Source organism: Balearica regulorum, chromosome 25 (assembly GCF_011004875.1).
Source record: "Balearica regulorum gibbericeps isolate bBalReg1 chromosome 25, bBalReg1.pri, whole genome shotgun sequence".
Classification (NCBI taxonomy): domain Eukaryota; kingdom Metazoa; phylum Chordata; class Aves; order Gruiformes; family Gruidae; genus Balearica; species Balearica regulorum.
In genome coordinates this window covers 554,255-811,011 of record NC_046208.1, presented here as the reverse complement: position 1 = coordinate 811,011, position 256,757 = coordinate 554,255, and the positions used below count along the sequence as shown (strand labels likewise).

The 256,757-nt window shown below is 43.9% G+C and overlaps 11 protein-coding genes and 3 long non-coding RNA genes across 31 annotated transcripts; 8 read left to right on the top strand and 6 right to left on the bottom strand.

Moving 5' to 3' along the window:
* Positions 1 to 687: 687 nt before the first annotated feature.
* On the bottom strand, positions 688 to 4,780 carry SIKE1 (suppressor of IKBKE 1). Of its 6 annotated transcripts, none has more exons than XM_075775673.1 (5): positions 4,420 to 4,780; positions 4,239 to 4,344; positions 3,638 to 3,780; positions 1,384 to 1,497; positions 688 to 1,044 (listed from the first exon to the last, which is right to left on the bottom strand). In XM_075775673.1, exons 1-5 carry the CDS (start codon positions 4,576 to 4,578, stop codon positions 1,033 to 1,035), a joined length of 534 nt encoding a protein of 177 aa, XP_075631788.1. In that variant the 5' UTR covers positions 4,579 to 4,780; the 3' UTR covers positions 688 to 1,032. The 6 variants fall into 6 exon arrangements, with proteins under 6 accessions (XP_075631788.1, XP_075631785.1, XP_075631784.1 ...); XM_075775670.1 differs by having other exon boundaries at positions 688 to 1,024; XM_075775669.1 differs by having other exon boundaries at positions 688 to 1,024; positions 4,239 to 4,347; positions 4,420 to 4,771.
* A 9,210-nt stretch (positions 4,781 to 13,990) lies between these two features.
* LOC104630566 (bile acid receptor) lies at positions 13,991 to 26,367 on the top strand. 4 transcript variants are annotated; one of them, XR_012838898.1, is made up of 11 exons: positions 13,991 to 14,249; positions 18,824 to 18,952; positions 20,142 to 20,507; positions 21,141 to 21,281; positions 21,907 to 22,046; positions 22,135 to 22,239; positions 22,337 to 22,436; positions 23,579 to 23,707; positions 24,238 to 24,357; positions 24,827 to 24,897; positions 25,127 to 25,261. XR_012838898.1 is itself a non-coding variant. In XM_075775675.1 (11 exons), the coding sequence occupies exons 2-11, from the start codon at positions 18,862 to 18,864 to the stop codon at positions 25,363 to 25,365; spliced, it is 1,545 nt and encodes a 514-aa protein (XP_075631790.1). In that variant the 5' UTR covers positions 13,991 to 14,249; positions 18,824 to 18,861; the 3' UTR covers positions 25,366 to 26,367. The 4 variants fall into 4 exon arrangements, 3 of the variants coding, with proteins under 3 accessions (XP_075631790.1, XP_075631792.1, XP_075631791.1); XM_075775675.1 differs by having other exon boundaries at positions 24,784 to 24,897; positions 25,127 to 26,367; XM_075775676.1 differs by lacking the exon at positions 13,991 to 14,249 and adding an exon at positions 17,220 to 17,366 and having other exon boundaries at positions 24,784 to 24,897; positions 25,127 to 26,367.
* Positions 25,388 to 55,535, top strand: SYCP1 (synaptonemal complex protein 1). Its single transcript, XM_010311084.2, has 31 exons — positions 25,388 to 25,699; positions 26,714 to 26,798; positions 26,964 to 27,010; positions 28,374 to 28,538; positions 29,364 to 29,431; positions 29,786 to 29,859; positions 31,175 to 31,233; positions 32,111 to 32,180; positions 32,826 to 32,899; positions 33,599 to 33,707; positions 34,897 to 34,991; positions 35,127 to 35,311; positions 36,242 to 36,309; positions 37,469 to 37,530; positions 38,087 to 38,191; positions 39,181 to 39,284; positions 39,788 to 39,905; positions 40,150 to 40,220; positions 40,890 to 40,971; positions 41,441 to 41,503; positions 41,856 to 41,918; positions 42,589 to 42,651; positions 43,395 to 43,511; positions 44,142 to 44,252; positions 44,949 to 45,041; positions 45,965 to 46,039; positions 48,472 to 48,531; positions 48,664 to 48,843; positions 49,530 to 49,673; positions 50,035 to 50,121; positions 50,197 to 55,535. The coding sequence occupies exons 1-31, from the start codon at positions 25,388 to 25,390 to the stop codon at positions 50,338 to 50,340; spliced, it is 3,153 nt and encodes a 1,050-aa protein (XP_010309386.2). The 3' UTR covers positions 50,341 to 55,535.
* A 4,796-nt stretch (positions 55,536 to 60,331) lies between these two features.
* Positions 60,332 to 63,846, top strand: TSHB (thyroid stimulating hormone subunit beta). Of its 2 annotated transcripts, XM_010311083.2 has the most exons (3): positions 60,332 to 61,803; positions 62,667 to 62,829; positions 63,537 to 63,846. In XM_010311083.2, the coding sequence occupies exons 2-3, from the start codon at positions 62,668 to 62,670 to the stop codon at positions 63,777 to 63,779; spliced, it is 405 nt and encodes a 134-aa protein (XP_010309385.1). In that variant the 5' UTR covers positions 60,332 to 61,803; position 62,667; the 3' UTR covers positions 63,780 to 63,846. The 2 variants fall into 2 exon arrangements, with proteins under 2 accessions (XP_010309385.1, XP_075631793.1); XM_075775678.1 differs by lacking the exon at positions 60,332 to 61,803 and having other exon boundaries at positions 61,812 to 62,829.
* Positions 63,847 to 67,853: 4,007 nt separating this feature from the next.
* Positions 67,854 to 90,252, top strand: LOC142605204 (uncharacterized). Of its 2 annotated transcripts, none has more exons than XR_012838931.1 (2): positions 67,854 to 68,150; positions 88,588 to 90,252. It is a non-coding gene; the product is annotated as an uncharacterized LOC142605204 (long non-coding RNA). The 2 variants fall into 2 exon arrangements; XR_012838932.1 differs by having other exon boundaries at positions 68,068 to 68,150; positions 88,583 to 90,252.
* On the bottom strand, positions 68,326 to 95,127 carry TSPAN2 (tetraspanin 2). Its single transcript, XM_075776066.1, has 8 exons — positions 94,733 to 95,127; positions 91,748 to 91,850; positions 78,943 to 79,040; positions 78,421 to 78,495; positions 77,833 to 77,934; positions 75,619 to 75,693; positions 74,798 to 74,881; positions 68,326 to 72,816 (listed from the first exon to the last, which is right to left on the bottom strand). Exons 1-8 carry the CDS (start codon positions 94,799 to 94,801, stop codon positions 72,751 to 72,753), a joined length of 672 nt encoding a protein of 223 aa, XP_075632181.1. The 5' UTR covers positions 94,802 to 95,127; the 3' UTR covers positions 68,326 to 72,750.
* Positions 95,128 to 99,714: 4,587 nt separating this feature from the next.
* On the top strand, positions 99,715 to 198,479 carry LOC142605219 (uncharacterized). The gene is made up of 10 exons (XR_012838949.1): positions 99,715 to 100,167; positions 100,370 to 100,501; positions 102,750 to 102,841; positions 104,232 to 104,334; positions 148,860 to 149,345; positions 187,377 to 187,447; positions 189,024 to 189,104; positions 189,741 to 193,609; positions 194,409 to 194,470; positions 195,144 to 198,479. It is a non-coding gene; the product is annotated as an uncharacterized LOC142605219 (long non-coding RNA).
* On the bottom strand, positions 131,585 to 166,973 carry NGF (nerve growth factor). 5 transcript variants are annotated; one of them, XM_075776228.1, is made up of 5 exons: positions 166,506 to 166,970; positions 161,258 to 161,837; positions 135,735 to 135,871; positions 133,313 to 133,426; positions 131,585 to 132,463 (listed from the first exon to the last, which is right to left on the bottom strand). In XM_075776228.1, exons 4-5 carry the CDS (start codon positions 133,364 to 133,366, stop codon positions 131,732 to 131,734), a joined length of 786 nt encoding a protein of 261 aa, XP_075632343.1. In that variant the 5' UTR covers positions 133,367 to 133,426; positions 135,735 to 135,871; positions 161,258 to 161,837; positions 166,506 to 166,970; the 3' UTR covers positions 131,585 to 131,731. The 5 variants fall into 5 exon arrangements, with proteins under 5 accessions (XP_075632343.1, XP_075632347.1, XP_075632346.1 ...); XM_075776232.1 differs by lacking the exons at positions 133,313 to 133,426; positions 161,258 to 161,837 and adding an exon at positions 134,863 to 134,955 and having other exon boundaries at positions 131,585 to 132,396; positions 166,506 to 166,973; XM_075776231.1 differs by lacking the exons at positions 133,313 to 133,426; positions 135,735 to 135,871.
* Positions 198,480 to 199,247: 768 nt separating the features above from the next.
* On the bottom strand, positions 199,248 to 208,995 carry LOC142605218 (uncharacterized). 3 transcript variants are annotated; one of them, XR_012838947.1, is made up of 3 exons: positions 207,445 to 208,430; positions 206,691 to 207,341; positions 199,248 to 199,733 (listed from the first exon to the last, which is right to left on the bottom strand). It is a non-coding gene; the product is annotated as an uncharacterized LOC142605218 (long non-coding RNA). The 3 variants fall into 3 exon arrangements; XR_012838948.1 differs by lacking the exon at positions 199,248 to 199,733 and adding an exon at positions 205,616 to 206,083 and having other exon boundaries at positions 206,778 to 207,341; positions 207,445 to 208,995; XR_012838946.1 differs by lacking the exon at positions 199,248 to 199,733 and adding an exon at positions 205,616 to 206,083.
* A 4,952-nt stretch (positions 208,996 to 213,947) lies between these two features.
* GPR25 (G protein-coupled receptor 25) lies at positions 213,948 to 217,290 on the top strand. The gene is given in 4 exon segments (XM_075775974.1): positions 213,948 to 214,080; positions 214,224 to 214,363; positions 215,903 to 216,366; positions 216,369 to 217,290. Coding segments are annotated over 2 exon segments (1,086 nt in total). The 5' UTR covers positions 213,948 to 214,080; positions 214,224 to 214,363; positions 215,903 to 216,023; the 3' UTR covers positions 217,112 to 217,290.
* Positions 217,291 to 219,598: 2,308 nt separating this feature from the next.
* Positions 219,599 to 225,569, top strand: INAVA (innate immunity activator). 2 transcript variants are annotated; one of them, XM_075775771.1, is made up of 9 exons: positions 219,599 to 219,700; positions 220,355 to 220,414; positions 220,999 to 221,123; positions 221,207 to 221,326; positions 221,553 to 221,784; positions 222,996 to 223,049; positions 223,141 to 223,528; positions 223,767 to 224,343; positions 225,205 to 225,569. In XM_075775771.1, exons 2-9 carry the CDS (start codon positions 220,369 to 220,371, stop codon positions 225,295 to 225,297), a joined length of 1,635 nt encoding a protein of 544 aa, XP_075631886.1. In that variant the 5' UTR covers positions 219,599 to 219,700; positions 220,355 to 220,368; the 3' UTR covers positions 225,298 to 225,569. The 2 variants fall into 2 exon arrangements, with proteins under 2 accessions (XP_075631886.1, XP_075631885.1); XM_075775770.1 differs by lacking the exon at positions 219,599 to 219,700 and having other exon boundaries at positions 220,264 to 220,414.
* A 558-nt stretch (positions 225,570 to 226,127) lies between these two features.
* SHISA4 (shisa family member 4) lies at positions 226,128 to 229,217 on the top strand. The gene is made up of 5 exons (XM_075776214.1): positions 226,128 to 226,699; positions 227,621 to 227,792; positions 228,123 to 228,256; positions 228,524 to 228,706; positions 228,811 to 229,217. The coding sequence occupies exons 1-5, from the start codon at positions 226,627 to 226,629 to the stop codon at positions 228,855 to 228,857; spliced, it is 609 nt and encodes a 202-aa protein (XP_075632329.1). The 5' UTR covers positions 226,128 to 226,626; the 3' UTR covers positions 228,858 to 229,217.
* Positions 229,218 to 229,823: 606 nt separating this feature from the next.
* On the bottom strand, positions 229,824 to 232,672 carry LOC142605214 (uncharacterized). Its single transcript, XM_075776213.1, has 2 exons — positions 232,000 to 232,672; positions 229,824 to 230,534 (listed from the first exon to the last, which is right to left on the bottom strand). The coding sequence occupies exons 1-2, from the start codon at positions 232,466 to 232,468 to the stop codon at positions 229,984 to 229,986; spliced, it is 1,020 nt and encodes a 339-aa protein (XP_075632328.1). The 5' UTR covers positions 232,469 to 232,672; the 3' UTR covers positions 229,824 to 229,983.
* A 1,019-nt stretch (positions 232,673 to 233,691) lies between these two features.
* Positions 233,692 to 253,696, bottom strand: LMOD1 (leiomodin 1). Its single transcript, XM_010309306.2, has 3 exons — positions 253,231 to 253,696; positions 235,643 to 237,226; positions 233,692 to 234,737 (listed from the first exon to the last, which is right to left on the bottom strand). Exons 1-3 carry the CDS (start codon positions 253,489 to 253,491, stop codon positions 234,711 to 234,713), a joined length of 1,872 nt encoding a protein of 623 aa, XP_010307608.2. The 5' UTR covers positions 253,492 to 253,696; the 3' UTR covers positions 233,692 to 234,710.
* Positions 253,697 to 256,757: the final 3,061 nt, after the last annotated feature.

The following is a 256,757-nucleotide window of genomic DNA, read 5'->3' as shown; positions in this document are numbered from 1 at the left end:
ACTTACCTGCGATGTAACATTAAAAACCTGTCTACATGGTTGGTTTTGCTTTAGTTTTGAGGCAGACCTCAGATCACTCTTCCTGAAGTCCAAAGTGGTGGGAGGCCAAAGCGCTTTGATCTGAAAGTGCTGTGTGCTGCGCAGGGTTTGAGCGCACCGCCTTCAGATCAGAGCTAGCCCATATCCACATACCTTGGAGCACTGGTAAAGCCGGAAGACGTCTACCCATCAAAAAAAAATAATTAGTCAGATACACGACGTCCTTCAGAAACGCACAGCAGTCATCCACTCCGATTTTCACCGCTAAATCAAGGTAAAGTATATTCCTTATGAGAGTTACTACTTAAAGTGCTCTGTTGGCTATCTGCTGTTCTCTTGATCTGCTTGTAAGCAGTTGTCCGAGTAGCAGCGTTAACCCAGCCAAAGACCGAGTGTTAGCTCCTCAAAGCAAAACAAGAGCTCTGCATGCCCGCTTTGTGCGGGCAGAGCAAAACGTGTACCTACCATTTGCAATGCAGTTTTTGAACAATCTCTTATTCCTTCTATCAAATAAAATAATCACAACCTGTATTATGTTCTCTAGCTACTGACGAGGTGGATTTAAGTGCCATCTGCACAGTTGGAATTATTAACTAAAGCTCATAAAAAAATAAGAAAAGGGAGAGGAAATAAAATAGCACAAGGGAGTACACATCAAATACTTCATTGTTAAGCATCTGTATGCTGCAATTACTAAGACGGAGCAGCAACACAAGCCTTTGCCATTGACAGTATGTAATTTCAGAAAAATGCAGAAAAAACAGCCCACACATTTTGAAAGATAAAACAAACATACCAGGAAACACCTGAAAGAACAAATGAAAACCCATCCTTGTAGGGTAGTTTCATAGTAAGTCTCTGAAGTCAAGATTTGGAGATAAGGTTATTCTGTGACCTAAGCTTCACAGTCAGGCAGATCTTCTTTCCCCACCTCAAAAGATTCTTTGCTGATTGACAATAGTTCACGCAGCTCTTTGTTCTCAAGCTGCAAAATCAATATTTTTGCTGAAATAGAAATGAGCTAATTCACAATTAAAGGACGATAATCTTTAAACAGCCCCACACCTTCACAGCTAAATAAAACACTGATTTTGTGACATAAGCATTAATACAGTGCTAACAAGAGGAGAACCATATCATTTAAAGCTTATCTTTTGATTCTGGCTTCATATATACAATAGAAACATCAAGACCTTGAAAATAAACAGAGCGTGTTCTGCATTTCCTGACCCCACCCCCAAATTTTTGCTTGTTACAAATCTTTGACACATACATAGAAAGTCCAGAGTAAGTCTAGAGACTCCCAAAGCTTGATCTATCCTTAGCAATTGTATCTGTTCTTACCTCCAACTGAGCTAGTTTCTCCTGAACTTTAAAGAACTGATCATCATCGACTTGAATAGCTTTTCTCATCACCTCTCCCATCTCACATATTCTGTCTATTTGACTTTCAATTTCCTGAAAGACATAAAAGTAATATATTCAGTATGTTCAGGCAAAGGCAGCAGTAATAATTTATCCCTTCTAAATCAATTACTTTCATTTTCTTGACTTTGGATTATTTTCCTGTTTCAAATTGTAATCCTTTCCTCCCAAGCACTTGCAATCCTTTCTAACTTGTATGATATTTAAAGATGGAAACATTTACCTTATTGTCCATTATCATGAGTCATCGATGAAAACAGTGAATAGAATTACATTAGTCAGCAAGATAAGGCACCCTTACTTACAAAGATGAAAGTAATTTCAAGAGTGACAAGGACTGAGACAACAGATTCAGGTTCATGTGAATATGATTAGCATGCAGCAAGTTTTATATTGCTTTATTAGATAAGCTTGACCCTGAATTTATAAGAACGCCAGATATAAAAGCAAATGAGATTTCAAGACTAAGTAACAATGTGAAGTAAACAGCCTTGTCTCAGAAGGAAGCCAAGCAAGGAAACTAAAATAAGTAAGACCAGAGCCTCCTGAGGCAGTTTTTACAGATTCTGTCTAGATACAGCTCTAATCCTTTGGAAGATGCATTTTGTTGAAGCTCAGAAATGCACCTATAATGAAAACTGAAGAATTCCAACATGTAATGTAGCAACAGTTCCTGTTTGAAGAGCATTCCATTTCAAAATACAGCATCTAGAGAGGAATTCCAATGTGCAAACACAAAAATGTCAGTAATTGGCAAGAAGTAGCAAGATAAGAATTTGGAAGCTTCTGAAGTATTTTAAGGTAACATAAAAATACAAGGTTACCACAAAGCACTTTGGGGAATATCAGATAATGTTATAGGCTGGAGTTTCTCTTCTCCACAAGTGTCAGTATTTATTCCACTGCCCCGGAAGATAAAGGTTATCACCAGAGCAGAGAATTCAGTTTTGAATTCCATTATTCAGAAAATATGTAAACAAATTAGAGCATCTAGAAGAGAGCTGGAGGAATAAGAAAGAGAACTTAATCTGGGAAGAAAGAATGAAGCGTTTTTTCCTAAACAGAAAAATCGTTACAGTAAGAATACAGCTCTTTAAAAGATATTTAAAGGTTGTTACTATTCTCCAAGTGGTGGGTAGGAAAAAACTCATGGACTTGATCTGAAGCACAGAAAATTTCGTCTAGATATGGAGACAGTCTAGGTACATTCAACCAAAGGTTCCTCCACAGCCTTTTCAGCTTTGCATTTCCATGCCATCAAAATGGAGCAAAAGCAGTGCCAGAGAATAATGTTAGAAGTTTTGTTCAAACGTTAAGTCTTGACAAACAGAGCAACTCATGCACCTAAGCAAGCACTGGAAGCAAGACATTGGTACACTACTTAACTTCAGAGGACCTAAGCAACACAAAACAGAAAACTAGTAAGTTGCCACATATTTCGTACAAAGATACACATGCAAAGGGTTAGGCTGGCTCCAATTCCAATTAAAAAAACACAAGATATGAGACGTCACTAGGTTGAACCAGCTGGCTGGTTCTCTAATCATATAAAAATGCATTTTAACAAATGCCTAACTTAATTCATAAGCCTGAAATAGAGATTTAATTGTTTTTATATTGTTATTAAGACACCTAAACGTAAAACAGGCAGCATTATCAGTAGCCACACCTCAGAGTTCTGAAGTCACCGCACCCAACATGGACGAAGGGACACTTTTAGGCCACTGCACAGAGTATCTGGATTTAAAAACATTTGGGAGTGATGATTTCTTAAGAATTAACCATACTGCAGCTCACAGAGATTTAGGAGGTTCTTCTCCCTTTGTTACCATTACTGAACAGGAACAGTAACAACTCTTGATGCCTTTGAATTTTACTGTAGAGAATCATGTGCATTGATCTTAACCCAGGGAATTCACCATCTAATGCATAAAGAACAAGCCTTCACCTGGGCCGTGAAAGGGTCATGCTTTTCAGCATCCTCTGTGATAACTGTTAGAACCTGCGTGCTGTAAAAGGAATAGAGAAAAAAATACCAGCAAACAGAGACAAGAGTTTCAGAAAATGTATTTTGGAGCAGATGTTCCATGAATGGAAACAAAGGTTGGACAGAAGCAAGCAAGAGACAGCGAACAGCGGTCTTGAGCCCTCTTCTGTGCCCATCCTACCTTACCAAAGAATTAGCCTGATGAACTTTCAAGAGCGGTTCTGCATCTTCACCTTTTCTCCCCTGCAAAAGCTGTAACATCTGCTTTCTGTACTTGCTCATGATAAGCTCTAACGCATCTTGGTGCTCCTCCAGCGAGATCCATAGCTCTGTAAAATACAGCGTGTCATCGCCACACGCTCCAACCCATTTTTCCCAGCAACGACAGCAGATGCCCAGAAACGCTCAGCACCAGCCGCTCGCCTGATTTGTGCTCCCCCACCACCCCCCTCGACGGGGCAGCCCCGGGGCTCCGGCCCAGGGCAGCTGGCTGTCCGGACCCCCCGGCTACCCGAGACGCCATCCATGACGCCGGCAGTCCCTTCCACACCGAGACACCCAGCGAGGCTGACAGACGGCAAAGCAGATGCTCTCCCCGGGCCCCTCGACAGCCGCCTCCCGCCTGGGCCGCAGCCTCCCCCAGCACCCCGCCCCAGCACCCCGGGGCCCTCGGCACATCCCCGCCCCGCGGCCCCCCGGCTCCCCCCCGCCCCCCCGCCAACACCCACCCCGGCTCCCCCAGCACGCCGCCCGTTAAACACCCCCCCGGCGCGGCGGGCGGGCTCACCCCTGTTCTCCTGCTGCAGGTCGCGGATCTGCGTGTTCTCCTGAGAGAGCAGCACGTGCGGCCGCAGCCGGGACGGGTCGGGCCGCTCCGCCGCGGGGCCCGGGCCCTGCTGAGACACGGCTGTGGGTCCGGCCGCCCCACCGCCCCACCGCCCGTTCGCCCGCCCGCCGCCCGTTCTCACCTTCTCGGCCCACGCCGCGCCCGCCTCTCTCATGGCGGCCACACGCTGGTGCAGGACGGCGGACTGGTCGATGAGCGACTCGGCCGCGGTGTCGTGCTCCTTCAGCCGCTCCAGCAGCGTCTTCGCGTCCGTCAGGATCTTCTCGATGGTGCAGGTCATGGCGGGCGCCGAGCCGAGCAGCAGGCGCTGCTCACCTCCGCGGCGGCCCCATGCTCGGCGGTACAGCTCCGCACCGGCGAAGCGCGAGCCCTGCCCGCCGCCGGGCACGGGGCAGACGGGAGCCCGCGGGCCCGGGGACGCCGCCCGCGCACGACCCCGCCGCTTCCGGCCGCGGCGCTAGCGCCGCACGTGCGCAGGCGCGGGCCAGGCCGCGAGAGCCGCTCGACTGGCGCGCGGTGTCCGAGGGCTGCACGAGCCGCGGCCGCCAGAGCGCGCCACCGGCACGAGGCCGGGACAGCGGGACATGGAGACATGGGGACAGCGGGACATGGGGACCTGGAGACGTGGAGACCTGGGGACCTGGGGACAGCGGGACATGATGGAGACAGCGGGACATGGGGACATGGAGACATGGGGACCTGGGGACAGCGGGACATGGGGACATGGGGACAGCGGGACATGGGGACAGCGGGACATGGGGACCTGGAGACATGGAGACCTGGGGACATGGAGACCTGGGGACATGGGGACAGCGGGACATGGGGACATGGAGACATGGGGACCTGGGGACAGTGGGACATGATGGAGACAGCGGGACATGGGGACATGGAGACATGGGGACAGCGGGACCTGGGGACAGCGGGACATGATGGGGACCACAGGACATGGGGACATGGAGACATGGGGACAGTGGGACATGGGGACAGCGGGACATGATGGGGACCGCGGCACATGATGGGGACCGTGGGCAGGGCCCTGGCCAGCCCTGCGGGTTGAAGGGGCATTCAGAGCCCTTGTGGGTTTTCGATGGCGTTGGGAGGCCTTTGGGCAGAGGGGACACCCACCCCCCTGGGGAAAGAGCATCGCAAAGCCATCTGCATCAGGTTTACGCGTTCAGCCTTTCAACGCGCTGTTATTTACGGAAGCCTAACGCTGCACGTTTTCTCCGTGCCAGGACTCTTGCACGCGCAAAGATTCGTGTTCTCAGACGTGACGACTCAAGTGTTTCACGGCATGGCTCTGGTGGAAACCCTCTGCTCCGCAAGAACGCTGCTGGGGGGGGGCAGTCTGTTTGCAGAAGGGCATATACCCTTGACCCAAGGGGGTTCTGGTTATCTTTTTGAATACTCCCTTAAACAGCGTGTGATAAATTCTGGGCTGAGATCTGTTGAGCTGTCATCTTATCTAATATTCTTGTTTGTCCCTTTTAACAGTAAACATCCTCTACTCAAGTTAAAATAACAAGCTTTGTCATGCTGACTTGCTGCTTTGATATTTATTTGCTAACTAAAGCTACTGTTAGTGATCTGTGATGTCCTTGATGCTTTGCTTTACTTTGTGCCACAAAGCTTTTTTTTATTATTACCAACTTTATTAATAATGCTTTCAACAATAATGTTTTAACAAGAGTCCCTTTGACTTGAGTCATCTTTCAAGTTTAAGTCCCCATTCAGACAGACAGATAAGAAAAATCTAGGATGCTTTGTCAGATAAAAGTTTATGATCCCAGAGATAATCAAGCCTAGTGCAGAAATGCTGAATAAGATAATTTTACATAAGCAACAATTTCCAAACAGTCATACAATCAAGAGACTAGAATAAGCAGCTGCATTTGGACTATTTCATCAGAATCAGATTAATTAGCAAAGCATGAGATGTATTTTGCAAATTTGGGAAATGTAATGCTGCTTTATAGTAACTTGTGTGGAACTAAAAGTAAAGATCATGCTTTATAGCATGTTTTACCTAATGGTCCTTGCTTATTTTTCTTCTTATTAGAGAATGCTAAAAAGTTAAGACAACTTGTTACTAGAATTCCTTTTTCATAACGGGTGACTCATAAACATTTGGAAAACTGACAAGCATTACTGTGTCCACCGGTCTGGTTATGGAACAAGTTGGCAAAAGCCCCTGCCCAAAGGCAGCCATGACATCCCTAAGTTGTCACGAATGCTTGTTTCCTCTGGTCCACTGTCTGTCCCCACTCTTATATCCTCAAATGACCCCACCTGTGCAGTTCAACACCTGCTCTTGCTTCTCTCTGATTATACTCCCAGTTCTGTGGCAGCCTTTAAAGCCTCTGCCAGTACATCAATTTTTGTGGAGCCTTTGAGCACTCATGCAGGCCTGATAATAGCTACATGGAATGATATGTGCGTACCAGTTCAGCACCTTCCCACTTTTCACCTTATTCAACATAAGGAAGTTCTGTGAAATCAAACACTCCATCTCTAAGGTTTCACTTAATTTGGCTTTACGGCGGGGAGGCATTCAAGGAACCATTTAGAAATGCAGCATTGGAAATTCCAATTTGCAGTTACTATGAAGTCAGCTAAAGGAACCCATGAGTGCAGCGTGAAGGATCATTACACCTCAGCAGAAGCTGCACCTGGATTGTATGTCTGAATCTCTGGCCTGTTCTGTTCCTTGCGTTTATACTTATGATTTAATACTCACTTTTCCCTGGCTTCAGAGATGACATTCTGGCCTTTCATGCCAAGTAGAGACAAGCAAGGGAGACGAGGGCCAACACTGCTGTAGCAGACTTCCATTTCAGGATCGGTGCAGTCCCTCTGTGGGATTCTGGCTGCTTGAAATAAAATTGCAGAATGAGGAGAAGATGGGAGTCTACGATACCACCACCGCACAGCACTTAGTCTTGTGTTCTCACTCAAGGATGTGGCTCATTCCCTCTCCAGCAGATCTTTTGACACAGAATCATTTGTTCAACTTCTAAAGGACAGTAGAATAAGCTAGTGTGGCGCCAGGACACAGATTGGATCCCAGTAGGACAAAGCTCCTTGATTTAAATGCTGGGAATGCTTGTCACCAAAACTTCTAGTATGTAGCAACAGAGCTTAAACAAATCAACGGATGAGCATTTTCTGAGTAGTGGTGTCTTCTAATTCCTTTGGCTTATCACATCAATTCTGTGTAAACTGAAGAGAATGTATAAATTTGGCCTCTCAAACTTTTTAGTGTTTAACTTTAATTCGATTAAACACTTATGTATGTGTACAAAGTGAAAAATGAGGTTACAAGAGGTTAATGCTTTAATGCTTTTAATAACTCTTAACCACATGGCTGTATTTTGTCAAACAGAACATGGATTTGTTCTAGCAGGAAAAGCATACGCCAGATAGAAGCATATTGAGGCTCTCCAAAACAGCAAAGCTGCTACAGAACCATTTCTAGGCCATCTTTGAAAAATCATAAATAGTATTTCTGTGATGGAATAAATACGTAGCGTTTCTGAGTACAGCTGAGGAGGTTCTTGCTCACAGTAGGATAATCGAAAAGGAAAGAAATCTAGACACACCAAAAGCACAGAAAAAGTAATAAAAGAGATTGGTAACAGACACAGCACAGAGTCTTGAGCACAACATGGTATCTGTAAACCTGGGATCAGTCCAGGCATCAGTACTGAGGATGTTAAAACAATGCGTACCAGGTAATGCCCGTAACTTACCCAGAAACTGGCAGCGGAGTAAATAATGCATAGAGGAAGTGACCCATAGAAAATGGCAGCATTTGTGACAGATCGAGCGGCATCTAAATGCTGGAAGTAGACAAAAGAATAAAGGGAAATTTCTAGGATAATTCTTGGGTTTCAGGTAAAACCATGTTAATCATAAGTTTGAAAAATTTTGGTGAAGTCTCTGAAAGCAAAAGTGTCACATAGTAATGCAGTAGACACTAGCTTTTCAAAAGCTGAATGTGATATTTCTCATTTCTGAGAGATGAAAAACTTGGTGTCTAACAGCCAAATATTTCAGCAGCTACAGCTTGTTTAAAAAGCGGATCAGACCTCTCTCACACCATACCCCCCAACACTTTTTGACTGTTTGATTTTAAAATTAAGTGATGGTATTAACACAATCATCAGCTACTGTCACAATTTCACTGGTATTGCCCTCAACAAAATCTGTAGCACAGAGACTCTCAGACCAGGCGGCCAAGTGAATCCTCTTCTTGCGCTTCCTAGCCTATACTTCAAGGTGGATTGCTGTTGCATAAAACAGAGTTGTTCTGTGACAAAAGTTATTACCAAGAAACTCAGTCTTATTGTTCGTCTTAATTATCCTGCTTTGACAAATCTTGAAGAGTGCCCCGTTGCACCACAGCACTCACATTTATGAGTCTCATATTCTTTTTACTATTAAAACAAATGTCCTTAAGATGGAATCCAGGCTGGAAAAAAGGGAAAACATTATCATTGATAAATGGATATATCCAGCTATTTCAGTCTCTCAGCAGCAAGACTCCACTGCTGATAAAATGCTGACCAAGGGATTCCACAATAATTATTTTGTAATGCTTAATACAGAATGTCAAGATATTCTGCTTTATGGAAATCAGGTCCAGGACTTGGCGTCTCTTTGCTGTACCTACAAAGAAGTACAGTCATGTAAGAACCTCAATGCCTGAAGTTACATTTACAGGTATTCTCTATGATCTATCAATTCGGAGATCATTGCAGGAGATTGTAATCAAGCTTTAGCTGCTATCTTTACTTTCTTCTACATTGTGCCTTGCTGAATACCAATGCACTGGAGCATTTTATTGACTGACATTGGTCTTCCTGCCAAGGGGACTGCCCTGCATACCCAGCTTAAGAGAATGCACAGAAGAAACAGGAACATTTTGTAGGCTGACTTGAGATTTTCAAGCAAGTTTAAAGCAGTTTGGCTCTTGCATTAAAATTCAACATAAGTGTTTAGCTCTTCAAGATTTGTGAAAAGCCTGTAAGCAAATGCATAGCGAAACTAACCAACAACTTCATGATTAAGAAAAAAACCCTAGTCTTAAAAAGATCAAAATTGGTTTTCCTCTCCGATCTGATATGGTCTCCCATTATTTCATCCCATGAAAGCATTTAAGAACCTAATGGGAATTTTCATCTTCTGAGTTATTTCTCTTCTAATTTACTATGATGATTTGTCTGGTACATTTGATGCAAAACAGAAGACTATTTATATTATCTAACACTAAACCAAGTGAATGAACACATGCTCTACAATGCCAAATGGAAGCTGTTCACTGTATAGATCCCCCTGTAACCTCTTTTGGGGGAATAGCTGAATAATTTCATATTTGAACACTGTATAAATTCAGGTTGAAAGGTGCTGCCTGATGAAATTTCCCTGGCTAGTCTCATTCCTCTGCTAAAACATATAGTTTTGATCTGTAAAGACTATTTCTCTTCAATTTTTGCAAATAACTGTACTGCTTTAAAAAGCTACATGTAGGAAAGATAAAAGTTTTGCAAACCAGTGCTCAAAGGAAATGACACACAAACCTTGTTGCTTAAAGCCACAAAAATGAGTACATGTTTAAAACCTACAGAAGAGGGGAAGTACTGGGTGAACCTGTAGTACAAATAGTATCTTTTTTTAATGTTTTGTTTCATTATTAGAAGTATTACATTGGATCTTAAATACTTCAGTCTGGCTGGGGCCTCATCCAACAGAGGCCATACATGCATGCACTCACATTCTTAAGCTTCAAGTGAACCAACCAAGGTTCTCTCTGCTGCAGGCAAAATAGGTAATTAATGACAACAAAACACGCAGGTTTCTCAAAATTCTAGGTTAGTTACATTTTAGGCAAATAACAACATAAAACAAACCAAGTCATCTTTGACAGACAATTCCATACCTCTTCTGTTCTTTGCAACCCTCCTCATAACTAATGCCTATATACAGTTTAGCACCATTCCCACACAAGCTTCCTTTGCCCATCCTCAAGTTTTGCACCCAAACTGTCGGTGAATGTGCTGAATACAACGAAAGGGACAATTTCCTACTACTGTAGCTCCCAGACCTGATACTATCTTGGAATATGTGATCCAACAATCAAAACCACCACATACAACAGCTACACATCCCATTAATTAAATCACTCTCTCCGTTGAGTGTCAGGAGTACAAGATAACACCAACATGCAAAAATGTGAGTCACGAGGTTTTGTGCCATTTCTCACCCAGGGCGTAAGTTCATCCATGCCATACAGAAAATCCTAACAGTGTCAGGACCACCGCACCTTTTGAAGATTAATAATCCAGAAAAGAGGATGAACAGAAAACTTGCAGTTTTCCCCCTGCGTTCCTTAACAAATTGCAAATGCAAGTAGCTCTCAGAACACATAATATTTGGCATATATTTGTCTGCCAGTATATTTTATGCCTCTACAACACTTTATTTCTCTAAAACAAAAATAGGTAAAGATTAAGTTAGATCATTTTAATATATAAGCTTTATTGTTAATACTCAACTTTCTTTAATATTGTTCAGAACAATTTACTGACAGAATTAATTAATCCTATAATGAAATAATCTATATTTCAATATAACCTTTAACTCGCATATAACGACAATTACTGTAATTAGCAATTAGTTTTCCAAAGGCTCCCAATTGTTTAGTATTTTGACTCTTGCTTTCATCATTTAATGATTTACAGTAATGAGCTGGAACATCAGTATTTTGTACTGAAATGGCCAAAATAGTTGTCCAGGCATCATTGCCCTCATGTGACAGATCTCAGATGTTTTTGTGAAAAGTTAGCCAAAAGCAATAGACAATGCCATCACTTCTGTTTCATTTTTACTGAAAAACAACAACAAAGTGACCGTAATGACTTCTAGTCAGAGTCTCAGTAGCTTTTGAAGGACTGTTACTTTGCTGAGATTCTGCCCTTTGTTCAAGTTTTGTTTGACAAATGCTTTATAAATGAGCAGAAGAGGTGGTTTATGTTTCATTAATGAGGCTGATAGTGGTTAATTACTGAAGTTACGTAAACAATCCAATACCAGATCAAGTCGAATGGGTCAGTTATGTAGAGAAGATCCAGCTGGAGTAGATATGATTTCCTTTAACTATTCCAATACCAAACAAGTTACAGTGATCTAGAATCTCTAGTTCAGATGAACAAAGAATTCTGCTTAGCTTGAAAATGAATTCTCTCAACAGGTATCGATCTAGGGAAGCTCTTTCTTGATCTGCAGTTTCAGCACTCATCAAATTCTTAGACCTAACTGCATAAAGGCAGACATTCTATGTAGATTAGATTGCACAGAAGTTCAGAGATTACACTAATGACGGAAAGGAGGCTGCAGAAGCAGTGCAACACAAGGTGTGCAGATCAGACTGATGTCATCCGATCTGATTATTTTCTATGGAAAACATGCATGTCCCTTATTCTGCACTTCAGTGGCACTTCTAGATTTTGGCTAATGACATGAACTTTTTTGCTATTATTTTCAGGCTGCATCTGTGAGTAACACTTTGCTTACTCCCCTCTAAGTAAAGCCTGCTTGAAGTATATCATTATTTCCTTTGTCCATTAAAATGGCACTAGGCATGTTACTGATCAGAGACTTTATCAGTGTTTTACAAAACTGACACATGTAAGGATAAATAACAGAAAATAGAGCTGGAGGAGATCTCAAAAGTCCTCTCTCCTCCTTTACAGATCAAAGTAACTCAGAACAATTCCTAAATTCTATCAGGTAGCCCAAACTGACCTTCAAAACATCCAGTGATGAAGATTGTATAGGCAATTTATTCCAGTGCTATTTTTACCACCATAATTGCCTTCTCTAGTATCTAATTTAAATCTTCCTTACTCCTAAATAAGCTTTTCATTTCTTGATTCTTTACAGGCATGGAAAACAGTTTATTTTCCTCTTCTTTGCAGCAGTTCTTCACGCAACTCAAGTGGGCTCTCAGGTCTCCCATTTTTATTGTCATGCTTGAATAGGAGAAGTGATCTGTTAAAATAATGCAATTATATGTATTTAATATGGACCAGTCACCTGGTCTGAATCACTGCATGACTATGCAAAATAGTTTTATTACCACAGCTATGAAGATAGCATGTGGGTTGGAGTAAAGGACTATGGGCTAATAATGTGGCAGTGCGGTTAATTTGTACTACCAACTAAGTTTTAGGTTCTTATATATTTATCTTAGAAATTGAATTTACTCTGAATCCACTAGGTTTTACAACACTGAACAGAATGGGGATTAGATACCTTCTAAAAACCTGGGCTTCAGACTTTGTACATTTGGACAGCTTACCAGTAAGGTATTTTCTATGAGAAAAAGTACTAAGAAAAAAAAAAAAGTCAGTAGTATTTAAAAGCTAAAGGTAGTATTTCATAAACCTCCGCTCGTTTTTCCAACTTTCATGAGAAAGGCTGAAAAGCTGGATGAAAAAGCCAATGGTATACGTGAAAGAGATGCTGCTACGAAAAAAAATAATCTTAGTTCTAACAATTGTAAATTCTTCATTTTTAGCACTGAAGGTTTTTTTGACATCCTAGTAAGTTGCTGTATAAGGCTGCTTTTACTGGAAAGGCAAATGCTGATCATAATTAAACTTACAAGATCATTATCTTTGTCTCTACTGCACAACCTATGCATTCCAACCCTCTGTCACCACACATTATCAATGCAGAGCATTTGAAAGCTCAAAAACCCACCATAAGATGCTCTCAAACAACATCTGTGAGTCAATCTTTTTTGTTCTTGAAAGCCAGACTCAACCATTCCACCTCCAAAGACTAACAGATTCCTAAATGGTGCCAAACTACATGGAAATAAGAAGCATGCTGTTCTGTGGAGCCTATGGAATACAAATACGACTCTCCTTTGAAGGGTAATATCAGTTTGCTGTGTATTGTGCCACAGATCTGTGAAAACCTATTGTCCCTAAAGACTATTTTAAGTGACTTTGCAGTAAGATAACCAACAGGAAATGAGTTTTTCTTTTTGCCATCCATGTATACAACAGTATACAACAGAACCATTTTTTCCTGACGTTAAGTCGAGAATTGCCCTTACACAGAAGAAAAAGTGACCTCCTTTGCAACCTGCTGTGTATCACGTTAGGGAGCAAGTGTACTGACACGATACCAAACAAGAAAATGCCCTATCCAAAAGATCACATCTTGTATCTAGGAAATTACGAAAACCTCACATTGTAATAATTAACTTATTAGAAATTATTAATAATGGCAATACTTTAAGAATGAAAATTTGCAAAGTTAGTGGCAACAAGAGTTGCTAACAATCACTGTCTATTATGGGGGCATGCAGGAACCCTGTGTGTGCTGTATCAACACATATATGTCAGAATTAGAATAGGGAGAACAAGGTAAGTGTTTTGTGTTTGGAGATACTGGCCTAATCAAGTGTTTCCAAATTCAATTATTATGTCAGGTAGATATCTCCAAATAATACTATTGCAATGTTTTCTCTGCCCAGGAAATTAATATTATCCATTAACACTCAGACATGTCCATGTTAAGCAATCAAAATGGGAGAATTTTAAATTCTACCAAGAAAGCAGAATATTTAGTAATCGGACAGGGAGAACTCTGGGAAGCAGTGACGTGAGGGTCCCCATGGCCTCTGTCCCTGATGACCCAGTTATTATTTGATTTATGTGGACTTGCAGCTGCCCTTGCTTCGACCCCAGAAGAGGCTGTGTGGGAAGTTTGTGTCTCAGAGCTGTAGCATTGCTCTGCGGAGTGTCTGGAGCCTGGTGTGTGCACAGAAACTGATAAATAGGGAAAAGGCCCAGTTTGCTCCAGCTGGACTCAGAGTTAGGATCAGTGCTACAGCCCAGCGGACTCAACTCTGGAAGCAAGAAACTCTCTGGAACTACTGTGAGTATTGCATTTACTTCTCTGAATGCTCTGGGATTATAAATTGTTGCTCTAGCCATAAATCAATTTGCCATGTGAAAATATTTCAGGCATCGGACTTTTTTCTCCCTTCCCCCCCCCCTTTTTTTCCTTTCTTTTTAAATGGTGACTAAATACAAACAGAAAACATGCACTTTTTCATTTGGTATCCTATTGCCAAGAATTTTTTCCAACAGTACTTCATACAGAATGAAGTGGAATTCAATTGTTTTCCCTTCCCCAAAGTACCTGGAAAAGTTTAAGTTTCAAACAACCACTTATATTACAATGTATAAAAATGATACCTTTAAAATAATTATTCGTGGGGTAACAATTCCAAAGGAAGATTTCAAGTAATTGCACCACAGTCCATTAGTGAAACAAGCCAATTCCTATTATGGCTATTATATGACAAAGAAGGAACACATTTAATGAGAAGCGGGATTTCTTCAAACAGCAGCTTTGGGGAGCTTCTTGGCACAATAAAACTGGGAGAAACAGATAAAACCTTAATAATGCATATAAGCTGCATTTAGGAACAATTGAGTGATCCTACAACTTCCCCTGCAAAATCATTCTTTAATTACAGTAATCAGTGATTACTGAATTGCTTGAGTGAAACGGAATATATCACCTGGCATCGCACATAGTTACCACTGATTGTGCTCAGTTATTTTTTTTTCTTTCATTTTTTGGTTTAAATTTCACAAATTAAAAAAATTAACCTATGCGTTCCAGAAGCAAAAAAAGTACAGTGATTAACACCGAAATTGAAATGTGCTATCTAGTTCCACTACATGGTCATTAACATGCCACAAGGTGTGTTAAATAAATGTTGAAGACCTTCAGCTTGAGTTCCTAAAATTCCCTGTAAACAAGAAATTTCCCTATGACTCAACTGTCAAAATATTTACAGTTAAAGTACTGTCAATACATACCTCCTACAGAGCTCCCTGGAGCCTCTTCTACAAGAAGAATGTTTCACATCTTAATAAATTTAATAATATAAGTTGATTGTTACTTTATTATATGGTATTTTATAGCAATAAAAATGATATAAACCCAACATCTTTCACCATAAATAACAATAAATCAATGTACAGTATGTATTCTAGTCTGAACATGTACATTCTGTTAAGTGACTGCTTTGTGATTCTACTTTACTTTTATCAATTAATGGCTTTTTTTTTCTTTAATGACTTCCATTTTTGATAAATTGAGAAGTCTTTCAGTTAGGACTAATAACTGAGTGTTGCTGAATTTCTGTATTAGATGGATAACTGACCCCTTGAATCAACATACATTCCAGTTTATATTGAACATTATTAGTTCAATAGACTGATTACTGTCAAAACTAAGGCTGTAAAAGTACAACGTTTTCAAATGTCCTTAAACAACCTAGAGTCTAGGTCACATCTTCTTATGGAAAAAAAAATAAAATAAATTCTCCTGCTTGTAGAGGCTTTTTAAATTAAAAACAAACAAACATCCCCCCAACTGATCAGGATTTCACACATGAAAATACCCAGCAGAAATAGCACCTCAGAAGTAACTGAGAAGAAGGAAAAGCAGGACACAGCATGTGCCTTTATGCAGACAAAATTTTCTTTCAGGTCAGTATGTCTGACTAAGGACTAAAGACTTTCATCCTAACTGTGTTACTGCTTGTGATTCTATGAAACAAGTTATTTAAAAATTCATCTTCTTTTGTTTTCAGTTATTCCCACTTTTTAGGCTAAAGACCTTTATGCATCATCTCTGGGAATATATTTCTTTTTTTGCTTCGTTCTTAAAGCACACATACACAAAAGTATGGCTATATTTTGAGTACGCAGAAAAGAGAAAAAAGGGCACAGAATTATTTTGGTTTGGGAATGGCATGACTATAACCATCTCAAACCCAAACCTCTTACTCCAATCTTATTTCATCTTTGTCCAAGTTACTATGTTTTGAAAATTACAGTTGGACACGTATGCTGCATTCTGCCAAGGATTCCACAGTTTCAGTCTGTAGCTAAGCTTTGTGCGCATGCAGAATTTACTTGCCTGCATGGCAAAGGGTTAATGAATGTATGTGTGGGCTGAAGAAGTGTCCTTTAGATTATGGTTCACTCCCAGGAGGTGTGAGAGATTATGGATGGCTACTGAACTTTTGAGAGACCAGCATGTAATGCATCATGAAATTTCAGCAACTCCTAAAGTTTAGAGGAGGCTTCCCTACGGCTGACTGACTAAAAAAATAAAAAAAAAAATATAAAGGGTGAGGCAGAGGTTGTAACACATGCTGTGACAGTCAATCTTACAAATAATCAAAACTTTCCTGTCCTAGAGAATTAAGTTCCTTCCTTACACATTTTATTCTGTTCTTTGTATTTTTTGTTTTAAAAAGCCCAATGCTATTTTATATCAGAACAAGCTTGTTAAGGCTTAATTCTCAAGTGTCATAAAATGAAACAGTTAACAGTCGTGCCCAGGCATGACCATAAGTCTCATGTCAAGAGAGTATAGCATTCTTCACATAACCACTGGATTTACTATTGATACTGTAACATAACATTCTCTTGATTTAAGAGTTTCAATTTACAAAGTCTCATTCTAAACTGGGAATTCTGTCCTTGCAACTTACAACTTTCATTAGGCTTAAAAATCAGTACAAAGGGCTAAATCCTCAAATCCATTCTCATACAATACCAAAGTTGAGGAAACTTTGCCTAATGAAAGTCCGCTTCCAAGATTTAGAATGTTTAATCAACTGACCACCTCGTATTTGGTAGTATGTACTTCATACCACAACATAATATTTTTATCAGACTGGATCTGTGTAATTTTATTTTAGCTTCTATTCTTTCATTATTTTTATTTAAAGAAACTACTGGAATCCAGTAACACATTTCTTCAGCAAATACACATTTTTTTGGAAAAATGTAGACTTTGCCCAGCCAAATTGATCTAACTGATAAGGACCTCATGATTCAGTGAGTCATTTCTCTTTCAAACAAATATTTACTAGCAGAGATAACAAAAAAATCAGCATTCCAGCCTCACTGCATCTTTTCACCTTCTGCTGACAACATGAAGAGAGAGTGTTCAGTCCCAAAGGTATGTCCAGTTTTGGGGGAAGGGATGTGTGTCTTTCAAGACATGACTTCAATTCAGATTCTCTGAAATGATATATTTATTTTCTCAGCTGTAGCTAGGTATAGGTATTGCAAAAAAACCCCAACACGTGAGTCTTTCAAGGAAGATCTTTAAATCCTATTTGCTCTAAATTCTGCAAGAGGCATATACAGAGAATCCTGTTGCACATGTAGGAGTTTGGTTTGCTATACTTTCCAAATATTTACTAGCCTTTTTCATCTTTTCCGTCTTTCCTGTCTGCTCAGAGAGAGCCTATGAATAATTCACTGGCAAATTGTCTGGTCAAGTCCTTACTCAATGGGCATCACATACAACATACTTTTAACCAGCAACGCTCTCATACATTCCACACATACAGAGGGACAAGGGGGCAAGGAAAATATTTCCTACTTACTTCTCTAATGGCCACTCCATGACCACTTAATTGCTAAGTAATACCAGAGATTGTCTATACACATACGTAAACTCAAAACGAGCTTATGCTAGTGTCCATAAAGACATTCTTTTTTTTTTCTAAAACTCTTTTAAGAATTTTCAGAACACACTTTTTCAGAACTTCTCTTTAAAGTGAAATATTACTGAAAAATAAGGTGAGCTTTCATCTCAAAGCATAACAGCTGCTCTGCACCAACCGTGTCACTGTGAGCTCTCAGTACAGTTTGTTACAGTGAATGTCAAAGCATCCAACCAGGAGCCCATGCTCCTTCAACAATCAAGGGACAGAGAAAAGCTCTCTAGAGGGCTACAGATCCTATATGAGATTGATTTTTCTGGTCTTCACAGGATGCTTTATACTTTTAAAGAAATACAGGCTATTAAATTTGAAACCTAATGGAAATTAGGCAGTGCTTAAGTGAGGCAAAGCTGAGTTTTACTGCATAAAAGAGTATTTACATTGGGAAGAAGAGATATTCTATGCTGGCCTTTCCAGGCTATTTTCTTGTATTTACTTGCTTCAAATTTGCATAAAAAGTGAATGAAACAAATTCACTAAAAGCCCGTCTTTGTGCAGAAACAGAACATCCACCACATCTATATTAGTGCAAATGCCCTAACTCATTCCAAAAGCAAGTTTTTTTCTATCCAGTGAAGCTCCTTTTAATCTCTTCCTCAACTAGAGAATTTACCAATGGTTAGTCTGACTCCTCCACATGGTTTTGTGTAAAATTAGGAGCAAAACAGTTCTAACCATAACTTGGAAAGTTAGGAATGGACTCTGTCCCAAATCCATACTATTAGGACAATCAAGTGTTTTGCAGCCTCACTGAAAATATTATGTGACTTTGCACATACCTCTGATTTTCTTATGATCTGCAACCTGTTTCATATTCTGGAGTTTTCTGGGTTTGGCTCTGTAACTAAACCTACCCTGCAATTCTCTCTCACATGATGTTTCTCTTACTTTTCCATTTCTCTAGGTTGCCTTCTTAAAAGTCTATCACATATAGCAAAGTGAATGAAACACTGCAGTTGGGAGGAGAATATGGCAAATACATTTGTCACTGTACCGGATGGGTATTGTCTTCCTGAGCCCATACAGTATTATGGTGAGTAAGGCAAAATATTTATATTATGAAAAAGCAGTATAGTAAAATGAACACCCAGGGAAATTCCCGTTATTTTCTTCATTTTATTTTATCTTTACAAGCCCTTAGAAGCTACGCATTTGACTATCAAGCCCATACTGAAAAAGTTTTGAAATATATTAGCATGTGCTCATATAGATTTTTGTACACAGTGTGATTATGCTGGCTGATCATTTCATACAAACATTACTGGTGCTGTCTCCCTTTGACTTGCATGAAGAAGATACAGGTTTTATTACAGTATTCCAGATACATTAGAAATAGATAATAGTTATTCTATACAACTATAATTGCAATAACGAATTTGATTCTGGATGAGTAAAAGCAAGACCCAAAGTCTATTAAAAAGGAAAAGACCACCAAACTGCTTAAAAAGACCCTACAACTTTCCAATTTGTTTTTACAGAGATTTGAACAATCCTAAAGGAAGAATGAAACATGATGCATGTTGCATAAGCTTTCTTCATTACAGCTGTGTACATTTAAGGGGGCTGGATAAAATTAAAACTCTGCAGACAGGCAGGAAGAAGCTGTCTTCATAATTCTGTACATACATTTTGCTGAAATAAAATTTCATAACTATAAAGGATTATATGTGGAAAAATACCAAACAAGCCTCTGCTTTTTACTCTACTGAATTTCAACTTAATGACTCCTGTCACAGTACTTTTTACCACTCTATAATTTCTAGACCATCTTTGTCAGACTCTTGTGTGACATTTTCAAAATTATGCCTGAAATATATATGACTAAGAAACATTTCACTCATTAACAAATTGACTGACTTATGGGAAAATATTCTTCTGTAATGTGGACAACCAATAAAAACAACCTTTAAGTGTAAAATCAAAAGGCAGCTATATCATCAGTTGCAAGTGATACTCAATTACACACTAACAAGATTTCAGTGGTACCCACATGACGTTGCCCAAACTGTTACCAAGCCATTTTCACTAAATCTAAGATTTTACTTAAAAACACTACAGGTAGCACATTTAAAAAGAATGTGTCAGACTGGCTTTCTGAAAATGTGTTCCTCTAATATTTATGATTAAATATTTGATCTACAAAACATTGTAAAGCTTTCAAGTAGCTGATGTCAAGATATTGTTCAGGTTTTTATTTCCTTTTCAATTTCTTCTGTATCTAGATGTTTTACCGGAGCACATCAACTATCAGCTACAAGACACTGATTTTCAGACTGCCCCTTACTGCCAATACTCGGCTGTGCAAATTCCTCCTCCAGTATTACAGTCACAACCTTCTCAGTCCCAGTACAGCACATACAGCCTGGATGCTCAGTACAGCGATGGGCAGTATATCATCAGCAGCTGTGAATTAAGCAAACCCCCGTTCATGTCTCCCCACATTGATGACGGTGGATACCAAGGACTAAAACGGCCAAGATTAAACCACTCTTCTTTGAGGCTGAAGGGACAGGAGGAGCTGTGTGTGGTGTGTGGTGACAAGGCCTCAGGTTATCACTACAACGCACTTACCTGTGAAGGCTGTAAAGGTAGGAGAAGAGGCTGATCTCTGTCTTACCCAGGACGGTGGTCCCACAGAGCTCAACTCAATGATGTTCCACATCTGTGATTTAAGCAAACAGATTTCATTATTTTTTTAAGTGGACATTTCTACAGAGGATTGTAATTTGTCTAAGGAACCCTTTGTCTAACTCCAGATTCACATTTTATAATTTTTGAAGAAACGCTTTCACAGTGTGTATTCAATATGAGCATTTCATGCAACTGATTTTTGCATTGATTATTCACTAGAATAGTGTCTCTTTAAGCAGGTGTTGATTTTCTCATGACTGTTTATTATCGATTTACTTCAGTGTTATTAACTTTACTTATTATTAAAATTAAATGAAAACAAGTAATAATTACTTGCTACTTAGATTTTAACTTGCTAAATGGGACTTGTCTTCATCAGGTAAGAAAAACAGTGATTAGTATTAGTCAGAAAGAACAAGACATAACTATGTTGTTAAAAAGCAAATTTAAAATCAAGTTAATGTTTCCATTGTAAAAGAACCCAAACAACAAAAAAACCAAACAAACCCAAAAGAGACTTTACTTTGTTAAATTGTTACGAGATAAAGCTCCTTAGATTCCTTCAGTCATAACCTGATTCTTGTCTTCAGGCTTCTTTCGACGTAGCATAACGAAAAACGCAGTATATCGATGCAAGAATGGTGGCCATTGCGAAATGGACATGTACATGCGAAGGAAGTGTCAGGAATGTCGCTTGAAGAAGTGTAAAGCTGTGGGAATGCTAGCAGAATGTAAGTGCTCCTTCCAGGCTGGCTACTTGACTAATGAACTGTGATGAAACCTTTTCCAAAGTCAATGCCTTCTCCTCATTAAAGCTAAATGGTATTGGTCTAAACTTAATTTATCTGTAGGAAAATTTAACTTTGGAGTCTGTAGCACCTGTAGCATCCTCATCTGCAGAAACCATCGATGCTTAGGAAGTACCTCCTGAAATTAAGACGACTGCTGTTCAAAGACGTTACAAGAAAAAAAAAGAAAGTACTAACAAGAAACAGCTAAATATCCTGAACCTTGACAGGACAGCAGTAAGCATCTCAGATGTGCTTTTGTGTTTGGAAAAAATTAAAAAATAAAAAAGCCTGCACAATAGTTTTTCATAAAAAATTCTCACGCTTGTTTGTCACAGAGCCGCAAGCAAGATAACTTAAGAAGATTGCCAACACTCAGGCGTTTGGTGGATACTGAACACTTAACTCGCCTAATGAATAACTCATTGCCATATTCTCTAGGAAGCATAGTTCCTTGGGTGACAGCTCCTGTGATGCAAAACACGTTATCAATAATAATAAAAATGAAGACTGGAAATTGTAATAATTTGAAAATATACATATTGATACACATTTCCATGCCTCACAGGTTTGCTGACTGAAGTACAGTGCAAGTCAAAACGACTCAGGAAGAATTTCAAACAGAAGAGCAGTTTTGTTTGCAACGTAAAATTGGAAGATGAGGGACTGAATAGTAAGCACGTATCATCTACAACAAGATCTGGAAAAGTGGGATATTTTTCTATTTAAAATATCTCTTTTTATAATTTATTTTTGCCCCAAGTCATTGTCACTGGATTGATTGATTTTTTAACAGATCCCAGAGAAGATGGAACTTACTCCAGGGGAACATCAGCTTCTTGACCACATTGTAGCAGCACACCAAAAATACACAATTCCTCTTGAGGAAGCAAAGAAGTTTGTAAGTATACAGAACAATTAGCTTGCATTGCTAAGTTGTTCTTATCCTAAGCACTGTATCTTGGTTATATCAGATGTCTAAATGCTCTCTCATGCAGCTACAAGAAACTGCAAGTCCTGAGGAAAGTTTTCTCCGTCTCTCTGAGACAGCAGTTGTCCATGTACAAGTGTTAGTGGATTTCACAAAAAGACTTCCAGGTAAGTTCCTTCCTTTGGGAAATGTTGCAGAATAGCATGACCTTTTTTTTTTTTTTTTTTAAGAGGCAGAAACCATACTGATGGCATGAATCCAGGAAAAATACAGACTTTAAGAAGACTCTCATTCAACTGACTCTTTTATCTTCCAACTCTAATGATCAGGGTTACCACTTACTTGTAATCAGAACAAGTTAGAAACATTCACTTCAAAAGCTTGCTATGATTAGATTTCTTTTCCATTTCTGACACGGAGTAGAGACATTTGCTGAACGTACATGGACTTCAAAATAGCACCTTGAGTGAATTACTATTTCAACACATTCTCTGAAATCCAGTTCAGTTTGCAATTTATTATAGTCAAAGAAAAAAAATAAAATGTTCCTTCAAAGGAAATATTTTCCTTTAATAAAGTACAAGGGAACATGCAATTAAATTCACTGCATTTCAATGTAAAGTTGAACAAAATAACATTTGACAAGGAGGGTGATTTTTTTTTTAATTACACTTTAAGTTGTAAAACTTACTGACAAAAGTCAATTAATATGTTGAAAATAGATAGTTGATGTAATTTAGTACTACTGTGGAACAGATCTGAAAGAATGGATGAACTGTTTGTTTACTGATGTTGCATATCCTGCTTTGATGAGGATTAAGAAAAGTGTCAGTGAAGTTCCTTTGCTTTTGAATTGTAGGTGCAGATAATGAGTTTGTCAAAAGATTAACACAGTTTTTAAAAAGATGAGATACCAATGAATAAGGAGAATATCCACAGTCACTAAGCAATGTAGCAAATTTATAAGGTATTATGCCATGTGCTATATATCAAATAGTAGGAAGAAATTTTCCATAAAGTCTTGCTTAGTCCCAAAATTTTTACTTCTACCTTCCTGTGAATCTTCTAACACTGGACACTGACAACTGCACCTTTTTTTTGTTTGTTTGTTTGTTTTGTTTTTTGGTCTAATCTGCAAACTAGCAAGAAAGACCCCAACAGTCTTTGGTACATGCCTCTTTTAACTATGGCTCCTCCTTTCCAGTGAAGGCATTTATTAAAAAAAAAAAAATCATTTTATCAACTCACATTAGGGGCTTGAAGGCAGCCACAGCCTTCCTTGGTTCTTAACATTTATCTTTCTCTGCAGGATTTGAAAGTTTAGCTAGTGAAGATCAGATAGCCCTGCTAAAAGGGTCAACAGTCGAGGCAATGTTTTTGCGTTCAGCCCAAATATATAACCAAAGAATCAGTGAATGCCAACCATCAACAAGTGAAAGTAAGTTTGACTAACAAGCTTTCTATTAATACCCATAGGAGGTTCCACCATTTTGAAACAGCTTCTACTCATTTTAACTGACTTAATCTCAAATAAGTTCCTATTCAAGCATAGTGGTGCTTAGAATAGTACTGTTAATGCCTATATACATTCTATAGGCTTTTTTTTTCCAAAGAGCATACAAAAAAAATTAGAAATTAAAAAAAATAAAAACTGGACCTCTGTTTTCCTCCCATTGGTTCCAAACAAAGAGCAACATTTTCCGGTGTTTGCAAAAATTGTGGGGTGGATGGATTATATTAGCTATATTAATGACATATATATTGTGTCAAGTTTAACACAAGAGACTCTGACCAACAATAATGCAACAAACGACCTTGGTGCTGGATGCCAAAAAGAACAATTTTTTCTGCCTGCATGGGTCTGGGAAAAATTCACACATTTTCAGGTATATATCTACAAAGCAGATGCAGACAAATATTTAAAGTCCTATTAAGCTTGGCTGGGAACTGTCATTTCTCTCGTTCCAGATCATGTAAGACTTTCTGATCATGGGACATGTTGTCATGTTCAAAACCCTGATAAAACCCACATTTATTCCATGGAAATGTCTCACAATGAAGAGAGTCCAACTTCCACTACAACCACAGGTAACGGGAGGTCTCAGAATCAAAATACTTGGGTATTTTTTGCTTTCCTGGCCCTGCTCTTAAATCACACTGAGCAACAGTGGTGGTGCGACCACTGCTCATGCTCTTCTCTTCCTCTGCCCTCCCTCCAGCTGCTCTGTTACACACTCAGGCACTACATCCTCACGGAAGGAAGAGGTGGTGTTCATGTTTGCTTGTATCCCAGGATAAAGCCTCGACCTATATTCATCAAAAGCTCCACAATACAACTTCAATACAACTGTTGTTACTACTTTAGCTACTAACATAGTTAGCAAACTTTGTGAAAACAATTTCATGCAATGGAACAAGCAGGAGCCTTAAAAGATTAGGACAAAGATGATTGGTAATAGCAGCACCTGTTTCTGCATGGAAATAACATTCTGATTATTTTGTTTCGTTTTTAAGGTATAACCGAGGAGTTTATTACCGCACTGTTTTACTTCTACAGAAGTATGGGGGAACTGAAAGTGACTGAGACCGAATACGCCCTGCTTGTAGCAACAACTGTGTTTTTTTCAGGTAAACTGGGAGGCGACTAGCTGTTGCGCGTTCCAACGAGCTCTCGCTCGCCCCAGGCGCTGCCGGCCTCGGCCCATCGAGCCCTCAGGTGCGGCAGCGCTCCGCGCTCCCGCCCGGTCCCTCTCCGCGCTCCCGCCCGCCCAACGGCCCCGCATGCTCCCGCCGCGCTCCCGCCCGCTTCCGCAGCTCCCCCGCCCGCTAACCGCGCTCTCCCGCCGCGCTCCCCCAGACCGCCCGCTCCTGAGGAACAAGCGGCACGTAGAAGAGCTGCAGGAGCCGCTCCTGGGTATCCTCTACAAGTACTCGAAGATCCACCACCCCGAGGACCCTCAGCATTTCGCCCGCCTTATCGGGCGCCTCACGGAACTGCGCACCCTCAACCACACCCACGCGGAGGTGCTGGTGACATGGAGAACAAAGGACCCCAGGCTGACCTCCCTGCTCTGCGAGATCTGGGATCTGCACTAAGCGACGCCGACCGTTGGCGGCGATGCGGCGCCGCAGCAGAACCGCGATCGCCTCAAGTACCGCTACTGCGGCCAGCGCGCGCCGCGCCGGACGCCTCCCTTCCCGCCTCGATCGCGCGCTTCTGCTTCCCGCCTTTTTGTCCTCCCTCAGCAGCCGGCGAGTTCGGGGTGTTAGCGTGCCCCGTCATGAGGTGCTGGCTCTGAGACCCGCCCTTTTCTCCGAGGCCATGGAAAAAGAAAAGCCGTTTAAATTGTTCGTGCCGCCGCGCCTCAGCGGTGGTCAGGTGTCTGCAGTCAAACCTCAGACGAGCGCTCGGGCAACGGGGCTGTGTCAGGTAAATGGTCCTGCCGCCTGCCTTGTGTTATGTTGCTCTGGAGGCGACGGCTAACGAGAGGCCGGCGGGGCGAGAGGGGTGACAGGGCGCAGGGCCCCTTCCAAGGGGACACGGAGGGGGGGAATGGTTCTCCCGGGCAGTCCCCAAGCAAAGTCCTGAACCTCCGTCCCGGTAAGCACATGTGTAGATATGCGTGAAAGCGTGTGCGCTGAACTCATTTTTCTGCAAACTGTTAAAGATTGGTGCTGGAGGGGAACATCTTAAGTTTTAATTTCAAAGACTTTTACTGTTTTCTATCAAAACTGAAGAGAATCATCTTCTGCAGCATCTGCTATGTATTTGAACTGTACACTGCCAATGATAAATGCATGTTTGATGTGGGTAATTCAGAACAGTAAGTGGAAAGTACACCACTCAGATACCCTTACTGGGTTTGATTTATTGGTCCCACCAGATCAAGTGTGCAGTGAAAATGTTCTGTTGATACGCTCTAAATTATGTGGATTCAACAAGGTATTTTTTCATGTTGAGGCTCCTTATGAAATATGTTTAGATTACAAATTTCTATGACTTCTAAAACACTTTGTGAAGCAAAATCTTCGTGTTAAAACATAATAAAATGTGTTTTAGGAGTACTCTTGGGAATAAAGCAACAAATAAGTAACAAATACTGGACTTGAAAAAAATCATTTTGGCTAATGAGTCCTGTACCATGCAACTGTGTACAGTTATGCAGTAGCTAATAAGTTCTTGTCATCAAAAGCTTCCACTTTGACCGCAGTGTAGCCTATAAAACAAACTACAAAAGACTGGCAGTTTGAAAAGCACTGTGAAGTAAGAAGCAAGCAGGAGACTTCCAAAGCCATTACCAATACCTTGGGCTTTGAAAATTGTAGGTAGTTGATTTGTTAATGGAAAATTCTATTTTCACATTAACTGTACTTTTTTTCTGGGTTTTATAATTCTTCTTTACAAATCTACCCATAAGAGAACTAATTTTTAAAATTTGTGCAGGGTTTTAACAAATGCCCAGATGATGATTTTAATTTGCCATTTGTAATGATGAGTACATCAAACCGTGGTGAAATCACTGATTCAGGTAAGACTAAAACAAGCATTTACCTTGCACATTCTTTTAATTTTTTTTAATATTGTCAGCATTTTTCATGAGTAGTTTAACAATTTCATAGCTGTAACACTGTTAAACACAGTTCCACTGCTATTTTTTTAGAAATACATTAATCAAAATCTCTTCATATTTCAGATGCGATTTCACATCAAGTAAAACTTTGCTCTGAAGTAGATGAAGAGGTCAGCTAAGTATAAACTCTGCGTATCTAATTTCTTAGGGCCTCTTAATTTGTTCCCAAAACAGTGCCTAGAGCACTATTCAGCAGATACTTCAGGGCTCAAGAAGTAGTCAAAGGGGAATAATAATTTTGTCTCCTGTTGAAAGCTGAATTACTTAGAGGAGATATCTGTGATTCAGTGAACATGCCTAGAGATAAACCTTTAAATCTTAAGGTGATTTTCAAGTTGGTTTTTGTGGTTGGTTTTTGTTGTGTGGTTTTTTTTAAAGTGCCTGGGGAGTCTGAGAGTTTTAATCAGAATAAGATTTAGGCACTGAAATATCTTTGTGAAACTGGTTCTGAATAGTCTGTTGAAAAGCAGAGGATTGAAGTCAGAGTATGCTTTGGAAAATCAAAGCAGATCATACCAATTGCCTTGTTTTGCTTTATCTACAAAACAGTGAATTTAGTGGAGTGGTATCCTCAAGCATTTGATTCTTCTCATAGCGTCTTTACCAATGTTTTTCTGCTTTAGTATAGCTCAGTAAAGCTTTTTTTTTTTTTTTTTTTTTTTTGGTAGCTTCCTGTGCTTCCCAGATATGAAATGCTGTTTGCTGCAACAAAATGGAACATATTTCTTTCAGTCCTCCTAATGATTTTCACATCCCTGAGGACTAAACTTCTTTTAGCCCTAGCAGCTATTAAAGTACAGTCAGGACTGTAATAATATCATGATGCAATGAAAACAATTAGAGCGTTAGGTGACATCATACCTAAAACAAACTGCAGAACTGTCCTGTGGCCTGCTGTATTACTCTTACCTGCCTAAACCACTGATCCAGCACTGCTTGTACAGTGCCTTAAAGATGTTCTAAGAGCACAAGGTTGGTTGGGTTTTCTTCCTGCTTTGTGTATGAGTTAACTGCAAAAACATATTGCAGGTAGTCTTGGACAAGACCTCTGAAGCTGCTTTTACTTAATGCAGCAGTATCTGTCAGAATAAGAGAAGGGAAATGGTATGAAGAACCTAACAGAAGGAATCTTGGCTCCACTGATAATTCTAGCAAAACTTTTACTGACTTTTGGTGGAGTGCAGTTACCCACATCTTTAAGGCTATCTATTTAGCGATGTCACTATATCTGAAGGCAGTGGAGCATTTTTCATTTGTGGTTTGTGTCTGTTACTTGTTCTGTAATGTCTGTTGATACATACACAATGGATACATAAAGATTTAAACTTTGATTCTTGATCATATATAAGCTTGTGTCACCATCTGTGGGAAATAAAAATTTACCCTTGTGATATTTCTAAGAGATAAATATGTATCTGAAACATTATTAATTAAATAGCATTTGAGATTAAATTGTGGAACCTGTTTTAATAGAATATAGAAACAATGAATGAATTGTATTCAAAACTCTACAAAGAGGCTGAGAAGATCAAGCAGTGGAAACTAACTGTAGAATCAGAACTAAAGCAGAAAGAAAGAAAACTGCAAGAAAATAGAAAGATTATTGAAGCACAGCGTAAAGCCATTCAGGAATTGCAGGCTAGTATTGTACAATGTACATTGAATATGTAAAGTAAAGAGAAAGTTCTTCTGATTTAGTGTGGAAATATTATTCATACAATTAAATATTAAAGAATATTGCAGAGGTTGAAGAAATTTTGAACTGTTAATGTGATGACTTCAAAGAAGCCATTTGGCTAGATACCAATGACCAATGGCTCTACTGTTATTAATGGAAAAAGTAACATTTTATTTTTTAAAAATGATTTTCCTCTTTTTAACAATGTACATTCCATCTTTGTATTATTTACATGCACGTCATACTGTGGGTATGCAGAAACCTGTTCAAGACTGAGTAAGGTTTCATCCTCCTGGTATGTGTAAAGTATGTTCATGCATATTGCTGTACATACAGGAAGCAGTGCACTTTGCTTTATCCCAGTTTCTTATCTTGCTGGTAGTGATGGACAGTTTTGTGACTGAAATACACTTTTTAAACAATTTATTGGTCCTTTTTTGTTGTTTGTTTGCATTGGCTTTGGTAACCTGAGTCATCCTTGATTGTTTGACTTTTGCCTTGAGAAAACAGTTATTCTGAGAACGGGTGTGCACATGTAGTGCGTGAATGTATGTATGAATAACATACCTGTAAGTGTTTCAGTTGCTGGTAAATTGTTGTTTATTATTAGGTCTTTCATGCAAACTGTAACAAAAGATGGCTCAGCATGTAATATCAGATAAAACAGATTTCTGTCTTTTGATGCAGAAAATTACTTTTTCATGTGAGATTTGAGAAGTGAAAGTATATTTCTAGTATATTTTTCGATAACAATGTGGTTTTGTATTTGTGCCCTATGAATTTAGTTTGAAAATGAAAAACTAAGTTTAAAACTGGAAGATGAGATATGTGAAAATAAAGATCTTTTAAAAGAGTAAGTAATACAAATATATTTTTGTCAAAATAATTAGTTTTCGTGCTAAGAACTGTATTGGTTGGGGAAGTTACATGGAATCATAGAATGGTTTGGGTTGGAAGGGACCTCAAAGCCCATCTAGTTCCAACCCCCTGCCATGGGCAGGGACACCCTCCACTAGCCCAGGTTGCCCAAAGCCCCATCCAACCTGGCCTTGAACACTGCCAGGGAGCCAGGGGCAGCCACAGCTTCTCTGGGCAACCTACATATAGCTATTAAATGCCCTGATGACCTTTACCCTGTTGCTACTAGATATGCAAAGTGCCAGGAGTTCCTATGACAACATATTACAGTATTTTTTCCCTCTTTTAGAAACAGCGCTTCAAGGCATCTGTGTAATCTACTCAAGGAAACCTGTACTCACTTCACAGAGAAGTCCACCAAATGTAAATGCTATTTAAATTTTGATTTATGAAAAAAAATGTACTTCTAGCTTTCTCTGAATTCACAAAGGAAAAAAGCTATCATTCTGTTCCAAATACGTTCTCTGGTTGAGATAACCGGTATGTGGCTGTGCATCAGAGTGAAATTAGAAGCCATAGGTCTAATAATACACATATGTTTTTTGATGCTAAATCCAGAGGTTTTCTGAAGTCAGTATGATTGTTTGCGAAAAGGTTACAAGCCTGGGAGCTATTTAGGTGTCTAAACACTGGTACAGGTTTAAGGCAGTGTAAGCAACCCTGATTAGCCACTAGCAGCCACTCCAGAGGAGTGCAGGTCTCCTGAAGTTTTGTCAGTCCATTGACGTTTTTCAGTCCCATCCAGATACCTTTAATATATTAAGACATATGAGGTGGCACGTCATGCCTGTGTTTAGGCAGTAGAATCTACTCTGGTTACCTTTCCCATCTCTCTAACAAATTCCCAGAGTTGGCGTTACCCTGTTTGGAGCAGTTACAGATTTGTGGGGGGAAAAAGGTCCAAACCCCAAGACACTATGAGTAACTAGCATTCTTCTCACTAAATTGACCAAGCCAAGACAGCTGGATAACTTAACAAAGTTTAAATTCTTCAGGTTTTAAAATATGTTCTTGACTTGGGATTTTATTCTTTATGAAATTCAGAATTGTTATTATAGTCTTTAACATTTTACTAACTTGATCCTGGATACTTAACCAAGTGTCTGTTTCTTTTTAGCCTTGCTTCTACAAACACTTGTGTATAGATATACTGTACTTCTTTAATAGCTGTGTTTCTTACTGTTCTCTTCTGTAATTGTTTTCTTAGGGAAGAATAATATCAATGACAAATACGAAAGAAAAAGATGGAGTATTGTTACAATTCTACAGTGACAGTTTGGTGGTCATGGGTATCTCTGCTGATGAGAAGAAATTCAGTGCTAAACCTTATACTACAGTTTTTAAAACACTAACATTTTTGATACATTAATATTCAAAAACATTAATAGTGTCAAAATTAATATAGTTATATAAATTGATCCAGAATTACACTATTCATGGAAAAAGTGAAATTGGGAAGGAAATTTGAAAAGCTGAGCTTGCTTGATGTTTCAACGGAATACACATTTTCTCTTGATTATATAACTTTTGGCACCTTATTTCATAATTACTTTTTTTTAAATAAGAAAAGAGCCTGTAATTCCTTTTTAAATTCATTATGCTGTTTAAGCATAATGACTTTGACAGCTGGCATTCTTTTTCAAAAGGAAAACTTTATGGTATGTTCTTACTTTGATAGATGAACACGAAAGAGAAGAAACAAGACAACTATATGCGGAACTTAATAACAACGTTGAAGTAAGTGACGTACCTTGTGAAATGGCTCAAACGTGATCTGAGTTATATGGATATGCTGAGATATCTGAGTTATGTGCGTGTGTTGAGATACTCTTTGCACGAAGAGCGTTCTGTGATAAAGTAATTAGAACCATCATGTGTGATGCAGGAAGTGAGGTTTTCAGTCCCTTTTCAAGAATTATTTTTGTATTGTGTAGAGCACATTCATTGGATAAAATGCAACAGTGTTTGGGAACAAAGACACACAAAGGAAATTAGTAACAGTTTTGAGTGTTACACAGAACAACAAAATTCATTATGGAAACTGGTGATTTTATGTGGAATGAAGTGTAAGATGTGAAAAGTTCTCTTGAGTTAAAGAGAATTTTTACCTTTTTAATTTGTAAAAGAAGTGCAGTCTTACCAAATAAACTAATTCATCATATTTTTGTTGGTAATTGTTCCAGTGTGGAAGATAAGACCCTAGTATATTTATAATAGAGAAATGCGAAGCATCATTGGGAGTGATGAACTTGATATTAAGTGAAGTCAGAGAGTACATGGTGTAACAGTTAAATATTAATTATAGGTTGTTGTAGCAACTAAGAAAAGCACAACAGCTCCTCTGTTGTGTTAGGGATCTACAAACATGGACAAGTAAAAATATTTCATCCTTGAAATTGTTTAGATTTTGAGTATGGAAATTCTTAAACTTCCAACTTTGAGTGACTCCTCTGTTAACTCAAAATACGTTTATGCTCTGAATTTTGTTTTTAACAAAATTCCTCCTACAAATATGAACGAGCTTGTAATACTGTTTGTTTACAATCCATAAATATAATTCATTACTGAAAGAACTTAGTTTTATATGAACGTCTATATTGAATTTAATTTTTAGAAAATGATAATGGCATTTGAAGAGCTTCGTGTGCAAGCAAAGAACACCAGATTGGAAATGTGTTTAAAATGTGAGAATTCTGTTTATTGTGTTTATGCTGCAGGCTTAACAATTTTGTACTTCATATAGATTTTATTGTGTGCAGTTTCAGACCAGAAAGGTACAAAATGGTAAAATGGTGAACTGTTAACAGTGTGACAGTCTGGACCCTCTTTTTTTCATGCTGCCTCATATTAAATGTCTGGGCCCTTTTACTGTTTTTCTGCTGGGTCACATTTGGAACTTTATTTTTCAAATAGTTACTTGAAGTCTAAGTTTTATCTATAAAGTATAGCCTAGAGATCACTACTTATTTTATATAGTTGGTTTATTTAAATGATAATGCACTAGTGTATAGCTACAGAAATTTTAATTAAATATTTGCTTTGTTTATGCTACTATATGCCTGTTTCATTTTTACATGTGCATTTCTGTTAGTTTCTTATAATGAACTATTAAGTAATACATGGAATAATGGACTAATTCTGTGGAAAGCTGACGCAAAAATTAATTTGTCTGATTAGAAAATAATTTCAAAGGTGACCTCAACAATTACTCTTTAGGAAACAAATTATACAGCTGTACAATTATAGGCAATCTTAAACTGGCAATTGTATTTAACTTGGTGTATATTTTAGCTAGTATATTAACTATGGATTTTACTGTATCTCAAAAGTAAAAGAAGAAGCAGAAAAAGTGGACGAGTTTGAAAAAGAATGCAAACTGGAAGTCAGTATGAAGGAAAAACAGGTTTGCTCAGTTTTACAATCTTATGTATAGCTTTGTTTTTTAAACAAATCTTGCAGTTTCTTTAATACTCAAACTCTGTTTTGCTTTTGTGACTTACTGATATATCAAATGAAAATGATTACTTCAAAAGTGCTTGGTTGTTTGTAAAATATTTGTATTTTGGAAGGATAGAAATTATTATTGCAAATGACCTTTTGATGGTATGTTCCTTCTGTGTTATTTATTCGGAATAAAATGTGAATTAGTATCATAACAAGTGACATCTTAGTGACAGGATTTAAAAAGACCATGTAAACACTGAATACTCCTTCTGTTCTCTATACATACACTTGCCTTTATAAAAGTGGTTTGTGCAGAAGCATAAAATCAGCAAAGCAGTCATCACTCCTCATAGTTGAGAAAGGTATAGTTTATGTCTGATAGTCACAAATAACAACTGGAGCCTCATTGAAGTCAGATTCTGCTAACTGTAGTGGTGTTCCAGTATCTTTATTCTGTTGAGTTTCATGTTTTGATTTTGAACTGAAAAGCTTTTTCATCCAGAGTAATATGACTTGATCAATATTTGGCTAAGACCGACAACCTTATTTAACTTGAATGAGAGCAGTATGTATGCTAATCATACACAGTGCACAAATGAAAATGAGAATCTGTCCTTTTTCCCTAGACTTCATTATGATAATATTTTAATTTTGTTAGATTTCAGCTCTTACCATGCAGAGTGATGAAAAAGATGATATAATAAAAGACATCAAGACTCAGCTGCAGGAATCCAAAATTAAGATTGCTGACTTAGTAGAAGCAAAAAGTAAGAGCTCTCTCTGCTATGTTAAAATGTAATTGGTTATAGAAGTATAGGAAACAACATCATGATAATTGTACTTTGCTACTAGTCAACAGCGGAATTTTGGGGTCTTGCAGGCCATATTTTTGCTTGGAACAGAAGCTGCTGATGTGGGATCAGGACTGGTAGTGTAATCTGCGTATGTATAAAATCTAGGCCCTTACTTCATAACAAAGGTTTTCTCTTTAGGCTTAGGCTACACCCTGTTATTGTGTTGACATGACAGCTTCATTGCAAGGGATTTTTCTTTTACTCTTCAATAAACTCTAGTGTGAACATGTTATGCTACTGTAAAGGTGGCATATACCTTGTCATTCCTTTTCTGTAACAGAAGTAAATTTTACCAGGACACTGTATAACTCTGCCCCTGCTCTGGAGATTTTTCCCACTTCAGTTGGACTTGTATAGTAAACATGGCGCAATAATAGATAGAATTGTTTTTCCTGTTTCCTGGATTGTACTGTTTCAAGTCTGTTTCAAAATGTGTTTCAAAAGACATTATTTGTCCTGTAATCCATAAATAGTAGCCTTGTTCTGTGTTCAACAAGACATATTTTTACATCTTTGCCAAATAACCCCCCAAAATGTTAGAGCTTTTAAATGGAATCTTACTTGCAAATAGGCAAAGGATTGACTGGGATTGGAAGTATAACTAATTTTGAAGGGTTCTTTTTTAAGAGTGAGTGAGTTTTTGAAGATTGCAAGGGGAAAACACATGGCTTGAGTTTCACAAACTTAGTCAGGTGCCACTGAGGAAACTTACTTTTCAGAACTTGATTTTCAGTATTTTTAAGCTGTGTTACAAAGTATTTATAGTATGTGATGCAAGTACCTTTGTTCTTTAGAACTGAGGCAATTTTCAGCCTCCCCTTCCCTGGGGAGTGGGGAGGAAGGTATTAGTATCATTTTTATGCCAGATACACGTAAGTGGCTGCATTCTGTTAAATTTTATAAATATATGTCATTTTACATTTTGGTTACTGTTACTTAATAAGTTGAATAATCATCTTGGAGGCTTTTTCCTTAACAATGGCATGAATACATTATGTAACTTGATTAAGTTGTAGGAATGTATTTATCTGTAAAATAGGAATGCAGTCATTTTGTAAATATCCTGTTTTTCTTAAATGTAAGCATATATCTTTTTGCTTAGGACATGAAGGAGAAATGTTGAAGGAATCCCAGATCAATCAAGAACATTTGAGGGCAGAACTGGAAGAGGCCAAAATTTCATTGCAAAAAACAGAGGTACAGCTGGCTTATAATTTTCCAGTATAAATAGATTCAACGAGTATTTGCATAAGTAATTACTGATACTTTAGATAAGAAACAGTTGCATCTGTTTGTTGCAAAACTTGTTTAGAAATTTTATATCTTTTTTAGATTACTCAAAAGAGCTTAGAAACCGAATTGCAGACTGCAGTGAAAGCATTAATACAGGTCACTGGAGAAAAAGACGCACAAGTGGAAGAATGTGAAAAAACTAAGGCTTTGCATGCATCCCTGAGAGAGGAGTTTGAGACTTCTATTTCCAATTTGAAAAGCTTGCTGCAAGAAGAGCAGAATAGGTAAATTAAACAGTTTAAATTAAAAGAATTATCTTAAAGGTAAAATACTAGATTACTGAGTTGCTGCGAATAGAACCTAAACTTCATATGTGATCTGGTGTAATTACTTTTTTTTTTTTGTAATCACTAATACGTTGATTTTTTTGTAAAAAGTCCTTCATCTGTCTGGATATTTGAATTATTAGCACTTGAAGATGGTTATGTTGTTTGATTTTTGTGTGGATGCAGCTCTTAACTGAGAGAACAGTAACCTCGTTTAGTACTTGACAGTTCTTTATTAATGGAGCATTGAGTGAGGAAGATATTCTTCCATATGTGATAATAGTACTGTTTAATGCTGATGCCTCTTATTAATGTATCTCAGGTTTTATGTAGTTTTAAAATTTATGTATTTGTCAAAGAACCTGATAGCAACTAAAATCAACATTTCTAAAAATAAGAACAGAACAGTAAAGATGTATTTTAATACATTATCACAGCTGAGCTTTTCAAGAAACAGTGATTTTGGATGCGTGGCATTAAGGTGTCTTCTAAGTAGTTGCAATTTATGACAAATCCAAGAACAAAAGGATATGAAGCTGAAATTTGTTTTCTCGACACACTGTTCCAAATGCAGAGAATTTAATGTATTTTTTTTTCAGTTGTGCTGGTTGATATTGGTCTATAAGAAAGCAATTTCCCTCCCCCTTCATAATTCTGTTTTTAAGAAATACAGGTTTATGTATGTATATTTGGTTACTTTTATGTCTGCTGTTCCAGTGTTGTAAAAGTGAAATTTGATATGCATTGTAGGCAGATATATCACCTGCCTGTTGAAAGGTAAATGTTCTTAAAATGCTTGTGGTAAGACTTTGTCCTATTGTCCTTTAAGTTTCAAGTGCAGTGCTTTGTACTATACAACTTATTTTTTTATTATTACCATTTTCTTAGATCAGAGAAATATGAAGATGAGTCAAAGCTACTGACCTTGGAGCTCAGAAATAAGTCTGCTGAACTGGGTAAGATTTGTAGAAAGAAAATGAGCTAGGTAGTAATAAATATGTTTTATGCTGTTTTCTGAAATTAGACTCTCCCTATTGCTTGGAAAAATGGTTTTACAGTACTCTCTACCTGTCAGGAATGCTTAAATTTATTTTTACTCATCTGACTCCCTTTGGTAGTCATTGTAACTGGCAACAGTCAAACAGCAGTGCTGCACACACCTCCAATAGTAAGACCATAATGCGTGGATTCTCCTGGAAGTCATTTTAATTTCTCTGCACTCTTCCAGTCAAGACTGATAGCACTGCAGACCTATTTGAGAGGTAGTGTTAGACTGCTGAACAGCAGATTCCAGGAATGACTTTTGTAGCTTGTAGTAGAGACAAAACACTTGCATTAAGCTTTCCTGCAAACCACTTTCCCCATGTTGGATGGAGAATCACACTGACAGTGGTTGGCTTTAAATATTGCTTTGAAATCATAGGATTTCAAGGTAGGTGCTCCCAGAGAAAGAGATCTCTTTAGCGCTGTTTTCTGTGTGCAGCGTATGTCTCTAGTCCTGATATGATAGATGAGAAATATAGTTTGATGTCCTTGTATGTATTGAGGGCGTCTGAAGATAACTGTTCAAAAGTTAACTGCTAATGCTTGTCTAGAACAAGGTGAGATGTGACCTGTGAGAAAATCAGACCAAAAATTAGTTTGGTATCCAGTACTTGCAAAAAATACAAATAATGTGAATGTGCACACAGAAAACATTTTGAAGTGGTTTCCTTTTTCAGCATATCCATGTGACTATCTTCAGCAGTCCAGATTTTTTTTCTGGAAAAACACAGATGCATCAATACTTGGAGATTACTCCTTTGTAAACATTCTTACAGTCCACAGTTTCTTTGAAGCAATGATTGTGGAAAACATAATAGGCTTTGAATTTTATTTAAGATGAATGATTAGGTTTTCTTCATATATATATTTGCTAATGTCCTTCTGAATCATTTTTTCAACTCTACATTTAGATGAAGTCATAATTTAGGTTATAATTTAGCTTTACAATTTCTGAACTTAATCCAACAAATTTTGAAAATGGGGTACGGCAAAGGGATAAATGCTTTATACTGCCTGCTAAATATGTAAAATGATTTCTGTTCAATTAATTTTACATTACATGTGCTGTAGAAGAGATGACCAAACTAAAATGTGACAAAGAAATGCAACTTGAAGAGCTGTCAGAAACACTGGTAAACGTTCTTTTTTTTTTCGTCTCATGGCATTTACTTTTCATCTGAAGTAGTTTCATAGGCTTATTACTTCACAAAATCTGTTGTGATTATTTTTGCTGTTTGTGGGTGTTTCTTAGGGTGAGGTATCCTCCATACTGCAGCATTTAATATCTAGAAAGCATTGCATACTGTGTTGATGCATGTCCCTTTACAGAGAAAACATTTAAAAGCCTGCAGAAAGGTCTGTTGGGTTATAACACCCTGTTCCATGTGTTCCCGTGATACTGGGTGTTCTTTTCTTACAGGGAAGTTTCCTGAGGTAATTGGTCTGTCTGAACCCTACTGAACTGTGACACAGGCCCATTTTTCTGTTACAGAAGTCTAAGCTATATGAAGTACACTTTTAATATAGGATTATTTTAGTTATGATCTTGTATTTACAAGTATAACAAGAAACTCCATCAGCTAAAGTAAGATAGTGTGAAACCAGGTTTGCATTTTACCATGTAAATTTATTCCTTATATACTGTGCATTGCATTTTCTAAACTGAGTTTCACTGATGTTCTTAAACAGGAAAAATTTGAAGGACTTCTTGTGAAGAAGAAAGATCTTGAGGCTACTGTAGAAAGTTTGCAGGAGAGAGAAAAAGAAACAAAAAATGTTCTCCAAATCAGAGAGGTCTGAATAAAGGGTGATAGTAACATGTTTTTATAAATGGTTAAGTTACACCTTCTCACTTGTATATAAGAACATAAGACATAGCACATAGTCAGAGCAGTGCTCCACTCAGTGCACTGCTCTGCTCATGACAATGACAGCAGAAGATACTATGTAGGAGAGGAGCCTGACTATTACCAATGGTCCATTCCTCTTAGATCCCTACAGCACCTGTATTAAGGATGTTTGAGGACACATCCCTGTCAGTTGCCTTTGCTATCAGTTTATGCACTTGTTCATGTTCGCTTTTCTCATCTGTTTTTGAACCTCCTCATACCGTTTGCCTCCATAGCTTTCTGTGATAAGAAATTCCAGAAGTTCGTTATGTACTGTGCTTAAAAACTAATATCTCTCTCTCTAGCCCTCTCTCTCTCCCTCCTTCACCCTCCCCCCCCATCAGCTGCCTGCTAGTGCCTGTGGTATCAGTGTATCACCAATTATTTGGAGGAAACAGTATTCAAAGCACTTATATATTATAAACTACATGACATTACAAGGCTTGCCTTACCTTGTAATGGCAGCAAATTTCTGAGGGAAGAGTTTTGCTTTGTGGTTTGGGATGCATCCAAAATATGTGCTTGTTCTATCACATAGTACTGGAATTCTGTGATTTTTTTTTTAATTTGTTTTGTTTAGGTGAATGCAAAAACTTATGATGTCTGAAGCAAATGTCTTTAAAGTAATGTCCAAGGAAAGCTAATTTTGTCAGTAATTTTGCAGACTAGTTAGACTTATAATAGTAAGTCTAACACGTTTAGCATTCGTACTGGAGTTCAATATCTCACACTACTTCTGCATCATACCAGAGAGATGTAAATATACAGTCTGGCTAATTTATGGAATGTATATAGTTTTGTTTTATTGTAAAGCTTTGTGTTGTCAGTTCATTTAGCTTTCGTGACTTGTAGTTTACATACGTATACTCAAAACACTTTCTTTTTCTTCTGCAGAAAGAAATCCATGATTTGAAAGTACAGCTGACTAGTACAGCTGAAAAGGAACAAAATTATTTAAGACAGCTTATGACACTGAATACAGATCTTGAAAAAGAGGCGTATGATCATTTTTGAAAATACAGTATTAGGTTTATTTTTGTGTTACATAGAAGTTACTTTAATATACAATGAAATGATCTATGATTGTTTTCTAATGAAAATTTTGAACCTGTGCACACAGTATGACATCCATTATGTACTTATATTTATAAATTGCATTTTCTGTATTTATATGCATGTAATTGTTCCATATCTCTGTAACTTAGCTGGGTTAACATGAAGAGAGAGTTTCTGAATTCATTGTTAACCCTGCATTGAGCTGGATATTTAACTACATTGTCTTCAACAACCATTACGTTTTATATAAAAGTTGACTCTCATTTTCTTTCTTTCTTCTGTCACCTTTTTGCATCACTGTAACTTTGCTGCAAAGCTTGAATTTGTAGATACAGGCCTGGACTTTTTTCAGCATGAAGTAACATTTTGTAATGGATAAATTTAACTGAAAAGGAAATTTCACAATACATGTTCTTATTTCTCTTGACCATTTGTTTTAAATTAGGCTAAAGAATGAACAACTAACAGTGTATGCCAATAAGCTTTTATCAGAAAAAGAACAAATAGCACAAGAGAAAAGTGGTATGGCTACAGAGCTCAAGAAACTGCAAGAAAGTCATGAGGCAAGTTGTAAACTTCCAGCTGTTTTTAAAGGACAACATTCAATTTAAGATATAAATCCTATAGTAAACTGCAACGTGCCATGGTTCTGTAGAGTATTTGAACTATTTTTTGTGTTTAAAATACAAAGGAAGTGCAGTTACTCTTGTGAATAAGGCAGGTCAAGATACTGTTTAAGATTGTTTTGATTTTTTTAAGATGTCACTTTGAATTTTACTCATTTTACCTACATCGGTCTTTATTTAGGATAGTAGAAAAAAAGAAGAAAATACAAAGCACTTAGTTGAAAACCTGGAGGAAGCAAATAGCCAGCTAAGGCAAGTAAAAACAAATATTAATGTAGAATGTTGTTAAAGGAAGTAGACTCGATTTCTTCAGAGTTAGTTTAAATGTTGTGTTCCTGTGGTACTTTCTGTGATTTTTAGATTAATGCTTTTTTTTTTTTTAGGTTATGTAGTGAAACAGAAACTATTTAGTATTCATGTTGGCCATGTAGAAGTTTCTACAAATTAGTGATAGCTAATGCTACAGGAACAGTTTTTGCCATAGCTCCATATTACATACAGCTATCCTGTTCTGCATTAGTATCTTAGGTGTGGAGGAAATGAAAACAGAAGTTAAAGGTTATGGATTAAATGTGAAAAGGTGAAACTGGTTAAATGTTACTCCCTGAAGTAGTCTCTGTACCACCAACCCAAAAAACAGGCAGCCTTCTGTGTTTCATAGATGCATTATGATATTACAGATTAGAATCTATTTTACTTGGGTAAGGGGAACATCTTTCCATACTTACAAAAAGTATGTACAGGTCAGACATTAATTTACCAGTCACTTTGCATCATTTTAAGAGTGTTTTCATTGAACAGCTTATGAAATTCTTATCAATATTCGTAGCTCTTTTTAGAAAATAAATTATTTAGCAGTAGTGAAAAGAATTTAAATTTATGAATTAAGTATTTAGTAATACTTGTTAATTTGGTATTTAGAAATGAGCTGGAGTCTTTGAAGGAGAAGATGGCAAAGAAAGGTGAAGAGATTAAAAGTAAACTGGATGAAAGAGAAGAAAATGTATGCCATATCATGTGCTTTATCATGAAAATGTATAACATAATTTGTAGGACAAAATCTAAATGTAAAACTTTTTTTCCCCTGTAAAGCTCTACCTAGGGCTGTAATGTCTTACAGAAGCTTTCTTCTTTCAGTGCTGCTACCAATTGAGTCAACATATGTACATGTGCTGTGCCCTTTTATTTTAAGACAAGGGCCTTCACTGGGATGTTTACTCTTTACATGGAGGCTTAAAAGTCCAGATTTGTTAGATTTCAGGCAGAGAACCCCTGGTTTTTTGTTTCTGTATAACCACTTAGTGATGGATGGGGTATGGATTAGCTTTCAATATTTAATATGAGTTTTAGTTTAAATATGTTAAAATATTTTTACTTTCTTACTGTAGTTTCAAAGCACACCTGTTTTTTTAATATCATAATGGATTTCAAAATTTGATTGTAAAAGTCAAAGATTACAATTATAATTCCAGGCTAAGAATATTGAAAATGAAATTTCAAGAAAGGAAAAGCAGTTGAAGATTCTAGAAAATAAGGTATGAAAATTCACTTTTTTCATGGACTATAGAGGACTTCATACAAGATTATTTTTTAAATTGCAAAGTCTGGGTTTGGTTGTTTTGGGTTTTTTTTTCCTTCTTTCTAAACTCTACAGCCACTCAGGAACTGGTTCACTCCTATCAATGTTGATGATATTGGGCTAGCAAAATTATTGTAGTACTCTATGGTTAAAACTCCAGTCATTGTAACATGTTAACGTGTGTTTCAGTCGCATTGGAATTCATCAGACTGGTGCAAATGCATGTTTAAGAACATTGACAGTAATCTCTGACACAGTGAGTCATTTTTAGGAGTTTATTAATTAAATGTGTGCAATATCTCTTTTAGTTGAATAATTTAAAGAAACAGGTGGAAAATAAAACCAAATGCATTGAAGAGTTGCAACAGGAGGTATGTACAGTTTTTAAAGTCACAAATATATAAAGCATGGTGTTCGGTGGTAACTTACTTTTCAACAGTTTTTGTCTGGTGTGATATCTTTAGATATACCTGTGTAATTTATAACACTTCCTTTCTTATCCTAACTAAGCAAATTAAGGAGTCATCTTTGGAATTACTTGATTTGTAAAATTATCCTTACTTTTGAAAAATGCAATTACCGAAATAATGTCTTTAATAAACTTTTACTGTTTTCATTAGTACATGGTATTATTGATATACTTGAAATAATGACCTCAGTTACTAAGAGTAGAAAAGAATTGTGCATTAGGACAAATTGTTAATAACTGTACTGTAAAAATATATAACTTGTATTTTTTGTCATGACATCTGCACATTTTCTGTCAGCAGCATCTTAGTTTTTCTTCCCATTCTGCACCCTCTTTTGTTATGCTCTGTTGTTGCCTATGAGGAGTCTTTCATAAGGTCATGAAGTAACAGTATTATTAAAGTAAGTAGTTGAGCACTCTTTTGTTTGGAGAATTGATTTGGAATCTGAACTGCCCAACAGAGAGTTATTTGCTTGCTGAAAGCTGGAATTTTGAAGATTATTACCTACTTGTTGCAGTTAAATCATTACATAATTCTATTAAATTATTATAGTGTTTGTTTATTTTAACAGAATAAGATGTTGAAAAAGAAAATTACTGCAGAAAGTAAGAAAACAAGTATTTATGAAGGGAAGGTAGGTTTAATTATAATCAAAATGCACACTTGGGAGGAAAACATACCATAAACCAGCTAAAATCTTAAATAGATTTATAAGGGAGGGAATAAAATCTCCATCTGTTTGGGTTTTTTTTTTTTGCTTCCTGGAGAATTCACACCATTTAGGGTGGCTTCTTAGAAATAGACGACTCCTATTCGTTTCATCTCAAATTCTCATTCATATTAGCGAGTAAAATGAATGAATCCTTTTTAGAACTAAATAAAATTCTGACAATAAGCTATTTTTAGATAAACTGTTTCTTCACTTCTTAACTGAAAAAGAAAATAAAAAAATAATTGTAAACATAATACAGTCATACTCCTAAGGCTTAGGAGGCTATCTTAGGAGACTGTCAGTTATGCTTCATTTTCCTACCTTGCATTCCATGCCAGCAATACTAAATAATCTTTTGTACAAAGGGCAGAATAGTGTCAGATTGCCAATTGCTGGTTACCTTATCTTGGAATGATTCTTTGTGGTTGACTAGCCTCTAGCGTAGGACTGTTTTATTGACTGGGGTGCACAAAACTTGTATGGGCTGCCTCTCACATCAGGCCAAAGTTCAACTTTTTATGAAAAAAGCTGAACATTAAATAGGAAATAATTCAATCATATACCTGAAAAATAACAGAATGGTTCTGCTCAAAAATAGAGTAAAAAAAAAAATTGGCATATTTATTCCCAAACAAATAACAGCAATAATTCTCCATTCTCAAAAGGTGAATAAATTACAGTTAGAGATGGAAAATATGAACAAGCAGCATAAGGAAACGGTTGACATCTATCAAAAAGAGCTTGAAACAAAAACAGTAAATGAAAATAAACTTCTTCAAGAGGTGAGAGTTGTTAATTTTTACTGCAACTTTTAATTATTTTTTTGATGTATGATGGTTTTATGAACATAGATTGGCCAGACTCCTTGCTTTTATGTAAGAATCATATCAACATAAATTGAACTTCTTGTGTATGCATGTGAGCAAAACTTTAATACATTAGATTCTTAAGTGGAAGTATTTTTTAAATACTTATTCTTTAAAAATAATAACCCAGTTAAAATTCTTTTTGTCAAGATATTGTTCACAGAAATTCTATTCTTGGTATAAATACAGCATAAGCGAATTAGCTTACAACTTTTCCCATATTAATATTTTCCTGCCCACCTTTTTTGATGGTAATATCAAAAAATGGTAGGGCAGAGTGCTTGAAACGGCCTTGTGGTTCAAAATGACACTTTTCTGCCATGGAAGAATAGATGTACTTTTAATCTAAATTTATTTGCCCATTTTAACAATATGTATAAAAGATGTCAGATTTGAAATGCATCTTAAAAGCAAATAAAGACTACACTAAATGAGACTATATATACATTGCACCCACAGGGGTAAGAAGAAATGAAACTAAGATTTTTTTTCAAAAATATATTGTTGTTAATTGTTCATGAATTAAATGAAACTTGTTACTAACAGGTAGAAAAGATGAGGTTGCTTGCTGATGAAGCAACAGTGACACAGAGAGAAACTGATATCCGATGTCAGCACAAGATAACTGAAATGGTGGCACTTATGGAAAAACACAAGGTAAAGAGATTTTACTGATTTCTGTGATTTGTAATGTGTGATACTATGTTAAGTAAAAACATTTCAAACCCAGAATATTATGAATTAGAAAGTGAAACTTTATAATAAAGACCTGAGTCTAGGAAAATTAAGTTGAACACATGCTTGACTTGTCATCATCTAGAAATAAATTCATCTTCAGATTTTGAAAACGTGCCTATTATTAGATAAATTCCATTTATCTAAATTTCTAGGATTTTTTTTTCTATATATATTCAGGTTTCCTTTGATACCATCCTAATGCAGTGTTCTTCAGTATGGACCTCTTTTTATGAGGAGATTACTTAGTGACCTTCAGCAGTTTAACTTAACATATTTTAATTTACATTTCTTATTACTCTGTTTTGCAGTGTATTTACCAGATAGCATTAATAAATATAATATGGCTAGTTTTTACTTGTTGGGACACATACTGCTGCCTAGAGATAAAGTATTCTCTGTCAGCCCACAAAATAACACTGCTTGTGCATTTTCTGTTTTACTGTTTCTGCTGAAGCATCTATGTTTGTTCATACTGCTTTCTGAATCTTCAAAAGAACCTTATTTGAAAAAATGAGTACTGTTTTAAGACTAGATAGATCTATAATTGTAACATTTAGTAAAATGTTTTGAGTTTGTTGAGTTCTGGTTTTGATTGTGGGGTTTTTTTAAATGCAGCATGAATATGATAAAATGGTTGAAGAAAAAGATACAGAGTTAAAACTTTATAAAATAAAAGAGCAAGAGCAGTTATCATCAAAAAGATCATTGGTAAGGCATACTTTTCAGCACTAAATAAATAAATGGAGGGGCTGCTGTCCTTAAAGTGTAATATAATTATATCATATTAGACTTCTTCCTATTTAACACTTGGGAGGGGGCTTAAATGTCTGCTTTAGTGGGACTGAACAGTAAAAATCAAACCACTACTTTCTGTGTACTGTTATATTCTTACAGATTTTATTGCGTGCATTAAAAAAGCCCAGACATTTCTAAAAATACATTGGAGTAGCTGTGCTTTTCTGTCTGCTTTTCCTGATAGTGCATCATGTTCTAACCTCAGTGTCTGAATAAGAAACTTTCGTATTAAATAGTTGGATTCCACCTCTCTACCTGCCTGTTCTCACAAGTGTTTTAAGTTCTTACCTTGAATAGTTTTGGTCAAGTACTTGTTTCTTAGTAGTACTGCAGGTCTTTTTAAAACAAACTGAAACAAAAATTCAAGTCCAGAGTTGCATCACTTTTTTTTTCCCCCCTTTCTGGGAAGCTTAGCTTTGAGAAATGTTCTGAGGGCCAACATGTCCTCAAGACTTTCACAAAAGTGTAGTTCTACAGCATCTACTTAAAATGCAGTATTTTTCTGACATTTCCCTTCACAGAATATTTCTTCATAGAGCTTTTTTTCAGTTAGGTTTTTTAATAGAAAGACGTGTGACTCAAGTCTACAGTTTGGGTTTTTTTAATTTGATAACTGCTTCTTTGATCATCTGTTATTCTAGTGATTGAATCATTCTAAAAATGAATTGTAGATACCTCTTGGCATGCTAACTTTATGGACAAGTTAGCTCTATTGAACAAATGGAATTTTCTTTTGTTTATAATGAATACCCCTATTAATTACTGTCTCATTTGGACTGTTTTCTTTTTTCCAAGTTAAGCGTAGTTAATCCTATCCTTCATCTAATTGTTTTCAGGAAAATGAGCTGTCATGTTTGAAAAGTGAACTGTCATCCCTTAAGGAACAACTTAAAGCAGAAATTGAAGAGAAGGTGGCATTTTTTTGGGTTTTGTTTTTTGGTTTTTTATTAAATGTAGCAGTATGGGTTACATGCTTGGCCTTGTCTTATGCACTATAATAATAACAGCTGTGAAGTGCACTTTTTGATTCTAGGTCTTGCTCTCACTTGCTGTCTGATTTCCAGAGCTTGATGCTCTCTGAAGTCATTATGTCTCATTTCTGGTGGCAGTGAATGTTTTGCATTACTCCTTAATTGGTAAGTACGAAGGAAGCAGGGAGAAACTGAAACCCTATGAAGAAGTGTCTGAACTTGCAGGGTTGATGTCAGGAAAGCCAAAGCCAATCTAGAGGTAAAACTGAGAAGAGAAGTGAAGGGCACAAGAAAGGCTTCTACAGGACCTGCTGCTGAATGTGGCAGGAATTCTGATGACAAAGGACAAGGAGAAGGCTGTGGTACTCAATGGGACCTGGAAAGTCTGGAGAAAGGAAGACTTACCCATGGTGGAGGAGGATCAGGTTAGGGAATCTTGAAACAACCTGGACATACATACTCCATGGGATCTGATGGGATACACCCATAAGGGCTGAGGGAGGTGGCTACTATCATTGCAAGGTCACTCTCCATTATCTTCAAAAGGTCATGGTGACTTGGCAGAGGTTCCTGAGGACTTGAAGAAAGCAAATGTCACTCCTACCTTCAGGAAGGGCAAGAAGGAGGATCTGGTGAAATGTAGGCTAGTCAGCCTCACCTCCATCCCTGGAAAGGTGATGGAACAAATAATCCTGGAAACCATTTCCAAACATGAGGGACAAGAAGGTGATTGGGAGTAGTCAGCAGAGATTTATATGAAGGGGCAATTGTGCTTTACCTACCTGATTGCCTTCTATGATGAGATGACTGACTTGCAGATGAGGGGAGAACCCTGGATGTTGTTTATCTCAACCTTAGTCAGGCACATGGAAAATAAGGAGGTGACTGGTGACAGCCAACATGGCTTCACTAAGGGCAAATCATGCCTGACAAATTTGGTGGCCTTCTATGATGGGGTTACAGCGTTGGTGGATAAGGGAAGAGCAACTGACACCATCTACCTGGACTTGTGCAAGGTATTTGACACTGTCCTGCACGACATCCTTATCTCTAAATTGGAGAGACGTGGATTCAATGGATGGACCACTCAGTGGATAAGGAATTGGCTGGATGGTCACACTCAAAGAGTTGTGGTCAACGGCTCAATGTCCAAGTGGAGAACAGTGATGAGTGGTGTTCCTCAGGGGTCGGTACTGGGACCAGCACTGTTTAACATCTTTGTCAGCGACGTGGACAGTGGGATCGAGTGCACCCTCAGCAAGTTTGCCGACAACACCAAGCTGTGTGGTGTGGTCGACACGCTGGAGGGAAGTCCTGCACTGGGGAAGCAATCACTTTTAGAACCGGTACAGGTTAGGGGCTGACCAGCTTGAAAGCAGCTTTGCAGGAAAAGCCCTGGGGTTCTAGTAAACAGCAAGTTGAACACAAGCCAGAAATGTGCTCAGCATCTTAGGCTGCATTGGGAAGGGAGTTGCCAGCAGGTCGAGGAAGCTGAACCTTTTCCTGTACTGGTGAGACCACATTTAGAGTACTGTTTCCAGTTCTGGGCTTCCCAGTACAAGACAAACGGGCATACTGGAGCAAATGTAGCAAAAGGCCATGAAGATCATTAAGGGATTGGAGTATCTGACAGAAAAGAGGGACTGAGAGCGCTGGGAAAGTGTACCCTCAAGAAGAGAAAGCTCAGGGGCATATTATCAGTGTGTATAAATACCTTATGGGAGGCAGTGAAGAAGATGGAGCGAGACTTTCTCAGTGGTATCCAAGGAAAGGACAAGAGGCAATGGGAACAAAAGTAAAGTACAAGAAATACCATTTAAGCACAATAAAAACTCTATTACTCTACAGGCAATAAAACACAGGAACAGGTTGCCCGAAGAGGTTGTGGAGTCTCCATTTTTGGAGACATTCAAAACCCTGTTGGGGACAGTCCTGATCAACCTACTCCAGTTCACTCTGCTGTGAATAGGGGTGTTAGACTAGGTGATCTCCAGAGGTCCATTCCAACCTTAACCATTCTGTGATTTACTTCAATAAACAAGAATGCTTCCAGTTTCTTCCATGAAATAATAAATAGAAAATAGAGCTCTTTCTTTTTTAAATACAGCTGTGATAAAAGTTGTATCATATTTTCTCACTAAAAAAGGATGGTATGTAGGTTCCTTAGCAGAGATGGGAGAAATTGTCTAAGAAATGAAACTGTGAAAAGTAATGTCTTTTGAATGCTGCACTCTGACTAAATCTGGTTATATATTTGTGTGAACTTTGTAATAGAGTATGATTGTGGACTGTGTTCTGTAATTACACCAAGAAGATTTTCAACAACTGAATTCAAATAAAATGCTTACTTCCTATCACATAACTCTTTTTAGGAGAATCTTGCAAGAGAACCTCCCCAAAATACGGTTCCTGAAAATGAAAAGAAGTCCAAGGTAGCTTTAACTTTACCATTAATTAATTTTAGAATTTGGTAATATTTATACATATGCAATCTAATTGAAGTTCCATGTACACTTGACAAAAGACACTGAAATGCTTTTCATTTAAACCTTTTTTAATTTTAGAAAACACAAACTCATTTTTCCGAGACTCCTAAACCTCATTTAGATCTGGAGTGTGCATCTATTAATGTAAAAAATAAAAAGTCTCCAAATGATATTCCTGTAAAAGTCAACACGATGGAAAAGAAAAAATTGCTTCCTTCTGTATCTGCAAGAAGTCCCTTGGGTAGTCCATCATTAAAGGTTTGTAACTCGTAATAGTGAATTGTTCTTGTTTTATTTTTCTAACTGTATTTCTTACTTCTCTGTAGATGTTTGTTTATTTTTTGTTGTGATAAGGATTTAAAAGCTAGATAGTCGCCAAAAAAAAGAATTCCACAGCGATATTAGAAAGCAGTTTGTGTAAGGGCTCCCACCGCGTATCACTTTTTTTGCTCAGTTACTTAATTTGTCTTGTCATTGATCAGTAACAATTCCTGTCCTAGAGGGACAGAACTATTTAAGTAAAAACAGTCTTGTTCTTGACGTCGCTATCGGTGTCTTTCTGAAAGCTTTTTCCTGCGGTTCTGTTTGCATTTTCTTAAATGTTGGTTATAGTCTGCATGTAGTGACTACAGTTCAGAATAACCTGGATTTCTGCAGATAAGCATGAAGAAGTTAGTGTGCCATAAAACTCAGTTCTTCCACAGCCTCCTGTTCATTATGCTTGTTGGACAACAAACAAAAGGAGATTTTTTTTTCTTTTTTCTTTTTTTTTCCTCTTTGTTTGGGTCTTTGCTTCACATTTTGGATGAAAAGATAATTGTTCCACAGCATCTCTCTAGTTTCTTCCTGAATACTCAGTCTGTAAACCGGGTTATGAGTTTGGGTTTAGATTCTATAATTACCACTGTAAATGTAATTTTAAATGCCATCTTTTTCTTTCCCAGACATATATTATAAAGACTCCTCCAATACATAAACTGCAAAGTGAAAGCACAAATCTGCATTCAGAACAGTGCATGAGGAAAAAGCAAAAAGTGCTTCTCCAGCTGGATGCTCACTCAGATAGCTCCGAACGCAGTGACCTCCTGGTAAAAAACAGAAAACAAAAAGTGTACTTAGCAGTTCTTTATGTGCACTGCTATATCTAAGAATATGTATGAAGCATGTGGGGTTCTGTATCCAAGACAATATTTCTGTGTATATTTTTGCTTCGTTGGTTCTTTCTTGCAATTGTATTTATATGTACATAATTAGTAACCATATTACAAATAGGGTACCACTGTACAAAAAAAATACTAACTTTCCTAATGATTTTTTTATGTTGCTTTTATTGACCTGTTGAGGCTTCATAGTAACAGGTTTACTTTTTTTCATACTCTAATATTCCTAGGGGGAAAGAAAATGTATTTTTAAATATAGTGTGATTAACTTTTTTATTTTTAATTTAAGAGCATAGTCTCAGAGGAAGAAATGTTTAAAAAATTGTACAAAGATTATCCTCAAGCTTCACAATTATGCGCCATGACACCAAAAAAGGTACCTTAGCTTTTCTTCAGATCAAAACAGTTAGTCAATATAGAAGCTAATGGATGGCTTTGTTTTCCTTCTCAGAAACCAGCTACATCAAACCTGAAAACTCCAGGCTCTGTACTGAAACTGACGACCATGAAAAAAATGCGAGAGGCTGGATGGACTGCAGTCTCTAAAATGGACAGGAAAAGGAAAATTAAAGAAGCTGAAAAACTCTTTACTTAAAATGAAAAAAAAATTACTAGTGCCCTAGCATTATTTGATTGGTACAACCACAGTGTTGTTATTCCTTCAGAGTTAGTACATTGTTGCATTTTTCTGTCATACTCAGTATGTTTAGTACTACATTCATTTCCTTTATACACATAAACCTTATAGATACGTAATTACATCAACCTGCAGAGTGTTTTCTACATTTCATTCCCTGTGCTATAAAAAGTCAGGAGACAAATCAGCCCGTTTTAAAATTTAGAAATAACTACATAGAAAGCTGTTTCAAAAGGAAAAAAAAACTGGCATTAGAAATACTGGTTTTAAGTAAATTCAGTTTTGTTCTTTTAAATTTACTCTCTTTTTCTTCATACATAAATAAAAAAATTCAGTGAAATTAAAAAAAATGTTTAGTGAAAGAAGTACCAAAGCTGTTAAAATGCATGCATTTTTACCTGAAGTTGTCTTGCTTTTTTGTTAATTTAAAATGTTGTCAGAACTGTCTTTTTGGACTGTTTCGTTTTCAGTAGCTTTTATTTCAGTATGTTAACACAGTTTTGAAATTTTTAAAATTGACTTTTCAATAGAATTACTTCGGTTTAAAAAGATTTCAGCTTCATAAGGAATAAAATATGCACACATATTTTAAGATTGTAAAATGAATGTTAATACATCATTAAATTGTTTATCTGAAACATGATGCGTGGGACCAAATGTTGTTTCTTTATGTCTTAGAACAGAGATGTAAATCACCAGGCAGCCTTGCTAAGGTCTAACAGCTTCTGCCATGTACGCATAAGAATTGTTTAGAATAACATATTTTTCTGCGTTCAGCCTTGATTAATCTTGGTTTCACAGCAACAATGAAAACCTGCTTCAGAGCCTAGAGATAACAAGAAAATGACAGGTACATCTTAAAATATTATGAAAAATCAAAATCCTGGATTCATCTCAAGTGGGTAGCAAAACATATGTACTTCATTCTTTTTGTGTAGCAATTTCATGTATAGGCTAGTTTGGGTTCCTTATGCCTTATCTGTTAAGCAGTGATACTAATAATGATTTTTTTATTGTATGTAACTGACAAATATTCTCCAAAAATCTGAAAGAATATACTGGGGTTTTCTCCATATTTGGAAATGGAATCTGTTATGCAAGCAAATTTTCTGACAAGTTAGAATGGTTTTTCTTGCTAGAAAGTTCTTTCATATGTTTGCAGAATACTGAGTTTTTATAATATGTCTGCTTAAATAGTGTAAACTAGACCAAATGAAGAACAGAGAAGCTGCTTGTAACACACAAATTCCAGATGTCCTTTCCAAGAAAGATTATTTTACTGCAAGTAGTGTAAAATAATCCATTTAAACCTCTCCCAGATATATTAATTACTCATTTTTTTGACTGGATACAGAGAATGTCATGCAGAATCAGTTATTCTTCATTTTACTTCACGATGTTACTAATATCTCTTCAGCTACTTTGCAGGAAAAAGAAAATGCAGTCACCAGAAACGCAACAGATATGTGCAGCTTGTCGTTTATTTTAGTAGGGAGTGGTGTTTTACACAAGATCTAAATACTTGCCAAGGATTGTTAGTTCATTTCAAGATGGCATATTTCTAATTTTGACTGTTGCTGTTGTGGACGTCTTCCACAGATACGCAGACTCGAGTCCTAAGCTAGTTACTGAGCAATCGAAAATAAAGATTCCACTTGTTTCTGAGTGTGATGAGGCTTCCTCTATCTAGTCTTCTCAGCTATGGCTCACATACAGATTCATGAACTATAATTCTGCAACCTTAAAGTTAAGATTCAAAATCCACGTCAAGCCTAGCCTACCCACATTCATAGCTTTGCTAATTCCAGAATACGTGATATTTGAATGCCTTACTATAACAAATACGATTTAAATGATTATTCATTTAACTTTACATGAATTTACATGAAAAATAAATTTGTATCTACCAAACATGATTTCCAGTATAGTGGTATATGTATAGTATCTGCCATTGTAGGAGAAGAAATTACAAGAAACTTAAGCAGTAAGAGTTAGAAATGTTAGTTAACTGTTGTAAGAGTTTCTGCATGTCACAGTGAGTCTTGTGGTAAATAAAATGTCTTGAAGGTGGAGAAGAGCCCACTTGAACTGGTAAGAATTCAAGACTGTACTGCCAACATCTAGTCTCAAATGGTAAGTAATCAGTTAGGACCTCATTATTTTCCAGTACTGTCATGGCAGGGTAGTGAATCCATGGTGCATCGTATAATCCTGATATCATGAGTGTGTCACGGTGCATTGTAAAAATCATCTGCAAAATTACAGAAATACTGTTAGTACCGCTATAGAAAGTTTACAGGAAAGGTAATCAACTAGGAAGGATGTAAAAATCCTATTTACCTCATACTATCCCTGTTTCTGTGAATGGACTATGTATAGCAAATTAAAACTGAAAATATTAACAACTTTAGGTTAGGCATTAATCCAGTTTGCATAGGAAAAGCAAATGAAAATTAGTAAATGCATGTGCTTTCGCTTGTGACTCCTTCAGATAGCACACAATTCCAAAAAGTAAAAATTGAAAGCTACTAGTTAGCAGGCATTCATAGTAGTGAATATTGATGCTTTTATCTGTAGAAATTTTATTAAAGTTTTAAAGGCTATATTCTGACATTAGCCATGACATTTGTTACTGGCTAGTCTCATTTACTTACAAGTAAAGGTTTTATATATATTTGTATGTGCTTTATTTAAAAGTAATACCAAGATAAGCTTATTTCTAAATGACTTTTTCACAAGGTTTTAAAATGCATATTAACCTGTGCCAATAAATGTCATTATCAATTAAATTATCAGTTATCAATTAAACAATTTCCTTTTTTTTTCCAATGCTATTTCCAGTGAAATATATAGATACATGATATATTTGTCACTTTTTTTTTACTCTAGGTCTTTACTAATCAATTTTAAGGAGGATGTGGTCTTCAGTGCCTGAGACATAATGTGTCTTCCAAGCAAGAATATAATTGATAATGACTGCAGATACCAATTTATTTCTTCTTTCAATGGAGCAGCTGAGGACCTGCAGCTTCCAACGGGAAGTTTGTCAGTATCAGCTTGCCTCAACTTAAAGCAAGTGTTTGGAAATGTGTATATATTACTACTTTCTTCATAATACAGCTAACACAGTTCTCCAGTTCCTTTTCTGTCAGATATTTCTTCAAGGAGGGTGAGCAGTGCTATGGCCTACCACGTCAGCTTGCTTTCTTCCTGTCGTCCTTATTTACCACGTGTGCAATTTTATTTTTCTCTAGTACTTTAAATATTTTTCCTTTTTTTTCTAAGGCAGATGCTGTCACTCTCCTGCTCTCACCTCTTCAACAGCCTCCCTCCATTTACAGAATGGTACATCCTAGTCCTTCGAACTTTTACCTTGTCATAAAGTTCTTGATACAGCTCTTCGTCTGTCTTGTGGCTTCAACTAAACCAGACAGGTCTGGCCCCAGCAATTCAAGGAAATGCTGCCATCGTATGTAGTGACACCTCTCCTGAAGCCCGGGTTGTGTGATTTGGAGTAGGAGCTCCAAGGATGTTTACTGGTATGGTTGTGAAAAGCTGATTGCTTGGTTTCAGCTTGATTTAAATGATACAGAATGTTGGTGGCAGAGTGAAAACCAGCCTGAGCCTTGTGATATCTGAGGACTTCTTAGCGTGGTGAATGGTGCTACGTGCAACATGTGCCAGGTGCGATGTGGTTATTAAAGCAGAGGAATTGCTTCTATCCACTCTGATCCTTTCTGTATTCCAGCTGATAGCTGCATTTTGCAGTTTGGTTAGATTGACTTACAGCATCCAGTATTTCAGCTAAAACCCTGTTCCTATTGTTTTTCAAGATCCACTCTGTGTCTTTGTATGGTCTTTTTTATAACAAATACATAATCTTTGGCCTGAACAAAGTACTTTGCCATAAGGTAACAAGAAGTAAAAAGGAATGGAAAATGCCCAGTTTGAATTCCAATCATTATATTGTCTCACTTTTCTTGTTCACCAGCAGATTTATTTGTCTTTGTTTAATCTCCTTTTTCCTCTTTTCCTGAATTGCCTTGGGAACAAATAATAGTTTTCCTTGATTTTACTTACTGGGTAATTGAGTAGCCCTAGGTCTATAGATTGTAGAATGTATGTATTTAAAAAAAAAGAGCTGATTCAGTTTAAATACTTATCTTGGCCATATGTTTAGTGCCTGATCTCAAATTTCTAGTGCAGATACTTGCTTTTAATTGAGAATTATTTTTTTCTCTATGATAAGTAACAACTTCTTGGTACACCTGTTTGTAACAACAGCATAAAACAAAAGGAGAAGAGGGGAAAGCGTAAAAAGCTGAATTGAAAATTCAGTTCTAATTCTGAAAACATAAATAACAAGAATTTACCTATTCTAATGCTTGTCTTGGGTGTCTCATAAAATATTCAAATGTCAAGTCAGTATCATTTGTCCATCATGGCTTTATTGACCACAGAATATTTCAAAATTATTAGCTTGTTATTTCATTAGTACAGAGTGTTGGTGGCTTACTCGAAAGTTGAATTTTTTTAAGTGAATGTTCCAACCCCTGTTATTACCCAGTACCAATATTTAACTGGATAATACTGAGAGATTCAGCAAGACACTTGTACCTTGTGATAGCACTGTATGAAGAAAGGCCTCCCCTCTGCAAGTAGTCCAAAACCAGGTCTCTCTGGTCCGTTTTCTTTGTTGTTAAAAGCACAGCATAGTCTAGCAACAGTGTTTTTTATTACCTGCTGTGTCATGAAATGGGAATACTCTAGAATTGTGACAAAGCTTGATACAATTACAAGTATTTCAAATCAGACTACAAGGTTATTTTGACAGCTTGAGAAAACCCATCTTTTGTATCTTACCTAAAAAAAAGAATGTAACCACTACCAGAATGTAAAACTACAGTACGGGGTTAGCACATGAAAGCACTTCCAGGTACATTATAATTGTCACTCGACACTACTGATAAGTTAGTTATTTCCGAACGGTATTTAAAAATTTGTTTTGCTTAAAAGCTGCAAGAGCAGAGAGTGCAAAATAGAATGCAGAAAATAAGAACAGATCTTAAGAAAATCACCCTTTCAGGACTCACCCAAGCTGACAAATGCAGTATATGGACTCGCAGGCGGTACTGAGTAACAGATCTGATGTCTTAGCACGTGCCTGTTCCTTCAGGCTCTGCACGACTCTTCCCTGAAGGGCTGGGCGAAACAGGAATGTCTGTGGAAACCAGTGAAGCTGCACTGGGGTTAGAGATTAGTCAGTGTGCCTATACTGGTGCTGACCTCACCTGATTGAAATGGATTGGGTAATAGGAGAGGAAGGGGAATGTTACGTGTCAGCAGTTGCTGATCTTGCTTCACAGTGGCTTTAAAAAGTAGCTTCTGCAGAATTGGACACTACTGGAAGAATTGCTTTAAACAGTTTTCCCCAAGTATATGTAAGGAAGATATTAAAATGTTGACTAGAAAGATGTATTAAAAAAAATCCTCAGGTATACATGATAGTTTTTATAAAGGACAACTCTTTTTAAAACAGTAATGATATTCCTTTAAATGTCTAAATTAAAAGGATTTTTTAAAAATGCTACAGGAGTTAAATGTCACTAATAAGAAAAAAACCAGTACAAATAACAGTGATTTTCCTACAACCTTTTCTGTCCCTAGAAATCAAAGTATTTAATTTAGTTGGAATCTCAGAATGGCTTCCTCACTGGGTCGCATTCACTGTGGTGGGCTTCACAGTCTGTCATAGCTCTGGTAGACACTTCTTTTTCAGGTGGGCACGTGAGATTGCCTAAGAGAGGGATGCATGTTGAGTAAGAGCAGCATCTGGCAGGACTGCATGCCCAAAGCCAGAAACAAAAGGAGAACCAGAAACATACCCCAGTGTTCACACTGAGCATATATAATTAACTTAAATTCTGATCTGAAAAAAAGTCAATTGTACATGCACAGTGTCAAGTCTCCATACCAGATCTTCATCAGTGGAGATCTTGCCTGACTACCTGCTGACTGCTAATCAGATTGCCAGTTAAATCAGGAGATCAATACAACCCTTAGAAACTGAAAAGTGTCTGTGTGTTTTACCCCTTAGCATTGTTATGATATTGGGTGGGTATAGGCATTCATCCTGGATAACATTGCAGAAGGCTTCTGGCTTGTCTTTGTTGTTGTTGTTTGGGTTTGGTTTTGTGCTTGTTTTTTTTTAATTTTGTCTTCAGCATATCGATTGTATGTCTTAGAAAAACAGAAATATCCAGCACTTTCCAAAGAAATGAAACCAGATACAAAGTGGCTGTCCTGGTTTCAGCTGAGAGGATTGATCTTTCTTCATAGTAGCTAGTGTGGGGGTATGTTTTGGATTTGTGCTGGAGACAGCATTGAGATGTTTTTGTTCCATGGACCTATTGTTGAGCAGTGTTTACGCGGGCCCAAGGCCTTTTCTGGTTCTCGCACTGCCCTGCCAGCGGGATGGCTGGGGGTGCACAAGAAGTTGGGAGGAGACACAGACAGGACAGGTGACCCAAACTGACCAAAGGGGTATTCCATACTATATGACATCATGCTCAGTTTATAAGGAGCTTGGGGGAAGGAGGGGGGGGGGGGGCAGCAGCATTCGGAGCAATGGTGTTTGTCTTCCCAAGTAACGGTTACGCGTGACGGAGCCCTGCTTTCCTGGAGATGGCTGAACACCTGCCTGCCCATGGGAAGTGGGGAATGAATTCCTTGCTTTGCTTGTGCGCATGGCTTTTGCTTTACCTATTAAACTGGCTTTATCTCAACCCACGAGTTTTCTCACTTTAACTTTTCCAATTCTCTTCCCCATCCCAATGGCGGGGGAGTGAATGAGCGGCTGCATGGTGCTCAGCTGCCGGCTGGGGTAAAACCACGACAGTGGCCTAACATACGAGCCAAGCAGCGAATAGGATTATGAAGTATTTTCAGACCGTAAATGGAGATCGTTGGCATATGATATGCAACAAAGAGAACTGCTGTTTTAATCTGTGGTTGATAGGAAATGCTGCAACTAATCCTAGGAAAGAGAGAAGAGCGTAAGTCATCTCTGAATCTATAAATTTAAGACATGAGAGCTATGTTTCAAGCTATTACAGAGAGACTTGCAATGGACAGATGAGCTTTGAAAATTCAGCAGCCGCAATCTGTTTTCATGCAAAACCTGGCAAAAACACTTGTTTCTATGGCAGCATATTGGGATCTTATTTCCTTTTATCAGTGGAGGTCTGCAACAGGATGGGGTTGGAATTAATTCCTCTACCAGAATACTAATCTTTTAGAAATCTGATTGGCTTTGTCTGTTTCTCATCAGCATAGCTTCTAATTCTCTGTTGTTTGCAAGCATGGACTTGTTTTTATTTTAATATCCACAGTGCTATATGCAGTGGAAATGAGTTAATCTGCTCTGTAAGTTAACCTGCTTGTAAGATCACAAAGTTTTCATTGTCTGGTGCTACTAACAGTGGAGGAGTGAGTAGGAATAATGTGTGATAACTTCTCCTCATTGTTCCTACTTTCATCTTAGGCATTGGTCAGTGACAGAGAATCCTATTAAATTACTTTTACATTTAAGCTTCTGGTACATGCTGAATCTCTCTAGCCCATTACAGAGATTCCTGGGTAATGAACCCAAGAATTTTAGGATTACTAAATTCTGTTTACAGAGATCATTTAAAACATTTCTTGTAGAACATCAGCATACTTTCTTTCACTTAATGAAAGTGTAAAATAACTGATGTCAGTGAATGGATTGGTTTAGTTAACAGAAAGGTTAAAGATAAATAATTAACAGTGTAACTGGCTGTTCCAGAACAGGGCTACAAAGCTGATGGCTGTAAAAACACATTAAAAATTTCTATTACTGAATAGTCTGCAGGTCAGCAGAGGGGCAACCAAAGAAATGGATCGTACGGATCAGACTTTTAACTATGGATTTTAGGAAACTGTATGAACGAAGCCTCAGGCACTCATAGATTGCCACACTGGACTTTGTTGTCCTGCCACAGTCTTTTGTCTTGCTGCTCCCAGTAGGTAGTGGGGTCCTGCTCCCATCAAGCGTTCAGAGAAGTCAGTGGTGAAGGAAGTCTATGGTCATGTCCAGAAGGACATTCAAGGAAAAGTTTTTCTACCAGCTTAATAGTTTGTGTAAATTACTGAAGAGAAGTGAACGTGTTTGTCACTCTGGTGATGTTTAGTGCGTCTCTGACAGGTGGGCAGGCTAACACGATGCCAGCAAAGAAGAGGTAGTAGCCAAGAGGTTCTGTGTCTGTATCAGTGTGGAGGTAACCTGTGTATGAGCGGCAGTAGTCACATTAGTCTGGAGATCTGCTCAGACTGATTTATTATGCTTCCAGATAAATGAATTTTCATTCTTAATACTTGGTCCGATATTTACGTAATAATGCACTGCAGCGCATTCAGAGGCTGGGTAAAAAAGTTGCAGTGAATAAAGGCACTGCTGAAATTATGCTACGTGCTCCAGTGATTAATAATTCCTGACATTCAGCATACACCACATGGGACTCTGCATAATAGCTCTAAATCTTCATGACAGTAGGACTCTGGACAGATGGGACTAAGGACATTGCATCTATGTAGTTGCCCTAACAACCAAATTTGTAATCACCTCAAAGAATGAAATCAGGTTTGTGTGGCATGACCTATTTTATGTAACACCATCTTGAAGGGCATTAATTATGTTCTCATCCGTTAATTCTTTATTGCTCAAATCCTGTATCAACTTTCTGTTATTTTACCTGATTTATCAGGGATAGATGTCAGGCTAGCTGGTTGAGAGTTACCTGGGTCAACATTCTCTCTTTAAATACTGGCATAATATTAGCACTTTTATTAATGTTTTGAAACTTAGTATTCCAAGGCTTGTTGAACTTAGCATTAGCTAGCGAATGCTGTTGATTTTAAAATATTTATTCCTTATAAAATTTATTTAATAACTTTTGTTGCAAATATGTATGTTGGTTGTTCAGCCACTACATTTTCGAATGCATGTGTACTTAATGAAGACTTTGTACTTACTCTGCATCAACAGCTTGTCTTCATCTAGTAATGTCCCTTGACGTTACTGTTGGCCTCTGTCCTGACAGTTTACTTCCTAGTCTCCAGCTTCCCATGTGAGTTTTATACATTTTTCACTTCTAACAGTGATTGGTGTTTGTTTTCCTTTTTTATTGCTATAGTTTTTATTGTTGCATTCTCCTTTTCAGCTTCACTATGATAGACTTTCAAGCATTGTTATAATTTTTTTTCTTTGCTATTGATGTTTGCAGGCATTTCCCTAAATCCTCTCAAAGCAAATTCTTAATCCTCTTTTACCCTAATCTGAATCCCCCTCTGCCCCTAGTTTACACCCATTCTTTTCTCAAATCAGAGAAATTAGCACTTTGAAGCAGCAAAGGATACATGCCTTCATACTCTGATCTGTCCTCTGCCTGTATTCCTATAGGATACGTTGAGGACACCTTAAACCTGGATGTGGGAGTCTTCCTGTGAGAACCAGTGTACACAAATATAGCTCGATTGCCTAAAGCCATGCTTGTAAATCACTGTGAAATCTTCAGAGAAAAGAATCAGCTGCACCTACTTCAGCTGTGCAGGCAAGGGCCACCTGCAATATTTTTGCTTTAGCAGTGCCATTTTTTATTCTTCTTTTGGGCACTTTTTGTCCTCTCCAGGATTTAGTTTTATGAATTGTTTCCTTTTCATTTCAGGATCATTGTCTCCTTTGAAATACCCTTAAGATTTTCCAAGAACAAACATTCTTTTCTGTGATTAAAGTTTTAAACAACCCAAACATACATATGTATATGTAGTGTATATATGTATATATAACACGCGCGTGTGTGTGTATATATATATCTACATGTGGGTGTATGTATGTGTATATTCATATAGCTTGTATGTTTAACTGCATTTAAAATATGTCAGAAAAATACAATTAAATAATGTTTTGGAGGAGTAGCAAAATAACAGTGTTGTACTTCTGTTGCTAAGTGTAGATGGACAGATGTTACTGAGAGTACAATTAATGCTCTGCTCATGTCCTTAAGCCAGAAAGAGTTATATTTAATTCCTGAGAAGTTATATGGTAGAAATTAACCCATAATTAAAGACTCCATGAAAACAGAAAGCATTTGGCTAGTCTTAATAGAACAAGAACTCTATCATGTTATCAAAAAAAACCCCTTGGAAAATTAGTCCAAAACACAGAGCTGTGTGCAGCAGTCTGAAACCACAGGAAAAGGAGACAATATTATTCAGGAATTAGCTACACACTAATCAGGACTGACTGGGTCACTCCTCCAACTCCCCAAAGTGGCCATGTTTAACAGCTCAAACTCAACTTTATCATATTTCTTATGGCTGTGTAAATCGAGAATGTGGTTGACCTGCATAAGACATACATCAGATCGAAGCCCAAGTTAGGTGATTAACTGAAGGGGCAGGTGTTGACAGAGCCACAGTGAATAAGCATAGAAGGCTGGCTGGACGCTGATGAAGCAGTAGAGGACAGTGCTTTGTGCTGAATCAGTGCAAGATGTGCCTGCTGACTTGACCCTTTCTTTCTTTTTCTCCTCCCAGATACTCCACAAAGCCCTAAACGCGGGTTTTTTCCCTTCACCTGTCAACATCTCAGTTTCTCTGGTGTTGGTGCAATATTTTGCTTCTCGTTGTGCTACAAGGAGTGATTTCTTAAAAGTTTTTCCCCTATCAATTAGTATTTCAGAGTTAATTGCTTGTTATTTCAATATTTGCTCAGCAGGTTCAAGGCCAGATGATAATTTCTCAGTGCATTTTGTTTGAGTAGGTAAGTCAGGCTGTACCTACCCACACTGTAGAGCAATTGCTTGGATTTGAGATTTGTTACTTTATGTGTATAGCACTGCATCTCTCAGTTGTGCCTGCCTGGTAACGAGCAAACTGAGTGAACCAGACTTCATTAAACTTCCACAAAACAGGTGTATAATTAGTCCTATGTGATTCAGGATGACTCCATTTCCATGCTGGCCTTCCTGTCATGATGTTGCTGGCCTATGTAGCGATTAAATTCATCAATAATAACTTTTTTAAAGCAGTGGTTAGTTTAAAAGCCTGAGAAGAGAATGACTCTTAAAATAATTAGATTTCCAGCTCCAGTTTCCAGGTTAGGATATTATGGACACATTTGTTCCTATCACATTTGCTTTGTGGTTCAGTATGAATTTTCAATAGATGACTTTGCGATAAGAAAGCAGCAATTCAGATGCAATTATATAAACAGTAAGATCATCCTGGAATTAGCCTGGAGAGTATAAAGCACACACAGAGCTTGTGCTGGGTCACTGCCTCTCCCAGCTCAAGGCAGAATCAGGTTCCTGTAATAGGGAAGAATTCAGCTGACAAGAGGTTGGTACTTCCAGACTTGTGTTGTTGCAGCCACAGGGTAAACCAGACCGTGTAAATGAACGGCTTTTGCTATGGGAATCTGACAGCTGGAAGAGACTAGAGGGTGATGTCGAGATGTTTGTAGACACTGTCATTTAAAGTTTGTAGTTTAGAGGCTATAGAGTAGACCCTGGAATTGTCTCGGAGCTAATCAAAGCTTTTGTTCTGGGGATCCCCCAGCAGGTCTGAGAAATGAGGTCAGTACAACAGACAGATAAGGCAGGGATTCATTGATTTGGACTCTTTGCTGATGTTCTTTATTGTAATTTGCTTGAATCTATTATTTAATTCTTGTCAGCATTCCCATTTCATCGTGCCTCTGAGCCAACTAGAAAGTAAAAATACAGTGCTATGCCTGATATGCACAGCTGTTTATTTTTCTCTCTTGAACATTTTATAGGATGCTTTAATTTTTTTTTTTTTTGAACCAGTGAGATTATTTTAACAAATCTGGTTAATTCTAGGGCTCATGTTCTCTCACATGTCACATTTTCAAATCCTTTGGCTCCTGTTATTTTTCTGTGTCAGCATTTTATCACTCATTACTGAAAAGTTCCATGTAATATGCTTTAGTAGGGAAAAAGTGAATTTGTTACATGCTGTTAATGGCCTGATTACCCTTCTTTTCCGTTTAGTGGCTAGTACTATTTCAATTAAAGGTCTGAGATTGGAAAGAATTTGTCAGGCTGTAGCCAAAAAAGTTAAGATTACTTCTAGTCTGTGACTATCATAACTGTTCTTGTCAAATTCTGAGAAAAGGGCTGGAAGGTGCATCTAGTGATACTTAGGGTTTGCTTTGTTTTTTCTTTTTCCCCCCCATCTAGCATGAGTCCCTTCTTTGTGATGTCTCTCCTCTTTGGCCTGACTTTCAGTCAAACAGCATCACTTTGTGCTCCTTCTGAGTATATAATCTATGTGGAGAAAAGGGAATGTGCCTACTGCCTGGCCATCAACACCACCATCTGCGCTGGATTTTGCATGACTCGGGTACAAGGCGTTACTCTGTTTTAGGCAGCTGTTTCTATAGTGGCCATCACTGCAAAACAAGTGCCTGTTCTCACCGGGAAATTGTGTGTAAATGATCCAATTCTAATAGCGTTTGTCACAGACAGAAAAATCACACTGTCATCGTGTTTTCAAGTTAGCTTTTTGTGAAGGCATGGATGAGAAATGCCAACCCTCTGGAACCGCGGAATTTGTAACACCAGTGGCTGCTGCCACTGCAGAGCCTCTGTAGTCAGTTTGTGGGGTCAGGATGGAACAGGTGAGAAGCAGATTATATTTAGTCACTCTCATTTAATGTAAATGACTTGGGTAACTTCTACTCCCACTACTGTTATGACAGCTAGCTGTGGAGAGTATCTTGCATGTAGGCTTGAGCTTCACTGTTCAACACGGCATTTTAAGTTCTTTGGTCAGTAGGTAGCCAATACAGGTTACAAAGCACTGTTAGTGCTCTGAGCAAGCAGATTAGTTAAAACCATAAAAGCAAGGTGAACTTATCCACGGGGGCAGAGAGCCCCAATCACATGCAGATTCAAAATTACAGATCTGAACAGAAATACGCTGAAAATATCAGCGCCAGTCAAAGTGTAGAGAGGTTTGCTTGCTGCACATTTGAGAAAACATCAAAGGAAGTCTTCTGATACTCATATATGTTTCAGTGAAACAATGCATTTCTTTTTCCTTTGTAGGACAGCAATGGCAAGAAGCTGCTACTCAAAAGCGCTCTGTCACAGAACGTGTGCACGTATAAAGAGATGTTGTATCAGACAGCACTGATTCCGGGCTGTCCTCATCACACCATCCCTTATTATTCCTACCCTGTGGCTGTGAGCTGCAAGTGTGGTAAATGTAACACCGATTATAGTGACTGTGTTCATGAGAAGGTTAGGACAAACTATTGCACTAAGCCACAGAAGCTCTGTAACATGTAAGCTTCCAAGAGAACACGGTCAAAATGTACCTCTCTGCTCACAACTAAACATAAATAAAAGTATACTTCGTAACAGGTTTGCAAAATGGTGTGCACAAAGTTTTATTCTAAAGACGTATCGCTAGTTACTTCAATTAACGGGATATTTGGTGACATGCACAAAAGCAGAATCCTAGGACTGCAGGTTTATTTAGAACCCACCTGTAATTTACTTTGGGGAAGAAGGAGAAATGACTGTGTATGTATAAGCCTTTGCTCATAAATCCCAGGTATTTTGTGAAGAGATGCTCAGAGACAAATACCTGATATATTTCAGAGATTAAATAAAAGGCAACGCATACTTTTAGTGTTGAACATTTTAATTAGATTTAGATTTTGACGTATACTCACAGCCTTCATTTTAGCAACAGTATGTTTCCATATATGTGATACTAGGTTTTTTTGAGGACCCTACCATCAGTGTAGTCAACTGGGACTAAGCACATACAGTTTGCTTACCTATAGATCTATGTCATCACCACTGTTGTCCAGATCTGTGTTCATTAGGCATATTTTTTCATGTTTGCACTAGTGGAGTAAGCCTCTCTTTTCTGCTGAAGTATATTGTTTGAAAAACTTGTCTCTCTGTGAGCACTGAAGAATCAGTGAAGCTTCCAATCTTGTTATTCTGTTCTCCAGATAGGGAGTGTAATACCATCAAAATTAAAGTGAAACTCAGAAAAAACCTCTTTTTCCCCACACAGGTCAGCTGTGAGTGGGAAAGTGAGCTGAGCCCCACCCTGTGTGCTGAACACACACAGGTGAGAAGTGCAGACCCAGGAACAAGGAAATAAATGTAAACTAACAAATGTTTCCTTCCCACTGAGATTCCCCCCTCCCCACCTCCTGTCAGTGCTATTGTGTCATTAGACCCGATGACGCCCTGGCAAACTATGATTGTACTAAACCAATCCCTGAGAATGATGGCTAGTTTCCACCTGGTTTAAGTGATTCTAAAGCAAAGTAGAAGAGCTTATAGAATCCAGTGACAGAGTTGCAACTTAGCCCCTCGCTGCTACTACCTACAACAGGAGTGATGGAATCACACTTTGATTAAATTGTCCCTGCTCAGGTAAATGTCACCTCTGCTGAGCCAGGAGTACTGTAGACAGACAGCAAGATGACAGTGAAGGCATGAAGAGGGCTGACGAAAAAAAAAATTCTCCATGCTTCCTTGACTGAGGAACAGCACTACCATTCTGCATGTCTTTGCAAATACAGCCAGGGAAAAAAAATTTAAAAATCTATGCATATAAAAAAAAAAGGACTTTTAACAATATGAAACTATTAAAAAAAAAACCCTAGTTCAGAGCTAAGAATTTGCAGCTCTCTGCAAATGCACTCTATTCCAAATACCTTCATTTTATTTCAACTGCAGCAAAGCCTCTGTGAAAGACTAAGGGAATTTGCTAGGTGGCCCTCCTTGAGCAGGGGGTTGGACCAGATGACCTCCAGAGGTTCCTTCCAACCTCAACCGTTCTGTGGTAATAGCAAAAGCTTTGTCCAGGGCAACTGCAGCAATAAGCTGACAGCATTTGCACACTTGTCAGGGATTCTACACAAGGCCTGAACTGTAATTGTCATATGTATAATTTGGTGATAAAGAAATGCCTTCACACAGGCAAGGTTTGAAAATTTAAATTCTCAAGAAACACTGTTTAATAGAAAATCCAGAGGATTTTGCAGGAACAGTAGGAGACCTACCTCTGTGAGATATGTCCCTTGCACCTATGGTTTAAACAATCCAGTTATGGCTAGATATATACAAGATGACTACTACAACTGTTGGACCAAGAGAGGTTAGTTTCAATTAAGTTATAAAAGACTTTCTGGCAGTGAGAAAGTCTGGTGTTCCCCAGTCCCCAACACAACTGTAAAACCCACATAGTGACAGCAGGTGAAAGAACTGTGGACTCCCAAGTTCGCAGCAAATAGCTGCAACGTGAATTGCTACTCTAGTATGTGAAGAGCACAGAGGATGATAGGAAAAAATTTGGAAGTAGGTTAGCAGCAATTATGTTACCTAGTAACTGGCAAAGAAACAAAATCTTCAGCTTTTAAGATCAGACAGTGCCTTCTGGAGGTGTCTGAGCCTTTAAAAAGGGTATTTAGCTCAGGAAAATTTAAGTCAGCTTACTATTAAGCAGCACTTGCACTTAGTAAAATAAAAAAGGGAACTAGGCCTACTTACAGTAATAAGCAGCACTGCAGTTACTATAATACTCCCTTAAGGGTGGGACTGACAGATGTGTCTTCAGTATGAACACACGCATGCAAAAACCAACAGTCTACTTTTATGGTTAACACCTGTGCAAAGTTACCAACATGATGCTTAAGAAAAATCTAAATTAAGACGTTTGCATTGTGTTAATGCATCTATTTAAATATACATTTACACGCTCTTGGAGCACGTTGTCCCTTTGGCCTTTCAGCAGTATTTGTGTTCAACTTCAAGACAATCTAGATAGCAATCTATTGAGGTGATGATTCCTTAGGGCCAGGTGTTTGTTTACATTTAATTTATCCAGTCACATAACTAAGCAATGGATTTGCAGACAATCCTAACAGATTTACACAATCACAGAACAGTGGGGTTGACAAGGACATCTGCAGATCATCTGGTCCAACCCCCCAGCTAGAGCAGGATCACCCAGAGCAGGTCGCACAGGATCGTGTCCAGGCAGGTTTTGAATCTCTCCAGAGAAGGAGACTCCACAACCTCTCTGGGCAGCCTGTCCCAGTGCTCGGTCACCCTCAGAGGGAAGAAGTTTTTCCTCACGTTGAGATGGAACTTCCTGTGTTCCAGTTTGTGCCCATTGCACCTTGTCCTCTCACTGGGCACCACAGAGAAGAGTCTGGCCCCTTCCTCTAGACATCCAGCCTTTAGATATTGATAAGCATTAATAAGATCCCTTCTCGGTCTTCTCCAGGCTAAACAGCCCCAGCTCTCTCAGCCTTTCCTCATACGAGACATGCTCCAGGCCCCTCATCATTCTCGCAGCCCTCCACTGGACTCCCACCAGTAGTTCCCATCTATCTTTTACTGGGGAGCCCAGAACTGGACACAATATTCCTCTTATAACATCTTAATTCTGGTGAGGAAATAACAGAAAAGCATGGGAGCACAGAACACAAAGTAGGTAGGGGGCTTGGTCAGTCAGAATCCGTGCTGAGTTAAATTTGTCCTTTAAACGTCATCGGCCTCCTCTTTAATACTGGTACTGTCGTCACGTCAGTTAGGCCTGTCTTACCTGGGAGAGGCTTGAAACCTGGGTCATCCTCTCACTCCAGCTGCTTTGCTGCTAACCACCTCACAGCCCAGCGCCTGGGCTTCACGCCACCACCACCAGCCCTGACACGGAGTACAGGAGCCCGGGGGCTGGGGGGCACAGGAGCCGGACCAGCCGCTCCCCGTCGCCTCGCACCACAGCCGGTTCCTCGCAGCCCAGCGCAGAAGGCCTCAACGCCGGTGCCCAGCAGTACCCACGCTGCGGTTGGTTTTGAGAAGCACAACCCCCAAAAAATTAACGTGTCTGAAATTGCGGAACGAGAACGCAACCGCAAAGCCCTCAGCTTCCCTCACCTTCCTCTGGAGACGAAAAACTCGCTACCGCGGGAGGCGGCGGGGCCACGAGCCAGCGGGCCGGGCAGGGACAGGGGCCGGGCAGGGACAGGGACAGGGCAGGAACAGGGGCCGGGCAGAGACAGGGCGGCGCCGCCCAGGCGCCAGGGGGCGCCGTTGTGCGGTCCGCCCGCAGGGCCCCGCCGGCCCGCGCCGCTCCCTGCGGTGTGACGAAGGGCGGGGAGGGCGAAGCCTGGGCCCACCGCGCGCACGGAGCCACCTCTTGCGCGGCCCCGCTACATCCGTGGGCCCGTCGGCCGCCTCGAGCGGCGGGCACAGAGACGCACCAGCGCCCCCCGCCCCGCCCGCCGCTCTCCCGCCTTTCCGCGCTCGCCGCGAGGACAGAGCACCGGCCGCAGTGCGAGCAGCCCATGCGAGGCGAGTCCCGCCCACTGCCCCTCCTGGTGGGCGGGCCCTCCTCGCCGCGCGGGTCCCTGAGGCGAGTTGTGGCGGTGCCGCGGCGGCTGCTGCCTCGGGTCTTGTCCCGGTTCTCGCTGCGTGGCCGCGCTCGCCTCGCCGGCCCAGGGAGACGGGCGAGCTCCGGGCAGACCCGCGCCGCAGCCTGCGGTCGCGCCCCGGCCTGAAGACCCTCTCGCCGGCCGGCCGGCAGCACGCACCGCACACCCCCCGCCTCCTCCGAGTGACCGCCTGCCGCGTCCGCCGGTGCCCGGCCCCGGCGCACCGGCTGTCCTGAGCGCCGGGATGCAGGAGGTGAGGGGAAGGCAGCCCTGCCTGGTGGGGGGGTCCCTGCTGGAGGCCGCTGTCAGAGCTCCGCGCCGGGGTGGGGGGCGGCGCGGAACCTCCCACGCGTGAAGTCGGGGAGCGTGTGGGGGGCTGGCTGTGACAGCGGGGGCTGGAGGGCGCAGAGACGAGTTCTGTCCGGTAGTCGTTTATTTCAGGTTATTTTTATTAGAAAGTTGTTTGAAATTCAAGACAGAAAAGCTGATAAAACGCCACTTCGGAACACATTTGACTAAAGGGAGGTGAAAGAACAGAACAAGGTGGGGTTTTTCTCTCAAAGAAAGCTGCCATAGAGGTAATTCTGCTACAGGCTTTGCAGCATAAACCGATACGCCAGTTCTGTCCAAAATTAGAATTTGTGCGATAGAAACAAAGCTGTTCTATTGGAAGTGGTTTGTGTTTTGGAGAACCTAGTGGCTGGAGCACCAATATAGAGGAAGAAGTAAGATTGAAAAGCTTTATTTATGTATGCTTTCTATGAACGGCCTCTGATGCTGTTAATCAGTAGCCTCCAAAGGCTGTAAAACATAGCATTTGAAGGCTTAAGATAACTTGATTTCTTTTTCAATACATATGAAATACATTTTGCTATAAAACTGTCAGTATGAAGAAAAGTGAAATACAAATCTTCACTGTAGGGATATTACAGGGCTGTGCTTCATCAGCTCCTGTGAATCTCTGCAAGATATCAAAACTGGCTGAGGTTTTTCTTTAACAAATGAAGCTCACACTGAAGTTGGTTACTTAGAAAAATTAGACAAGGGAACTGTGAATAATGATGTTTAGCGATATAATAAGGGCATCAACAATTTACATCTTTATGCTTTAGAACAAACAGTTTCACAGGAGAAGAACAAAAAGTGTGTGATGTACTTTCAGAATTATCACCAGGAGGGATTTGATCTTTTGCCACTTTTCCTCTGAAACAGGTACAAGGGACAGGACTGAAGGGGTACTTCTGCTGACTTTCTGTATCTGGTGCATACAAGCATTGGGAGTTTGTTAATTAGAACTGTACTTGAGGAAGTTTAGATACTGATTTGGATTTAGTTACCTTCGAAAAGCTTTCTTATTGAAGACATATGGTGTAATTGCTTGGAAATGATTTTGTACTGCCAGCAAAGATCAAAGATTTTGCACTTTCAAGAGCTGAAATGAAAACAGCAGCACAATCAACTGTGGGCACTATATATCCAGTTTTGATAGCCATAACCCCACCTGTGACATCTGAGCATTTAAAAAGGGCTGCTCAAGCCAGTCAATGGAAATCGGAGTTGTTAACTATGATCTAAAAGCAACAGGAAAAAATTCTTACAGCTTTGACAGGGAAAGAACAGCTGCATTTTCTGTCCCTTAATGAGTTAAAAAATACTTTCAGTTACTAAGATGCAGAGAAAACTGCAAATATATTATGCACCTCACAACAGCAGGAAACAACAAAAGAGGCTGTATCACTGGATTCCATTAAAGGCACTAGTAGTTGCATAACACGTTGATTTCCAGCTTAAATTAAATCAATAGCTTAGAGAACTAAACCAGTAACTGGTATTATTTTGTTCTGGATATGCAGTGCAAGTATCCTGTACACCTAAATAGCAGTAAACCCTAGAGTATAAGCAGTAATTATGCTCAGAAAAACAAATCCACTGTTCAGAGGAAGAAAAAAAAAACCACCACCACAAACCCAAAACACTTCAGCAGAAAGTTAGGTTGTTCAAGTCTGAATTTATAGAAGGTTTCTTTGTACAACTCTTCCCTGTTTTCATAAGGCATTTAGATGTTTTTGTACTTCTGGGGGAGTGGGGGGCTGGGGAAGCAACAAAAGTTTCTGCAAGCTGCCTTTTTATTCAGTGCATCTCAAAAGCAGGAGTGGGCATCTTCCAACTTTCTCAAGAAACAGTAAACAAATAAAGAAGCTAAACTCTGGTCCTATCATTGCATTCTGGTGCTACAAATTTGGGGAATTTAAACCAATTACATGTAGATGTGTTTAAAATAAATAAAACACTTTGTCATTACAAGGGGAAGTGTAGCAGAAGGAGATAGATTTGCAATAAATTTCTATCCCTGTAGGGCAATAATTTTGGAACCTGAACCACTGGGTTCCCTACTGTGCTATTTTTACTGGTTTTCCTGGAAAGCTGTCTTGCTCTGAGTGGCAAAAATTACACTACACATAGGTTTCTTCTTTCTGACAGTATTACCTTGGGAGAAAACACCCCAGTTGTATGCTATTATCTATTTGTAGGGCCAATCTCAAGTGTACCTGGGGTCCAGGAAATTGCTTTGGCTATGTCAGTTGTCTGCTGTGAGACACTCTCCTAGCCTCAGCTTGAGACCCTCATGGACTTGATGCCAGTGTCATTGTCCTGGTTGAGCCTTTCTTGGGAGCAGACAGCAGATCGGGGCCCTATTTTCCTGGTCTGATGCTTGCAGAATAAGGGCCCAGGCCCTACTTTTACATGGCATCCATAGCTAATCAGCTGTGAATGGAGTGATGCAAGCCTAACTCTTCTTTGGCATATGATATAATGTCTCCCTGCCAGCTGGGTACCCGAAGCTAGGCCCAGAAACTGCTCAGCTGGCAGTGCCTGCTGCATAGGCAGCATTTAGTGCACAGCTGTCTCAGTGTCACAGTTTGTGGTTGAACAATTTGAAAAGAGAGATCTATGTAAAAGACAGCAAGATGCATCAGTTAAATTGGATACATGGAACAGCAATGCTATTTTCAATCCTGAAGTAACAGAAGAGTGATGGGAGTTGGAGTTTCTTTGGGAAATGAGAGAGAATATCATGAGGGATGTATATTCCACACAAACATGTGCACTAGAATGCATGCATTTTCTGAAATTCCATTTCTTTCTATTGTGCTTAATGGAATAAAGACCCCATGACTTGTAAACGCCAAGTCCTGTTAGACATCATGGACCATTTCAATGAGATGGGTAGTTTAGCTGAACTTTTCCCTGTCACGTGTGGAACACCTGCATCAGAAATCTGAACTAGCGATCATCAGTGAGACAGAGCTGCTATGTGGATATTGTTAGCAAAAAGCTGTTCTCTGAAATGGTGAATTATCTTGAGTAAGCCAAAAATTAAGAGATTCTGAGCCTTTGATGTAATTTATTTTCCCCTTCTGGGGACAACCTTTCTCCCTTCTAGGCTGTCTTAAAAGGAACATTCTCTTATGAATAAATATGACAAATAGAAAAATAAAAATATAGAAACAAACTATGTAAACGCAAGCCCTGAGGTATTTCAAGCACACAGTGTAACTTTTATACCTGACATGCAATCTAAAGGTGCCAGTAAGAAAATTTATTTTATGGCTCTGTAAAAATGTCCCATCTTTCTTTCCTGCCTTACACCCGCAAGAAAGGGTGAGAGGTTGAGGTAAGAGCCCCGTGGAAGCTGTGATAGTCACAGAAGCAGAAACAGAGGATATTAAAGTGCTGCGTGTTTTTCCCTGACCATTTCTGCTCGTCGGTTGGCTTCTGCAGGCCAGTTAGATTCTACAGAATATCTGACAAAGCTGCTGCTTTTCTGGATATAAGCTCCACTCCTGCACCAGCACATAGACCATATAGAGTCTTGCAGGATAAAGGGACTTCTGAATAAGGAGTTTAGTGTCCCCTTTAACTCCTAGATTTATTTTTTTGTCTGTATCTCAGGCTAGCTTGGGAAGCTTAAGCACACTTTGCACTGCAATTGCTCCCAAATGACTGCGTTATCTTGCCAGCTTCTCACCTCTTTCCCCCTCTTCCTTTAGCCTGGATCTCCTTGGACATGTTTCCTCCCCCAGAGCTTTCTGCATTTGCATGAAGGGTCCGGTCCTTAAAAAAAAAAAAAAAATCCAGTCTCTGCATGACAGTGAAGTCAAGGGGTCTACTCACTTGAATTAAAGTTTGGTGGAGCAGGCCATTAAGCTTTAATTTTTTTTTTTTTTTTTTTTAATAAAGTCCAATTTTATTAATTCTACTCTCTTTGGGCTTTGGAAAGAACAGTTACAAAATGGATCATAGGTCTTACTTTTTAAAATGGCATTTGTTCCTCTGCTAACTCTTGGCAAACAGGGGCTCGGTATGAGAGGGTTTCAAGCATTGTATACCTATAGGTGTGTGTACACTCTTGCATAGTGAGACTCTGGAAGAATATACATGCAAACATGCACACACAGCACATTCCATTTGCACATACTTACCTAAACAAGGTACTGCATATACAGGTACCTGCTCATGTGCATATATATTTATAAGGAGAGATATGCGTGTACTTACACAATGTCTGTAGACGTGTAAACTCTTAAATGGACATATACAAACATTAAAAATCAAATTATTCTTAGATGCACCTTTGCTTTTTTCATTAAAAAGGACATTTAAAAACCCTTTTTTGTTCACTTTGGTTTTACTGTAACTAATACAATTCACCTGCTCACCTAATGGGATATTTTCCTCTCAGTATGTTAAAACACTAATTAAAATGCATTACAATTATTAAACTGGGTAGAAGAGCACTTCTTGTAAAGCTTAGTCTGGAACTCCTGGGACTCAGTTGTGCAGTGAAAGTTTTAGATCATTTCTCCCGTGTTACGGATCGCACAGCACAGAACCATGCTGAATATCATGCCAAAGATCTAGAAGAGAAGGGATGCAATTTAGGGATCCACTTACAAAATAGTTATAAAATAGCCTGCATATCAGAACAATCTGAAGGTTCTTATAGCGGAGTAACAGGTGACTGCATCCATCTACAAACCCCAAGATATCAGACAATTAACATAACAGATTTCACTGATACTCAAAGCCAAGATTTTATCTGCTCATGCTAGTTTCACTGTTCTTTGTTCTGAATGTTAAGGCCAGCATAACAGCCCCAAACGTTAATATTATTAACATAAATTTCACTGACATCAATAACTGTGACTGTATGACTAGTATTGCACCAAAAGATTCTGAGTTTCAGAATGCTTCTACATGGAATATTGTATACACATTTGAGTAATAGCAGAGAGTGATTCCAGAGGAGCCAGGTCTCTGAAACTGGTGCTGAGCATTGCCGTTTTACAGAGAAGGCTTAGCTCTTAACAGGTACTACTCAAGGCCAAGACTATACATTAAATATAAAACTCCGTTCATGTTAGGGAACTAATTAACTAGAGGGAATGTTAAAAGCAGAGAACAGTGGGTGTTGCCAGAGTCTCCAGAAATTTCTTTTTTGCCACAGGTTGATTCTCCAAAGCGGTTAGCAGCTACCTCCTGAGGCTTCGTTGCCAGTGATGGGAGATGAGCAGTACCATCAGGCAGTTAAACCACTGAGGTCATATCGCCTCCCCACACACCTCCCAAAGGAAGGAGGCGGCAGCTTACCGGTCACACTCCATGAAGTGTTAGAAACAAGCACAGAAAAACGTATAGACATGTTTCTGCTGCTAAAGAGGTTATCATTTCATAGCTTCTGCTGTATCTGAGGTGGGAAGCCGTAGAAGAGTTGTTTGTATTTCTAGTGTATCCTTGTTGAACAATGAGGTTATTGGAACTCTGTGCCACCCACGTTGCTTTTCTGTATTTTTGAGTACACCTTCACGTTTTATACAAATCACAGGATTGTTTAATCCCCTCTACCCACACCACGGTTTCCGTTACATACATAAACCCTTCATCTGCTTTTAAGTGTCTACGTAAGTCCATGAGCCTCCTGCTCTTCAGAGCAGCTAAAGGTGTATTTCTTTACTAATATTCTGGCTCCTCATGCTGCTTCAGACTGCTGCTGGTTTCTCAGTCTGAAGGAAGTCATGGCACACGCATGCTGGAAACTGCTTTCTGTTAAAGCCTGTGTTTGATGCAGACTGCTCACTCCTGCCACATCCTTGCAGTGGGGTGACATCTAATGGTCACAGCTCCATCATGAAGGAGCAGACCTTGGGGATACAACAATACAGGCTTGGGGGAGAAGGTGAACTGTAAGGAAAATTATGAAGTTTTTGATGACACGATTCGATGAAACAGCTACCTGTAACTAAATGCTATACATTTAGGAAAGAAATGCTGTTCTGAAAACTATGCAGTTTAAATGCTATTCCCTTAACAAAATACATACTGATCACTGGATCTGTGACCTAGAAAATCTGTTTATAAACTATGTTTCACATTGAACCAATGCTACAGCCAGCCCGGCGTTCTCCTGGAAAGCCATTTCTATACAAAGGGTAGGTACTCTCTATTCCTTGTGAAATCTAAGGAATGGATCCTCAAAGGGCCTAAAGCATCAGTCTGCAGTTGTTTTGGAATAGATGAAATGCTGCTAGGGCCTTTTGCTTTTCAGTTTGGTTCATGTGCACTCCACCTTCCTACTATTACAACAAAATAAGATTACTGTTCGATACTTTGGACCCTGTGTAAGGACACAAAATGAACTGGTAAAACGAAGTCACACAAGTCTGCTAGCACTGATGTGGGCAATTCCCAGAGAGAGGACACGCTGGAAGTGGTAAGAATAGCTGCACCTTTGAGGAATCTCACCAGTTGCTGAAAACACCTTCCACAAAGCTTTGAGTAAAGGACAGAGTACTGGGCTCAAATGTAGATTTGAGAGAGCAAGAACATGGATTTACTCACTGTGATGCCAGCAATTGCAATTCCAACAATTCCAACGAAATGCAGATTAGCATCGATTACTTTCTGGATTTCAACTAGGCAGTTCTATTAAAAACAAAATTGAAAGATTTTTTACTCCTAGAAAAATATACTCCAACCAACTCTGTCAGCTGTTCTCACTATACAACAGATAAACATGATAAATATTATTGCAGTCACTGTCCTAATTCTTGCATCTATGCCTTGTGTTTTGTTGGACAATTTTCATAGCATATTCCATTTTTGCGTAAGACATCTCTACCTCTTGCCTGTACAGGCTGAGACATCCAAGTCATTTTCTTACACTCAGTTTTCCCCAAATTTAAAACCCCTTTTGACAGGCCATGCTAAATCAGGAAGTTTGGCCCTTCAGATTGATGTTGTACTCACAAGCAGATTCCACAAAAGACAGAAATAACAATATCCTTAACACCAACAAAGTTTCTAGTCAGGAGTCTCCATGCATGACTAAGGCAGGCACTTGCTGAAATTCAGCCTTCATGGGGCTTTTCATTTAGGACTCCTGTTCTGCTACGTCCTTCCCACTTTTCAGATGATGTAATACTATCATCATCTCAGCTACCATGGGATGCTACAAGCAGGCTTCAGAAATGAGGGCCAGGCATGTTCAATATGCCCTCCAACTTATTTCTGCCTCCACTCTGCTCCATTTTATATGGAAATTCATGCTGGAATTTGCAAGGTAAAAAGGAAGTTCTTCTTTTACTTGTAGAATGTCTCAAATTTTACTAAACCATTGACACAAAGAAGTGATTATAACAACCAGAACAGAGGACACTTGCCTTTGGCATCTGGATATTCTCTGGACAGGGTAATCCCATTTGTTGTTCCATATTACCTTTACCACAGCATTGGAGCTAAGTGAGAGAGAGAAAGAGATGAAGAGTCAAAGAAGGGGAAACCTGTATTGGGTTTGCATGGTGAGGTTTTGGTAGCGAGGGGCTACAGGGGTGGCTTCTGTGAGAAGCTGCTAGAAGCTTCCCTCATGTCCGATAGAGCCAATGCCAGCTGGCTCCAAGACGGACCCAACGCTGGCCGAGCCCATCAGTGATGGTGGTAGTGCCTCTGGGATAACAGAGTTAAGAAGGGCAAAAAACACAACAGTGTGTGGCAGCCAGGGGAGAGGAGTGAGAAGATGTGAGAGGAACAACTCTGCAGACACCAAGGTCAGTGCAGAAGGAGGGGCAGGGTGTGCTCCAGGCACTGGAGCAGAGATTCCCCTGCAGCCTGTGATGAAGACCATGGTGAGGCAGGCCTGCAGTCCATGGAGGCTGATGGTGGAGCAGCTATCCCCCTGCAGCCCATGGAGGACCCCACGCCACAGCAGGTGGAGACACCTGAAGGAGGCTGTGGCCCGTGGGAAGCCCATGCTGGAGCAAGCTCCTGGCAGGACCTGTGGACCCATGGAGAGAGGAGCCCACACCGGAGCAGGTTTGCTGGCAGGACTTGTGACCCCGTGGGGGACCCACGCTGGAGCAGTTCATGGAGGACTGTGTCCCGTGGGAGGGACCCCACACTGGAGCAGGGGAGGAGTGTGAGGAGTCCTCCCCCTGAGGAGGAAGGAGCGGCAGAGACAATGTGTAATGAACTGACCACAACCCGCATTCCCCATCCCCCTGTGCTGCTGCAGGGAAGAGGTAGAGAAAATTGGGAGTAAAGTTGAGCCTGGGAAGAAGGGAGGGGTGGGGGAAGGTGTTTTTAAGATTTGGTTTTATTTCTCATTATCCTACTCTGATTTGATTGGTAATAAATTAAACTAATCTCCCCAAGTTCAGTCTGTTTTGCCCGTGACAGTAATTACTGAATGATCTCTCCCTGTCCTTATCTTGACCCACCAGCCTTTCATTGTATTTTCTCTCCCCTGTCCAGCTGAGGAAGGGCAGTGACAGAGTGGCTTTGGTGGGCACCTGGCATCCAGCCAGGGTCAACCCACCACAAAACCATAGATGTGTTTCATACTGAAAGTGAGACAATAACTAAAAAAACCCAAAAAACCAAAACCACAGATCAAGTAATAAATTTATTCCCTATATTAACTGCTACCTCCATTAAGAGTTCCAACTGTATGGGCCAAAATTCTCCAAAATCAGTTTCAATTGTCTGAAGCCTCAGCAAACAGACAAATTTGTGTTAACAACTTCCAGAAGGGATTTTTATCACAGTATCTCATAACAAAGCAAACAAGTGGATTTTGGAAAAGCAGATCCGATCCCTGGCTTACAAGGAAAGAGGAGTTTTTAAAGGGAGAAAGCAGAAAGTTCAAATAGTGCATACAGAATTATGGGCAACACACAAAAGCTACAACAGAGAATGCTAGAATCTTTATTTCTGACAAAACATAGTGCTGGGTTTGGAGACAGTAATAAATCAAGAGTGTTTCAGAGGGTTTGTTTTTCCTGTTTGCCTATCTCCCACAAAATGCTTGGAATTCCTCTTTGGGTCAGAAATAACAGCTATGGGAGAAGGCTAAAAGGGTCTGAGGTTGTGAAATGTTTGTTCTAAAGAACGTGGGAATGCTGTAAGGAGCAACAAAGCTTGGACTTGATCTCTGTGGGAGGCAGCGTAGATACAGGATGGACACAGGATCTGCCACATTGTAGGTCCTGGGACACAGGTCAGTTTTTTCTCTCTGACAAATGCAGAGAGATTCAGACCTTTCTACGTGTCTCTGCATTTGTGGGTATTTGTTCTTGGATTTTAATATCCAAAAGGGCCATGATAGTCCTATCTTCTGCACAACAAAGACCAGAAGCAGCTGAAATTTAAAAGCCTGGCCATTTTCACTTTTTCACTTTCAAAGGTAGGGATCACTCAGGATCTGAAAACCAGAATCCTGACAGAGCCATCAGGAAAGCAGGTTGAGAGCTTCTGGCTCCATTTTAAATAACACTCGGTTCTATTCTTCCATACCTCAGTGGGAGGCATTCTGAATGTTAAAGGGTAATGTGACAGCAGAGTAGCAGCACAAGGTATTAAAGTTCAGGAGGACTACTCACAGCCAAGTGGTAGTGATAGATAGTCCTGTTGACCTTCCCCCCTGGGTTTTTCATATAGTCATCATAAGCGTCTTCATAGATTTTCTGGGCTTCCTGTATTGCCTGCAGAAATCAAACTTTCCAAGTGAGTGGCAAATCATGCTTACCCCCAATCCAGTGCAGGCTTCCAGCTTGTGTCATCAGCCTCCAGGGAAGAAAATTATGCCTGGTGAACTGAGGTACCATGCTTGCAAAGATAGGAGGTTTTGTGGCCTGATGCCATTCAGAGGGTCTCTGCATGGGTCAGAATATACATAGGCTGTATGCTGTGTTTTGGTTAAACACTGTTAGTTGGCAAAGTTAAGTGCTTGAATTTGTTTGCCCTTTTCCCAAGCAGTATCCTCTCTTTTCTTTAATGGAGAGGGGCAAAAACTGCATCCCATTCTGGACTTGTGATAACACGAGCTCTCATTGACTCCAGATAACAATGTCAGAGAGTCTTCCTGGGAAAAGTCTCCTGGAAAGTTTTTCTATGCAAGACCCAGACTGTGGGTCAGTGGGCACTGGAATCCATAACTGCCTCATTGTTACAAGTTGTTTGCTACTTACCACTTTCTTGCCTATAAAGGCAAATACTCCAGCAGTGACCTCAGCTGCAAATATCACCAACAAGCAAGCAAAGAACTGCAGAGGAAGAAGAGAATCTTGTGTTAATATACCTTGCACAGTTCTGCTTTATATGGACTGTGAGTCAGCCCCTCATCCTTGCTCAGGCCTCAACAGCCCACACAGTAACTGAAAAAAAGCTGGTAAGCAGGGTCTGTAACAAGGGTGTCAAGTCAGATTTCTTGTCATATGGAAATAAAGGTGGAAATGGCAAAGATGTGGCTCAGATGGTAGCTTCAGAAATGACAGAAGGTAATTCCAGGAAATATATCATGAGACAAGCAATGGAACTTCATGTATGGAAGCTCTGCAATAGCACAGTGGCTAGAGATGCTAGATTAGCCAGTAAAAGGACATAAGACATTTCAGGTCTTGGACAGTAAAGATCTTGTCACTATTGACAGAAGGCATATGCTTTTGAATGATTTTTCTGCACAGCCCAGGCCCTTGAAACCTTTTACTTACTGCTCCAAGTAAGCACTGAGACTCCCGCGCTGCTCCACAGCACCCAAAAAATCCAACTGTGGTCATGAGAGCCCCTGCTCCCACCAATACATAGAGTCCTATGAAAAATCAGAATCAGACAAGAATTTAAGGTTTCTCTTCCCAAAGTCTGCTACCTATTTTGTCAAAACCACACACTTTTAAGTAACAACGGTCTCTGGCTCTCACAAAGAACACCTGTTACACAGAAAAGTTTCTCTCGCCACAAAAGGAGACCAATGATTTCTTCAGAATTCTTGGAGAATCTCATGAAGACAAATGAGAAGAATTCCACCTCCCAAGTTTCCTGTCCCAAGGGCAGCTCAGTCCAGGAAGAACATACACCATACCATCCAGAAACACCTTACAACTCTTCAGTGAGGAACATAAGGCACAAAAAAATCCAACATTGCCAGAGGGCTTATTTCTGTGAAACCTGGGGCTGGAAACGTGCTGTACTCCTATGTAGGGGTGGAACTTAAAAAGCTACCTGGCAGCTATGGTCTATCAGTTGCTTGGCAGTACATAAAAAAGGACATTTGAAGATCTTCAGCAAAGGGAGAGGTGCTACAATGTGATGTTTTTCTGAAATCAATGCTTTGACTGGGGAAAAAGCTGATTGCTATTGGAAAGAAGAGGATGATTGGAGGAACCCCTTGAAAGCTGATGGAGGAAATGAATGAAACAATGAATTTGCACCCTCTGGCAAAATAATGAGTGGGAAGAACAGCCTGGGGGAGGTCATAAGCCCAGCACTAGTCCTAGGCTTGGTCACTGCAGAGAATGGAAGCTTGTCCACAGTTCAGAGATTTGGAGTGTGGCATCTTCCATTTATGATAAGTAGCTGCTTTACTGCCTGCTAGGCAGGCATAAACCAGCATCATTACTTTACCTTTTTTCTTCCCCTCCAACATACTGATGCAAGTGTCAGAATGTGAGATATCAACAGTTTTTAAAGGCTAATGTTATCACTGCATTATGATCAGAAGACTTGGAGAAGAGTTGCTTGAAAATGGATAGAATCACAGAACCAGACACATCACATCATATATTAAAAAAGGTGATTCTATATGAAAGGAGTAGAGTATCTAAGACTTAGAGTCCAAGAACCTTGCATGCATGGCCTTTAAACAGCACCTCGTGATGCATGCTGCCCTCATCTGAACTGCAGGATACCTTCCCACCACCTTATTTCAATAGGCAGAATCGGTGGCCCTGCAGCAGCCAGTGGCAACGCTGCATCGCCTTTATGTTCTGGACATTCACGGTTAAATGCTATGCAGTTCCCGAATCATTTAAGCGACTGTTCGGACACCTTAGCCACCCTCTCCCTGGGACTGCACTGCTGAATGGACTCGAGGCTACTAGCACAAGGAGTTACCTGTGTGTAGGCAAATTTAATGACGTAAAGAAATCTGCCGTGCCAATCCACTGCTACTTCATTTCCCTCCTGCTGTTGAGGGGACAGTGGAGGTACGGACTGCGCACACCAGAGGGCACAGTGAGCCTTCTCCCAGCTTGGACTACGCACTTTTAATGAGAATGCTTTGTATTCTCGATTACCAAATTAAACATTATTTTAAAATCGGACCCAAATCTTTAGGGTTAACAGAGCTGCTGGCATTTACTGTTAGCAAGCCTTGTGTAACCTAGACTAGAAAGCCCTACAAATGACAGTTTGCAGTGATTGCTAGGAAAATGAAAAAACAATCGATGCTCTAGTGCAGAGCATCCAGCTACTTTGCCACGCAGACGCAGCCTGCTCGGAGAAGGCAAACTCCTGCCTGCTGCCCATTCATTGGCACATCCATGTCCAGGCACTGTATATTGGCCAGATATCTATCCCAGTTACTGTAAGCCTTCTCCTTCCCTCCATCCTTCTTGTACCGGAACCTTTCTTGTGCCAAGGATTGCTGCTGAGGAACACATTCTGCTAAATAGCAATAAACCAATTATAATTAATATGGCTTTGCCAGGCCTGTGATGCCAGTTATGTGGAATTTGCTGCTGACTGTCCTGGCAGTTCAGATTCTGTATTTTTCTAGATTTTTAATATTCAGCTCTTGTGACATACTAGGACTGAGAATTCTTCAAGCTAATATTGGTACACATATTGACAACACAGTGGTTTTTACAGAGGGATGGATATACAAAGATATATATGGCTCAAGAGAGAAAGGTCAGCCCCTTGTGGAAGATGAATTGCAAAAGACAAAAACCCTCTCTCAGGTGCAGAACCTGCTGTTCAACTGCCAAAAACCAAACCTGCCATTTTCTGAGATCTCCATGGTTAACAAACTGAGTGTAATTACAAAGATGTTTCCTGGACCCTTTTCTGCCTGTCACTCCCTACTCGAGTCCCTGTAATTACTTATCAGGCAACTTAGCAGAGAGTCTTCCCATTTCTCTTTTGTTGTTTCCAGCTAGCAATGACAAAGCTCTCTGAGGCTCAGGGGTGAGACCACTTTCAGGAATTTGAATTTGCTTTTGTCTGAAAAACAGACTTAACATTTCACTTGCATGACTCACAACTAAACCGCTACCTCAATCAGAACTTCCCTTTTAAGGCGTGTTACAGGAAGAACTCACACCGCTCACTAAACAAAGCTGAGCCTGCCGTGTGCCTGGCCCTACAGCTGAGCCAGCCAAGAGTTTAAAACCTCCTCCTTCCATCTTCTGTTCAGGAGAGTTCATTCCAGATTTTGTCCTTTCTCAGCCTGGGACTAGTAGTTGCTGATACTCAGAGAGCTATTTCTAGATGAAAAATAATGATGACACTTCAAAAAAAAATTCCACAAAACTAAAGATGTTTTTACTTGTCTACTATATATACACACACATGTAATCTTTCACACAGGAATGAGACACTTCACGAGTAGTTTGAAAAAAATTCAAAGGGACCAGGTTACTTCTCAGCTTGCACTGGGAGGTTTCCTAGCACCCAGATCCAGGTATGCTCAACTGGAAGATGATTTCCAGGAAGGGTATCAAAGCAATAGATTCAGAAACATCCCAGATGGTGTAAGTATATAAGACAGGGAGCTAGTATTTCCTTTCCTAGTGGGCTATATGCAGCAATGTAGGCATGATCACCTCAAATTCTTAATAAGACTAGACCTAAACTGAAAAGTGAGACTTTCTAGAAAGGGAAGAAAAAGAAAAGGGTGACAATGTATGGCATCCCTTAGAATCACAGCCTTACCTAGAGACATCATGCACTGATAGCCCCCAAGTTAGCCCAGCTAGGATCAGCAAAGCAGACAAATCCAGAAATTTGATGGTGTTAATGTCACACGTTGCTGTGCAATAGTATCGTGTCAGAAGTAACTAAGCTTCACGAAAGCCAGTTCCTTTCAAAAAAGCAGGATGGAAAGCAAAGCCTTTATCAGCTTCTATTCATTAGCACTTCCATAGTAAAATACAAAGCCTTGGCATGGCCTCCCAATTCGACATCTACAGCACAGCACAGAAACAAAACAGGCACTTAGTTTACAGTCACAAAATGGAACACATTTGATAGCTAGAAACTCTGACACAAAATAGTTCACGCAAAGCTCAGTATGGCAAAAAGAAATGTGCAAGTCAGGTCAAGGTAGAGAGCTTGTTTTGATGAATGGAAATTTTTGAGAAGGCTGTCTAGCTGCAGCTTTTTGTGCAGCAGAAGTTAAAAAAGTGCAAGGTAGAAAGGAAGCAAATGTTTGGCCTGCGTGAAATTTTTTCTCTTACCTCTTCTTGCCTCTGTTCATTTCCTGATTCCTAATTTTGTCACTTTGATCTGTGTCTGCTAATGAACAGGAGAGAGAGCTCAACAACTAACTGGTCTCCGAGTTCATGGGCAGCACACAGCCCACACAGGAGCAGACAACAGATGAAGAGAGAACACTGACAGCAGGCACGCTGCTATGGCGTCAAGGAGGACAAACACTGGACCTAATGGCAGAAACCTGCCATCTATGTGACTGCCCACAACTCCGGAATATTTATTGCACCTGCAGGCAGGACCCACAAAGCGAGTCACTCTCAGCCCCTGAATGAAGAGGCACATAGCAAGGAATTAAAGCCATGTGCAAAATGCAACAGAAAATCGACTGATCTGAGCAGACACAGCCTGGACACCAATGACTGAGGGGTACTTGAGGAAAATACGGGCTTCTTTGTAACCACAGGAGGATGAAAAATGAAGTGTCATAGGACTGTGTTGTTTGGGGTTTTTTTGACAGAGCCTATTCTCTTGGCCATTTTTTGTGGGGAAATATTCAGGTTTTGGGGTGGTGGGGTGTTTTATTTTTAACTGTGCTAAAACACCCACACCCACACAAAGACACAGGTTTCTATAAGCTGTGAAGAGAAACTAATGCTTCTACTTATAGCAGTAAGTCAAGCGAGAAAACACCTAATAAATTTCTTTCTCTTCTGGCTAAAAAATAGAGAGTGTAAGAGGTGGGGAAGCTATACTTCAGCCATTGTTTCATCTTGCAAAGAACAAATTTGGAAAGCAGAAAAGCAGCAGCTTTTCTATATACTTGATTTTTTTAATTCATCCCATGGGGAAAATCATTCTTTCCTGAAAGAAAAATGTCAAATGGGGGTATTCCCTGTGAAAATTCCAACAAGAGGGATTCCCATTTTCTAGGAGACTCTGCAATTACAAGGGGAATTAAAAAGTTACCTGGCAATCTCAGAGCAACCTATGGTTCCCAATAGTGAAGAATGGCAAATCCCCAGCTCAGTAGAGATCTCTGGATTGGCATCTATGTTCATGGCACAGAGTTCTTCCATTAAATACTGTTTCCTCTGGGTATGAGCACATACACACATACGAAGAACCACCTCTAGAAGGAATTTAATCATTTTACAGTAGGTAAAAAAGGATGCAATTTTATAGCTGCTGACTGCAATATGTCTTTAGAAAAATGGTGAGTGAAATGTGCAAGACATCTGTTCTTTGTTCCTTAGAGCAATTAAAAAAGACTCTCAAGGTAGCACACAAATCTATCCATAACTCATCTGAAAGGAAATGTCACCGGTTCTTTAGTCTGTCATATGGCACCGGGACAGAGTAAGAACTGTGTTCTTAGAACCAGAGTCCCTCCATGCTCCCATTGCAAAGAATCACGTAATAGGCAGAAGCGTGTACCACCGATGTTTTATGAACAGCAAGGAAACCTTACAACCCAAAGCATGCAGGCAGGGACCTACTAATGTGAACATTAAACCCATTCTTATTTCAGACAACGCATGAACCATCACCACCAGATACACTCTGCCGGCCACCTAGGCTGGTAGAGATCTAATTTCAGAGTCTGGAATAGAACCCACTCCCAGAGCTGTTTTTTGGGGTATTTTTTTCCCCAAAAGTCTTACTGATGGCTTTGAGATAAAAATCTGTTTCTAGACCTTACTGCAAAGAGCAGAAGCAGACAAACGTACACTGTCTCTCTGTCTGAATTTATTTCACATGGGTTTCTTGTTTACCTGGCTGCTATGGTCACTTTCCATTTTAAATAATTCTACTTTTTCTTTTTTTGGGCTGACTAACACTGAACAAACTGCCAACTGTTCATACTCCACTGAGAAAACAAGCAGCTCTGTTCTTGGTATAAGGGATCCAGAGGCAGTGATGACAGGAGTCCTAGAACCCAGACATGAAGAGATTTTCCTGAGGTTTATGGGCATTCTGACAGCCTGGGAGGCAGATGTGCTCCTCCACAGGACGGAGGCTGACACAGTAGAGCACCAAGGAACCTGTAGTGTGAATGCACTGTCGGAAAAGATGAGAAACACGTGTAGGAGTTGGAAAAAACAGGCCAGACAGGGACAGTTGTATACCGTTGCACATGGCAGCAAAGTCAAGTTCCGAAACAGGCTTGTTACTAGCAATTACCATTTTTGTGTTAATAGATTTTTAGTGTATTTATCTATAAAATACATTTACAAAACACGGAGAAGAGAGGCAGAGTCCTCTGAAGGAAGATGAATTTCTGGAGAACTGGAACATACCCTTAATTTGAGCATAATGCGCAGACATCATTACATGTCTTGGGTGAATTTAACAGGTATTTCACAGTTAATCTTCCTGGAACCACAAAAGCATTACAGATACCAGTAAGAAGCCGGTTTGTAGGCTTCTCAACTTCACTGTAATGTAACATCCTGGTTCACTGCCTCCCCCTTCCCACAGAATACCAGCACTTGTTACACATCTTTCTCACATGCATCTCACAACCCTAAATAATTATGTCCTAAATTCACATAAGCCAAAGTACGTCAGCTATTACCTTCTCAGCAGTCTCCAATGGCTCCGCCAATATCTACTTCACCCTGTACCAAAATTCACCCGAGTCAGATGTAATCACCATAGCTGTATTAGGTGGATCTGTACTATCGCGGTTGAACTTCACAGAATCCTGTGGCAATGGATTCTACAATTTAATGATGTCAATAGTGTGAAAAATTTCCTAATATGGAAGTTGTTCATAGCGCATAGTATGATAATAATCTTGTCAAACTTCTTAGTACTTTTTCTACTTTTATTACATCCTTTTTGACTAGAACCACATACAGCATTCAAGACACTGAGTGCACTGGAAATGTAGACAATGACATTAAAATTTTTCATTTGGATTCTCATTTCTTTTCTTAATAATTCCTGACATTTATATGCCTTTTTGACTGCATCTGAGCAGGCACTTTTGTCAAGAGCAACTGACAGTGAGTCCAAGATCACATTCCCGTGTGGTTATAGCTAATTTAAAGTCTGTCAGTCTTTATTCTGCTTAGATTATCTGTTACCACTTGCATCACTTTGCTTTATTGATAATGTATTTCATCTACCTTTTTAATACTCAGTCATTTGGTATTCTGAAATCCTCTCACAATTCTCTGCAATCCTCTCTAGATTAGGACACCCTGAATAATCCTGTGTGTACGCATACATTTCCACACAGATATTAACAACACTTATACACTTCTAATGCTTAAATGCACAGGCTCCAAGCCACCCAAACCAAAAAAAAAAAACCAAACCAGAGTATGGCCATAATGCATTCACAGAAATCTGCAGCCCGCACAGTAGCAAAAGTTAGGACTCTGCAGATAGCTGTCTTACCCACCCAAGTGCAGATAAAATCAGTGCTGGAGCAAAACAAGCCAACTCAATCAAAAACCTCTCTGTAGGTGCTTTTGAAGCTCCAAAAAGGAGCTAAGGGCTTTTTTGTTGTGTTTTATTTTTTCCAACAGACAAAATGCTTTCCTCTTAATGGCTTGACAGGGGATAGTCCCGTTATATTTCCTGCTCCATCAGAATGAAACACAACACAGGACATTGCCCTTGAGATACAACGCGTCATATTGCTTTGGTTCTTCTAGAAGCCACTTTTGAGACTGGCATCTAGAGCAGAGTTAGGCCTTTTAAAGAGAGCATGTATGAAGAACAAAGCATGTAACTGAAAAAGCCTGAGCATTCCTGGAGTTTAGCGTGCTCCTAACCAAGAGGAAACATCTCGATGTCTTTTTACTTCATTCAGGACCAGTGCTAGGTTTATCCCTAGTCACCTACACCACTTGCTACAGGTGGCTGTTGCTGGAAAAGTAGAAGTGTTGAGCGTGTGGTGCTGGGCTCTGGCCTGTACAATGGGCGGTCTGACCAGAATCAGATACAACTGCTCGATCGCTCACTGAGGTAGGCTGAGGGACACCCCACGCGCTCGGTGAGCGGTGCTGTCCGAGTGCAGCGTGCACAACGCGTGCAGGCGCCGGGGTGACTTGCAGCTGCCTGGAGGAAGGAGGAGAGGCTGCGTCAAAGAAGGAAATGGTGTAACTGCCAGTTACCATTGTAACAGCAACTGCCGCTGCTGTGTGGAACTGGCTAGTTTTTACATAGCTATGCACAAAGAGAGTAGGGTGGGAGAAAGGTTTACCCAGGAGGACAGTTTAACAGGCAAAAAGCATAAAGTGCGTTATCATGCTTAAGTGATTAATTAAAAAAAAAAAAAAGCCTCCTGACTCTCAGCATATTGCAAATATAAAACAATCAACCTGAGGTAGATGGACAGATTATTCCATTAGGCTTAATTAGCTTGTTTTGTCAGAATTCTAAGTTTGTGGTGGCCTTGCCTTTACTCTGCCAGGCGGGACACTGGCTTTTAGGAACTGATTGCCAGGTTTTATGATCCAGTACAGAGACTGAGGATTTTTTAACAACTTTCATTTTGAGTAAGGTTTTTTTTTTGGGGGGGGTGGTGGGGGGTGGTAGTGGTGGTGTCGTATTTTTAAAGCAGATTTCCAGTGCAGCAGCTCTCGTTTTCCATTCAGGGCCACCATCAGCCTTTTCTAAACCACTCTTCCTCAACTGCAGAAGAAGAGACCTGCACACAAGATGATAGGAAGAAAGACAGGTTCATTGCTTAAGTACAGACTAAAAGCCTCTCCAATACACATGATGACAGGACAATTTGAGGCTCCTCTTGTGGTACTGCAGCTGGGTACTTTGCCAACAGCTCTCATTTTAAAGGCTGATAGAGTTTGGGAGGCTATGGATTTTGGAGAGAAAATACTGTTGACTAAGGGCATAGTGCTTGACTCCAAAATACCTGAATAGAAATATAATAAAATGGGGCACAGGAGCAGAGAATTGCATTTTACATGGATTTAACTGCTGGCCAACTCCTGTTTGTACGGGCACCCACTACTATGGAGAAAAACTACTAATATCCTTCAACTCCAGACATGACTTCATATCCTAAGGCATGCACCATCTAACTGTACCTTTCAAAGCCAGGATGATCACTCATGCTCTCACAGACCCCAAGAAAAAGCCACAGCCACCCTGAAACTTCTGTCCACAACTGGTTTGGCCCTGATGAATGCCTGAACCACAGATTGGATCATGGAACTGAAGCAAAGAGAATGTAACACAGCAGAAAGTTTGTGCGCTCTGGCTGTGCAGGAGGAGCAATGCTTCAGTGCTGCCAGTTATGAAAAAGAGTCATCCAGACTGATTCATTCACATTCATCAGGTTTTGCTACCATTCCTGAGGGGGCTTGTTGAGTACATACACTTCATTTTTATTGCTACTGGCAGTGATGTGACCCTCTGCACTTCATTTATTAGCGATACAGAGAGTTTGTGCTCCATGTTGCCCAGGGAACCAGAACAGACTTTCCTCTTCATCCACCAAAAACAATGAGCGGAGAATGGGTATCTTGAACTGACCCTTAAAAAGCACCCATGTTAGTTTTTACTTCACAGATGATCAACTTGCACTCAGCAGGCACTTTGTCTTCACATCTGTGCTTTAGGTATCTTTAAATTTAAGAACAAAGAATTAATTAAAGACTAATTAATTGTGAGACAGCAAGGCTGACATGCTGGGTTCACACAAGCATCTCTCTTTTCCTTCTGATTGTTGCAGAGTTTCCTGCCCAGTAAAAAATTTGCTAGTCTTGGTACAGGAGTCTCAAGAAGGACAAGCAATCTGAGGGAATTCCCTTTATTCTACAGATCTTTTCTCCATTTTGTCACTAAAATGTCACAGACAACTCAGATAAAAGAGGTAACTGCCCACCTATTGACCTTTGCTAAAATTATCTTTTCTCTTCTTTCTTTTTCTTTTCTCTCAAGTACAGCTAAGAGAAGAATATATGAAATCTGCCGGAGCTGAACTGCAATAGAACAGGAAAGCTACAGTTTTGCCTCACCACTTGAAGCACAGGCACAAAAAAACGTACTATGAGATGGAGTAACATAAAAATATTGTCATGCCTGCCACTGCAGCGGGAACTCCAAAAGTTGGGGAGCTGCAGAGAGAGGATGTCCAATTTTAGGAGGCTGCTCCAGTGTAAGATACATCTGGTAAAGCGGACAGAGACTGCATGGGTCAAAGAGTTCCAATTCCAACGTTTTATGTTGTAGGCTAAAAAACTGCAAGCTGCAGTGGGGAGTATGGATCACTGAACACAAACCCACAAGCAACAGAAAACTAAGAACACATATGTGCTTGACCTCAGCACTGCTGCCTGTAAGTTGTTCTCAAACCAACAAAAACATTTCAGTGGCTGGAAAAGATGAACAGCCCTGGTTGCCAAGTCATGGCCCGAACTATTCCAGGGGGCAGAAAAGACAGCTGGACTGCTGGTAAAGAACAAGGCTATTTAAGGAGACTCATTCTGGCCTAATGGAAAAAGCAAGGATATAATTATCAATTATTTTAAACTAAAACAACATTTCAGATCCAGGAAAAAAACCATCACAAGGAAGCACAAGAGAGAAGCTGGTTAGCTTCAGCTGGCAGCTCGATCCAGGTACAAAAAGAGCAGAACGTGCTGCTCTTTAGAAGCAAGAAAATGAGATGTTTTCCACAAGATGGTGATGCTTCAACCTACAAAGCAAACTCTGAATGCAGCTGCACTGTTGTTCCAAGCACTGGCACAAAGCTGGTCTGATCACAGGCAGCCACAAAAGTGGTCAGTGGAACAGAGCTAAAGAAATTATTTTTAAATATATGGCCATATGTTTATATCTCCAGGTCATGCTAGTGATCTGCTTTCTCGTTCAGCCCTCTGGGCAGCTGCTTCTTGGGTGCTGCAGTGTTCCATATTAAGAATTCCTATGCAAAATTCTGGCTGTCACCCAGAATGCATGTTACAGAGCAAACACACAAAGCCAAACAAACAACACTCCTAGAGTCTCTGGGAGAAGGGCCCGATACACAACTGGCAAGGGGGACTCAGAGCCAAAATCTCCTAGAGAGGGAAAGCTCTTGAGCGTGACCATCAAATGCAGCCTTGTTGGCTGCAAAAACCCCACCATTACTGAACTTATCACCATTCTTTTACCACTGCCTTAGTCACGGATTGTTAACAGCCTCAGACTTCTGAACGGCTGCCCCAGCAGATGCTTAGAAGTCACAACAGCATTTAACATGATTTACAATGAGGGAGGGCAGCAGAAAATGTTTTGGTTTTCTTTAACAGGAATGCTCCGTTCAGAGCACAATGCCTATTACAAAAAAGGAACAAAACGTTGCTTTAGAATTCAGTCAAAAGTGCAAGTTTAAAAGAATTTTCATCATATTTATGACCTGTTCCTTAGCACTTCCTCTGCTAGCAGTTGCACGTTACAGCATACAGCTCTATAAATACATGTGGTAGCCCAATAGTTGAATGTCATGGTATAATGATGAAACTTTTACAAGAACATTCCCCAGGACTTCCCAAAATTAACAACTCTGAACAGCTTTTGTAATTCCTATTCAGGACTAAAGCAGATTAAATATTTTAGAGATTTAAATGCACATGCACCAAAGAATATCTTATTTACACAGTGTTACAGCCTGCACTGCAAAGCTGTGAAATGACTGTGGTGCTTATTTACATCACAGGATGTATTACCTTCTGGCTTCTAACAAACCAACAGTACTTGATTTTGAAGGACAGAACATCCTTCCATCTTGTTGAATCTCCTGGATCAAACATAAGTGGATGAGGCAGGGAACAGTTCCAAGATACAACATAGGAAATTCAGCAGGTATAACCTGGATCTGGAAATGAAGTTGGTGATCTAGTATGCTGCTGACATAGCAGCTCAGATGTAAGAGAAAAAGTAAACCATACTTCCTGGCTGTGTCAGTGGAGGTGCTACAGGGTATTTTACAGTAACCCTCAGGCCCAAATCAAATTTTCATCTGAACGTTTTTATTCAGCCTCTTGAACTCCCACAGAAACTTTGCTGGATATAACATTCCACCCCTCTATTCCTACAGTACTATACAGTCAGATCCAGTGTGGTTGCATATATTAAAGCAGCTTGGGGTTAGGTTTAAAGTAACTGCACAGCCCAGGCAATATTCCTGTGATGGGTAACTAACTGCTACAGGACATCTTGTGTCACCTCCCATTCCTGGCCACCCTGTCAGAGTGGCTTGATGGACAAGGCAGGACTGGGTATTGATTCACACTTGGCATTTGTAGATGGCAAAAGTGTTTGTACCAATTGGATTTTATTGAGTGAGTCCATCTCCAGGGGTGATATATTAAAACAGAAAAAAAATCTGACTCTTCTGCTGTAAAGGCATGTTACAATTGCCAATGGAGAGAGAAAAGCAGTTGCTGGCAGTCCTAGACAGCTGCCGTTTAAGGATGTCTATAGATATGTAACACAAGTGGCACTTCCAGAAAACCCAACTGGAAATCCTAGGGAGAAAAAAAAATATCTTAAATGCCTAAAATTAGATATGAACAATACCAGTCCTGTTGGCTTGGGGAACTAGTTGATTCCTGCCGAGGTTGGACAAACAGTTCTTGAGATGACTGAACACTGTGTAGTTTTACTTTTCAGCTGAGGAAGGATTTGTTCTGAGGGCCTCTGCGTGCAGACACAGGGAGAACTGGTGAGCAAAAGTTATACTGCTGCTCTGGTATTAGAAACATTCAGAAGTGACACTGTTTTGTTGGCTAGCAGCTGCACAGAAAACTCTGGGAGGATATATTGGTGAGCCCCATGTTCCAGGAGTCTCTGACCCATCTCAACTTCTATTCCGACAGTATTAGCACAACTCATTTAGGATACGTGAGGATTGGATCCAGTCTGAGAGCAGAGTTCAGTTAGGCCTAAGGAAGTTGATGCCAAGCAGAGAAAGGACGCAAGCCATCATGCACATGACACACAACACCAGAATGTCCAGTTTTGTGTAGCTGGAATTGTTGGCCTTCGTATAATTCAATGCACGTGCAGGATGAAACCTTTAGCCTTCTAAAGGCTACCGTCATCACAGGCACTTTAACTTACCCATGAAGAAATACTCTGGAGACTTTTTGTCTGAAGCAAAGTCTGCCATAACCCCACCAAACCGCAGCCATAGACCAAAGGCAATGACAGCCAATCCTGCCAGCTGGAAGATAAACAGACCGGTCAATACTTTAGTAACAATTGGCTGGAGAGCGTCAAAGAGGTGTCACTGGCACCACAGGCTTTCTTGAAATCCCACAGCTCAGGATGGCACTGTCAGAAAATTCAGGAAGCACTTGCTAGTGTTTGATAACAATGAATTCCCATTATAGTGCAATGTACTTTCTTTCTTTCTTTCTTTCTTTTTCTTTCTTTCTTCCTTTCCTTTCTTTCTTTCTTTCTTTCTGCTCTTCAATGTAGCGGTGCTCTGAACTTACTAGTGGCTTTCAAACCTTGTAAGCTGGCTCTTTTAGTCATCAAAACTTGGCTTGAATTGCAATGGAGAATGTAGTGGGGCGGGGGTGTGTGTGTGTGTGTGGAAGGGAAGTGAGTGCCCATGAGAAGAACAGAGGCTGCAAAACCAACGAAGAACATTCTGCCCTCCTTCCTAACCCTCAGAACCGCACTGAAGCTGGGTGGTATGCAGGAGGCCACTCAGGGCCTGAGTCTGAAGTCACGCTGGTGTTACTGTAGGAAAAGCACCTTATGGAGAAGTGCCGTGTGATCAGGAGTTAAGCCCTGCTGGCTTGACACACACCAAAACTTTAGGACACAAGTAACTTAACTGACTTTTTTTTTCAACTTTCGTAGCTGTTTTGGGACTAAGTAACAGCCTTCTGGGCTGAGAGGTGCCCCCTTCCCCTGTACGTGTCACAGGATATATGATACTGTAGAGAGACCAGCTGGACCTCTAAATCATCATACCAAACTACGGGAGACCATCTGCCATTTCAGAATTGCTGCTGCTGCTCAGTTGTAGGAAGGGTTCTGTTCGGAGGCTTGCCAGAAAGAGAGGGTTGTGTTGTTCTTAGGGATGTGCTGAAGTTAAGTGTGTTGGGACCAATTATGACAGGGCATTTTTCTGTAAATCACCATGGAACCCTCTATCAGAACTAGGAGGTAAAAGGATTATTGCGGTGTACAATACCTTGGATTACAGAAATGGCTTACAAACAAGCGATGGATGCTGTGAAATGCAAGGAAAAAAATCCCTTTAATGCAAATTAGATTAGATCAAAAAGGAATGTCAGGGCATGTTGTTTGAGGGGAAAGATCTATAGACAGTGGCCTCAGACTCACTGCATGCCAGACACGTTTATAAGCCTACCAGGCAGTGGTGTACATCCTGGCAGACTGCTTCAGCATCCTGCAGGACCAGGCACGATGCTCTGCTACTGTTCTGATGGAGGCCCAGAGCCTCGCTCCGTAGCAACTGCGCAACCTGAACGAGGTTCACAAAACACCCGCTGCTTACCATATCCTTGGCAGCCTGGCGCGGTGCTTTTTTAATCTGTCCCGCATTGCCCAGCACTTGATTCATCTGGCAGAGCCACAGCAAGCAAAGCAAGCAGGGAAGCACATGGCTGAAGAGCTTGGGATCACAGCTTTCCTCCCCGAAGCGGCACAGCACAGAGCGTGGGGCTCCCCTGCCGCCCTGGTCACAGCGTTTGAACCTCCCTGCTTGCAGGCGTGGGCTCAGCCTTTGGACTGCTGGAGCACAGCAGGAGCCCGCTCGAGTCAGTCCAGGCATCTAAGCATCCCTGGTAGTTTGGATGTGTTTGAGATGAATGCCCCCAGTCCAGCTGAGGAGATGGTTCCTTCCATCTCCGTGAAAAGGCAGATAACAAAACACAGTAATTGTCACTTTTGTGAAACAACATAACGCAAAGCTTTGTCCTTCTACTGACTTGCAGCTGCAGCTGGGCAACATCACTCTGCTCCTACAGCTCGAGCACAGCAGCACTGTGTACCCGGAGCTTGCAGTGCTGTCACCAAGAGGGAAAAGCATTTGGCTTAACTGTGTTGCAAGTATAAAGGAGACAAAAGCCCAAAACTGCTCGCTCCAGAGAGGCTGAACAGGATTATTTTGTGACTTCCTTTTAAAAAAAAAAACAAACCCACAGTGAATCGGAAAGAAAGAAAAAGACATTTGAAAAGATAACATTGCTAATTGTTTTCCAGTGTGAAAAACTGGAAAGCTACTGGAAGGGAGAACACAGCATGAAGGAAAGTGAAAGAAAAAAGAAAGCTTGAATTCAGTTGTGCTATGGAACAGTGAGAGTATTAGAAAGATGCAAAGAGGAGAGAACAGGCATAGCATTCCCTAAATCTTTTGAGGGTTCTGCAGTAGATACTATTCATTGCCACATTAGGGTAGCTTTCAGCAAAGTGCGTGCAATATGATGCAAGGACTTTCTCTTAGGATGAACTTGTAAAAGTAGCAGCTGTTGGCTCACTATTTGAAATTACATTATTAAAAAGCATCAGGATGCTGTGAAGAAGTGTTCCACTGCAATACGCTGCATGGGATGCTGGGAGAACCTCTCAGCCTCCTGCTGTTTGAAATGTTATGCTTGTTGGGGAAATGGTCACTACTTTAAATTATCACTTAAGAAAGATGTCGGCTTTTCCCAGCAATGCCATCTTATATGAAGTCCGCGTTTTCCCATGAAAAGCCATATCGAGCAGAAGTCGTGAGCACTGGTAGGGCACTCTTGCAGCGCCCGCTCAGGTGGCCTGTCCTGCAGCGCTCCTCCGAGGGACCCGCGCACCTCCTCCTCCTCCTTCCCCTCCTCCTCCTCCCGGCTCGCCCCTGCCGCGGGACACCCCGGCCCCCCCGGCCGCAGCCTGCCGCCCGCGCTCTGCCCCGGGCCCCGGGGTCCCCTCCCGCGCACGCCGGGGTCGGGCCCGACCGGCCGCCTCCACGCGGGACTGACCGCGGCCGGGACCCGGGAGCGCCCGCGGCAGGTGCGGCACGGTTCCACACGGCTCCGCACGGCTCCTCACGGCTCCGCCCGGCCCCGCCCCGCTCCGCCCGGCGCTCACCCAGAAGGTCAGGTTGAAGATGAACAGCAGGATTTTGATGCAGCGCATTCCTCCGCGCACCGTGCCCATGGCGGCCGCCGGCTCCGGCAGCAGCTCCCGAAGCGGCTCGGCCCGACTCGCCGGCGGCTCCGCGCGGGGCGGGCAGCGGGGCGGTGCCGGGAGGCAGGTGCAGGGCTGGGCGCGGCGAGGGGCGGGCCGGGGCCGGGGCCGGGGCCGGGCCGGCGCTGCCCGGGTGGCGCCGCCGACCTGGACCAGCCTCGGGAGGCGGCAGGAACGGCGCCCCAGGGAGCGGGCGGGCCGGGCTTGGTGCCCAGAGCGGCTCCCGGGGGCGGCCCTGCCCTGAGGGGCCGGGCCCGCTGCCTGCCGCCCGGGCCCGCTGCCTGCATGGCGGTGTTTCCCGGCGGTGTTTCCCGGCGGCGCGGTGCGAGGCGGTCGGGCGCAAGGCAGCCGCCCTCCGGGGGGGGTCTGGCCGTCCTACCCGGGCGGGGCGCGGGCGGCCCGTGGCTCTGCCGTGTGAACGAAGGCGGCTCGGCTCGGCCCGGCTCGGCTCGGCGGCCGCCGGGTGCCCGCGGCAGGCCCTGTCATCCTTTCTTCCTCTCGGCCTTCTGGGCGGGGCATGTGCCTCAGGCCAAGACTTTAAATTAGAGGCGGATGTCAGAATGCATGCCCACAAAATTGTGAGTGAGATCGAGAATTTGATGTGTGAAGTCCGAGGGCAGCAGGGAAAGGGCGATTCTCCGTAAAACTGTTTTCACTCACACTCGTAAACGAAGGGCCCCTAAAGTTCATTTTCCAATCACTGATACTTCCACTTTTGTTCTCAATATTTCACCAAAAATGTCAACTCTGTTGTCAAAATTTCAGATCTTTCTCCTTTTACAATCTTTTTCAGCTGCTGTTTTCTTTCACAGTCTTCAGCAAGTCTGCAGCTGCCCGCAGGGCTTTGAGAAGGGAGCACAAGGTAAGGGAGAGTCTCCTGAAAAGTGGGGTTTCTGTATTAAATGTTTCCTCTCAATCTTGAACAAATAAAGCAGTTACTTCCTGGTTTGTGCCGTATTAAAATATTTGTACGGTTTTACCTATCCAGATTGTTTTCACGTTTAGAATCAATTTTTCCCAAGGTGTGTATGGAAACCGTGCAAAAAGGCATAGGAAAAGGTGCCTGGGTCTTGTTACTTTGCCTGCAAATTACACTCATCTAATGATCCAGTAATACTTTTTTTACACTCACTTTGCTGTTTATTTTCAGCTACTTTAAAGCCTGGCAGCATTTTGGGAAAATCATCCCAAATAGTTTATTTGAATTGCAACAACAGTTTTATTAAGAATCTCTTGTTTCATTTGCAAGGAAATACACTTTATTAGGTTGGGTTTTTTTAAAGAAACATTCAACCTACCTTATGACACAAAGCAAAACCCTGCAAATTCCCTTTTTTGCTTCAGAGTGATGCTGTGCTAAATGGTATTGACCTACCAGGTCCAATGTATTCCTTCTAAAATAACGAAAACACGATTACAGTTGAATAGACAAAATAATGACAATAAGATGTATCAAACAGTAGGAGAAAACTCATTTTCCCCTGACACATTTCAAGCAATAAAAAAATCTAAAAGAGAGAGCAGTTTTGCATTGGCTTATGATGGCAAAATAGAGAAGCCTGATAAAAGACTTTTTACAAAACTTCCTCTATAGTGATTTTCATTCTAATTTCCTCTGAAAGTTTAGAAATGGAGCATTCAGCCTTCATAAGCAGTAGGTCTCCGTGCTACATAATTCTTGCAGTGAACGAAATCCAGTTGAACTGATGTTAAATGTATCAGGAAGGTTTGTTCTTTCCAGCTAGCAGTTTCGACTGGTATTGCGAATAGTGGCATCAGTTTGATATTCTACTCTATGTGGCTGGGCTTTTCTGGTCATTTCTTGTTGCAGATACATTTACGTTAATATTCCATTGCTTCCAGAAGAAAGTCACGGTGACAAGAGCATAATCTCTTGTCTAGCTCTTGACTGTATTCAGGAAGCGTGAGATCAGTCGATGTGGACTTGATTCAATCTTTTTGTGATTATTTTTTCTCAAAAGCATTTCAGAAGTGGTGATTTAGCTGCTTTTGCATCATTCTTTCTCTAAAATGTGTTTTATACAAGGACTATGGCAAGGGGGCCAGCAAACAGTCCATGCACGAAGTGTTAGCTGAGAACTTCAGGCTTGGTCCTATTCCTCTCACTAAGCCTCTTAAGCCCAAGTCCTTGTAGAGGTTCTGTAACACAGAATTGTCTCTTCTTCCTCAAAGCAGATCAAAAGATCATCTTTCAAAACTGTCCTTCAGAGCTCCTTAATTTCTCACAGAGCTCTGGGCAGGAATTTTAGACTCCTCACTATCCATACCTAGCAAAGTCTGTTCCTAGGAGTAACAGGGAGCCATGAAGAGAATGATCTTTTTTTTTAATTTTTCTTTTTTCTCCAATTTAAAAACAAAAATCTGGATTTGAATGAACACTATTTGCAAATTTCTATTGTTGCAAATTGCAATCCAGGTTCTGAGGGCAACAAATTAAATTTACATTTGGGGTTTAATTTAGCTGTTGATAAAACCTTATAATCTAGGAGACAGATGAGCAAGCAACAGTGGAAAGCAGAAGGCATCTCTGCCTAAATTACTATCCACAACTTTACTGGCTGGACAATGACCTGGGTGGTGGGAGGGTCACACTATCTGTCCTGAACTCTGCCATATATCTACGTGCATGATCCAGGGCCATTGACTTAACCTGTGAGCCCTGGTTTGTCTCATCTACTCAGTGTGTGTGTGCTCTTCATGGCAGGGATAGTTACTGTATGTGCACGCAGTCAAGAGGAGGAAGATTTTGGTTCTTCTTGGTGCCTTTATTTTGGCTAGAGCTAACCAGGATTAAAATTAAATGCGTTCTTTCAGAAAAGTACTGGGTTTGGGGTTTTTTTTTTGAACTGGTGCTCCTTGTGAGCTGATGATAGTAAAACAGATTCAGGAGGTCCAAGGGAGAATCTGAGCGAATATATGGGGAGGAGCTGTGGGGACAGGACCCCTGTACTTTGGAGGGGAGAGCTGTATCCTGCCTAGATTTGATGGGTGCTACCTTAATCACCACTGAAAACCAATTTAGGCAGGAGAGCAGATTTAATCGAATGATTGCACAATCACTCTAGAGAAGGTACAAGTGAAGACGACGCAAACTATTCAGAGTTAGTGGCAGGGAACGTGTGGGGTCTCTATCTCGCCCTGTTTCCCCAGCCTTCCGTGGTGACCCTGTCAGCTGGGTACGAGTTCAATACCCACCTGAATTTCAACATGCTGCTTTTCACCACGTAGCTCTTAGTTTCTCTAGGAAGCACTTCACAGCTTCCTCCTGCGGTGCCCGCACAAATAGTCATGCATGGTGAGGTCAAATAACCGCGAGCTGTGCTGACAGCTAGCGATGTTACGGGATGTCAAAAGATACCTGAAAGAACTATGAAAGTCCGGGTCGCAGGACTAGATTTCTTCTGCTCTCTGTGCTGCTGCCAGCTCAGGCTCGCGCCCCGCATTCCTCCCAGGATCTGAGCCTCGGATGCGACCCCGAGTGGGGTCCCCAGTCCCTGCGTGGCCGGGACGCGGCGTAGGACAGAAACCAACGGTCTCTGCAGCTCTCCCTTCGGAACCGATGCCAGCTGCAAAGCAGACATCGCAGTTCGGGAGTGGGCAGCCCCACCTGCCCCTCTGTTCCACCCACGCACGGAGGTGCCCGGGTGGGGTCCGGCCTCTCCACGCATTTTGCGTGCGGCAGCGCCCTCTGCTGGCTCCCACGCCGCGTGTCTCAGGGTCCGCCGTGCTCTGCAGAGCCGGGAACGAGAACCGGGGGAGTGGGGGCAGAAGAAATAGAAGGCCGGCAAAAGAGAGGAAAAGGCTATCTGGTTTGAAACACTTTGCCCTCCTGGTGTTCTTGTGGTAAGCGTTACACGGTAACGATGGAGTCGGGCAGCTGCCTCGCTCCAGATGTGTAGATCTGCACCTCAAATGCTCTACAAGTACCAACCTCTCCTGTTCCGCTCCACGTTCTCTGCTTTTCTCTGCTCATCAGTGACTGTGCAACCCTGACATTTATTATAACAATGTGATTTCTGGGGTTTCTATCCATTAAGAGATTTTTGAGAAAAACTACAAAGGTGATTAATATTTTCATTTCCTAGGCTATCATGGAACAAATCAATCTAATTAAGGCACGAAAGGACTCATAATATTTTTGTCAATAGGATTATCGAATTGTGAAGTAAGCATTCAGTTGGTAGACAACGCACACCATTATTTCACGACCTGTGCTAGTTAGTCATATTTGCTGTCAAATATGACCTTTTATTTCCATCTTGAAGATGTCCAGGTTCAAAATCTATGGATTGTATTGCTCAATATATTAAAAAGCCTTCTATCAGAGCCCCATAGGTTCTGACATAGTATATCGTGGATGAAACAAGCATATGGATATTTGTAACAGATTTCTAACCTAGAAATTTCTTTGCAGTTAGATTTACAATTATGCAGATCGTGGGGCAAAGACCATTTGGTTTAGGTTATTTTCTCATTACAGAGCATGCTGGGAAACTTTTGAAAGAAGTGTTATCCAACTGTAGCACTAGATATTTAGATACCGCTAAACATACGTTATCATTTTTATTTGTAATGACGGATAAAAAACTATCCTTGCTTGAGCAAGTGCTGTTTAATTTCAATTACTAGAGGAAAGCCTGAGTTTTTAGTCCCATAAAGATCATCCCTAAACTGACTTCAGAATTAAAACATTTAAAATATATCCCTACGGGCCTGAATTTTACTATTTTCCTTCCAGGTCTGACCTACTCCTCCTCTGTTTTTCCTTGTCTTCCAAATTGTTCTCTGCTAACCCATTGACCTTTGAGAGATTAGGAGGGCATAATTTCGTTATTTCTCTCTGTTGTTCAACTGTTTCCTAAGCATGCGCCTACAATTACTCTAGTTTTATGCTTTATGAACAGCAAAACATTCATATGCATGCTTCTTAGCTCTGCAGAGGATTGTTCAGGTTTCCTGTTTCTCAGCTATTTCTATGCACGCTAAGCTCAAATTCCCCGTTCAAGGTCCAAAATAGCCCTTCAGAGAAGCATAGGCCAAGGACTGAGGAGGAGCGCCCTTAAAAAAAATAATCTTATTTCCTGGCTTAAATGTGTAATTTACATAGAACTACAACTGACTTTATATTCCAAGCAAACAGCCCAGAAACCATAATGGACTCTCATTCTGACAGGGACAATGAAACTTGCATCATACCGTTGGCATCTGTGTTGCTGTTTCCATTTCCACTGAGTAATTGCCGGAATGCTGGGCCTGGCAACGCTGCCTCTGTCTCAGAACGCAGCTCAGGAATTGCTCCCGGGACTACAAAGGAGGTCAGAAGAGACTGTGCTTCTCCAACTGTCTGAGCAAACAGTCTGCCTCTTTGTTTCCTTCCACGCTTTTTAATTTTTTTAAAATATATTTACTTGCTTTGCATCAGGAACTTGCATGACAGATCAGTCTGCAAAGCTTATACGGTTGAGAACTACGGTTGGATCCCCTGACAACTACACTGGCAGGGTTTTCTTTTTTTAGGAGTGTCCAGAAGTTGCCGTGCTTCAAATCCTGGCCCGTCTCTTGAAAGCTGCTTTTCAGAAAAAGCATTGCAAGTCTATAAAATCACAGAATCCTGTAAACTGCTTAATTTCTACAGCCCGCATGATCCAGGTATTATTTCTAGCATCTCCCCTTAATGGTCAAAATGGGAATGAGGATAGAAGAATACCTTGTTTTCTTTTCTGTTCTCTCCTAGTAAGCAGCTCTCAGTCCCAGTTTGGCTTTTTGAGTCCCTCCCCAGCTCTCCGCTAAACAAATGAGAGACATTCAGCCTATTACCAGTTAATACACTCTCTTTGCATATTCCTTCTGCTCTTTGGGCCTGATTTCTCTCTACTCAGATTTCCAATTATGTGAGTTGCACACTTCCACTTTGATTCAGCAGCTCTTCCTACCAAGGCAGGTTCCTCTGCAAGGTGCAGACGAATCGTCCTTAATTATTATACAAATGACCATCCCATGTGTGAGTTCAATGAACAGGGCATGTCTGCACAAAGACTGATGATGACATAGTTTGCAGGCTCACGTAAACAATCACAGCACGCGCAGCCTCCTAGGTGTGATTGCGTGCGTTCCGAAGGAACGTTCCCACTAAATTCTCCCTAGCCAAAGGAAGAACAGAAATAAGGTTCCATATCACAGCTGAACTACCTGCTGCCACCTTTAACTTAAAAGAATGCGCTCCCCTCCAAAAAATCAAAGCAGACAAACATATATACTAGAAGCTGGAGCGGGCTTGCGTGTTTGTGAGGGCCTCTTTCACGCATTTTTGCCATAGCAACATTCAGTTCTCAGAAGTGGAGTGTTTCCTTGACCTGAGATGAAACAAACCACTGCCCAGAAAGGAAACTTTGGCCCTGGTTAATGTTGTCCCTGGACAAGAAGTGACTGTTACAAAAAGCAAATTTAGTTGTTTCTGCCACCCATCAAGCAGTAAGCGCATTCTGGACAGTTGACGTTGATAGGTCCATGAACTGCCTAGGATAAAATGTAATGAACGCCCATAAAATGTTTTAATTTGGCTTCATTTCCCTGGAAGGATTGGAAGAGTAAGGAGATGCTTTGTTTCCCAGGAAACCTGGGCTAGAGAGTAATAACATGATCTGTCAAACTGTGAAAAATACTAAGGAAAAACAGGTTATCAAAACTGTTGCTCAAGGTTTAATTAGAAGGAATTCCTCTGCTATGTATGATGGCTAAGATCGTTTTGAGCTAATCTAGCTGGTTGGATCAGCATAGAAAATGAGGTACGGAACTAGTTCTGTGATGAATCATAGGGGGTCTGGAACAGCTGTGCAGTGATAAATTTATTTGGCCTAGGCCTAAGAGTCTCCGCTGTGGATTACAGTGTGACCAACTACTGAATATGAGTCTTTAGACCACAGAAGTGAATGGCATTTGCCTGTGCACAGCCTGATTTCATGTTATTGAATATACATTTGTTTTCTACCATGCTTTAAAACACAAACCCCTTAGCTTAAAAATATGCCGGCAATAATAAAGTGTGAGATACTGAAGTAGATTTCTTCACGATAATTATTTCAAGAGGAGCCATCTTCTTCTTCACCATGCTGCTTTGCAATGGAGTGCACGCTGGTCTGAAGTAGTCAACACTTTTCCTTGACCTAAAATGAGAGAATGCAAATGCACATTTTCTTTTGTTTTGTGGTATGTTCACTTATACGTGGCATGTTACAAAATAATTGTACCTTAGCATTCCTTCCACCACTAATAAGAATGCCCTGTTCAACCTGAACCCTATCCCTCCAAAATCACACAGTGAGCTGCTTTTCACTTTGAAACTAAAAATACCACAAGGTAGAAACCAGTAACCTTGCTGTATGCACTGCTGGAATAAGCATAAAGATAGATCCTTACCTGTACATCTCATTATAAAGTAAGATCTTAATCCTCCAAAACTATAATATCCTAAAATGTATTCTCATAGTGTCAAAGGCAGGTAATATTCAGGCAATGCAAAGAATTTTAAGGCATCAAGCCTTAAAAATTCATTTTATTCTTCAGCTATGTTATACTGGCCACAGTGGAGAATGTGATGTAAGTAACAAATAAAAGTATAGTAGGGAAGGATAGCACGGGATTCAACGCTCTGCAAATTCTTCTTGGACTGTGTATACTATGAAGTAGATGCATACTTGCACGTGTATTTTTCTTCTATATTTACAGACTTCTCAGTGCGAAGGACTGACATTATAACTCTCATTCTTACAGACTGAATGCCTTGAGGCACTGCCAGTGCTCCCTGGTCTTAATGCCCAGTAACACATGAAAAGGCTGTTTTTCCAGACCTTCTGGCTTTTGCGTGCTCATTTATTCTGGGCTCTGGATGCTTTCACAGGTCTCTGAGGCACGTATCACAACCAGCGTGAGGCTCAGCACGAAAGTGGAGATTTTCTGCAGAGACTTGGCCACTGGAGTGATCTCAGGACTGTAAGTTCTTGAGTAGTTGCCCTAGCTAAGCCTTGTGGTTTACTCCCATGTAAATCTGTTCTTCTCTTTAGGGAATTAACATCTAATACATAAAAAAGGGTTTAAGAGTGACTTATTTCATAGTGGTCTGGGACTGTTTATTAGAGAAAGCCTATAAAAAGCTCTTCTAATCTCTGTGCTGTATGCCATAATCTAGGGGAGGGTGTGCAATTCTGCTCTTTGCCTGGAAAGTAACAGGGCTCCTGTGCTGTCTCAACAGCAGAAATTCAGGGTACTGTACGGTACCGCAAGCATTGCCAACCATTCCAGCAATGGCCTGAGGGCACATGTAATTTCATCCAGTCAGCACGGAGGTCCCAAAGGCCCCGACTCACAATCCGCATCACAGGATGGAACGTGCTGTTGCTGCTGTCTTGACTTGAAAATTGTTTGAGCCAAGTAGGAAAAGGAAACTGTTCCAAAGGGCAACGGAAAAAAGAAAGTTACTTAAATTCAAAGCGTATGCCTCAGGATCAAGGAAGTTTACTAGACAGGTTTTAAACTACACATTTCTGTGGTCCTTCAAAAATGCGTCAAGACTGGAATGTGAAATAAGAGAACTGAGTGGTGAAACGTGCCACATATTTTCTGCATTTCACTTTACTGACACAAAGGACAGTGGTGATTTGTAACACGATGAGAAATAACAGTTCCACCACTGAGTTCTGTAAGTTGGGTCAGCTCCTGGGGAATGAATGAGCGATGCATTGCCTGGCATGCTCCCACCAGCAGATTCTGGCTTCAGTTCATATCTACCTCTAGCTGGCATAATCACTCCAGCAACAGAAGATGAAGACCATAACCAGCGGGGACAGAGCAGCACTTGCAGGGCTTGTGTCTCATGATGGTGGATGGGATAGCCCAGCAGACATTAGAAGTTCTTAAAGAGAAGTGTCTGCTTCCACAGAACCACTTTAAGCTAGGAACTGATGGAGGTTTAGACATGTTTTCGAGTTCATTACATAATGACAGCAGCAGCAGATGATGTGTGAACTGTAGCAGGTGCTCAGTATCACAGAGAAATGCTCACTAAAACCCAGATGGGTATCCAAGGATGTATTATTTATTGTCTTAAAGAATTTGTTCTTTTTGTTGGTTAAATAGAAGAAAACAAGGAAACTGCAAAAGTCTATTAAGCAAAAGTCTATTAATCTCTTATTTTCCTCCTTATTTCACTGAGTGCTTGATGGCTTTCAATCAAGAAAGACAGCTTTTAAAACAAACAGACAAGCAATATTTTGGAGATAAAAAGCCACACCATTAGTAGCATTTGGATAGTGTTGTATCTGGGGGGACCACCAAGCTGCCTGCTATACCCTTACTATGAAATGTGATTTTTCTCTTGGCACAGATAAACTCTGCCTGTATTGTATCAGAAGAATATTTGGATGCAGAGTTCAGTTATCTAAGAGATGTTTTGGGTTCTGTTGCAAGGAATCTTCAACAGGTTTACGGTAAATGATTTTATTAATTTGTTTGGAAGATTTCTCTGCTATTTAATCCATTCTATAAGCTACATAGTGACAATATGAACTCAAAGAGACTACAGGGTGGGCAAAAATGCATGCATAAAGAGATACACAATGATGCAAGGGGAAAGTATTACTGCAAAGGCCATATTGGCTCACAGACACATATACATGAAAACGGAACGTATGCAGGAGTTCAAGGGAAAGAAAGTATGTAAGGCAAAGGATAAAAAGACACGAAACAGAAAATTTGAAGGAAACATATTGATCAATCATACTTTTATACTGTATGTGTACAGCAAGAGAAAATTTCTGCCAGGGAGAGCTGCTGATCCTAGCCACTGCTGCTACTGCTGATTGGAAAGTTGCCAGCATTTTAAATAGACTTCTACATTTTCCCAGGTCTTAGAAGTAATAGAAAAGGCCATTAAGAATGGAATTGGATGAAGTGGTTAGGAAAACTGTGGAAAAAGGTATTGCAGTTTCATTACCATCTGTGAACTGTAGAGGACAGTTTGAGAGACCCAGTTCTAGTGTTTAAATTTGTTTGTGTAAATATGAGCCAAATGACAGGACTCTTCCTTTGAAATCATTCCATAGCTGGATAGTTCAGGCTGTCCTTTATTTCCACTATTCTCACTCTAAATTTTCTTTTCCTGTTCTTCTTAAAACAAACATTACTGAATTCCAGAAGGCTAGTACTAGGAAAGTACTCCCCTATTCTTACACTTACATTTTCAAGCTGTTTCCTTAAGCATTTACTGGCAGCTACCGATAAAACTAGATGGACCATTGGTATGACCAGAGCATATATTTGTATATGTGGCGTTTCTTTCAAGAGAATTTCACTCCTCTGCAGGATGTCTGAAACAATGATTCACAGATTTACAGACTGGTCAGGGTTGGAAAGGACCTCTGGGGGTCATCTAGTCCAACCCTTCTTCTAGAGCAGGATCACCCAGAGCAGGTCGCACAGGATCGCATCCAGGCGGGTTTTGAATCTCTCCAGAGAAGGAGGCTCCACAACCTCTCTGGGCAGCCTGTCCCAGTGCTCGGTCACCCTCAGAGGGAAGAAGTTTTTCCTCATGTTGAGATGGAACTTCCTGTGTTCCAGTTTGTGCCCATTGCACCTTGTCCTCTCACTGGGCACCATAGAGAAGAGTCTGGCCCCTTCCTCTAGACATCCACCCTTTAGATATTTATAAGCATTAATAAGATCCCTTCTCGGTCTTCTCCAGGCTAAACAGCCCCAGCTCTCTCAGCCTTTCCTCATACAAGACATGCTCTGGGCCCCTCATCATCCTCACAGCCCTCCACTGGACAGTAGTTCCCTGTCTGTCTTGTACTGGGGAGCCCAGAACTGGACACAATATTCCAGATGTGGCCTCACCAGGGCAGAGTGGAGAGGGAGGAGAACCTCCCTCGACCTGCTGGCCACGCTCTTCTCAATGCACCCCAGGACACCATTGGCCTTCTTGGCCACGAGGGCACGCTGCTGGTCATGGAGAGCTTGTTGTCCACCAGGACTCCCAGGTCCTTCTCCGCAGCGCTGCTTCCGAGCAGGTCACCCCCTGACCTGTACTGGTGTTGGGTTATTCCTCCCTGGGTGCAGGACCCTATGCTTGCCCTTGTTGAATTTCATATGGTTCCCCTTTGCCCAATTCTTCAGTCTGTCCAGATCTCACTGAACAGCAGCGGAGCCTTTCAGTGTGTCAGCCACTCCTCCCAGTTCTGTATCATCAGCAAACTTGCTGAGGGTGCACTCTGTCCCCTCATCCAGGTGACTGATGAATATGTTGAATAAGACCGGACCCAGCACTGACCCCTGGGGCACACCACTAGCTACAGGCCTCCAGTATTAGTCCACAGCCTATACTCTTCCTGTTTCTACCTTCAGTTTGGAAGAAACAAACCTGTTTGGTGCCCAAGTCTATGAGCTTTCATGGTGTGCACGGTGCTGAAGCTAAATAAGTGTATTAGCTTAAACAGGAAGCTTATTTCAGACTGTGCACCACAGCCAGGAAAGCTTCCAGAAACATATGCTCTGACATGATCTAAGCATGTTCAATATTCAGATTGTGAATAGCTTTAAGAAGGCCAAATTTCTTAGGGTCAAATCAGTTAGGATTCAAGTAGAAAAGTAAGAATCACTTGTGCATTTCAGAAAAATTTTATTGTGGCCAAAAAAGCTACTAAAAACGTAGTGGAAAGAAAAATAAAATTTACTTTGATAAATATATATTAAAAGTTTGGAACTACAGGAAACTAAAAAAGTAAGTAGAAGGACTATATATTTTTTTTTTTTCTGAAACCCATCTATATCAAGAAAAAGAACCCAACAACAGCATCACTTTGTGAGCAGATATAATGGTCATGAAAAATTCAGACATGTTTAGTAAATGTTGCTATTTTGCATTTTGGGGATAAAGCGGGTAATATGTATGTGAAACTAGCTGTAACCATCATTCAGCAATTTTACAAAAAAAATCACAATCACCATCAACTTTTGAAAGTATTTTTCACAGTGGCTTATGTCATAAAATTCTATGGACCTTTAAAAATGTTTCAAACCAAATACAAACCTTCTCATTTAGTCCCAAAAAAGTGGGAAAAGCATGGACTAGATATACTGAAAGCACACTAGAGGGCACTTGAGCTGTTTCTTCCAGAATAGGTAAAGGTCAGAATAGTAGGATGCTTACTCAGGAGCAGCAGTGGACAGAATTGACAATGGGAATTAGTAGAATTTATTGGTATCAGATTGGTAGAACAATTAGTGATTTTTCCCAAACAGCATACTGTGGGGGAGTAGGTGTGAATTTCCAGGTGTAAATTTTGCTTACGGGTAATGTAAGCAATTAGGAGGAAATAATCTAAAGATTGCTGATTGATTGCAATAGTGTTTTGTCTTTGTACATGGATCAACCACAGAAATGTGGGATAGTCTCAAATAGAGCTAATGTCTAAAGAGTTGAGCTGCTCTTTGGAGTCTGCTCCCACTGCATTGCTCTACTTCTGTCCTCTCCCCAAGTATAGTGTGATGCCCTAAAAAAGATTGCTTTTGTGGAAATGGAACAAACAGCATTTCACAGCCTTTCTGTAAAGTATCTGTAAAAAACCCCATAGACTAGAAAGGTACAAGCCCGCCAGTAGACCCCAATACTTAGTAATGCACTTCAGAATTTCAGAGGTTTGGTTAAAACAATTAAAAAATACTGATCTGGTTCCCAGTGTGGAAAACACGCATAGAAGTTTGAGTAAGGATTCGCACTTTTGTTTTTATCGTGGCCCAAGTATTCATTGTTCTTCAGAAACACACAACAACAACAAGGTCTTTGAGCTTATTTACTGTCCATCTAATTAAGAGACAACAACGCCAGACCTAAGTGTTCTGAATAATGAGTCAGATCATTATTTGTATGCATGGCCCCCTTAAAAATGTTCTTTTGAATATTTAATGTTTATGCAGATCAAATTTTCTAGGTTTTCTCTGTAAGCTGATGTTTCCCTTGTTCACCAAAACAGATGCCATCACAGAATTCCATGACTTGGGCTTCAATAAAAAGCATACATACAGTGTGATCCCCTACGTATGGGTACACTGTACCACTGAATGGGACTGCGGGCAATGGCTTCTAACTTGCCAGGAGCACGTACAGGTGCTTTAGACAGCATCAGCACATATCAGTTCCCTCTATTTCACACCTACCTCCAGTTAACCTGTTCACTGTCTGCAGTGTTATCTATTAGCAGCTATAGAAAGTGATTTTCCATTTCTTGGAGATCAAGGCCTCCCTAGCATTAGCATCTGGGCCCCACCATTTTGAGGCTGTAGTCCTGGAGCTCAGCTCCAGAGCAGGGCGGCTCCCTGGGCATTTTCTCTCTGTGTTCGCAGAATCCATTGTTAGGCGGCTGACTCCAGATGTTTCTGCACAGCACAACTGAAAATTCATTTCCAGCAGATGATCGTAATGTATGTGTAAAACAAACTTTGCTTGAAAATTGGCAGCTGTCTCCAAAGCGGGCCGTATTTGGCTGGCTGAATTTCAAACAATTCTCCTTATGCCCTGACAGCAGACACAACTAAACTCCAATTCACAGCATCTTCACTCACAGTTGTCAGTGAAATGAAGCTGGGCAATTTACAGGCCTTCTGGAGAGTCAGATTTCCTATGAAGGACATGGACTCCTTTTATCTACTGTGGAACATCTACTTTTTGCTAATTGCACTCAGCCAGTCATAGGGGAATGGGAATACCGGCCAATCTAGTGATTTTTCCATCTTTGTCTGCTGTCTCTCAAACAATCTCTCATCTTCATCCTTTCCGCCCCATCACGCTGTCCTCTTTCACATCTTAATACCCAGCTTGTTCTGCTTCTGCCACCACCACTTTGGCATCCTCTGTAGCAGTCTTTGTGTCTCTTCAAGTCCTGTATCCCCTTTTTCGTTATACTTCTCCCTCGGTAATTTCATTTGTTCTTCAGAACTACTTCATCCTCCTCCTCAGCCAGACGACAGTCCCCTGCTCTCACAAGTACTGCACGCTGCTCAGCTCCTTTCAGATTTTGCAGGGGCTCCAACCAGACAGTTCTTTACCTCCCAGTCTGGTGGAGGAGCCCTGGAACAGAAGCGCTGCAGCAGTTCTACACCATTGTCACAAGTCGAGCCTGGCCCTCGGACACTTCACAGGGTTGTTTCTTTAGGTGGCGCTTCCATTCAGCTCCTTGTCCTGCTTGCTGCGGTGCCAAAGGCAGCTGCAGCCGTTGCCTGTTTTCAGGCCAGTTGCTGCCCACCCGGTTCGGTCTCGGGCAGGTCCCCGGCGTGAGCCCAGTGGGGCTGGTGGCGGAGGAGGTGCAGGGCCTGCTCCATGCGCCCTGAGTAGGCCCCGCCTTGTACCAGTTTCCCGCCATGCTGCAGAGGCACGAGGGCACAGCTGCGCCCACAGCCCCTCGTGAGAGGCGACCGTGCGCTCACGTGGCTGGAGTCAGCCTGTAACAAGGGGTGGGGGTGCATGCTCCCGGTCCGGTCCGGCCCGGCCCGGTCTGCCTTGGCTCAGCTCGGTGCCGGGCAGCGCCTGCGGCTGCCCACTGAGGAGGCAGGGACATGGCGGTGTGCCTGGGAGGGTGGGAGCCGCGGTCACTGGGGCAGCAGGTAAGTGGAGGTGGGGCTTGGCACTGGGGGGCAGCCAGGGATGGCCTGTGGGCTAAGGGCGGCCTGCGGGCCAGGGGCCTTCCTGAAGGCCCTGCTGTGGTGGGGGCAGCGGGGGTGCCTGCTGGGCTCGCATGGCTGGCCTGTCCTAGAAAGTTCTGGGCTCACCACCAGCTTGGGGTGACCTCGCTGCTGCTGTCTCTCATCGCTAGGCCTGTGGCCCTTTCTGTTGGGTTGGTTCCTGGTTCTAGCTCTCTTTAATCTGCTCCTTCCCATTGCGCCCTTACAAATCTTTCTTTTGTGGAGTATTTTAATTCCTGATTCTTCTTGCCCTTAGTTACTCTTTTTTCTGTCTCATTTAAACCTCTGCTTCTGCTCCTGATTCGTGTCTCCAGCTGCATTTGCCCTGGTTGCTTTCTTGCATCCAGTTCCTTAAACTCTTCACTATCCACTCACACGTGCTCAGCTTAGTTCAGTTGGCTAAAGGATGCCCTTCTTAGGGAGAGGAACTTAGAGCCAACCAAACTGTAATTTAATTTTTTTCAGTTCCCAGCTGCATGGGCTGCCACATAAGCCCAGCATCATACAGACATACGAAAATGCAGCTTTCTGATCAGAGAGGGGTGCAAGAGCCATACTGGGAGCCAGATAAATTGTCTTGACTGGCTATGTTTAGTAAGTTGGCTGTCATTTTACTCTTATTAAGTTAAATAATTTGAGGTTGGGAAAAGCTGCTTTAAAAAAAATAAATTGTACTGCTGACCTATCACTTTTGGCTTTCTGTACTTGTTTCCTCATGAATATCAAGTCACATATTGGGATTTTTCCTGTTCACAGCAGCTTGAGGTAGGACGTGTTATTTGACAGTCTGACATGTATGCATGACGTTTCTTGTAGCAAGGAAAAACCGTGTGTAGAGGATAAAGCTTTGCTAATAGCTGGCTGAAGGGTGTTGGACAAGCCCTCACAGGATCTATGAACCAGCTCAGATCTCTTTGCATTCCATTCAAATGCAAGGTGTGCTCTTTTGATCTGAGTCCAGTAGCAAGCTAGGCACAGTGAAATAAGAGTACCTCCATCCGTTTTCCCATGGATGAGGAAACAGGGAGAATGTCTTGCAGCAGATGCTGCTTTTGCTCTTTGGACTGCTGTTGGGTTATGCATAGGAACTATTAATGAGATTAGTGCAAAAACCTGACTACTTTTTACTAGAGGAATGTTGATCTAATCTGTTGCTTTCCGTGTATATCCTGTATACATATGTCATAAGAGCATATGAATGCTCCAATTTTTATTAGCTTTTGTAAAGCTCCTCTTTGAAGTATCTTGCAGGGGTTTTTTGCAGTTTTGTTATAATCAGAATTTAGAGCGCATGAGTAATAAAAGATGTCAAATGGTAGTAACCTTAAGAGTGATTGTGGTGCTGCATACAGGAGAACCTCCCTGTCTCCATGCTTAACCTTTTGGGTGCTAGGAGTTACTGCAAGGCCATGGGTGGACCTCCACTGCTGTAGTTTGGTTGGTCTCTGGCATAAGAATCCCCGTATTTTATTAAAAGCAGTGCTAAAAAAGCAAGCTAATGTGAATGGGACTTGTAAATAGGCACGATCCCAAGGCTTAATAACCTTTCAGACAGAGAATTGGGTAAGCAAAGAGAAAAGACTTAGTCTTGTTGCCATCTTGTCTCTTTTTAAAACCAACAACTTATTTTTACCAACCTGAGACATTTAATATAATCCCCCAGATGCCATCAGACAGAGCAATAATTACTGTAACTTCACAAGACGCTTCATTATATATTTTTCCTTACCTCTTTTGCTCTGTAATTGTATAAAACCGTAGCTAAAAAATTTCCTGTTCCAGAAGGGTATGATCAACTCTCAGCACACTTGTATCACACTTAATTGATTAATTTCTAAATTTTAGAGCTGAGTATGATTATGAGGGTCAGCTAGGAACCCTCAGAGCTATGTAGGCTGTATCTTTGGGGAACTTGATTACAGAATATGCAGCCACAGGCATCAAGTATAGAATCACAGAACGGTTTGGGTTGGAAGAGACCTTAAAGATCATCTAGTTCCAACTGCCCTGCCATGGGCAGGGATAAAAGTATGTTCCCTAACTTATCACAATGTGTAAAGTACTGGTTAAGGCTTACTATGTTCTTGCATTATTGTATTCTTTTATTGCATTATTGTATTACTCACAACTTACTCCATCTGCTTAGAAAAGGGAGCTTATCTTTTAAGATTGAATAGAGTTTACCTCTCTAGGAGGAGCTTTCTATGTCTGGAAGAAGAAAGCATTCCTTTCCTTCTGCTGAGTGGAGTTTTTGCAGATTTATTTTATTTTATTTTATTTTATTTTATTTTATTTTATTTTATTTTATTTTATTCAAATAACACAACTTGGAGTTTGTGGTGATCTTCCTCCTTCCTTAGTATTTTTGGGTGGAATAGAGAACAGAAATGAAAGCGTGGTGAAATTCTGAGGCGCTGAGTTGCGCTAATGATTTTGTTCTTTAGCTTAAATTAGATTGTTTCCAAGACAATCCTTTAGTTAATTGTACTTAAGCCACTTAGTTAATACCACAGTTTCTTGTGGACTTCCTGTGCTGCTGCGTGTGTGGCCTGCTGCTGTCTGCAGTCAGGAACATGAGCTTTCTTAGAAAAACAGCTGAAATTGGCATCAGAGAAGGCATAGAATATGGAAAGAAAAAGAGAAGCGAGGAACACTAACGGAACAATGGATAATAAGTGTTAGCCTGAACAAAACGGCTTGGTTGCACATGCAGCTGGGAGATGATTTAGACAGAAAGGAAGGCACTAGAGCGAAAACTTTGGAAGATAAGAAACATAAACAGTACTTTCCTGAGCTCTTAATTAAAACATAGGAGTCCCTCCAATTGCTGAGGTTAAACATGGAGGAGATTGACTATGTAGAGCAGGAGCTTTAGGATGTCTGGAACATTCAACTTTCCAGTTAGATTACAGAATAGTGCTCTGTTGTTTGAACATGGAAAACCATGCAGAAAGCAAGCCTACTGACAACATCAGGTGACAGCATATGACTTGATTTGGACAGGAGGTAATTAAAAAAATGCTGCATGGGCAGAGTTGGTAGTAGATCTGGTTTGAAAATTTTGACCTGTTACTGAAATAATAGCATTTCAGATTTTATGTATGGTATTGTTGCTCTAAGCTACATAGCTGAAGAAAATAAGCCAAATGTGAGCAAAGATCTGTGACAGGTTACTGCAAAGTCAGTCTTTTTCCTTTGATGTTTTCAGTAAAACAACCTGCATCAGTTACTTGTGCTTCTTAGTGTATACAATGATGTATCAAGTGGAGTTATTTGGGCAAATGGCAATGAATCTTGTGTTGGCTAATATTTGCTTTTAAAAAAAGTTCTTTTAAACCTGGATAATGTAATGGAAATGCTGTAAACAATTTATTAATGATGGCAAGCTGTAAAAAGCTGCCAGAATGGAAGAGGACAGAACTAGAATTATAAATGACTAACAGATTAGAAAAAAAACCTTTAAAAGAGTAGCTATAACTTAATAATAACAGATCATGCATTTGTGTAGGAATAAGCATCATCACACATGCAGCGTTGGAAGTAAATAGCCAGGTAGGGTCCGTAGCAAAGAATTTGGGAAATGCTGCAAACTGCAAGCTGAGCAGAAAATGCTGTAGGGAAGGAGGCAAACATACTGCTTATTATGAACAGATCACAATTTGTGAGATGAAGCACTCCTACAGCCTGTTCTGCCTGGGTTCTGCTCCCCAAGAATGGTGGGGACCACTAGGGGACAATTCAGACCAACTTTTAACTCTGTTACCCCTCTGAGTTGTAAACATGAGATAATTCCAGGGCATCTCCTGCATGTGTCCTACATATGTCTCACATCTTTACGCTGTGAACTCTGCAAATAAATACTACAAAGAGTAATAGTAAAGTGCAGCCCAGATGAGGTAGTGCCAGGCTCAGAATGTACATTAAAAAATATACAAGTGATAAAATTGGGATGAATACGGAAGCTTGCTTCTTCATAGCATTGTGATCAGAATACTGCTTTCTATCTTTATTTAGCTGTCTTGTTTCAACTGCTCAGAAATGTAGGAAGTCTAAATCCATTTCCTTGATTCTTACAGTTAGCAGCTGAGTGCCCTTTTTACAGGTCTCCTGCATTTCTAGGTTTGGTACGTAACTTTGGAAGCTTGTGGAAGGTGGTGATTCAGAATGCCTTTGAAAATTGTTGTCTGTGGTGCTGTTCAAAAGATGTTTGAAATGGCAAGATTTCTCATACTTCTGATGTTGGCTTATATCTGGGTTCTTTCATGACTTTCACAGGTCCTTGAGAATTAAGCGCTTTTGGCTGTTCTGCTGGAATCAAGATGTTATGGCAGAGTCACTGGTCCCACATTACCAATTTGTCTTTACACTCACATTTATGTTGGGTTTTTATGTGCCTGCCTGTTGTATACTTCACAGGCATGCCCTGTTGTAAACAGCTGAGTAGATATAGATTGGTCTTTGTTCTGACTTGGTGTGCTGTTTTAATGCTTTTTCAGTAAAGGTGATTTTTTTTTTTGTGGTGAAAGTGGGACCATCCACCAGCCTTTCCTGACTAAACAACTTGATGACTGCCAGCTTCTCTTGATCCTCCTGCACAGGGGAGGACATGGATATCCCATCAAAACAATGCTTATTACTGAACATTTCGAATTCTTCTGAGCCGTAACTTGGATGTTGGTTTTTGGTGACTCTGTAGTGAATTCTGGACTGAGTTCAGATATTTGAGGTACTCTTGGTCCTATGTTAGTGTTGAAACTGTTGACTAACATTTAAATGTGTATCGTATCCTGTCTGATAAACCTGACAATTTGCAGCTTCCCTATAATGACACTTTGTAGAGCAAACGTTTTTAAAGCAGTGTCATCTGTTTTGTGGGTTTTGTTTCTTTCAGGATAACAACCCCCTCCTATGTTTGCAGAGGTTAGGGCTTTTTGCTCTTTGCAAGAGTTGCAAACTATTTACTAAGAATATAGCCTCCAGTGTGGGCAGAGGTACAGTAAAAAGAACCATACGACTGAATTAAGATCTTCCAAGGAGGAAAATGGCTGGAAGCAGCTCAGGTCTCTGCATTGGGCTGTTGAAGTTGAACTTCCAAGTTTCTAATCAAAAGCTGAAACCAGATGGAAGTAAAATGTGAGGAGTAATACGAAAAATATGTTGCAGAGAAGATCAAATGGAAGGAAGAAAATGAAAATGTTCTCAATTGACTGCAGAGTTCCTTCAGAAGCAGCTTTATAGGAGAGTAACCCTCTTCATATTTCACCTTTATTTTGTCTCTAGGTGCACACAGGTAAAACAAAGTAGAGCCTTGCGGAGCTGGGGGTATGCATTTCAACATTGCTCATGCCAGCGTTGAATAGCTCAGGTTTTCTGTGTCGCTAAATGAGATTTAGGAAACTAACAGGCTTTCTGCGATCTCTGAAGGCTCTCTTTACAGCATCCAGCTGAAAAGACAAAAATTGAAAGCAAGTGTCTCCTCTGCTGGTAAAATTTTGTTCTTATTTCTTTTACTTTGAGGCAGTAGGATGACTTCTGTGCCCTCATGTGAAAGAACAAGAGTTAGAAGGATTTGAAGCCTCATGATCCAAAGATCCAACAATTCAAGAAGGAGAAGGGAAAATAAATTATTAAATCACTAACAAGCAAGATGTGTCCTTATTCAGAGAACAGGAATACCATTCTTTCCTTCTTTGGGGAATACATGAGCAGCAAAATGAACTGGGAGACAATAACATAAGAGTGTTGTCAAAGTATTCCAAAAAATAACTGAGAGTTGTGTGGATGCCAAGTCTAACTTTGGCTGATTCTCTTTTAGGAATTTTGTAGAGCAATTTTCTGAATTCTATTAATATAACAAGCAAATATACTTTAGATGCTCTGGGTCTATATTGTGGGAAGTAAAGGTGATTTTGGGGGTGATTTTTCAGAGGCCAAGAGCATGTATGCTTTTGAAATACAAACTTAAATGTTATATATAAATGAAAAGATGGTGAAATGTTCAGGGAACAGAAAGGGGAATGAAAAGAATAGACAGCAAAAGTGGAACCAAATTTCAAATGTAAGAGTAATATAATGATAATATTTGGGGGTTTTTTTTGGACTACAATGCCACAGTAGTTGGCAGTAGTGAGTTTCTTTGCTGCCTCCATACCTGGCATTCTGAGTTTTTTATAAGCTAGTGTTCTGCCACTGTTTGTATCCTAACAGCACACAACAATGTGATTTGTGCTGCCAGCAATGTGAGTAGGGCCCACTGGTGTTTAAAAGAGGAAGAGGTTGCCCTATCAGTTGAACAAATACCATAATTTGTTGGTAACATAATGTACGTTAGCCTTGTTAACCTATCAAGTGATACAGCTCAAGGTGGTTGATAGCAGAGGTATCAAAGGTATGACAAAGTGTTAGGCCTATGATATATGCTGATAACGATATAGGATGTAGGCAGTCCATGATAATGCATGGTTATAATGATACATTCCATATATGCCAACCATGACAAGAAAGATGGCGAGGAGCAGTATGTACCTGTCCCTTAGTTGATTGCTTTCTGTAGCATTTTGCCTCCTGCTACAGTACGTTTGTGTTATGAGACTGAAAGTACATTGCTGTATCCTTCTGCGTAGTTCAGAAGGGACTGAGCTCTTTCCACTGTTGAAGTGCTTTTGTCTTTCCAAGATATGTGTTTCCCAGACTCCTGGTATTATTAGCATATCCTCAAGCCCTAGTTCAATTACAAAACCATAGCATTTTTGGTCATAGTATAATGAATAATACTGTATAGAGATTGCTTTCGCTCTAAGCCTGTTCAAGAAGACAAAGATTTGCCTGAACATTGATGATCTGTGAGTTCAGGAGGGTAATAAAATCTGTTACTCTGGATTTTAGCCTACAACTTAATGAATACAAATTTGCAGTTGTCCCTCAGTGAAGCTGTCTTCATGAGGATAGCTTAATAATGCAGCTGCTAGCTAGAGTCTTTTTCTCCTGCTGTATTCCTCCTCTTTTTCATAGATTCTGAGATTTGATGATAACATTCTCTGCTATTTTCCTTCATCCTGTAAAAGCATAGAAGTATTTATTTATTGAGTGGCAAGATATGCACTATTGATTAGGTTCTTCAGATCTCACAGATCTCAGAGCCATAGGGGTTTTAGTATCTTCTTTTGTTGGGGGCTTCAATTGTATCCAGATCTTTACCAGCTATTAAGCAAGCACGCATACTGGCCTTTCTTCTCCTGTAAGCATCCAGTTTTGGCTGTTGTTGGAAACAGGGTGCTGAAATAGCAAACCTTTGGTCTGACTTGAATACGTCAGATTTTTTTTTTTAATGGTCTAAACATATTTGAAAATGTACATAGGAGCTACAGGCAGCATGGAATTTTCAGAGAGGACTTTTCTTTTAGTTAAATCAGATTTTCCTGTATTGGTTTTCTTTCTGCTGTGCATCTTATTTAATGTCAAGCAATTGTATTTATTTCAGAAAAATATCTTGTAATTGATTTGAAGAGGTGGTGCATTTGTGTCTCATGGTGCTCTGTTTATATAAAATGGGGCCTCAGTTACGCAGCCCTGGAATATGTTTGTGTGGATGAGTATGATCAACTCTTGGTAGTATCTTAAGTAGGTGTTAGTTTCCAAAGGTGTAAGAAACAGTCTTTTAGACTGATGAGTACATTAAAACATACCTTTCTCTGAAAAAGGAAAAGAATTCTTTGATGCTCTGAAATAAACTTCTATTCATGTTCCTTTCATCTAACTCTGAAATGTGATGCATTGGATGAGCCACAGTAGAACCAACTGCCCCACTAAATTCTCTTTAGTATCCACTGAGCTTTAAGTGTTTTTACATGTTACTTTTTATCTACGGGTATTGAAGTAGCCCGAAGCAATATTGCCAAGTCATACCAACCAGCCTCAAGACCTCTTTGCAAGAATCCTCTCACTTTCACTTCTTATGTCTTTGCAGATAAGAACATCGTCCGCTTCATAGAGACGCTGTCTGTGTTTTCAGAGCTGGCATGTATGCTAAGTTGTTCCCACTCCCTGCCCTGGTTATAGCTCATTGCAGGGCTGGCAGTTTGGATGGCATGGTCCAACACGGGAGGCTGAAACGTGTATTTGATTCCTTGTTCATTCCCAGCTCCCCCAGTGTCTTACATTTATGCAAAAGCAAGAGGCTAAATGGAGGCATAGATACTTTTACAGCAATATCAAAATCCTGTTTAGGTCCTAAAAGACGTAGAAACCGTTTTTTGACAAGCTTAAGAAGGTTTTTGGTTTCGCTGCTGTTGGCTCAGAGGTCCTCTATTTCTTGTCTCTGTTTTTTTCTAATTTCTTTTCCCACCCTGATAAAATGAACCATTCTGCTCATGGACCTTGAAGTTTAGCCCCTTCTTCCTGGATCAGACTGTCGACCAAGGCACCACAATTATCGGCTTCCCAGGTTGAGAAGAGTGGTCTCAGCTTTATGCTTACTGCGTCAAAATATACCTCAGATAAAGTCTAAGCCATTGTTTGTAATGTAAGTTAACACGATTTGTCATAGAGTAACACCATGACATTCTGCTTATTCCATCACACTGAGAAAATAAATACAAGAAATTTTGCTTTGACCTCTGGCTTAGAAATGAAGTGAATTTAAACACCGAGAATAAACATAAAATGAAGGGCATACAGTTTAAGAACTAGTAAGTCATTCCTACATTGTCTGGCTGTTTATCTTTTGCTGTTGATTAGTTTCTGGTTTACAGAGGATCTTTTGTGCATTCACAGCAAAGATGTGAATGAAAGTAACTAGCACTACGTCTAACAGTAATTTATTCATAATAGTGAATTAATTAGTTTTTGTAATGTTACCTGTGATCAGTGGGAGACAAGAAGCTGTCTCCAGAAGATTTAAATTTCTCACATCTTCTAGGTTTAAACACCTTTAGGTAACATTCCAGCAAACAAAGAGTATACGAAAAGCTGAATAATGGTGTCGCCTGAGTCAGAAAATATATTCATAAGCATACTATCACAAGATGACTGTAAGAATGTAGTTTTAATAAACTTCTAACAACGTGTGTGTCAAACTTAGACATAATTCATTATTTCTGTGTTGTGCAAATGTGCGCGTATAGTAATGCTATTCAGAGCAATCTGCTGTAGCAATATGAGGAACAAAAATTGATAAAACTCTCTTGAAGGGATGCAAAAATGCAAGGCTATGCAGCTTGTGTAGTAGTCTTCAGGCAAATTGAAGGCAAAGGCAAAAATGCCTTTGAGAGTAGAAATGTTTTGAGTGAGAGGTGTTAAGAGAAGTAACTTCATTGCCTCGAGTGGAATCTATGCAAGTGGAACAAGTCCAAACAACTCTAGCACAAGGGGAAACGAATAGGAAGGAGAAAATACCCTAAGCAACTCTTTGGAAATGTTGTTCCAAACTAGTTGGTGAGAAGAAATGAGTAGAGGCATAAGCTAGGTTTAAGTGTTGGGAATTGAGAAGGCAAAGGCTGTTAAGGAGCTGAACTGTAGTTAGGGAAGTGGAGCTTCTGCATATGCTGTCTTATTGGTTCTTGTTGCCAGAAATATTTTGGTAGAAGTGTTTTATCATTTTGCTTTCTGTCTCTTCACAGTGGAACAACTTGTGGCCTAAGCTGGTATCAGAGCTAAGTCTCTAAAATATTTGAAAGCCATTAGTATTACTTTACAGAATTATAAGTTGTGATGGACACAAACTCTCTGCCCCTAACCATTATATGCCGTGTCGCTCCTGATTGCACAAACGGAGCTGTGGTTGAACTTCCGCTGTTCCAGCATAACTCTGCAGTGAATGGGAAGCAAATCTGTTGCAAAATCTGTAAGTAAAATGTGAGCGCAGGTAGAAATGTTTGAGGAGGCGAAACTACTTAGGTGGCAGGCTGGCTGTGCCTGGCATCCAAAGCCAGCCACTCGCTGAGTTCCATTTTTACCTAGTAATAGTAACCGTGTACTCTTGGTATGTTCCTGTGGTGGTTTTGATTGCAATGGTCTCTCTTGTCATCCTTTTTGCTTTGCTGTGGAAGCTATTGTATATGGGGGAATAGTTGCTTCTCTCAACTTGCTGGTTATGCTCTGGCTAGTGCAGTATGGTAGAGGTGTGAAGACCTTTTTCCAGCTTCCAATGTCCTGCTCCATTTGGGCTTTCTAACTCCCAGTCCCCACATGGTTATCTCTCATGTTTGGTCACTGAGTGAGGAGTACAGTCTTTTTAGCTAAATATTTCCTAAGGATTCTTGAAACCTAAAATCTATCTGGTCAGGAGGGACAGCGTTTGGAAGAGAGGATTAAGTGATAGCTTCCTTTTCTAGTCTCCCCATGTACCTCCTTTCTTTTTCTGGTTTCCATTTCTGGACTGTCATGATATTTGAGTTATGTAGACCTGAACCAAATGGTTGGTGTTAGAGATCATGAGCATGACTGCACATTTGCTGGATGCTGAATTTTTTTGGCCTGAAATCTCTTTGGAGTATTACTCCCTGTGAATAGGTCATTCACTCCAAAACATGCAATCATAGCATGACATTTTTTAATGTCTTTCTGTAACCTTACTTTCTGTTATAGGCAAACCACAGGCACATCTCTCAGGAGTGTTTTTTGGTGCAGTACTTTGTCTAAACATTTTCCCACTGGATCTAATCCAGTCTGGGATCGCAACTGTCGTGAGAATGCAACAAATCATTCTGGGAAGTATCTAAATTTGCCCCTATTGGTCAAAGCAATGTTTATGCACAGCCAGAACCACGTGATAGAAGAGAGGGTACTCTTGAACCCTGTTAGTAATATGTGCTAAAAAAATACCAGAGCTTCCAATTTTTTGTATGAGTAAACCGCAAAACTACTGTTTGCTAGTTTGAACAACCCCTGATTTGAATATCATTGGAAAAAAGCCAGGAAAGCAACTGGAGTCAGCCCAGAAACATTTTTTTGTCCTCATAGCCACTTTATTTATTCAAACGAACAAAAAACCTCAAAAAAAAAAAAAAAAACCCCTCAAAAAAGCCTTTTCAAAAATGTACATTTTCTTTGAAAGAGTATTTTAGGGCTTTACAATGATTGATTGAGATGTGGTACTTACATGAAGACTGCCAGTAGGAAACTGTCAAACATAAAATAAATGTCATAAGCATACACATTTTTGCTCACTTTCAGTCCCGCCTCAGATCAGCATAAATCATTGTTCGTTTCCTATATAGTAACTTCCTTACACCTACAAGGTATCTGAAAATGATCAGCCTTGCAAAGAGGTATATTTAGTAGTTTCCCAGTGGAGTGAATTGCAGAGTGCTCCTACAAACAGGGTGAATGACCAAGAAAGTCTACTATTTCCATGGGTTGCTCTGAACACTCTAGAGTGGTGGTTTTGTCTCCAGCTGTAACTGATGTTCAAGTTGCAAAATACAGCATTTAATACATATCTGAGGGAAAGATCTAAGGGACTTGGATGACAGAGGATCTGTCAGGCAAAGAGTGAAGCGTGTTGGCAGGAGCACTGGCGTTGTTGCGGCCTGTTCTGCATGAGTTTTGGAGGGGAAAATGCGCATTCATTCCTCCATCTACTATATCATAAGCAGCTAAAACTGTGGCCCGGTTGCTCCTGCCTCCAACTGCTGTTTCAATTTAGAGTATTGACAGGGAAGATCCTTTAGGTAAGGAACGATACCTGTTTTGAAGGCCTGGGTTGATTACCTGGGCCCCGCTGTGCATGGTCACCTGCCTGGTGAGTGGATTATGGCGTCTTAATGACGGTGACAGTTTGAGAAACAAACAGGCAGCAAAATAGAAAACGAAGATTTTTGGGATTAGGTGCAAAGTAGAAAAGCATTGTGAAAAATGGGCAAAAATAGAATGAGAGGTGCTGCTGTTGAGGAGCATTTCAAAAATAGTATTAATAAGCTAGATCCTGAGCATAAAAAAAATTAGTACATGAAAATAAAAGAATGGGATGGAGAAAATTTGCTAAAACAAAATGGAAACATGCAAACTGCAAGACGGCCTGTTGGATTTGAAGTTATTAGCTTCAGCTGGGTCCTTACTAGTACAGCCATTTCCTAAATATGTCAGCATTATTTAAGAAGGCAGGAGTTTGTAAGTAAATACAGGGCAATGATGAGAAAGTGACTATTAAATGTTTGTCGAATCACCTTTTATGCTCACATGTAAGATCCTGTTAGAACTAGTTAACAGAAAACCAGAATTTGTTGACTTGTATTGCAGTGTAAGATTAATGGCAAGACTGCTGCAAGAGTATACTTTATCTGAAGAACGACTGGTTGTTACAAACGTAAGGAATAAACTCTTACCGTAAACATCATTTTTCAGCCTAGTGCTGAAGAAGCTAGGAGCGGTTCCAGTTTGAAAAATCTCATCTAGTAATTTGATTACGCCTATTTGCCTCGCATACCTTTGATGTTCAGAAGTCAGTGTATAAGCCTTGCTGCAGGTGACAGCTGTATGGGAAGTTATTAATCACTGAATGAGTCATCTCTTCACCTGCATTAAACAATGTCTAAGCAGTATGATAAAGTTGAAGATGACCTGAGTTTAGGGAAGATGGGATAAATATTTGTTCCAATTTGTCCCAAATCCATTGTAGATAAGATAGTCTGTATGTTACAGTCTCCAGAGAAATGTTTGGTTATTTTGAAACAAATCAGAAAAGACCTGTGATGTCTTTAAAACATCGGTGAAATAGAGAGCAATTCAGTATTTCAAGTGCGAATTTGAAGGAAATTTCTAGGTTGGTTATAACTGAAGTTGCTGAGGACACCATCTTCTTCCAGTTTCAGAAAGATAAATCTGTTGATATAACTTAATTGGATGGAAGGTGGTATATTTGTCAGTAGTGCTGAGCTTATACAGAAGTCTGCTACTCCTGGAATATATGGCCTTAATTTTCATAGTTCCACTCTCCTCCTCGTGCTGGCTGTGGAAATTGTAATCCGAGTAACTGATTAAACTCAGGACACAGCAGAAAGCCTTTAACTTTTTTCAGAAACTTTATAGCCATAGTTCTCCTGGCTCTGGGGACTCTCTTACAGCAGCGACAAGGAGGAAGCATGAAAACTTCAACAGAAGGTTGTCGAGTGAAAGTAAACCAAACATTTTTTTTTTATTTTTTTTCTCTTTCATATGTCAGCAATTAGCCATTAATTGTAACAGTACCTTCAATACTTAGTAAGCTGCATTATGTGTAGGGCATTATACTTACATGGCAAGGAGTGAAGCAAGAAGATGGTATTGTCTGTTATAGATGGGTTTTCTGCATCAGCTAGTAGCTAGCAGTCTTGTGGCGAAAAGTAGCTGCATGTTGGCTATTTTTTGCCTGGTTTTTACAGTTCAGTGATACAATTGTGTGTAGTAATTCTAATACTGTAGTTGGCAAATAACTCTGCAAGAGATACACGTTAGATGGCTGTTGAAAATAGTGCCTAACTGTTCTGAATTTAGCTTGTCTAATAACTTGCTTCAGTCAGACATCTGAAAAGTTGTTTGCTTCAGACTAACAATAGCCCTTGCAAAGTTTGTTGTGTTTGGCTTCAATGATCTGCTTTGGGAGTGCACTTTGAAAGAGAACTTCAAGAACTCTTGTCTTCCTAGAGTGAGAGGACTGGACTTCCATCATTAGTCAGTAAACAGTCCCAGTTTAGAACAGCACTTTCCCATTAGGTACTGGCTTTCCTATGTTACTAATCACCTAAGTTTATTTCTATGATATTAAAATCTTCTTTTTGCTCTGCTTGTCTATTCGGATTTTATAGTCTTCAGAAACTAAGCATTTAATACACTTTTTGCATTCTGGTCACCTTCAGTTCTTCATCTTAGCTAGTTACATACAGCTATTCTGATTCAGAATATTTTTAACCTAAGCCTCTAGTTTTACTGTTTGCTAAACAATATTTATGGCTAAAATTTCTTATAATCGCTGTCAGTTGACGTAAAAGCTATTGAAAAATTTGGACAAAATCTGTCTGTTCAGTTTTTTACTACCTTAATAGGAAATTGTTTTTCCCAACTTTCTGAAAAAGTATTCTTAACTTTGTGTGGGAAAACAGAATAAAAACTTGGATCTTACAATTATAGGTTTGACATAGTGGACATTGTCTAGCCAATTGTACACACTATTTCGTTATTTACCTATTCAGCGGCTCTTTCCTATGTTCAGCACACTCCACCCCACTTAAAATGTCATCCCGTGGTGTCTGAAGACTCACAGTGCGTGTGCTTTTAGAAATTTGAGTTCCAGTCTGTGTGAAGAACCTAGAACCAAAGCAATCATTTGCAGCTGGTGACATGAACACTTTTTTCCCCCTTCTTTTTTTACTGCACATCAAGTCAATACAAAATGAAAATTAATAGAGCTTGAGTGTTACTGCAACATATCAACCTGAGTTTTTGAATTAGTACACAGTTTAACTCCTAAATCAGACAAGTTCTGTTTTAATTAGAACCTGTAATAAAGGTCTTGTTATTTATTGTTCGGAATGTGCATGTTCCTTCCTTCCTGCCACAGCTTAACTTGTTCTCAGAGTTGGATTCTGTGCAGTAGAATTGGAATCTAACCAAATCAAATGATTCAAGAGGAAGAAGGAAAACAGAACAAAATCCCCAGAGGATGCATATGATCAGTAGCAACAGCAGATGTGCTTTTCATAGAGATGCCGAGAGCATCTGCGCTGCGTTCATCAGAGGCTAAAGGTATTACCTAGGTTTAATGTTATTGCATAGCTTTACAACTGTATGATTCATTTCTCAAATGATCACACTTTGGATTACAAACTTAAGGGCAAGATCTTGCTAAATGCTTGAAGAGGGGCCACTATGTATGCTGGATTATGTAAATAGAGGTGATGATACAAAAGAGACAATCCGTGAGTCAGTGCATTCAGTACAGGCTTGCCTTTTCCAGGCAGAAGGAGCCATCACACAGTAACTGAATTTGAATATTAAATGAAGCACCAGTTTATAGAGTAAGTGTGGTGGATTTTGTGCTTTAATGCTGGCTGGCAATATCCTATTTAAAAGCCATGTGTCCCAAAAGCAATGCTTCAAAAGAAAAAGCCATATGCATTGAAAGCAGTAATCCACTTAAGTGATTTAGACATGGGCATTTTTTGAGGGTTTTTTTTGTTTTCTTTTGGTGTAAAGCAAGAAAAATTTGTCCTCCAGAAGAGTCTGGCAGAAGCACAACAGAAGAATCTCCTACCCCACCCCGATGACTATAATTATAGTCAGATTGTAGGGTCCCCATCGCTTGGGCAACAGGTAGCAAAATGATGGCTTTCCTGAACAGCGATGCACAGTAAAACTTTGCAGCTTCAGCATTCCTCTTAATTTCTTGGAGAGTTGAGGGAAACCCTCCTAAAGCTATGAATTCCCAATTCTATCAGGAAGTATTTGGTGCTGGTTGAAGTCTGGAAGGACTCTAAGGGAAACTCAAAGAACACTGAGGAAGCACTTAATAGATTGATAAAGTAAACATAATTATTGCAGGAACAGTTATCACTGGGAGGATAAAGACAGAATATTTTATCTGATAATTTGAGGCCAGTGCCTGGGATCTGCTGTAGAATTGCATGCCTAGGAAAGAGGTGATCCTCTGGTCAGAGAACTCTGTGCTGGAAAAATTAAGAATTCTTAAGCAAGGCCCCTACCTGCAAAGCCCCTTCTTGTCTGCTGTTGTCATGCTAGGGATGTTGTCTTCTGTTCTGTGCTACATTGTTCCTTAGTTTCTGCTAGTTTCTTTTTAGTTCATAGAGCAGCTTGGTTGAAGGGTGCTACTTAAGTGTCAATGTACAATCTTCAATGGCTGTACAGACCAGGTGCTGGAATTCAAGACTGCCTATCATCAGGTCCAATGACTTATATAATGCTAGGGATACCAGAGTAGCTTATTTGTAGGCATTTAGAAACTGACTTTTCTAGAGCAAAGAATTCCTCTAGAAGACAGCCAGAGAAAAGTGAAAATACAATACATGGTGATTTCAAGCCCTACAAGTAAGTTCACTGACAGTGGTTGTAATTGCTCTAATGAAAGACGTGGCTTACGAAAGGAAAGCTGGCAAGGGTGTGGCTTCTCCAGCGTTCCTCTTTAATCGCATGTTTAAATAAGGGATTAGATAATGAAGCAGTAGTGTCATGTAAGGGATGAAAGGAAGCATATTGAGAAAGCATGACTGTTATGTAACCTGGCTCTTTCTCTGTCAATGGCAAAATTTCCTGTCTGTGTTGCAGTTGAAGTGAAAATAATCAAGGCAAGACCCAAAGAAGTATAACCTGATTGCGGGTCTAGGCATTAGAATGGGCTTTCTGGCATTCCAGGCTTTTGGCATCAACTCAGCAGTAGGAATGATTGCGTAACCAGTAGGATTTCAGACGTGTGTCGTCCATCCGTTCCCCCCTCCCTGGCCAACAAAAACCAGCACCAAACCAAAACTGTAATAACAGCAGTGACGAGAGGATGAGTCCCATGTTAGATGATGGAAACTGATTATGTTCCACACCTTCTTTATCTTTCTAGAGTATGATCTGTTTTCTTCCAGGCAAAATTTAACCTGCACTCCTTAGTCAGAACAGATGAGCAGTAGTGAAATTGTTGGTGTCATGCATGTGGCATTTGGCTAAAGATGAAACCAAGTCTGGTCTGATTTGCTTTTTAAATATAGGGATCTTGTTTTTTCTTCCCTCAGAATCTAAAGAGATGAAATTCATATTCTTGTAATAGTGACTATGCAATTCTTTCAATAACTCTGGCTGTTTCATACCAGTCTCTCTAGTGAACTTATTTTATATGAAGTAGCTTTCCTTTTTCTTAGCCATACTTGTTTTCAATCCTTATATTTATAAGTAAGGCTTTAAGAAGAAATGAAGGCACTTCACCTTTAGGGAAGCAGTTGGTTGTCAAGCTCATCTAAATAATTAAAACTTGATAGACTTCCTAAACAGTCAGAAGAGAATCCAGCAAACAGTGTGTAGCACTTCTTTCAAAAGAAGTGGAGAAGCTGTAAGTACCAGAGATGCTCTTGAGAAATGAAGTGTGCTGCATGCTAGCAGTTATGTTGAGCAAAGTTGATTTGTAGAGACCCTTCCTCACGGGTTTTTCAGTTACGGTCACTTTATACAAATAAATGAGCGGGGTTATCATGTCCATTCCATTGCAGAAGACTCCATGCTGAACTGCAATCTTGAATCAGCATGTATGTTTGAACTGCAGCTATTACAGCTGATAGTGACTTACTGATGCTCTTGTCATTCCTTGGATACAGTGGAAACAACAGCAAAATAAGCCGTTTTGGGTCTCATTACCAGGGTTTCAGCAGTATAAGTTGAGCTGTGATGTCCTCTGACTCTTCAGTCCCTCATCCCTTCTCTTGCAGGTGTGGTATCGGTTTGATCACAAGATCTCGTTCAGAACTTCCTGCTGAGCAGTAATCCTGTAATTATTTTCCTCTTTGCTTAAAATCATGTAAGAAAACAGATTTCCACCTGTATAACCTCTTAGTATGAGTTGCTGTAATTGCCACCAATCTGATTTCTCCAACAAATGAGTCTGTAACACACTGCCACCTCATCAGTAATTCCCAGTCACTGAAAGGGGGCACTGTGGAAAGCATGGTTTCTCAATCAGTAAACATAACACTGACATCATACTCGAATGTGTATTAAAAAAAAAAAGTAAAAAAAAAAAAGAAAAAAAGAGAAAGGCATTTAGGCAAGGCATTCAAGCCTCTTTTGTACCTGACTTTGCAGCAATTTGGCATTCTGTACATTGATCATAATATGAGTTGCACGCAATAAAATGGCAGACTACCACATGCTTGAATGGAGGAAATTAAAAAAAAAAAAAAAAGCAAAAAGCTAGCCATGATAAAGGACAGTTCCTGAAAATATTTACAAGCTGCAGACCTAACACAACTATGATGACAGTTGATAATGGCTGTCACAGCTTCCCAGACAACAGCACTGAATCAATTCACATTAAGTATTTGGAAAATTACTTACTTCAACACTGGAAATAGGTATTTCAAGTTAGAATACATAAATTTGCATTGCTGTTTGTATTTAATCTGCATAATCTATCGGTAAAAGTTCTGTCACACTTATATGTTGGTCTGACATTCCTCACAGGTGTACTTTCCAGAAGAGCAAACTGCAGACAGGTGGGTTTGTTCTCTTTTCTGTACTCTGGCCAGAAAGCATTGTGTACAAAAATCTACTGTAACCTAATGATGTAAAAGATTGAGTCACTGCAACTGAGATGGTATCTCAGGCATCTCTAGCTGGATTTTATCTCTAGAGGGGGGAAAATAATAACAACGGCTTGGCTCCAAGTTATTTTTCTAATTATATCTTTATGTAGCCCTTTGCTTTTAAGATACCAGTTGTTGCCCAAGGAAGCAGAGAGCAGTCAGGATAATGAGTCACAAATGCACACACTGATTCGCCTCCTGGAGGCATTGCATTCTGAGACCGAGTTGCCGGTATGATGTGGGAAACGCTGGCTTTTAAGATACCCTCACAATGTGTTTGCATAGAGGAATTTTCCGTGACAGTTCACCTGTCTCTGATGTTGGATGGCAAGAGATATTTTTTATTGAGATAATCAGAAAGTCTTTATGAAAGATGTCTTGTCATTGGCTTCACTAGGGTTTGGAAGGCTAAGCCTCCAGAGTATGAACTATGGTATCAAAAATGCTCGCCCAGGTTTTGTTCTGTTTCTGATTTTATTAACTCAGCCTGTTGTACTGTAGACCAGTAGCATTTGTGAGTTTCTACACAGCATGAATTTTATGCTCCTTCATCCATGTATTGAAATTCCAAAACCCCCTTGTTTAACAGGGTCCATGTACGTAACTGAAAATGTTCAAAAGTTTCTTTCTCAACCTTTTTGTAGATGAGTGACAACTGAGCATGACTTCAGCAAAAAGAGTTAAATTATAACTCTTTTCTGGAAGCATGCACATTGTGGCAAATGTCACTGAAAGTCATGTAGTCCTTGCATCTCACTGAAGGCAGAAGCATTTCTGGCAGCTATTTGTCTCCTCTGTTCTCTGGCATGTCCAGAGATGACAATTGCTTATACCTCCAGGCACTCAGTCCTGTACTTCATTTCTAGCTCTTTGGGGTATACTTATTGTGTGACACTAACCTCTTTAGATTGCGTGGAACCCTGTGCCTGGGCTTTATCAAGAATATTTCTCTGTTGCTGGAGGTAACAGGGCAGTGTGATGCCAGTTACTGCAAGAGTGGCTAGGACTACTGTTTTAAATGCTAATCTTTAAATTTGGCACAAACATCTGCAAGTGGAGTGAAGTTTGAGTGCTGCAGGGGGAATCTCACAGCTTGGGTTTGTGTAGCTATGGTCAGAGATGGAGCCTTATCTTGCCATCTAAGCGCACAGTAAATAAAAAAATTGAAATATGGCAATGATTCTCTTGCTAAAAATGCACTTTTCCAGATCGTTCTTTCGTTCTTATTTAATAATCATCAAACGCCACATTCTCATTAAATTAATTTCTTAAAATACTTCACCACTTCTCAGTAGATCATTAGTCACATGGACGTGTCACACAGGCATAACAATAACATATATGCAAGGAGAGAAATGATGTGTATACCCTTAAAATTTAAGTTACAGGCATGCGTTTGTAGCTCTAAGCCTGGAATTCCAGATTCTGCAGTTAACAGTGGGATCAAGATCAAGTGTGAATGCATCAAACTGTCCTTTTCACTCTTCCACTCTCCCTTTTGAGACCCTTTTTTATGAACAGGCAAGAAATGTCAGTTATACAATAGATCACTGTCATGAAGGATGAACCAGTAGTCTAGTTTCAGTCTTGGGAGCACAAAATATAAATCAGCTGAAGGGATAAATGCGGAATAGATCGCATCAATATCTGCAAGACTAAATAAACCTTCCCCCCATAATGAATACCTAAATGTTTATTAACAGAAATTTTAATCAAGGTCCAGATCTATAACAGTAGTTCATAGAGCTTTTAACAGCAGCTCTTTGTCCCTCGGATTGGGTGTTATAGGTAGTAGTAACTTGTTCTTGGCAAGAACGTGCTTTAAGGTGAAGTCAGAGGAACTCTTAAGTAGGCTGAATGTGGAAGGAATGTCGGCTCCCAAGATCACTTTAAGAAGAAAGTCGTCAGTCTCAGGGCTCTTTGAAGCAATGCCAAGTCTTACACATGTTTGGAATTACCAAATGCATTCATGAGACACTTTCAATTGCAGTTTTGTCATGTCAGTAGTAAAATCATGGCAGTCTCCATAAACCTGGAAGTCCTGGATGAGTAGCAGCTTCATTTTTCCCTAGTTGCATTGTGTCATGTACGGTAAAGAGCACTTCCAAAGCAGATTTATTACTTTTGTCCATTGCTTTAAGGCCACCAACGAGCACAGGTGGAACTCTGCTCCAATTCTGCATTTTTCTTTGCTTTGGAATACTGTGTGTTTCACTGACCTCTCCTGTGCTGACTGGCAGGTGGCAGCCGCTGCTATTGCGTTCTGCTACTGGGTCAGAGCATCTGATGCCTACATGATTGCACTGTAAGTATTCCTTAGTCTTCATTGCCTCCCCCAGCTCCAGAACAAGTCGTCATTATTTGGAGGACACAGGACAGTCAGGAGCCTGCCCTATCCTTGACCTTTCGGATAACTGACTATTCATGCAAATATTGCAAATATGTTGTTCTGGAGAGAGCGAAACATTCTCACTGGCATATTGCTGTCCCACACCATAACCACCTACCAGAGGGGGCTGAAATGTGGCATACCAGTGATTATCAGGAATGGTCTCTGTCTCAGGGCCTTCCACTTCACGCAGACTGGCACTATCATACCAGAGAGCATATCTTGCCTAGGTTTGGTTGTTTCCACTGGCATTATTTTACCACAGTGCATTTTCTTTGCTGCCCTTCTTTGCTGTTTACGTGGAGGAAGCAAATGTCAGGTCTGCTTTTTTCATTAAAGAAATAACTGTACATGAGGGAGGGCAAGAGTGAAAGTGTGCCCTCTACGATTTGGAAGAAACCAAGCTGAAAAACCTTGATGGTATTTGTTTCTGCAATGAATAACAGTTGCTCTTCCAAAGGAGACAATGAGAGAAACCGCAGCTTTATTCAGTGCAGTGACTGAAACACCCACCACGAGCCTCAGGCTCCACCATGTGCTTCTAGCGACCAATGTTCTCCAAAGCAGAGAAATTATGACCATAGGGTTATTCTGGGGCTCCTTGCTAAATCACAGCCTCAGTGATTTTTTTTTTTGTCTTTCTTCTATTATGTATGAAAAGAACTTGCTCCTATGGCAGGTCCCCATTGCTAAAATACTAGTTTGAGAGAATTTACAAATTTTAATTATAAGCCACGTTAACTTTTTTAATTTATATATGTATGTTGACATTTGCAACCCCATCACTCTAATATAGCTCATAAGTAATGAGCTGTAAAATGCCATTTTAATGCAAAAACACATACATCTAGATTCTACTGTTGTGCAGACAAATGTTCCAAAATAATTCAGAAAGGATTATTTTTGCAGTGAAAATAATTTGGCAATTTTAAAAAAATGCACTAAAGGTCTTGCTTAGAAATTTAGCAACATGAAGAACTAGTATTTCCACCAGGAGTTGACTAAGATGTTTGATTATATAAGATTAATATCTTGATGGCTAATTAGTAAAACAAAGCAAGTTTTGAAAGGTCTTTTTCAGTCTTTTGGTAGTTGGACAAACCATTTCAATTTCAAATAAACCTACAGGATTTTCACAGTAAGCTAGCAGGTTTTGTGAGGAAAATTATTTTGTTGTGGAAGAGAGGAATATATGTGAAAACTGTGTGGAAAATGTTTTCTTTTTGTAGAATGGTGAGCAAAGATTGTTTAGTAGTCCTGTAAACATTTCAGAGTTGTAGGGCTGAATGAGACTACGGTGAACATCTTTTGAAGGGTTGTGCCAGTAAATAAATTGCAAAACACAAAAGATTTCCAAAAGAGTTTAATAAATAATGAGGTTCTTTCTGTACTGTATAAACTATAAATATACCATGCAGTCCTTTATAACTTAAAATAATTTACAGACTTGAGGTAGGGGGGTAGGAGGATGTTGTCATGGGGTTTCGATCCATCTCAGGGTCTCCCTGACTTCCTGCTGAGCACACACACACAGGCTGTGTCAATTCGAATAAATCGCCAGGCTGCTTGCTTGCCCTCCATCGTCAGCGCTTTGACAAAGGTGTGTGTTGTGGTGCAGTACGAGTTCCAGTGCTTTGCATCGATCCCTCGGCACCCACTGGAGACTGGCTTAGGGTCCCTGCACTTGGTCTCAAAAAAGTACTGCTTAAAAATGTTGTTGTTGATGTTGACCTCTCCCAACACTGTCACCTCTTTGCCTTTAATGTCAGTAGCTGTGGTTTTGTCCCCAACCCACATGCTGACGCTGTCACACACTGAGAACTCTCCCCGGTGTAATACGGGATGTGTGGTCCTCTTGGTCCTGGCAGTCCTGTTGAGAGAACCTGCGCTGCTGAGAAATCCCATATTCTGTCCTTGCCCTGACACAGGGGGGGGCTGTGTGCTGAACAGCACCCGAGGAGACCGGAACCGCCTCTTCTTAAACAATTTGGGGTCCATGGTAATATTTATAGCTTCTCTTCTACCTATCGTCCAAGTGGAGTGGCCATGGGCTGTCTGTGGAGCTGCCTTGGGAATGTGGTGTCTGTTACTCCGGTGGGTATTGAGCAGGGAATGTTCTGCAGGATACTCCAGTGGAGCATTGTCCTCTGACTTTGGAGCTGCCTGTGTGCCGATCAAAAAAGCTACAATCAGAGTGTAGTACAGCATGGACATTACGCTATGCACCTAGAACAAAAGAAAAACGTAGTGTTACTGTAAGCCATGCTGGCACAAACGGATGTCGTCGCTGACAATAAATTTGTAGGATACCCAGGGTCATACAGATTTCATCAGGTATTCATGTGGGTGCCAGATGTTGTTCTTCCGGAAGAGCTCATTCCGACAGCATAAATGTTCTTAATAAAGTGAGAACATTAGAAAATAATAGCTAGATTATTATTAATTCCTCTGGTATTTGTTATTAGAACACTGTTTATGAAGCACTTGCTTGGTGTTATTAATGTGGAGACCATATGGCGACAGCATGTTCCCAGGAGTAAAATCTCTAGTGATTTTTGCAGCAACCTTTTTGGCCAGGGCTGGTCTCTTGGCTGCAAATACCCGGCAGTGTAGTGAGAGCAGAAGCAGTCCCTCAGCTAAAATAGATGTCCATTCAGTTAATTTGTCTGCAGAGGTGTCCTCGGGGCTAGGGCAGGGACCGCCAAGCTGGTATTTGTGGAAGGGGGGGAGCCCTGGTGTGTCATGCCATCATCACACACTCAACAACCACACTCACCTGCCGTGTGGACAGGCCCCACCACTCTGGCTGGCTCAGCAGCCTCCATCTATCCTCTCTGCCCTTTTGGGATGCACCACATTGCTGATTTTGGGCAGATAAAGCCCAAGCTCCTTCCCAGAAGAGCTCAGGCATCACATGTCACAAGGGCAGGTGGGGTTTTTCCATGTTCAAGCTGCCTATTAGGACAAATATGGGTATTACATAGGAGCACCGTGGGTGACAGGCTACTTCTGGGTTGACATCTTAGGTATAGCCCAGCTAAAACCATTGTGGCTGTAGTACTGGGAATTACGTACAGGGAAACACCTTCCTTTTTTCAGAGTGCCATGAGCAAGAAGCTCCACAAACATCACTGCGTAGCAGATCCAGTGCCAGTGCTAGTCCTCTTTTGATCTGGAGAATATGCGCATCTGTTTGGGTATGGAAAAGTGTGAGACAAACGTCTAAAACTTTGCTAGGAACAATTTTATGCTGGAAAACCAGCAGCAGTAATACCTTGTTAGGTAACTACCATGTGTTGACTAATTCAGCCACATGTCGGGCTAACAAATCAGCAGCAGACATCCTGGGAATAAGAGCCATCCAAAAACTATTTGAAATCGCAGTTAAGGGCAGACATTGTATTTCCTCTGTGAAGACTTAATAAGCAGAAACGGGGTATAAACAGAAAAAAAAACCCTACCAAACGAGGCTCCTCCCCTGTCTCTCTGCCTTGTTTTGCCTGACATGTCTCAGCTGGCCCCGAATTACGCTGTGTCCGGCCAGCAGGCAGGCAGCCGCACACAGACTGGACAAACAGGGTTTTGTAAAAGAGGAATCAGGCTCTGCAGTTCCACTGTGATTTCCCAGCATGTCTTAATGTTTTTTCTGGGTGTGGGTCAATTACTGTTGAAGTTCCCCCTCTCTTTTTCTCTTCAGCGTTCTCACACTAGAATCCCAGGCAGCACTAAAGCACTCAACCAGGGCTTTAGCCTTGCTAGAGCACGATCTTGCAGAAAAAGCAGAACCCTAAGATGTCCCATGGGATCTCATGTGGATAGTCTTATCTCAGACAAGACCTGAAATGAAATAAAAAGCTGTATTTGCGTAGGGCTGGGCAAGCATTTAAGAAATGAGCAGGAGATGCCAAGTGAAGGTAGTGACTGAAGAGGGTGAAGGTGCTACAGTCGCTGGGTCAAGGGGAGAAAAGAAGGGAAAGGCCAAAAGCCCCGTTAGCAGTTTGTCTGTGCAACGATTGGGCTGGAAGAATTGGGGACAAAATGATGATGAGCAGAGTCAAATCTCTCTCTCAGAGAAAATCCTTACTGTTCCAAAGCTACTTTACTTTGCTTAAAACAAGGCTGAGGGTTGCTGCTTTCCCACATGCTGCTCGTGCTTGAGCAGTCATCATCGTCTGTATAAGGAAATAGAGCTGGATGTAGCTCAATAGCTTCGCTATGCACGATTGAGAGAGTAACCCCTTGTTCTACAACCAAATTAAAATCAGATGGTTCATTACATCTCTAAAGAGTTAGCTTTCCCGACAGAAATGTTAATGGAAAAGGTTTGCAGAACAAAATCCAGGCACAATTTAGACATGCCAATAGCAGCCTCAACCTATTGTGTTTATACATAAACCCTTTTTTTATTATTTCCTTCTATAGGAAAGAGACATTGCAATGTCAGCAAAGAGCTGTTTCTGGTTTTGTGCTATACAAGATTCACTGGTCTAAAATGCAGCTACATTTATCTCCCTTCTCTGAGTTTCTTCTGTTGAGCTTATTGCTTTAAGGCCATTAACACAAAATCAGAAAGATCTCACCTGCTTGTTTTTCTTTTTCTTTTTCTTTTTTTTTTAAAAAAAAACTTGCCTTGTATTTCCTCTCTGTGTGGTAAAGCATTCTGTGGGGAGTGTGGCCCAAACACAGACAAAATGTATTTGGGATACCTGGTAGTTTTCCTGAAGATTCAAAATTGAATATTTTAATCAATTATTAAATTAGTGGAGAATAGAAACTGACAGATTAAAAAGTGGACTAGACTTGATGACAACACAAGCAAAAAAGTTCACATTTAAAGAATAAGTATGCCTTAGACTGTGAGGATTGTGGACTTTTTTGCTGACGTGTACAGATATTTTACGGGCTGCTTCAGGGGGTTATTTCTAAACTTTGTCACACAGTTACTAGACCCGTTCACGGTGCTTTCTGGAAGTGTTCCCAGTGCACGCCAAGCGCAGCCACCTGAACTTCCAGGGAGATACACAGCTGCCCACTCTAGTGCTGGTAGTACACGGTTATCTGTTTGTAACATCGGCCACAAAGGTTATCACAGGCATTGCGATGCCAAAAATACAAAAGCTGTACTAAACCAGAGGATGTTTGATGAGAACTGTGGCTTCTAAATGGACCATCTCTTATTAAACATCCCTCACAAAAGGTACGATGTCTGGAGACAGAATAAAAGATCCCATTTTAGCCAGACAATAGCTAGCTAGCGGGTATCAGAGAACCAGCTTGTTTAACAAGGCAAAGAACTAAGCTTTTCCAAACCTGCCCTTGTTTTTATTCTTTAGAAGACAGACCAATGATTTTTTAAGTTCAACATGACAACTTTCTTCCCCACTTGTATGTTGGTCAAGTGTCATTTAAACACTTCTGCTATAGCTGCCAGGTTGCTGTGTGATACTGGTAAGAGACGATTTCGGTCTGCTCTGAGAAGAGTGTGTCTTGTGCTTACCTCTGAGTAAACTGCACAAAAAACTGCTTCCCCAGCAATGTCTTTATTTCATCCAGACGCTGAGCTGGGGTTGGCTGCAGCATGCCATCGGGCCAGTTTGCGTAGCTGAGTCTGGGAGTTGCTTATTCTGTGTTCCACTAGAAGTAGAAGTATTTGTTTCAATAATTAGCCAGCAAATAAGTGTTTTCAGTACCATTCCCCACTTGATAGCAGGAGTACAGGGACAAATCCACTTGCTTGGCTCTCTGAACTGTGCCTTTTTCACTGTTACAGTGTAAAGCTTGTCTAAAGTGCGGTTCTCGACTTTGAAGAGCAGCACATTTGTAAGACAGAGCTACCTTTATTCTGCACCTTTACCAGACCGTTGTTAGCACCCCATTGCTCCCAATCCCTCTTGGGCGTCTTCCAGGCTTACCAAAACCCGGAGTGATGCAGCATACTGAAGCAATACCTGCTGATGTCACTATCTGAGCTCAGTTTGCACAGTAGCGATAGACAAATGAGGGCTTAGACCCCCCCATCATCATCTGGGAAGCAAGTCTGGTTACAAGTAAAGGCACCGCAAGTTCATCAGGGAGTGTAGTGATAGGGCAAGGGGTAATGGGTTTACACTGAAAGAGGGTAAATTTAGATTAGATGTTAGGAAGAAATTCTTCTCTGTGAGGGTGGTGAGGCCCTGGCACAGGGTGCCCAGAGAAGCTGTGGCTGCCCCTGGCTCCCTGGCAGTGTTCAAGGCCAGGTTGGATGGGGCTTTGGGCAACCTGGGCTAGTGGAGGGTGTCCCTGCCCATGGCAGGGGGTGGGACTGGATGGGCTGTGAGGTCCCTTCCAACCCAAACCATTCTATGATTCTGTGAGTTGTGTGCCAGCAAACACAGATGCTGTAAAACTCAGCGGCTACTTTGCTTGGCTGTCCAGGTTGGTCTAAACAGTGCTATCACCAGCCCCCTGTCCTTTTTCTGTCACAGTACTTGAAAATGGTGCACTCTTATTGTCACTACTCAAACACTCAAAACCAGCAACGTTTGTAGTACCTGCAGGACATGAACCTGTCTATGCCCTATCCACAAATCTGCTACGCACACATCTTAGTTACACAGTTCATGCCCTGTGTTTTCTCTTCTTATGATGCCCCAAACGCTGAAAGTCCTTTAGAGACCCTGAAGGGGGGTTGCCAGCACCCATAGTACCCTACATTCTGAACAGCCAGTGGAAAGTAACTTTTATTTCTCCTTTGAGTTTTTGTCAATACATACAGTAACAGTCATTGATTGTAATGTTCCATCTGAAATACCAGCTAGGCACAAGATAGTTCTAGCCTCTCCCATCCCCCCATCATTGTTTGAGCTAAGTATGAAGAAATGCAGTTGCAAAGTTGGCTGGGATGGTTTGTAGTAGCATCACATTTAGTGAAAGTGAGTGCAGCTCAGCAGACTGGAGGGATGAAACACCTCACCGGTTGTCCAGCAATAGTGACTGGACTCTGTGGATTGTTTGGAACATGCATTCCGCTTGAGCAATTTCATAAGAGACTGCTGGGGGGTCTGTTTCAGCAAAGAGATGATGCCCGGGTTCTTTCATTCATGCATGGAAAAAAAAATTAAAAAAAAATTCTAAGGCTTTTATACTGCCAGAGCAAAAAGATGCCGTGTGCTAGAAGCTAGCAAATTGGTCAGCCTCAGCACTGGATACCTGCAATTTTAGGGAAAAAACCCAGAAAATAATTATACTGTAAGAAATGAAACTCAGAGACAAGCTTGGGATGACCTTTTAGGGGGGTGAACCAAGTGTGTCCTTACCTGATGGAATCTCTTAAGACCTTTGGCAAACTAGCACTGGTGAGGTGAAAAGACGATGAGTTACCCTCTCTCTGCTCTAGGCAGGCTTCCTTTTTTCACCAGTATCCAGGCAGGAACCAGGTGAGGGCCAGGGACATACTTGAGTCTTCCTGGCTTACGAGAGAATCTGAAGACCTTTCACAGGACAAATCTTTGGGGTTTTTTGGGGGTATGTGATTCAAAGTGGGTCCAAATGAGCTATTTGGCTGGGATACTCTTTTCATTGAGGCAACATAAACTGTAGACCTGCTCCCGGATTTAGGAGAAATTGGCCCAAAGATAAGGGTAGCTGCTGAAGCCTAGTGAAGAAGAGGAAAGCAATGGGCTGAAAGCAACAGCTACAACAGCAGAGAAATCTCTTAGTTCAGCAGGTAATCAGAAGGAGAATCATAGATTGCCATTTTTTGGCAGAGAATTATCTGATCGTGGCTGATTTTTGAGAAGAAATGAAGACACAAAACTTCCAGACACATAAAGGCACATACTTAAATGCTTGTCCTCTGGCTACTGCAAAGGCAGAAATAACTCCAGGCTCAATTACTACACTGCGAATGGTCATATAGACCCCAGTTCAAAGGAAAACCATTATTTTCTTCATGAATTAAATCCAGCATTCTGACACCTCAGCAGAGTACACTTCCGATTGTAAATTCATGAGTGCCATTGAAAGTGATAGAAATAGTATTTTATTAATCTTAAACAGATAGCTTATCCGTTCCATTTAATAAGGTAAATAAGATTTGTATAAGATACTTCTGTACTGCAAAAGATCCTGCTGGATTCAGTGTGGAAATTCAAGTGCGTTTGCTAAGGAGAACATGCTGCTAACGCCAAAGCGTGAACTGGATTCATTTTACACCTGCACAATTTCTGTCCACAGGAGAGCTGGCTGCCAGTAACTGTAGCCACTGGGTTTGGCTCTTACCAAGATCCAAATACAAGCTACTCAATTTTTAAAAATCTAACTGAAATCTTCCAAGTCCTTTTTAAAGCAGTGCAGAGCACAGAAGTCAAATCTGTTACGTGCTCATTGTATCGCGTTGTGCAACACTTCTGCAATGGTTTGGGCCACTCTTTGATGTGCTGCTGTCGGTAGATCATGGCTCATGTTCTACTGTACCTGCGTGATTGAAGTATTTAAGAATTAAAGGTCAAACAAAGTTCTAAAATCCAAAGCTTCAGGCTACCAGACTGAATATACTATATTTTTGCAAGAACGCGCTAGTAAAGTAATAACCCTTTCAGTGAACTCTTGACAGTTTAGTAACAGTAATGATAGAGCTATAAAATGCTGGCTACTGCCAAAAATAATCCCAACAACTTTTCCGACTGTTCTGCCACCCTAAGAAAACACTACTTGAGTTCCAACTGGCTGGTTTTTAACCACAAAAGAGTTTATTTTCAGCAGGGCTTTTTTTTTTTAAGTTCTTTTACTTTTTCCCGGATTCCCGGTTGTGGTGGAATCCAGTAAATGATGCAGTACTATTCAAATGATGCTGAAGACACCATCAATATACTATTCCTCTCTACCTACCATTCCCAGAGATTAATAAAATATCCTACTGAAGTAAGTATTTCTTCAGAATTTACATGCATTCAGGATTACAGACCGGGGCGGTGGGGTGTGGGGAAATACCACATCATTGTTATTTCTTAGTCTTAGCACAAATAGTAGGAGTGGCACATTATAAATATATAAAATGCTATTTGCACGTGAATGTTTCATAGGGGTTTACAGTAAAACAAATGTAGTATTTCCCAATTGATGTAAGGGCTGTCTGAATAAGGTAATAATTGAAATATATATGATCAGTCTCCCTATTTCTTTGCTTATTTGGCAATCACGCAGTAGAAATGCCACTAGGAAAAGCTGAACAGTCTAAAAGCAATATTACAAGGGGCTTAATATAAGAGTGGAGAAATGGATCACATAAAAAAGCAGGTGGTTCTCTGTCCTGAAAAACTCTCTTGCAGGCACCTGTAGGCAAAACAAGTGCCAAAGAAAACAAGTATGTATAGGGAATTCCCCCTTTTTTAAACAGTTACCCCACAGAATCTGAGGAAGAATGGACGAAAAGGGTATGTTGCCTGGAAACTTATTTAGAATTGAAAATTCAGTAAATCTACTAAATTAATTGCTTCCAATAAGAATAGCAGTGCTTAAAATTGTTGCCAAATCTCTGTATAGATCTCTGTTCCATGTAAAGCCCCCAAACTTGTAACTCTTGATTCCAGTGCAGAATAATTTCAATGCAGACTGCAGTACTTGGCCAGTTAGCAGCTGGGTTATAAGGCGTATAAAGATATATGTGAGAGTTTTGGAGTTACAAGAGCAATTTATAGATTTGACACTTCTCTGTGAAAACTGCCATTGAATTTTGACAGCTCTGTTTTTGCTAAAATACAGAAACATAGCTCTTTTAAACCTGGAAGGTTAATGAAGTATCATTACGGTGGGGAGAAAAAATGGTGTACTATGTTGAAGTAGTTCTGTTTCATGAGTACCAGTTGTATAACTGGAAATATAGCATGGAAGATTGGACTCCAGGACATCACCCACTCTTCCTCCCCAGGACACTGAACAGTGCAGCTTCTCATTTCAAGAATGTTAATGTTTTGTTTTAAATTTTCTGAAGGAGAGAAAATGGAAGCTTGATTTAGCACAACTCCAGCAGACCAGTAGTGGTGATGTTTAAACAACATAAACTCCTCCCTCAGGTATTCAGCTCTGTCAGAACAAATCAGAAATTCTTCTTTTGCGCGTCTGTCACAATCCTAATGTTTTAAATAGCTTTTCTGAGGGGTGTATTTTAAACAGAAGTGACTGGACTTAACCAACACAGGAGGGTCCCTTCCAATTACGTGTTCTTCTAAAATCAGCTGTTTTCACAGAATAAAATTATATATACTTGATGGTAACTGGCAAAACATCAACATCGTGTTTTGTTACATTTCAGGTGTATTTTTACATTTGCGTTTAAAGTGGATTGATTTTGCGCTTTCATTGACTCAGTAGGAAAGGCTGGGGGAGACAGATGAAAACCTGCCACCTGAAATTTACTTGAAAAACATACAATTACATTTCAGAAAGTTCATGGTCATCTAGTGTTTCTTATTTCTGGTTACATTTCACCGTGATATCATGAACAATGGACAGCTTTCCAGTAGGGAAATTTGCTCTGGGTCTTATAAGAACTTCCCACTATCCATCAGTCCCAGGGCATTTAGGGCACTCTGAGAAGAATCATCCTTGAGATGAAGAACAGTTTTCTTTTTTCTCAGAGCTGTAGAACAAAGGGAGACAATTGTGGTGGTCTTTGTTGCCAGCGTAGTGCGTTTCTAGTAATTTAATTGCCAGCAGCAATTGCAGTCTCACTGTGCCGCCTTGTTTCAACTAGAAACAGTACTCAGAAACCAATCATCCGGGTTTGGTTTTGCAGGTTCAGCAATAATGCTGTTCTTTAATACAGCGTGGCACCTCTAGAACGATCATTGTGAGATGAAGCAAAACATTTTTTGTCATGGCCAGGAACAATAGAAGTTTTAGCCACAAGGGTATATAAAGCTTCCCTGCTAGGCCATCTGACAGTCTGCCAGCACTTTAATAGTGATAACCTTTAAGGTTTAGTTTACAATATTGCACTAATACAATGAAGAACTCCTACTATCAAATCACAGTCTTCTCCTTCAGGGCAAATCCCTACCTTACAGTGTCTCTTACAGTTCTACAGAGATGATTTATCCCTTCCTAGTGTTGGTATATCGGCTGAGTCCTCCAAATGCTGTAAGTTAAAAAAAGAGATTCAGTCATTAACAGTCAGACTGAAATGAATGTAAGATACATTCTCTTGAGACAAATGGAGGGATCATTTTCAGTCAGACCTCTAAGTTGCACATGATTTAGATCCAGCCACCAAAGTACAGGTTAAAAAAAATGCTTTTTTTTTACAGAATGGTGACTTACTGTCCACTCAGAAACACATAAGAGTTTTCTACAGTGAACTCTAAGGGCTGAGGATGTGCATTTAGCAATGAAAGCATTTCAGTTTTCAGCCCAATTAATTTTCGGCTTAACTTTTGCTGACAGTGTGATCTGTGTGTTTATTCCCACGTGCTTCTGCTAAATCATAGAATCATAGAATGGTTTGGGTTGGAAGGGACCTCAAAGATCACCTAGTTCCAACCCCCCTGCTGTGGACAGGGACACCCTCCACTAGACCACGTTGCCCAAAGCCTCATCCAACCTGGTCTTAAACACTTCAGGGATCCAGGGGCATCCACAACCTCTCTGGGCAACCTGTGCCAGGGCCTCACCACTCTAACAGTAAAGAATTTCTTCCTAATACCTAATCTCAATCTCCCCTCCTTCAGTTTAAACCCATTCCCCCTTGTCCTGTCACTACACTCCCTGATAAACAGTCCCTCCAGCTTTCCTGTAGGCCCCTTCAGGTACTGGTAAGCGGCAATTAGGTCTCCCCGCAGCCTTCTCTTCTCCAGGCTGAACAATCCCAACTCTCTCAGCCTGTCTCCATAGCAGAGGCGCTCCAGCCCTCCGATCAGCTTCATGGCCCTCCTCTGGACTCGCTCCAACAGCTCCATGTCTCTCCTGTACTGGGGACCCCAGAGCTGGACGCAGTACTGCAGGTGGGGTCTCACAAGAGCAGAGTAGAGGGGCAGGATCACCTCCCTCGACCTGCTGGTCATGCCTGTTTTGATGCAGCCCAGGACACAGTTGGCTTTCTGGGCTGCAAGCGCACACTGCCGGCTCATGTTGAGCTTCTCATCAATCAATACCCTCAAGTCTCTCCTCAGGGCTGCTTTCAGATGGGGTGGGCAGGAAAAAGTTCCTCATTATTAGTTTGTTAGAGATTAATACACACTCTGTGTATTAAAAGTGTGTGATTCCATCATGTCTGGTTGGAATGTATTCTTGCTTTCCTTGAAGAGTGCGTGTGCTTTTTTCCTTTGCGGTTTTTGTCTTAACATTATACAGTTCTGTAATGACGGTGATTGTATTGCTTTGTGAAATCTCATCATGTGAGACTTGAAAGACCAGGAAAATAAATAAAAACCTGGTGGAGCAATCAGTAATTAAAGCCATACTGCTGTCTTACAGTTCTACCAGCATGAAGTGGAAACTAAGACCAAGACTTGATTTTATACCAGGACACGTCTAACACCTCACGTAGTTACTGTCATGGCACTAAACAGGTCAGAGCATCCTCAGCTTGCATGAAGCGTGCTGCTGCTTGAATTGAAGGAAGAAATTTTTCCAAAATGCTTTGGCAAGCTTTTTTGTTGTTTGTCATCCGTAATGCACCAGTAAAGCTTTAATTATGTCTCGGTTTTTATCCTAGATACTTACTATTTGCTGCACACAGAGTACTGATTAGGCTGTTAGAGCACAGAACCCCATGATAATATGTAAGACCTGGCTGTCTTGTAGGTCTTGAGGTTCTTGGGTATCTTGCTGCTTCCAGTAATGCCTGACTAGGTAAAATGAAGCACTAGAATTGAATTTGGGCTATCAGTGTATTATTACTATCCATAAATGTTAGTAAAAATGAAGCATGTTTGTCCATAATACAGAATATTTTAATAGAGAAGACAGTGCAGCCTTCTAATTGCACATTCACCAGATTCCATTAAAGTAGCTCCTACGCTAGTAAGATAAAAGATAAATTAATGCTCAATTTAGCTCAATCAAATACAGCAAGTAAATGATTTTCGAAATAAAAATAAACATAGGCAATAAACATAGGCATAGAATGTTGTAATTGAAAGCATGACACAATTTGGAATGTTGTTTTCTGTCATTCTTGAAGTTGTTGGCATATTTTAGGGATGTGCAAAAAATAAACAGAAAGGATATTTGAATATTTTTGTCTTTGTGATTACAGGAATGCTGATATACCTTGAATTTATGAAATGACACGTGTTTCAGAAGTGAGCTCCTTAGTGCAAATAGCCTAGTTACTCTCAAGTCTCATGCTTGCAGTTCATGCAGAAGGCTTGTGAGAACACACATCTGATTTACCAATTTTGTAATTCAGGTTGCAGGAAATAGAAGAAAACCAACATTGCAATACAAGGGAATGGTAGTTTTCAGAGTATTGAATGAGCCAGTAGTCCCCAATGAATTTGATTAGACTTTTCCCTTTCAGAGATGAGAAGGGGTTGCTTTATTCAATAAGGACAAAAGAAGAAATTCATACTGTATAGGGTTTGACCCAGCGGTGAAGCGTGTGCACTTCTTCCCAGTGTCACAATATGGAGCGTGTGTGCTGCACTAAGGCTACTGCTAGCAGATGGTTTGCAGCCAGTAAACTGCTGCTTGTTTTCTGGCGTTATTTGCAATGATGGATGATACGCTTGGCTGTCTGTGCAGCAAATGGGATCATGGAGGTCACCAAAACAAGCAACAAGTAGCATATTAGTTTTATCTCGCTGCTTCTGGTAGTAAGAGAGAAATGAGGGAGGTAGTTGCTGCTGAAGTTGTTGAGAAGGTATTTACTGGCACATCTTCCTCACTGAAACATTTGAACAGGTATGTAAATTAAAATTGAGCAGTAGCAATTCAGGGAAAAAAAATCTGAGACCTGAGAGGCCTTGAAGGGAATCCTTAAATCATTATGACTAAGAGCTGTGTCAGAGGCACAGCATTTCAGCTTTCCCTTGTTCTTAGCTGATGAGCAAGAAAATGGGAATTTCTAATGGACTCAAATTTAATTCCTCTATTACATCTACAGTGACTCATCCTGTAAATAAGAGTTTTATGTATGCTGCGGAGCCAGTTGGAAGCTACCTGTGTCTCATACACTTCCTTTTGTTCCAAATGCCTCTAGTGCTGAAACGTTCCTTTGAGTGTTTCTAGGGAGAGCAGTAGACTTGAGAAAAATGCTGCCCTGCAGCAATGAGCATGCATCATGTCACCATGATGATCATCATCACAGGATGTGCAACAAATATCTACCTCTAGATTTCTGACTCAGGTTTAGTCTAGGCAAGGGTAAGAACAAGAATGCTTGATAGCCCACGATGAATCTGACCGTTTGGGGTACTTAAGGGAAAATAGCACTGTGAGTCTTGACCTGCAGGGGGGGAAATCAGAAACCAATAAGGCTTTGGAAAACACTTCTTCTTAGCATTCATTTTATGCTTATTGGGGCCTAAGTAATGGGAAAGACTTATTTGCAGGAGCCTAATTTTAGGTTTCTTGCAGTAGTCGCCAGAGACTCGTGACACAGGACAGACAGAGCTCAACTTTAAAAGGCTGACTTTGTAACTACTGAGTTGTAAAACATAATCAAGACTTCTTTTTCTAAGAATGTAATGTTTGGCATCATGATACTCTCACATGTAGAATACGCTCATGGGAATTTAGAGTCATCAACAGTCATCTCAAACGTGGCTTCCTTTGGAAAACAATACATGATCTTCAGGCCATGATGGCCATTCCAGTAAAAACTTGCGGCTCTTTTTGTGACAGATTGGCTGTTAGTACAGTGTTAAACACACACGGAGCCACCCTGACAGAAGAGAAAATTTTATCCTATTTAAGATAACAAAGAAAAACTAATGGTCATTAAATAAAAGATACAGAAATTGCCTGTCAGGATAAAAATCTCTTTAAATGCAGTGATGGAAAAATGAATTAATGGCCACTTATCAAAATGAGCGAGAAATCTCTCTGAAAGTAAATGACAGAAAACAGCCTTAGAAGGAGCATGTGAATCTGATTCTCCTGAAGTCGATGGCCTCAATGGCATGAAGCTCGTAAAATTAAGTGAGCTAGAAATAAAAATGCTGGCTAGAAAGAAGTTATCTGAGCATATTGCAGTTGTATATCATCCCTATATTATCATCTATAAAGCAAATCCTAAAATTAATGATTGACATGTGATGATTACTTTGGAACTTTCAATACAGACTTTAAACTGTATATGTATATTTAATTGAACTCTAGGGTTTCATAAATCCTAGTTCATTGGCATGAAGGAGTGACTAAAGATCTCGGGCACTAACTGACAGGAAAACACTGCAGCATAAATGGGATAAATCCATCCCACCTGTATAAAGTTGGATGCTTTTGAGGTCTGTGGAAACAGATGCCTCCATCTACTACCAGCCAGCATGAAAGATTGCTGCTCACCTACAGTTCCTGTCCGAAAATGAGAGGAGGAGTTGTTCCCTAGCTGTTGCTTAAAACAGTGAGTCCGAAGGAACTGCCTGAGGGTGGGTGCAGGACCGGTCCTTCTCTCCCTCTGCACCTTTCCCAAAAGGATCCTGAGCTGGTTCTGCCAAGCGTCTAACGTGCTGTATTGGGTCCTGAGGTTTCAAAGATGAAATGACCAGATATGAAAGAACTGGAATTTCAGACTTTATGAAACTACCAAAATCAAACTGGAATTCATCTGGGAAAAGAAAGTATGAGGACAATCAGACTAAAATGTTACTATAGCATCTTACAGCCAAAAGTAGTTAAGGCAGAAAAATACAATGTCTTTAAGGGCCAGTAAACTTTTCCAGCTTATTCAGAAGGGATTATAAATCCTGATTTTTGTCCAAACCCTGATTAATAAGAACCATGTGAGTCCTAACAGCAATGCTAGCATTTAATTTTTATTCAAGCTCATAATTTTCAGTTTTGTTATCCTTTTTCACTCTTCTACCACTGTACAAAGAAATGTGAAACAAATGAGATTTTTAGCAATTGGACAGGTAGTGTAATACATAAAATGTGGTGACTCAAAAAATGAGGTGGGAAATAAAAATGAGCTGATATGTCATGATCAGATTCCCAAAGATAGATTCCATCATCTATAATGTTTCTCTAGATCTTGAATTTGGAAATGAGCATTACGTAAGTACAAAGAGCATCAAGAAATTATGGCTGAGATCCTCATGACTTTTAATACTTGGTGTTTGTGTGCTTCAGGCTTTCCTGTTCCATTCATTCTTAAAATCAAAAAGGAATTTTATCTTCTACAAATCTTCCAGTGCTTTTATAACTGTTTTAAAAGCCTCAACAGTATTTTAATGGGGCAGGAATTCTGAAAATACAAAAGGGAAGTTGAAGTGTGTCTATACTTGGCAAGTCAAAACACAGGAAGGATGCAGCAAAGGAGGCTAGAGTTGAGATAACTTGAAAATGTATGTTCTACTGAGGATCTGGCTGCACTTGATAAAAAATTTTGTAGCTGGAGCAGTTCAAAATGACGTATTGGATTTTTTCTCCATTAAAAAACCCCCTTAAGGTTATAGACAAAAGATTGCAAAATAAAACTCCCACCTTACGAAATGGAGATGCTCTTGTGTTAATTCAGAGGTTTCTGGGATAGTGGAGAAATAGTCAATACTGAAACAGAATATTACTGTGCATGCGTAGGACTTTCCATCCAAAAACGTCAAGTCATTTTACAAGCACTTAATCAAATAGGCCTTGCCACTAGCTTATGGTCTATCAGTAGAAGTTAATTCTGTAGCAAGTGAAGAAGAACACAGGATTCTTGCCAAGCAGTAGCTATGGTCCTTTTCTCCATTGCCCTCCCCCCTCTTTTTTTTTAAAAAACCCCAACTTCTAGGATATTCTTTCCTATTTCTAAATCTCTTTTACCTTCATGAGACCTACGGAATTCAATCACCTTCTTAGTGACTGAATTCCCTCTCTAATGATTTACTTTACATGACAACATGGAAATCATGACAAGAAAACTCAAATGAGAGCTTTAGAGATTGACTTTCTTATTTTCATTGCAGTTGAAAATGGGTATTGACCCCACGGCAGTCACATTCCTTCTGTGCCTACCTTATTGTAACTACATTTAACTCGTTTTGTTAAAAGTCCACATAAGGTATGGGACTAATACTTTTAATTAAACATAAAATGTTAATATTTTTCTTTAAATCAACACCCCCCAAGCTGAATTGAATGTATACAAAACTAAGTAATTGGGCTGTTGCTCGTTAGCGTTTTGACTTCTGTAAATTTGAGAAGTATATCGTTTCTAGACAACTACTGGACATAAGCAGTGGAGAGCACTGAGCTGTGTCCTGCTATACATGAGGTGACGTGCAAAGATTTGGGCAGATATTTGTGTACTTTCTCATTGCAAAGCCTGAGCTTGTTCTGAAGATTGTAAAGATGTAGTGACGCACAAACTCTGGTACTCCACCTGCCTTTCCCATTTAATTTGTGGTCAAAACAATTTCCTTAGAATTCCAAAGTACTCCAATACAGAGATGCAAAATATGGTGGGTTTTGCCCTCTAAACTAAGCAAATAGTTTAGTTGGGTGCAAGAAAAACTTTCAACTTTGAAGGCTTTTCAGTAGTTTCTGGTGACTTAAAAATTGAAAGTTACTAAGGAGGTGGAAAAAAGGGGTTTCCTTCTCTGCACAGCAAGACCCTTTTAAATCTGGTGCAATTTTGAAATGAGAGGGTAAAATCTCCTAAGAACAGGGTCTGTAGTAGAGCTGTCCACAAAAAATCTGGAAACATCACCAAATAAAACAAAGTAAAACACAGAAACACTGAAAGAGTTATCAGATTGCAGTATCATCTGTGTGACTGCTGTAATGTTCTCCAGAAGCACAAGTAGTTCTTACAGGAGAAATAAGAGTCTCCTGACATCTAGGGTGGCTTACCAAGAAAAACATAAAATTCTTACTATTGCTTAGACTTTTAAGCCATTTGTTCTAATACTTTGGCTCATCTCTACACGATCAGAAAAAAGCAACAAGCAAATAGGATTTAATCTCTGAGTTCCAGCACTTCAGGAGCACCGATGCTACATCATTTAATATGAAGAGACAGAGCTGTTTTGTAAACTGGGGTGCTGCTGGAGTTTTTACTCATGTGCTTTCATACTCCATATGTTTGTACTCGGTACTTACTTAGGATCAAAGTATGGTTTCTGAGTAAATGTGTTGACATCATGCAAAATTCTCCATATTTACATTTTTTTCCCCGGTATGTTTTCTGAACTGTTTTCAGCCTAGAAGATTGTCTTAATTAATTGACTGCAGGGTGAAACATTGCAAAGCTGATCTGCATAAGTGTTCAGGATGTTTGGGAAACAGATCCTGTTTCTTCACACTCTTTTATTTGCCTTATTGTCCTTATTTGTTCATTGTATTTTTCTGTGTGTTTTTGTGTGTGTGCCTCAAGTGGTAGAAAAACAAGTGTGTTTTTCTCAGTGCTTGTAAGCCATATGAATACCGGTTCCTTCTCTCTTATTATAATCCCTCTTTTTTGCACATTTCTTTATGGAATGAATGGATTAAAAAGCAGCAGGGGAATGAGATTACCATCGCCAAGTTCAGCCTGGGACTGCCGCTATGACTAAGCAGCAAACGCACGCGATATGCACTTGCACTAAATCATTCCATGAAGGCCAGCCCGACCTGTGCGTTCCCCGGCTAAACAGAACAGCCGGCTTGTGCAACGCCTGTGCTGATTTGATAAGGATTTGCTGGGCAGCACACTCAAGGACCAGCAATATATTCCTGCTGGTAAAATCTCATATTCTCTGGAACTCAGTCCTGCTGCTGGTCATAGCTATGTATTGACATATTCATTTTTGTTTCCTTTCCAGCTCCAAGTGCTGCCTGCTCCACATGCTTTCTGACTCTGTCCTCTCCTTTATGTGCAAGTCTCCGTGCCTTCTCCTTTTCACTCATTGAGACCAGCTGCCTCAGAGTTGCTGCCCTACCCAAACTTCACTGCAGCGCATCTTGTTGTCTTAAGCATCTTGGCTTTCGCCTTCTGTGGAAGGTATTTACTCTTTACTGTATTAACCCATTGCACAGTTACTCACAGAGTTGCAATGCTAGACAACTGCTGGCAACCATAAAGAGAGGTAGTAACAAAATATAGTGGATTCTGTACATTAGCAACAGGATACATATTCCGAAAAACAAATTCAAACTGCACTTCCTTGTACTGAATAAGTACAGTGACTTGATTTAGGAGGTTACTTCATTCCTATGCTCTGAGAATCCCAGCTCTGCTTTAGTTGAGACCCTGACACTAAACCTATGAGGCCAGAAAAATACAATCCAAACGTCTGCACCGTGCAAAGCTCCCAGCATCCTGAGTGTGTCAGGCAGCTGCTGCGCAAAAAATCTGACTAATGCTCCCAGAGAGCACAGATAGTTTGAACTGGGTCCATATTTTAGCTGTATGATGTGGGCTTCTGGGCACAGACCCAGTGAGCAATGGGCGAGTAGGAGTTTTCTATCTTTGTATTAAGTCAGAGTTTGAGGGGAGGCAGCTGCTATGAATGTTTTAAGATAGGAGGTTTTTCTTCTCCACCCAGACATTTAAGGTGAAATGATATTTAAGGTGAAATTTAAATGTGGGAAGGAGTTTGGATCTTGAACCAGCAGCCTCTGGAGCCTGACTGCTCTGCAACATCTTTACCTCACACAAAGCTTGAACGACGATCAGTGTAATATGCAGAGAAGTGAATGATGATGCAGAGTGCAAGATGTCCTCCCTTGCTGGGAGTCTGCAGCTGTCTCTGAAATAAATGCCTGTGTCTTTGAACAGTTCTGGTCAGACAGTTATTCTGTGCAAAAGGACAGTTAAACAGAAAAGCGTTTGTAAAGAAAAGTTCTGATCTTTTTCTCATACTGTTTACTCCTTTATACATGGGAATCCTTTAAGCAAAGAAGTTTAAATGAAGTTCAGGCTTCAGCAACTTCTGCTTAAGAACAGGAATCAGGGAGTTGGACTAACCTATCGGCCTCAACAGTTCTTATAAATCTGCAATTGGCAACACACTTGCATTAGGAACATTTGTAGGGTTCTTACATGTTCATTTTCTATTTTCAGGCATTATCTGGTTTCTGTTACAGTCAAAAAATATAATGGGGAAGATGCATCTCTTTCCTTTTAATTGTGCACTTGCACGTTTCTACCACTTTTTCTAGAACTCTCTTTGGCCTTGTTCTAAGTCTGAATAAATCTGAATGCCTAAATTGCAGGGTGATGCTAATTGCTGATGTCGTTGCACGTCTTTACGCTGTTCACACTTCAACTTTCTGTGGGGTTCACTGACTTCCCTGCTATACAGAGTTTGAAATGTGGGAATTCTAATGAAAGTAAGCCAGGATTAGAAGATTACTGTTACTGTATTTACCACTGTATTATTTTCCTTGCTGTCTTTTATTACATTAGATATGAACTTTTTTTCCATTTCTATAGTGAGAACAATCAATAGATTGAATGCGGAACTCTTGGAACTGGGATGATTAAACTGCTGTAACAAGTTTTCTCACCCTACATTCATCAAAACAATCTTGCAGAAGCTGATTAAACAAAAACTTCTTTTAGCACTGTACCTTATAGAAGATACGGGGGGAGGAGTCAGAGTGCCAGAACGTACTTATGAAAGTTGTGGAATGGTAACTTGCTATAGGAATGAGAAGCTACAGAAATAATAACTTGTAAATAATACTTGAAGGCTACAGCTGGTAAGTGCACTACAGCTTGAAGTTCAGATCATGCTTCTTCCGGTTTAATAAGGGAAAAATCCTGCAGACAAATGCACGTATGTTCCTAGCATAACAAGACGCGAAGAGCCTTTGGTTGCTTGAACTACTGAGAAGGATGGCAGTTCCTAGCCCTCATTGGCTTGAGGCAGCACTGCAGCTAGCTGTGGTATGCAAATGCTGTTGATACCACTACTACAGAACGGAGCGTGTTATTCAAACCAGTGTGCATCAAGAGTTATGGCCTGCATGGAAGAGTGCTGTCTTTGTGCAAACTCTGATGTTAAAAAATGGTAACTTGAACTCACAGATATACTGATTACCCTGCTAAAAAAAGACTTGGAATCTCTTCCCAGAATTACAGCATTTTAATTAAAAGAATGTGAGCAAAGTCTTAATCTTGTTAACAGGGATAGACACAGATAAGGCAGAAACAAAATCCACAGCAACATAACCTAAACACGAAAATCAATGGCTTGGAGGCTAGTAACGGCAATACTAGCTACAGCAACAAAACCGCTCCCTGTCCCTGCTTTTCATACAAAACTAAACTTGACAGTGAATAAGTTGGAAGAAATATTCTTCTGCTTTGTAACATTGAGTTACATCACACACAGTTACTTGAAGATATATAGTTGAAATGTAGGGAAAGATACTTTAAATTTACAAACAATATCCGCAGATAGGTGATTATTTTCTTTAAATTTCCTTTTGGCCCTTCTAAATTCTTGTGACATTCAAGGATCAATAATAATCTCATCTGTAGCTGATTCTGACAGATGTTAATCTTTCCCTTGGCTTTGCAGTCTGCTTAAAATAGTACTTGTTTCTTCATGTCAGGCCTCTGGCAAATGCTTACTGGAGTTAGGATTACAGTCTCCTATGAATCCCATTTTTACTATCATTAACTTTCTAAACTGTTCCCCATAGCTGGCAACCTTTCCATGCTTGGAGACCTACTTAATGGGAGAGTGATGTTTTTTGTCTGTCTAGAATTATTGTGCCTTCAATTGAGATTTGTTTAAATTTGTCATTAAGTCCATTTACGTGGTAGGCATTTCATGACAGTGATCACATCCTTTGCTTGTACACTGGCTGCGTATCTGTTGCGATTTACCTATTAATGAAAGAAAAAAAAAGCTCCATGTGTACCTAAGATTTTTACAAGTAGCTCTTTTTTTTTTTTCCCCCCTCCTCTTCTCCTTCATTAACATGGTTAATAAATTCAGCAAATTTTGGGGTTGGAAATTAGAGACATGCCTCATCTGCATATTCTGTTGCTATATTCTAGCTAAGGAAGTGGCTAGATTTATTTAGCAAAATACAGGTGCTCTGGTTTAAGTAGCTACTTGTCTAGATAGCAATTGGTGCTGCTGTCAGAACCCATAAACCCTGAGTTTATGGTTGATTCCAAATTAGGGACAAATCTTGATCAGAAAAGGAACAGGAGTGCAAACATTTCTCCCCCAAATGACAAGGACTTTTTATGGTCAGGGGTGACCAAAACTATGTGAATTACAACATGAGCTTGACAATGATCACTTTAGCAGCTGGGGAAGCCAAATACATGCTTCTTAATAAGAAAAAAAAAAGAAAACTGATTAATCAGCTGAGTCATCCTACTCTACTTCACTGTTGGTATGAATGGCATTCCCTATGGATTGGTCTACACAGAGGGAAATGCCAAACCATCATCAAGACTGAGTGACTGAGTCCAATGAAAATGTTTCAAAATATCACCCATGAGTTTTACATAAAATAAAAATTAGGGATGTTCTCAGTCAAGCAGTTAATTGCTTCCTGAAAACTTGTACTAGGACTTCCTCCAAGTAGAAAGACTTTATTTCCATTTTATACGTTTACATTACGTAACACTGTAATGTACAGATTAACAGAGCGGAACATGGCACCTGCCCTCTCTCACATTCTTCTTTCTGAACGATGCTGCAATGCTGCCTTGTTTCTGGGACAGATAATTTGCAGAGCCTTTAGGAATTAAAAAAAGTTTTTTGAAGCTTTTAGAAAGATAAATAATACCAACCTACCCAACCTCTTGCAGATATTATTACTAGCAGCAAAAATCACACCTGGAAGGGAAATGGGGTATTGTAGAGTTAAGTTCGTTTTTTCAGTTACTATTTTTAGAGAATTAATCCCCAAAGGATATTTCTATGGGTTTTGTTTCTTACATCTAGCAAAAAATATTTCAAATAGGAGCTGAAGACAGGTTATGTCAAATTTTTTGCAAGAGTTTGTCCAGTTGAAAATAACGGTGGTTGTTTAAATACTTGTCTGCTTCCTGATGTGCCCCAGCTTGTTTGCAATGATGAAAGATTTATCATCAGCACATCTGTAAATGAATCATCTTTTCTCCTGCACCCACATGGTTGCGCAATTTTACTGACTGCTTGCTTTGAATATTTGATATTTGTCATGTGAAGCTATTCCATCACATTTGTAATATTGGAAATTCTAAGCACACATAACACCTTAATACGATGTCACAGTTAATGTATTCATAATAATTTTGTGACCCGATACAATATGACACAGCAGTCTTCTTTAATTACCAATCATATAAAGATAGAAGTTACAATACAGACATCTGGCTGCAAATCACGTACCTGGATTAAACATTTTCTCATCTGGCTGTACTATACTATGTAGCACGGACTGTGCAAAGCAGGTAGTAGAACCTTAGGTATGAGCCATGATTACAAAGTAAGCAATTACTTTTCCTTCTCTTTTTTTTTATTTTTTTTTTCAGTCAATAAAGATGATAACTGTATCTCATGCTTATAAAGCTTCACTCCACACAAATGCTGGAAATGGAAGATTCTTCCTTTTCCTTTTTATGTTATGATTTATTGAATGATGGCATTGCTGGGAGAAAAGTGAAATAAAGCTGAAGGAAATCACAGAAGGAGGTTAGAGGGTTTTTGTCAGAGGTCGTCTCTGGAGTTCAGTTCTGTTTCCTCTGCTCTGTGCCTTACTATGAGTCCGTGCTGCATTGCTTCTAGAACAGGTAATTTGGAGCTCCCCCATATGAGTGGGGAAGGTGGAAAGGGATATAAGTTCTCATCCCCAATTCACACTGGACCTTTTACTAACAAGTAAAACTTGTCACTAAGTCAGAGCTTATAATACTAACTTTCAGATCTGGTTTTCTGTGCTGGGTAACGTAAAGCAAAAATTGGTTCTTTTTCTACCTTTATATTCAACCCTGCCAACGACAGTGTTTGGATTTCATAAAGCATCTAGGCACACGTACTCCACAGCTTCCGTACTGCACCTACAGCTTGTGGTCAGCTGGGAACCTGCTGGTGATACACATGAGCTATCTGATACGGTTTTGGTCTTTGTTGTCTAGTTATTAGTCACAGTAGAGGAAGCATAATAAAATGCATAATCCTTTCCCCACATCATTTTGACTCTAGTTTATGTTTCAGTTTAGTCCGGATTACTCAGCAGCACGCAGGACAGAATGAGAACAACTGCCTGAACAGAATACCTAAAAATATTTTCCCGTAGTTAAAACCAGAAATTGCATCCTTTATGAAATGTATGCATTCGCACAGTAGGTGAAGTGCCAAGTGAACGTGTTCACAAAGTCTTTGGCACTCTTCTGCAGGCAGGACAGCATACCACGTCTGAACTCTACTCTAGCTCCACAAAAAGCATTAAGAAAAGTCTGATTTCAGATCTGTATTTCCATGTTTTGTGTGCTGATACTAATTAGTTCAAATAACCTGACATATTTGAAATTTAGTGTCATTATATCACGTAACATTGTATTCAACCACATATTTCCTTTGGATATTTGATGTGCACCTTGTATTTATTATAATATTATTTCTTAATGCTTTTATCTGTTGAATAAATTGTCAGAAACAATCATAATAGTTACAAGAAAGCAATTTGATTCTGAATTGGAAGGAAGGTAGTACGCATGAGCATATAGCGGAGAGAGACAAAAGGTGACATTTGTAGTCAGATGAGATCTATAGTATGAAAATCCTAAATGCTGTTGAAGAGTGAGACTCCAGAGATTGTTGTCATAATCATGGCATTAGCAACAGATTTTTTCTTTGGTATTTGCCTATTTTTAGTACACTTAGGTATTTATTTTCATCATATGATGAATACATGATAATTTTAGATTGTCTAACACAAGGAAAATAAGCTTGCTTTATTTTTATTTTTTTTTAGTATTTAGCATATTTTGTTTATATTTAGCATATTTCCACTTTTCTGTGGAATTTTTTTTTGATGGATACTAGGTTCAAAGCAGATAATCAAGTTGTACACCTTACAAGATCATTTTCTGCCTGCTTAAAATCAAAACCAGAGGGAAGTTTTGATGAGTAGGTATGTATGTACCTAGTTTCTGCACGCAATGTCAGAGTTTAAATATATGTCACTTGGAAACAAGCTTTTGCAAATTTGTTTTATTTCAAAGGTAGAGAAATGAACTTTAAATCTAGCCAACAATATTACATCAGTTTTTCTGTGGCATTGGAAATGTGTTATTTTCTTGAAAAGTATTTCCTTTCACTTTCAAGTGATGGCACGATCGTGGGTCAGGTGCTGAAGACTGAATTCAAATGACTTGAATTCTTTTAAAAATTTGAAATATTGAACAAAAATTATGCAGTTCACTAAATAGTTTTCTAATTCCTTTGCTTTCACATAGAAAAAGAGGAGCGGAAGAAATGAGAAGGGAAGGGCCTCTTAAAACACATAGTGAAAAAAAAGTGGTTTTTAGAAGAGTCCTTCACAACACTATTGTGTTTCACAAAGGCGGTTTATGGTGCAGGAATGCGCATCTAGGGAGAGCTCGTGGATCAAAGTCCCTCTAATGCATGTGATTCTGCATGCTTTGGCAAAGCCAGAAACTCACACTTTTGGCATATATAAAGTGTCCTGGAATGTGAGGCTGAGCAGTGAACCTTTGCACTCTTCTGTTTACAACATGCGCCTGAGAAAATGATGAGAGGAGGGTTTGGCAAGAATGACTGGGGAGGGAGGATTTGGATCGAGGCAGAACAAAAACAGAGACGTTGAACATTTATAGCATTGATAAGAAACACCAATAACAAGGAGAGGAATGGAAAGGATTCTTGACATGGAAAAATAAAAGCATGCCTAGTTTCTGTGGCTTGATATTTCTGTAAATAAAACATGAGCTACTACACAAGTGCAATGCATTACTGAGCGCAGAGGTTTTGGTTGCTGTGTAGACTTCAAACTGGGTTCGACAAAAAGCATCGCCTGGCTTTAGTGTGTTTTAATACGGAAATGATGCTTGTGAAATGACATGGTCTTGTGAACCCTTAAACCAATGACCCTTGAAGTTGTTGACCATCAATCACATCTGACAGAAGGCTAGAGGTTTTAAAGCTAATAGGTTTCTACATAAAGATAATATGTTTCTACAAGTTTGATGAAAATGTGGGATAGGTAGAGGTCCTGACCAAAATAAAAGCTATGGTGTTAGAGGTCCATTTGATTAGAGACTTTATGCCAGAGCAGACATGTATATATATATATATATATCTCCTAAAAGTTATTCAGACCTCACAGTTGCTTGCAAATTTAGTAGACACCAGAAACTCTGGCCACAAAAGAGAACAAGGTTTCATTATTTCTGCTGCTTATTGTACTCCTTGTTTTAATACAGTGAAAGGACTGAAGTAAAAACATGAACCCAGAGGAACAGAGAAGGGTAGGCCCCGAGCTATTTAACATGTGTGACCTGCAGCAACAAATAATATTTTCAATTAATATAAAAAGTATAACAAACAAAGAGGAGGAAAAAAAAAATTCATAGAGCATTGTGGAATGCTTGGTAAACTGAGCATAAGCAAACAACATGTGTTATGAAACAGCCAGTATGTGGTAGGAGTGTAGAGGAAAGTCATCCATAGATGAACAAAGAATACCAGCCTTATTTACAGGACTGGAGTCTTTATTATGGGAAGAAGTTAGTATAAAACAACCTTGAATGAATGTTACGTAATTGATTGAAAAATAAGTGGCTCCATGCTGTACCCACAGTAAAAAGAGTTAAAACAGGATAAAGAGGCAATTTTCTCTCTGTACTTAGTTATTTCTCTTGACACAGTTTGGGTACTTTTTCCTTCCAGGTAAGAAGTGCAGTTAGTACAATCAGTTTTCCTGAAGGAAATGAACAAAATTGCTAACACTGTGATCAGAAGACAGGATAATCAACTTGTTCCTCATTAAAGAGAACCCATTTAATGTACTATCAATACGTAAGAATGACCGTGCTGGCCCAGATGAAAAAGGTTCATCTTGTTGATCCTGACTCTGATAGAGGCAAATGGAAGATCCTTAAAGAAGTGTCTAAGAGGAACGTAAACATATAGTGGTACTTTTCCAACCGCTGTCCTATCCTTCTGCAGTGTTTGGATTGAGCATTTTTCTGTGCCAGAGGGGTTTTCTGTGTGTTTAAAATATTCAGTATATTTCCCTTCCATGTACCTGTCTAGCTATTCCTTGAATCCGTTTACATTTTTAGCAGCAAAATACCTTGTGATTAGGAGTTCTGCAGCTTAACTACATGGTCGGCAAAGAACCTGTCATCAGGTGGTTCTCTTTGATGCACTTTGCTTTTGTAGTGGAAGAGGCACCAAGCATCTGAGCCTTCTGAACCTGCCTATGATTTTAAGCCCCTTTGGACTTTGTTTTGCTTAAGTCCAAAAATATGGTGGGCGGAGAGCTGAAGAGTTGGGCCTAGTCCCCAGTACAGCAGCCATATAGTGAGGGAAGAATCTAGCCTGTGAAAAGATATCTTTTTTTATTGGTGATGGAAGCACTTAACCCAAACTCTTGGTCAAAGGCAATATATGATAAAAAGGGAAAATACCAAAGTTGGTGACTGAGAACTGCAGACAGCTGCAAAGGAGAAGCAAAAAAGAAACCCCTAAAACAAAACGAAAACCCCAGACTGACTAATGAGAGAAAGAGTGGATGGCTTCTCATATGAAAAAACTTGTGGGTGTCAAAACAGTAATAGCTACAGGCCATTATCACAAGGACATCATCCTCCATCAGTGGAGCCAATTTGAGTGTTACCGAAGAGACTGAATGTTACCCGTAATGCTGTTCCTTGGTTCTGAGCTCCTTAAAGAGCTGCTGCGTGGCTGTATTCTGCCCATCCCCAGAGTTCTGCATTGACATCTATCCAAGAAAATAATATTGTAGAAAGTTTGCTGCTTGTTAGTGACTACTCAATCCTAGTCTTCTAGTAAATGGTACATAGATCCATCTTTGAGCAGGAAGCTGGACAGATGACCTCCTGAGGTCCCTTCTAATTTGATTTATTCTTTGATTCTACACTTCTCAATATTTGAAGGCCATCTTCCTCTCAAGGAACCCTGTATAACTGACTTGCTTAATTTGTTCTGTATACTGTTTTTTTTCAACAAAATTTATTTATGTTTGTCACTCTGAAGTATTTTCCATGTTGAAAGTCTTACACAAAGCTTAGTCTTTTCCTAGATGTATGAAGATGGTAGCAATACTTAAAAGAAAAAAAGAAAGATGTAACTATGCATTTATTTTTCCTGCTACTTAAGAATTCGTAGGAGATCAGGAACAAACAGAAAAGTATACAAATATGACATTTCCTGGTGATCAGCAATCTGAAAAAACTTGACAAACATGATGCTGTAGGTGGTGTCCATAACTCTACTTGAGTTCATAAAGTGCTACCACACCAAAAAAAGACAGAAAGCCATGGAAAACTTCATATACCCTCTACATTATTAATTTTGGATGCAGAATTTCCTGTTCTTTTACAACTACATAAGGAGCATATATCTGTTGACCACAAAAGACTCTTAATTCAGATGGAAAGCTGTAACGTTTGCAATGCAAAGCGTTTACCACTGTCAGTGGGCAAGGTAGACAATAGGGAGTACGCCCTTTATTCATGTGGAGTGTGTGTGCAACATCATTCTCCAGCAAGGCGTCTGGTAGAGAATGGAAGTGAAATAAGCCTATACTTGGGTTATTGAAGTTATAACCAAGCAAACCTATGGAAGCTTGATATATTAGTACAAAACAGAATAAAGTCAATGGTTTCTTTTCTCCATTGCCTTTCTAGAGAATCCAAAAAAATCACTCAAATTTAATGAAATGTAGCTATAAAGCAACAATCCCTATATCCACATGCATATTTAGTTCAAAATAATTAATATGTTAATGTAATTTAGAACATTTAAATCCCCCTAAGATTATGTTCATGTGCATTTGTCTCAGATTTTGAGCGCTTCACAGTCATAGTATACTTGATTCCTTGGGATCTATAGAGAGAAACAGCAGTAAAATTTGAATGGAGTATGAAACTCTACTAACTGTGAATTATTAGAAAGTATTTACTTTGTTTTTTTTCCTAACTTACTAAAACTTTAGGAACAAATGGACACAAATTTAAATGCAGAAGTAGCAGGTACAGTTTGTTTCCTAGGCACTTCCAGAAGTGCAAGCAGAAGCTGATACGGAATGCAATGTAAGTTAGCAAACTTCTCTTAGTGAGGGCCCTACAGAACACATTTTTTGTGGGTATCTCCATTTTTAAATGCCTGATTTTTAGTTCCTGGGATTGAATTTCCAAAGCTGTTGCACTCCTAAACTCCATATTGATTTTCAGATGCTTCAGAACCTGCTAAGTGGGTTCTAAATATGACACACAAATACACTGCAACTGGAAATTAGTAGTTACTTTTGAAAAAAAAAAACCCAAACCCTTTCTTTTGTAGATCATCCTGCCCTGAAGCAAACTGTCCTATGAAGTCACAAATCTCTGAGCAGCGGCTGCCTGCAGACGCTGCAATGTAGCAGTACATCAATTGCAGTTAGAAAGTTTGCTTCTTACATCTAAATAAGATGAGAAATTTGTACATTTTCAGAGATGGCTGTTTGATGCCCCCTTGGCCATTATTAATGAGGAAAAATGCCATTGGTGAAGTGTTAATTTTCAGTCTTACATATGAAAGCACCAGAAAATTAAGGATATGGACAGCCGCAGTGATAAAAGACATCCATACTTGCACAGCTTGACAAGTTATTTCTTGCCTACTGACCCACTGCGGCTGACATGCCCTGCTGACCCTCCCTGAAGGCCACAGTGGAATTATTTTCACGATTAGTGAAAGCACAGTTCCTAAATAGGGCTGAATTGCTAGTTACGTTCATCAGAATTGCGAGTTGTTCTTGACATGTGTTAATGCAATGAGGGATTGGTATGGCCATGGTAACGCACGCGCCTTGAACACCTTGCTGGTGTGGGGCTGGTACACAGAGCGTCTCAAAAGGATCGGGAAGTAATGGGCAGGAAATGATGCATTTCGGAAAACGCAGGCTGTGTCATTCACCACAGGGCAAATCTCTTTGTGAACGAGCACAGGTCTTTTTTCATACCTGAGTCATCCAGCACATAAAGGCTTCAAAACAAAACAAAACAAAAAATCTGTTTCCAAATAGAAAAACACATATTCTGTGAGCCAGAGCTGTTAAACATATCATAATCAAAGTAATATATAGCAATGAGGTGCTTGGCAAATCTCCATCACAAAAACTTCTGAAGATCTCTTTCTTTTTTTTTTTTTTTAAGAGCCTGGATCGCATATGGTTGTGTAAAGAACAAAATAAAGGCAATCAAAGTAAATCAGTGAACTGGACCACAAAAAAAATCTGTGCACCTTTATACCTATACAATATAGAGGGAAAAATATGGAATGATTAACAATAGGAAAAAGCAAAATAGTAACTTTTAGACTAGCAAAGCCATACTTATCAAATAGAAGGTTGTCAAAGAAATAATCTGCTTCCCAGCGGTGCTTATACTGGGCTGATTTACTCATCGTAGGTCAGAACTGTCAGAAACGGTCCAATCTTTTATTAGTTTTCTGAGCAGTTAACTGAGCTAACTCAATTTTTGTCGCATGCTCTTTAACGCAGCAACAGTTCTCACAAATAATGGCAGTTCAAATTAAATGACCAACCCTGAGTGTAAGAAGCAGATTTCTTTTATCAATTATTCATTCATTTCATTCATTTTCTTCCTGGAAGGAGCTTCATATTTGCATAACATAAATGGTCATTATGATTTCATCAATAATATGTAAACCAAGGCCCAAAACAAGGTCAAAGAAATTGTCTTACCTTCTGTTTGATTTTTTTCTGTCTTTGCGCTTGAATCTTTTTCCACTGAAATCAATGGAAGTTTTGGTACGTAACAAGTCAATGGGAGTGGAGTCTGATCTTTTATTAGCACATTGTTATGGACCATATGGGAAAAGGAAATTTGATTTTGGAGCCAGGAACATAAATTAGGGAAAGATTTTTTTTGAATCAGTTTAATGGTCTGTGTTCAATGTTAAGTTTTAGAAAATCCCTGAACAAAAGAAGTCTTGAACTACATCGGTTGGTCTGGTTACTGCAGGTATGATTTCTGACTGAGTTCAGAAAATATGTGTAGGGACTGTCAGACTGAGGGTAGACTGCGTTAGGGTTTGGGTTGTAAAGTCCAGGCCAGGCAATTCGTCAGGATTTTTGCTATGCGTTGTCACCGTCTCAGTATTTCTTCCAGGGAATACCGCTATGAAATGTGGAAGCCATGTTCATGTTATAAAACTGATCCCAGCAACAGAGAACGTGAGTCTCCTAGATCTTGATTTGGGTCATCTGATAGTGTCAACTACTATGCCAGAAAATCTCAAAGCATTGTTGTAAATGCAAGAGCCTAGGAAAAAAAGAAGAAAGGCTCTTTACTGGGAAATAAACATTGCCTCCAAGATAAGGAAAAGTCAGAGGTGTTTCATTAATTGAACAATGGCACAGGAAATTCGAATGGTGCTACAGAAGCCTGGCAGTAAAGCCATCAAGCATGTTATTTCAAACTACCTCATGCAGTCATTTTAATTTTGGATTTTGATAATATGCCAGAGATGTCGCGTTCATGTCTGTATGTATGTAGGGCCTGATTTCTACATGCATACAGAAATTTTCATCTTAATAGCTGGATGCAGGTTCAAAATACTGAGCACTGCTTTGTATATTTTCTCCGGCTGTACAGTAATGGTGTAATCTAAATGTCTTTCGCGTGCGTATCCATGAAATTTGATTTCATCCCTTCTCCTGTGTCCCCATAATTGTTTACAAGTGCCACATGTTAACTGCCAGTACATTGTAACTCATTTGCAAGTACTTAATAATCTCGGAGAAGCAAAATTCGTGGGCACAAAGTCCCACTTTTACACGCAGGAAGTTCTGTATAATTGTAGTGTTTCTTTACGCATGCTACAGGCTGAAAAACACATTTAACGCATCAACAGCAAGTCAGCTACACCTGGGGGTAGGTTAGCAAAGTCAGGTTGACATCTCACTTCACCTTTGAACCTCGGAATATGCTGACAGTTCTTGGCATTCAGGTTTCACTGTTTGCATTCTCTGGACTGTTGCATTTTGGAGGGTGATGCAGTTCTCAGAGTGAAAGGTATATTGTCATTGTAATTAGTGATGTCATATTTCCATGCTACTTTTTACTTAGAGGTAAGAATAATATTTTTAGCGAAAGCAGTTAGAAAAGATTTGAGTTCAATAATGAGTTTTAAAGAAGGTGTCAGCTCCACAAATAAACAGGCCATAAAGATAGGAGATAAAATTGTATTTTCCCGTTTGCAGTATATTGCAGGGAATTTCACAGGATCAACTAGTTACGTACTTTTTATAGGCCTTTCTCCAGTATCTCAGACATAATCTATTTAGACAATGATTTGCCTGAATAGCTGTAAATCTCAGTAGTCACGTTGTTCTGTAGCGGAAACTTAGATGAACACATGCCTACACCTCATTCTTTAACAAAAATAAAACCGAAGAATGCTATCTTTACCTTTTCCTTTAGCCAGAATCACCATTCTTTCGTCAGCGAGCTGGCAACCCATAGTATTCCACAGTCACCTTTATAATTGCTAGGGTAGGTCAAGTATTTGACAGGCTGAAACACCAAGGAGAGGGTTGGGGTATCTGTACTTGAACAGAAGTTCAGCCAGGTCAGTGTTCCGTCTCCTGCAGTAGCTAATAATCTTTCGGGAGTGGTGTACCAATAGGGCAACCACATGATGATCATCTCCTCGGTGTACTCTCCCACTCAGCAGTCACTTTTAAATCACAGATTTCCTGAACCACGGGTAGTGTCTTTGCTTTTAGTATGTCTGATTATTTTCTAGACCCCTGTGAACTACAATATCCTGTGGAAAAGAATTCCTGAGCTCAATTATGCATGGGGAGAGGAACCACCTTCTCTTGTTTGCCTTGAACTTGCCACCTGCTAGTTTTATTTCGCACTCCTCGATTTTTGAACTGGGAGGCAAGACAACAGCCATTTCCTTTAAATATTGTAAAGACAATTATGACGATAAATACTTTCATTATACCCCTCCTAGCCATCTCTTTTCCAGCCTTAGAAATCGTAATCTGTGTAGTTTCTCTAAATATGGAAAATGTTCCAGGCCTTTCAGCATCCTGCACTTTTTCTTGTTTTACTTTATTTTTTTCTGAGATGTAAATGATGACCAGAACTACAAGCAATATTCAGGATGTGGGGACAATACAGGTTTATACTGGGGGTCTGAGATTTTCTTTCCACCAACTACGTTACATAGCTTCAGTATTAGTGGAACCGGGCAGATGAGAGTGCACATAACTCACATTAATAGATACTACGATCTCTTGGCAACAGTAAAAATGATCTTGCTTTCCTTGGCCACATAATTTTTGGTCTAAATACACACACAAGCAAATATTTAATGAATTCAGCAGAGCCGTACAAAGGGCATTGTGTCAGGAGAACAAGCCATACGCATCCCATAGGACATCTATCCCAGAGCGGGAGACGCTTCTGTCATAGAAATCCTCTTAAATACATCGGCCTTTGTGACCGGGCTTAAGTCAAATTCAGCTTAGGGAGAATTTCCTTCTCACTGGGAAAGAAATGCAGTTGTAGTAGCATCCTTACACGTGCCTTTCACTTTCTTTACCATGAGGCAAGTTTTATGGGAAGAGGTGTTTTCTTAACATTTCTCTAAGTGTATAAGCTGATCTAGAAATGTTGTAGTTCACGGTCGCTTTCTGAATAATCCCTTAAAACTTCTTTTCATGAGTGGGCAGTTGCCAGCAGAGGTCATCGTTGCTGTAGCCGGTTTGAAAGGAGTTGACTTTCACTAGCTTTTATTGGACTGAGATTTGAACGATAGACAAATATTGCAAACCCCACCAATCCAGCATTGACTTTTGGTGTTAGAATATTGAATCTTTTGGAATGAAAGCATAAATTTTATTAACCCTTTATTTTTTACCAGCAGAGTTTGTTCTTAAAACACAGACTAAAAACATGGCAGAATTGTGTTAGCTTCTTAAAATTACCAGTATTTTTTCCACATGTCTTTAATATAATTCAATTAATGCTAATTAATATAAATTAAATATTCTGTTAGTCCTAAAAGCATTTAGTAAAGAAACAGAAAACCAATTAATAGAATTTGCATTTAAAGGAACGTTTTTATATGGCCAAAGCCATGGAGCAATAGGGGAATTATGGGATTTACTCTATTGATTGAAATAGTCTAATTTCAAAATGTGTTCTCTCTGATCCTTGTTCTAGGTATCCTGTTAAAGACAGACATTTTAGACTTGAAAATGCTGATCTGAATACATATTTTAGGTGTTTTTCAAACCTGTTTTTTTAAATTAACATCTTTCAGTGATTACATAGTCCGCCTAGTTATTCTATGTAACAATTGTTTACTTAGCATATGGGTTAGAACGATCCTTTGTGCTCATTGTAATTCTCCACTGAACTTAAATGAAGACATTTGAAAAGATAATTTAATTTGAGTGAGAAAATGGACACTGCTTAGTTAAGAGGATGAGAAAACGAAAGCCACAGTTACTTTCTTTACTACCTTATGGTGAGACTGACAGATCCTTTTAGGGTGAGTGGCTGGGATTGATCAAGATGTGAAATCACTATTACTCTACTGCACAGATTCGTCAGGATGGCTCCTCTCCAGACCTTGCTGAGATCTGTTAGAAAATGATTCGTCTATATAATTGTTAATATATTTAAAAGCCAAATATTCCTTATCATACTCATATGAACACTCCGGTTTATTTGGATCTTCATTCACTCTAACCTCTTTGTGAAAGAGTAGAAAATATTATAACCTTCTGACTTTCAGACAAATGTCTGAAATAGTAGTTGTCAGGACTATTTTAAAAAGCCTGTTTTCCATAAAATATCTGAAACAGCTCAGAAGTGCAAAGAGTATGAACATAGAGGCAAGTTAGCTTCCTCTGTATCTTGCTGCAGATAATTGTCACGTTTTATTTTGGCTTAGCAAAAAAAAGTGCCCAAAAAGACTTTATTGTGATACTCTAATGCATGAAAACACCCATAAATTATCTGTCTAACAGTTACAATGCAACTTGGAAGTTGTGACAACTTGGAAAAACCAGCCTGACAAGCACGCTCACTTTCGCTGTTTTTCTAAAACTTCTTGAGCATATAAGGAGAATTTAAAGTGAAGAAAGCAACTGAAGCACAAACACTTTTTGTTCTTGGCACAGAAATTCCTTCTGTCTCCCTGACCAGAGTCCCCATTTTTGTCTCTGACTAATGTATCAGATAAAACAGAGTTATCAACCAGTATAAATCAATAATCGTTGTCACTAGCAGGCAGGCAGCAGGGAGTTTGTAAGCTTTTCCAAGTGGACATCCTAGAGGATACACAGTCTCTGGTGAACTACTGCTATGTCTATAGCTAAAAGGTTTCTGCCTTGAGGCAGTCATGCTTTGATTTAACAGAAATTCCTATTTGTTTATATTAATAAAGAAAGAAAGGAGTTCTTTTCTAGAGTAGAGTTATCATAGGGGAAAAAAAAAGTGTTAAGTAAGCCTTAATATTCAGAACAAAGACAGTAAAGAATTTTCATATAGGTGTAACTGCCGTACGTTGCAAATTAAACTAAGTTCCCTTATACCTGGATAGAAATAATGAGAAGAATACTTACGTTTTTGTCTAAGATTAAGCTGTTCTTACTAAAGATGTTTTTCAAGCTTTAAGCTGAAACACAAATGCTTTATGAACACCTTCCAGATGTGCGTGCAGTTTAACCTGCATTAGTAGATGCAATTTTCAGTTTCACTAGACCATGCTTTTCTTGCAAACGCTATTTTTAAGCAGCCAGCACTCTGTATTTCAAAGACATCTGATCTGTTCCTCCTCAAGAGAGCAAAAAGCACTCTACAGCAAAAACACATTGGCTAATTTTGAAGATACCAAACTTCCACAACTGGTGCAACAGCCGCATTACTTGCTTTGTGAAAACTGACTGGTGCGGGGTCACTCACCTCAGAGCAGTATCACTGGACACCGGCGGTACAGGGAATCCGGAGGGTTGTCCAAGCTGTTTTGTAGTCTGTAGCACCCCTGTCCGTGGACACTTTCCCAAGCCAGAAGAGCCATTCACATTCCCTCTGCCTTTCCAGCCTCATTCACTGCTCTCAGGGCTCAGCTAGCTGCACTGACTCACAGAAATCCAGCTCCCTCTGGGTCCTAGTGCTGTAAACGTGTGGGAGCTGCACGGACTCGTAGGAATTCAGCCTTTGGCTTGGTGCCTAGTCCATGCAGTGATGCACAGATGTGCAGTGAAAGTTTCAAAGCATGCACTGGTTGTATGACTACGCGTACATAATACGGAGAAAAAAACCTCCCAACTTCCTGGTTCCACTGTCAAGAACCAAAAGCTCTTTAAGGGACGTTTTTGTCTTCAGCCTTTCTACTTTGCATCTTAATCCTTGCACTCAATTTAAAGATGAGAGCTCAGAAAGAAACTCTGAGCTCCCTGATGAATGGGTCCTTTCGAAACTCATCTCTAGAGCCCTTTACTGATGTCATGTGTCTATAAGCAAACCTATAGGAACACTAATAGTTAACTGGTGAAGCGGTGGACTGGGTTCCCTGCAAAAATTGTGCAGTCCCCATTATCAGCTGTCTTTAACAGGGGTCAGCCAAACACTGATCTAGAGTAGCAAAGAAATATTTGACCCTGACTTGAGGCAGAGGAAAAGATTACATAAGAGCCCTTCCACAGCCATAATATTCTGTGTTTAACATGCTTACCTTAAGCAACAAAGAGATATGGAAATGTTTGCCATTATGTTTGTGGAGGAGGATTAAGTACTTTACAAGGAAGCAGCAGTGTGTTTTAAGCACTGATAAATATAGGAAAGAAGTGCGAAAGCGAAACGTTTTATAAGATAAAAAGAAGCAAGTTGGCTAAAAACTCTACACTAAAAAAAGTTGGCTAACTATGTAGAGAATTATGAAGCAGCCCCTTAGAATTCCATAGTTCTCATTCTGACGTAACGTAACCTTTGTGATTACACAGACACAAGATAAAAATTTAAATCCTCCTCCACTGAGAAGCAGACCACTGCATTTTATCTATGTGGAAATAATCAAACATTTTTTGATTCCATCCAGGAGAGGGCAGCCAACTGGAGAGACTTGTCCTTAAAATCCTTTGGCAAAGGGAAAGATGTGTGGAAGGTACTACATAAAGGCATAGAGCAAGAAGGCGAAGTAGCTTTGAGATAATAATGTTTCTTATTTGCCACATGGATTTGGTGCTTTCTGAACCTGAAGCAAGCATATCTTCATATTTTATTTAAGCTAGTAGACAAACCTTAAATTGTTTTCCCACAGTGCCAAAGATAACAGTGGCTTCAGCACTAGACTGTTTCTTGGAGGTGATGTGCATTTAAAATTGCCTGAAATATCCTTAAGGAAATTGCAGCACAAAATGCTTGATGCAAGTGCTAAAATTACCTTCCTAATTTGCCAGGATTATGCAGATTGCTTTGTTTTTCTAAAAGAAAAATGCTTTCCAGACACGATATCAGTCACGGGCTGAAGGGTGATGTCTTCATTTACACAGCCAGCCATCAGAGTTTCTGAAAGTTTTGCCTGTAAAACTTGACCTTGGGATTTGGCCTTAGCTTCATATTTCATTGCAGAAATGCAAGGCTATTCTTGTGTTGAGCATTTGTCTTGCTTCATTAGAATATCCTCAGATTAGGACTTCGTGCTAGAAAATTTGAAAGAGCATTAGAGCCCATTGTGACTGTAGCAAACGGCATCAAAACAGAGATATAAAAAGATAGGCTTTTTTTTTTTTCTTTACTTAGAAGTTAGTGCATGCTTGTGTTTAGCATCTCTACAATTGATTTCTTGGCAAGAGCTGCCTGTTTTTTCTTAAAACTGTGGTCACAAAAGCTCATTTAGACACAGTAACTAATAATATACTGTGTTTGTGGTTAATCTGTATCACAGCACTTCTTTCTGTCCTGAAGAAATCCTCCTTTTGTACCTTATTTTTTCTACCTTTACACCAGCAGGCTGACACGAACAAGAAAGAAAGCAAGCTGCGACACTCCCCAGGAAAAAGCACTAGCTTTTATTATCTTTTCTTATTTTTCCACCGTTTCTAGCTTTTGGGGTAGGTATGGCCCTACAGGCACACTAGCAATGCACAGAATACCTAATCCCAGGTGGACTACTCTACTCCAAGGTGAGCGGCTGAAAGCGTTGAGCAGAGGTCATGCGTCTTTCTCTTTTAGCAGTGGTCTGAACCATAGATTTAAAAAAAAGAAAAGTCTTGCTATGTACACGGTTGCTTGACTTTTACCCTCCATAAGCTGAGGAGTTTCTTGCTTTGGCAGGTAACACTGCGTACAAGGCGAGGGACTGGTTGTGTTAGGCTGAGTGAGGAAAAGATGTGCTCTGGAACAAGAGAAGCGGTTGTATAAAGAGAAGTTCTTTGAGCACAGAACTAATGACTCCTGGCTCTCTACAGATTTGTATCCAGTTATTTCTCTGCCTCTACTACAAAAATTTCAAGCCTCCCATGATCTTCCTTATGAGTTATTTCTCTGCCTCTACTACAAAAATTTCAAGCCTCCCATGATCTTCCTTATGAGTTAGTTCTCTGCCTCTACTATAATAATTTCAAGCCTCCTTATTCCTTCTGTATGAGCTTCCTTAAACAGCATCTCCAGTTCCCCCTAGGAGTAAATCAATCCAGCATGTGCCTGAGTACTGTCGTGTAGTGCCCTAAAGCGTTTCATTTCAGGAAAACAAAAGTGCTTAGACCGAAATGAAGAGCAGCACTGTTGAGAGTGATGAGTACAGGTAAAATGTTTTGCGCTCTCCTGGCTGTAGGGTTGTCTGTTCTGACCAAGTTCAGTGTTGCCCTGAGCCCCACAACAGCAACTAGGGATCGTCACAGCCTCTTCCTTCCACATCAGCACTTCTGTCCAAGAAAGCTGGAGGATGGAGGAGGCAATGGAAAAAGTGCCTTATGCTTATGTGGGATGTTTAGGGTTGTAAGGGGCTTTGAGGACTGTAGGTGGATTCTTCCCGGAGTCAGTGTCTTTTGTGCTGCTGAAAATCTCGGGGAAGAGTTTTGAGAAGAAGTGGCTGGGCTTTTCTGCTTAGAAGCAACGCTCTTTGAGGAAAAAAGCTGCCCAAAATGATGAAGGTCCTCATTTGTTTCAGAAATCTTTGTGGGTTTGGTAGTAACACAGGTGAGTACAACTGTTGTTCCTAAAATCTTGGCACTTCAGAGAGGTGTTGGGTCACTGAGAAAGGGTCCCACAGAGTATCAAACAGTTTTCAGATATCCTATGATAGTGCAGGGGGATGGGATGAGGTTAGCAAGTTTTATTTACTTCAGAGGCACTTACTTATGTGTGTGTGCGCGAACAGTTACATTCAATACTTGTAATACTACCTCTACATGAAAAAAAGATGTATCAAAAATAACTCACTTTTCCTCGCTGTCCTGGAGGTGCTTTGATGTGAGTGCAGGAAAAGTTTTAAGCATCTCAAATAAAGCATTCAGAGTGTAAGACAGTGTCTGTTTTACCTAAAAGAATATTTATAATTTCCAGTTTTAAAAATTTCCAGAAAATAGATCATAGCTATCTTGCATAAACTTGTCTGAGAGCTCTTTCCTAAGGCTAAATTGAATGTAAAGAGATACTAAACTTTTCCCTTAATTCTCAGCTGGAGAAAGCTTACCCATGTTTGGCTAAGTAGAAGTTAATGAAGAGGTTGGAAGGAATGATCACAATGCAAATTCTCTTCTTGTGTTAGTTACAAAAACCGAAAAAGTTGATACAGGAATTAAGTGGTCTATTTTGTCTTTGTTAGTTTGTGTAGCATTACTTTATAGTATTATGTGTATGGCAGAAGTTACTAGAAAAAAGCAGAAGCTCACTTATGGGTCATGAATAAATAGGTCAGACAAACAAGTTCATTACTGATTTACTGTAGGACTCAGTCTCCTGTAAATATTTTCTTAACTGTTTCTGCCACATGGCTTCACAGCTGAGTCGATACCACATACAGAATGTAGCTTGGGTGCGTCGGAAAATTGGTCTGACCGTGATGCGTTTCCAATACACTGCAATTCAAACCAAGCGGTGATTAGAAATGTTCAGTTATGGTGAGTTATAGAAGTGATTTGCACTCATCTGTTCTTTCGCTTTTGATTAGTTACGTAGCACACAGTAGAAAGAAACCATTTTACTCTAAATTAAAACATCTCAAAAGCCTGAGCTTACTAAAAGCAAAATGTCTGTTGATTGTTCGAGTGCTGTTACAGACAGAGAATGTAATTCTAATGGCAGTGACACATGGACAGAGCAGAGCTGTCTCTTACGTTACTCTTCAGACTCAGCAGAGATTTTGCCTAATAGTTGCCTGGAAAGATATAGTAACTACAAATATTTCTGGAATACACAAGTCCTGCACTTCTGTTGGAATACCTTTTTTATTGACATTCAGTTATTGCTTGGCAAACAAGAGCAATTACGCTATTTAAAATATTAAAGGCACTACTCAGATATTTATTCCATGCTCTTCTGAGAGGATGAAAAGTTTTAAGATATTCTGCTTAGTAGCTGCAGAGGGTTTTTTTTCCCAGGACATAGCTTTTTGCACTTGAACCAGACCTGGGTTAAAGTCTGAATTCCCCTTGGAAACCATAAAGCGTTTGTCAGTCAGAGTTCACTAGTTGTGGACCTTTCTGAGGTCTCTCTTTTTTGGACAGAAGCTCCTTTGATGCAGTTTTATAAGGAGCACACATGGTCTGGTGTACCTTTCATATTCACCTCTATGACAGGAGCATTTCAAAAGCTAGTAAAATGCATGCTTCCCCTGTTTTGGGTTGGGGTGGGTTTTTTGGACTGGTTATATGCTACTAACACTGTGCTAGCTTTAATTCACAGATTCACAGACTGGTCAGGGTTGGAAGGGACCTCTGGAGATCATCTAGTCCAACCCCCCTGCTAGAGCAGGATCACCTTGAGCAGGTCACACAGGATCGTGTCCAGGTGGGTTTTGAATCTCTCCAGAGAAGGAGACTCCACAACCTCTCTGGGCAGCCTGTCCCAGTGCTCGGTCACCCTCAGAGGGAAGAAGTTTTCCCTCATATTCAGATGGAACTTCCTGTGTTCCAGTTTTAATTCTTCCAAGAGCCACGGAGTCTCACAGCGGTATCCTTTTTGGGGGGCTGTTAGCACCGTCGGTGAAGCTTGTAGCTGTTTAAAGACTCACCCAACGTCAGCATGAAGTGAGAGCATTTGTGAGGAGGTCTGGACATGTCACTTGTTGCTGGATACTGAGCCTATCATTTGCAGATTCCCTGAGAAACCACGGCTTCCAGCATTGCTCCTCTGCTCGCTGCGAAAGATTTGGGACCAGAGACGAGTATAGACTCTGGCATAGAATGACTGCTCTCTGCTCTGATCTACGAAACAGGCTTCGTGTTTTCTCTTCTTGCTCTCTGCTGCTCTTCTACCATGCTCTAATAGAAACTGTGTCTCCTTGTCAAAGTCTGGCTTCATCACGTGTGCATAAAGTGCGCCGAGATAATGAGTATAATTTGCCAGTACGGCCGTACTTTGCTCATGACCTTTGGGAGTTGGCAGCCGCTTAAGAGATTTTATATCCACAGGGGATGAGTACTATAACCTGATCCTTTTTGCCATGTTAGTGGGCAAATTACATATGATCATATCAGAATTTTTCCTTCTTTCAGGCTTGCGGTACTGAATCTTTATACAGCAGCGGGTCTCACTAGAGGCACAGACGCATTGAGAACGATGTGCATCAGAGTCTGACCTAGAGGCAACCCCTACGAGGCAGCATGTTGTACTTCTTCTTACGGGAGGCTTCAGTGGCCGTGAATAGCAAGCGGCTTCGGAACATCATGGGAACTATGAGCACCGTGCCAAAGATTCTCCCACAGAAGTATCTTCTTTTTTCAGGGTGCCCTAAAACATTTCAGAGTGCCCCTTGACCTTCTGTCATAAAGTAGACCACAAGAGGAGAACTCAATGCTGCCAGGGAAGGTTGCCTCATTGCTTAAATCTTCTGGAGGAGGTGGGACAAACACTTTGGCATTTAAGTTGCTGGTATATAATTTTTTTTTTTAAGTGTAAAATTAGGCTTTTCATTAAATACCTTTTCCTGCTTTTTGGTATGAACACAGTCGTAAGAGGTCCAGGTTGCTTGGCCCACCTCCTTTTCTATAAACATACTGCCTAAAATTTCTTTCTCAGGGCCACCAGTTTTGCTGGAAGTTTTTAAGACAATCTTTGTGCTGCAACAGAGCACTGAAGTACTAACTAGCAAAATTTCACCAAGCTATAGAGTTGAGGTAAAAAAAAGTAATTTGGTAAAGTTAGCAGTTACTCTGTGATACCTGGTATCACACGGCTGCTTTAAAGTTCATCTAGGATTTGTCCAAGCTCAGGGACCAGGACCGGCTTTACAATATCAACTAATTCCTTCAAACACTTACACCCTGTAGAAGTTTTCAAGCTACCTGTACTTTACCATAAATCAGTTACCATGCCATACTTTGGGGAGAACCACAGATCACCTCCCAGTCATTCAAAATTTAATTTCTTTAAGTTGAATTCAGTCTTTGAAAAACAATCCTGTCTGTAGGATTCTCTGTGGCCAGTGCTTCTCTGTGTTTGTAAGGAGGAGCACACTTAGGAGTTGCTGTAAAACATGATTCTCTGTTCCTAGAACTGTTGCCTGGCAGTAATTAAAAACAGCACTGTTACTCTTTATATATCAACGCCTGAAAGCATTAGCTTTGTTAGTCTGTATTCTGTGGTAAATATGCTGTTGTTTTTTCTTTTTTCTTTTGTCTTTTTTTTTTTTTTTTGATTTTTTTTTCATTCAAGCTTTAGGAACAGAAAAGAGTGTTTAATGACTACAGCAGAATTAGGTTAATAGAAACTACACTTTGTCCCCAGAAGCAGCAGCAGGAGATAAGATTAAAATTTACTCACAGTTGTTGAAGTAGGGACGTCGAAAGCACACCCCTACCCTAATTCCATTTATATCTGGGTGAACCTGTTGTCCGTGAACTTGTCTGGTTCTTTTTTCAGCCTACAGGCACTATTTCCTTCCACAACCTTTTGCAGCAACAATATCCAGAAGTTCTCTACTGTCTCTTTAAAGTACTTTCTTGTACGGGTTGTGAACAGATCTCACGTAGGTTTCAATGAGTGTCCACAAGTTTCAGTAATGTCAGGTTTCTTGAAAAGCAGTTCCATATTCACCTTATCCACCTTCATAATTTCGTATACTTTCATCATGTCCTGCCCCACTTTCTTCCTCCCCAATCCAAGGAGCCATCATAAGGTAGTTGTTTCATCATCTTAATCTCTTCACGTGCCCTTCTGTGAACCTTTTCTAACTCCACTGTGCCCTTCCTGAGACTAGACCCGCACACAGACTCAGCGTGTGGATGCAGAGATGTGCCCCAAGGTTTGTGTAGGTGATTTCTGAGGCATACGTGTTTTCTGAGATCTCTGACATTTCCAAGCAGTGGGGACATCTGTTAAAACCATTTCTGTGTCCACAGTAGTCAAGCCATCTGTTACACTAAATGTTCATAAAAAAAACAAGGAACCCCTTTGCCCATGTGGAGAAATAATTTTGATATTCTGCAAGAGTGTATTTCAGCCCATTGGTGTTGTGTTATGCAAGTCCTTATGAACTAATCACCACAGCTGCTGTTCTGTCATTTATTCTTGTCACGGGGCAATTTTATTTTCAAAATCTTATTTTAATTAAAAAGGAAAATATGCTTGAAGAGACTGCCACTTTCTGGGGACACATAGGCTTGCATAACCGGATCGAGAGAAACCATCCAAAACTAGAGACCAGATTCACAACAATGAAGTGTAAAATGTCTCTTTCCTGCAGTGGCTTTTATTCTCTGAAAAGATGAGTGCTATCCGTTTTTCAGGCTGATTCCTAGTATTTCTGTTGGTTCAAATTCCGCAGGTATTGACAAGGTCTTTCTGCTTTCACAGCAGTAAGATCAGACCTTGGCTGCAGTTTTCCTTGGGGCACGTGAATTATACGTCTCAGACTGGACACCAATCCACTCCACGTTGCTGAGAGAAGCTACTTCTGTCTCTTTTGGAGGGAGCCCATTTTTTTAAGGCAGTCGTCACTGCCTTTCTCTTACTAGATATCAGAATATGAATATTATCTTAAAGCATGAGGGTTATCCCCCACATTTACATGTTTTCTCTCAGTGTCTAGCTATGGCTGACCATAGCTTCTGCACTCAGCTGTAGTCCCTTCAGTACTACCTGAAGGAGCTACAAAGGATGTAGTAGGAAGTCCTACTATGAAATTAGGAACATAGGCTTAACAGCAAACTCGGAGTGGGATGCATTTGACTATTGAGGGTGGGACATTTTAAAATAGCTTAAAGAATGTGCTCTGTTGGAGGGATCCTGCCCCGACGCCCGAGGAGTCAAAGAATGGACTTGCTCTTCACCATCTCTATGTCCAGAATTTTCTTGTCTTCAGTGAGACTCTTCACTTAAAGAGACTTTGGGAGAAGGCTGAAAAGAAGTGCAAATGATTGCATTTAAAGCAATGCTCTAAAAGTATTTAATATCATACTCGTCTTCCAGGACCTGAGCTCTGTATTGTGTAACAACAATAGAACTGGTGAAAGTGTAAAAAACTGGGACTCCCTGCCAATGTTACAACTTGTCTTTACTACTAAAAAAGGCAGTAAACTGGGAGGGTATATCAAAGAGTGAATTGCTCTGTACTTGCCCTGTGTCTTGCACTTGTTTTCTCCACAACCTTGGGACACTGTTGGAGACAGAACTCCAGGCCAGAACCGCCATTGGATTGAGCCGGTGTGGCTGTGCTTATGTGTGTTGAGTTGTTCTGCAGTAAAAGGTGTAGTTCCGTGTGTGAGGAGTATCCTAAGGTGAAAACTGAATGAAGGCACAGCTTTTCAGTTTTGCTATGAGGAAAACTAAGCATGGGGTCAACCCCTCACAGGACTGTAACGCTCATGCACCGGGTTTTTCTCTCAGTAATACAGACATTGTCTCATCTTCACCATGATTTTCACCTCTGAATTGCTGAGTAAGTCTTCTCAGAGTCTGCAAAATGAAAATCCCTCAGCGTTTATCAGCAGTGAAGTGAAGCTCTCAACTGACCCACTTTCATGTGTCCTGGACTTTCTTGCCTCGTGCGCTAATATGGGACCACAAGTACTGTGGGGGAAAGTGGAGAATACAAAGCTTTAAGAAGAAATAGTGAAACAGCTGTAGTAGAGATGCGGGATGCTGCAGAAGATGAAGTGAAGTAGTGGTGAGAGGCCAGGTGCGATGAGGAGAGAGGCACCCAGGAGAAGCAGAAGGCCGCGGGTAACCATGAGTCTGTGCTGGCACAGGGAGAAATTAAAAATGTGCATGTGCTGAATTATATTTTTGTATGCTGCACAGATCTACATAAATAATAGTATTTTCAGTAGGCTAGCAGGAAGAGGGAGAATCTTGGGGGGGGAACTTTTTTTTTTTTTTGGCCAAATCAGGCAAAAAAATCGAGCCTTGAAAATGGGACCAGCTATGCTTTTCAGGGACACTTTCACACACCCCCTCTCCCAGGGGTACGGTGAAGAGGCTCTGCGGCATTGTTAGCAGACTTGCAGTACTATAAAGTGAAAGTACATCTGTGAAAGTCAGCTCTACAAATCAAAATGCAGGTTTAAGACATGCAGCTGTAGCATTGGTTGAAAATGCTCTCTGCATGCACAGGAGGAATCCAAACCAATTTGGGTTTGAAGAAAGCAGGGTTTACTCCAGGACACAATGTGCAGCGTTGCAGATCATTGGACAGCTCAGTCTAGTACAGATCATGCCTTTTTATGGGGACATTCCAGCTCCAAAGAAAGCAAATTCTTCTGAAACACATTGTCTTAGTTAAACTTTTAATATGTTTTGATATTGCTAGCAGCAGCTTTATATAATGCGGTCATGTAGTGCCCAGCAAACAAAAACTTACTCTGCATGCTATTGAAGAGTTGGAGACTATGGATGAAGTGGATATATCACCACTACGAGATTTGCACAGCATTTTATGTCTGGAATCAACGGGTTAATTGCCTTGCCAGCACTGCCTCAGGTCTGGAGAAGTACAGAGTGTTTCAATGAGAATGTTGTTTTGGAAGCAGTGGGAGAAGGCATTTGTTTTGGCTAGCTCATCTTGAGCCCGGGTTGTGAGACTCATGTTGGATGGCAGGAAGAAGCCCACTTAGACCAGATGATCCCCAAATGAGAGACTGGTTCTAACCTGGATCTTGATCTTATTCCTCCTTTCCTTAATGCAATGCACATGTCATATCCTCTTTCCAAACATGAAGAAGATAAAACTAGAGCAGTCATTGCTGTAAAAAGGAGTTTTGATTGTCCATCCTATGATTGCTATTGGGCAAAATGTGCAGATAATCAGTATTGCTGAAGGCTCTTGCCTCTTTTTGTCTTTGTTCTTGTAATCTGAAAGACCATACAGTGTAGTTGGTGACTAGACATGAACCTGTAGCTGCCTTGTGGGTAACATCATGCCTGGCTTCTGCATGAATGTCCAGATCTCTAGTGTTAAAGGCTTGGCGCTACATGAGTTCCTGCCATTCTGCTATGTGTCTTGGCACCATTCTCCTTGCTACGCTGTGATTCTTTTGAAATGCTGAACCGTATTATTTCTTAAAACTATTCTTCATTATGCAAGAAGGGAGAGTTGGTATTTTGGGTTTTCCTCTTCTTGCTATTCTCCTCAGGACATGCAAATGCAATTTTACATTGCATTTGTCATTCCATAAGCCTTTCCAAAATTTGTAGCACTCCAAATGCAAGCCGTCAGATGGGTAAAGTAATTCTGCTTGGAAATTAAACTAGGAATTACAAGTATTGCTATATTAAGAGCAGAACTCAAACTTCAAAGTCTCACAAAATACATATGCTTAATGTTTTCCTATAAAGAACAGCTACTAAAGAGTTCTGGTGGCCCAGGATAACTTACAGGATATTCAAAGAGTGCCTCTCTTATTCTTCAGCTCTGACCTTGATTTTATGTATGCAGCTCTTTAGTGGGCCCTAAGTCATTGTACAACTTTGTGGTAGTGTGAAAAGTTGTGTGCGCATCTTTTTTTTTGTTTGTTTGTTTCATCGTGCATTTTCTGTTTACATATGGCCCATCAGTTCCTTAGCTACTTGAACTTTTGAAAGGGTAGGCAGCACTCTTCACACGCTGTCCTCGTGGAGTGAAACCATGCTTTTGTGACAGCTCTGCTAAAGAGGAATGGGCATTAGTTACCTGCAGTTTGCGTGGGATGCTGGGGAAGAGGGAGATATTGAATTGGAGCTTATCATCCTTAGTCTTGGTTGTTAGTAAATCATCAAACAAATCATCGTCCATGTTTGTAAAGCTTAACTCCTAGATTCTTAAAGGCAAAGAATCTTAACTCCTAGATTCTCCAGGTAAAGCAGAAAGAGTGATGCAGGACCATGTTCTCAAGGTGGTGGAAAACACTATTACTTGACTGAAACTTAGCTTAAGCGTGGGGAAGGCAGGGCATGTAAAGACTCTGCCCGGTGCCGGAGCGGAAATGAATGGTTCATATCTATTTTTAAATGTCTGCTTTTCTTTTAGAATTATATTTAACGCTGTAATGCCTTTAGATGTCCAGCACTTAAATTATTAGCATTTACATAGTGCATTGATGAGAGACTGCCAACCAAGTTCTAACACAACTGGCAAAGAAAGTATTTACGTAAGAGGTGACTGACAGCAACTTGTCCCACTCTGCTCAGTTTCTTCTATGACTTCTGTGTCAAAAGTGAGTTCTTCAAAACTTCCAGGTCCCTTAATTTTTTAACCTGCTTGGCTGGGAACAAGAAAATTTCTCTTTCCCAGCATTCTCCTTTTCACATTGCCCTTATTGCAAGGAAGAGCCAAGTGAAAATGAGAAAAACCCAAACCAGAACAAAAAAACCCCAACACAACCTTCATTCCAGACTCAAATTTGCAATGAGAATCTTGGAGTCTATTTTTGTCCAATTCCATTTGGACAAAATTCAAGAATTTGATTTTTCCCATTGCTTTACTTTGTACTCTAGTTGACTCGGAAAACACAGGCTGAAACCAATGCTGAACCACAAAATTCAATTAAAACACAGGGAATAAGCAGGGAGAAGAAATCAATGGGTGGATTATTCTATCAGCTGCTGTTCTCATGATCTTCTTATCTTACCCTGCACTACTAGAAGAGCTGTTGGGAAGTGGAGTGATTGTAAAATCAGATCAAACTACTGGGTCCTCTCAGCACATAGCAGAAAATTGGATCAATAGCATGAGCCTATTCTTCTTTGCTTTCCTTCTAAGCAGCTGGACTGCCAAATCCATCCATAGTGTGGGGGCTAATCTGTTTTTTAATCCTCTACTCTCCCACTATGAAGTTAAACAACAGTGCCTGAAAGAAGCATAAATCAGTACAGATGGCAAGCTTCTTAGGTGTATGTCTTACTGCTGTTACATGTGTCTAGCAACTAAGTCAGACATTTGGAACAGAAATGTTTATATCAGTCATGAAATTACCTGTGTGTCTATTGAAAAAGAAAAATCTAAGGCAGGAGGGACATGTTCTAAAATTACAATAGTTAATTTTTAATTTGTTCCTGCTTCTATCATATAGTGCCACTTTTCCAGGTAGACTATAATGGCAGCACTACTGAAGTTTCATATCAAGGCACCTACAGATCAGTGGAAGTTAACAGAAAGAAGAGAACATGTTCTTGAGCTAGTATGAGCTGTTTTAAAACCTGCCTGTTGGTATAGGAACTTCTATTTAAATAGATCGACAATCTTCATTTTGAAAAGGCAAAGGGCAAAATATGTTGGGTTTTTGGTTGGTTTTCTTTTTTTTTCCTTCTCTTGTATTCACTAATTATACAAAATGGGTTTACTGATGGAAAACAAATGGTGGTGAGCCTATATGGATAGTCCTGAATCATGGAATGGCCAGAACACTGGAGGAAAAAGGGATTGCTGATGACTCCGTTCAAAAAACTCGCCATTATGTATCTGCAGTGTGCTGCAGATTGTCAGACTTCATGTGGTTTTGGTGATAAACTGAAACATTTCACTCTAGTAAATGCAATTCAGCCAATTCATGTACCCGGAAAAAAATTGTTACACCATAACAGCTATTTTGGAGTTTGAGACTGCTAGTTCTGATCCTTCATTCCCTACTTGAGACTTGGTCTCTTTGAAAGTTTGGTATTTTTAACTGAGTTCAAGTGGTAGGTGCCAATCTTTTGCTGTTGAAGTGGGAGCTGTAAGGCATTCGGGATGTGAGGTGCCCTGCAACATTGTGTAGTGATGTACTCCATTCATAGACTCTGGTGTGCTCAGGAAGTATGTCACGGAGAGTAATAGCAGCGTCTGCTTACAGAAATGGATGGCTAGACATAATCAACGTTGCTCTAGGTAGTTTGAATGGCTTCCTGACTGTTCATCGTAACAGTACATTGTCTCTCTTAAACACCTACAAGCAACCACAAACATGTCTTCCTTTCTGCACTTCTTTCAATATATTTATTTTTGTAGCAGAGAGGGGGAGATGGAAAATCCTCTGTGCAGTAGCCACAGAAGCTGATCTACCACCGAGCAGGCACATGGCCAACTGGATGCATGGGCATACATGCAGACAGCCGAAAGGACAGATGTATCAAATCAGATTTATGAGGTCAGTTTTCCCAGCCAATAAAGTCCAGATTGCTGTCTGCCCTGTTATAACCTTCCTGTGTTTAAATGGATGTGAAACAGATAATCCAGCCTTTGGCGGGAACGCCACTGATAAAACACAAACATTATTTCTGTAGCCACATAAGATTATTTTTCCAATTCAGCAGAAAGTAATGGCTTGAAGATTGTTAAAGAGGTCACAGTATTTTTATACTGGTTGTGTGTGAATAAAAATTTTCTCAGTCCAGGGGAAGGGACAGAGTATACTTATTTAGCAGGCTATAGCAGAAAGGGAAGTTACATCTTCCTGTAATGCAGCAATGGCGTATATGTCCTGAGCAAGCATATGTAAATGATATCTACTCTTTAAACACTGGATCAGCCCATGCTGTTGTGAGCTTTGTGAGCAATATGGACAAAATGCCAATTACAGTTTCGTAAGCGAAATATATTTGAAGTGTAAATGAAAGAACTATTTGTAGTCTCTGCCACTGCTGTACTCTCAGGTGGATCCGACTCCATTTTGCTAGGCATTTTGAAGTTTGTACGTATGAAAATCTAGACAGCATTGTGAGAGCACCTAACTCAAATGCCCTTGGCCCAAGGAATGGTCCTGAGCCCTAGAACGGCCCGGTGTTTCCCCAGATGTGAGCCCGCGGGTTCCCACCGCATCACCCTGTGACTGTGACGGCAGAAGACGGGACTATGGGATGCGCGATTCCTCGCAAGCGTGCTGCTTGAGGGAAAGTTGGGTGGTGTGGGTTTAACCGCGGCATTAATGCTGGGCCAGGAAATGCCAGTTTCCTGGAAAAATGGCATGTGCACACAGATCCAGCCAGACTGCCTCTCGAGGGCCAGTTGTAGCTGTTTAAGAGATTGTTCTAAAACAATATTTTGAGAACTTTTCATCCTACCATTTATAATGATAACTGAGCATGTTATTTTTCCCATACCTATAAAATTAAATGCAAATGTCCCACTATGATGGTGCTGTATTGGTTATCTCCAGTATAGCCATCTGAAACATAAAGTTGCATTTTTTCCTTTATTTTTGGTAAAACAAAGCAGTTTTCCATTCTATAAAATTCTTTCTCTCAGCAAACAAGCCTAAATTCTTTCAATATTGTTGTTTGAAACTTTATTTACTTATCCTATGGGAAAAAATGCAAATTAAAATATGAACATTATATGCAAGACACTTCAAGAAGATACTGAAATTGAACAGTAAAAATAGCTTTCTGATGGGAATATATCAAATAACATTGAACATAAAGGCTCATTGGCAGTGTCAATTGCCAGCTGCAAAAACATACAGTATTAGGATGGGAAACATAGTAGGAAGAAGCAGGCACTTGGGAAGAATACATTAGTAAAAATGCTATTTTTATTTAAAGGTCTATACAGTCAAAGTTCATCTTCCAGTGTTTTCTAAAGATTAGGATTTCAGTGACATTGAAACTTTTGGAGCAAACACATTCCTGGAATTGTACTGTCCTCACTAGAATCGAATGAGAAGAAACTAATGCATTATATTAAAACTTACTCTTCTTGTTTGCTCTTTTTTCTCAGAGTTTTGTTTTGTAAAACAGCAGAAGGAAGTGATAATCAGTGCCCCTAGAAAGCGGCAGGTATGTTGATTGTTAAAGTCAGTAGGCCATGCTGGAAACTATTATACAAAAGAAACAGCAAAGACAGATAATTCAGATTTTAAGTTTTACAAAGCTGACACTAAAGTGAAGTGTTCACTATGGCACCATCCTGGTCAAAATGCATTGCTCTGCAAAACAGGACCTTGCCCATTTCTGTTGTACCTCACGCAGCGTGAAGAAGGGATTTGGCTGACATTACAAACGCTTCCGTAGACAACTTGGCTCACGCCTGCTATTGTCATGCTGGAGCTTCTGCCAGATCTGTGACGGATTCCTTACCTCAACTAGTGTTTTCCTTCAGCTGCTGCAAAGAGGGCTTCCAACACCTACCTTTGGGACAGTTGGCAGGTGTGACTTTCTCCAGTTTCTCTGAGAAGAGGCTCCTGTCATACCTTCTGAGAGCTTTCCAGCAGAGAGAGTTCTTTTGTACTAACATAGAGATGTGCTAAATTGAAGCATTTGTCTAATTTTCCAAACAGCTTTAGATTAAATTGTGTTTATATTAGAAATGAGAGCTCTGCATGTGTTTCTCAGGCTGTGCACTACAGCAGGCACCTTCAGAAGACCATATGCTTTCAAGCTGTCGTCTCTGAGTAAATATCAGTAGAATAGGAAGCTTTTTTAAAGCGAGATGTGGTTCTCTGTAGTTTTCCCTCACAATAGGTAACACCTTGTAAGTGGTTGCATCTTGTTACCTAACCGTCATAGTTTCAGAAAAGCTTCCATGAACCTAGATGTCAGGAGGGAGGCACTATTTACTCCTGCTCATTTCCCCACTTCTGAGGTTTTCAAGGACACTCCTCAACTGAGCATTGAGTGTATTCCAGCAAGGATGCGTGAAAACTAAATTAGTACCTTCACATTAGCTCCCAGCTAACAAAAAAGCAAGCAATCTGTCGCTTCTTACTTAAATTTTATCTTGAGCCTAGGCCTGAGTTTGTCCATCCTACACAACTGTAGGTGTTGACTTAAAGATGCTACATGAATAAGATTGCATTGAGTATCCTATCGTGTGTTTGATGCCTTTTTTTTTGGTCTACTACTGACAACCTTTTGCCATTATGTAGGAGGTTTTGCTCTGATTTCTCCATTATTTTGTAATTTCCATCAAAGTCCTAGAGGTCTGTCAGTCTGCATCGTGTATGTTGAGAGCACTGGATTTTGCCACTGCTTTGTTGGAGGATGTCTTTGAAGCGGCATTGCTTCTTCATTGGAGTTCAACTTCCTTTGCAGGTCTGGCCTTTTTCCTTTTCAGTCCTTTCATACAGTAAGATGACTGTGTTTTTGGATGCAGGTGATCATGTACTATATTTTCAGGCTGCCCCTTGGAATTACTTCGCAACATGCTGACATAACTTGATACATATGAAAAATCCCACATTAAATTGATGTAATTAAAATAGCCACAAGTTATCCTCGCTCCGCTAAAGGCATACAATGCTCTGCTGCAGTTTTTGGTTTGTGGATGACAAAAGGATCCAGATATTTTATCTGCTCACAGTAAAAAGTCACATTTACACAACGGTAAGAAGGCTCTGAATGCAGCATGGATTGGTTGGCACATTCGGAACTGAGCGCCCGTTAAAGGCCTCCCGTTGCAAAGTGGATTTTGGAAGCTGAGGATATTTGGCATGTAGTCAGAACCACACAAAATATTGTGGTTTTGAGACTTCAGGGTCCAGTTTTACCTTAGTGAAATAGATAGCGTGACTGTCTTTGGGCTTAATGCCAGGTGGGTGAGCTTCCAGTTTGCTAGAAGGCAAATGCCATTAACCTGTACCTGTAAATATTTTGTAACTCCCAGTGACAACGGTGGTTTGAACTGGCATAATGAGAAAGGAAACACTAATAACAGTGAATCTATTCGGGCCCAGTAGTTTTAAGAAGATTGTGTTCTCCGAGTACCTCAGAGTCAGAATAGCTTTGCATTTAATTATATGTGCACTAATACTGTGTCCCAGCACAGGCTGGATGAAAATTTGGCAGCGTTTTGTTTCCCAGTGATTTATCAGACCTGCTACGGTAAAGCTGTATGCATCTCCAGCACCCCAAATCTACTCCAGCACACTGCCCGTTCTCTGCCTGAACATTGATCATGGTGGAAAGAGTAAGTGCTTAGAATGTGATGCAACAGTTTCATCAAGAGAAGTCGAAAGTCGTTGTCTTAGCAAATTCTAGCTAGAGGCTGGGTTGCTGGCATCTTGGAAGAGAACGTGAAATGAATCTCTTGCAGTTGGGAAAAGAATCAGTGCCAGGTTCTGTGTGAGAAGGTGCTTGCACCACAAAGGAAAAAGAGCTGCTGTCTTTTATCTTGTGTGCCTGCGGTTACAGTTATTCCATTAATTTTTGTGATGTGAATGTTAAGCGCGTGGTGAAGATTACTTCAGAAGTCTGACCTTTTCCATTTTCTTATTTCTCTTCCTTTAGTTGAAAGGGGGAGGTAGTTACGGAATTGCCAACAAACCCTGTGAGGACCAGATAACAATAAGGTGATAGTACACAAATAACAGGCTTCATCCAACTAATCCCAGGACAGTCGCCCGGATGCGTTTATAGCAGATAATCTAAACACAAACATAACGTTCTAATCTCTGTCATGGTGACTCAGTAACAGATGCTGAATGCATCATCTGTTTTAACCTTAAGGCAAACCATCAGCATCTGTTACAGAGATGTTTAAGACAGTGTTTTGGAGATATTGCTTTTATTTTTATTACAATTGCAATCACATTTCACAGTATTCAACTGTCCCTTGAAATTCTCAAAAGTAAGAACGGTGAGCGGTGTAAAACATGGAATAATTTCAGACGCAGTCAGAGCAATTAAGGAAGTTAAGGATAGTAAACCTGATTCTCTGGTTTTCTTTGGATGCTGTTTCTGGTCAAGAAGTCTGTTGTCTAGAGTATACCTGTGGCTCTTCAAAAATTATTAGACTGGAATATAAATATCTGGTTATGTATCAGAGGTTGCTGGAGCCTGTTTCTTTTTCATCTTTTTATTGTGGGTGAAGTGGTTCTGTGGTCTGCAGCCCTCCAGACACAGCACTTGTGGATTGCTGTTCGTTTTTCTGGATACTCTGAAGTTATGCTTCTTATTTGCGTATGCTGTTTAATGAAGGGAATTCTGCAGTGTTGTCTACTTAGAAAAACAAAGGATGATTGCCTCTGTTTAAAGTCTGCACTCGTCCTTACAGGCAAGAAAAAACAAAGTACAGAGTGCCATTTCTGAGGAGTTAATACCCCGAGGAACACTGACTTTCCTTCTACAAAACGAAACTGCAGTGTAGCAGATCACCGGGTTCAACTTTTGATAGACTGGTATATTTTAGCCACCTAGCATTAGCAAATAATTCACTATAGTCATTCCCTTGAAAAGAAAAATAAGATTCACTGACTTCCACTAGGAGATGAGAACAAATTCCATATAGCTCCTGAAATGTTGCCAGCTGATCCGTCAATGTAAGATTTATTCTCAGATAGCGTCATGTTTCACCTTTATTGCTCATTTGATTGTTTTTAAATTTTAGGCTTTAAATATGCCAGGATGGTTAATCTGTAGGCTCAGGGGATTAATGTCAAATACTAAGTTCTCCAAAGAGGGGTAAAGAAACCCGAATTTTAGTCTGTGGGGGAAGCGTGACTCCATGACACAAAAAAGAAACTGAATGTTAATTCAAATACCGAACAAAACCACGGCAGAAATTTCTCAGCCCAAGACTCCCAGAGGACATGGACAAATAACTACAAAATAAACACTAAGGAATCTTGGACATAAAGAAGTTCTATAAAAATGTAATGCTGCCAAAAATATCACCTCCCACCCAGTCCAGATAACAGGTGACATTTGTACGGGGTCTTTCATATTCAAAAGACTTCACATAAAAAGCCAGATTCAAAGTTCAGAAAAATCAGAGGGCTAAGTTTGGTCACCTAATTTTAAAATAGCAATGCGGAGAAACCTCTGCATATCTACTGCACTACCATCAGCTGTCATCTTACTCTTTTATTTTAAAGTTAATTAAGTCCCTAGAGACACAGCAATCTTGGCAAGGCTTACCTGTTGAGTACACAGAGCCATGAGCCTCTGAAATGAAGCGGTTGGCTTCCCTGAGCTTCTCAGTAGGTAAACCGTGTCAGCTTCTAGGAATGTGGTGATGACCTCTGGCGATCCCAAAGGGATTGGATCCAACAAATGTTCTCAGAGTATGGTTAACGCTGGCTTGGAGGTTAGAGGTCCTCAGAAGCAATGGGGTGGGCTTTGCTTTGCTCTGCTCTGCACTAGTGCCCATTCCTAACGGGACAGGTTGGCAGTCAGAACACTCTCTCAGAAGATGGGAGATGTGAGTTATTATGTTTTTACGGAAAGAAGAAATTCCCCTTGTGCCTCCTGCTTCCTGGACAGGCGCAATAAAAACTGAGGCAGCATAGGGAACGAGTGCCGTAGTGCAAGGAGTTGCGTTCCCTGCCCCATTTTCAATGAACGGGGGCTATAGAGAATTCTGAAAACAAAGTTGTGGGTGCCTACTGTGGAGAGACTGGTTCCAGGCTGTGAATCCTGCATGGTTCCTTACAGACTTGAGTAAAATACCCAATTCCCAGTGAGCTATAAGATTTCAGATATGTTCTGCCCTCACTGCCACTTTTTGGGTAGTCCTTGGTGGTTAGACTGACCTGGTTGAACTTCCCTCCACATGGCACAACCGTTGCTCTGGAGTGCCTTGTTCCCCACGTGTTGCGGTACATTTAATCTTAGCACATCGTTCTGAATTCCACAATTGAGATCAACCATGCAAAAACATAGGTGTTTCAATCATTGACTTCTTAAAATTGTCTGGAAAGATTTAAAGTGAAGACACATGGAATTCAGTAGAACTATGATTATTTAAATCAGCTGAGAGAGGAGCTTCCCTGAAAATTATTGGCAACACTGGTAAATTTTGATACCATTATTTTTTATCAATTGAGTTGCTTAATGATTTAAATTCCTCACAAAAATACATGTAAAATTATGGCATACAATCGAAGTTCATGATCTTTGTGCAATGTGTTTTCCTCACAAAATGTAAGAGCAGAGAAAGCGGAGGAGCTCCACAATTCCTCTTCATTTTCCTCCCCTGTTGTTCTCCTCTCCTCCCCTTGCCCTTTCCCTTCCCCATTATTTCTGCCCCAGAATATGAACTACAGCTGTAGGCTGTGGAGGAATACAAGTGGCTTTGAGGAGACACCATTCATTTCCACTTACTGACAAAGCATAATTCAGAGACTTTGTGCGATCTGCAGACTTACAAATTAGATGTAAACCCAGTTATCTTCAGTAAAAATTATTCCTCAGTCTCTCTGATTGTTAACAGGAAAATTACTGTTTGTTCTAGTTAGTGACAAAAGTAATCTACTGCTAAAGCTTGTTTTTTTCTTCTTGTTTTAGGAGACTTTCAAGTAAAATTTCACTTGACCTTACTGTGATGTCTCCATGAACTGAACTTACTCTGGTGACAGGTAAACTGTAACTGAATAGCTATAAATATTTAATATTGCTATATAAACTGTAAGTACATACAGCAGGACATGTATCACTTGCTAAAGTGTTTAATTACATAAGTTCTATAAGTATAACGAGAAGACTCCGTTTTCATGGTAGCCTGTAGTCTTCCATCTCCCCTAGGAATTACAGGAGGATGTTGTTACATTATGGGTCAAATGAAATTAAAAATAAGGTCAATGTAGGTAATGTGAAGTGATGCACCAGGATAAAAAAAACCCAAAACAACCCCCTCAAAAACCTAATTTTACATTTATATTAATTGGCTCTGAGCTGACTATTAAAAATCTGGAAAAATACCTATAATAGTCATTGGAGGTTTTTGCTTTTAATTAGTCTGTAACGGTGAAAAAAAGCAAGGTGACTTGGAGAATAAATTCTGTCCCTGTAAAAATTCCCCGTGCACACATGTGCAGTTCTCATTCCACTGCTTCAGAAGGAATACAGTAGAACTGGAAAAGGTTTAAAGAAGGGTGAGGACAATGAAGAGCATGCCATTATTTTTCATGCAGAAGCAGCCTAATAAATTGAACACTTTAGTCTGGAAAGGAGTAAAATAATGGGGAAAAAAGGAGAGAACTGGTAGAATTCTAAGTCATGGGAGGCATTGCAAAGGTAATGCCAGTGTGCTTTCTACAACATGAGAAGTAGGGGGCAACAAAAGCCACTCTCAGAGAGAAGATGACTGGTTGTCCTGTTGCTGTAGAACGTTGCGACCATGGGACGTTTGTATGGGTTCAAGGGAAAAATTAACACATTCCTGGAAAGGAAATCCAGGGAGGACCAATGCTGTCTTCTGATTTAAGAAACCCCTAAAATGCAAGTTTCTGGAGGGTGAGAGAATATTCTGGAGCCCTTTAGTACGTGTATGTTCTAATCTTATACACTGCCATGGTTACCCTTTAATCGTTATTGTAGGAAGCAAGATATTTAGCTAAACAGATGTGTAGCCTGATTCACTGCTTATGTGAAGGCACTTTGTGTTGGAGGGAAGTTAAATATTTGTCACATCTACTTGCCACAGTGTAATATGGAATTTATTGAAAAAGAAAGTCCGGTTATGAATTAATATTGAACAAGACAGTTGAAAGCGGACAGTTTCTTTCCATTCAAGTTTTTTGCTTTTTGCTTTCATAGAGGGTTGAGTGGAGGAAGAAAAACCTGCTTTCATGTTGCTTATTTACAGGCGGCTTTATACTATTCAGTTCTGGACAAACAGTGCACTGGCACTTCAGTCTGTGAGCAGAAAGCAGTTGGCTACCTGAGATACTGATGACTGTCAGTGTAAGCACAAAAAAGAGTTAAAGGGTACAGAAAAATTGTGGATACTTACTGTAGCACAAGGATTCCTAAGCGTGAGAGAGTAATTTTTAGATCCTGTTGCGTTTCTGGCAATTACATATATGTAATATATAATATATAGCATATAATATAAATATAATATTTTACACCTGACATTATATTATATATAATGAACATACACCATTATATATATTTCTGGGTGACGCTGTTAGTCATACGATTTCGTTTTAGGTAGTCCTGCGTGGAGCAGGTCTAGCAGCACCAGCAGGAACTAATTTTAAAGCAAACAGAGGCGATGCTCGGGACGCGGAGGTAAGAACATTAGCATACCTGGGCAGCAGTTTCCAAACCTTCTGTGAATTTTGTGCTGAGAGTGCATTTTACCCATCCAAAACACACCTGGAGCTCAGTGCTAGCAGCTGCTTCCCCTCTGCTGATGCGGCCATCGGTGACTCACTAGGTGGTGCAAAAATCTCTCTAAACCTCACGTCCTCCCTGTGCAGAACATGTGAGAGGAATTAGAAGTGGTCGCAAAAATTGGATAGACATAGTTTCATAGGTTTCACTTAAAAAAAGGCTAATCAGAACCTGACAACTAGTGAATTCAACTAAAAAAAAAAAAAAGTGTACTGCAGTTGGTTATTTTTAATATCCAATTTTTAGTTTATTGGAAAATCCTCCACATTTATCAATTTTACCTTGATCTCTGGTGACATGATAAAAAGGAGACTGTAGTAACCAGGAGCTGTTTCCAGTAAATGATATGGTTATCATCAGCCTTCAAAAAGCCTTGCATAACGGTCGTAAGTCCAAAAATTTTTGGAGAAAATACACCATTAATGAAATGCCACGCACATTTGTATGAGTGGTGGGGGTGAGAGGATCTGACCATTTGTTATGTGCTGATGTTACTCGCTTTAAATGTAATTCCTTATGCGTGCTTCACAGGTGCATGGATCACCAGGAAAATGCTTCGCACTGGTTCTACACCATCACAGCTTGCTCCGAACACCGGAGGCCTGAGCGCAATGGCTGGGGCTGTGCTGATGAGGCAGCGTTAGACTCTCTGTGCATGTCTGGGCATTTACGCTCTGCTGTGGGAAACCCTTCGTGAGTGACACATATTTTTTTTTTAACTCACTTTTCTCTTTCTGGTTTCCGTGCCTCATTGGACTGATGAGTGGCTTGGTGGAAGAAAGAGAGAGTGTCCCTGGAGAAGGTTTCTAATTTTGCTCCCTGGGTGAGCAGAAACTTTTACAGAGCAGGCTGCAGGCTGATACTGGTGGAGGAGGGCTGGGAAAGGTCAAGGACCCCTGAATCTTGGCTTTTTTCAGCAACTTTGTTGGTAAAGCCCCGTAGACATTCTCCTAGGCTCTCTGCTTAAGACGAGAGACAGATCATTTCCCCCTCTAGATTTATAAGACTGTTTAAGGTTATGGCATCCTTAGGACCCATGAGGCAGCTGGGATCTATGGAAATAGCTGGGAAAACTGCAAACGGAGAAAGGGACCGAACGCTGCCGGTTTTGTAAAAGCAATGGTAGTTTCAACTTCTCTCGCCAAGCCGCTTAGACAGAAGACACGCCTGTTTGCCGCAGGCATAAGCTGGAATGATCTATACTTGGAAGGCAAGATCCTGGAAATTTTGTTTCTCTAACTCCAAAACATTCTGGTTTTACTATTTGGTTTTTAAAAATAATATTGTCCTTTTTGAGGCACACATAAATACAGCGATGCTCCTTCTGTATCTTACACATAATACTAGCAAACAAAGTGTCAGATTGCTTAAATGAATGTTGTGCGTAGCAGTAGATTTATTAAATTGTTCCATCTTGGTTTTAAATAAATTTAAAAATGTTGGGTTTTTTTGAAATCAAAGCATTCACAGTGGTATAGGGTTTTTTTCCTTAAATTGGTGAGATGAAGCATGTAATTTGGAAAATTACCTCTTCTGACAATTGTAGGAGAGTTTATACAAATAGAGCATTTAATTTTAAAGTAGAAAAATCTAAATCGTGTAAGTATTGTCATTTATTTTCATGCTCTGTTTAGACAGTCTTGCAGGCTACCAAAGTACATATTCTGGAATGTTGAACGTAGTCAGTTTTCTTTGATACCAGAGACGGATGACAGCACGTATCAGATATCTGCCGGGAAATCTTTGTGTGTTTTTGTGCCCCTCTCCCCCGACACACACTCAGGCAGGGTGCTTGTGATGGTGGAAGATCCAGGAACCCCAGGAAGGCCTTATTTGCTATGCAAGGTTAAAACACACCAAGTTTAATTTAATATTCTGGTGTTTTTTACGCAAAGTGGAAACAGATGGAATAGGCAAAGGAATAGTCATCATGTGTCTAACGCTAACCAGGGCGGGGGGGAAAACAAAAAAAGCAGCTATTCCCACATTGGTGTTTGCCTTTTCTTCTTGAAGATGTTCATGCAGTGCAACATTTGTTTCAAAAAACTTAATGAGCGCATTCGTATCTCTTGGCTGCTGGCCTGTACGAATTACATACGGGTGGCCTTGCAGAAGGGTGCTTGTCTTGCATGGCATCGGTAATGGCACTAAAAGATGCTTTCTTCGTCTGAAACCGAGTCTTGGTTAAAGCAGGGAAATGAAACACAAGTAACTGACTGTGATAAGAGTGAGCAAAAGTCTGGTTAATCAGAAAATAGTATTATTTTTGTCTAAGACTTTTTCGTGTTAGAGAGGAAATTTGGTAGTGCCTTTCTTGGTACCTACGAGGAAGCGGTGAGAGGAAGCACAATTCTGCGCACGTCTCTGCTGACACTGAAATATGTTAAAAAAGCTCATGTAGATGGCAAGAACAGTAATACCAAAAAGCGTCTGTAATCAAGAATCAGTGAATGAATTCTAGTAACACACAAACAGTCTATCTGAATGACAAAAAATCCTAGTTTTTCTTATTAAAGGAAGTATTTTTTTGGCACATGCAAGGTAACCTAAATAAATGTTTTTGGAAAAATGCAACTGCTGTATGATACCAAATTATTTTCTTAACCCGTCATATTGAATTGCATTATTCCTGTGTCCGTTAATGTTGGAGCTCAGGTTTTGTTGCAGAAGATTTCGTTTTCTTTCACCACCTGCTTATACAGTTCATCCTTGTGAGTAAGACTTTTTCCATGTCTAGAATATTTCCTGAGCGTAGTTCACTTCCTTTGCACCATGTGAGTACTGGCACACCAATCAGACAGCTGGATTTTATCTGTTCTCAACTGCAAGGAAATTAGTTTTAAGAATTCTTCGTCTAAACCAGCATGCAATGCAATTCTTTTATAGTTGTATTGATTCATGAATTACTAAGATCAGACTTATAAATTAACCATAGCTAAGACTTCCACCCCTCTTTTGCTATTTTAATTTTTTTCTTAACTGTGTCATATTATACATCCTATTGCTGCTCAGCATTTATATGTATTTGGACTTCATCTGACCAGAAGTTGTTTGATTTGACAGATTTTTTTTTAATGTTATTTGCAACATCCAAATATGTTGCTATGGAAAAAGTTACGAGTTCTAATTAAAAATGCAGAGGTCACAAGTTTCCCAGAACCAGTAGGGCATAGATCCTAGGAGAAAAGAATCACAACATAAAAAATCCAGAGATATGTCAATCTGCAACTTTCCAGATCTGAAAGGAGAACAGCAAGCATTCAAAAAACAAACAAAAAAAACCCAAAAACCAACCCACGAGACTGAAATTTTGATCGAGCTCCCTTGCGTTCATTCAGATGCTGTATGTCTCCCTTCCCGCTGGCACAAGCTGCTTCTGGAATTCATGCAGAGCACTGATATTTGAAATGTCATCCTAATACAACTTAAAAAGAGGAGAGAGAAAAATTAGATGGAAATTAGTAGAGAGAAATTAGACCTGCCTGGTCATCCTTTCAAATCAAATACCGGTACTGAAATAATCTCCATGTAATGCCGTTGAGCGTTTTGTCAACCACACGCGTCCATCACTTCCTTTGAAAGTTTGTCCGCATTCCGTTGTCTCATTGACTTCTCTTCCATACCTCTTTAGGTGGTTTAATTGTTCACAGTTTCCCCTTTTGTAAATTTTTATTTGTAAACAATTATTGTGTCTTTCCACTCCTTTTGCTCCAGTTTAGCCGAACGAATTCCTGCTCAGTACCACTGATGTGAACACACCCGGTCTGTGCTGCGTTGGAGATTTCTGCAGAAGCGTGTTACGTGACATAGGCAAGACGTAACCATTTTTGCTCAGAATGTATTAAGCTTCTAATCTTTTTACAGTGTTGGAGCTCTCAGTGCTTCCACTGCAGTCATTCTTTCTTTTTTTTTTTTTGTGAAATGACAAATACGGTGGAATTGTCATCGAAGTTTGCGGTCTCTGCCCTCCAGTAGTAGGGCAAAGCAGTCTGTCTCTTTGAACTCGGTTCTGCAATTCAAAAGCGGCAATGTGTTGCTACTACAGCGTGGTGCCAAGTGATCTCCAGTTTCCTCTCGGGATAGCTGCTAAGTATCTGTCTGTCTTACAGAGATGGAAAGCTTGCAGTCCGATGGGTCCTGTTCACCCAATTACTCTTCTAGATTTTAAAAAAAATAAAAAAATAAAAAAACTAAATGTCATTTCACTGATGACTGAGCTTGCCAAAGTACAAAATGTCTGTGAGCGCAGCACTTTGTTCTCCAGCGAGAAGCTGCCGTTTGCCAGCAGGTCTTGTTATGCACATGTGCAGCTTCATGTAATCAGCCAAGATTCACCCTGAGGTTCACGTGGCCCTTAGAGAATCATTCTCGTGAATGAAGGACAATCAGAAATGTTCCTGGTAGGTAAGCAGACAATTGTTTTTATGTATGTTTTGATAAACCATATGTGAACTTTTGCTTAAGGTTTCAGTTATCTGCTAAAGATCTTACAAAAGGTACAGCATGAGACTCATGAGGTAGCCTTACCGTTCCAATTTAATGCATGTATGCATATGGGATTTTTTTTTTCTCCCCAGTTCCTACGAGAATTCTATACTTGTTTTGTTGCCAGTGTTATATATAGCTCAGTATCACAACTGTGGCCTCCGGCCACATCCCTTAAACTGAGGAGATAGACAGTCAAGTGGAATACCAGAACATGAAGCCGACTTTGTTGTTAGCATAGCCCTTTTTTCATAACTACAGAAACTGGCATTGGGATTCCGTATTTCAAAGCTTATCTGCATCATTTTAGTCTAATAGAAAATGCCATAATTGATAAAGCAACAATAGATATCTGCCCCCACCCCACTCTTTAGGTTTTAAACTACCATATCTAATTAGGATGAGGGTTAGATGCCTTCTGAGGGCTTACAAATGCTGATCTATAGTTTTATGAATGTAGAAAATGTCATTCTTCTGTAGTTAATGAGTCTTGTATATATTTATGAGGTCTATGAACTAATGACCATGAAAAATTCTAGGCAGCTGCCTTGAAACTGTTTTACCAGCCATTTCCTTTTACCATTCTTTGTTTTTTAACAAGGCGAGACGTTTCCAGATAGTTACAGAATATATTCAGGATCCGGATCCACAATCAATGTCTTTCTATTGAACTGAAGCAGCATCAGATCTTAACTTCCTTGCTTTAATTCTAAGCCACGCTAGATGAGAGACTGAATTCAGATGACAGTTCAGAGGACAGCCGTACTTCTGAGAAGGTACAAACTTTACACTTTACCCATTTCTACATTAATCATTTACTTTACGCTTTGTAATAAGTGTACAAGTTAAGCTCATAATTTAAAAATCCTCCCTATATAATATTAGAGACTGAAAATAAGAATTTTCTCATTTTTGCGTGCAGATAGCACAGATCTGTTTTCTATCACAAAGCAAAAAAACCCAACATACTACAGTCATTTTACATAAGCATGGTATTTCGATTTTCCCATGTTAATTGTGGAGGTATTGTTATTGCTATCTGCCTTTCCTCTGAATTTTATTTTAAAAAAAAACAAGCAAGATACTCTGAAAGAGCAGTATCCCAAAGGGAAGCAGTGGAGATTTTTCCTTGAGTGGAGTCTCCTGAAAAAGTTGTCAGCCTGGAAGATTTCTAAAAGGCAAGACGCTGGAGTAAAACTGTTGCAGAGAGCTTGGAGTAACAGCACAGGCTCCGTAAACTGATTTTGTACTCAAAATTCTCATTCAGAGTGTTGCTAAGTGCAAACAGAAATATTTTTCTGTTAGTTGCCAAACAAGTGAAAGACTTTCAGAATTTCTTTTCACCATTTGGAACTCTAAAAAGGGGGGAGAAGGGGGGGAATTCTTTCTAGCCTATCAGGGTCTGGTTCCTTTAGCAGGCTTGTTTTAACCCCGTTTGTGTTTCTCCAGAAAGGGCATAAAACCAACATCAAACCAGCAGTCTCGTAATTGGAACCCATTTTATTCAAGTACAAGGCGATGGAACAACGTGAGCTGATAAGCAAGGCGTTCTGCCTTCTAAAACAGAATCGGATGTATACTGGAAATGAAAACAAAATGTAAAGTGACTTAATCGTAATTCCACGTGAAGACTTTCACAGCGAAGTTGGGCCAAAGATATTTCTCGTGTGCACTGATGATTTCAGTTAATGAAGACAATTATGTGGAAATGTTTTTATGTGATTATAGGATGAAAAAAAATCGGTGAAGTCATTAAAAGAACCATCCATTTCAGAACAAACCATATAAGGTGCACAGAATTCTGCCACGCTGACATAGACTAGGCAGTAGACCAACACTTAAAGAAAAAAGGCCCCTTTGGAACCGAGAAGTAGCTGTCCTTCCCTTTGCGCTTCCCTTTCAGCAGTCATCCTATCACTCTTTCTTTCCTGAGTATTTTTACAGCTCTGTTCTGTACGTTCTAAGGTCTGTTATGTCTATTAATTGGTTTTTGAAGGCCCTAAGGCTGTAGGAACACGCACTGGTATTTTCACTTAACCTGCCTGTATGAATGAGATGATATTTAAGCCATATGCTCAAAAAACTGCCAGTCAGTACTGAACGGCTCTAGTTGGCCCTTGTGGCTGCACCGAGAAGGAGGATGACTGGCTCTGCTCTTGAAAAGGGAGCTGGAAAACTCGATTGAGGCACGTTCAGAATAGAAGGTAGCTCTGGGCAGCAGATTTGCATCTAGAAAGGCATTAATTAGTTCCAGGTAGAGACCTCGCAAAGGTATGGATGACAGGGGTGAGGTTTTTTAGTATCAAAGCTTCTTGGATTTTATTTTTGACCCTATTAACAGCTAGAATACTTGGATATAAACTGTGGCTGGTAGATCTCATGCTCCTCTGGAGAGGAGGGACTACTCTGGAACTTGGGTTTAGTTGGAAGCGCGCTCTTAAAACAGTGCTGCCGTTACCCCAGAGCCGTGCTGGTTTTGGGCTAGAAAACTAGCTTTGCGGGAGACAGTTGGCCTTCCTGCTGGAATGTACGTCTGGAAGATTAAATTGTAGAAGACAGCTGTAAGACCTCTATCAATACTTAGAGGAGGTGGTGGGTCAATTATGATGAAGATGACTTCTGGGCTTGGGAGAAAAGACTGTGGTAAGAAGACTTCTGGGCTTGGGAGCAACTGGTTGAGCACTAGCTCTAAGTCGAGGCAATAAGGAGCACGGCACGATCAGACTCTGGTGACTCTGTGGTCAAATGAGAGGGCTACTTAATGAAAGAGGAGTTATCTGCAATATGCGTGAGGTCTGTCTGGATTAAAGGGGTACACCATAGGTGTGTATCAATAGGCAGATTGCTCCTCTTGCTCTGTAATTTTCTCCTCACCTCCGACAGCAATCCAGCGCTCTTGTTCCAGACTCTCAAGTGCATTTGCGTTACTTTGTCCCTTCATGGTCAATGTTGGCATTGCAGCGCGAACCGTCAAATGGAATTCACAAACAGGAGCATGAGTTTGTATTGATCTCTGTGCTGTGACAGATTATGCCATGGGCTAGTTTCAGTGTAAGGGCTAGAAATAAAATCTGGGAATTTCCCTTATCATAATGCAAGTCTGGATCCTAGAAAGATCTGGCCAGTGTCTGAGTTAAACATGTTGATATTAAATGAGTCTTTGCCAGCCTTTAAAAATGCAAGCATGCTTATGCAGAACTGTAATCAAACCCCATTTTTTTGGTTGTAAACTATGAGTCAATTTACTAATGTCAGACTATAGATTAGATATGACTTGCCAAAAATAACTATCAAAGCAGGTCACCACTGTGCAAACGAGACAAGTTTTTCCAGAGGCTGTGCTCGTACTATCGTGGCATTCGGTGTTGGTTGTGTGAATTAAACCGTAAGCTCAGTGCAATTTAGGACAGAGTAAGTGTGTTTTTACTATACCTTTAAATACTGTCCTACCTGAGCTGACTGCTTGCGGCTGTTATTTTAAAAACACACGCTTTTTAACAAACTGTGCACTTGCTAGATTGGTGGCCTATGTTCAGATCAGTTGATTGGAAAAAGCAATTTAGCCTTGTATTTGCTGTCTGCTGAAGCTGATCTGATATGATGCAGTCAAGCTGACCTCCTGAGAAACCTCCCAGTTTGTTTAAATTTAATCAATAATTTGGGATTAACCAGCATGCTGATCTTCACATTCTGAGCTCTGTATGAGTTAAATGTGTGTCTTTGATCGACTTCCGACAAAATTTGCAATGAAAAGAGCAGTGTTTTCGTCGTGCTGCTCAAGCTTTATTCTGCTGCTGATGTTGCTCCCTTGTCATCATCCCCTGTAAGAAATTTTGAGTAAATACATGCTTATAGGTGCAGGTAAAAAAAGACACAGAATAGTTTACCAGTACATTCTCCCAGTAGCACACACCAAACTCTCCAAGTCCCACTGCTTTCTGTAACCCTAACACCGACTGGACAAAAACCCCTCCATGAAGTGGCTCTTGGTTGCAGTGCTTCATAAAAAAAAAAAATCGGAGCCAACTCTCATGCACCAAACGGATTGAGTACCAGTGGTCCAGTGTTTCATCAGTGCCGGTTTAGCATCATGTTATAATCTACAGCAAGAGACAAGTGGTTTTGTTTTGTTGGTTTTGGTTGGTTGGTTGGTTTTCACGCGACGGCTAGAAAAACAGCATGGAGTTACTACTGAGAAGATGGGGGAATTTCAATAGCTCCCATAAACATACTGGATTTGAAAATTGAAACCAAAGGGAAGTTAACTTATTATACTTACTTTGTAAGGGAAGTTTCTTCATACATCTCTTACAAATTTAGTAATGTTTATTGCAAGGCTTAGCAATGAGGTTACATCTACTCGTTACGCCTGCGCATGTGTGTATTTGAAAACAGGTTGGGAATAAGAATTGACGTTTCTTGCACCATGACCCAGTATCCCATTGGACAGGTGAGTTCCTGCTTTTGCAAGCTTTAGTAGTGCTTTAATTTACATATTTACGGGGGAGGGAAGTACACAAAGAAGCACCTTTCTCCCAGAAAGAGGCAAGTACCCCCAGCAACAAGGGAGTTTCCTGGGGCTGATGATTGTACATAAGTTCTTCTTTACCGCTACTTGCAAAAGCAGCATCCAAGGGAAGGAATGCACAATTCTGTCTGCTTGGTTAAGGCCGCTTTAACATATCTCTGTGGATATCGGACTTCTTGTTGAAAATATAAATGCATTATTTAAACATACATAGTGCCACTCGCTCCTATAGAGCAAAATAAAGATGAAAATGTCCTTTGCGCTGTTTTAAGTTAACTTAAATGGATGCTATAATGTGTCTGAGTGCCTTGGGCAGCAGAGTGTTACCCAATATTCTCAAGACTTTCACAGAAAGCTGCCTTTTGTCTTTGCTTTGAGTCATCCATTGATTTCCAGCAGGGAATCGGCCTGCTGAAACCATACAATAGAGTAACTTTTGTATTCTAGAATATACAGCTCAACCTGTGCAGATGGAAAGCAAATAACTTCGATTAAGTGACGGGACTAATATATGGTAAGCTGGTATTTATATTCTTCAGAAGTGATATATAAACATGCATTTAGCATCAATCTCTGTACTCTTATAAGAAGATTCTTTGTTTTCCTACTTCTTAGGCTTATGGTCTTATTTCATTTCCAGTAAGAAAACTGGCATTTTTCTAGCTGACTAATTCAAATTCTCGGTCTTGAGGGGGTGGGCACAAGGAATGCTTTTGGACTAGAACTGGAGGTAGTACAAGATGTAGTAGGAACCTTCCTGTTTGATTTCAGGGGTTTGGGTTGTTTGCTTGCTTGTTTTTGTCTGTCAGAGGAACTATAATACTGTGTAATGACTCATTAACATAGAGCTCCGATACTTCAGGAAGTCACTATAATTAACTAATATCTCATCTCTCACTTCCATATAAAGGGACTAGATTATCAGGCACGGACAGGGAGAGAAAAAAAGGTTCTTTCAGCTCCATCATTAGAACCGAGGTTGGCTATGATCAAATCAGTACAAGACGACGTAACATTTTCCCCACTCTTAAGAATTTATGTTGCAACTTTTTTAAACACGGTCTTAACAGGTTCTCCTTAAAAAAAAACCCTGTGACATTACAAAAATAATGATACAAAAGCTAAAAAAGATCACTTTTCAAATTTGTCAGCATTAGATTAATGAATGTCACAAATAACAGCAAGCTGCATTTCATTTTTTTTCCCCAGACGTTAACTCTGTTCTCCCATTATTACTTCCTTTACAAGGGATTTGATAAATGAATACAGGTAACAAATGACTGCTGCAAATGTACTTCTAAGGTTAGTTCTCTACAGTCTTTTAAGCAGCGGTGGTGATGGAATCAAGGGGGAAGGGATACTTTCCCCCTTGGTTTTCATTTAGAGGTTGCTTTCTTGAATTCCTTTTCACAAGCTCCGAGTAACTTGGTCTGACCTTATTCCTGACCCTGCTTCGAGCAGGAGCCTGGAGACCTCCTTAGGTCCTTTCCAAGCCGAATTTTCCTATGATCCTAAGAACAAACACAAGTAAGGTTCCATTACATTTCCATGAATGCAAGTAGTTCAAATTTATGGCAGCTATGGTGTAGTGATTTTTCTACACAATACAAGGTCTTATTCATCTTTCTAACTTGCAATCATTTAACTGGCCTGAAGGGATCAATTGATTGAATTTGAAGTTGAAATTCCAATGACCTTTTATTCACTGGCCACATAGAGCGAACCAATGTTTAAAAATGAAACTTGCCTACAGTCGCTGCCTGTGCTCCAAACCATGTTTTCTACTGACGGCCAGCCATGCTAGGGACATGTGATGGTTGGCCCGCTTTTCTCCAGGCATTCAAATTGTCCATTTCCTCCCCACGCTGACGCACCTAATTTAGTAATTTTAGGTACAAACTGGATGATGAAACACCTGCAAGTTCTCACAGTTTACTTCTTACATTTTTCTTCAGTTATTCAAAGATAATCAACTGTATCTTCCACAAGCCCCTTGGCGTAGACGAGATGTCCCACGGAGGACAACACGGGAGGATGTACGCATACATTTTTACACAAAGAAACATCTTTCTCAATGCACTTGACAATGATGTGTCAAGAAACCTGAAATTTAGGTGTAGTGCTACAGAAAGCAGCAGGCCCTTGAAAGACTTAAAAATGCAACAGAAGCGTAAGCAAAGACCTCCAGATACCCTTCTGCGTGCAGGGTGGGGAACTGAAGACACTGCCTAAGACACGTTATTCTTATCCCGATCGCTTTGCCTCAGGCTCACTGAATCCTAAATGAATTTACGAAGTATATTTAGTTTTGCCATGCCAGAACCACCTTTCGTAATTATTTCTATATGTAACTCTGTAATTATTCAGAACTTAAGAGTGACCTATTGATAAACAGCTTGCATTTTCTGTTGAAAGCTGCGATAGCCTAAGGAATCGGTCTTACGGAACATACAGTCTAGTGAATTTTTTGAGGCGAGTTCTGTCATTTGAGGGCCATCTCACAGCTGGTTCTGAGCAGAGGTTGCTGACTCTGAACTATCACTTCTACAGCTGGGAGAGCTGGTTCTGTGCCGCTCTCTCGGACGACACTAGAGCTTCGCATGGAAAAACTCCTTAGCACGGAACAGTAGAATGAAGCTGTCATTACTGACCTTTAAGAACTAAAAAATTTCTGTGCCTGAGAGTGCCTCACTGAACTCAAGAGTGTTTTGTATGATAGACACTTGAATGCAGTCAGTGATATCTGGATGCGTCACAAGTGTGTATTTACTCTTAAACTACTGAGAGAATAGCTACTTGAGATTGACAGAGCAAAGACATCTGTGAATCGACTGTGTGCAGGCAATTTACTATGGATAGTATTTCAGCAAAGTGCTCTTGCGCTGCTATTCAGTGAGATTTGCATGCCTGTGAAATGTCATATTATCTTCCTGATTCCTTTTCTCCTTCTCTCATGAATGAGGCACTCTCCACATTTGCCTCAATGAAGGCTTTGTTTTTGTCTTCAACATTCGGCACAAACTTTCTGGTGATCAGAATGAAAAATGCTATCATAACAAGAGATTTTTTTCTTCTCAGACCGCCAGTTTAGGAATATTGCTTGCTGGCAGATGGAGCTGAGCACTTGCTGAAAGCATTTGGATAAATCCACTAGCTTTTTTCCTCTACAGGGCCTGACGCGCGTGTCCCACCAATAATGCTTTTGGAAAGATTATTCTGGCACTATGTGTAACACTTGAGGACTTTTCACTTTGCTTTGGGATGCTTGGGTCCGTCGTGTTGCATACTTTTTCCTTCGCGCAGGACAAAGAGGGAGGCTTGCCCCAGCCCACAAAGCAGGAGTAGCACCGCTCAGTAGTATTGCTGTGTTTTACTGACAGTCCGGAAAGAAGGGAGGGCGATCGGCTTAACATTGCGACGCTTGGTATTACAGACTGTCGCGATGACATCCAATTTGGGATGACACGTTCCGCGGTCAGGAGGACCTAATAGGGAAGTATATTTAACTGCTAAACCCTCTGTCCTTGTTAATTCAGAGAAACTCCGTGGAGAAACATGCACTTACTCAAGGGAGTTATCATATGGGGATTTCCTGTAAATGTGTCTCAAAAGCATTTTCTAATAATAAGATAAATAACATGGGTGACCGTTCCCAGAAGCTATACTGATGTGCCGAGATGTTTCTGTGAATACGGGCCACATAGATAATAAAGACGGACAATGATAAAGAGACTCTTTTTTTAACTCTCTGCCGCACTACGGATTCAGTGACCAAAAAAAAAGCAAGCTTGTTGATGGTAAATAATTGAAAGGAAAATACTGCCTGAAGTTCGCTAAAGTCACTAAAGCAGGGTCACTTTCCCCAAAAGAAAAGTTGTGTTTTCATCCATCATCCCAGGCACTTACGGATAACTTAATAGGGAAGGTTAGGCATCAAGTCTAGCGGAGATCCAGGAAATATTTTCTAAATTGTATCCCAGTAGAACGAAAACCTTCCTTGAGCTGTAGGGTCTAAGAGAAAGGAGGTTATATATGGCATTATTTTTCTGTTCTCTAATGGAAACTATTGTCTGACTTTGCCAGAGCCGTGGTTTTCTAATTGTTGGAAGTAATTTGCCCAGATTAATGCTCTCTGTTCATTTAATGTAACTTAATTTCATAACACTACAGGCTTTATCAGTAGTCAAAATAACCCCTGGAAAACCCCAGGAGGCAAAAATGCTTGTCGAGTTTAGCTGTTGAGGCTAGATGATGCTGCTTTGTGAAAAATGAAGTAATTGTTGTGAGGGAAAGAACCATCAGAAAATTACTGGGTCTATCTGAATTCTTTGTCTTTCATCAGATGTGTTATTCGGTCCTAACTTGGCTTTTATTTTTATGTTTATCACAATGCCTTTTTTTGTGTCTCTGGTAATACAGGAGTACTGTGAGCCTTCCCTAAGCCTATACTACAAGGTATCACAACAGTTACTTACCCATAAAAAAACCCCTCACCTAATTGTTTTATTGGATTGAATTTGGGATATTACCTATTGCAAAGATGCGCGTAAAGGCACAGATATTTTCTGTTCCAACTTCATGTTGAAAGTGTCAGCTTACATAAAATCATACAAGCTATTATGTTCTTGGGGTTTTTTTCCCCTAAAGAGAATTGCCTTCTAGTATGTAAAGTATCCTTAAGTGTTCTTCTCTGTGTATACCACGTATCGTTGTTTGCAATAGCTATAGCTACGGAATTGCCTGTAGGTCGGAATGTTCTAATGTCTTTTCTCCCTTAGATGTGGTAAAATACTCCCAATTCTGCCCAGAACACATTTACACCAGCAATAGCTATCAGTCAGTCAGTTGTCTTGCCTTTGACCAATCAGTCTGCCGATTCTGAATGCTAAAAGTAACCTTTGAGTTAATATGAGCTCTCATGTAATTCGGCATTGTTTCGACTCCTTTTTTACTAAGCCTGGTCATCCGAAGCACTGTCCGGTGCCTTTATTCAGCATAGGAGAAGGTCTTTGGAACTGTAAACATGTTAAACACGTCAATAGCGTATGAGACTTCTCAGAAACACCATTTTGCAGCCAGAAGCTACTAGTCTGCACAACCGTCCTTCAAAGAAAAGAAAAAAAAAAAAAAAAGTCGTAAACCAGCTGTAACAGCATGTGGTGGTTATTGCTCAGGGCTGATGGTTTCGCCTTCAGTGTTTGCCATATATTGCCGGGAGTTTACAACTTACAGGATATCGCTACGATCAAGAACTTATGGGTTATCGATCGCTGTAGTCTCAGGCATCATCCCTTATCATTTAGGATTCAGACTCTTCTGTTTAGCATCAGTGGTTTGCTAAAGTAAATTATAAACTCCTGAAAGACACAACTCTTGAGCTCTAACCCTTAAGTAAGATTTGTAATCTTCTTCCCTCACTCTGCAGGGTTCATTTCGCTGCGGTCTGATTCAAGACCTGGGTTTGATAGTTTCATTACATGCACTCAAGACTTCTCAGGAAATTGCTAAGTTGTTGGAGAGAGCTGTGAGGAAGTTTATACTGTACAGCCGTGCAAGATTGTGGAAGCACAGACGCGTGAGCCTGAAATGGGACTGGCTAGTAGCACGCAAGGATTTGAGAAAGAGGGTTCATGGGGGTTACCCACCCACAGGGACCCACAGAAAGCATTAAAATAGTAAAAACATTGATAATTTTGAAAGAAAACTTGAGGGATTGGCAGCTAGTGTCTCAGAAACACCAGGAGCAGAAGCCAATCCTTCTCTAACCGACAGCTGCCTGGGCAGCGGCAATTCTCTGCATTTCATCGGGAAAACGGGCGGTGAGCATATTACTGGTTATCCTGCTAGCCCATTAAATCACAGTTCTTGTTTGTATCTGATAACGATTCTGCTTTATACTCTTCACTTCTGTAGATGCTCCTTGAGTGCTGTTTGCACACAGTTAAAGTTGTCCTGCACAAGCTGTCCTGCAGACGAGGTTACGCAGCATCTCTGAGGTCACCAAGGATGGTAGGAGGGAGCGCTCCCAGGATCTGTTGGATCTGTTGGGTTCCTGCGGACCCTTTGCTATCTTTGGTTGGGGGCAGCGGGGTGGATGGAATCGAGGTAACACAGAGATCAACACCCCCACTCTAACCAGTGTTTTGCGCCGCTGTGTCAGGGACCGTGCGTTAATTGATACTGGGACTCCTCTTAATTTAGCTAATGAAGCCCACAGAATAGATCAGACACTGGAGTGAGGGGAGGGGAGGGTGGGAAGGGGTCAGATGGGACATCCCTGTGTAAACCCAGCCTAGGTATTTCTCTTTTAAGAGGTGTTCCTGGGGAGAGACAGGAGAGCAAGAGACACTCCCGTCTCCCGAGATTCCCCTTCCTCCTTCAGCAGCCATATTTGCATCACTACATGCTATAGTTTATTTCATCACCTTTACGCCTGGGAACACAAAGCACTCAAAGTCAAACCTTGCTGGAGCCTGCAGCAAATTTTTCCATGCCTATGGTGGACAAGGGCCATGGCAAGGACGTTCCTCTTTGTCACCAAGATTTCTCTTGTCCGCCCATTGAGGATGACCCTGCCAGAAGGTGCTGGGCAAAGGGGAGGATGACATCACCCAGCAATGGCTGCAGGCAGCCTGGAGTTAGCCTGGATGGCCTATTGGATCCTCCCCGGCTTTTCTTCTCCCATTCTGGTCTGCGGTTCCTTCCCAATATGGACCAGCGCACGCCCACCCCCAAACAATGCTCCAGTACTCACAGCACCTTCAATCCACCCACCATCCTGCCCTCAACCCCCAGGACTCCAGATGTCTCTTTACCTCCCTTCACCGTTTGCAGTTGGCCTCTCGGTGCCCACGTGGTCCCGTCCCGTGCTGCAGGAGAACGGGATGGGTGGCCGGACACGGCTGGGACTGACGCACAGACCACCCAAAGACCCAGCAGAGGACGGGTCGCTCCCTGCATTTCCTTTTCCCATTGCAGTAAGACACGCACAAGCTAGCCCTTGACTTCACACCGATGTTAGATTACCTCAGGGCAAAGAGCGAGGCTCAGCCGGGTGGCTTCCAGCCTTTCGGACTCCAACACGGGTCCAGCAGGAGGCTGATGCGCTTCCCAGGATGCTCAGACCATGTTGGGGTGCTCCTTGCTGCCTGCATCACGACTGCATCAGCTCCGCGTCCCCCAGCACCGCTGCACAGCCACGTTTTATTGGATGAGCGTGGGGCTGCCAGAGGCAGGGGGGAGCAGAGAGTCGTCGCTTGCTTCTCTGCAAGGCATGATTTCTCTCAACCTAGTGTGCTCCCTGCAAATGTTACTGTGGGCTGAGGGATATTAGTTGTTTAATGTAAAAAGTAGGTATTAATTAGAATAAATGGCTTAGGAATATAATAGAGAGTGATTTGTGCTGTTTGCTTAGCTTTACTTAGCAAGAGTGGCTGGATTTGCTGAAGCCTTAGGCCACGATAGAGGTATTTTTCTCAGTAATTTTCCTAGTAGTTTTCCTAACAGCTAGTACAGTGCTGTGTTTAGTCTTTTAGTATGGGAAAGTATTTTGATATCACACTGACATCTCGGTAGTGTTTTTCACAGATTCACAGACTGGTTGGGGTTGGAAGGGACCTCTGGAGATCATCTAGTCCAACCCCCCTGCTAGAGCAGGATCACCTCGAGCAGGTTGCACAGGAATAACTCTAGGATCACCTAGAGCATGTTGCACACTTCTTCCAAGTCTGGGACTCTTCAGTTCTCCACGTTCCACCAGCAAGGGCGGGTGCACAAGGAGTGTAAACCAGAAGATCAGTAGGCTCCAGCCTTCAGGGAAAACTGTCGAAACTGCAAGTGAACAAGGTAAGAGCTTGCCTGCCTGGACACAGAAGAAGAATCCGATTAGATGTTGGAAGACCCCAGACCAAAAATCACCATTGGACTAAGGGACACGTGGACAGTGCGTGAGGGGCGGGTGTATGGGACCCAAGGGTGTAACGGCCCCCGGATTTCTTTGTTCTGGGTCCCTCTCTTTGGAGGCACCCAGCCTGGCCTGATCCTGCTGCTGCACCTTTCAATTAAATTATTTTAGAAAATCCGATGCCTGGGACTCTGCTGTGGGAAACCTAGGGTTGAGCCTGAAGAAGGAGGAAGCACACCCAAGAGTAAGTGTGCGTGTGCAACACCACGAATGGCGTGTGAATGCTTGGGCAGCAGGTACTCCTTTAACACTGGCTGCCTGTGATCTCCTGGCAGGACTTTGACTTGCCCTGGCCCAGGAAAGAAAGGAGAGAAGAAAAAAAAAAAAAGAAAAAAAAAAGTGCATTGAAACCAACAGCAGCTTCTGGATTCATTAGTCAGCTCTCTTTAAGAATCACGCCTGCTCTAGCGGGGCACCATCAGGCCTTCGGGTATGGAAGGAGTAGGCAGGGTGTGAGGAAGGATGGAGGCTGCAAGCGGAAGCTCCAAGGGGTGGGTGGAGGTACCTGAGCAGGTTGTTCAGTGGGTGAGGTGTGGGCTGGGCTGGGCCCCTCGGGTCCGTAGCGGGGTCTTGGGTGCAGGTTTGCAGTTACCCGTGCATGCGGCGAGAGGTTCCTTGGTGTTAGCATGCGGAGGAGACAGGATGCTCTGTGTGTGCATCTGGGCTGTTGGGCACGTTGTGGGATGCAGCAAGTGGAGGATTACCGCACAGCGCCTTTGTCCATGCTGCTGCCTGTGTTCTCAGCGTTCACGGATGAGTGTACGTGCACCAATGTCTGCATGCGAGGGGGGAGGCTGTTACGCCTGCAGTACCCTACCCATCCCTCTTTCCCTGGTCACAGCATCCATCTGTCTGCAGGTGAAGTTAACTGTCTGCGGGTGGGTGTACGCGCCTGCGTTCACGCTGGCTGTGAGACAGAGCTGCTCCCTCACTGGGGCTACGCCAGGGGTGCACGACACGTGCCTGCACGTGTGAGCGTGCATGCACGCGCCTGCACACTTTATGGTGCGGGGGTCTCCTCCCCTGACTCTGTGTGCCTGTGCAGACATTTTGGGGTCTGCAGGGCAAGTTTTTTTCCTCTGTGGCTCTTTTTGGTTCCAGGGAGCCTGGGATCCTTGAAGTGCTCTGGTCACCTCTGTGGGGCTGTTCCAGGGGCCTGTGGGGGGGACACTTGTGGGTCTGTGGGTACTGTGATCTCTCTCTGGGACTTTTTCAGGGTGTCTGGGATGTTTGCAGGGGTCCCTAGGGCTTCTACTCACCTTTGAGCTCTGTTCTCAGTGTGGGGGAGCTCCTTTGGGGGTCTGCAGGGCAGTTCCTACCACTTCGCTGCCACATTCGGGCTGGTGTAGGGGGTCATCTTGGGTGTCTGAAGCTTTTGATGGTTCCCTGGAACCACGGCGGCATGCCTTGAGGTCTTCGCCACATTTTTTGGACGGTTTGGCGATGCTCAGAGCTGGTCTCTCTTGGGAGAATCATTTCAAGACTCTTTCGAGTTCCTTCCCACAGGTTCACCGAGCAAACGAACGTTACAGCGCGGAGGGCTCTTTGCTAAAGCTCCGCTCGGCGAGCTTCGCTGCCGCTCGGCGAACGCTGCCAGAAGACGTACACGGCCTGCTCCCGCGCGCTGCAGCCCCCGTACTCACCGCTGCCCTGCTTCGCTGCCCACCGACCGGCACCGCCTCCGCCCGCCGTCTCCTCCTCAGCGCCTGTGAGGTGGGCCGCGCGGTCTCGTCGCGCTCGGGCCCGTTTCTCAGCTCCGTGGAACGAACCCGCCCGTCCCCGGGACTCCACGCAGGAGCGGCAGCAGGAGGAGGCGCGGGGGGGGGTGGCAGAGGGCGCTCCTACGTGTGCGGGGAGCGGAGCTCTCGGGAGCCGAACGTCACGGCGGCCCCGCAGCCGGACGCGCTCACGGCCGCCCTCGCGCGATCGGAGCGCGGTGCGTCACGCGTGGGCGGTGCCGTGCTCGGGGTGGGGGGGGGGTGTGTGTGTGGGGGGGTGTGTGTGTGTGGGGTGTGTGGGTGCCCTCGCGCGGGCGGAGGTGGGTGCTGCAGGCACGCGGAGGACGCATGCGCCCACGCTCGTTTGCGCTCTGGCACTACAGACCGTCCCGTCGCGGGCGCGGCGCGTCATCCCATTGGTCCGTTCTTTGCACCACGTGGTTTTGGCGCAGCAGCGCACGCAGCCGGCGCGGTTTTTCGCGTTGCGCCCCCGGGAGTGGCGGCGGTTTCCGCCGCGCGTTCGGGTGCACGGCTCTACGCACGTGCACGACAGCCTGCGGCGCTCTGCCGCTCTCGATCGCGGCCTGCTAGGGTAGACGCCCGCACGGTGCATGCGCGTTTCGTCCGCCGGTGCCAGGACTGCCGTCATTAGTAGTACAACATCCGGGCTCCGGCGTGCGCATGGCTGCTCGGCGCCGGCAAGTTCTCCGGTGTTTCGGTGGCGGGTGAGGTAACGTTTGTGCTCGCCGCCCCGTCCCGGTGCTCGGTCACCGTCAGCATACCCTGCCTCTGTCCGCTGCCGTCGCTCCGGGCCGCCGGGAGCTGCAGACCCCCCCCCCCCCCCCCCCCCCCGCTCCGGCGGCGCGCGCTCGGACGGGCAGCGCCTCCGCCCGGTCTCTGCTGCCCCCTGCTGTCCCGGTGCGGTCACTGCTGCGCGTGAGCGGCGGAGGGCGGGCAGGGGGCGGACACACGGGGCGCACGGCGCATGCGCGGGTTGGCCGGCCGCTGTATCGCTCCGCGCTCGCCAGGGGGCAGCAGAGAGCGGGGTCGGCTGCAGCGCCAGGGCGCCGCCTGGCGGTGAGCAGGGGCGCGTGTCCGCTAGCCGGTGTGGGCCCCCCCCTTCAACCCCCCGGGTGTGCCCCCCCCCCCCCTTAAGCCCCCCGGGTGTGTGTGTCCCCCCCCTTCAGCCCCCCGGGTGTGCCCCCCGGGTGTGCCCCTCCCCCCTTCAGCCCCCCGGGTGTGCCCCCCCCCCCCCTTCAACCCCCCTGGGTGTGCCCCCCCCCCCCCTTCAGCCCCCCGGGTGTGCCCCCAGCCCCGTGTACCTTCAGCTGGGTGTGCCCGCTGCCTGCTGAACCTGCCACCCCATGTACCTGCCACCCTGGTGTGCCCGCCGCCCCGCGTGCCCACCGCCCCGCGTGCCTGCAGCCAGCACACTCACGGAAACGTTTGGAAGCGCCTTTGCAAAAATTTTCCCTTTGCTATTTTAGAAGAAACCAGCTTGGGCCACATCGTGCCGCCCACGTGTGACATTTGTTATCCAGGAGGTACAAAGCGTTGTTCCGTGCCGTCTTGTCAAAGTTCAGAGTTCTTCACGTGTGTGTTCGTGTAGTTGCCTATGGTCCTAGGGCCATCTTTTGCCCCCGCCCCCCTTTTATTTTTTTGTAGTAACTGGCAATTTTCCTAATCTCGTGACACCGACAACAAAAGGAACGTAAATAGCACTTGCAGTGTGAATCATCACAGACGTTCACAGTTTGTGTGTGCTGCGTTTACAGAGGAAATGAACTAAGATGTTTAGTCTCTTGCTTTTTAAACAGTTGTATGTTTTTGTGGTTTTACAGTGATGAATCTTGAAAGTAATTATGTGTGTCCTGTAGTAATATCAGTACTGGAAGTTTTGTAGGTGTTCCTTGTAAGGTTCTTTGGTGCTGAATTACATTTAAAAACTATCGACAAACCATTTCGTGGAGAAGGAAAAACCACGTACCAAAGAAATGTACCTATGTGTGAAATTCTCAGACCAGGCAGCTTGCTATAGTTGTAGACAAATTTTTAGGTAATCACTTGAACAACACAGCATCATACATTGCAGTCATACAGAAATAATACGGTTGTTCTTCACAGAATTCTTACTGTAATGAATTATACTCAAAGTTTTCTCTTATTAAAGCAAGTCAACTGCAAATACAAATAAGTATGTACTTTACACCAGTACTTTAAAATGGAGGATAATAAAATATATGCAGTTGATTAGAGATGACTATTTGGAAGAAGTCAGAAGGGAAACCTGACCTGAGTAAGTATTTGTTCTTGTGCTATATACACTACCTAGAAACTGGATACGTGAAAATTATATTGTAGCAAGACTACAGAGCAGTAATTTGCTGGATTCACAAAATACACAGAAGCAAACTAAAGAGATTTTCAAGATTCATTTTGGTATTTGGCAAAGTGCTGTGTTAATTTATTCAAGAATGTAATTTTTAATGTGAATGCCATTATGTTCTCACAATTATTTTAGCCTGGGGAATAACAGATTAAAATTGTGATTTCTCAGGGTTTTTACACTTAGGAGCTGTAATTTAACTAAAAGTATGCTAATTACAGGCAGATCCCAAGCTGCACATTACAGGCTTATTATTAGTTGTCTTTGAATAGCAGATTATTAAAGACATACTTGTTGTGTTCTGTATTGCCATCCAGAGTATGCTAGGATTAAATGTAGGTGGTAATATTACTACTGTCACATTGTGCTTCTGTAACTGATTATCATCAGACCCTAAATAAATATGGAATTTTAATTCATATTAGTTTATGGATGCCATTAATGTTTTGAGTGTACGGACAGAAATGATTTTTTGAATGAAATTGTTCTTAATACAAAACATTTATAACGCATACTCATTTAATTGTAGTGAACTGTTTAAAATTGTTAACACTTTTCTGTACTATGGCATTTATAGAAATAAAATTTTGATCTTTATTTCTGAGTTATTTTGTGTTTAGAGGCTCAAAAATTTACAGATGTTTCCCTTTGCCAACTAATTGTGGCATTCCTAATCATTCCAGTGTTTCAACTATCGGGACTGGCGTTTGCCATTTCAGCGGAGAAAGAGGTCTAACTGTGATACAAAGAAACTGATCCAACAGAACAGTCCACAAGGCAGAGGCTGTCAAAGTAATTAAAACATAAGCACTTTTCCATTCCATTCTTTTCTGTACCACAGGTCCTAAGAACGTGTAAAACATCCTGCTGAGCTGGAGCTGTTGTCATAAGGCTTACACCAGTATTCTGTCCCTCGCAGTGGCAACGGGAGATGCTATTTAGGGGGAGCATGTAAGTCTTGCCTCTTTTCGGAGTCTTTTCCTCTCGTGGCCTCCGGTGTTAAGGATGTTAGAAACGGCAGCCCGTTTAGGCTCACCTTATACAAGATGGTAGCTTTGTACCTTTCCAACTCACAACTTTGTTTTTCATAAGATGCAGGGGATGTGACAGCATACCGTACTGAGGATGTGGGTTCACCAAGGTTTTCTGGAAATGTGAAACAGCAGCTTCTTGTCCTGTCGTCCATATCCCTCCTGGTCATGCCCAGGACTTTTTCAGACCTTTGTCCTAGCAGCCACTGCACATGTGACAAGGCAAGTCAATTAAAGTCGGTTACTAAAAAGTCCCAGCTTACATGCTGTCCTTGCATGAGAAGTTCAATAATGAAGTTGAAGATAGAGCAGTGGGAACAATGACAATAAGGTGGAAAGGAGAGAAAGACACCCACGCAATGATAAAGCTGTAGAGACACGTGCCTTAACGGTCTTCCACTTGCCTTCCCACACACCCCAGGGCCTTGCGTTTGCCCTGCAGGAACCACCTTTTTCATCCAGGTGCACCACAGCTCCCCCCTCCCCGGTTTGCTTTCTGATGGCCTTAAACTCGGGAGGCATCCTGTGGCCCGTTTGCATTTTGGTGCGCCCTCAATTCACCCGCCCTTTCCCATTTTGGGTTGCCCCCGAGCCCGCTACATCCCTTCTGGTGAGCCTCCGCGCCCCGTGTTCGTCCTGCAGCAGGCCACAAAGTTCTCCGTTTAGTTTTCTCCCCTCTCCCAGTTTTCTGGGTGCTTTTTAGTGATCTTCACGATCAGCCGGTTCCCTTTCAGTTTGCCCTAGGAGCCCTCCTTTGCCTTTCCTGCCCCAGAGAGGGGCCTGCACCCGGCGTGCCAGGAGCTGACCGACCAACTGTTCCACCAGCTCCGGGAACAACCGTAGAGGTGTCGCAGGGGCAGCCCCTGAGCACACTCACCCCCAGGCCTTGTTACGTGTGTGAACGAACACTCGACATCTCCTTTGCACGGGGCGAGGGGCAGGCGATAGGGCCCCCCCCCCCCCAGCTCCTGCTGGGTTCCAGCTGATGGCCACGGCCCTTCCCTGCAAAGGGGTGGCTGCGGTGGGGGGGGGCTGGTGCTGCCCTGCCCCGGTGGGAGCCAAGGGGGGGAGAGGAGCGGCCGTAGAGCCGCACCGAGGGAGCAGGTGAGGGGATCGGACGTCCCTCAGCGTGCCCGCAGGGTCAGGCAGCAGGGAATGCCGGGAGTTGTAGTCCCGGGGCACGGGGCTTCCGCTCGGCCATGTTGGCTCCCGGTGCATGCCGGGAGATGTAGTTTTCGCTGCCGGGCAGCCGCGTTGGCTCTCGGGCGTGTGTGGCGAGGCGTAGTCCTTGCTACCGCCGCGACGCGAAGTGTCATTTTGTTGCCGGTTTCATGTGGCTTTCTGGGGAGGGGGGGAGTTCCGTCTGTGGCAGCGCCCCGAAAACGCGGTGAAACGGCGGACGAACCGCTGTACTGCAGTTCGAGCGTAGCGCATGCGCGGTGGAGCGCGACACCGCCCTCAGCTGCCGCCCGGCGGCCAAAAGTCGGTACTGCGGGTCTTGAGCTGCGCATGCGCAGCGGGGGCGTTACCCTACTCTCCCTGCTGCCGCCTGGCGAACAAAGCTCAGTACTGCAGGTCTGGGTCTGGGCATGCGCACTGGGGTGCGTTGTCGTGTTCGCTGCTGCCGCCCGATGACCAAAAGCCGGTACTGCGGCTGAGGAGCCGCGCATGCGCAATGACGTCCCCGGTCTGGACGCCGCCGTCCGCCGGTAACGGCCAAGGCGATGCCGCGGTGCCTGCGGGGTGATGCCGCCGCGCTCGTTGCTTCCTCCCGGTAAGGAAACTGCGCTGTCCCCCCCTTACACCCACGTGCGTGGTGCCGGCAAAGCCCCGAGGAGCAGCACGGTGCCAGGTGGGTGCTGCCAGTGCTGGGGCACGGGGCCGGGGCTGGGGGACCTGGGGGGTGACGGGGACCTGGGGGTGACGGGGACCTGGGGGGTGATGGGGACCTGGGGGGTGATGGGGACCTGGGGGTGGTGGGGACCTGGGGGTGATGGGGACCTGGGGGTGGTGGGGTCCTGGGGATGACGGGGACCTGGGGGTGACGGGGATCTGGGGGGTGACGGGGACCTGGGGGCAATGGGGACCTGGGGGTGACGGGGATCTGGGGGGTGACGGGGACCTGGGGGTGGTGGGGACCTGGGGGTGACGGGGACCTGGGGGGTGACGGGGACCTGGGGGGTGATGGGGTCCTGGGGGCGGTGGGGACCTGGGGGGTGACGGGGACCTGGGGGGTGATGGGGACCTGGGGAGTGATGGGGATGCCGGGACTCTGAGGGACAATGGGGATCTGAAGGGTGATGGGTGCCCAATGGGTGGTGGGGACCCCAAGGGGTGATGGGGACCCCAGGGATGATCGGAAGACATGGGGACCGTAGGGTGGCCTGGGGACAGGGACACTTGGACACAGGGATCCTGGAGGGTGCCAGGTGCTGCGGGACAGTGTGCGTGACCCTGGGCTGTGACACCCCAAGACCCCGGGGCTGGGGGACGCGAGGGCTGGTGTCCAGGATCTTGCTCTGCACTGGCATGTGGCTCCAGGTGAGGGAGCCAGGCAGCTCCTCCATCCCCTCGTGACCCCATCTCCTGGTGACCCCATGCTCTGCTGAACCCTGCTGCCCCTCCAGAGGGTGATGGGAGCGATGTCCTCTCCCTGGACACGGCCACTGATGGCCATGGGGGCCTCATCCAGCCCAGGAAGGTGCCAAACCCAAGATGGGAGTCCCAGAGCCACCGGGAGCTGCTCTTCAGCCACAGCAGGTGAGTGGGGACAGGACCCCAGCAGACCCAGTGTCCCCAGTGTGACCAGTGTCCCCAGCAGCAGCAGCGTGGAGACGGGATGGTCCCCAGCTGGGTGGCCAGGTGGGGGTGGCCCCATTGAAGTCCATCTGTCTGTCCTCCAGGGGGATCCTGCCCTGGCACAGAGCTGAGCTGCTGCAGGTGCTGGAGAGCTGGCGGTTGAGGCAGCTGAAGGAGGAGCTGCGGTGACCCCCCCTCCGACCTGGAGCAACAGCTGAGGAAACACCACTAGAGGCTTGAGGAGGTCTTTGCCATCCTTCTGTCTTCTGTCTGTCTGTCCCAGGCCTCCATCCCTCCATCCTGCCCAGCCCTCCTGCCTTCATCTCACTGTCATCCATCCATCCATCCATGCATCCATCCACCCACCCTTCATCCCCCCCATCCTCCCATCCATCCATGCATTCATCCACCTGTGCCATCCATCCATCCCTTCCTCCTTTCATGCATGCATCCATCCATCTGTCCATCCATCTATCCATCATCCATGTATCCATCCGTCTATATGTTCTTCCTTCCATCTCTCCATCCACCTATATGTCCATCCATCTATCTGTATGTCTTTCCATCCATCCATGTATCTATCTGTCCATCTACCCTTCCATGCATCCACCCCTCCATCCTCCCATCCATCCACCCCAGCCCCCTCAGCCCCCACCCATTCCTTATTGCCCCACAGATGTTGGGAGTTGCTGTGGGAGGCCACACACCCTGGGGGCAGCTGGGAGAGGCTGTGTCATGGGGACAGTTGGGTGGTGGCTGGGCTGTTGGGACGGTTGGGTTGAAGAATGGCGTGGGGAGGCTGGACTTGGGGGATGGCTGAGGGAGGCTGTGTTGGAGGCACGGGTCAAGGGATGGTCAAGGGTGGCCAGGTCATGGGGGGGCTGATGGAGCCTGGGTTGATGGGACACCCAGGCCAGGAGATGGCCAGGTCATGGGAATGGCCGAGGGGACCCAGACCGGGACCCATGGCCACCCCTCCCGGGTCCCACCTGCTGCAGCACATGTGGGAGGCGGCAGTGGGGCCAAATCCGGACCTTCGCCCCTGAGTTCCTGCTGGTGTGGGACAGCCTGAGGAAGATGAAGCTGACGGAGCCGAGTGCCTGGCAGACGTGAGCAGGAGCCGGCACGGCAGAGTGGGGGGGCTGCTCCCCCGGCACCCCCCCAGCGTCATACCAGGCTCCCCCTGGTGCTGGGAACGGCACCCGGCGCTGTCATTCTGTGAGAGCTCGTGGTCGGGGGTGGCCGTGGGTGCCGCTGCCTCGGTGGCCCCAAAGCAGTGAGAACCAACGTGCCGGGGGCTGGAATGAGCTGGCAGAGCCAGGGCAGCACCGGGGGTGGTGTGGGCATGCGGCGGGCAACGGTCTCACCCCAACCTGCACCTGTTCTGGCCCTCTGAAAAAACAAAATACAAGAAAATAAAGATTTTCATCTGGTTTTCTTGATGCAAATGTGCTGGGGATGGGGACAGGGATGGGGACAGGAATGGGGTGGCATTGGCTTGGGTTGGTGGTGCACGGAGGGGACAGAGGGCAGCTGCGGTGGGAGAGCTGCAGGGCAGGTTGGTGGCCGGTGGCTCAGTTGGGTGGTCGTCACACCAGTCCAAATCTAGGTTGGTGTCCACCCAAGGCCTTCAGCCATCACTTGGTGGCGCAGAGCCTTCCTCCACCCCCTCGGTCTTCCTCTCCCCCTCCTTTTTTGGAGATTTCTTTCTTCTCTTTTTTTTTTTTTTTTTTTGGTTTCCAAAATTAAATGCGCTTCACCTCCTGCCCCTTCCACCCTGCAGCCCTTGCCCTGTTGGAAAGGAAGTACGAGGTGCTGTTTTTGAGCAGATCTCAGATCAACAACCCAACCACTGAGTGCGGAAGCACCACCCTGGGCACCGGGGAGGGCACCTGGCCACCGCCATGGCTCCCGAGGAGCTCGCCAGCTCAGCCGACTATGATTACCCACCGGTGACCAACGTGACGGGGAACTGGGAGGTCTCCGGGTGGGAGGTCTTCTTCACCACCGTCTTCATCCCCATCCTCTACTCCTTCATCTTCCTCCTCGGCCTCCTGGGGAACCTCTTTGTCATCGTGCTGATGGCCAAGAAGAGCAGGGGCAAGAGGATGGTGGATACCTTCGTGCTGAACCTGGCAGTGGCCGATGTCATCTTCATCTGCACCTTGCCCTTCTGGGTGGTGGCAGGGGCACGGGGGAACCGTTGGCCACTTGGTGAAGGGCTCTGCAAGGTGAGTAGCTATGCCATCCTGTCAACCGCTGCTCCAGCATCCTCTTCCTCACTGCCCTCAGCGTGGAGCGCTACCTGGTCATCAGGAAGGTGCTGGACACCAAGATGATGGGTTCCCGAAGGCACGTCCGTGTCACCTGCGGCATCATCTGGGCAGCGTCCCTCATCCTGGGCGCCCCGTCCCTGGTGTACCGGCGGCTGGATGGAGATGACTGCTGGGATGAAGATGGAGAGGACTTCAGCTTGACCATGGTCTTCCTCACCTTCCTCCTGCCTTTGGGAGTCATCTCCTTCTGCTACTGCTCCATCTACTGCCAGCTCCAGCGGCACGTCCGGCTGGGGAGGGGCGTCCGGCGTTCCCACCGTGCCATCGTCACCATCGTCGTAGCCTTCCTCTGCTCCTGGTTGCCCCTCAACGCCTGCAAGGTGCTGCTCTTCTTCCTTGCCAAGGGGACACTGGTCCTGTCCCAGGGGCAGGAGATGGCCCTGAGGTGGGTGGTGGCCGGCAGCACCTGCCTGGCCTTCGTTAACAGCTGCGTCAACCCCCTCATCTACGCCCTGATGGACGGACACTGCCGTCCCCGATGTCCCTTTGGTCCCTGCACACCGGGGACGAGTCCCGGCGCAGCCGCCACCTCCTCCGCCACTGACTCCAGCCTCCTCTTCGGCGGCCGGATCCGGACCAAGACTCCCCCCGGCCCGCGGCACAGGAGCGGTACTGAGCTCCAGCCAGCACCGGGGATCCCACCGGGCCACTTGTGAGTCGTCCCCCCCCCTCCCCTCTCCTCCCCAGTGTCCTCGGGTGCCACCGTCGTCCCCGCTGTCCCACCCGGTCCCCAGCTGTAACCCAGCTCCAACCCATCCGGGTGCGATTCCCAAGGGAGCTGCTGCCCCCACCCTGCCCGCAGCCTTGGTACAGGCAGGATCCGACCCCCAGGATAACCCCCCTCTGCCCCATTGCCCCCCCCCCCGAGATGATCTTCATAAGGGACAGCTTCAGGAGCAGGAACCTGGTTTTAATCCCAATTTAATCCCAGTTAATACAAATTTAGCCTTATTGCTAACAACATATTTTAGTCTTCGAGCTGTTTTTACCACCTGGGGGGGGGAGGGGGAAGGGGGGGACTCGGTGCCAGGAGGGCTGCCAGCACCTCTGCCCGGCGCGGGGACGTGCTGAGAAAAAAACCAAACCCTTTTTTCCTCCAGATCTGCCTTTTTTCTCTAAATCCGCCTTTTTTCGATGCTGCTGGGGTTTCTGCCCCCTGCCCCGGCCACTTGTGCTGTTGGGCAAGGGATGGCTCTGGCAAAGATGGGGTGTGCCCCCCCCCCAAATCACAGAGGGACTCGGGGATGTTGGGAAGCCGCAGGTGGAGGGGAAGGTGTTGGGGTGTTTGTGGAGGTGCAGGGCACCGCTGCTGCCTGCACGCCTGCCTGCATCTGCCTGGGGTTGGCTTTGCTGTCTGCATGCTTGCTGTGCGTCTCCTGCCTGCACCCTGCCTGCACCCGGCCGGCACCTCTCCTGGCTGTACCCCCACTTGCAACCTGTTTGCAGTCTGCCTGAACCCCTCCTGCCTGCACCTCTGCCTGCATCTCACCCACCTGCTCCTCTCCTGCCTGCAGCCCTTGCCTGCATCTCTCCTGCCTGCACCCTGCCTGCACCCCTGGCCTGTGCCTGCCCTGCTTGCAGCTCTTCCTGCCTGCTCCCTGCCTGCACCCTCACCTGCAGCCTGCCTGCACCCCTGCCTGCATCTCACCCACCTGCACCTCCGCTGTCCGCACGCTTGCTGCTCCTCTCCTGCCTGCAGCCCTTGCCTGCATCTCTCCTGCCTGCACTCTGCCTGCACCCTGCCCTCTCATCCCCATCCCCGCAGGCTGTGGGACCGTCCCGTGGGGCTGAGACACACTTTCCACCACCTGCCCCATGTCGGCAGCGCAGGATGTGGCCAACTCACCCGTGCCAGTTGCCCTGATTCATCTCACACCACACCGGCAGCGGCAGCAGCGCCGTTCCCACGCCTTGGCACTGCCCCGGCACTGCCCTGCTCTGCCCCTCACCCGTCTCCTCCTGCCTGGGGACAGGGACACGACAGGGATGGGGACAGGGACAGGACAGGCTGGCCCAGCTCCCAGCAGGTCCCTGCTCCAGGGAAGGGACAGTGGTGGCAGTGCCAGCGCAGCACCGCCAACCTCCTCCCTGCCCGCGCTGCCGCGCTCGGGTCCCTGCCTGCCCTTAAGCGTTTTGGGGATGCCACTCCCAGGGCTGAGCCTCCCCGGCCACCCGCCACGGCAGGGATGGGGATAGCGTCCCTGTGCTTGGCCGGGACCCGCACGGCACTGGGGATGGACACCTGGCACCATACCATGCTGTGCCATGCTGATCCAGGTTGTGCCATGCTGTGCTGTGCCATGTTCTGACACACTGTGCCATACCATACCGTACCATGCCATGCCATACCATGCCGTACTGTGCCACATCATATCATGCCCTACTATGCTGTGCCGTGCCATGCCATGCCACACTGTGCCACGCTGTGCCATCCCCTGCCGCGGTCTTCCACACCACACTGCACCATGCCACACGCAGGGCTGTACTGTACAAGTTGTACCATGTTGTGCCATGCCATACCATGACACTCCATGCCATACCATGCCATACCATACTATATCATACCATGTCATGTCATATCTTACCATGCCATGCCATACCATACCATGCCATGCCATGCCATACCATGCCATACCATGCCATACCATACCATGCCATGCCATACCATGCCATACCATACCATGCCATACCATACCATGCCATGCCATACCATGCCATACCATACCATACCATGCCATACCATGCCATACCATACCATGCCATACCATACCATGCCATGCCATACCATGCCATACCATACCATGCCATACCATGCCATACCATGCCATACCATGCCATACCATACCATGCCATACATGCCATGCTATACCATACCATGCCATACCATGCCATGCCATACCATACCATGCCATGCCATGCCATGCCATACCATACCGTACCATGCCATACCGTGCTCTCCCATGCCATGCTGTGCCACCACACACTGTACTTTGCCACACCACCCCGCCCAGTGCTGTGCCGTGCAGTGCTGGTCCAAGCAGGCAGACAGACCTTCCTTCTCCTCCTCCTCCTTCCCCTCCTCTTCCTCCTCCTCCTCCTCGTCCTCGTCCTCATCATGGGGCGAGGCCGGGGCGCTGCCAGCGGCGGCCGGGGCAGGTGTTGGCCGCTCCTCCCCTCCGCCTCAAGTCAAAACACGTCCCGGTGTCCCGGGCGCAGCAGAGCCGGCAGCGGCGGCGAGCGCCCAGGTAAGGCATCGCCCCCTGGCCCTGCCGCGGATCCCCCCCTCAGACCCCTGCCCCTTCCCTGCCTCAGTTTCCCCAAACCACTCCACCTCCCGCCGGGGGAAACTGAGGCACGGCGGTGGCAAAAGCAATGCGAAACCAAGAATGAGCGACACCCCCCCCCCCCGACCCCACTCCCACCCGTTTGACTCCCCCCAAGAGCAGGGGGGGATTGGGGTGCTGGGGGAGACCCGTTTTCCCAGGGCCGGCGGCCGCCCCCACCCCGGGAGCCGCCTCCAGCCCAGACGGAAAAGAAATCAGAACTGGGAGAGGCGCCCAGCGAAACCGGCCGGGGCGGGAGGGAGGCCCCCCCCACTCCCCCCCCGCCGCACCCCGACCACCTTTGCCCCCGGGATGGGTCTCAGCCAGGCAACCCCGGCCGCCGGGCACGTGTTTGCACACCTTTGTTTATCGTAGGACCTACCAGAAGGCAGGCAAAGCAAACACGGCCTCGCCTTCCTTCCTTCCCCCCCCACTCCCTGCCTGCGCCGCCATCGCCTGAGTCGGCGACCGGGAAGGACGGGGCGATGCTGAGGGAGGGGTACGGGGCGGGTGCACCCATGGGTGCTTCCTGGGGGGTGGCACGGGGACAGGGCGACTCCCCGCTGTCACCCATAGGGTCCCGGCCCGGCATGGGGGAGGTGAGCGACTCCGACAGTGGGATCATGCTGCATTCAGGTGAGCGCTGGGGGGGGGTGGTGGTGGCGGGGGGGGTGTGTGTTTGGGGGGGGGTGAAAGGTCTTGGGGTGCCCCCATCCCCCTCAGGTGCTCTTATAGAGAGTTCCCCCTCTCCCCAGGCTGAGAACGGGGCACTTCGGTGCATGGGGCCACCCTGGGGACACACAAAAGCTTCTTGTGGGAGTGGGTGGGTGGGAAAATGGGGGGTTTCCCCCCGTTTCAGGAGGAGCACCCAAGGGTGGCGGGGGGCGGGGGGGGCCCTGGACTGGCTTTGACTCAGCCGGGTTTCACTCAGGGATGGCTGAGTCAGGGTGAAACCTTCCCCGTGTGTCCCCCCCGCTGCCACGCTGGGAAATCGCGGCTGCCCTGGGGGGGGGACCTGAGCACCCATGGGTGCTCCTGGGTGGAAGGGCACGGGGCGGGGGGGGGGGGGCAGCTCACAGCTGCTTTTCCTCCCCCTGGGGTTCGGGGAAACTGAGGCAGGGAGGCTGGAGGGGCTGGCGGAGGGGGGAAGGGCTTGGTACATCTGAGCAGGCATCTGTCTGTCCGTGCGTCCGTCCATCCGTCCGTCCGTCCATCCCCAGGCCCCGACAGCCCCGTGTCGCCCCTGAAGGAGCGGGCGCAGGCAGGGCGCAGGCAGCAGCAGGCGCTGGAGGCCCGGCTCGAGGGCTGCGTGCAGGAGCTGCGGCGGCTCTGCCTGCGTGAGGCGGTGAGCGAGGTGGGGAGGGACACCCTGCCCGAACCCCCCCCCACCTCCATGGCAGCGGCTCAGTGTCCCCGTGCTGTCCCCAGGAGCTGACAGGGACGCTGCCCTGCGAGTACCCCCTGAAAGCCGGCGAGAAGCCCCCCAAGGTCCGGCGCAGGATCGGTGCTGCCTTCAAGCTGGATGAGACCCTCGTCCTGCGCGGGGCGGTGAGGGGCTCCCTGGGGTGCAACTGGGGTCGGGGGGTCCCTGGGGTGGGCGGGGGGGACCCCCCTCCATTCCATCCTGGAGCTGAGGAAGACGTCCAAGCGTCACCTGGAGATGCCACCATCCCATGGGAGAAATTCATATTTCCCCTCATTATGCAAAACCATCGTTAGCATGCAAGTGTGACGGGTGGTGGTGGGGTGCCGAGCGTGTCCCCTCCGTCCCCAGGACCCGCTGAGTGCCCTGGAGCGGGACTTGGCGCTGCAGCTGCAGATTGCCAAAGCCGCCCAGCGCCTGTGCCGGGAGGAGAACATCAGCAAACGGCTCCGCAAGCGCCGGCAGACAGCGGCACTGCTGGAGGAGCAGAAGCTGAAGGACCTGGAGAACATCCTCAACCAGCGACGGCTCCTGGCAGGCCGACGGCCTCTGCCTACTGTCAGCGGAACCAGTGCTGCTGAGGGTGAGCCCCCATGTGTGTGCCCCCCCCCCAGGTGGTGGTGGCTCTTTTGGGGGATGCTGGAGGTTGGGGGAGGCAGAAATGGGTGCAGCTTGGTTGGGTGTCCCTGGTGAATGCACTCCCCCTGGATGCCCCCCAATACGCCATCCCTGTTCCCTATCCCTGGTGAATACACCCCCCCCGATGCACCCCAAGACACCATCCCCAGTGAATGAACACCCCTGGATGCACCCCAATACAGCATCCCCGTATCCCCAGTGCATGCACCCCGGTTCCCCATCCGCTGTGAATGCACCCCCCTGGATGTCCCCTGAAGTGCCATCCCCGGTGCATGCACCCCGATATGCTCTCCTTGTGAATGCACCCTGGTGAATGCACCCCAATCCCCCCCACCCCCAGTGAAAGCACCCCAATATGCTCTCCCTGATGGATGCACCCTGTGAACACACCCCAATACTTCATCTCTGTTGAACGCACCCTCATGAATGCACCCTGATATGTGATCACCAGTGAATGCACCCCGATACTTCACCCCCGCTAACTGCACCCCAATACACCATCCCCGATGATTGCACCCCACTGAATGCACGCCAATACTTCAACCTCAGTGACTGCACCCTTGCGAATGCACCCCAATATTTCATCCCCAGTGCATGCACCCTGATACACCATTCTTGCTGTACACACCCCCGTGAGTGCACCCCAATACTTCACCCCTGCTGAGTGCACCCCAAGACTGCACCCTGAACCGCCATCCCCAGCAACTGCACCCCAACGGGTGGCAGGATTTGGCCTGGCTGCTGTGTCCCGCTCCCGGTGGCAGCCGTTCAGGCGGGTCCCTGCTCTCCCCTGTGTGTGCCTCGGCCTCGGCTCCATCCCCGCCGCCCTCCCGGTGCTCCCACGTCCGTCACCCCCCATGAACCGGGGACATGGTGGTGGTGGCTCCTTCCCTCCCTGTGCCCCCAAACCTGCCCGGCTCCCCTCCTCCTGCCCAGCCTGGGCAGGCTGGGAGCTGCCCGCAGCGCCGGCAATGCAGCTCGGCAAAGCCGGCCTGGCCGGTACCGCCACTGTCCCGGAGCGTGTCGGGACAGGCGGCGTGGGAGAGGGGGAGCGGAGGCCTCCGGGGACGTGCTGGGTGGCGGCGGGTGCCGTGGGAGTGTTTTGGCACCCGGCAGCAGCACCGGCACCGTTCTCACTTGTCCCCTGCCCCGCAGAGCTCAGCGCCTCCGACGAGAGCTCCCTGTCAGACACCGTCCTGCTGGAAGAGGGTAAGGGGGCTGCAGGGACCGGGGGCGGGGGGGACATGCCAGTGCCCCCCCTGTGTGTCCCCTCCGTCCCAACCCTCCGTCTCTCCTGCAGAGGAGACGCGGCCAGGACCTGCCACCCCACGGGGGTCCCCGTCCCCTGAGGACTCCACCAAGGAGGAAGGGTCGGGGCCCATCCCACCCGCCCCCAGCCCCTGGCAGGAGACCAGCCTTGACAGACCCTACGAGAAGGCCAAAAAAGCCAGTGTCGACCCCGGGGATGGGGAAACCTGGGGCTCCCGGTGCTTCCCCGGGTCCCCGCTGGCCGCCCCCTCGGCCCCCGGCAGCCCCAACCCCGCAGCCTCGCCAGTGCCCAGGATGGGGGACGTCCCTCCCTACCGCTTCGTCCCCGTCAGGACCCTGGTGCTGTGCCGGCAGGCGGGCTCCAGCGCTCCCAGCACCCCGGAGCCATCGGGCCGGAGAGGACAGTCCCAGTCCCTGAGGTAAGTCCTGTGCATGGGCCGGGGGGGACACGGACAAGGGCTTCAGCAAGGGGGGGGATGGAGATAACCCCATGGGGAGGAGGGTGGAGATAACCCTATGGGGATGCTGCACCCTGCACCCATGGGGTGCTTGGCCCCCCCACCCGCCCCAGGCCACCCTTTCCCACGGCTCGCCCTGACTTTCGGACGGGCGCTGAGGGGAAGGGTCCGTCTGCAGCCGCAGCCCTCCTGCCCGCAGGGTGGAGGCGTGCTGGCAGCCCGGTGAGCTGAGGGGCCGCAATGCCATACCCCGCCGGCGTCCCACGTACTACACGGTGACGGTGCCCACCTCCTGCATCCCGACCCCCGGCCCTGCGTGCCGCTCCAGCTCCGACGACAGCATCTCCGACATCTCCAGCATCTCCCACGCCACCTCCCCAGGCAGCAGCAGCCCCGACGTCTCCTTCGCGCGCCCTCCGGTCCCATCGCCCCTCGCCGAACCCGATTATTACCTCCGGGGTGCCCACCGGTTCCTGCCACCCTCCATCCCCCCGGCTTTCCTCTACGAGCAGGATCTGGCCCCGTTACGCTACCAACGCCTGGTGCCCTCGCACAGCCGCATTGTGCGCACCCCCTCGCTCAAGGACTACGCGCCGGCGGGGGGCCGGGGGCTCTCCAAGGCGGCCGTGACCGAGGAGCTCAAGTCGTGGCACCAGCGTGCCCGGCTGCGGGGTACCCGTCCCCACTCCCTGGACCGGCAAGGGGCCTTTCGGGGACCCCGTGGTGGGATCACCAGGGACCTGCCCGTCGCCCGTGGAGTCCTGCCGCGGGCTCAGGTAGGGTCTGGGGTCTGGCTGGTGCAGGGGTGGGAGTGGGGATGTGGGGGTGAAGGGGGACACTGTGGTTCCCATCCCCATATGGGGACCCCTGGGTGCTGCCCTGCGGGTGACTGGGTGACATGAATTGTCACCCTGAGGTGGTTCAGGGACAAGTGGTATGTGTGAGATCCCATGAGGGTCCCCAGAGCTGGAGTGGGGTCCTGAGGTTATTGTAGGGGAAGAATTGGGGTCCCATGAGGGTCCCTTGGGGCAAGACTGGGCACCTCTAAGGGTCCTTGGAACAGGACCGGTGAGGGTCCTCCAGGACAGGCCCTGGTCCTAAGGGGGTCCCTGGCACAGGCCCAGGGTCCCAGAAGGGTCCCTAGGGCAGGATTGGGGTCCTGAGGCGTTCCCACATTCAGAACCAGGGTCTCGTGAGGATCTTGGGGACAGGACCAAGGACCCTCAAGGTCCTTTGGGGCAGGATGGGGACCTTCTGAGGGTCCCTCTGAGCAGGTCCAGGGTCCCATCAGCAGGGTCTGGGGTCCCATGAGGGTCCCTGGGGCAGGACTGGAGTCCCACATGGATCTCTGGGGTCCCCAGGGCAGGGGGATCCCTGCAGGCATTTCGGGGTCCGGTTCCCTCCCCTCCGCCCGGGGGTTCCTGCCGGGATGGGTGCATGCAGTAGACCATGGCGCACCGGCATGGTGTGCCGGGACAGCTGACACCTGCGGCACAAATGGGGCCCACGCTGGGCAAGTTGGGACCTGTAGCCATGCCCCTGCAAACATCCCCCCCCAGCCCTGGGATGTGCACCCTGGGGTGCTGCCCCGGCGCAGGGTGGGGTTCCGGCACCCACGGGCTCCTTCTCCCACACAGGCACCCCCAATCCACGTCCTGCGGCGCTCCCCGGATGGCGTGCCCGTGCAGGTCTACATGCCTGAGAACGGCGAGATCGTCACACAGGTGTAAGCGTGGACAGCCCCCCCCCCCGGGGAGGGGCACAGCCTGGCTGGCCCAGGGACAGCGGGGACGGGGCTGTCCCACCCCCTACCCCGGTGTTGGGGACACAGGTGGGAGGTGCATCCCCCCCCCCTCCCTCCAGCACCCCTGGGGTGCACGGGGCTGGGACGGGGGGGCTGGGGCTGGCCCCCTCCCACGTCCCCTCACCGCCACCGTGACCCCGATGCTGACGGTGCCACTGCGATCCTCAATTCGGGTCTCTAATAAACGTGATCGTTGGGGTCCTCCTGTCCTCGCCAGCCCCTTGGGGTGCGTCACCTCCGTCCCCAGCTCTGCCCCCTGCCCGGTCCCCCATCCCGGAGAGCCGGCGCTGGGTTGGCATTGCCCGGAGCTGACCCTGTGGTTTGGGGTGCCTCTGTGGGCTCAGGATAGTGACGGGGTGACCCCGGTGCTAAGGGGGCTGCTCAGGTCCAGCCGTGCCCCCCGGGATGGGGGTGCTGGGGAGGGGGGTGCAGGAGAAGGGAAGAGGTAAGGGATGGGGTGCAGGGGTGCAGAGGAGGGATGAGGGGATGGGGAAGGGGGGGGGGAGGGCAGGAAGGGAGCAGGGGAAGGGGTGCGAGGATGGGGGAGGGATGGGGTGCAGGGGGAGAGGGAAGAAGGGGTACCGGGGAGGAGAAGGGGTGCAGGGGAAGGATGGGGTGGGAGAAGGGGTGCTGGGAAGGGAAATGATGGGGAGCAGGGGGAGCGGAAATAGGGGTGCAGGGGTGGGGAAGGGCAGCAGTGGGAGGCGGGGGAGGGCAGTGACGGGGGGGCCGGGCCGGGCTGCGGACTGACCGCCGGACCCTCCCCCCTCCGCCCCCCGCAGCCCTGCCCGGCCGTGCCCGTGCCCGCGGGGCCCGGCGGCGCCGCTCCGCCCGGCGGGGGCGGGCCGGGGCCGGGGCCGGTGGCTGCGGCGGAAGGTGCCGCCGCGGGGGGGCACCGGGCAACGACCGAGCGCCGCCGGGCTGCGGCGTCACTGCGGGCCTGCGCCGGCCCCGCACCGGGCTCCACCGGCACCGGGACCGACACTGGGCTTCACCCGCATCGCAGCGACGGGACCGGCCCCGGGCGTTTCACCAGCGCCGCGGCACCGGCACCGGGACTAGGTCTCCAGCGGGAGCGGCCCCGGGCTTCCACCGGCACCGCAGCACCGGCCCCAGCCCCGCTGCACCGGGGCCGCTCTGCCGCACCGGGCCCGTTGCCGCACCGCAGCCGCCGCCCCCAGCCCGGCCCCACCCTCCCCCGGTGAGCGGGAGCACCGGTCCCGGCCCCGCGCCGCCCCCCCGGGCCGCCCCCGGGATGGGGCCCGGTGGCACCGGCAGCGGCTGGCCCCTGGCCGGCACCGTGCTGGTGGCCGTGGCCGCCTCGCTGGGTAAGAGACACGGGGGGGTCCGGGGGCATCTGGGGAGGGGTCCCGGTGCCACCGGCTGTGACCGTGGGGCACCTCGGGGTGGGACCCGGTGCCACCGGCTGTGACCGTGATCTGCGCCAGCACACGGCTTCTTTGCATGGGGGTTGCTTGCACCGACGTGTCCCACTGGGCACTGTCCCCTCCCCTCACCCCATTTGCTGCTTTTGGGGTGTCCCCGAGAGTCGCTTACCCCCGGGAGCAGCGTGCACAGAGCTGGTGGCCGCTCAAGCCGGGATGCCCCGTGCCTGGGGATTTGGGTGTTTCACATACACGTAGCCTGTGCCTCAGTTTCCCCACTTGACTCTGAACTGCTCCAGTCCTGCTGGGCGGTGAGTGAACCCCATATGAGACCCCCAAGAAGCCACTTGGAGCTGGCGGGGAATGAGCTGGAAACCCCAAGGGAACCAGCCCAACCCCGGTGGTGTCCCAGCCGCTGCCCCGGCGCCTCCGGCTGCTCCCCAGGCCACGTCCTGGGTCTATTTCTGGGAGCGCAGGTGGCTCCAGCCAGAAATAGAGCTGGGAGGCGTCACTGGAGCACCCGGGCGGGGAGGCGGCCTCGGGGGGGGGCCTGGGGGCTGGGGGAGGTTGGAGCGGGGTCTGGGGGGTACCTAGGGGCAGGGTATGGGGGGACATGGGGACAGGATGGAGCAGGGGATGGGGAGGGACATGGGGCAGAGTGGGGTAAGGGGGGGGATGTGGGGACAGGATGCAGTGGGGTGCAGAGGTACACGAGGCACAGGACAGGATGCAGTGGGGAATGGGCTGTCCCCCTGAGACTGCATTTGGGGAATGGAGGACGGGGATTGATGCTGGTGCCCCTGGGGGTGGTGGTTGCTGGACTGGTGGTGCCCCGAGGCCCCAGTGACGGGCAGCTGTCCTCAGTGGCAGGGGGCGAGGACTGCCTGTGGTACGTGGACAGGAACGGCTCCTGGCACCCCGGCTTCGAATGCGACTTCTTCACCTTCTGCTGTGGCACGTGCCACCAGCGGTACTGCTGCCGTGACCCCCTGCGCCTGCTCACTGAGCGCCAGCAGCACCACTGCCTCACCTTCAGGTGCCGGGTGCTGGGGATGGGTGCTGAGCTGCAGCCATGGGTGCTGGGTGCTGAGTCTCAGTGCTGGGTGCTTGCCTTTGGGTACTGGGTCATGGGGAGTGGATGCTGGGTGATGGACACTGGGTGCTGGATACTGGGTGCTGGGCCGTGGTACTGGGTGCTGTGCAGTAGGACTGGGTGCTTGTCTGGACATCCCTGTCCCTCCAGTCCCCAGGTGGGTGCCCCAAGGGTGCCCCTCAGTGCTGCGGGCACTGGTGTAACTGGTGGGGGGGCTGCCCCAGGTGCCCCCTGCCAGGCCCTGCTCCCCCATGTCCCCATGGTGTCCCGCAGCCCCAAGACCATCGCGGGCATCGCTGCGGCCGTGGTGCTCTTCATCGCCATCGTCACAACCATCGTCTGCTGCTTCATGTGCTCCTGCTGCTACTTGTACCAGCGCCGGCAGCACCTCCGCACCCCCCTGCAAGGTGTGTGTGGGGGTTGGGGTGCAAGGTGGGGGGAGCCTGCAAGGATGGGGAGGCAGGGATCGGGGTGCAGGGGGGGCATTTGGGTGCAAGGTGGTAGATTTGGGTGCTGGGGGAGGGCACTGCAGTGGGTGCTGCTGAGGTCACCCCGGTGCCCGCTGCTGTCCCCTGCCACCCTCCCCGAGGGCCATGGACACCCGTGGGCACTGCTGGGCTCTGTCCCTCTTCCCTTGCCGGTGTGCTGCAGCCCCCACCCCGTCTCTCCTGCAGGCCCAGAGATCCCGTTGTCCAGCTACCCCGCCATGCCGCCCCCAGCCCCCTTCCCCATGGACCCGAAGGCCGACCCCATGCCTCCCCAGCCTGGCTTCACCCCCATGGCCATGTACCCACCAGCCGGCCCTGCCGCCCAGTACCCACTGTACCCCTCCGGTCCCCCCATCTACAACCCCACAGGTGAGCACTGCCCCCCCCTTCCCCAGGGGTCAGGGTCCCCCCTCTTCCCCAGGGGGACATGGTGGCCTTGCGGGGGCTGACACTCCGTCCCGCTCCCCCCGCAGCGCCTCCGCCCTATGTCCCAGCACAGCCCAGCTACCCCGGAGCCTGAGCACCCACAGGGACCCCGGCACCCTTCTCCTGCCGCTGGCCAGTGGGGCCGGGCTGGGGACCTTCGTCCCCCCACCGCGGAGCTGGGAGAGTGCCCCAGTCGTGGCTGGGTCAGGCTCTTCCCGGCCGTCCTGGCGATGACCCCGTGCCGGCAGCACAGGGCGGCTCTTGTCCTGCACACTGGGCCCTTTGTGGGTGCCTCCACCCTGGCTCTGGGTGCCGACGGCCCCGTGCACGCATGGGGGGGATACCCGGGGGTCCCCCGAGGGCCGTGTATTGCTGCACCCCTGCACCCCCACGTCTGGATTCAGCCCTGGCTCTACCCCCCTGGGGTTGGCATTAAACCACGTCTTGTGCCACACACCTGGTGTCGTGTTGGTGGCTCTGCGCTGGATTGGGGACGGCTGAGACTTTCCCCTCCCCTTCTGCTCCTGGGACTTCTCCATCCAAAAATTGGGTTGGGATGGATAATTCCCACCAAACCAGCTGCCAGGATGAGCCAGCCTGGGAGCACTGCTGCCCACTCAGTCCCACCGCTCAAAACTGGGGTGTGAAACCATCCCCAGCAGCATTTTGGGTCAGATAACAGCAAATTCAGCCCTGGGATGGGATCTGTGGGTGCAAGACTAATTCCTCCATCTGCCTCCCCCCCAAACCACTGGAACTGGGACCCGTCTCCCTTCGCAGCCAGCAGCGAGGAACAGGCGTGGGGGGGGCGTGATTCACCCCGGCTATTTTTGACAGCTCCTCCCAGGGTGATTCTCCCCCCCAGCAGCGTCACCAGGGAGGGGAGGACCAGTCACTGGCTACATTTGGGACCACTAAGTCCATCACTCCCCGGGGGGCAGGGGAAAGCCATGCAGAACCCCCCTGGGGGCAAACCACTGCCCCATCTCCCATGGTATCGAGGGTCCCAGCATCCCATTGTCCCCCAAAACCCTGCAATGAGCCCGGGGAGGGGGGGGAGTCGGGGCCAGCTCTGAGTTTTATTTAAGTGGGATGGAGGGGAAAAATAATAATAATAAAAATAATAAAAGAAGCAAGCCGGGCGCTGGGGGTGGGGGGTGAAACTGTCCCCAGGGCGGTCCCCGCCGGCCGCGGGCACACACAGCCAGCTGCGTGGGGGCTCAGGGTTTGGGGACCGCCTGCTCTCGGAGGTAGAGGTCACGGATTTCGGCCAGGCTGCGGCTGAGGCCGCCCAGTGCCTGGGCGATGACACGCAGGACGGAGGTGGTCTCCCGGCGGCTCTCAGCATATTCCCGTCGGAAAGCTCGCATCTCCTGGACCAGCCGTTCGTTAGACTGGACAATGCGTTTTTCAGCCGGTGTGAGCTGGGTGCAGTCGGGTGCCCCATCCGACAGCCCCATCGTCCCGGGGGGTACCGGTTCACCCGTGCCGCAGTTATTGAGATGCTCAGCCTCTTGCTCGAAGAGGATGCTCGGGAAATCGGAGCCCAATGGCTCCTGCTGCCCGCCCAGGTCACTGAGGGAGAGTTCAGGGGGTGCGGGGCGGGGGGGGCTCCGGCTCCAGCCCTCACACAGCTCACTGGGTGGGCAGATGCCGGCATGGGGTAGTCGGCGTTCGGTGCCGCGGCCAGGGATGCTGTCAGCGGCTGGGCTGTGGAAGGGCTCAGTCTTCACCTCCACCGGCTCCTCCTTCACTGCCTCCTCCTTGACGCCTGTGGGATGGACGGAGAGCGCAGGGCAGCTGGCGGGACCTCCTGTCTCCCCAGCACCCCACAGACCGAGCGACCTGACCCCCTTCTGCCTGTGCTTCCTCTGTTCCCATCCCTGTACTCCCATGTCCCCTCTCTTGCACCCAGTCCCGGTCCCCTCTATATGTACACATCCCCATAGCCCTGTGTCCTTCATCCTGGTCCAGCCCCATCCCATGTCCCTTGTCCCTCTCCTGGTCCCAGTACTCCCATATTCCTGTCCTGAATGTGGTGCCCCCATGTCCCTGCATGGGCCCGGGACCCCCAGGTCCCTGCCCTGGTCTCAGTCCCCTCCTGTTTATGTCCTGGTCTCAGTAATCCCCATGTCCCTTGTCCCTGTCCTGGTCCTGCCCATGTCCCTGTCCCAATTCCAACCACCTCCCTGTCCTGCTCCCAGCCCCTTCTTGTCCCTGTCCTGGTACCCCCTGTCCCTTGTCCCTCCCAGTTGCCCGTATCCCTGGCCTGATCCTGGTCCCCTCATGCCCCTGTCCCAGGCCTGGTACACCCATCTCTGTCCTGGTCTCAGTCGCCTCCTGTTTCTGTCCTGGTGACAGTCCCCTTTAACGGCCCAGGTCCCCCCCCCATGTCCCTGACCTGGTCTCAGTGCTGCTGGCCCTGTCCTGGTCTCCTGCCCCAGTGCCCTGTCCCTTGCCCCTGTCCTGGTTCCAGTGCCTCATGTCCCCAGCCAGATCCTGGTATCCTCCTGTCCTAGTCCCAGTGCCCCTGTTGCTGTCCCTGTCTCCTATCTCCCTACCCTGGTCCCCGCAGATCCCTGTCCCAGTCCTCCATGTCCCTGTCCTTCTCCCCTCTGTCTATGTCCCCTCCATGTCCTGGTCCCCCCACATCCTAGTCCTGGTCTCCTGTGTGCCTGTCCAGTCCCCCATGTCCCTGTCCTGGTCCCCCGTGTCCTGGTCTCCCCACATCCTGGTCTTGGTCTCCCGCGTTGCTGCCCCTGTCCCTCCACGCATCTGTCCTGGTCCCAGCAACCCTGTGTCCCTGTCCTGGTCCCCCATGTCTGTGTCCTGGTCCCCCACATCCTGGTCCCTGTGCCCCTGTCACAGTTCTGGTCCCTCCTGCACCCTGGTCCCTGTGGCCCCATGTCCCTGCTCCAGTCCACCCATGTCCCTGTCCTGTTCCCCTGTGTCCATGTCCTGGTCCTCCCATGTCCTGGCCCTGGTCCCTCGTGTCCCTGCCCCTGTCCCTCTACATCCCCATCCTGGTCCCAGCATCCTTATGTCCCTGCCTCAGTCCCCCATGTCCCTGTCCTGGTCTCCTGTGTCCCTGTTCCCCCCCACCTGCCCCGGTGCCCCGTGTCCATGTCCCGGTCCCCCCCCTGCCCCATCCACCTGTCCCGGTCCCCCCTCGCACCTGTCCCAGTCCCCTGTGTCCATGTCCCGGTCCCCCCCCCGCCCCCGCCCCGCGCACCCACCGTGCGGCGCCACCACCTCGACGCTGAGGAGCGGCGGGTCGATGCCGGCGGCGCCTCGCGGTCCCCAACCGGGAGCGGGCCCGGGGCCGAGCTCCGGCGGGCCTGGCCCGGAACCGTTGCCGTTGCCATTGCCGTTGCCGGGTCTGACGGCAGGTCGAGCGGCGGGTCCCTGCCTCTCCTGCCGGTGCCGGGTGATCTTATCGTTGGCCCGACGGCGCAGCCCCCGCCACCGGTTCTTCACCTCACCGATATCGCGCTGGTTGCGGCCGGCGGCGTTGATCTTGTTGGTGATGCGCCACCAGATCTTCTGCTTCTCGTAGGCGTTAACGGTGCTGGCGGCGGCGCCGAAGAGCAGCTGCTCGTACTTGAGCACCTCGCTCATCAGGATGTCGATCTCCTGCAGCGTGAAGTTCGGCTTCCGCTTCAGCAGCCCCCGCCGCGCCCCGCCGCCGCCGCCGCCCGCCGCCATGCTCGTCCTCGCCGCCGCCGCCGCCTCCGCCGTCTCCTCCTCATGGCGCCGCCCCGCCGCCCATCGCCCCGCCGCCGCGCCTTTTGTCTTGCGCCGTCTCCCCGATACCGAGCGCCCCGCCGAACGGCGCGGAGGAGCGGAGCGGAGCGGAGCGAGCGGGGGTACGGCGGCACCGCGCCCCCTGCCGGCCGCCGCCGCCGTCCCGGTTCGTTATCGCGCCCCCTGCCGGCTGTCGCCGCCGTCCCGGTTCGTTATCGCGCCCCCTACCGGCCGCCGCCGCGCACAGCCGCTCCGGTACGGCTCCGGTACCGCTCTCTGCCGGGAACCACAGTCCCGGTTCGTTATAGCGCCCCCTGCCGACCCGATCTGGTCCGCTCCGGTAGCGCGACCCCTACCGGCCGCCGGTGGTCAGGTCACACCGCCGGCCGTCCGGCTTCGGGGATGGCGGGTGCTCAGTTCGGGGTGTCCCAGTGGCACCGGGGAGCCCGGTTTGGGGGGGTGGGTGGCGCTCCAGGCGGCCCCGGGGTGCTCGGCTCGGGGTGGTTCCCCAGTGCCCGGTTTGGGCTGTGTCCCGGCAGTCCCGGGCGAGTGGCTGGCGGTGGCTGGGTGGTCTCGGGGTGCCCGGTGTGGCGTTGCTGCTGGCCCTGGGTGCCCGCACGGGGGGCTCAGGGTGCCAGGTGGGGTCAGGTGCCCCGCCCCACCCCAAACACCCCCCTCACGCCCCCCAACACCCCCGGGGCACCGGGGAGGTGGGAGCGGGGCGGGGGGCGCAGGGAACCCCCATGCCCGCCGGCTCTGCTCCCCTGGTTGTGCTGGCTGCACGCCGAGGCCGAGGCGCTGCCCTCCTGCAAAATGCCCAAATATAGGCATTTCACCCGGTTTCGGCAGCCACGGCTTGGCCGTGCAGTCCGTGCCCATGGGGGGGTCCCCGAGCCAGTGGGGACCCCCCCCTCCCCCAGGCACCACCCTGCTCCGGCACGGTGGTCCCATCACCGTCGTGCCCCACAGGCCTGTGGGAGCCCTGGGGTGCCCAGTTTGGGGGAGGCCCAGTGCACCCAGTTCAGGCCGCCCCCGTGGTGGGGTGCTGGGTGCCGGGAGAGGGGAGAGCTGCCCCAGGCCGGGGGGGCGCTGAGCCCATTTCCACACAACCCCTGTGCCCCTCCCCCCACCATGTCATCGCTCCTAGGGACCCCTGGGGCGCAGAACCGTCCCCGAGGCAGGGGGAAGCGTTGGGTGAGCTTTATTGCTGATGCAGTGGCCGCAGTCGTACAAATCGCTAACGAGGTTTCATGCCGGGCAGCTGCGGGGGGGGGGTGGTGGTGGTGTGTGTGGGCATTGCGCACCCCCCAAAACCCACTTTGGGGGGCAGGCAGTGTCCCTGCCCGGCCCCGTGCCCACGGGTGGAGATGTGGGCAGGGCTGCTGGTGGCACTGGCAGCACAGGCACGCGCCACCCCCCTGCTCTCCCCGAGGAGGATTTGGTTTCCGCATGGGGGTGCAGGTGGAGTGGTCAGGTGTGGTGGGTCAAGAAGAGGGGAAGAAACCCATACCCTAAATTGGGTTGAAAAGCCAAACTTCAAAAATCCTCTGGGCTGCGGCACAACCCCCTGTCTCCCCACTGCCTCTGTTCTCCCGTCTCTCCCTGGCCGCTCCCTTCTCTGACCCCCCCGATTCCTCCTGATGTTGAGCCTGCACCCCACAAGCCAGCACCCCACTGCTGTGCCTGCGCCCCATAACACTTCTGGCCACCCAGACACCCCGTGGGGAGGCAAGCCATGACAACGATGTGGCTGTCCCCTGCCCTCCGAAAAGCAAGGCTGGGGGGGTACCTCCGCTGGACCACCTCGGGGGCCCTGCTGGCAAGCCGGGATGGAGGGTGCCAAGCCCCTTCGGTGCACTCCGAGGGGAGTTTTCTGCAAGGACGGGCTCTGCAGACCCCTCCTCTGTCCTCGGCATCTCCAGGCGGCTGGGCAGAGTGGGGCACGGTGCTGGCAAAAGAAAGAGCTTGAAGGCTTCACAACCATAAAAATAATAAATACAACATCTTCCTCCCGCACTGCATCGAACGACCGTGCTGGCCCTCCTCGGGCCCGGCCCTTCCTCCGTCCATCCCAGAGAGATCGCTGCTCCTTGGTGTTGGTCACTGCAGGGTCCCAAAGGGCTTGTCATGGAAACAGTCACGAGAAAGGCGAGTGTCCTGGGGTCTGCCACGCCGGGCTGCAGGGGGAAAGCTGTCCCGCTTCCTACTGCAGCAGCTTCGGTACCTCCACCTGCCGGGGAAGACACTCCGTTACTGGGAGGAGTGGGGAGCAATGAAAAGGGATGCTGGAATGGCCTGGGAACCTGCTGCGGTGGAGCTGGCCCCCTCTCTCCGTTGCTGCCAGGAATGCTCAGTGCTCCAGGGACATCTCTTCCTCTTGGCCAGGCTGGTTGTCCCCAGGCTCCAGCTCGTGGACAGCCTGGCCAGGGACATAAAACCACCTGGGGCGAGGGAGGTGTTTCAAGGCATTGTGCTGGGACCGGCGTTGGAGACGCAGCCTCTCTGGCCAGCCTGGGCTACCTCCCACTCCCATGGGAGTGGGTTCAGCCATGCCAACGCGGCAGCAAGAGCTTGGTGAGTCTCCGCCCTTGGGGACCCACTGCCTGTGTGCTCTTGCCTGCATGGACACTGGTCTACAGTGGGTTGTGAGCCTCCCTCGCTGCGGCTAAGCACTGCTCCTTTTCTGCATGGGGAGGTCTTGGATTTCCATCCCCTGGGGTTATAGGTTAAAGCCGGCTTCTTCCTTGTGTGCCAAACCCTGGAGCCAAACCTGACTGCTGGAATGAGGTGGATCTGCCCACCGCAGCGACTTTGCCACGGGATGGATCTGCCCCTTTCATGCTCTCTGCCAAGGGATGGATCTTCTCCTGTTGCCCTGTCATGGGATGGATCTACTGACCCCATCTGCTCTGCAAGGGATGGATCTGCCTGCCCCGTGTTCTCGGCAAAGGGATGGATTTGCCCCTGCCACGTGCTCTGTGCGCGGCTTGGGACCATGGATGTCCCACTCTGTATCCTGCACTGGAGAAGGACAGCCCTCACCTCTCCACTACCCAAGTGATAATGAACATGACCTCAGATCTCACCCCACAGAGGGTGCTGCCTGAGGCGACCCAACCGCAGCCCTGCACTTGCCTTCTTGAGCTGTTTGAGGTTGCTGGAGCGGATGGCTGCCAGGAGCTGGTCCCGTGAGTTCTTCTCTTGGACCGGCAGCACCCGGTCTCCCAACTTCCTCTGTGTGGCCGGCGAGAGCGAGTTCCTCAGGTTCTCGTTGATCAGTGGTGGGGCGAGTGGAGGAGGAGGTGGGGGTGGTGCGGCAGGGGCCCCCCCCTTCTTGGGAGAGCTTTTGGGGGAAGCCTTGGGGGATGGCTGTGGGGATGGCTTGGGGGACCCCTTTGGCAGGGCTCCGGGCTTGGGCACCTCCAGGAGGTCTTTCTTCTCCCCGCGTTCCTGTGCCAGTTTCTGCTCCTGGAGGCGTTTCTGCCTCTGTTTGTCCATGTTTCGGCTCAGCAGGTTGGTGACTGTCATGCGTGGTCCGGCCAGCTCGAAGTGGTAGCCCAGCTTCAGGAGTGTGGTGTTTTCCTTCAAGAGCTTGGCAATCTCCATCTCCGTCTTCCCCCCACAGATGTGCCGCTGGTTGTGGAAACGCAGTTCTGTCAGCGTGTTGTTCTGCAGCAGTGCCCGGAAAATGGCCAGGATGCCCTTGCCTGTGATGTGGTTGGAGTCCAGGTTGATGCTTGTCAGCACTTTGTTGGACTTCAGCATGATGGCAATGGCGAAGGCCACGTGGTCGTCAGCACGGGTGTTGGCCAAGGCAAACAGCTTGACCACGGTGTTGAACTCCAGGGCCTCAGTGAAGCGCACTAGGGTCTCATTGTTGATACAGTCTGAGTTGTTCACGTTCACTTCGGTGACCTCAGCGTCGTTGTTCTTCACCTTCTCGATAAGCTCATCAAAAATGCTGGAGGCTTCATCATCCTTGGCTTGATCTGAGGAGCTGCCGGTGGTGGGCTTGGAGGGGCTGCTCTCGGCTGCCACCTTGGCCTCCTGTTTCTCCTCCACTGCCTTTTCTGCCTCTGGCTGGGATTTCTCCTTCTCGACTGCCTTTGATTTTTTCAAAGCTGAACTCTTTTCCTCTTCTTTTTTATCATTTTCTTTCTTATCTTCTCCCTTTGTGTCTTTTCCTGCCTCTTTTTTTAATCCTGAACTCTTATCTTCCTCCTTTTTGTCCTTCCCTGTGCCCTTCTTCAATGCAGAACCCTTTTCTTCTTCTTTTTTGTCCTTCCCTGTCTCCTTCTTTGCTGCTGAGCCCTTCTCATCTTCCTTTTTATCCTTGCCTGCATCCTTCTTTAATGCTGAGCCCTTTTCTTCCTCCTTTTTATCCTTCCTTGCATCCTTCTTTAACGCTGAACCCTTTTCTTCATCTTTTTTATCCTTCCCTGTGTCCTTCAACGTTGAGCCCTTCTCTTCCTCTTTTTTGTCCTTCCCCATCAGCTTTTTCTCCATGGCCTTGACTTTGCTGTTGATAGCGCTCTCCTCTTTGGTCTTGGTCTCAGCCTCAGCTTTAACTTTTGGGTCTGTTTTCTGAACACTTTCTTCCTTTTTAGAGTCTTTCCCCACTTTTGTATCTCGTTTCCGGGCCAGGTCTTTGGAAGGAGCTTCCTTTCCCTTTTCTTCTTCATTCTTGGCTCCCTTATTCTTCTCGCTCAATCTGCTCTCCTAACAAGAGAAAAACACCAGGGGCATTACAAAGACAGATGCCTCTGACCTCCAGACTCACCACCCCAGTCTCACTGTCACCAACTCGGCACCTCCGTCACACAGGAGCAGCCACGGGGCCCCACTGCAGCTGGGGAAGATGCATGGGAGGATGCAGGACAGCCCGGCCTCAGGAAGGTCTTGGACTACGCCTACAAGGGAGGAGCTGCTGTAAAACAGGCATTTCTGATAGAAACTGGGTGAGAGCATCGTGGAGGCAACAGGGAGGTGCCATGGGGGAGCATAAGGACAACCAGCGCTGGTCTGTGCCATGGCAGGGGACAGACCCGCGGCTAGGACTCTTGAGGGAGGTAAGCGACCTGCTGCAAATCATGACAGTTTAGCTCTGAATACAGGCCAGAGCCTCCTCCATCTCACCCGAGTGATTTACCACTGTACGTTCACACACTGCAGCCTGTGGTGGTGCTTTGGGAAAGGAAAGTTTAACCCAGCCAAGGTCTTGGGTCCAGAGGAGGATTCAGCATCCGAGTGCCCCGAATGTAGGCAGAGCCTACAGGACCCAGGCATGCCGAGGTCCCACTGCAGATCTCTAAGGCATCACTGTTCTCCTCCCATCACCAGTCCCTTCCCAAAGGGCTCCAGAGGTCTGTAGGTTGCCCTCCTTCATCCCCAATGAACAGACGATAACCTAACAAGCAGCAGGATGCATCTCCCTTAGTGGACTGTGCTGTTTGATCCCTTCCTATCACACCTCCTAAAAGTTATCCTCTTTTTAATCACCTTTTTAACCAAGGATGGATCTAGTGCCTGCACCTCTCTGAATCCCAGGTGCTTTCTCAGCTTTTCTAAATGGTTTCCAGCTGGATGTTCTGCAGTTTTGCCCAGTCCAGACCCCAACACACTTCCTGTGCTGGCCTGGACGTGTGTGCAAGCAGGGGAGCATCCACAGCCAGTGACACTGGGCTCTCTGAAATGGGCCTCCTTTTAACATGAGTTTGCATTTTCTATCTCCCTGCAGAAAACCAAGGAGATGGGGACATTTGGCATTTATTGCTTTGTAATGCATGTTTTCTCAGCACATCTTCTTCCAGTGTCCAAAGGCATCATAGGAGGGAAGAGCTTAACTGGAGTGGTCTTGGGGAAGGATGCAGATTTTGCTGCATGCGTTGGGCATAGCAGTGTCACTGCAGCTGGCACCTCCTTCCCCTGCCCTGGGGTCTCCCCACCTCTCTGTGCCAAGAAGTCATGCAGCAGTGCCCTGGACCTCCTGAGTTTCTTCTTTTGTCTCCAATCCAGCCAAGATGCCTGCTCATTCCTTAGTGGGCTGGCAAACATCAGTGCTTCTGTTTTGTCTGCCTCCTTGTATATTCACTCTTCAAAAGCAATTTTTGCCTTTGCTTTTATGCTTATCATGATGCCACCATTGTGTTCACGGGACTTTGATATGCAGGAAGAGCTTAGTTTGGCTTTTGGGTCTCCAGTGCTGACCTTCAGGCAGCAACTACATCCTCCCTGCATGCAGACAGATGCAACCCTGAGGCTTGATGGCTATTTTCTTACAAACTACCTCTGCCAGCAAAAGATTTTGTCTTTCCCTTCATGCTTTAGGGCCATTTGATCGTTTGCCTCTTGTCAATCAAACCCCCTTTTCACATAATTTTTGGTACTTTTGTCAAGCAACTAAACCTCATCCTTGGCACAGCCTGTCTTGTGCATTGCTGCGGACCACAGCCAGCATTGGCAGCTCCAGGACACAAAAAATGCCTCGTTGCAGCCTTCACCCATGGCCAATGGGGCTGGAAGAGTCTCCTGTCATAGGAAGACAACATGTTCTGCTTCTACGACCACAGCCATGGACAGCAGCTCGGTGCATGCAGCCTTCCAACCTGTTGGTTTTCTTATGGTGCCAGATTTGCTTCCTTGTGTGCCTGGAGAGATGCAGGTGCAGGACTAAGACTTTGTTACAGCAAGGCAGTAAGAGCAGGGCACCAGGACAGGATTCACGTCCCCAAACATCAGATATGAGACACCTCCACTCCCAACAGAGAGGAGCCAATGCTATGAACAGTTAACTGAAGACAGATGAACCCCTGATGTTGGGACCAAGTTTGCTCTATAGAGGAGGATCCTACTGTAAAGTTTGCCTCTGGGTTTGGCAGTTTAAACCTCCTTCTCCCTGCTCTGCAGCTGGGGAGCACGCAGCTCCTAACCCTCGCGGCTGGCCCGGCTCTTCCTGGGTGCCTGGCTTTGGCAGCACGGCTCAGCTCTGCGTGCCAGCTGGTGCCATGGGGTTTCTGTCTGGAGATGAGCAGAGGGTGATGTGCTGAGACTCTGCTAGCTAGGAGCTGTGGTTAGGTCAGGCTCAGATCTACAGCTGTGGGATTAATCTGGGCGTCCTCAGCTCGACCACAGCGATGCTGTCTGAAGGAGGAGGAGGAAGCACCAAGGTGAGGGGTCATCTTTGCCGGGGGGACTTGGGACTTTGGGGAAAGAAGGAAGAAAGATGCCTCTGGGAGATGCAGCTGTGATGCCTTTACGAGCTCCCTGGCTCCTCCCTGGGATAGGACAGCACCATGGCTTCACCCAGTGCCTTGAACCCCCAAATCCAGAGTCCAGAGACCCTGGTCTGCAGCCAGGGCTGGCCTCTTCCTCCAGATGATGCCCTGGCCAAGGTCTTCCCCAGCCCAGGGCACTGTGGTGCCCGTACCAAGGCAGAGCGTGGCTCTGCCTTCCCAGCACATGGCACTGCTGGCCCTCGGGGACTGCTTTTTTTGTGGAAAGAACTGGCCTGGCTGTTAGCAGGGCAGCCGTGGGGACTGTTTGTACCTGGCTTATAAACAGATGCCATCTGGGACGAAAGAGCTATTTATTTAGTTAAGAGATTTCTTGGCTCTCCTGCACGGACCTAAACAGGTGACAGAAAGGCATATGCCAGGCCTCTACAGAGCCCGTCCCTGCGTCCACACAGCCCCTTGCTGCTGCAAATCCCAGGGACCAGGGATGGGGCTCCCAGGGGTGCCCCAGTGCCAGAACCCCCCTGTCCCGGGGGCTGCAGGGAGCACATGATGCCACCTCCTCTGGCACTGAGCTGGTGGCCCTTCTCACCACGATGTGCCCTGTTCCCAGGGCTGGGATGGTGCAAGGATGCTCAGTGAAATCCTGAACCACCTCGGTGAAGGAAGAGCCACGTCTGTCCTGGCAGAAGGCTGGACAGGAGGTGTGTGTGCGATGAGGATGCTGCTGCCTCGCTCTGTCCCTGCACACTGATGCCTGATGGTGCCTTTCAAAGGTGTTTGGGGATGTCCCAGGTTAGAGGTTTCTTGCAGGTCCCTGCAAGAAGAGACAGTTGCCCCCCCAGGGCTCTGAAGCCCTTCAGTGTCCACTCGAGCACTCCTCGAGTCAGAGCCAGGAGCCTCATCTCCACACCAAGCTCTCCAAAAAGCCTTCTCCTTGCCAGCCCACGCTCACACAACTTGACATTTGGGAGCCCTTAGTCTCCCCTAAGCTCCCTGGGCCATCCAAGTCCAACCACAGCAAAGGCTTTGGCCAGAAATTAGCAGATCTTGGAGAAAGGGAGGAAAACCCTGGAGAGAAGGACCTACATCATCTCCCATGCTCAGAGAAGGCAACTGATTTCTCCAAACAAGATGAAACTAGAGCAAAATAAGATGCCTAGCCATTCTCTGCTTAGCAAAGCCGCTGTAGCGAGTGCTGGGAATGTCTTTTGATCATATTATTAGTGCTGTTCTCATTAAACAGTGCATCCATGGATGTGTTGCCACATGTCCAGGTGCTGCAGTGTAGGGCAAGTCTTTGGGAAGGAGGGTACTGGAGCCAGAAAAAAGGACGTGGAAAAGGAGCCAGCTGTGCCCCTGGGCAGGGGAGAAAAGGAAGACAACGGATGTTCAGTGACCGGCCACGGGTGTTACTGCCACTGTGGGCAGTGTTTGTGGGATCACATGCATTCAGCAAATTTGGGATGCGCTGGAAGGATCTTGTCAAAGAGCTGCAAGTTATTGCAGAAAGTACTGTCTGGTAGCAAGGGGTAAGGGTGTTCAAGCTGTTTCATTGCATGCAGAGCTGCCTTGACCGTGGCACCCCTGTACGTGCTGGGGAAGGCCCTCTGCAAGCGCCCAGCTCCATCAGCAGTGGCAGAAGGGGAGGAATCAGGAGCAAAAACTTGCAGGTAAGAAATCAGATCTGTGTTTCTAAAACCAAAGGTCACTCTTACCCATCCACCACTGGCTGCACAAGACTCTCCATCCCTTGGTGGAGACTGGGGGCATCTCTAAAGCCAGGTCGGAAGCTGCTCTCGGTCCTGCCTGAGGCCACGCGTGTGCCCAAGAGGGTTTGTGCCTTCATCTCCCCCTGCCTTTGCATCCATCCTGGGCTCTTGGTGTGCCCTGCCACCCCAGCTCCACTGCAGATGCCATCCCCAGGTGGTGAAACCGTCCCAAGCTCTGCTCACCAGTGACAGTGCAGAAGTCCCCACCTCTGGGCTGGAAATGGAGCATGTAGCTCCAGCTCTTGGAGTTCAGCAGAGGAGCTGTGTGGCAGGATAATGCAGAGGAGGAGAGAGAAAAGCATCCTTCCCCCGGTCTTGAAACCCTAGCTGTCCCTGCAGCCACCAGCGCACCTTCTCCTGCAGCTCAGGCAACCAGCCAAGCTGTCTCCATCCACAGTGGCCAGTGCCGCCCTGTACCCTCTCCATTGCCATCTTGAGTCCTGCCTGCTTGCTCCTCTCTGCCACGCTGACATATTTACCTTGGATACCTAGAAACCAGTGCCGCTGCACCCCCTCCTGTGCCATTCCCTCTGCTGCAAGCACGATTATTAGGGGAATATTTTTACACAGCGTGTCAGACCTTTAAAAATAAGCCTAATGAAAACAGCCTGGTACTTGGCTGATTAATCACCAGTGTTTTGATGAACTGAAATGCCTTCCCGTTTCCTCTAAATAGACTAAAATGAGCATTGCCATTGCTTGTTAGCATTTGTAACCCTCAAACCCACTCAGATGTTTCCTTAAAAGGCAAAGGAGACTGGGAACTTCTTGTCTGGAATCTGAGTGTTCGCAGCACCGCTCCTGATGCTGAGCAAGCGATGGGGCTGGGGACGGAGCAGCCGGTCGAGCTGGGGATGGGTGGGAGCAGAGTGGAGCAGAGGGGCTGCTGTGTGTGGTGGGGATGCAATGGTTCTTGCCTCCTGCCCTGAAAGCCCTGCAGCTCATTTTGGGGTAGAAAATCACTGCTCGGGTGGTAGGTGTCGATCTGGCTGTTTGCTTAGCACAGGAATTGAGAGTTGGCAGAGAGAAGGGTCAACCCGCTGTGCCCACAGGCAGGTTTCTAAGTGAAAGGAGAACATGCTGGGGAAGAGAGGAGAGGATGGGTTATCCAGGGACTTGCAAAACCTGTACCCAAGCCGGAGGGAAGGGGCATTTTGTTGCCTGGCGGCTGCTGTTACATCACTCCCTGGCAGGGGGGACATATGGAAATACATTTGTAGAAGAAATGTTTTGTCTTTGGAAGGGGCCAGCTTTCACCAGCCTGCAGTTATTTTCAGAGGTATGTCCTGGGAAGAGTTCATCATGGCCTGGATTACCAGGCTGAACACAATGCCGCACCATGCCGGCCATGTGCTTGGCTCAGCTAAAGAGCTAAAGATGTAAGGATGGAAGGATCACTTGGAGGGGAGCACATGCTGCCAAGCAGCTCCATGTTGGCTCTGGGGACCTGTGCCACATCGGGGTTCAAGGAGGGCTTGGCTGAAAGGGGGAAACCAGAAGAGTCCAGGATGGCTCCTCCATGAGGTTCACTGCTGGGGGTACATGGCATGCTGCAGCCCAGGAGGAAATGGGACTGTCAGCAAAAGATCTCAGGGCCAAATCTGCATCTGTATTTCATGTGAAAATGGCTCCAGAAATAGCGAACTCAACCTGCAGCTGACACTCGGTTGTAATGCACCTGCAGCTCTGGTGGCCTTTGGAAGCCAGCTGTGAGGTATCATCCCCCAGCTGTGAGACATCACCCCCCCCCCCCCCCCCCCAGCTGATATGAGAGCATCAAGAGCACAAGAGGGGAAGCCTGAGCCAGATCAGGCCCACCCTAACGATGAGCACCGCTGGAAAATCCAGGGTTAGCTCCAGCGTGGCTGATGACTCCAGCTGCTGCTCGCTGCGGATGGCAATGGGGACACAGGCTTTGCACACGCCTGAGCAGAGGGGCATGGTCCTTACCTGCATGCAGCTGTGGGGACGTCTGAGCAAAGCGAGAGGCAAGCGTTGGTGCCTTCAGAAACTGCCTACGCATGGAAATCGCACCTATTTAACTAAATCAGGTGAGCTGCATGTCCACTTGTAGGCACAAGTCTTGTGCCTACACTCTTGCAAGCACCAAGGAGTTATCATTGCTTGTAACCAAACTGCCCTATACCATGCATCCTAAACCAAGATGCAGACATCTGCTGAAGGACAACAGGACCAGCTAAACTTAATTAATTCAGCAATTATTTCAGCCACATGGGGTAATTTCTGCATGTACACTGGAGCCCATGAGTCTTCTCCTTGCGACTCACTGCCTCCCTCCTCTCCAGCAACTCCACCAGCAGAGACATTTCGGTGTGCTAGCTGATTGGCACATGGCTTTTACGACCAACAGATACTCTCCACCCAGAGCTGTGCTCCTTGCAAACCAACCAGAATCCCTCCAGAGATGTAGGAATAGGGAATAAAGTCCAGACCAAGAGACTGTTCCTTTCTGCCAGCCTCTGCTGGGATAATAAATTTCTCTCACAGCCAACAGGACATTTTCCAGTTCATCTCTTGGCAGGGCATGGCTTAGGCAACAGGTACACACCAGCAAAGCTCCATCGCTTCCACGCAAATCCTGAGTGACAGAGGGGCTTTTGGAGGTGTGAGAGCTGGGAAGTGGGGGAGCCCCAGGGACAAGGGTGGACCTCTGAGAGACAGAGAGACAGCTCATCAAGAAGTGTTGGTCAGCTGGGGGCTCCCAGACCAGACTGGGAAGGGAAGGAAGGTGGATTTGGCTATGTGAAGTAGGGGGTTTAGGCATAGTTATGGATCCATAATTAACAAGCCAATCTGGAATCCTGACTGAGGGGTTTCAGTCTGTCCTACACATGCTACTGGGTCCTACAAAGGTCTCCAGAGTCACCACTCTGAGATACAACCCACAGCTCTAACCTTGGGCATCTGCATCATCCTCTGGAGATGCCTACCTAGTTGTATCGGCTCTAAAGGAGCCCCCAATTTCCCCTCTGTCCTGCCCAACCACCCCAAATCCCAGCCAGAGCCTGTGAGTGAGGCACCAGCATCCCACCACCCCTCAGTGCAACCATGGGCGAAGGGGGCTGAGGAGGCTGGGCACAAGCCAGATGAGAGCTCCCAGGGGCCAGAGATATCCCCCAAGACTGTCCCACTGCACGGAGAAGTCCCTTGAGGTGGGCAGTGGGCAAAGGCAGGTTGTTTTGCACTTGACGTTCCTGGGTATTTGGGTACCCATTGCCATTACACTCTAGGCATGTGAGAGGGTTGCTGGAGCCAAGCTAAACCACAACAAGCTGTCCAAGCTGCTCCTTTCCTCCGTTCCTCAGCCAATTTCTTCTCAGGGACAACTCAGAGCCAAGGACATTCCTGGAAAAAATGCTGTGTCCTTGGCCGAGTCCTGAGACCTCCTAAATCCAGATTGCCAGAGACCACTGGAGGAAACGGGACCATGAGGCTTCTGCTGATCCTGCTTGCCCAGGACAGCTGAGGCCAGGTCTACATGACACCCACCCACTTACAAGGGGATCTGGCTTTGCTCTACCTGCAGCAGTGCCAGAGCAACCCTCCTGGTCCTCATCTACCTTATTGTGGGCTGGTGTTGTGAGATACCCTGCTCGTACTCCCTGTACACCCCACAGAGCTCTGGCCCCCACGGGCACCCTGGTAGAACCATTCCCAGGCAGCAAACAGTTTCTCTCTTGGCACATTTGGATTTTTTGGGCATGAAGCAAGGGTGAAAGGACCTCAGCTTCCAGCACTGGGACACATGCAGACCTAGCATGACCCCCTAGGCCATGCTCGATGTGCTAAAGCCCAGAGCGATGTAAACAACTTGTTGCTCTGTCCCGCCTCAGCTATTACTCTGTTATTTTAATGAGGAGCTCAGTTATTCCCCTTCCCTTCTGCTCAGACCTTTCTGACCCCAAATATAACTGTCCCTTTGCACTTCTCAGGCCAATGTTTTTAAAAACATCCTCCTTCTGAGATGCAGCACTGTTCCAGAGACCAGACAACTTCTGGCCCTGACTTTTGTCTTGCTTTGCCTTCATTGCCGAATTAAGGCACATAACAAATGTTTCAGCTGGGAATCCTTTAATAGAATAGCTCCAGCCCTTCCACAGTGACATGCAGCCATTTTCCAGAAAGCCCTTAAAGCCGCTGGATACTCTGCAAATGGAAACTTTTTCTCCTCTAACAAAATCTGGTTTTAGAAGTCAGGGTTTTTCTCTTCTGTCTGTTGTATTCCCAGCCTCTTCTCCTGGCACTGCCATGGCTGAAGTGGATGTTCCGAAGCTGAGACCTTTCCTCTGATCACCTCCTCTTTGGCAGAGGTTGCAAACGGCAGCGAACGTTAGCGATTCACACCACGGCCACCTCAAGGCTGGATTTCTGCCCGGCGTGCTTTCCGTGGGCAGCCCACGAAGAACCTTTCTCAGATTTTTAGTAACAGAAGAACAGCAAATCAGCCTTAGCGAATCTTAAATCCTATCTCCCGTCCTCTGTGTCATGGGGGCTGGATGCTCAAGAATCAGGTCTCTGCCTCCCAGCCTCCTGGGACTACATGGAAAGCATCTCCAGGCCCCTTGCTGGTGCAGGTCTCCCATGGGTCCCATCAGCCAGCCCACGGGACCATCACAGTCACCCCACGGCATCACCAGTGGCCACAGGCACCCAGTGTGGGAGGATGAATCAAGGTCTTTGAAGCAGGTGAGATAAGCCCCAGCCCCAGGTGCGTACCTGCCAAAATCAGAGCTGGTTTGCTGGTCAAAATCCTTAAATAGCTTATGAGAAACAAGAGCACTGGCTCCTTGGGCTTCTGCACCACGTGGGAGCTGTAGTCAGAACACAGCACTTAATGAGATAAAGCAGGGCGTCCCAGGAGTCACAATCTCTAGTTCTCAGAAATTGAAGATCTTCCCTGAAAGGAAGCAAACTGCAGCTCCCTTTCTGCTGCGGGCAGCTCTCATGGCTGTGCGGGTGCCGGTTCCCGTGCCGGCATGTCCGCCTTGTGCTCTTGTGCCCCTGCCAGGAGCCAGGACTGCTTGGAGCCCTTGGCAGCATCTGGCAGGTCTCGGTGTGAATCCTGACCCAAATATTGTGTCTCAGCCCTGGGGTACTCAACCCAACATCAATGGTCACCAGAACACCTCTGTGACCCTGGGCAACCTCCCTGTTGTATTTCTGCAGCTCTTGTTCTTGTTTTCAATCTTGTTCACTCTGGGCAGAGGAAAGGACCAAGCAGGACTCATGTCACTTCATGCTGGTCCACCATTGCTGCTGCTATCCACACCGTGACTTCAAAACAAGTGCCCTGATACCTCCTCCCCTGCAAAGTGAGATCCTTTCACTCCACTGTCCTGTGATTCCCACCATGGCAAAGGGTGGGCTTGAGTGACACGACTGGTTAATCCCAGCGTCCTGCTGGGAGCTGAGTCACTCAGACCATTTTAGCACACAAATGATGTCATAACGCTGTGAAAGAAAGTGATACGTAAAGGATCCCAGCTCTTTTCCTCCTCTGTATGTCTATTTATCAGCTCAGCATAAACAGACAATAAACCTCCCTGCCTGTGGCAGCTCGGCCCATATAAGCTAAACACTCCAAGCATTTCCATGGATTTATCTGCATCCCCGTTGTGGTTTATGTAAATATAGAACTCAGCTTTTTACTCTTGGTTTTTTTTCAGACTGACTAGAAATTCAGCTTTTTTTTTCCTGCTTGTGCCCTTAGATGGACTGCATATCTCCCAGACAGAGTGTGCCTCTGGCGTGACCTACGAGTCACTGGGAACGCTTTGTGCGGCCACTTGCCCGGGTCACAGCAAAACAAAGTTTCTGCCATCGTTGCCCAACGGTGTTACAAAAACACCGGTCTAGCTGGCACATTCCTTCTCACAGCATTTACTCAGAAATGCAGTTCAAACCCGGGTGTGTTGCCACCTCTCTCACTTCAGCTGTTGTCTACACTGCAGATCCTTCCGTTATCTGTCATTGCATCATTCCTGCTTCTCTTTTCGCCTTCGAGGTCTGTTTTATTATCTGTTGCTAGCTGACAGCTCTTGCTTCTGATGCTTGTCCTTCTCTTTACAGGGTTGGTACATTTTCAGAAATGAAGAATGAAACATCTGAGTGCAGACAACGGCAGTTTTCATTTCTGAACAACGAAAAGTGACAAATAAAAGGGCTCTCCTGGATGGGCTGTTCTGCAGCAGGCTGGAGAGGCCACAAACAAAGCAGAGACCATCTGTGGCCTCCTTTAAGGACCAAATAGAAATGACATAATACCTTTAGTTTCTTTCAAAATGTGTAACTATTTTGGATATCCCTGACTCTCGTCGGTGGGAGTAATGCAAAGATCAGGGAGCCGCCAGCTCCATTCCCCCTCTGTGTGCTGGTGGAAAGACTCACACCTTCGTCCTCTGCCCACCCCAGCGTGAGCTGGGAGCTGCTGGAGGAGCACCAGGAGGAAGGGTGCCCCAGTGTCACCCACTGCTTACACCTCTTTCGGCGGCCAGGAGCTGGGCAGAACAATGACGTGTTCTGATGAGGGAAAAGCATGAACCCAGACTGCCAGAGACCTGCCCAGGACATGGTTAAAAGAAAGACAAGAGCTGGGAACTGGTGAAAACTCTTGGAAGAGAGAAGGAACAGTCTTGGCATATCGACAGAACTGGCTGATAAACAGAACAGCAGAGTTTAAATACATATGTGTTAGTCACAGACTGGTAAGATGCTTAAAGAATGATACAACCGCTTCTTTTCCCTCGTTTGCAATTTCCCTTGAGTCTGTCCCAGCTATTTAAATGTGGAGCTTGTTTTCCCTCCAGATATTTTCATGAAAAGATGACAAGCTTTGAGCATTAATAAGAAATTTAAATACTAACTTGTTTTTCTGTGGTGTTGAAGAAGGGCTCAGTGGTAAGGATTTCCACTTTTCATGGTATGTCCCTCAACATATAGCCACCAGTAACTGGATTAAATACCACCCAGCAGCAAGTGCCAAGTCTACACCACAGACCCCAGTAAGTTAGAAAGGAAGGCAGGACTTTTTACAAGACCTTCCCAAGGAGTTTTGTAATACTTATCCATGGCAATAGGACCTGCTGCCCTCTAACACCAGCATCCTTCAAATATGCCACATTTGGATTAAGTAAACTCCTTCCAAGGTCACTGCTTTTCCATCTGCATCAAAACCTGGCCATGAAGAACGGTGTCCCACCACTTGCTGTCAGTTGTATGCAGCCTGGATTGAGGAGTGCTTGGGGACACAAGAATGTCCCCAGGAGCACTGGGCCAGGCAAAGCAGCCTGCAGGGATAAGGATGCATGGACCTGGAACAGGAGGGTGTCTTGCGTGGGGAGTGGGACATCCAAGAGGAAGGGGAAAGGTGTTGGAAGACACTTTCCTGAGCCACCTCACCTCCTGTGGGAAGAGTGTTCAACCTTCAGGAGACAAAAATACAGGGGCCATCTGCACAGTGCACATCTGCCCTGGCATTCAACGCCTCCTCCTACTCAGAGCCTTCTCCTCCAAGGAGCTGCTCCCTAGGCTTACATGGAAAGAGACATCCACCAGTGTTGCTAAAAAGAAGAGTTTTTGTGGCCCTGGAATGAATCCCCTCCATCAGTAGGATAATGCCCCCACATGCAATTTCCCTGCATTAACTCCTGAGGGGCTTTAGAAGTGACCGAATGTCAATGGGAAAGATGGGAGTATCTCCAGGGTGTATGTCATAGTGCTATATGCATAGATACATGCTTTTTAAAGAAGATGTCACCGACAGCAGAGGAAGAACTGGACAAAACCAGACTAGCTCTAACAAAACCCATCTGAGCTGTCAGACAAACCTGGAGAGTCCCTGTCCCCTGGCAGTCAGCTTTTCCTCTTCTAAAGAGAAATCCCAGGCATGATATAAAGATTTCAAGTGATAGCAAGTCAGCTGTGCCCCCAGGTAAATCATCCTTCGGTTAATGCCACTGCTTCAAATTTACAGTATGTTTCTAACATAGATTTCTCTCTCATTATGTCTTTGCCTGCTACAGTAAAAAGCCATGAGCTATTAGAAATCACCTCTCCATCTGTCTACTCGTGAATATTAGTTTAACTTTGGCTTCCTTGATACATGGAGCTACAAGGTGGCCTTGTGGAGTGCATCTAAAAAGAGGCACCATCCCAAGACCCACTGTTGAACTTGGGTATACTTTTACTTGCTAGCAATACAAAATGAAGATTAATTAATTAATGCATCACCAAGATGTGAATTTGGCTCTCCAGTGCGGAGAAGTTAGGGCAAAGCTCACATCTATTTTGGGCTGTTTATAAACTGCTTCCTAGTTACCCAAGTCTGCCCTTTTCATCACTAAGAAGATGTGTTATTATGTAGTTACAATATTTCTAAATATACCCACTCCTCCCAATATTTAGAAGGGAATGGGGGTGCCTGGAGTCAGTCCAAGAACAGAGCAACGACTGCAAGAAGAACTGTGAGACGAGCAGAAACTCAACATTTCCCTTTAAAATACCTTATTTTGCACTTTGGAGAAATTCCTGCAGATCCCAGCAAACAATGTCCCACCAGCCACTGCACAAAGCAGGGGCAAAGAAGGGATGGAAGAACAGGAGGGAGGAGGAAAAATAGTGGGGAGACAGGAGTGCAGCAGCTGGGGTCAGCACACTGCCAGCCCCGTGCTGATGCTGCCCCGGTCCTGGCAGGCAGCAGGGAGCTGGAGCAGCCGTTGCACCGCACGGGCTGTGACCCAGTCACCTCCCAGCTTTACAAAATGAGTTTTAGCAATAACAATACAGCCTGAGGCACCACTGCAGAGCTGGACTAGGAACCCCCTAATATCTTCTATCCTCAGTGCCTTCCTGCAAGGCAGCTACAGACCTATAACTGCTCTGTAGGTCAAGGATATGAATCTAACCTCCTGTCCCTCCCTACTGAAGAGACATCACAGACGCAGCATAACATCTTCCAGATGTTCAGCGGGCCAGTCCCACTGGAAGGGCCTCCCATTCCTTCCCTGCCCTCGTGCCTGCACCTCCCTCCCACGCTCACGCGTCTGCTTCTCACTTGCAAAGGTTTTGCTTGATGCGTTTAATCAAGGATGCCAGGCGGTGCCCAGTTTTGTGATGCACGATGCTGGGAGCCATCAAGGGAAAGAGGCAGGGACAGACATGGAGAAGGTGATGCCTGCATTTGGCCAAGGGAATGCCATCCCCTGTGGGTGTGCAGCCACAATGCTTGTGTTGGCAGGCACAAGTGCTTCGCTGTCTGCTGCAACGTGAAATCCACTGATACGAGAAAGGGATTTGTCATCACAGGTCTCAGGGCTCTGAGCAGCCGGGTGAGAGCTCAAGAGCCGCCTGGGATGCTTTGGATGGCTCCATGTTCTCACGCCGTCCTGCAGCAAAACATACCCCTGTGGCTTCCTTGGATGGAGGGAACCATTGGGTTCCTGGGCTGGTTGCTGCGATTGCTTCTGTGGTTTGGTGATCCCATCCCGTCCCATTGCATCCTCCGTGCCTGTGGTGGAGCAAAGTCCCTGCTCCTGAAGTGCCAGCACTGGAGCTGGCATTTTATAGATGCTAATCCCAGGTCCTAACAATGCCAAGGAGGAAAGGGTGGAGGATATTTTTTTCTTGGCCTCCAGGGATTGAAATAGAAGAAGAAAGTCAGTTCTGCCATATCCAGTTACTGCAATGTAATCTAACTGGGCCAGTTTCACTGATAAATTTGACTGGCAGCCAACTTGCTTTGTCTTCCACGGCCTGAAGCTACTGAAGTTCAAAGGAGACTACAACCAGCGTTTTTCTCAGGACCTCTGCCACTGCCCTCTGCACCAGCCGGAGCTGTACACCCTCTCCCGGGGTGCCTCTCCTACCCGTGCCATCCCTTGCCACCATCGCGAGTCCTGTCCCGCAGCACAGACACACACACTCAGGCATCTTCCAAATAACGTAGTGTTTAACCAGACAACCTCCCAGGTCTCTTTTTTCCAAAACCTACAAATTTCCTCCCTTCCTCCTCATCATGGACACTTCCCTATCCCAATTCCCAGTCGACTCCTCATCTTCCCATGGTTAAAAACAAAATAGCATCACTAGTGATGACGAATGCAAGAGTCACACCTGCCTGAAAAAGCAGCTTTTTCAGTGTCAGCTCTCAGTGCTCGGATCACCTGCAAACCAGTGCAAACACCTGCGGCATCACTGGGATAACTGGGATAACATAACAGCATTTCTCTTTCCAGGCAGGTTTGTCCAGCAGTGCTTGTGTTTCCCCACCATGTGACAGCATATCAGTGGGAAAATAAACTCAGTGCCCTTGTGGTGAGGGGCACGGCGCTTTCTGTCCCCCTGCCCACATCAAACGCCACATATAGATGGTGAAGGCTGCGAATGCCTTCTCCTCACAGCCAGAGCAAAGCTCCCAGGCAGCACAACCCCCCCTTGGAGAGGGGTGGGGGGAACTATTTAATGTCTTGTTCAGGTATCCAAAATAAACCTTCATTTATTTCTCCTATAGCTGCAACTTTAATCTTTTTCTCCCTGGTTTCTCCCAGGCTCCGGTCAGGAGAGGACCCTCCTATGATAAATTCTGCACACATCCATAAAGAGCTATTTCCAAGTGCTCCCGAGCAAGTTAGAGCTCAGTTACTCAGCTGTGAGATCCAAGGTACTGCTGGGTGACCGGGAATAGATAAGGAACCAGAGCCAGAGCAGGCAACAGAGAGGTATCCACATAAGCCCCTGGTCTGCTTACACTGCTGAGACTCCTCAGCCCTGTCCCGTCACAGCAGATGTGAATCCAGCCCGGGACATGAAATCTGCCCGTGACTACACAGATAAATAGCTCAAGAGTCTCCTTCTTTCACTTTCTGGCTCAGCCTGCCATGAAAAACTAGGGAAACCAAATGCTTCCCAGCCTCCCACGCACAAAGCACATACCAAATATTCTTAGTGCAGAGGTTAATAAATGTTACAGAGAAGTGGGATTGGCTCCCACTAAGGCAAGGCACAAAAAGAGGAGAGGAACTAGCACAAAGCTTTCTAGCTGAAAGCAAGCTATTAAAGTATTTGCCAGGTGCAGAGAAGGAGATAAATGTATCCAAATCAAAATGAAAAAGAATGATTTTAACTGAACAATAAACACACAACATACAGCTTGGGGCAAAACCTGCTTCTCGGAGTGATTTCCACAAAGCAGCAAACTTTATTCCACAAGAACCAGAGACTGTTTGAGCTTTTGCACAAGAAGCAGTGAAAGAACTAAGAATCCAGAGACCTCCAAAGGAAAAAAAAACAAAACCAAACCCCAAAACAAGCAGGAGGAGAAAGAAAATGCAGCCCGTGGGATTGCTGTCACTGCACGGGCCCCTCCATCTGCCTTCTGGGAGTACCATCTCTGCTGCTAGCCCTGCCAAAGGATGTTAGAGCAGAGGCAGAGAGAAAATCCCTGGCACCAGCACAGGTTTTGGCTTTGTCAGTAACACCAGGATTTCATGAAATACCCCGTTCCCTCCCAGAGCGCCTGGACCAGCTCCCTGCCTTGCTCCTCTGGTCTCTACATGACAGCTATTCCTCTTTAGCAAGCACAGCACGCCTTTCTTGAGGTTCATGTTTTCCATCTTGTCCCCTAAAACAGCCCAGCAGAGTTCACGGGTATGCCCCTGCATTTCCCACAGAAACAGCTCAAGCGTGGGGAGATGTGACTTACGTCTATCGAGTGTTCCCTCTGAATTAGTTTCCTGGTGTCCTTTTCGCAGTGATTGAGCATTGTGTCGCAGTTTTGCGGGCCAGATGAGGAATTTTCTGTTTGGTTTTTCTGACTGAGCTCCAGAGGGATGCTTCCATCTGGATCCACCACATCCAGCTCCTTTTCCAGCTCTTCCATCTCCTCTGGAGACAGAGTAGACAACAAACTGTCAATATCTGGATCTTCACTAACTTGTCGCCGATATTTGGCCACTTTGGACATCTTGGCTCGTTGGCGAGACACGGTTGCGGTTGTGTGTGGTACCCAAGGAAGGAGAAAAAAAAGAAGCCGAAGCTCCAACACTGCTTCCCCCAGAAGCAGCAGGTGCTGAAGTGTTAAATCTCAGCAGCTCTCAATTGCTGCAGCCTGGGATATAGTAGTTATAAAGAGGGGACACCCCTCGGCCCTAGAGTTGGCCAATAACAGGATCCAGGCACGATTCGGGTGCTGGGAAGCCAATGGAGCCCAGCGGGAGGCGGGGAATGGTGCTATCAGAGGAGCCTGAAACCCGAGGACATTCCAGGGAACCATGCAGAGCTGCATGACCAAATTTAGTACGGAGCATTTAGCCTTTTAAAGGCAATGGGCCAACCTAGTGAGAAAACGCACAAAAATGCACAAGCTGGCAGGCTGGGGATCTGCGGGGTGGGGGAGGCAGATCCCTAGCATGTGCCCATCAGTGCCGGAGGGCTAATAAAGAGGTCAGCGTGGCTCTGAAGATATGGGGAGTCTCCTCCGTTACAGCAGGGGAGAGTTTCTGCTCTGACAGTGACAGCTCTTGGCTAGAATCGACAATAAAGCACCCATCCCGGAGGAAGTTTTCATCTTTATCCTGCCGCTCTCCAGGATTGGTGTGGTTAGCCAAAGTGCACGGCCCTTCAGGAAAGAGGCGGTGGGTGGTTATGTTGCTGGTGCAGACTAGATGCTTTACGAAGGATGTACAAAGTCCAGCACCTTTAAAGCGGGGAGGAAGCAGGCAGCGAGTGCCAGCCCAGCCCGGCGCCTGCTTCTTGCTCTGCACAGTCTGACCCCAGCACCATCCCTGGGTCGCTTTATCAGAGCTTCTGCTGATTCCCTGTCCTCTGCTGGAGCTTTTCTGCAGCTGCTCTTCATCACAACACTCCCGTTTCCCCTTGCCAAGCCCCAGAGACATCCCTCCTTCTGCACAGACTAAATTCCTGAGTCTCTCCTGTTTCTGGTTCAGGCAGTGCCCTAAGCCTGGGCTTTGGTTGGAGGCACCTACTTTCCATCAGCCTAATCCATAAAGAAGCTTACTGGCACCTGCAAGTTCTCCCAGAGGGACGGAGGCAGAGCGGCTCTTCTCTCCAAGTTTCAAGGCAGCTTTACCCCATGCACAGCATTTTGTATCCATTCCTTATGCTGCCAAGTTAATCTTTTTTTCTTCATCCTTTATCATCCTCCTAATATTTACTGCCTGCTCTCAGGCCTCTCTCTTTGCTAGTTCAAACAAGCAGCCCTTTGGTCGTCTTCTGTAAAATAAGCTCTCATAAGATTTTCCTCATCAGCCTAATTACCTTCTCTGCCCATCTCCCTGGCTCAGATCCCATCCAGAGCAGAGGCAAAGGGTGCTCTAGGTGAGTCTGCCAATGCCTTGTGTTACAAACTAGACATTCCCCATCTTGACGGGAAACGCACATTCTTGTTGCATTCTAGGATTCCATTTATCTCCAGCATGAGAGCGCCCAGCTCCTGCTCATAGCCTTCCTATGATTCACCAGCACGACTGAGATTTTTTCCAGATTGTAAAAGATACTGTTGGTTTTAGTTTCCAAGTGCAGAACCTTAAACATTGCCGTGTTGAGTTTCATCCCACTTCACCCCATCACTTCCATCTCCCTGATATCATGACCGTCGTCTTGGTGCTCACTTGCACCAAGGACTAGGAGGGACATCGCCATCCCCATCACCACCTTCTGTTCTCAGCCCAGTCAGACTCTTCCCCTTCCCTCACCCCACAACTGCCATGACTGCAACAGCACTGAAGGCAACAGGAAGCAGAGTGAATTTGGTGCCCTCTTCATCTGCCCTGGACGCTCTCTGGTTTTCAGGACACAGTTCACAAGGCAGCGAGGAATCATAGCTATGTGTCTCCCTCTTCCAGGCAAGATCCAAGCCTTCTCAGGTGTGCCACCCCTGGCTCCAGGGACAGGGCACTGGACAGCCCCAGAGACAATCTGCAATGCTAAAACAGAGAAAGAACCTTTCCACTGGCAAGTAAAACCTGGAATTACCTTTCTGCCTCTCTGCCTTTCCTTCATGACTGTTAAGTGTGTTGTAAATTAGTTTTCAACAGAATAAAATCACTATTGACACCTTGATAATGGTCTCTATTTTGTTGTCCCTGAGTCTTGACTCCTGTGACAAGGACCAGACACTGAGTTTCCTGAGAAGCTGTAAACATGACCTGGGAAGCTCAGTTTCTCCTCAAGTATCACACATCCTTCCCTGATTTAGGAGCCCACATCTGCCAGGCTGTCCTCCACTGAGCTGCAGAGCTGGCTATGCAGAGGTAACACAGAATTTTGCAAAGAAATATTCCTTCATTAGCAGAAAAACCGGGAGAGAAGCACTGCTCACTGTAAACTTGTCGTGGTTTATAGTGGATGGTCTTACTGCAATTTATCTTGGCTGTCACACATCTCTTTTTAAAAAGGGGTATTAACATAGTTCTGACTGCACCATATTCCACAGAGTTATTGGTGCTGTGAGAAAGAAAACACCAGAAAGAGAATCTAGCGTTTCACCTCAGAATGAGAGGAGCTGCTCAGCACTGGCTGCTCTTTCATGGGCCACCAGCAACTAGGAGCGGGGAAGTGTCTAACCCTTTGAAGCTGTGCCAGTCAGGAGAGCACGGTGTGGTGTGGCATGGTATGGTGCAGTTTGGCACAGAGGAGCTCCCAGCAGCTCTGAATCTCCGCTGAGGCTCCATCAGTCTCCACATTCATCAGAATCCCCATCTCCATAGCAACCGGGCACCTTGCAGGCACTAATGAATATTTCTGCACAACACTCATTTGAAACACAGCAACGTGATTAGCCACATTTTAGAGATGAGGAACCGAGACAGAGTCAGATTAAGTACCTTTCCAGGTAGAGGGTCTCTGGCAGAGTGGGAGAGTTTTCCATGCCCCCATCTCTTGTGCCACCACCTAGGACCATCTGCCTTCCTTTATTTTTTCCTATTAGTTGACAAAGGACAACTGAAAATTGGATGGATTCCTCTAATCTGTTTCATTTCCCTTTCCTTCAGAGGTTGCAGGAAAAAAAGTTAAACACCCTGATCATTTTCTTCATTCCTCCCTGCCTGGCTGGGACACGTGGCCGCTCTGGAACATGTTGGTCCCAGAGCCAGCGAGAAACCACTTCTCTCCTAAACCCAACTGCAACTTCACCCAAAACCTCCCTCCATAAAACACCTGCTCACACAAGAGAAGTGTGAAGGCATTGTATGTCAGGAAAATAAGTGG

Excerpts from the sequence above, each read along its gene's own strand:
- LOC104630566 (XM_075775675.1), top strand. The coding sequence starts at position 18,862 with ATGAAACACTGCAGTTGGGAGGAGAATATGGCAAATACATTTGTCACT. Across the intron at positions 20,508-21,140 it reads TACCTGTGAAGGCTGTAAAG|GCTTCTTTCGACGTAGCATA; the intron begins GTAGGAGAAGAG and ends TCTTGTCTTCAG. Across the intron at positions 22,437-23,578 it reads TTTCACAAAAAGACTTCCAG|GATTTGAAAGTTTAGCTAGT; the intron begins GTAAGTTCCTTC and ends CTTTCTCTGCAG.
- SHISA4 (XM_075776214.1), top strand. The coding sequence starts at position 226,627 with ATGGGGCCCGGTGGCACCGGCAGCGGCTGGCCCCTGGCCGGCACCGTG. Across the intron at positions 227,793-228,122 it reads CACCACTGCCTCACCTTCAG|CCCCAAGACCATCGCGGGCA; the intron begins GTGCCGGGTGCT and ends GGTGTCCCGCAG. Across the intron at positions 228,707-228,810 it reads CCCCATCTACAACCCCACAG|CGCCTCCGCCCTATGTCCCA; the intron begins GTGAGCACTGCC and ends CTCCCCCCGCAG.
- NGF (XM_075776228.1), bottom strand. The coding sequence starts at position 133,366 with ATGTTTGTGGAGCTTCTTGCTCATGGCACTCTGAAAAAAGGAAGGTGT. Across the intron at positions 132,464-133,312 it reads AAAAAGGAAGGTGTTTCCCT|GTGCATAGCGTAATGTCCAT; the intron begins GTACGTAATTCC and ends CTTTTGTTCTAG.
- LMOD1 (XM_010309306.2), bottom strand. The coding sequence starts at position 253,491 with ATGTCCAAAGTGGCCAAATATCGGCGACAAGTTAGTGAAGATCCAGAT. Across the intron at positions 237,227-253,230 it reads AGAGGGAACACTCGATAGAC|GAGAGCAGATTGAGCGAGAA; the intron begins GTAAGTCACATC and ends TTCTCTTGTTAG. Across the intron at positions 234,738-235,642 it reads ACCTCAAACAGCTCAAGAAG|GTGGAGGTACCGAAGCTGCT; the intron begins GCAAGTGCAGGG and ends CTTCCCCGGCAG.
- LOC142605214 (XM_075776213.1), bottom strand. The coding sequence starts at position 232,468 with ATGGCGGCGGGCGGCGGCGGCGGCGGGGCGCGGCGGGGGCTGCTGAAG. Across the intron at positions 230,535-231,999 it reads CGAGGTGGTGGCGCCGCACG|GCGTCAAGGAGGAGGCAGTG; the intron begins GTGGGTGCGCGG and ends TCCATCCCACAG.
- SIKE1 (XM_075775674.1), bottom strand. The coding sequence starts at position 4,578 with ATGACCTGCACCATCGAGAAGATCCTGACGGACGCGAAGACGCTGCTG. Across the intron at positions 1,498-3,637 it reads TTCATCAGGCTAATTCTTTG|GAAATTGAAAGTCAAATAGA; the intron begins GTAAGGTAGGAT and ends TATGTCTTTCAG. Across the intron at positions 1,025-1,383 it reads AGAAACTAGCTCAGTTGGAG|CTTGAGAACAAAGAGCTGCG; the intron begins GTAAGAACAGAT and ends TTGATTTTGCAG.
- TSHB (XM_010311083.2), top strand. The coding sequence starts at position 62,668 with ATGAGTCCCTTCTTTGTGATGTCTCTCCTCTTTGGCCTGACTTTCAGT. Across the intron at positions 62,830-63,536 it reads CTGGATTTTGCATGACTCGG|GACAGCAATGGCAAGAAGCT; the intron begins GTACAAGGCGTT and ends TTTCCTTTGTAG.
- TSPAN2 (XM_075776066.1), bottom strand. The coding sequence starts at position 94,801 with ATGGGCACGGTGCGCGGAGGAATGCGCTGCATCAAAATCCTGCTGTTC. Across the intron at positions 78,496-78,942 it reads CTCAGTGCTTACTTGGAGCA|TTCTTTGCTTGCTTGTTGGT; the intron begins GTAAGTAAAAGG and ends CTTCCTCTGCAG. Across the intron at positions 72,817-74,797 it reads TTGCAATTGCTGGCATCACA|ATCTTTGGCATGATATTCAG; the intron begins GTGAGTAAATCC and ends CTTCTCTTCTAG.
- SYCP1 (XM_010311084.2), top strand. The coding sequence starts at position 25,388 with ATGCGGCGCCGCAGCAGAACCGCGATCGCCTCAAGTACCGCTACTGCG. Across the intron at positions 32,181-32,825 it reads ATTGGAAATGTGTTTAAAAT|TAAAAGAAGAAGCAGAAAAA; the intron begins GTGAGAATTCTG and ends GTATCTCAAAAG. Across the intron at positions 36,310-37,468 it reads AAATAAGTCTGCTGAACTGG|AAGAGATGACCAAACTAAAA; the intron begins GTAAGATTTGTA and ends CATGTGCTGTAG.
- INAVA (XM_075775770.1), top strand. The coding sequence starts at position 220,264 with ATGCTGAGGGAGGGGTACGGGGCGGGTGCACCCATGGGTGCTTCCTGG. Across the intron at positions 220,415-220,998 it reads TGGGATCATGCTGCATTCAG|GCCCCGACAGCCCCGTGTCG; the intron begins GTGAGCGCTGGG and ends GTCCATCCCCAG. Across the intron at positions 221,327-221,552 it reads CCCTCGTCCTGCGCGGGGCG|GACCCGCTGAGTGCCCTGGA; the intron begins GTGAGGGGCTCC and ends CTCCGTCCCCAG.